This window comes from Ovis canadensis, chromosome 11, assembly GCF_042477335.2.
Source record: "Ovis canadensis isolate MfBH-ARS-UI-01 breed Bighorn chromosome 11, ARS-UI_OviCan_v2, whole genome shotgun sequence".
NCBI lineage: Eukaryota > Metazoa > Chordata > Mammalia > Artiodactyla > Bovidae > Ovis > Ovis canadensis.
Genome location: NC_091255.1, coordinates 32,724,732 through 33,004,950, shown reverse-complemented (window position 1 = coordinate 33,004,950; position 280,219 = coordinate 32,724,732). Strand labels below are relative to the sequence as shown.

The window sequence follows — 280,219 nt, the reverse complement described above, 5'->3', positions numbered from 1 at the left end:
GGGAGGGAGAGAGGTGCTGAGCTCTGAGTGTGGGAAGACAGCCAGGACCCCAGCCCATGACAGGGTTAAGCCACTTTGGGACGATCTTTGTGACCTGGCGGATGACTCATCAGACCTGGAGCTTTGCTTTCTCAGCTGTTTAACCTCTCCGTTGGGTGGTATATAGTGTGGAAAATGATGAACCGTAATCTCAACAACCATGTAACATCCGGGAACTGTCCTGCTAGGTGGAGGCATTTTGTCAGACCAAAGCAAGCAATGTAAGACTGTTACGTGACCTCAGTCATTACAGAACTTTAGCCAAGCAGGCTTTCATCATGAGAAACAAGATAAAATTGATTTTCATCTAGTCATCGAGTCAACGCCATCCTCTGCTGTGGGTTTTTTTTTTTTAATTTCCTTGTTTAATATGTATGAATTTATTTGACTGTGCCAAGTCTTAGTTGCAGCATGCAGGATCTTCGCTGTGGCATATGGAATCTAGTTTCCTGACCAGGGATTGAACCCGGGCCCCCTGCATTGAGAGTATGGAGTCTTAGCCATTGGACCCCCAGGGCATCCCATCTGCTGTGTTTTAACCCTTATATTAACAGTGTGAAGTGCTCTCCCTGGAGATGCACGCATCCAGGTGAGAGAGACATTTTGATTGTAAACAAAATTAAATAAAATGGAAAATTCAGTTCCTCAGTGACTGGGGACATTTAAAGGACACAGTAACCACAGTTGGACTGTGTAAGTCTAGACACTGAATGCTGGGCTCCGTGGAACAGTGCTGCTCTGCACGGCCAACTGTCTGGGAAGCAAAGGTGCGGGAGAGACTTCTGCGACAGACGTGGGCACACATGGAAAATCTGACAGAGCGTGAAGTTGGCATTTACATGCGACTGCGGGCTGTCGGCAGTGCAGTTCTCTGGGCTTCTGGGCTGAGTCAGAGATGTGCTAACAGATGCATGGAATTTCACTTCTGTCCTGGTAGCCCAGATCTCTGTTAGGTTCTACACCATGGCACTGTCATCAGGATATGAAGAGAATGCAGCTGTGAATTGGAGAAGGCAATGGCACCCCACTCCAGTACTCTTGCCTGGAAAATCACATGGACAGAGGAGCCTGGTGGGCTACAGTCCATGGCATCGCTAAGAGTTGGACACGACTGAGTGACTTCACTTTCACCTTTCACTTTCATGCACTGGAGAAGGAAATGGCAACCCACTCCAGTGTTCTTGCCTGGTGAATCCCAGGGACGGGGGAGCCAGGTGGGCTGCCGTCTATGGGGTCGCACAGAGTCGGACACAACTGAAGCGATTTAGCAGCAGCAGCAGCAGCAGCTGTGGATTAAGAATCCCCCTGCCAATGCAGGGGGCATGGGTTCAGTCCCTGGTCCAGGAAGATCCCACAGTGCCACAGGGCAACGAAAGCCACGCACCACAGCTGCTGAGCCTGCGCTCTGGAGCTGGAGAGCTGCTAACACTGAGCCCCTGTACCACAGCTACTGAAGCTGGCATGCCCTGGAGCCCGTGTTCCGGCGATGAGAACTCCGTGCGCTGAGACTAGAGAGTAGCCTCCGCTCGCTGCAACCAGAGAAGACCTAGCACAGAAATAAATAAAACTATTTTTAAAATTAAAAACAAAAATGAAGAGAATGCGGCCAGAGCTGAACTGAGGCAGTGATTCCATCAGTGCCAGGGTCTTTCCCTTCACCTGGCCCTCCGCAGTCTCAGGGCCTTGAGTGTGGAGGTGGGTTTCTAGCTGTGGAGGGTGCTTCCTGTGGGAGGGACCCTGGGCCAGGCTGGGGCAGAGGTGGGTGGTGGGTGATGGAGCAGGGCAAGGGGGCTGGGACTCTTCCACGAGGATGATAAACAACACACCGCTGGATTCATACTGCTTTTGTACCTCAAATACCCGCTCCTGACGTCATCCGGCCCTGTTCCCAGGCCAGACCTCAGGTCCCAGTTCCACAAGAGTGGTAGAGATGGAGCAGGGCTGCCAGTGCCTCTGGGCTCCCGGGACCCAGCCCTCCTCTACTGAGGAAGCCACGCAGCCTGTGGTCCTGGCCTGTGGGTGTGCCTCTGTCCCCGCCTCCTGCTCGAGCCCAGGAGCCCGGGAGGGAAGCTGAGCCCCTGAGGCCTCGGGGCTGCCTGCGCTCCCGCCAGGATGTGGCTCTTTCACTCTCTGCTCTGCGTGACCAGTAAGTCGGCCTCAGCCTTGCCCCTCAGGGGGCTGCTGTGCCCTTAGCTCGGCCTGTCTGTCTGTGCGTCTGGTGGGGCTCAGGGCCCAAGGTTAGAGAAGAGGTGGGGCCTCCCCCCAGAGGGAGGCTCTTGCTCTGTGGGTCAGACCCCCCCTGGGGCTGGGAAGGGCCCCTGAGGCTCCCTCTGACTTTGGACTCTGGGGCTCTGCCTCCTGTTCCTCCTGCCACCTCCCCTCCCCATGCATCCCCTTTTCCCCAACCAGGCGTCCATGTCAGGCAGCCCCTCAGGTCTGCTGCGCTTCTCCTCAGAGTGTGCAAGCCCACCTGCCCAGCAGAGCCCCCTTCTCTTACACAGGAAGGGTTTAGCTGAGGAGGGGGTAAGGACCCTGTGAGCAGGTGACTGCTGATGAGAGATGGTGGGCTGTGTGGTGGGGGACGAATGCAAAGGGGGGCCAGCTTCCTGTTCCTGACCTTAAGGCCCAAGGAGAACCTGTGTGGGGGAGGGGGCGCTTCCTCTCCGCACTGCCTAGGGGGTCCCTTTCTGGCCTTTAAAACAACCATGGAAGCCCCTGAGGGCAAACCAAGCCAGGAGCCTGCACTACCCACCAGGAACCAGGGAGGAGAAAAAGCGTGGTCAGTGAGCCCTGCTGCAGGGTGGGGCTGCTCAGATCAAGCCTGAGGCCAGGTGGTCCTGCTTAGCAATCTGACAGGACTCCTGGCGGCCTCCTGTGCTGGTCAGAAGCTTCTGATGGAAGAATAAGTCCGGGCATCAGGCAGATGTAGTTTCAAAACTCCTAGGAGCCTCAGTTTCCCCTAAGGATTAATGCAGGCTGCTGAGTGAGGCCAGACTGTGGCTGAGCTGAGGCCAGCCTGGGGGGTGCTCAGAATTACTAATAGCACCCACCACAGGGCCGGGCCACCCAAGAGGCTGGCCAAATTTTAATATTTGATTATTTAAAAAAATAGTTATCATGGAAAGATCAAAACTTTGTTGACCTTCCTCTTCCTTATTTTACAGCTTAGACTTCCCTTTACTTTCAGTTATGTGTGGCGTGTGGAGAAGGTCTCATGCTTCTTTGATCTTGTGTCACCAAGCGTGTCCATAGACGATGTTTAGACAAGACCCTGGTCCACTCCTTCCCAGCATGGAAGAGGTGACTGAGACCCAGACAGGGGTAGTGACTGGCCATAGTTACAAGCAAGTGCTGGTGGACATGAGGCTTAAGCCCAGGCCTCTGCCTGCCTCCCTGCTCTAGAAGCTCCAGAATACCCCATGGCCTGGTCCACTAACCCTGGTGTCACTCCGGGCTCCTGCTCATCTCTTTATCCTGTGGCCTCTGGAAGGATCAGTTATCGCCCCAGCACCTTTTTCGTCAATGTCAAGTCACATGAGCTTTACAAAACCCCTTCTGAGGCTAAGGCACCCCCCAGGTGGATGGACAGCAGAGAGCAAGATGGAGCAGAGTTGCAATGAGATCCATGAGCCTGCAGCTTGGCTATGCTGTGGGCCAGGGACAAGAGCAGTGCCTGAGCAGCACCAGTGTGATTGGGAGAAATGGAGCTGTGACAGTTCTGCTCTAAGAGTGAGGTCCTGAGACTTAGGGGTGGACTAATCATAAAGAGCTTCCTGGAGGAGGTGAGAGTCTGAGAAAGTGACAAGGGGAGGCCAAGGGAGGGCATAGGATCTCCTCAGACTGTGAGCCCAGGCCCTGCATCCTGGCTGCACCTCGCTAGGCTGAGAGAATCCAGACTGTTCCTGGTCTGACCTTCTACCCTTCCCACTGTGGTGAAGCCCTGTAGCTGTTCCTTGCAGCCTGCTACTCCCGGGTCAGTCTTCACCCTGACTTATTCAGTGACCGCAGCCATTCACTTCTCTTCCCAGGCTCTTAGAGACTGCATCTACACAGCTCGGGTGAAGAAGGGAACTATGCTATGGGTCTATAAAACCTTTCAGTGGTACAAGAACCAGAAGTCCAGGGTTGGCTTAGCTCTTGTATTAACTTCAGGCTAGAGCCTGGGGACCCCTCTGAGTCCTGCTGGGGGAATTGGGCAGGTGCCAGACCAGGATCCGCCCAGGGCACAACCTAGATGGAAGGGCAAGTCTGAGATGGAAAACCTCAGCCACTGAGGGTGGAGGACTGTAGTGTCCGAGGTGGCCCGTAGGATGGGGGAGTCCTTAGCAAGTGCAGACAGGTGGTAGGGGTGGGAGGGAGCTTCTGTGCGGAGAAGCAGTATGGACAGAGACCCTGGTGTAAGGATCATGTTTAAGGAGACATAGGGTGAGATCTGAGTGGGGATCAGAGGGCTGTCTGCTCTGATGTTGTCTGGCCCCCGCAGCCGGGACACCCTGGGCCCCGGGGGAAGCAGGCCACATGCAAACCGGGACCCTCTGTCCCCAGCTGGAGGGCCCGCTAAGGACACCTTCAGGCAACACATGGGGATGGGGAAAGTGTCCCCCAGGCAGAGAGGTAAGACAGATGCGGAGTGCATGGGCAGGCCAGGTGTGGAGGGCAGGCCACTCGGGAGCCAGACACCTCTGACCCCCTCCAGGAGGCTGGCTTTTGGGGAGTGTAGACAGGGGCCATGCGGGTGGTCAGGGAGGTGGTGGGAGTGTGGGGGATCCAGAATGCTAGGCTAAGGGAGCTCCGGCTGCACCCTGAGGGCAGGGGGAAACCCAGTAGGCCCCAAGCCCAAAGGTGACCATGAGACTTGCCTGTTGTGTAGAAGGCAGTGTCCTGGAGGAAAGGGAGGCAGAGGCTCATGAAGAGGCAGTTGCTGAGACTTGGGGCAGGAGGACGTGGGGAGGAGGAGACACGGGGAAGATGTAGGAGGAAGCCGCAAGCACTTTGCATGGAACCTAGCCCAGCCTCCCCCAGACCTGCTGGCCGCGGCCCTCGGGTAGCCTGTGAGGGAGTCAGAGGGCAGGCATGAGGCCTGGGGCTGAGATGATGAGGCTCAACTTTAACGGCCCAGGTGGGCGAGCGCAGGGTGAGCCGCCGCATGGGACAGGCAGCCTGCAGACCTTTCTGGGTGCTCTCGGCTGGGCGTCAGGATGGCTGCTATGGCCGGGCTTCTTGCTTAATCTGGGGAAACCATGTCCCCCAGGTTCAGTTGGCTAAGCTGGGGACAGTACTGTAAGAATGTGTATCTAAATGGCCCAGTGTGACGGGGGAGAGAGGGGGCTGGTGGGGAGCCGTGGAGTTGACAGGATGGAGTGGGGTCTGACTCAGCAGGCCCCTGTGGCTGAGGCAGCTTGGGGAGGCAGCCCTGTGGGTGGTGTGGTGACAGACTCTGGTTCAGCCGGCTCTCATCTCTGACAGCGCTCGAAGGGGGCTTCACCCGGAGAGCAAGACGTCAGAGGACGTGGCGGGCCCTCTGTGGTTACAGCACTGACATTAGCACCCACCTATGGAGCCTTCGGTATGTCGGGCCCTGCACACGGCGTCGCCCCGCTGAGAAGACGGCAGTGAGGAGACCGCAGGTCCTGCAGGGACTCCATGGAAAGCGGGCACTGTCTCCCTCCAGGGCTCATGCTCGTTTCTCTGAGTCTAGGGGGGAAGTGGGAAGGGTTGGGGAGTCCCTGATGGATGCACAGTCTGGGTAAAGGGACTGTGGCAGCAGTTGGGCGTAGAGTCTGCTCCAGCAAGGCAGCTCACGTCTGGGGGACCCCAGGCACCGGCTGGCCTTTTGAGAGAGCTCAGCGGACCCATTGTCACACCTACACACGCACACACACACACACACACACACACGTGCGTGTGTTGTCAGCTCAGCGGACCCGGTGACACCCTAGCACACACACACACACGTGCCTGTTTTCTCAGCTCAGCAGACCCATTGACACACCTACACACACACATGCACATATTCTCAGCTCAGCGGACCCAGTGACACCCTAGCACGCACGCACGCACACACACACACACACACACAGCCTACACACATGCACATGTTCTCAGCAGTCCAGTTGACACATCTACACACACGCACACATACACATATTCTCGCTGACCTAATTACCAGCTCGCTAACCCAGAGCTCTGCCCCAGTTCTCAGCTGCTGGCACACAGGGAGCCTGGTCTCTATTTACACCAACACCCTTGTCCCCAGGGCCTCTGGCTTTTACTGAAGACCTTAGAATAAGGCAGACCTGGGGCCCAGACACAAATTTCAACTTGCAGATGGGCCACAAAGCAATCCCCTGACCTCCCTGAGCCCAAGCACCTGTGTATGGTGCCTGGAAGAGAGCAGGTGGTCCAGGAAGGTGGTCGTGAGTGTCTCTATGCTTACCTCCTCCTTTCTCACCCCTCAGAGATTTTGAGCCAAGACCCCTCAGTTGAACAAAGCGAAAAATGGGGGTGCAGGGGTGGATATCAGAAATCTCTGGCCCTATCTGATGTTTCTAATCTGGGCCTGGCACTGTGTCAAGTGGGACTTTGTGGTTGAGGGTATCATGGATGACAGATCAGATTACTGTCTGGGGGAAACAAACTTCATCGCCGATCACTCTGACCCAGACAGGATTTAGTCAGAGCCAGACAGAGACAGCCCAGGATGCTGAGGGGGCTCAGAGACCAGAAGGGCATTCTGGTCAAGAATCTAGTTGGCTCCTGGGGCAGGGAGAGCCTGAACAGGGCCCCAAAGGATGGGGCGGAGCTGGGAGAGTGATGAGGAAGGCACACGGGGCAGGGGGAGCCGCCGTGCAAAGGCCCTGTGGTGGGAGGCGTGCAGAGTGTGTTCAGGAAGTGGGGTATCAAGCAGCTGGAGAAAGAGCAGGCAGAGGGGATACTGGGCTGGGCAGGGAGATACCATGCATGTCTGGGAAGGAAGGCTAGACTTCTCACAGGGGTTTCAATTCATGTCTGTGAGTCACACAGACGGTAAAAAGGGGAAAGAAGGCCTTCCACTCACTCTTTGTAAGAAGTGGGTAGTTCTCACTTCACTTTTTAGTTAGTTTTTTTTTTTTTTTTACCTGCCCCATCATTTTAAAATAAGTTTTATTTTAGCAGATGATACATTTTTATGAGTCACCACCCATCATTCTGGGCAAGGCAGGGGTATAAAGGGAAAGCAATAAAGTACAGATTTTGCGTCGGGCTCAGGGAAGAGGAATGAGAATTGACAGGTGAAAGCAGACAGTGCCCCTTAGAGGGAGCCTGCGCCCTCAGCCTTTGGAAGATTGGATTTTAACAAAGTTTCAAGTGTGTACAGAAGTAAAGAAAATGAGGAGACTTCCCTGGTGGCCCAAGGGTTAAGACTCTGCCCTTCCACTCCATGGGGCACGGGTTCAGTCCCTGGTTGGCGAACTAAGGTCCCATATGCTGAGTGGTGTGGCCAAAAGAAAATGACATCAGTAAACCCAATATGCCCGTCACCCAGATGACGCAGCTATCAAGATCTTGTCACACCTGCTGCACTGATTTCACCTGTCATTTTCCTGTTTGCTTTTCCAAAGTATGTTGAAGCCTTGATGCTCACAGTTTGGTCTGGGGACCAGGTGCAGCTTGGCATCACTTACCAGCCTGTTAGACTAGGACCTCAGCCCCACCCCCTCACGTCCTGAATCAGAACCTGCATTTTAGAAGAAGATACTTGGGTGATCTGTTTGCACTTACTCGCTTTGGAAGCTTTATTTGAAGGAAAATCCCCACCATCAGTCATTTTACCCTCAAATGCCTCAATACAAATTTTTAAAGTATAGGAGATATCCTCTTACAGTCACAGTGTTCTCATCACCTAACAAAATGAACAGTAATTCTTTGTTAATGTCTAATGTTGTTGCTCAGTTGCTAAGCTGTGTCTGACTCTGCATCCCCATAAACCGCAGCATGCCAGACTCCCCTGCCTTTCACTATCTCCTGGAGTTTGTTCAAATTCATGTCCATTAAGTCGGTGATGCCATCTAACCCTCTCATCCTCTGCCACCTCCTTCTCCTTTTGCTAATATTCAGCTTGTATCCGAATCTTCCCAACTGTCTCCACATGTCTATTTTTAACAGTTGATGAGTTCAGATCAAGAACCTAACAAGGCCCAGATATCATGTGCGGTTGCTATGCCTTTCTTAGTCTAGGCGGGCCCCCTTGCTCATTTGGGCGTCTCTGTGTCTTTTTCATGTTTTACTGCAGAGCTCGGACGCTTGTCCTGCAGAACAGATCTTCATGAAAGATTTGCATGTTTGCTTCTTCTCAGAGTGATTTGTCCTTCAACCCCCTTTATTTCCTGGAACCTGGCAGTTAGGGCTAATGTCTTCATTACATGCAGGGTTAACTTTTTTTGACGAATACACTTTATACCAGCCGTCCCCAACCTTTTTGGCACCAGGGGCTGGTTTTGTGGAAGACAACTTTTCCATTGACAGTTGGGATGAGGGGATGTTTTCAGGATGATTTAAGCGCATTGCATTTATTGTGCACTTTACTTCTATTATTATTACATCAGCTCCACCTCAGATCATCAGACATTAGATCCCACAAGTTAAGGACCCCAGTCAAAAAAAATCAGGAGGATTTTGCCATTTTTCCTGCATTTCCCTTGCTCCTTTTTCCAGTTTCCTTTGCTAAGGTATTTTAAAGACTTGCTTCTTGGTGTGGTCTGATGACTGGCAGCCTGGACATCACACGGGAGCTGTTAGAAATGCAGAGTCTTGGGCCCCAGAATTCTTCCTGGGGAGTCACACAAGGGGGCATACATGCCTGGGGGACCCACTCTTAAGGGCGCTAAGATGAACTAGTGGGCTGGGGGTGTCAGTCTAATTGTGAAGTGCTCAATCAAACTTTCATCCAAGTGGTTTTGTCCATTGATGATTGTGGCCTGAATTCACTGTTGTATTTCATTATGACTTGCAAAGTTATATGCTTTCTTTTGTTTTTGACTGCATTACATGTGGAATCTTAGTTCCCCAACCAGGGATTGAACTTGTGCTCCCGGCACTGAAAACAACTCCAAATTAAGACTTAAATCCAAATCCACTGGATTGCCAGGGATGTTCTGCAAAATTCTGTGTTTATGATTCTATTATTCCTTCCCCATTTGTTGGTAATGACTTTTCCTTAAAGAACGTTTTCTCGCCAACTAAGACTGTTTGGTGACCCTGAAATGTAGTGCATACAGGAAAGGCAAGAAGATTAATACTTTCCCTTTAATAGTCGATTTTCAGAGTTAGGGGACAATGCCCTCATTTCACTGCTGATGGTGAACAATGTAGTGTTTTGATTTCTTTTGTTTTTGTTTCCTCTTGGACACAACTTGGCGACCGAACAACAACAACTGTCTTTTAAGTATCATTAAGAATCCCTGGAATTTTTACATATTAAGTGTGTTTCAGACACTTGCAATTATTATTGTTTTTTAAATTGAACTATAGTTGATTTACAATATTGAGTTAATTTTAGGTGTACAGCAAAATGATCCCATTATATTGGGTTAGCCAAAAAATTCTTTCAGGTTTTTCCATAAGACATTGCACATAAACGTTCTTTTTCTTTATAGGCTATCACAATACACTGAATATATATATAGTTCCCTGTGCTATACAATAAATCCTTGTTGTTTATCTATTTTATGTATGTGTGCTTCATTCGTGTCTGACTCTTTGCAACCCTATGGACTGTAGCCCTCCAGGCTCTTCTGTTAATGGGAGTAACTGCCAGGCAGGAATACTGGAGTATAGCAGTGTATTAATCCCGAACTCCTAATTTATTCCTTCTCACCCCTGCGATTATTATTTTTTAAGGTAGGCTGTTTTTTGAAGTCACACACAAAAACGAACAAAGTCAGAGCAGTGCATTTTCAAATTAAATCAAATCCACATGCTGATACCCATTTCAAGAAACAGAACATCATCACCAACATCCATAAACACCTCCTGTGGACCCTCCAGTCATTACCCCCAAGGGTAACCATCCTCCTGACTTCTAATATCATGGATTCGTTTGCCTGTTTTGAACTTCACTTACATGAAATCATACATGTTCTGTTTCGTCCCCACTGGTTTTCCTCTGACATTGTGTTCATAGATCTACCCACTTAGTAGTCAATTATTTTTGTTTCTGCAGGGTATTCCATTGGTGAATATACTGCAGCTTGTTGGTAGATATGTGGGTTGTTCCAGCTTGGGGTTATTATGAATAGTGAGGCTGTGAACATTCTTGTACATGTCTTTTCATGAATTTATGAACATATTTCTGTTGGATTTATGCCTAAGGCTAGAATCGCTGAGTCACGAGTTATGCATATATTCAGCTGTAGTTGATAATAGCCAAACGGTTTTCTAAAGGGGTTACACAAATTTACACCCCCACCAGCAGTATATGACTATTCTAATGGCTCTACATTATTGTTAACACATGGTATTATCTTTTTCGGTTTAGCCATTCTGGTGGTTATGTAGTGGTATTTTTACCGAAAGAGTGTGTGTGAGGTCCGGCTGCTCGCCCGTTCAAAAGCCAGTAAACAGGCCAAGTAGGTGGAAAGGAAAGTTTGCTTTATTTCAGAAGCCAGCAGCTGGAGGGTGGGGGGAGATGGATGTCTGTCCAAAGTCCAATCCCCTCCCCCCCATCCCCGGCAACCAGTGGGGCAGGAGCTTTTATAGACAGAAGGACGGGGTGTTGGGGGTGGCTACATGCAGAAACCGCAGTCAGCTCTGATAGTCATCTTCAAATTGGTCATCAGTGGTCTGACCAGTATCATCTTCACTGTTTTAGGTACAGTTAATCTTCAGTTCCGGGGTCCCTTTGTTCTCATTTCTTTGTGGCCAGTTCTTGGAATTGTGGCAGGAATTGTCCTGAGTACAGCCTGGTCATCGTGTAGCTAACTTCTCTGCCTGGTGTGTCTAGAAGACAGCTCATAGGACATGGCTCAGAGCATTACCTATAGCCCTTGAGAAAGAATTAAAGGTCCTTGACTATGCTTATTGACTATGTTCTTATTAGTTAGTCTCCTTTGACAGTTTCCCCTTGATTCTGCATTTCTCGCTTCTCGGATAAAACTTATTCTTTGACCAAAGTTTTCCACAGACAAAAGGCAGGCAGAGGTGTCAGGGTAGGGGGCAAGGACGCATAAGATCTTGCATTGTTTCAGAATTGCATGATCTCAGTTTGCCTTTCTGTGAAGCCTAGTGACGACTTCTCATATGATTGCTGGCCATTTGGATAGTCTCTTTTGTGAAACGTCCTTCTTTCTGTTAGCTTACATGCCTTTTTCATATTGATCTGTAGGAACTCTTCACAGATTCTGACATGAATCTTTTGTCAGATGCTTGTATTGCAAACATCTCCTCTCTCTCTGTGGCTTGCCTCTCTACTCTTTTAGTGATGTCTTCCGACAAACAGTTCTTAAGCCTAATGAAGTTCAGCTTATCAATGCTTTTCTTTATAGCTAGTGTTTTTTTGTGATCTGTTTAAAAAGTATCTGTCTACCCCAAGGTCCTTTGTTTTCTCTTAAAAGCTTTCTTTTTCACTTTTCATAGGTAGATATATGGTCCATCTAAACACACATTTAAATCTTCAGTTCATCAGGAGTTGATTTTTTGTGTCTAACATAAGTCAAGATTAATTTTTTTCAGTGTTGATATCCAAGTGACCCAGCACGATTTATTTAAAAGATCATTCTTTCACCTTACTGAGAAAGAGTAAGTGACACCTTACTGTCACCCTTGTCCTAAATCAAGTGACCATATGTTTTGGACTCTTTGTTCCATTGATCTATCTGTCTATCTTTGGCACCCCACTCCAGGACTCTTGCCTGGAAAATCCCATGGATGGAGGAGCCTGGTAGGCTGCAGTCCATGGGATCATGAAGAGTTGAAGAGTCAGACACGACTGAGCAACTTCACTTTCACTTTTCACTTTCATGCATTGGAGAAGGAAATGGCAACCCACTCCAGTGTTCTTGCCTGGAGAATCCCAGGGACAGCGGAGCCTGGTGAGCTGCCATCTATGGGGTCGCACAGAGTCGGACACAACTGAAGCGACTTAGCAGCAGCAGTAGCAGCAGCATGCCAATATAATTCTGTTTTAATAACTGTAAATTGATAATAATATTGATAAATGATAAATCCAAAAATTTTATTCTTCTTCTTCAAGAGTACCTGACTATTCTTTCCCATTGTGTTTCTTTCTTTCTTCCTTTTAAAAAAAATGTCAGCTCTGTCTTCCTTGTTTAAAAATTAATTTATTTCTTAATTGGAGGAAAATTGCTTTATAGTGTTGTGTTGGTTTCTGCCCTAGAACTCGAATCAGTCATAATTATATTGCCCTTTGCATTTTCACATATATTTTTGAAATGGCTTGCTAACATCTCCCCTCTCTCCACAATAATTTGCTAGGTTTTTTTTTTTAACTAATCAATTTTATTTTTTTTATGTATTTGGCTGCCTTTATTTGGGCTATGAACTGTAGCCCATCAGTTTCCTCTGTCCATGGGTTTCTCCAGGCAAACATACCAGAGTGTGTTGCCATGCCCTCCTCCAGGGGGTCTTCCTGACCCAGGGGCTGAGCTTGCATCTTCTATGTCTTCTGCATTGGCAGCTGGGTTCTTTACCATTACAGCCACCTGGGAAGCCCCAAGTTGTGTATACTATCCTCTTATTTCATAAATGTCTTAGGCTCTGTTCCAATGTGGTCTTTTCATTCATATTGGTAATTTCTATGTTCTTTCTCTCTTTTTATTTTCTTCCTTAATCAGTGTTGCTAGAGGTTTATCAGCTTTATCACTCTTTTTAAAAACCAAGCTTTGATTTTCTCTATGTAGGTTAGTTTTCTGTTTCACTGATATGCTCATATCTTTATTCCTTCCATATTCCTCTCCGAGTTTGACTTGCTTTTCATTTAGCTTTTTGAGATGGAATATTAGATAATTAGTTTTCAGTTTTTCTTTTTTTTTAAAAACATATGCATATAATGCCGTATGTTTCCTCTAAGCACTTTGTTAACTGTATCACACACGTTTTGATTTGTCCTATCTTAATTCTCATTCAGTTAAAAATATTTTAAGGTCTCCATTTTTGACCTTACATTCTTTAGAAGTACAATGCTTATTTTCCAAGAAGTTCAGATTTTTCTTGCTTTCTCTTTGTTATTGAATTTCTAGTTTAATTCTACTATAGTCAGAGAACATACTCTGGATTATGTAAATCTGTTGAAACTTACTGAAGTTTATTTTATGACCCGGCACATTTATGGTCAATTTTGATATTTCATGCGTACTTGAAAAAAATGTTTACTTTGCCATTATTGGCTATAATATTATCTGTTAGTCAGTTATATCAAGTTTGTTAATTGTGTTGTTCAGATCTTCTAGATACTTACTGGGTTTGGTTTTTTTCCTTTTTTTTTTGTCTGCTCTTATACCTGGGAAAGACTTGTTAAATCTTTTAGTTCAGTCAATTTTTGCTTTATATAGTTTGAAGCAATGTTATTGGAGACATACATATTTTAAATGGTTATATCTCCCTTAGGGAGTGAAGAACCGCATAGTCGGTTCCTTCTCTTCTTTAGTTGAAAGAATAGTTTATACCTGTCTGTTGTTTAAGGATTTTACTTTGTTCCTAAAATCTCTAATGCCAAGTGAAAAGCCATTAATTGGGAAAAAAAAAAAACTTCCATCAGTTTTTCAAATGAAAAACTGTGGTGCATTCCAGCCACCCCAATATCTAAATAACTTTTAATGATGTAACTTTTATAAATTTACAAACAAAACAAGTGTATATTAAAAACCCAATAATTTGAATGTAAAATTATAATTTATAGATACAACTTATTGTAATGAAGGCTTGCTGTCCTCATTAGAGGAGGAAATGAAGACTTAGGGGTAGGTGGTGGAGGATGGGTGAGAGGGGGTCATTACTGAAAAAGTATGTTTTCCTTTCTGTACCATTTCTTTACTCTTTTTTACCTATTTGGGGACCCATGGCTATCTTACATTCAAACTCCCTTTAAAAATAAAGTCACAGAGAACTATTTTGAGGCCAAAATAAATACTAAACCTTAAAATCACTTCAAGACACAGGGAAATAGCTTGTGCACTCAGTAGCCTGTGGACTCATAGAAGACACTGTCTCTTCAGCCTCCTCGATGGGCATGCATATGCAAAACAAAGTATATGAGGTTTACCCAAACCTGGGGCTTCCCTGGTGGCTCAGATGGTAAAGCATCTGCCTGCAATGTGGGAGACCCAGGTTCAGATCGCTGGGTTTGGAAGATCCCCTGGAGAAGGAAATGGCAACCCACTCCAGTACTCTTTCCTGGAAAATCCCATGGGCAGAGGAGCCTGGTAGGTTAAGGTCCATGGAGTCGCAAAGAGTCGGACACGACTCCACTTTCACACTTTCAAACGTGGCAAGCAATGCAGATTTGTTTCCTATGATATTGTTGGGCTAGAAACTCTCGTGTAAGTAAATTGGTGCATATGTTTTTGCCTGAAAATGTAACATCAGAATACACTTCTTATAGCATGTTTATTTGGTGTATTCAGGGGTGAACAAAAATCATCATATCAACATTAAAAAAAAGCAATGTCCTTTTTTTAAGTGGCATAGCTGGGAGCGCCCTGGCAGTCCAATGGTTAGGACTTGGTGCTTTAGCTTCCGTGGGCCTGGATTCAATCACTGGTTGAAAACGAAGAGCCTGCAAGCTATGGGGTGTGGCCAAATCAAAAACAAAACAATTGAGCAAAACTCAAGAAGTGGCATAGCTTGTCAAGAGCCATTGTGACAAAAAGTTGTTAACTGAGCAGTATTTGAACAGATAAATCTATAGACTATGCTTTACTTTGCCTTTTTTTTCCATGCAAACATATGCTGTAATTTTAAGCAGTGGCACAGCACGGTCAAACTATGCCTTTGAAAATTTTTTTTGACTACTGGTATGGAAAGGATGTACCTGGAGGGACAAATCTGGAAAGAGAAAGTCAGGAGACTAATGAATGTGTCCAAGCAGGAGAAAGTGAGGTCAGTGGGGCAGAACTGAGTCCCTGGGGACACCAAATTACATGTGAGAATTCTGAGAATGATAAAGTGGTATTTCAAACCTATGGGAATAATATAAGCTAGTTGAGAAGGAACGCTGGACAATTTCATTTGGGGGGAAGAAAAATTAAAGCTGGGTATATGCAAAAATAAAATCTAGGGACTTTCATGGCAGTCCAGTGGTTAGGACACTGTATTTTTGACTACAAGGGACATGGGTTTGAACCTTGGTCATGGAACTAAGACCCCACAAGCTTCACGGTGCAGCCAAAAGAAAAAAGTCTAGATGAATCAAAGATGTAAGCATAAAAGAATGAAACAAATAACATACCGGAGAAAATAATAGTAAATTAAAAAATAATCTCTGGTGGGAAAGCATGACACAAAGCTCAAGTGACAGAAGAAAAATAATTTGACTACGTAATAAACGTAGGTTTGGGAAAAAATATAAGGAAGTCGAACAAATAGCTAAGTAACACGTTGGCAATTTCTTTTGGGAAAAAAAAAAGCTCTTGTATATTAAATAAGAAAACTTCCCTGGTGGTCCAGTGGTTAGGACTCCAAACTTCTACTGCGTGGGTTGTGGATTTAATCTCTGGTCAGGGAACTAAAGATCCCACATGCTATGTTGTATGCCCAAAAGAATGAAAAAGAAAACAATAAAGACCTCTTTAAGATGGGTAATGTACATGAAATAGACAGAAAACAACTTATAATAAGAGGCTTGGAAGAAAATGATGAGATACTCTTTTAAAACAAAGATGAAGAGGTCTGCACAGTCAAGCAATGCTGTGGGAAACAGGCCTTCCATTCTGTTGGAGTGCAAATTGGCACAGCCTCTTTGGGGAGCAATCTATCCATATCAATTCTGCCTTCCCAAGTCCCCCCGCCCAAATTTTTAGTGAAGAATTTCCAAACATACAGAAAAGTTGAAAAACTTGTACAGTGGACAACCACATATGACAGACTTTGTTGTAGGAAGGGGGAGGCCCTCCCTTCAGGGCCCCAGGAGGAGGCTCTCGTCTAACACTCGGAAAAGAATTGTCCGAGGAGACACGTGCTGACCAAGCAAGAGATCTTATTGGGAAAGGGCACCCGGGTGGAGAGCAGTAGGGTAAGGGAACCCAGGAGAACTGCTCTGCGGCGTGGCTCGCAGTCTCGGGTTTTATGGTGATAGGATTCGTTTCCGGGTGGTCTTTGGCCAATCATTCTAACTCAGAGTCTTCCCTGGTGGTGCACGCATCACTCAGCCAAGATGGATGCTAGCGAGAGGGATTCTGGGAAGTGGACAGACATGCGGTGTCTCCTTTTGACCTTTCCAAACTCTTCCGGTTGGTGGTGGCTTATTAGTTCCGTATTCCTTACCAGGATTTCCTGTCATAAAACAACTCATGCGAATGGTTACTAAAGGGCCTGGCCAGGGTGGTCGGGTTCAGTCAGTGTGCTTCCCCTAACAACTTGACAATGTATAGATTTTACAATATATATATTTTTATATATCACATATATGTAAAATATGTGTGATAGCGCAAACACAACAAAATGTTGACAATTGTAATTAATGTATATAAAAAACATTTATTTATATCCATCTCTATGTAAATTACCATCCATGTATATATCCAGCTATCCACCCATCAAGCCGTCTCACATTTTGATGCATTTCAAAGTAAACTGCAGGCATCAGCACAGTTTATCCCTAAACATTTCAGCATACGTGTTAACTAGAATTCAATATTTGCTTATGGTTCTTTTTTTTTTCTTTTTTTTGAGGTAAAATTTACATAGTGAGCCACACAAATTTTAAGTGGATCATTTGATGTATTTTTGACAAATGCATGTCTTTGTAATCCAAATGCCTATAGAGATGTAGGCTATTTCCAACACCCTAAAAGCTCCTCTCTACCCCTTCTCAGTTAATTCCCACCCCTACTCTCACTACTCCAGGCAATATTTTTTGCTACAGTTTTTTAATATTTATTTTTCTCTATTTATTCATTTCAGCTGTGCCTGGTCTTAGTAGCAGCACGTGGGATCTTCAGTTGCGGGAACTCAGCATGTGGGTTCTAGTTCCCTGACCAGGGACTGAGCCTAGGTTCCTGCATTGGGAACTCAGAGTCTTAGCCAATGGACCAACCAGGGAAGACCCACCCATCTCGTTGTGCATGTCAATTGTCTGTTTCCTTTTACTTCTGAATAGTATTCATTGTCTGAAAATATCAGTTTATCCATTCCCCAGCAGATGGTCATTTGGGTTGCTCCAGTCTGGGACTGTTACAAATAGGTATTTTTGAGGACATATCTTTTCTCTTGGGTCAGTTGATGGAGGTGTATGTAGGCAGAATGTAAGCAGATCCGCTCCATTGGGCCCATAGTCTATTTTAACTTTGGTACCTGGTACAGAAAGTGAACAGTGGGAGGTGTGAGGAGGTGGGAAGTGCTCTGGGACAGAACCAAGGAAGGCTTCCTGGATGAGGGGGCCTTGGCGCCAACATAGCTTGGTTTAGTAGGAGGGTCAGGGGTTCTGGATCAGACACACCTGCATTTCAGTCCTATTCCTGTGGAAAAAGACCCTTGGTTGATGAGCGGGGGCTGGGGGGGCGGGGGACTTCCCTGACTGTCCCTGGTTAAGACTTTACCCTTCCACTGCAAGGAGCGCTAATTTGATCCCCGCTCAGAGAACTAAAATCTTGCATGCCACAAGTCATGGCCAAAGGGGGAGAAAAAGAAGACCTCCTGGGGCAGGGATCAGTACAGACACAGCTTGGTTTAGCTGGAGGATCAAGGGTTCTGGGCTGGGTGTGCCTGTGTTCCAGTCCCATTCTTATGAGAGTCCTGCTTTTCCCATCTGTAAAGTGGGGATAATGGCATGGCAGGAGGTGATGGAATAACGATGCCTCGCCTGTTAATTGTTCTTCTTTCCTCCTCAGGCCTGGCTCCCCTGGCTGCCTTCAATGTGGACGTGGCCCGGACCTGGGTGACTCCCGAGGGCGGCGCCCCGTATGTGCTTAGCTCCCTTCTGCATCAGGACTCCAGGACCAAGCAGACCTGGTAGGCAGATAGGGGATGGGCAGTGAGGACCGAGGGTCCTCGGAGAGCTGGAGAAGGCCCAAGACAAGGCTGTGGTGCCCCACTCCACAGCTGGGGAGAAACCCTTTCAGAAGGGCATGCAGGGGAGAGGCCATGAGCCCAGGGTCAGTCCTTGCAGGCTGGCCCCTGACCTCACTCTGGCCTCTCCTGGGGTGGAGAAGGGGGAGACTAACTGTCTCCTTTCTTAAAATACAGTTTATCAAGGCTCTCGTGTCTCTTACAAAAGTAACACATGCTCAATATAGAAATTTTGGAGAGTGACAAAAAAATATTTTTTTTTAATGGAAATTATGAGGCAGGCGGCGTAGTGGTTACGAGCAAGGCCGGCTGTGGGTCTGGACGCCGTGGTTGGGTGACAGCTTCACTCTGTATTTATAGCAAGACACTCAACCCCCAGCCTCAGTTTCTCATCTCTGCAGTGGGGGTGATATTTTCCTACTTTACAGGGTTGTTGCAAAGACGGTTTAAGTTAATGCATGTTAAGGGTTTGACACAGTTTATGGCCAAGTTTAAGATCAATAAACATCACTTTGTATTTTAAACATATCATCCATACCCACCCAGTAGATAAGCAAAACATTTTGTCTGACAACATTCTGTTGAAAGAAAAAAAAAAAAAACAAAAACATTCTGTTAGCCAGGATGTGGTGAAGGAGGAACCTGTGGAAATGCGAGTTGGTATCATCTCCTGGGAGAATCATTTTGCCTTATCAAGCAGGTCTGAGGATGCACATGGCCTTTGACTTGGGGATCCCACCCCTAGATACCAACCCCAGGGATATTCTCAGATACTCGTAGAGGTATTGATTGTGATGCTGTTTTGAAATAAGCATCATCAGAAAGTGAAAGAAATAAGGTGTGAATCATCTAATGTGATACCAAAAGCTGGTCAAATGAATGAATTGAGTGCAATGGTTATGAACCGAGTCAATCTCGAAACATATTGTAAACTGGAGAAGGCAGGTTGTAGGATGATTTATACTATGGTCCTTCACTCCACAAGCATTTATTTATTTTAAAAATATTTATGTATTTGGCCGTGCCAGTCTTACTCCTTGGAAGAAAAGTTATGACCAACCTAGATAGCATATTGAAAAGCAGAGACATTACTTTGCCAACAAAGGTCCATCTAGTCAAGGCTATGGTTTTTCCTGTGGTCATGTATGGATGTGAGTGTTGGACTGTGAAGAAAGCTGAGCGCCAAAGAATTGATGCTTTTAAACATGTGTTGGAGAAGACTCTTGAGAGTCCCTTGGATTGCAAGGAAATCCAACCAGTCCATTCTGAAAGAGATCAGCCCTGGGATTTCTTTGGAGGGAATGATGCTGAAGCTGAAACTCCAGTACTTTGGCCACCTCATGCGAAGAGTTGACTCATTGGAAAAGACTCTGATGCTGGGAGAGATTGGGGTCAGGAGGAGAAGGGGACAACAGAGGATGAGATGGCTGGATGGCATCGCTGACTCTATGGACATGAGTCTGAGTGAACTCCGGGAGTTGGTGATGGACAGGGAGGCCTGGCGTGCTGCGATTCATGGGGTCGCAAAGAGTCGGATATGACTGAGTGACTGAACTGAACTGAACTGAGTCTTTAGTTGCGGCATGTGGGGTTTCTCCTTGGAGCATGTGGACTCTGATTCCCTGACTGGGGATTGAAACCAGGCCCCCTGCATTGGACCCATTGGACCCATTGGACCACCAGAGTCCTTTCACAAGCATTCATACAGAGCACCTCCTGTGTGCCAGGCCCTGAGGGTACCGTGGTGAACAAAGCAGACAGAAATCCTTACGCTCAAGGAAGATAGACAATAAGCAAGCAGATCGAATGTGTATTCTATCAGCTGGAGGTCGTGGTGGTATGTAGAGATATGTCTGGTTTTAGAAGTTTTGCAGTCAAGGGTCACGACACACCCTCCACCGTCCCCTGTGGTCCCTGAGAGGCCATTTAAAGCTGCTTTGTCTCGAGGCCAGGGTTCACGCAAGGTTCCTGTGTTGCCTGTCGCTGTTGCACCTCTTTATCTACAGCAGCCCCTCCTCGTCCTCTCTTGTTTGTGATGGTCACAGGGCTCTTCCTGTGTTTGCCCTAAGGCTCAGCTGCCCCTGGCTGGTTCCCTAACTCCTCATCCCCACCTCAGTTGCTTTGCTTCTGGTCAGTGGTCCAGGGTTTCCTGCCCACCCCACACACCTGAGCCATGAGCCCAGGGTCCAGACGGCTTTGGGGCAGAGTCACTCAGGGGGTCGGACTTAGTGGAGCTCTGCTTGGTGGAGGATGGGTGGGCAGTGATGGCCCCTGAGGTAGCGTCATATCCCTGAACTTGGGCCATGACCACACCAGCCAAGCAGGCTTGGACCTCCTGCTTGGTTTCCTCATTGTCCAGTGAAGAGGCTGGTGACCGTTAGATTTCAGTGGTGAGGGCAGGGCCCATTCACTCATTCATTCATTCAGCAGTAATTATGGGGCAGCTGCTCAGGGCCAGGTAAAGCTTGGGGCATAAGAGAGAGGAGACACAGTCCCTGCCCCCAGGAAGCTCCCAGGCTCTTGCAGGAAAAAGACCCATTGGTCGATTGGGAGGAAGGATAAGTGCTCTGTGGGGATGTCCAGGCGCTTTGGTGACATGGAGCCACATGTGTCCTTCAGTCAGAGGATATGCAATGTCACTGGGACATAGGGGCTGAGTAGGAATTAGAAAGCATAGGAGAGGGAGTCAGCATAGAGCAGGGTGTCAGGGCTGAGAGCAGCTTGGGCAGAAATCTGGAAGCCAGCCTGAGCAAGTCAGGGAGCTGGGAAGGCGTTGGCTGCTGAGGCCTAGCACAATGAGAATTGGATGGAGGAAGTGGGCTGTGCTCCGTCCCCCTGCAGGAAAGGTGTGGGGAGACAGAGGGGCTTGAAGCAGGGAGGGCAGTGAGGTTGTTAGGAATGTTCTGGCTGCAGGAAGGTGAATTAAAGGTAAGCACTGCTGTGTTTTGTTCTGGTAAATTTACTGCTGCACTGTTGCACAGCAAACTGCACCTGGCGTCAGCGTGCCGCTCGGCGAATGTTCACAAAGTGAGCCACCCATGTGAGCCGCATCCATACAAGAGGCAGAAGAGGACCTGCCCCCCCACAAGCCCCCTACAGCCATGCGCTCCCTACCAGGCACATCCTGGGTGGGAGTTAACCCCGGTCCCCATGTGCCCTCCCCCGCCCCCCTACCCCCTCTCCCGTCTCCATAGACTGGCTTTGCCTGTTCTTGAATGGGTCATAAACAAGATATACAGTCAGGCTTCTCTCCCTCAACACCCAGTCTAGGAATTTCATCAATGTTGCCTGTGGCAGTGGTACCCATTGTCATTGCTAGAGTTTTCCCTTGTGGGAACAGTGCTGATGAGAGGTGTTCTGGCAGTTTCCTTGGGCTATGACAACTAGCACAGCTCTGCATTTTCTTTCACTGGGCATCTTTTTTTTATCAGGCACCAGGGCGCCCAGCTGTGGAATTGCTAGATCATGGCTTCTGCACTGGATCAGCGTTCAGTTTTAACAAAGTTTGCAGTGCATGACATTCTGATTGCTCCCCCAGCTCATCAAGGTCAAGGCTCGGTTTCAGCCTGAGTTATCTGTGACTGTCTTCTGCCCAGTCCCCCTCCCACCATTACCCCAGCAGGGCCCTCACCACGCCCACTTCAGGCCCAACAGACTTTAACCCACCTCTCTCAGAAGCCAAGCCAAAAGGCCACAGCGGAGGAGGGGTCTTTGAAGTTCCCAGAGCAGAAGGCTCTGAGCCACCCCACCTCCCACCCCAGGGCTGGGGGAAGAGCCCTCTTGGGCTCAAGAAAACCTCCCGGAACACCTGCTGAAGCAGAGAGGGGCTCACAGGTGTGAACGTGCAGGGGAGGAGGATGTGGTGGGAGGCACTTCTGGGTTTCAAACCTTGGAGCCTGAGACCACGGGCTGCTCACAGGGCAGGAAATGCATTTCTGGCAGTCTGGGCCACAGAGGAACCAGCTGGGGTCCCTGGGCAAGGATGTGTCCCCTCTTTCCCTCATGGCATTTCTCTGTAAGATGTAACAGCCAGAGCTGGCAGCAGCATGGACTTGGCTGCTTCAGCAGGTGGAGTGGGATATAAATAAGGCTTTCCCCCTGTGGTGGCTCAGATGGGAAAAACATCTGCCTGCAATGCTGGAGACCCTGGTTTGATCCCTGGGTGAGGAAGATCCCCTGGAGAATGAAATGGCAACCCACTCCAGTACTCTTGCTTGGAAAATTCCATGGATGGAGGAGCCTGACAGTCCATGGGGTCACAGAGTTGGACACTGCTGAGCGACTTCACTTTTACTTCACCTGGGAAGTATGGGAATAGACTCTGAGTGAGAGCTAGGTGAAGGTAGGAGATAGGCTGCGCTCAGCCCAGGTGTAATAGGGTCTCTGGGGCTATCAGCTGATGGTAAAGTCAGTTTGAGTTTAGTTTGCCAGTCTCTTGGTGGATAAACCTGGAGATCAAGAGACCACACACTATGGAGGGGCCGGTTAAAGGGGTGAGCAGCAGAAGCAGCTCAGACTGGGCCCCAGGCCACGGCACTGCATGACTATGGTTGAAAGGCAACGTTGGGTTCTGCAGTGGGCAACCTGTGCAACTGTACATGGTAGTCCCACCAGAGCTCACAGTCTAAGCGGGAACAGAAGTCAGGGATAAGCGTAGGTGTCCAGGACTGGGGGCTTCCTAGAAGGCTTGGAAGGGGTCAAGGTGCTCCTTCTTTGGGGAAGGCTTCTTGAGGAGCTGGTGTTTAGGACGACTGTTCTGCAGGAAAAGGAGGTGAAAGGCACCACAAGTGGAAGTAACAGCTTGTGCCAAGGCCTAAAGGAGGAAGGAGACCTGAGGCTATTCAGGGCTGCACCTTCACCACCAAAATGTGGTCTGGGTCAGAGCCCAGTTCTCAGCCCACCTTTGTGTGGGAGCAGAGAATAAGGTGCTGGGCCCAGGGCTGAGGCTCGGGCTGGGCAGGGTCTGGGAAAGAGGCAAGGTTGCTGAGCAGGCAACCAAATCTGGGGACTCAGATTTAAGCTCACAGAGCTGAGCTGCACGCAGCCTTCCTCAACCTCACCCTAAACTGGCCCCCTCACCTGCTGCCTGGACGGTCATTCAATCATCACTCAACAAATATTTACCAAGCCCCTGCTCTGTACCATATTCCAGGCGCCTTAAATAATACAGCAAACAAGATAGATAAGATCCTTGGGGAACTTATCATCTAGGGGGAGAGAGAGATAATAAACAGTAAAAAAGTGAACAGGATGCCATCAAACAGGACGAGTTCTGGGAAGGGAGTGAATGGGCTGATAAAAAGCAGAGAACCTGGGTTGTGATGTGAGGCTGGTTGGAAAAAGCATTTGTGACAGTTAATCGAGGCCAAGGAATGAGAATGGGCCAGGTTTGGGGAGAGTAGGGAACAGCAAGGCAGAAGGCCCAAGCCAGCAAAGAGCTGGGGGCAACCTAGAAACAGCAGCCAGCCAGTGTGGAGCTAGAGCTTGAGGAGCGAAGGAGCCAGAGGGGAGTCTCAGGGTTGGGGAAGGTGCTAGATGGTGCAAGGCCCTGTTGGCTGCAGCAAGGGGTATGGACAGACTCTCTTTCTAAGGGTATGGGAGATTGCTGATGTAGGGGAGTGATGTGGTGTAATTTATAAGACTGAATTTAAAAAAAGAAATAACAGGAGGCTATTACTACACATCAGGCGAGATGACGGTGGCAGGGGAAACAGAGAGAAGAGACGTTTTCTAGATATAATTTGGAGGAAAAACCAGTAGGATTTACTGATGCATTTGATGGAGGGTATGAGTGAAAAAATGAAGCTAGGTGCCTCCTAGGCCTCAGACTCCAGAACGTGGTGGTCAGGGGTGACATGCATCCGTGGCGGGGAGATGGAAAGGTTCAGTTCAGGCGCAGGAGGGCAGACCATAGTCCTGTTCTGGACATTCTAAATTTGAGAGATCTGTTAGACTTTGGGCAGTAGGTTATTTATTACTTTCCTAGGGCTGCTATAACAAAGTCACCACAAATGTGGGACTTTCCCGGTGCTCCAGTGGTTAAGAATCCACCTTCCAGTGCAGGGGACAAGAGTTTAATCCCTGATCAGGGAACTAAGATCCCACATGCTGTGGGGCAACTAAACCTGTGTGCGGCGTCTACTGAGTCTGCAAGCCACGGCTAGTGAGTCCATGTTCAGCAACAAAAGATCCCGCATATAGCAACTAAGACCCGGCCCAGCCAAAATAAACATGTTAAAAATTCACAACAAACTTAAGTGGCTTAGAACAGTACACATTTGTACAGAAACCACAGTTCAGTGGTTAAGACTCTGCCTCTCCAATGCAGGGGGCACAGCTTTGACCCCTGGTCAGGGAACTAAGATCCCATGTGCCCTGTGGCCGAAAAGAGAAAAAAAAAAATTTATGATCTTAAAGTTTTGAAGGTCAGTGTCCTTCACAGGTCTTACTGAACTAAAATCAAGGAGTTAGCAGGGCCTTGTTCCTTTAGGGGCTCAAGAGGAGAATCTATCTGTACCTGCACTTATTTTAGCTTCGAGGGACTGCCTGCATCCCTTGGCTTGTGGCCCCCTCCTCCATCTTTAAGGCCAGCAGTGCCTCCCTCTGATAAGGACCCTTGTGGTTATACTGATGTGCGTGCTTAGTCGCCCAGTCATGTACGATTCTTTGCGATGCTTTGGACTGTAGCCCACCAGTCTCCTCTGTCCATGGGATTTTTCAGGCAAAAGTACCGGAGTGGACTGCCATTTTCCTCCCTAGGGGATCTTTCTGACTCTCAGATTGCACCTCAATCTCCTGTGTCTCCTGCACTGCAGGCAGATTCTTTACCTGCTGAGCCATCGGGAAAGCCTGATTACATTGGGCCTACTCACATAATCCAGGATAAACTCCCTTTCACAAGAGCCTTAACTTAATCACATCTACAAAGTGCCTTTTGCCATAAAAAGTAGCTTATTTGTGGGTTCTGGGGATTAGGACATGGACTTCTCTGGGAGTGGAAGGGTCATTATTCCATTTTCTATAGCTACGCTGCTCAGTGTGTGGTGAGGAATACAGGGATCCCGCCCCACCTCCCCCCCCAACCCAGGTGACATTTAGAAGTCAGACAGCAAAGGAACAAGCCAGGGATTAGGAGCAGGAATAGTGAGGGAGGTCAGGGGAAATCCAGGAGAAAGCGGTTCAAGGGGCAGATGGGCCCTTCAGGCCAGGGCTGCTGAGAGGTTGAGGAAGACGAGGACAGAAAAGGTGTCCCTTGGCCTTGGCAATGTGGGGACCACCGCTGACCTTGACAGGAGTCCTATCGGGGTGGAAGTCAGCTTGGGATAAGCTGGGGAGGGCACACACACAGTATAGATTTTATTGTTATCCTGTCAACCTGAAAGATAAAGTGAATATCTTTCATAACTTCCTAACATGTCAAGTAACAAGAGGAAGTGGCAACGCAACCTTGTTTCTGGACCCCAGCCCCCCCGTAGCTCATCACGACCTGTATAAGCGTGTGGTTCCCTTTCATAAAGCCCTCTGTGGCTTCGCATTGCTCTTGGTGTAAAACCCTGGACTTGCTTCCCTGTTACCCTTCCCCAGTGGCCCCTACTCACAGCCCTTAAGACAGAGAGACCTGCCTGTTGTGGGGCGGCTCTAATCCCCCTGGGTGGCATGGACTCTGAGAATATTTAGGCTGATACTGTCTCTGGGTCTCTCTGGGCTCTGGGTGGGGGGCGGAGTTTGCCATCTGGAATCACGTCTCCTGAGGCTGCCTTAACCAGGCCGAGGTGCCCAGAACCTCCAGTTTTGACCAGCCCCTGGGAGAGGGGCACTAGAATGCTCTTCTCAGGAAGCACAGTCACTGAAGCCAGGTGAGGGCAGACCGCACCTCCCACCCCCCCAGCCGCCGCTAGGAAGCCAGCACTGCCTGCAACAGAAACAACTGCGCTGCTGGTGGCTTCCTGGTGCCCGCCCCCCCACCCCCACCACCACCATCAAAGAGCAGAGAGTCTTTATTTACCACCAATATCACCCCATGTCTGTCAGGTGGGCCAGCAGGCAGAGAGGGGAGGTATTTAGCCATTGCCTGCTAGAAACCATGTCAAGGTTAAAGCCTGTGCCTCCCTTCAAATGCAGATCCACTGTCCTGGGCTGGGAGCCTGCCTGCCTGTCTTGGTCTGGTCTTTTCCATCATTTTGCAAATGGGGAGTCTGTGGGTCTCTGGACGGAAGGACTGAGCCTGGACAGTGGGGAGGAGACAGGGGATCATTGACAAGCTCGACTGTTTTGCTCAGGCTCCTGGTCACCAGCCCCAGAACCAGCCAAACAGCAAAGCCCCTGCATCAATGTTCTCTCATCCAGGATGAGCTCCACTGCCAACCAGTAGGTAAGTCAGCCCCACTTCAAGGAATGCTCCCAGGACCTCCTTTCTAGGAATCCCACTCATCCAAGCCAATCATTCCAGCCCCGGCCCCACCTAATCTGGTCCCTCCACCATAGACTCTGCCACAACAAGCCTTCCACCTGGTGCCCAATCCCATCCCTACCCAACCCTAACCCCTAACCCATCTTTCCAGACCCAATTCTAACCATGAGAATGAAATCCAAAATGTATGGAGTGTTCACCATGTCGCCTGACACTCTGTTATGTACTTCGTGTACTTTTAATTCTCAAAACCACAGCCTTTTGCAGAAGAGGAAGCTACAGTTCAGAGAAGGCCTCTGGCTTCCAGTATGACTAACATCGCATATCTGGGCAGTACCAAAGATGTGAACCCAACTCCACTTGATTCCAAAACCCAACCTACGCCAACTCATTGCACCTCAGTGGGACCCAACCCTTCCCCCTCCCATCTCACTGTGGCCATCCTGTCGTCCAGCATGTTGTTGTTCAGTCGCTAAATCGTGTCCGACTCTTTGCAGCCCCATGGACTGCAGCATGCCAGGCTTCTCTGTCTCTCGCCATCCCACAGAGCTTGTTCAAAGTCATGTTCATTGAGTTGGTGATGCCATCCAACCATCTCATCCTCTTTTGTCCCTTTCTCCTTCTGCCTTCAATCTTTCCCAGCATCAGGGTCTTTCCCAATGCATGGGGCCTGCCATATATTAAGTACTCAATAATGCTGTTTGAATGAACAAAGGAATGGACCTCATTCACTCATTGACCAAACACTCCCCATCCCACCCAGTCCAGCCGAAGGCCCATCTTCGCTGATGACCGCTCAGCCGTGTTGGGTGGAGTCCTAGACTATGTGGGAGGCCCTGTGTTGAACAGCCTCCATCTCTGCCTCAGAAGGGAGCATAGTCCAGCATGGTGGCTGAGTGATCCTGTGACTCAAATATGAGAGTCTGCTGAGGTCCACAATGGGGAGGGAGGGGAAGGAGCTACACTTCTGCCCCTGGGTTGTGGGGCAGTAAGATTCCCCAGGGACGGGACCTGGAGAGGGGAGGGTTCATCGGACTCTTCGGCCAGTCCCTCAGCCTCTTGCCCTCCTCCCCCGTGCTGCGCACACACGCCAGCTGCTGCTTCTCTACCTGCCTGCCCACCAGCCCAGGGGCCCCTGAGGACCAGCAGGAGGTCTCAGTGTTTCTGGATCCCTGTCACCACCTGTCACAGGCCAAGCATAGAGCAGACATCATGGGGCACGTGTTGAATGAGACTGAAGGAGCCTGGGGGAGAGGCTTGTCCTGGAAGGCTCCTCTATCCAGCTTTTAGAGGTTGCTCTGAGTGGCCAGCTGGTCCTCATGGGGCCTTGACCAAGACGGCCCTGTGGCCTCAGCCTTGGCTCCTGGGTTGCCTCCTAGCATCCCTCCCCCCTTACCCGGGCTTCACTGTTTCAGAGCATGTCCCCATCCCAAAGGGGAGGTACCAGGGTGTGACGGCTGTCCGGAACCACCATGGTGTTTTGGTGAGTGTGTGCGGCATAGGGGATGGAGGGCCTCGGGGAGCTGGTGATGACCCCTTTGGTTGACCCCTGTGGATACTAGTCCTGGCTGGTGTGTTATTCTCAGGGCTGAGCCCAACTATATCATTGATCAACCCCAGGGCTGATGGCGGCTATGACCTGGGTACACTGTGTGACCCAGCACACAGACGCTGGCACTGACTCGTCCTCCCCCTAGGGAGGAGTGAACAGGCTGTTCTGTGCCCTGCCTGGTTGAGGCTCTGCGTTCTGGAATGGGGGTGTGGGTGTGGCCCGGGTCAGGGGTGACTCTGGCTTTCCCGTTCTTTGTTCCCCTGTTCTACCAGGTCTGCATTCAAGTGCCAACCCGGCAGCCCCGCAGCCTCAGCTCAGAGCTCACAGGCAACTGCAGCCTGCTGACCCCTGACCTCCGTCCCCGGGCCCAGGTCTACTTCTCCAACCTTGGTAAGGACTGGACCTGCACTGGCCTTGGACAGCTCCGGGGGCTCTCCTGGGGTCTGCAAGAAGAGGTACCAGCCTGCGGTAGATGCGGAGGGACACAGGGGCCTGGAGGGGGCAGGGCAGCCTTTGCCCCCCGCTGAAGGGAACCAGGGAAAGCTAAGTGAGGGCTGGCCTGGAGGTGAACCAGGAAGCCATCTGACTCTGAGCTCTTCCATGTGGACTTTTTAAAGAAAAATTTCTGGATGCTGACGCCCCTGTGGATGCTGGAGCCTGCCACAGGGACAAAAAAGGCAGCACAGAGAACACAGCCAGGAGGCGACGGGATTTGGAGGTGGCAGAGGAGGAAGAAGAGGAGGAGGCAGCTGGTGAGAAGAGGCAGATCTGGGCTCTCCCAGAGGCTGTCAGAGCTGACCCCTAGGCTGGTGACCTCTAGGGGTGAGGTGTGCCTTTTCCAAAACGTGGGGAGCCGTGGCTGCATTCTGCAGGCTTGACCAGCTCTGTCTCCCCCAGGGACGGGACCTGGAGAGGGGAGGGGAGCAGGGGTGCTGGGAGAGACTCATACAGCATCAGAGCCTGAGTAGGTTCTGGCTCTCTGCCTCTGAGACAAAGGCTTCACTCTTGGGAGTGGCATTTGAGTCCCCCCTGAACTGAGCCTTCAGGGCTTGACCGGGCGGGTGCCCTTCAGAGCAGGGAGAGCTGCCCTCACTCCAAACGCCACACCCACTCCTAACCTGCTCCCCATCTTGGCCCAGGCACCGAGATCGCCATCGTCCTGGATGGCTCAGGAAGCATTGATCCCCCAGACTTCCAGAAAGCCAAAGACTTCATCTACGACATGATGGAGAACTTTTATGAGAAGTGCTTTGAGGTGGGCTTCCCTTGGAGCTGGATTCACACAACTTGTGGGTCGTCTACCACCACTGTGAACAAACTGCTTCAAAACATCCACCAAGGATCTGCTCTCCTTCTGTGGGTCAGCTATTCAGTTTGGGCTGAGCTGGGTGGTTCTTCTGCTGTTCTTACCTGGAGTTAATTCCTGCAGACGTAGACACCTGCTTGACTGGCCCCTAAATTGCCTTCACGTTTCTGGGCCATGTGTCTCCAGCAGCCCAGTCCAACTCTTTCACGGCAAGCATTTCCCAGTCCTCTGATTGCATCACATTTGCTGAGGTCCATGGGCCAAAGCAAGTCACCACAGCCTATCCTGGAGTCAGTGTGGAAGAGGGGGCTACACAGGGACGTAGATTCGGGAGAAGCCCATGATTCACCAGGAGCCATTGCTACCACACCTTTCTCCACTCCTGCTGGCTTAGAGGTTGCCCTCTGCCTGAGCATCTCCTCCTGCCCAGAGACTAGGAGGAATGAGTGGATTCTTCCACTTCTTCCAGGGGGAGCCATCTAAGCGGTAGGGGTGGCCTTGAGCAGCTCTGCCAAACTCCTCCCCTCCTGCCCCTGCCCTGCAGTGCAGATTTGCCGTGGTGCAATATGGGGAAGTCATCCAGACCGAGCTTGACCTTCTGGACAGCCAAGACATTAGAGCCTCCTTGGACAGAGTGAAGAACATCAGTCAAGTGGGAAAAATCACCAAGACTGCCTCTGCCATGCAGCACGTCCTGTGAGTTATCTGTAGACCTACTGGCTGCCAGCCTGGGACCCTGCCCAGAGGCTCTGAGACATCCTGCTTGGAGAAGGTGGCTGGACAGACTATGTAGAGGGCTGGGTCAGGGTTCAGGCTCTTCCTTGGCTAAAAGGGGACTGTGAGGTCTTCCAATCTAGCCTTGGCTGATGGATGACACCCCAGGACAGTCCTCCAAAAATTCTTCCAGAGACTACTTCTGTGAGCAGCAGTAGGGCACCGTGCTTACCAGAGGAGTGAGTGGGCAGGCTCCCTGGCTTCAATCCCAGCTCCAGTTTGCACTCATGAGACTTTGGGCAAGCTGTTTAACTTCTTTGTGCTTCAACTGCCTCACATTAAAATTGAGAATCATAGAGAATTCCCTGGTGGTCCAGTGATTAGGATTCTGCACTTTCACCGCTGAAGTCCAGGTTCAGTCCCTGTTCGGGGAACTAAAATCCTACAAGCTGCAAGGGGTGGCCAAATAATAATAATTGTACTTGCCTTATAGGATTTTTGAGGATAAATGGGTTAAGATATGTTCAGTGCTAGGTTTTCTCTGCTGGTTCAGTGGTTAAGACTGTGCACTTCCAATGCAGAGAGCATAGGTTCGATCCCTAGTTGGGGAACTAAGATCCCACAGGGTGCAACCAAAAAAATATATTTATGGTTCTTACCACAGTGGCTGGCGCATACGTGCTATGTAAATCTTAGCCACTGTAATTAACATCATTATTAGTTTGACATACACACAAGGAATAGACTCCAGTGCTGTCCTCTGGTGTCACCTGTCTGTTGGGAGCAGGTGAGGGGTAGGAACACCTGCGCTGTAGTCTTACCTCCTGCACCTGTGCTGCTGTGTACCCAGGGACATCACCACCCCTCTTTGGGGCTCCGTCCTCCTAGGAGGGCTCCTTAATCTTTGATCCTAAAACAAGCCAGTGAATAACACCTCCCCAGGGCTCAGTCAACTGTCTGGCAAAGTTCTCTCTCCCTTTTCCCCTCCCTGACTTAGAGATAACATCTTCACACCAAACCAAGGCTCAAGAGCAAAGGCATCCAAGGTCATGGTGGTGCTCACCGATGGGGAAATCTTCCAGGACCCCCTCAACCTCACGACTGTCATCAATTCCCCAAAGATGCGTGGTGTTGAGCGCTTTGCCATTGGGGTAAGAGCCAGGAGCTGGGGGTACCTCGTGACTCTGTACAGCCTGAGGCAGTGAGGAGTCAGGGTTTCTTGAGGGGCATCAGAAAGCAGCTTACCCAAACCCTGCTCCAGTCACAAACACCAACTTCTCTCAGCCCCTGTGTCCCATGCTCCCCACACCCCCAACCCCACTCAGGGTCTTCCCCCAGATGGCTCATTTCCCACTGGTGGTCACAGCTTACTCTCCCAGAAGTTATGGGGAGAGCACTGGATATCCTGGGAGCCCCCGGGAGGGAGAGTTCCTGGAGGAGCTGGTGCAGAGCCCAGTCTCAGAGGACAAGAGGAGCCACTGACCTAGTGCCCGGGGAAGGCTGGAAGGACTGCAGGCACAGGAAACAGCACGGGCGGGGGTGGGGGGCCCTGGTGTGTTCAGGAACATTCAGGTAGAGTGTATGGGGAAGCAAGGTACAGGGAAAGAAGGAAGCAGGTGATGGGGGGCCCTGAAGGCCAGACGGAGGGGCTCAGCTCTCTCCCTGGGCCTTGAGACCACTCACGGTGCTGGCCCACTGACCTGGGGCCTCTGCGCAGGTGGGAGGAGCGTTTAATAAAAGTAAAGCATACCATGAGCTGAAGCTGATCGCCTCGGACCCCGATGAGGATCATGCCTTCAAGGTAACCAACTACATGGCTCTGGATGGGCTGCTGAGCAAACTGCAGGAGAGCATCATTCGCATGGAAGGTGAGGCTCCAGGGCCCAGGCCGCCCTGTGGTGGCCCCCTCAGCGTTCAGCAGGAGGCCCAAGGCCCGCCCTCCAGCCCCATCCCTGTCCTCCCTCCATGTGGCACTCTGGCAACTCCCCTCACCTCTCCGAGCCTCAGCTGTTCCATCTCTAAAAAGGCAACAATTGACAGGGGGAAAGGTGGGGGGAAGGAACCGTTGGGAGTTTGGGATCGACGTGTACACACAGCTCTATTTAAAATGGATAACCAACAAGGACCTACTTACTGTATAGCACATGGAACTCTCCTCAAAGTTATGTGGTAGCTGGATGGGAGGAGGGTTTGGGGGAGGAGAATGGATACTTGTATATGTATGGTTGAGTTCCTTCACTGTCCACCTGAAACTATCACAACGTTGTTAATCGGCCATACTCCAATATAAAATGAAAGTGTTAGTCGCTCAGTTGCGTCCGACTCTTTGTGACTCCATGGACTGTAGCCTGCCAGGCTCCTCTGTCCTTGGAATTCTCCAGGCAAGAATACTGGAGTGGGTAGCCATTCCCTTCTCCAGGGGAATCTTCCTGACCCAAGGATTGAACCCAGGTCTCCTGCATTGCAGGTGGATTCTTTACCATCTGAGTCACCAGGCAAGCCCCCAATATAAAATAAAAAGTTTAAAAAATCAAAATAAAAAGGTAACAATAGTCTCAGCCATCCTCGGCACTCCCAAGTTCTGTGAAGCTCTGATGAGAAGCTCTTTCCCGTGCTGGAAGAAGGGTGACTGGGGAATGGTTCCTGCTCCCAGGAGCTCACAGATGAGGAAACCGGGGCCCAGGAAGAGGGAGGGAACAGCCCAGCCTACTTTGCCAGCAGCTGTTAACGCAGGCCCCTCAATCTCCACCCTGACTTGGTTTTTCCCTTTGCCTCAACTCACAGTGGGCTCATTGGGCTTCTTGGCTTTCAGGCACAATTGGAGATGCCCTCCACTACCAGCTGGCACAGGTTGGGTTTAGCGCCCAGATCCTGGATAAGGTACGTGGCTGACTGAGCACCAGGCAAGCTCAGCACAGAGGAGGGGCCCCAGGGACTCCTAGGAACTCGGGGTCTCCCCTGCCCCAAACTGGCTTACAGGGTCCTCCTGTAGTGAGGCATCTAAAGGAGCCATTCTAGGACAAAGGACTTACCCTAACCTGGGCCTGTGCACTTACCCTAACCTGGGCCTGTGCGGTCAAGGAGAGGGTGACCCAGTTTATAACAGGGAGTCATTCTGTCCTGTGTTCAAGGGTTAAGCGGCTCACTTAACACAGACTGGGAACCCCCAGGCCTGGGTGGGTTTGCCCACCAAGCCGCCTACTTCTCCCCATTGGAGGCCCTGTTCCCCACTGATGGGGTGGGATACAGGCTGTGAGGACATGGTCCACGAGTCTGGTGGGAGCATGGTTAGCATGTCGCTCAGCACACGTGGGCCTTGGGTGCCAGGTCCAGATGTGCAGCCTTGGGGGAGATAAGCCCCATTTTGCTGAGCCATACTTGTTTAATGTGGGCTTCCCAGGTGGCTCAGTGGTAAAGAATCTGCCTACAATGCAGGAGACATGGGTTCAATCCCTGAGTTGGGAAGATCCCCTGGAATAGGAAGTGGTAGCCCACTTCAGTATTCTTGCCTGAGAAATACCATGGACAGAGGAGCCTGGCGGGCTGCAGTCCATAGGATCACAGGAAGAGTCTGATGTGACTGAATACACACGAACGCCCTTTTCAAACATTCAATATCTGGGCCCCCCGGGTTGGATTTCTGTGCCAGAGGCTGCTGGTACTGGAGGGACAGCTGCCCTGGTGGAGTCCTGGGTACAAGGCCGGAACCCAGTGTTTGCCTCTCACCTTCCTCCAGCGTCTCTGGGCCGGTGGGCACTGATCTCCACCGGCTCCTCCGCCAGTCCCCTGCAAGGTTTGCTGTGCTGGCAGATAGGCCTTCGGTCAGGTTGGCTGGCCCTGAGTCCCTCCCGCTCAGATGGCCTCCAACCCTCCTCCCCTGCAGGGGCAGGTGCTGCTCGGAACCGTAGGGGCCTTTGATTGGTCCGGGGGCGCACTGCTCTATGACACACACAGCTGTAATGGCAGCTTCCTGAACCAGACAGCAGTGGACACCAAGTCTGCGCAGTATGGCTACCTGGGTGAGGGCGGGGCCCGGAGGCTGCCTGGAGGGGCGGGGCCAGGAGGCTGCCTGGGTGAGAGGCGGGGCCTGGAGGCTGCCTGGGTGAGGGGCGGGGCCCGGAGGCTGCCTGGGTGAGGGGCGGGGCCCGGAGGCTGCCTGGGTGAGGGGCGGGGCCCGGAGGCTGCCTGGAGGGGCGGGGCCAGGAGGCTGCCTGGGTGAGGGGCGGGGCCTGGAGGCTACCTGGGTGGGGGCGGGGCCTGAGTAGGGACGCAGGCTGTGGTAGGATTCCTAGCTGGAGAGGGCCATGGTTGTTCATGTGGATTGAGGGATGGACCCTGAGGCTGGTACCAAAGTGCCAGGTCCTGGGCAGCTGCCTAGGGAGGCGGGGCCTCTCCATTAGTAATAGTGATGAGTGACCCTGCACCCGGTCCTCAGCCTTCATATATTGCGTTTGTGATGAGCGTGGGTGGTGCATGTGTGTGGAGAGCATTTTGAGTGAAGCTATATGTGTGGTAGTGTGTGTATATCAGTTCTGTGTGGCGGAGTACATGGGTAAGTGGGAGCCACCACTGATGCTTTTTAAGAGGATAAGATAGTGTCTCCAGTTTTGCCCCGCTGCCCAAGCTACTTGGAAGGCCTGACTGGGAAGGTGGAGGAGAAAAAAAGAATGGCCCAGCGGGAGGTCCTGATCACAATTCCACCACCCCGCCTGGCAGGTTACTCGGTGGCTGTGCTGCACAAGGCCCGTGGCCTCTCCTTTGTGGCGGGGGCCCCACGGCACAAGCAGCGGGGGGCTGTGTTTGAGCTCCAGAAGGTGGGCAGAGAGACCAACAACTTCATGCCAGTGCTGGAGGGCGAGCAGGTACCTGTTAGAAAAGGAACACGCCCCCTCTCCCCCACCATTATTATAGATGGGGATCCAGAGACCCCAGAGGGAAAGGAGTGGGCTCCAGGGCACACAGAGGGTGGGGGACTGTGTCTGAACAGAACTCAGCCTTGGCCCCGGCTCTGTGTGCCTGAGTGCCAGCTGGTTTTCCCCATCGTGGGGGATCCAGCCGTTCACCCAGCCTCCTATGTTATTCTGGAGAACATGCTGACCTGGTCTGACCCAAATCAGATGGTCCAGGAAGAACATGAGCAGGGGTCTAGCCTGGCCGAGGGGGCTGGTGGTGGTGGTGGCAGTGGGGGTAGGGGGTCCCTGGCACTCCCCGTGAGCTGCAATTCCCCTGGCCTGTAGTTGGGGTCCTATTTTGGCTCTGAGCTGTGCCCTGTGGATGTTGACATGGATGGCATCACAGACTTGCTGCTGGTGGCGGCCCCGTTTTACCACATTCAAGGAGAGGAGGGCAGAGTCTACATGTACCGTGTGAACAAGCAGGTTAGAGATCTCCGTCTTCACAAGGTGGCTGAGGCTGTGGCCACTCAGCCTGGGGCTGAGGTGACAGAGGCTGGAGGTGCCCCGGCCCCGCCTGGCACGGGAGGGCGGTGATGGGGAGCTCAGGGTGGATGGCAGCCTGGTGGGACGGCTGCTCCCCGCCCCCTCTTTCTTACTTTCCCCACCCTACCATCTCATGTTGATGATGGTGAGATTCCACATAGCTGCACAGTTGACAAAGTATGTTTTATCTGTAATCTCATTTGTTTCTCACAGTAACTGTGGGAGGTGGCTGTTGCTCCCATTTTACAGATGAGGAAGCTGAGGCTCAGTGATGTTTGAGACTTTCCCCGGTTTACAGAGCCAGTGTGTGATGGAGCCAAGCCAAGAAGCCAGGCCTCCTGATCGCCAGTGTAGTAACCCAATTGTGGGAGCGAGGGGTGCAGCTCTGGGTCCTGGACTGCAAGGCAGCAGGACCCCAGCTTCATCAGTCACTCACTATGTAAACTTGAGAAGGTCTCTTGCCTTTTCTGAGCCTCAGACTCCCGGCTGGAGAGTCAGAATCAATGAGTCTTTGAGCCTGCCTCCCGGAGTGACAGTGGGGCAGGACCTCACTGCCTCTTTGTCTTGAGGGCTTAGCTGCCTCTCTGCCTTACAGGATGGCTCCTTCTCCTTGGCACGCATGCTGAGTGGGCACCCCAGGCTAACTTATGCCCGATTTGGCTTTGCCATGGCAACAGTGGGGGATATCAGTCAGGATGAGCTCACAGACGTGGCCATTGGGGCCCCCTTGGAGGACTTTGAGGGAGACAATGGTGCAGGCTTCGGCAGTGTGTACATCTACAATGGACGCTCTACCAACCAGCTGGCTGACCTCTCTGCCAACCAGCCACAGGTGACCTCTTGCCTTTACTCTGGCACTTTTGATCTTCCCCAGATATGAGGGCCTGAGACCCGAGCTAGCTCCAGTCCTAAGTGTCAGGCAGTTCCCAGGGGGTTGAGAGGGCCCCTGGGGGACAGAAGTCACTGGGAGGTTCTCACCTCCACATCCTTCCAGTGGGGCTAGAGGTTGTGGCAATATCCATCTTCTTTCCTGACCTATGACTGTCTCCTTCTTTGGCATTCTTGACCTTGGACCTGCCCCAGATCCTCTTTCCTCTCTGTGTCCATTCTCTGGCTCCTGTCCCCACACGGCCCCCTGCCCCACCCCACTGCATAATCCTCATCCCCCTGGACTCCATTGCCGAATTCCACACCATATCTTTCATGGGCACTGCCACCCACCTCCAGCTGCAGCTTCTCTCCAAGCTTCAGTCCTGTGTGTCCAGCTGCTCCTGCACCCCTCCCCTGAATGGCCTCCAGCATCTCACTCCCAGGATGCCCCACGGAAAGCACCCTCTTCCCTGCTACCTGCTGCTCCTCTGGGCCCCATCCCTCCACCGCTCACAGCAGAAACCTGGACTAATCATAGACCCCCAGCTCAGCCTGTCAGCCTCTGCGTCCTGAAGATCTTACCATCTTCCAAATCCTATCCAGCCCCATCACTACACCCTGACTCCTACCTCATCTTCTACCCTGAGTCTGCAGTGGGGTTCTGAAGTGTAATTCTGTAGACACCCCCCAGCCCCAAATCAGGCCTCCTGGCGCCTGGTCTCCCCTTTCCCACTGCACTGACCCCTGGCTGTTTCCCCACCCCCGCCCTCCTTACCCTCTTGGTCAAGCCCCACCCCCTTCAAGCCTCTGTTCAAATGCCATTTCCCCTGGGAGAACCTTACTTTTTCTTTCCAGTGCCTCAGTGTCCCTGGAGTGGACCAATCTGTTGACTGAATAAAACTGAAAGGAAACCGCTTCTCTCCCTGACATCCTGTGTTTCTCCCCCACAGAGGATCAGAGCCTCGGCGGTGGCCCCAGGACTCCGCTACTTCGGCACCTCGGTGGCCGGCGGCTTAGATTTCAATGGCGATGGCCTTGCTGACATCACCGTGGGTGCGCTGGGCCGAGCGGCTGTACTCCGGTAGGGGTCTGCCCTGCCTTCTGAGTAGCTTCACCCCGTTGCCCTACCCTAAATGACCCCAAGAAGACACCAGGCACTGATGGGAGGGAGGGAGTGCGCTGTTTAAGAGCATCGGCTCCATCGAACTGGGTTTGAATCTAAGCTTGAGCTTAAGTGTGTGCTTGGGCAGAATCTCTAAGTTCCAGTTTTCTCATCTATAAATGGGAATGACAATGCACCTACTTCACAGTAGCCCCTAGTCTCTATTACCTTATCCTATTTTATTTTTAACATACCTTTTCCTGCACAGAGGATTTTCCTGTTTTTTCATGTTAATTTGATAGTTGTCCGTTTTCCCACTAGAGCAAGGCTTGTCTCTTTCTCTGCTATATTCTGAGGACTCAGAAGAGCACTTGGCGTATGAGAGATGTTCCGTAAATACTCACTGAATGAATGAAAGAGCCAGACACTGATCCAGAAGTCCTGTGGTCACTTCTCATGTGCCCCTTTGCTGTCTTACTTAGCTCAAGACCTGTGGTTCATCTGAAGGTGTCCATGAACTTCACTCCCAAGGCACTGCCCATTGGCTTCAGCAGCAGCGTGAATGTGTGTTTGTGTTTTGAAATCAACTCTGCAACCCTAGCTGCTGAATCAGGTAACAGGCAGCCTAGCTGACCTGTCCAGTGCTCTGGTCACTCTTTGTTGGCTTCAGTTGGGGAGGGGACAGAGAAAGAGGGCTGGGTAGGGGTGGGGTGTTATGAAATCTCTCTATTAGATTTTAGTTCCTTTGACCTGTTGTTGTTGTTCAGATGCTAAGTCGTATCCGACTCTTTTTGACCCCATGGGCTGCAGCACACCAGGCTTCCCTGTCCTTCACCTTCTTCTAGAGTTTGCTCAGATTCATGTCCAATGAGCGGGTGATTCTATCTAATCATCTCATCCACTGCTGCCGCATTCTTCTCCTGCCCTCAATCTTTCCTGGCATCAGGGTCTTTTCCAGTGAGTCAGTCCTTCACATCAGGTGGCCAAAGTCTTGGTGCTTCAGCTTCAGTGTCAGTCTTTCCAATGAATATTCAGGGTTGATTTCCTTTAGGATTGACTGGTTTGATCTCTTTGCAGTCCAAGGGACTCTCAAGAGTCTCTTCCAACACTACATTTTGAAAGTATCAGTTCTTTGGTGTTCCTTTGACTTTAGGTTCAGTTTAATGGGAACCGCCCCAGAAAAGGGTGACCTGTTGTTAAGTCCACATTCTGAAAGAGTTTTTCTGACCCTCTTGGGAAGAGGGGCATTGGATCCCGTCCTCGGGTTGAAGGGTTGGGTTTCTGAAAGAAGACTTGGAAAAAGGCAGGCCCTTCTCCATCTCCAGCTGCTGTGCCCACGCCTGTGTGTGTGTAGGTGCCTCTCCTCTTTCTCTCTGATTACATCTTCTCCCCTTCCCTCCCTCTGCCTTCTCCCTAGTCTAGGGGGATTGGATAATCTGCTGGAGGCCTGGCTTCCCTTCCCACCCCCTTGGCTGGTACTGGTTGGGAGACCTTCTGGAAGGCAGAGGGTAGGCATGACTTTCACAGCCCAGGTACTTCCTGCCAACCCAAGAGGTCTCCTCCAGCACAAACCCTCAGCAACAGTCCCCAGGGCTTCGTCTCTCAGTCACCATCCCCGAGAAGTCGCTCTACTTCCTGCAGGTCAGAAAGCGCGCTCCCAGGCGGCCTGGTTTTACCGCAGGAGTCCAGGATCAAGTCTGGTTATTAGAGAAGGGCAGCCCTGTCATTTCCAGCTGTACAGGCTGGAAGGTTTGGGCCACAGAGCCTGAACTGCATCTGCTGGGTGGTCATGTGACACTGGGCAGGTGTCCTTCACTCTCCATGCCTGGTATTTTGTTTTGTTTAATATTTATTTATTTTATATATTTTTGCTGTGCTGGGTCTTCATTGCCATGTGGGTTTTCTCTAGTTGCAGCGAGTGGGGGCTATTCCCTAGTTGTGGTGTGTGGCCTTCTCATTGTGGTGGCTTCTCCTGTTGCAGAGCCCAGGCTTTAGGGCACACAGACTTGGCTCAGTAGTTGTACCACACAGGCTTAGTTGCTCCACAGCACGCAGGATCTTCCTGGACCAGGGATTGAACCCCTGTCTCCTGCACTGGCAGGCAGATTCTCTACCACTGAGCCACTAGGGTAGCCGGGGCCCCTGTTTTTCTTCTCTACAGTTAGGGAGTTGGCCCAGGTAATCCACAAGGTTCTTCCAGCTCTGCTAGCCTCAGGTTTTACTGTATGGTCTCTCTCTCTCCCCCTTCCTTGAACTTTTCCTCCTCAATATTTTCCCCCTCAATCCTAGCCTCCTCTCTAAAAGCCCTCTTCCCATAGGGAAGACTGACTTAGCCCTGGGGATGTTCTGCCCCAGGTTTGGGTCTCGGGCACTGAGGGACCCTAACCAGGGGACAGAAGACATGAGAAAAGTAACTTTGAAATGAAGAAACTCGGGGAAGTGCCTGTGTGGGGGAAACCACTCAGGAGGGGCTCATGGGAGGGCCCTCGGTCTGGAGTTTGACCTCCGTGGCTCAATCAGAAAGATCTGATCTTCATTCCCAGGCCTTGGTGAGACCTCTCTGAACTTCACATTGGACGTGGATGTGGTGAAGCAGAGGAAACGGCTGCAGCATTCAGACAAGAGGATGGATCAGAGCTCCCTTAGGGAATGGGGCAGGGGGCCCCGTCTCTGTGAGTCCTTCTTGCTCATCCCTACAGATGGACATGTGAGTGGAGGAGTTTCCAAGAGTCCAGAGGGGTCTGTCTTTTTTTTTTTTTTTTAAGGTTGCTTTGTTTCATTTTTTTTTTTTTAATTTTTGTTTTATACTGGAGTATAGCTGACTAACAGGGGTTTCTCCGGTAGCACAGTACTAAAGAATCCGCCTGCCAGTGCAGGAGATGCAGGAGATGTGGGTTCCAGCCCTGGGTCTTCGGAAAGATCTGGAGAAGGAAGTGGCAACCCACTCCAGTATTCTTGCTGGAGAATCCCAGGGACAGAGGAGCCTGGGAGCTAGAGTTCACGGGGCCGCACAGAGCCAGACACGACTGAGCGTGCACACATAGTTGATTACCAGTGTTGTTTAGTTTCAGGGGTATAGCAAAATGATTCAGTTATACATACACACGTATCTGTTCTTTTTCAAGTTCTTTTCCCATTTAGATTATTACAGAATATTAAGCAGAGTTCCCTGCGCTGTGCTATACAGTAGGTCCTTATTGGTTATTTATTTTATTTTATTTTGGCCGTGCCATGTGGCATGTGGGATCTTAGTTCCCTGACCAGGGATCGAACCTGTGCCCCTTGCAGTGAAAGCTGGGAGTCTTAACCACTGGACTGCCAGGGAAGTTCCCAGAGGGGGTCTGTATTGTTGAGAAAAGAACTGAGGTGCATGGAGTGAAGTACAGGGGTCCACACACACAAATGAGGCAACTAAAACAATCATAATAGGTAAAGAATCACATGATGGTGTGGGAGATGGGGGTTATGGTACCAGAAAACCAAGTTAAAGCAATCTACAGAGATTGAACACTAAGTAAATCTCTGAGTTTCCTAGAAACTGGACAAAAAGGGAAATCCTCTAATTGCTGCCATTTTTCTTGGTAATAGACTGGAAATAACAGAGCTCCCTCCCCCACCTGATAACAACAGTGGGGTAGAAAGCCCTTATGTGAGACGACATTAGAAAACCTGAGTGAGGCAAAGTAGAAATAGAAAGACAAAAGTTGTCATTTGCAAAAGTTTACTCCTGACAAAGGTACCTAGAAACATGAAAAAAATAGATTTGTCAGGACTCCGAGTCTGCCAGCACCCCAAACTGTGGACCTCAAAGGGTCATGTATTCCAATAAACGCATAAATTATGCTTTAGACTACACATCTGTTCCAACATCTGTTTGGTTGTTAAATGGATTAAGACTTCTAGTAAGTCTGTGACTTCCCTAAAGATAAGCATAGCTACCTTTTCCAGCCAAGATGCTTGCTCACCTGTTCTCAGGTGTTCAAAGCTCCCACCTGGCAAAAAGTCTCAATAAACAAAGAGAATGGCAAGTGGCATCCCAGGCCATCTCCTGGTCTTCAGGGTTCTTTTGTTCATTTGTTTTGGCTGTCCCCCCACCAGGGACTGAACCCATGACCCTTGTATTGGAGGCACGGAGTCCTCCAGGGACCTCCAGGGAAATTCTGGTCTACAGTTTTTATTTTTCTAATATGTCCTCTGGAGAAGGCAATGGCACCCCACTCCAGTACTCTTGCCTGGAAAATGCCATGGATGAAGGAGCCTAGTAAGGCTGCAGTCCATGGGGTCGTGAAGAGTCGGACACAACTGAGCGACTTCACTTTGACTTTTCACTTTCATGCATTGGAGAAGGAAATGGCAACCCACTCCAGTATTCTTGCCTAGAGAATCCCAGGGATGGAGGAGCCGTCTATGGGATCGCACAGAGTTGGACACGACTGAAGCGACTTAGCAGCAGCAATATGTCCTCTGCGCCGCTTCAGGAAAGATCTTTGTAAACAGAGCTGAGACCACAACTCTTCCTCTTCTTGGCTCCCCTTTGTCCTCTAAGTCCAAGCTGGCATTTAACTCCTCCTGGCCAGAACCCCTCTGTGACTGAGGCAGGAACCAGAAGGAGTTAGGAGGCCTGAGGCCGTGGCAGATCAAGGGAGGTTTTCCCAATGCTCTTGGCAGCCTGGCTTACTTGGAAGAGGCTTAGGACTCCTAGCTTAACCCCTTTCATTCTTTAATATTGTGACCACATCAAAGTTAAAAGTATTCTTTTTGTTATCTTCTCCCCCACATCCAACTCCAACCTCACGTTCCTTGGAGACTGTGCAGCTGTGTCAGGAGGACTGCTTCTCCAACATCGCTGTCAAGGTCAGCTACCACCTCCAGTCCCCTGAGGGCCGGATGGACCAAGCCCAGCCAATCCTGGACTTCTATGCTGAGCCCTCCGCCGTCTTCCAGGTGACTTGGCTAGGACCAGACTCTCCCAGGTGCTACCCCTGTAAAAGTCCCTGCTCCCTTATCTTCAAAGAATATTAAAGTTGGGAGGGTCTTCAGACAACGTTTAGGACCCTCCCTGCACAGATGGGGATAATAGAGTTCCTGAGATGGTGTTAATTTGCCCAGGACCTCACTGGTGGGTAATACAGGTCTCCAAATGACTCCCAAGGCTGGTTCTTTTCTGTTCACAAAAGGTGCCTGCTACACATTTAATGAAGTATGTGGATACTTGGCGCAGGTCTCTGATAATGGTGTGGTGGAAGGCCTGTGTGGGGACTGGACTGGAGCCCACCTGCCCTGTACACAGAAAGTCATCCTGGGGCTAGTTCCCTTTGTAATTAATAAGTATATTATGAGGAGATGCTTTGAGATTACATTTGCGTGTGCTTAGTCACTCAGTCGTGTCCTACGCTTCGTGACCCCATGGACTATAGCCTGCCAGGTGCCTCTGTCCATGGAGTTTTTCAGATAAGAATGCTGGAGTGGGTTGCCATGCCCTCCTCCAGGGGATCTTTCTGACCCAGGGATCAGGAACCTGCATCTCCTGTGCCTTCTGTATTACAGGCAGATTCTTTACCTGCTGACCCATGATGTATCCTGTTTCACATTCTTATCTTAATCAATAATTACTTTGATGCTTTGGCAAAGAGATTAAAAAAAATTATCCCACTGAGGAAATGGGTGAGGGGAAATTATTAGGCGTGTAGGCACAGAGATGGGCTTCCCAGGCAGCACAGTGCCGAAGAATCTGCTTGCCAGTGCAAGAGATGCAGGAGATGGGGGTTCAGTCCCTGGGTTGGGAAGATCCCCTGGAGAAGGAAATAGCATCCCACTCTGGTATTCTTGCTGGAGAATCCCATGGACAGAGGAGCCTGGCAGGCTTCAGGCCATGAGGCCACATAGTCGGGCACCATTGAGCAGCAGCGGCAGCAAGCACATAGATTTTTCCAGAGAATGAGCTCTAGCTGGGAGCTTAGGATGTTTTAATCCTGCTGAAAGAGAACAAGCTGCTTGGCTATATTAAAAGCAAAACAAACAAACAAACAAAAGCCCTCAATTGTTGACGCAGTCAGATAGAGCCCCCAGCTCTGACTTCTGCATTCTGCATCCCCCTTCTCTGGGCCGTGGAAGATTTTCTTTCTTGCTCTGGGCTCTCACTGTAGCTCCAATCATGGAGACAGTCCTTGCACAAAGCTACTGTGATGGTCACTGGCTACTGGGAAGATAAATGCAGTGATTCCCCAGGTAGGGAGCTGGCTGTGTCTCCTTCATAATAAAAAATAGACCTGCTCCTTTAGAAAACGTGACTTTGCAACCTGAGCTGGAACTTTTCAATCTTACACAGAACTTTTGGGCCCACTGTGATTTCTGAATTTGTTTGGTATAGGCAAGAAGACAAGGGGGAATATTTAACCTACAGAGAAGACTAGCCCTGGGGGTAGAAGAGCTCACAGGACTGAACCTTGACAATATTTGGTTAGGTACCCCCCCACTTTGTCCCCTGCTGTTCCTGCTCTACTTAAGAGGACTAAGGAGGCTTTTCTTCATATGGTTTCACCCACCCCTAAATGTTCAGAGCAGTGAGCTGTGAGTGTTGCTACTTAATTAACATAATATGCAAGTGACAGCTACCATTTCACAAAGGTCACCCTCTTTTTGACCTTGGCCAGTGGCCTGATGCATGGTACCTGTGTTGTAGGACCAAGCACACCCCCATGCCTGACAAATCAAGGTATAGCATAGTCACAGCTCTCACAACCATGTGGACACAAATTCAGCCCGTCAGCCTCACCTACACTTCTCAGAGTCAGCTGAAGGGACACACATGTGCTAGGGAGAAGATCACGAAGCAAGGCCGTGGGGGATGGCGGGGTCCCTGGGCTGATCCTGCCCCTCTCTTTCTGCTTACAGCTGCCCTATGAGAAGAACTGCAAGAATAAGCTGTTTTGTGTCGCGGAGTTACAGTTGGCCACCACCATCTCTCAGTGAGTTGAATGCAGTCGTCATGGTTTCTGCAGTTAGCTCACTTCCTGAAGGCTTACGGGGCAAACCCCTCACCAGGATCACTTGCTTCCTCCTTTCCCTCACAGCCCACAAAGGGCTTTTGCACTAATTGTATCATTGCTTCCCCAGCCACCCAATGAGGGAGGCAAGACAGATTTGTATTCTTATGTTATAAATTTGGGAAGAGTCAGTAGTTGCAGGCCTGCGAGGACTCCCGTGATCACTGGATGGGCTTACACCCAGATTTCTTTCCATAACCCAGGGTCCTTCACTCCTAGGACCCCTCACTTAGAGATAACCTCTTCCCTGGCTCAACGCTTTACCACATTACTTAACTCCTTACATGCTTAGGGAGCACTTCCTCTGTGCCCAGAACTCGAGGTGCTGGGAGATATGGGAAGCCCCTTTTTCACTTTCACAATTTTGCTTAGGGAGAGAAGATAATATGTAAGTCAACTGTGTTGAAAAGATGTACTATGAAGAAAAGGAAGACAGGGAAGGTGGGAGGGAAGTGCCAGGGATGCGGTTGGGGTTGCACTTTCAAATAGAGTGGGCCGGGAAGGGCTCATGGAGAAGGTGATGTTTAGGCTCATGGAAGCGAGGTGGAGGAGTGAACTCTGTGGGCATCTGAAGGAAGAGCACCTGTCAGTGCCCTGAGCTGGGCACTTGGAGGTGGGAGGAAGAGGCCAGGACACCAGAGTGAATTGGAGGGGGGGTGTTATTCAGTGGCTAAGTCTTATCTGCCTCTTTGCGACCCCATGGACTGAAGCATGCCAGGCTTCCTTTTTCTTCACTATCTCCCGGAGGCTGCTCAAACTCATGTCCACGGAGTCGATGTTGCCATGTGAGGGGAGGAAAAATCATATGTGGCTCCATTTCCATGAGGACTCTTACTGTGAGCCGGGAAGTCAGAGGAATGCCATGACCATGCCCTTTCAGAGGATCATTCTTTGTGTGTGTGTTGGGGGGTGCTGCTCTCCCCCACACACTGCTGCCTTGTGGCTGTGCTAGGGCCCTCTAGTTCCCCCACACCATGTGGGATCTTAGTTCCCTGACGAGGGGTCAGACCCATGTCACCTGCATTGGAAGGTGGATTCTTAACCACTGGACCAGCAGGGAAGTCCCAGTAGGATCGTTCTTGCTGCTGTGTTGAGAATGGACTGTAGGAGCAGAGGTGGAGGCGGGGCAACAGTAGGGAGCTATTGTGATAACTCGGGCGAGACATGATATGACTTGGGCCAGAGTGGTAGCAACGAAGGTGGTTATATTTTGAAGTTAGAGCCCGCAGGATTGGATGACAGATTGGATGTGGGGAGTGTGAGAGAGGGGTCTAAGAAGTCTTTCAGGGTTCCGGCCCGAGCATCCAGAACTGTGCTGTCCAACACAATAGCCTCTGGTCACATGTGGTTATTTAAATTGAAATGAATTAAAATTAAAGAAGATTTTAGTTCCTTAGTCGCCCTAGGCACATCTCAGTACCCACATAATGGCTAGTGGTTTTGAGCAGCACAGATATATAATAGGTCATTTCCATTACTTCAGAAGTTCTGTTGAACCACACTGAATTCTAGAACGATACTGCTGCCAAGAACTGAATTGGGAAAGCTTTCGGAAGAATGGGTTTGGAAGGCAAGGTGGGGAGGAGAGGTCATGAGCTTGGTAACTTTTTAAAATTTATTTTTATTGGAGTATAGTTTCCATGTATTGTTGTGTTAGTTTCTGCTGTACAGCAAAGTGACTCAGCTATACATATACATGTATCTCCTCTTTTTTGGATTTCCTTCCCATTTCCCTTGTAATTGTCTATCGTTTCTGTTGTTATTATGATTTGCTGTTGTTTCGCTATGTCGTGTCTGATTCTTTGGCAACCCCATGGACTGTGGCCCGCCAGGCTCCATGGGATTCCCCAGGCATGAATACTGGAGTGGGTTGCACGAGTTTGGTTTTGGACGTGTGGTGGTCTTAAAATGCTCCTTCCCCTGAGTTGGCATCTCTGAAGAAGAGCTCTGTTCTGAGTCCTGAGAAACCTTTCCATAGACATTTGCAGGACTTGTATTTCAGATGCAGATAGCTTAGCTCTGCCCGTCTCAGTCATGGAGGAGCCAAGTCAAGGCTTTTGAGTGCTTTGGAATCCAGCCTAACAGGAAGACTTGTTTCTAACTGGGAATTCATTACAGCCCTCCCAGCCACCGCCTGTGGAATAGACTGTGAAACAGCTGGCCCTACATCACCCCCTAGTGTCCACAGTTGGCAGTCTCGCCTTTTTTCCAAAGTATTGAGCCTAATCCTTAGCATCCAAATGCCTCAGTGGTTTGACCCTTTTTGTGGACGTTAATCTCCTGAAGAATCGAAGGTAAACTACAGACACTTGTCTTTAGAAGATCACACTTGTGAACATAAAGCATTTACATTCAGGGAACTCTGAAACTGTCCCTGGACCTCGAGTTAAGAATCCCTGTACATATTCCAGGGACTCTCAGATCTCTCTGTTGGGCTCTGAGACAGGACACCCAACTGACATTTCAGTGTCCCTGCCTTCCTGTCCTCTGAGTGCTTTTCATCATGTCCCGGACTGGGCTCATCTGGTCAGTTCCCACCCTCTGGTCTCCCGCTGTGTCCTCTCCATCACAGCCAGCCCCACTGGGTCATCCAGGCTGGAAACTCTGAAACAGAAACTCAGGACACATCCTCGACTCTCTTTTTTTTTAAAAAAAGTTTTTAGTTTTTGGCCATGCTCATGGCATGTAGGATCTAGTTCCCTGATGAGGGATCGAACCAACACCCTCTGCACTGGAGGCACCGAGCCTTAACCGCTGAACTGGCAGGGGAGTCCCCAGCTCCTGTCTCTTTTGCGCTCTGCTTGTAAGCATGGCCTTATCGCCCTCCCCATCGCCACTTAGTTAGCTCAGTCGCTCAGTCGTGTCTGACTCTTTGCGACCCCATGAACCGCAGCACGCCAGCCCATCGCCGCTGCTGCTGTCTTATTTCAGGCCTGTGTCATCTCCCAGATGGATCCGCACACAGGCTCTGTCACTGCCCACTATTCTCCACGCGGCTGTGATAAAAAACAAAAATGACTCAATAAGACACAGGTCACATTACTCCCCAGAGCAGCACATTCTATTTTAAGACCTTTCAGATGGTTAGAAAGCTCGTGTTGTCAATGTGTTTCCCTGTAGGTCTCAATTACTGAGAGTGGTTGTGCACTCCGGGACCCCACGGTGCCTCAGTGTGAAGGAAGCCCTCACCCGTCCCCACATCTTCTCTTCTCCATGCTGAACAGACTCATGTCTTAACTCACACCCTGTAATCTGGAAGGGCTGGGGTGATTTTGTGGTGGGAAAGCTCAGGCCAAGGCAGGGGTGGGGGCAGCGTCTGTCCCCCGCATGGTTTATCCTGCGTTGAGTGGGGTGTCTGGCACAAAGTCCCCCATAAATGTACGTGAAATGGATGAATCTGTGTCTCAAAGTACATTGCCTGGGGTCACAGTGAGTTGGTGGTAGAAAGAGGATTTAGATTTTATTCTCCCAACTCTCTTTCGGGGCTGTGGGACCTCAGGCAAGTGAGTGAGCCTCCCCTGGCTTCTGTTCCTGTCACTGCAGCACCGAGAGAAACCATACAATTTCACAGAGTTATCACCAGGATTAGCAGAGAGTGTGAAACATTTAACAGAGTCCCCAACACACAGCAAACACTAAATAAATGGTCATGTCACACAGCAACTGAGGTGGGTATGGTAGTCCAGGTGCTTGTTTCTGTTGTGGGGAAGAAATCTAGGCTAAATGTATCCTTTAGGCAATATTATCTAAGAAGTTAAGAAGGTGCTGTTGCATTCCACTGAGGTTTTCACAGATTAAATAAACTGGTAACATTTATCTCTTTGCCTACCCTGTGCAGACAGGAATTGGTGGTGGGTCTCACAAAGGAGCTGACCATGAACATTAGCCTGACTAACTCTGGGGAAGATTCCTACATGACAAGCATGGCTTTGAATTTCCCCAGAAACCTGCAGTTTAAGAGGATACAGAAGGTAACTATGACAGCAGTTTTGGAACCACATTGCTCATGACTTTCCCTTCCTGCATCTCTGCTTGGTTATGGAAACCTCCTAACTCTGCCTTCTGCAGCATCCTCGTCCATTCAATAGATGATCATTAACTAGACAAATCCCCTCTAATCCAACAATAAGCCATGGATCCAGTCATATCATTCTCTGCCCTAAACATCAATGGTGCTATTTTGCCGCCCAATCACTCCTCTGCCTGCAGCCTTTCTTACCTAGAGTTCTGAGAGAGAAATAATCTATAATAAATTAGTTTGACTGGAAAGTAAAAGTCTGTTCCGCCTGTCATCAGCCTGGGAGCACAGACTCAAAGCCAGCTGTAAGATACCAGAAAACAGTATTTCTCCCAAGGACACCCAGCAGCTGTAAAATATTGTAACACTGAGAAATTTTGCTCTCTAAAATCATAGGCAATCAGAAACTTTGCGGTTTGAAGTTATATCTGTAATTATAAAACCATCTTACTGTTGCCTGGAGAATCTAAACTGTTTTGACAAAGAGAAGCATTCTCATTTTCCATCTGAGACTTGAAACTTCAGATAAAATGTTTCTCCACACAGCTTTTCACATTCACCTGAATAGTTTCCAAGAAGGTGGGTCTTTGGGTCCACTTTGCAGCCCAGAATTGATGTTGAGTGGCCCTTTTACACATAGCCCTGGCTTTTTTTTTTTGAAGTATTTTCTTTTTTTTCACGTGGACCATTTTTAAAGTCTTTATGGAATTTGTTACAATAGTGCTTCTGTTTTATGTTTTGGTTGTTTGGCTGCAAGGGATGTGGGATCTTGGCTCCCTGACCAGGGATCAAACCTGCACCCCCTGAATTGGAAGGCGAAGTCTTAACCACTGGACCATGTGGGAAGTCCCATCCCTGCTTTATTTTGAGCCTATAAAACACTGCTTTGTTTATAGTTCCCCAAACTCTTTCCCCAGAATCCTTTAATAACTATCTTTTCCTTTGTTTGGTGAGATACACCACAGTGCAGTTTTCCTCTCAACAAACCTGGCTCTCTTTTATTATGGGTGTGTCTCTGGTGGTCTGAGGCTGTTTGAGCTAGGACAGCATCCGTTACATGCCACAATCTCCTAAGCATCTAGAATGGAACTAGACCCTTAAGAAAACAGTGGCCACTCATTTTCCATATCCATTGGTCCAGATGAGGAACCATGGCTGAAAAAGGCTGCGTGGCAATGCCGGGGGCCTTCCACTGGTCCAAGGTGCAGTTCAAATGCCTCCCTCCCCAGGAAGACTGATTCCTCCTGGTTGGACCTCATCTTTCTCCACTGCTTGTGTCTGTGCCGCTCTCACAGGACCCCTCCTGAGGCCTTGCGTTTAAAGTCTTCAACCATCTAGTACCAAGCCCTTCTGCTCAGCTTGTGGAGACGAGGACAAAGGCTGGTTTATTTGCATCCCCAGCTCCTGGCAGGGTGTCTGGCATGTTGTTGTGAGGAAACTGAACCTTTTTTTTTTTGCCTTTTCAAAACCATGTCTTTTGTGTTAACAGCCTCCTTCTCCAGACATTCAGTGCGGTGACCCTAAGCCGACTGCTTCTGTCCTGGTCATGAAGTGCAAGATTGGTCACCCCATCCTCAAGAGGTCATCTGTGAGTCTGTTTTTCTTTTTTTTCTATTTATTTGGCTGCTCTGGGTCTTAGTTGTGGCATGCAGGATCTTTGAGTTGCGGCACGTGGGATCTAGTTCCCTGACCAGGGGTGGAATCCCGGCCCCCTGCATTGGGAGCTCAGCGTCTTAGCCACTGGACCACCAAGGAAGTCCTGTGAGTCTGTTTTGATTAGCTGACTCTTCTCACTACCCTAGGGTTGGTGTTTTCTACTTCCCAGGCTCATTAGAATCTCCCAGTTGAAATTTCCATACTTTCCTTGACTATACTGTCATCTGTAACAGAGCGTAAAGCTGCCCATTGTGCTCTGGAAGTAGGGAGTGGTGGAGGCGAGGGTACAGTCAGAGACAAGGTGGGCTCACCCCTGTACAGCAGAGCGAAGCTGGGGGTGGTCTGGAAGGTTATTAGCCCTGAGGGGAGGCCTTGACCTGCCACTGATGATCTCTGTGCTGTGGGAGACCTCTCAAGCAGCTTCCTTGGCTGTGAAAGGGGAATAATGCTGTCTGCCCTGCTCACCCCATCTTGACACTGTATTACGTGGAATAATGGGACCTCGAAGCATCCTGTGCTACAGAAGCATGGAGTATTGAATTACGTTTTCCAGGTCTGTTTAGCTAGTAGGAAGCAGTTTGAATTGTGAGTGGAATAAACAGGAATCAATCCACCTTTTTTTGTTTAACTAGGCAAACTTTTCGTTAGTTTGGCAGCTGGAGGAGAGTGCCTTTCCAAACAGGACAGCCAACATCACTGTGATGGTCACCAAGTAAGTCATGCCTGGGTCAGGGGAGCCTGGGCTGTGGTCCTGCAAAAAGGCTCCCTCCCACGCGTGTGCGTCAGAGCTATGACTCCTCGCTGCCCCAGAAGGGAAGCCTCAGGGAGCCCCAGGAAGGCACCTGTGTCCCTGCAGTGATCTGGCTTTGCCTTGTTATCAGAGATATTTAAAATGTTCCTTTATTGACAAAGTAAAACTATGGTATAGTCTGGTAGACTTTGAGTTTTGCACTGGAGAGCTCATTTTGGTTCATCTAACCTCAGAGATGCTCTGTCTTCTGCAAAACCTCTATGTTCAGGGTAGGGTACACAGTTGGTAAAGTTCTCAAACAGGGGTGATTCTGCTCCCAGGGGCAGCGCCTGAAGGCATTTTTGATTGGCATGACTTTGGTGGGGGTGTTATTGACATCTAGTGGGTAGAGACCTGGGATGTTAACATCCCACAATATACAGGACAGCCACTCAAAGACTTTCCTGGCCCTAAATGTCTATATTGTCAAGGCCGAGAAACTGTCTTTTTTGCCACGCTGTGCAACGTGCAGGATTCTAGTTCCCTGACCAGGAATTGAACCCGTGCCCCCTGCATTGGGAGCGTGGAGTCTTAACCACTGGATTGGCAGAGAAGTCCTGGAGAAACCCTTTTAAAATCAGTGTTTCTCCAAGTCTGGTCTTCCAGTGCAGAGTCTTCTGCACTCTGTTTATCTCCAAGAGTCTTTTCTATCTAATCCCCCGTGATCCTGGGAAGCCAAGGTAAGAAGCAGCCATGTGTACGAAGCAGGGGTGCTATAAACTGACACTCTTATTTCCTAGTTCCAATGAAAGAAGGTCTTTGGTCAATAAAACTCACAGCCTTCAAATCAAACATGCCTTCATTGCAGTTCTTCCCAAGTAAGTACTTCCGGGGGGCCCCACACCTGCGGGATAGCTTCAGGCATTTTCTTTTGTGGGTGGGTCTAGTGGTCAGGGTGGATGTGGGCATTGCCTTTCCCTGAGAGGAGGCTGCTTAGAATCCAGGCTCCCACCGATCTCTAGGGCACTAACTGTTAGGTCCTAGAAACCCTGTGGCTGTAATCAAAGAAGGAACAGTGCCAACAGGTCTTGATACCAAAGGGAACGGATGGGATGCTAAGGAAGGAAGAGAGGACTTAAGGGATTAGGAAGAAAGGAAGACAAAAAGTAAGGCCCCCTGAGGAATGATAATCAGATACAGAACCAGCCTGAAGGGACTGAATTCAAATATTCTAACCTGATTCCAACTGCCCCACCACTGCTCAACATTTTGCTATTCAACTTTGATCTCTCTTAAGAATCAGGGGCCCTTGTAGTGTGTCCAACTGATAGCACTGAGTTTATTTAAAATGAGTAAGGGGCCCTGAGGCCTAACCTATGTCCTCTCAACTGCAGACCCTCAGTGATGTACATGAACACAAGCCAGGGGTCTTCCCACCACAAAGAGTTCCTCTTCAACGTAAGTGCTCTGCTCATCATCGCAAAGCCAACAGGTGGCAAAACACCACCAGCCATGACTTTCCGCTTGGATTTTATCTTGTAGATACATGGAGAGAACCTCTTTGGAGCTGAGTTCCAGTTGCAAATTTGTGTTCCAGTTAAATTACAAGGTTTCCAGTTCCTAACAGTGACGAACCTGACCAAGACTCAGGTACATAGAGGTGGTTCTGTATCACATCTCTTTCCAGAGTGGCTATGGATTCTCAAAGGTATAAAAACTAGAACTCTAGAAAAAGAAGTAGAAAAAAGATGAGTTAACCTGGGAACGCATTTTAGAAGTAAATTACCCAAGTCATATTCATAAGGAATATTAACTACTCAGCCCAAACTGACATTTCAATTTTTCTTCCCTTGATGAAAAAAGTAAACAAAATTCAACCTTTTTAGTAGCCACGGAGACATTTATTTTCCCTTTGAAAATCATGGATAAATTCTGCTTCTCTGTGATTGGCAAATGAGATTGATAAACATGTGGCCCTTCTTCCTATAAACTGTCTACCTTCTTCTTTTCCTCTTGTCTCCCAGTCTGTACGCCTGGGACTCTGCTGTGGTACACCTCTTTGCTCTTAGTTGACTCATCTGTAGTGTGGTTCCCAAAACCAGCCTTATGACACCTACAGCAACAGGCTCTTAGCAGTATGACAGCTGAGGCCTTGGGTGTTCCTGATTTTCTTCTTTTCTGTCCAGGCTACATAAAGTGTCCAGGTTCAAAAAGGAAACTGTGGAAAGGAATTTACAAAATGAAGTCTGCTGACAGAATAAGGGCTTTTCAGTTGTAAATGATGTTCTCACATATAGTTTATTTTTAAAGAATATTTGTTAAGTTTAAACATGTCAGTTTCCACTTGGAAACAAAATTCTTGTTTAAATAGCTGATTGGAAACTTGTAAGAGCAGGAATCCCACCCTGCTGTGGGGACAGAGATTAAAAACAGAATCAGGGGCTTCTAGTTCCACGCCCTTTCCTTTGGGGGTGGTCAGTACCCCCGGCTTACTTAAACAGACTGTGCTGGCAGAGCAGGTCCGTGGCAGAGCTGAAGTTCAGCATAGTCTGATAGAAATGCTGGATCTGTTTCTTCATTCGCTTCAAGGCGGGGGTGTTATGTTTGGACTTGAAGGTCATCTGATTCAGGATCTTATCTGTGAGGTAATGTAGCCAGAGCACGTTGTTATAAGGGTGGTATTCACCCCAGCAGTTGTTGTTTTCTTTCCTCATCAGCCTGTAGATCTCAAACTGGTAGTCGCCTTGTCCTGTAAACAGGTCCTCGTCTCCAGAGATGTCACAGAAAACCACAATTCCATCCCGCTCCAAGCGGGACAGGGTGTAGTCGATGATGTTGACTTGCAGCCCTCGGGTGGGGATGGAGCTTGTCTTTCCATTGAGGGTATAATGGAGCTCTTTGAGGCTGGTCTTCTTTAAGAGCACGTTCCCCCAGTGCAAGTCTCGGTGCTCAAAGTGCAGTGAGGCCTCAGCCACGGCAAGGGAGGCGGTGATCTGGTGCAGAATACTCTTGGCAGTGGCAATGGAGGACAGCTTCTTTCTCATTTGCTCTAGGTCGATCCCTCCAAACTCAAATTCCAGCACGATGAAGAGCTGGTCTTCCCCGAAAAAGTCAGGCCGGTCGTTTGCAGACCCTTTGGTTGAGTGATAGTGATCCCAGGCTTGGAGGAGCAAGGGAGGGTAAGATCCTTGAACGCAGTGTACCGAGTTCAGGCCAATGAAGCCTTGTGTGCGGTTGCATGTCTCATCAGACAAGAGGCTCAGCTCTTTGGAGATGATGATTTCTGGCAGGATTTCCTCAAAAGTTTTCTGGTGAGCTCCATTGACTAAGTCCTGTCCTTCGATAGCAATGATTTTTAGGGCTACAGGTGTGTGGTTAGCAACTGTTTGAAACACCTCACCAAACACCCCTTCTCCAATCTTCTCACAGCATTCCAGTTTTTCTTCGGAGAGGTAGTCGCCGAAGGGGATGGGACCCACCTGATTGCATTCTCCATAAAGCTTTTCTGCATCAGATGTCTTTTTGTCTGTGACCTGCTGTGTCTTTAAGGGGGTTAGCAAATACATAGAGGAAGAGTGCCGGGGGGACAGAGCACAGCTTGTTCTGTTCTGAACAGGGTGGTGTGAATATTCTGATACGAGGGACTCAGACAGAGAACTGCCCAGGGTGATGCAGCTGCACACTTCAGACACAGCTGTCACGATCTTCTTCTTGTGGAAACTGAAGGAGGCTCTGGTTTTGGTCCAAGAGCAGGCATTCTGTAAACGAGTCAGGTCCTGGGTGACACATGAACCGTCTTCCATCTTTTGGCCTTTTGTAACCTGGCAGTGATGGAGGAGGGAGGTTTCTGCTGTCCCTTGATGCTTCCTTTTTCGGCTTAGCCTGGTTCTCTCAGGCCAGTTGTTTTTCCCAGGTGCGATTCCAGCCTTGCACCCACGGGCCTCCTCATATTCTATATGGACAGACCCTTGAGACTCAATCTCTCGACAAGAGTACTGGTCGGTGGCCCTCTTCTTACCCCTGCCTGATAAACCTGGGCTCTCCTGCCTCCTCCCCACCAGTTCCCTGTCATGGCAGAACTCCTGCAAATTCTTCCCATCTGTCCTAAGCTCGGAATCCTCAGGATTTCCTGAGTCCAAAAAGCTAAAGAGAGCTGACCTGAGGCTGGCCTGGGCTTGGTGGGCCAACTTGGTGAGCCTGCCTCCTCCTGTCGCTGCGTCCTGGGAACAGGGGAGGGGTGCCTGGTCCAGGGAGGCTTCTGGGAGGTGGAAGTTGCTCGGAGCTTCTGAGGCTGCATCCAGAAAGGTGGAAGGGTCGGTACAGACGCTGTCTTCTGCCGCAGGGAACCCGGGGCCGGGAGAGGCCAGAGAGCTGAACAGGGAGGCACTGGTGCCCAGCTCGCCGCCGTCCCTGGGCTGGCCGCACACACTGAGGTCCGGGCTCAGGCAGCCCGGGTTGCCGTTGGGAAAGGACGGCGGTCCTAGCGGGCCGCAGGGGGTGCTGCACTTCTGCGGGCACCGCGATCGCAGCCTCAGGCGTCTCGGGGTCGCGATCTGACTCGGCCGGCCCTTGGCGAGTCGGGCGCCAGCGCGCTTCCGCTGCGGACCCACCGGGCTGCCGGGGAAGTCGGGGTCGTCAGGATCGTCGGAGACGACAGACTGCGAGGGGCCGCCACTGCTGGCGTCACTGCTACTGCTGCTGAAGAAACGCTTCCGGTCCTGCGGCGGGAACCACTGTACGGCTGCCAGGCCCGGCCGCCGCCGCGGCCTCCCGCCGCCCGCTGCCCCGTACGTTCGGAAGAGCCCACTCGCGGGTAGCGGGAGTGACGCCGCCATGGCCTGCACCCGCCAGGCAGTTCAAATGCTAACAGCACCGCGAGACTTCCTCGAGATGCGGACGCGCCTGCCCGCCGGGTCCTAGCGCCCGGCCGTCCGCGGAATCACGACGGATCTCGCGAGAAGTGGGAGGGGGCGGGTAACTATGGCGGTTTGGCTTTTTCGTTGTGTTGTGGTGATGGACTGGGGTGGTTGTCGTTTCAGGCCCACACCGTGTGCACTCAGGCTCACGAGCAAGTTTGTGGGAGCGATCTGGTTCAGGTGAGCGCAGTCATCCCAAAGACCGGAGGGAGGGGGTCATGGGGGAGAGAGGAGGGCCTGAAGCGGGTGCCGTGAGACGCCGGGATTGTACTTGCGAGGTTTCCCCTGAAAGCACAGCCCGAACGTTCCTGAGGCGCCCCTTAGCCTCTTCACCGGCTCACTTTTGCTAGGGTTGCGGCTTTGCTGGAACCAAATGAAGGCAGAAACTGCTCACACCCTTTATTCCTCGACTTTGAGGTTGTCTGTGTGCTAAGTGTTAAAATTCCCAGCTTTCCCACCCCATAAATAGATCGTGCTAATTAACACCCATCCTCTTTCAGCTTGTGGAAGAATGGCATTCAGTGAGCTGTAAGGTCACCTCGGATAAAGAAAATGTAACCGTGGCTGCAGAGCTCTCCTTGAATCAGCCAAAGCAGGTACTTAGGATTTGATTAATCCTCGTTTCTCGGGCATCTTCCCTGGAAACGATAATATTAATAGCATCTCCAAATATAACGTGCCCAAAACAGGACTGTTGATCCATCTACTGCTCCAGCCTGTTGCTTCCTCACTCTCTCAGGGTAACTATCTAGGGTAACTTAGCAGTTGCTTGCGTGCTCAGGGGTGTCCGACTCTGCGTTCCGGCGGACTGCAGCCCACCAGGCTCCTCTGTCCATCGGATTATCCTGACAAGAATACTGGAGTGGGTTGCCATTTCCTCCTCCAGGGGATCTTCACGAACCAGGGATGGAACCCGCGTCTCCTGCTGCTCCAGCATTGGCAGGCGGATTCTTTACCTCTGAGCCATCTGGGATACCCTTACACTGCTGACTTACTAGGGATTCTAGGAATTCCTTGTGGCGACTCCTTTTCCTTAATTTTTCTTTTTTAAACATTTATTTATTTGGCTGCGCCAGGTCTTAGTTGTGGCTTGCAGGATCTAGTTCCCTGACCAGGGATCCAACCCATGTTCCCTGCATTGGGAGCTCTGAGTCTTAGCCACTGGACCACCAGAGAAATCCGATCCTTTTTCTTACATCCGCTTATCTGTTCCAGCAGCAAACTCGATCATTCTACCCACCCCCAGATATATTCTAAATCCATTCGCTTCTGTGTGTCTCCACTGCTGCTGCTGTTCAGGTCACCACCTCTTGCTGGATTCACTGCCGTAGCCTCATCTCTGCTTTTCTTGCCTGTGCTTTTGCCATGCCCTTCACCGACATTCTTCATGGAACAGTTATTTTTAAAAAGCAAACACTATACCACTTATCTGCTTTTAAAAAAAAATCGTATACACTTAGACTAAAATTTGTCTTTTTTGGTGGTGTCCCAGGCATCCTATGATCTGGTTTCCGCTTTCTCCTCCATCTCCTAATACTTTCGTCTTCCCTGCTTCTTAGACTCTAGCTTGCAGATATTGTTCTAGCCACTGGACCTTTGTACTTGCTGTTCCTTCTGCATAAGACAGCTTTTCCCCTATATCTTCATGTGTGTGCTTTTTTCTTATATTTAATTCACATGTTACCTTCTTAGCGAGACTTTCCCTGATCACTCATTTAAAAGTAGGAACTAAAGTCATGTTTAACATCTTGTGATGATCCAGGTGAGAATGATGGGATGTGAGCTGAAGAAGTAGCAGTGAGAATGGAGGAAAAGGGGCAGGTGTTCAGAGAGACTGAAAAAAGAAAAGAATCATTAAGAACTGACTTGGGGATGGGAGTGTGGTGTGAGGTAAACGGTAAGGGAAAAGAAGTTGAGGTTTAACTAGGTTTCTGGCTTGGGAAACTTAGTGGTTGCTGAGGCCATTCTTTAGACTTGAGGAATACTGGAGAAGGAACACATTTAAAGGGAAAGATGACAGGGGAGGGGGGGTTTCCCTGGCAGTCCAGTTGGTAAGATTTTGCCCTCCAGTGCAGGGGGTATAGGTTCGATCCCTGGTCAGGGAACTAAGATCCCCAAAAAACAGAAACGTAAGGAATGATGCTGTCCAGGAATTGTAAGTCCATTTTTTTTAGAAGTCTATTTTAAATCAACTATACTCCAATTAAAAAAAAAGTTAACTCCCCTCCCCCTCCCGAAAAACGTAGGTCCATGTCTAAAATATGTTTCTTTTTTTTCTCCCCCATCTTATAGTTACTAAGAGATGTGACTGAGCTGCAGATCCTTGGTGAAATATCTTTCAACAAATCTCTGTATGAGGGGCTCAACACAGAGAACCACAGAACTAAGGTAATCCCTGGGTGTTTTCTGGGTGCTGTCCTGGGAAGCCTGTGCCTGGCTTTAGCGCCCTTGTACAAATAGGCGCTTGCTATTGCCCTCTTCCTGTTTCAGTCTTATCACCTCTGCTCTTGACTCTGCAACTCGCTGTGTCTATGACCTTGAGTTACTCAGTTTCTGCCTAAGTTTTTCTGTCTCTGAAATGAGGCAACTGAATAAGAGGCCTAAGCAGAGGAAGTCTCAGTTGTTGCAACTAGGCTGGAATCAACACCTATCTATGTATATTTTGATTTGAAAAATTTTTGTATTTCCTAGTTGAGAAGTTTTTTAATTATATGTATTAACTCGCTTCCTAGTGTGTGACACCAGTGTTTAGTTACAGTGGCCCACGGTTACAATACTCATGAGCGCAGAATTCTCTTGTAAGTCTTAAACTAAGTCCTGGAACCCTTGGGTTTGTTTTGCAGAGGTTTTACATGTGACTGCAAATCAGACTGACCTTTGACCTTTGTGATCTGTGGGCTGAAGACTGTATGTGCCCCAGCGGGGCTGTCGTTCTTGTTGACACTTGCCCTAGGTGGCTGCTAGCGCCAGAAATGGTCCACCTGTGAGCTCTTTAGTGAAGCCTGAGTGTCAAGAGGGTGAGAGTGGATTGCTCAACTTTAGCTCCTCTGCTTTCCTCCCTGGAGGAGGGGAAAGGCACAGTTCTCTAGACATGTCAGAAATAACATTTCTGTTTATTTTTGAGTGTGTCTGATACAGAAAATGATGTGGAAGAAAGAGAAGTGTTCCCATTATATCATTGCACAGATTAAAAAAAAAAAAAAAAAAACAGCAACAGAAAAGCAAGAAAATTCAAGTCTTATGCAAAGATCCCAAATGAAAAATAGTGATTCCTTCACTCCCTGTCTCCCACACCCTGGATTCCCTCCTCCCCAAGAGAGTTCCTGTTAACAGTGTCTTATATGCACATTCTTCAGTCATTTATTTATGTATAAATGTTCCCCCTTTACTTACTGATGCTTTTATTGTAGAGTCCCCATGATGATTTTCCTTTTTTAAAATTCAGTACCCGAAGCTAAGTTTTAAGTGCATTTCAGCTGCAAAAAAAACCAAAAAAAACCCCCAAAACCTCCTGCTAACATGCCTTAAAGGCCTTTTGTGTTTATCTGGGGGTGGAGGCAGACCAGTGTTAGTGGCCGGGCTCCTTCGAATCTTGGGCTCTCCTGACTATGTGCTGGTGATGCCTTCCCTTGTGGCTGGCCCAAAGTCGCCACCTCTCCCAGCAGTGCATTTTCACATGGCAGAATACAGAATAGGAAGCCAAGAGGTCAGTAGCAAAAGGAGTTTTTCTTCACATGGCTTCCCTTTTCTTTCTTTTTCTCGTTTTTCGAGCCACATGGCACATGGCATGCAGGCTCTTAGTTCCCCCACGAGGGATTGAACCCGTGCCTGGTTCATACTCTCTCTCTGACACACACACAACCAGAAGGTCATAGTCTCCTGGCAGACCGCTAGATAAGAGACCAGAATAGTTTGTATCAAGTATTTTGGTCATCAGATCACTTTCCTGTCCTCTGGTTTACTCCTCCCCCAACCCCATCTCCAGGTTTTGTTCGCTTTGTTTTTCGAACATTCTGTTGCTATATCTAGCTCAGAGATTCTTTCCTCAGCCATGTCCAGTCTACTGATGAGTGCATTGAAGGCATTCTTTGTTCCTGTCACAGCAGCTGTTCATCTCTCATGTTTCTTTCTGGTGCTTTCTTAGGGTCTCCATCTCTCTGCTTACATTGCCCGTCTGCTCTTTGTTCTTGTGCGCTGTCTGTTCTATCCTTTGGAGCCCTTAGCATATTCATCGTGGTTGTTTTAAATTGCCAGTCTGATAATTCCGACATTCTTGCCTTATCTGGTTCTGGTGCTTACTCTGTCTCTTCAAATTTTGTTTTTTTGTCTTTTGGTATACCAGGTAATTTTCTTTTGATAGCTGGAAATGCTGTACCAGGTAAAAGGAACTTCTGTAGACAGACCTTCATTAATGTAGTGAGGTGTGGGGGAGGGGAGATGCTCTGTGGTTCTGTGATTAGGTCTCAGTCTTAATGAGCCTCAGGCCTCTGGCCTGTGAACTTTCTCACCGTTTCTGTGTTTTTCAGCCCCCTTAGTTGGGACAGGATGGCTAGAGTGGGCTCCAGTTGGGCACTTCCCTTTCCCTAGAACAGTTAGGCTCTCATTATATCCAGCAGGTTAGGCTAGGGTTAACTAGTTTCCCCTGAGCCCAGTCTTTGTTCAGATCAGAGTTCTTTGGCTTATTTCAAAGTGGTTCCTTTTCTGCTCCCCCTGCTGGAAGCATGAAGGATTTTTTCTCCAGCATTGAGTGTGGGAACCTGGTCAAGCTCCTGGAGTAAACCTCACCCCAGTGGCTGGGTTCCCTGGAGTTTGTAGCCCCAGAGTCATCACTGTTGTGCTTACAGCAGTCCCATCAGTTGCAGTTCAGGATTTCCTTCCCTGGAGGTGGTGAGCCTCTGCCCTCTGTGTCCATCTGTCTGTCTGTCCCTCTGCTCTTGGTGGCAGCAGGTTTGCCTGGTGTCCTCCCCTCTCTTAGGGATCCAAGAAAAGTTGCTGATTTTCCAGTCTGGTCACCTTTTTCCTTGTTAGCATGAAGTGGTGACTTCCAAGCCCTTTACATGTGGAACCAGAAACCAGGAATCTCATTAGATAATTTAAAATACTGCGTCAGGAAATGTTTAGCTTTTTGCTTTACTGCTGTCAGTCTTGATCAATACATGGTATGTTGCCAAGTTCTCATATTTTGCTTCTTAAAATAATATGGAATTTTTACGTCATTTTGTTTCACAACTTACAGGGTGGTCTCTCTGTTTTGTTGCAGATCACGGTCATCCTCCTGAAAGATGAGGAGGCGTATTCTCTGTCTCTTATCATTAAAAGCAGTGTCGGGGGCCTTCTGGTTTTGATCGTGATTATAGTCATCCTAGTCAAGGTCAGTTCCCCCTGCGTTCATAAAGGTTCTGGTGTTGGGCAGAATTCTGCTTAGAGAGCCAGCCCCCGACCATGAGCAGCTACTCTAGCCTTGTGACCCCTTTTCCTTCTTCCTTCAGCCACACACCTGTTGAGGCAAATGAATCAAGACAGTTTCTGTCTGAAAAAGATCAAGGTCTAATTGAAGAATTGGAGTACAGAGATATTTTCCTAAAAGGGACCTGATGTTCCTTTCCTATTTAAATCCTTTCCTTTCCTTCCCCTGATTTAATGTTCAAACTCTTTCACTGCTATTCAAGGCATCTAATGTCTGCCTCTACTCTCTCTACCCTCGAGTCTTGCTTTTTTTCTCAACACACTGAACTGAATAGCTTTGTGTCTCTGTGTTTGCTGTGAGGCTCTCTACACCCGCCTCCCAAGCCCTTTCCTTCATAATTTGCTCTCCCTCTTCCCTTAAAACTCAGCCCAGAGATTCCTGAGTCCTCTGAACTGACCTTTATGCTTTTCCCTTGAACTGCCCTCTAGAAACCCTTCCAAGAAGCAGTGGTTATACTGTGTTGTCATTATTTCTCTTCCCACTAAATTGTGAGTTTCTTGATGTGTAGGGGGGCTGTACTTGATCTCTTTCTGTCTTTTACATAAATAGATCCAGTACAGCTGAAACATAGTACTTAGCATAATTAGTTAAATTGAAAAGGTGAAAGTGGGGTTGGGGTTCAGAGGAAGGTGGAAAACCAGTTCTGACTGGGGACTGAACACAGGGAATGCTTGTGGGAAGGTGGTATTTAAAGCAGGTGGATAGCTTAGGCCTGTAATTGGTCTTCCCTCTTTTTGTTTTAGTGTGGCTTTTTTAAAAGAAAATACAGAGAGCTGAACTTGGAGAGCATAAGAAAGGACCAGCTAAAATCACAGAGTCTGCTGGAAGAAGATAATTAGGAGCAGCTTCCTCATCCATCCGGAGAGAGTATCAGCCAGTCCTGAAGCTTCTAGAGACCTTCCTTTTAGGATGACCAAGTGCGGAATCTAACAAGTTGTTTGTGGAGTGTTTTTAACCATACCTTGTCCCCAAAGTGCCTGTGCATTGTGCAGAAAAGAAACCTGGGAAGCATTTGGTGGTAAATAAAGTATTTTCTTTACAGAAGTGCCTTTAATATGAAAATATGATATACTTTGTGATTCCCCCCTGCCCCGCCCCAGAGGAGGTTATACAGCATCTCCCAGGCTTACTTGCCTAAGAGCACTTTTTTCATGCCATTTCTATTAACATCTTCCAAAATAGTCTTCCATGAAGTACATCTTTGTCGGGGACAGTGGTTGGAAGCAGTTCCTAGTCTGGCATTTTTATGATCGAAGGATGCAGTCTATTATTTCAAATCAGGCCACGAAAAAGCACCCCCCAGAACAAAAGTAAAAAGTAGAAAAACAGGGGTTACCAAAACAGGAACAAGGAGGGAGAGGAGACCAGGACTTTGTTCTGTAGTGTCTGCTTAACATCCTGTGTGGGTCCTCGCCTGGCTTCCTGTTGAGTGACTTGCTCAGGGACCTTCGTGTCTCAATGAGAGACATGCTTGTCCACAGGGGGAGGTGGAACCTGGCCTGGGAGTTGGGGACACTGAGATTAGGGCCTCATTACGGGCTGACTTTGCTCTTAGTATCCTTATTTTATTTATATGCCCCATGCTGTTAAAACTTGACTGCATCTCTCCACTCTCAACTGTGCAGTGGCACAGTCTTTGTTTTCATGGGCGATAAATATCATTGCAAACAAGCGAAGCAGGAGCATATAATGTAGAAAGCAATCCTGCGATCCCTCTGTGTTCTTTATCTAATTCAAGTGCTTTCATTATTTCTGTTTGTCTTGGCTGAGCTGTGAGGCTTATGGGATCGCAGTTCTGCAACCAGGGATTGAATCCTCACAGTGAAAGGGCTGCGTCCTAAACGCTGGGCCGCCAGGGAAGTCCCTGGACTCTGTTTCTTCATAGCTTTTCCACTGACTTCAAAGTCTTCTGCACATAATGGTAATTTGGAGTCTTTCTGATATTTATACTTTTTCCCATCATTATTTTTCTAACTAGGACTTATGGGGGTCTAAGAACTTACCTCTGTACCTGACTTAAAAAAATTTTTTTTTGGCTGTGCTGAATCTTTGTTGCTGCCTGCGGGCTTTCTCTAGTTGCAGCTAGCGGGGACTGCTCTCTAGTTGAGTGCACATGCTTCTTATTGCTTTGGCTTCTCGTTGCAGGGCACAGGCCTTAGGGCACGCAGGCTTCAGTAGTTGCAGCTCATGGGCTGTAGAGCAGGGGCTCAGTAGTTGTGGCACATGGGTTTAGTTACCTCAGCATGTGGAATCTTTCTGGACCAGGGATTGAACCCAGTGTCTTTTGCATTACAAGACGGATTCTTAACCACTGAAGTCCTGACATAACTTTTATATGTACTGGGCAACCAAAAATCTGTATGACTCATTTTATTGTGATATTTGCTTTGTCATGGTGTCTGGAACCAAACTTGCACTGTCTCTGAGGTATGCCTTTGAAGGAAAAGAAGTAAATTTGCTTAGCTATTTCTCTGTTGTGTGTCCAGGTTTTCATTATTACAGGTGACTTGCAGTTTCTGCTTTTATGCTTGTTCATTGCAAATAAGAATGCACTGTGATTATAACAGTCAAGTCTTACATTAACTGCCTATAAGCTGTTGACTGACTGGGCTATGACTGGATTAGACCAGTGTCGTAGTCAGGAGACTTCATAAGGGATCAGTCCGTGAGGAGGAGACTGAAATGGAGACATGGTTGCATTGTATAAATTCATGGGCTGTGACTTGGGCTATAACCTTGTCTTCCAAGAGATGCCTGTCTAGTGCCAGACCTTCCCGTTTCCTGTTGACCTTCTGCCCGGGAGCAGGACATGCCAGAGCTTGCAGAGATCCAAGGACAGTGGGTCATGCCACAGGCCCACTGTCCTGGCCAGAAAGGACTCAGAAGGGGCCAGCTGGACACTATCATGGGAGAAGTGCCCTTCCAGTTTCTGTGTTTTCATTTCCCCGTTACAGGCCTGTGAGTGCTCATTCAGATAACCTTATTCTCTTATGATAACATCTGAACTTTGAATTTGATCATGGAGGGATGAAATAAGCAGATGTGAAAAAGTCAAAGTGAAAGTTGCTCAGTCGTGTCTAACTCTTTGCGACCCCATGGACCATACAGTCCATGGAATTCTCCAGGCCAGAATACTGGAGTGGGTAGCCTTTCCCTTCTCCTGGGGATCTTCCCAACTCAGGGATTGATCTGCAATAAATTGGTCAAACTATTTAGGCCCAGTTAGATTTTGATTCCATTCAGCCAAGCCCAGCAGTCTAAAATGATCTGCACTAGTGTGTTATTCCATGCATTTTCTCTAATATCCATACAAGCAGGGATATTTGGTTAAGATCAGGGTTTAGGTATTTTGGGGTCTCCTAGCCCTAATTATAACCTTGTAATAGAGCCATAATTTTACTGTTACTTTAAGAACAGCTCCAGTAAATGTAATCAAGGGACTCTTAGTCACTCCAGGAAGAGCAGTTGTTTCAACTCTCAAGAATTCAGAAGGTAGCTGGATGCACCTAAAGAGACAGTTCCCAACTCCAGTTGACTTTATTTTGATCAGTGGAAGGACATTTCAAAAACTACATAAGTATCAATATTACTGAATACATATTCATTCTCATAGTAGGATCAGAGTGGAAAGTGAAACTTTGCCCTGGTCGCGACCTCGCCCCGTCTTGTGCCCCTCCTTAGAGCTGAGGCAAACTGGCCTGGCACGTATCTTCCAGACCATATTCTGTGCTTTTGTAATATTCACATGTACTTATTAAATGTACTTACAAATGTATTAAAGCAACAGGTCTAATGACTGTGCTACTTTTGAAGTAGTGATGAGCTTAAAATGTTTTTTAAGGCATACCTATAATGTGATGGGAAAATATAATTTCTTTTGGTATTAAGATACAGGTATTGCCAAAAAACAAAAAAAGATATAGGTACTACTGATGCTCATTTGGTTTGTTGTCTGCATTCGTGATTGAAGGAAATGTTAGATTTCAGATAAAGAGTAGTAAAAATAAATGTGGAACAGTTTCTCCAGACCAGCTTCACAGACCTCCTCCGTATATTCTGGTCCATTTAATAAGAACATCTGTTCTACCCCAGGCTCTGTACTTTGGCAGCTCATCTCAGAGTCATCCCAGGCTCCATTAGCTGTTTCATGGAGGAGGAAACCACTTGCCTGAGGCCTTAAAACTAGTTTAAGGAAAAACCTCCAGGTCTAATGTTTTTCCACAAAAGCTCAATTACAGATGGGCAAGGTGTAGGTTGGCGGAATGGAGGTTTACAGGCTTTGCTGGGGAAGAGGCACAGGTGGTGCTCAGCTCTTCAAGTTCCCAGGCTGCAGGTGGGATGCTGAAGGTGCTGATGCTCTGGTCTTGGGAATCAGCTTTCCTGCAAGCTCTCTGAGTGATCTCTGATGCAAGAGCCACACCCTGTGAGACACTAGTTGGATCAGAGTTTGTTCATCTGTTTACACTTTGTCAATGGACAGCACAGACTCAGAGTCTTGATGACTAAGAAGTTGCTTCAGGAGACAAATTTAACATAATGCTCTAGCAGAATGATCTCTGTTGAAATCTTCAAGAATATACACTCAAAATAAAAGCTTAGTCACTGTACTCTTGACACTTCAAATATGCAGGCTAATGGGTACAGGCAGGATGATCAGGAATCAGCTTTCCCTCCACCCTCTCTCCCTCTCCCACCCTCCCACTTCTCTCCTGGATGATCGTCTATCTCATTATAGGCAGGTGGGGCAGAAGTGGTAAAGCCTTTCCCTCCCTCATAGCCCTACGGGACAGATGAGACAGCAATCAGCTGTAACTCACGGAAGAGTGGATCCTGTCCTTTGGGAATTCAGAGAAGGAGAAGGATCCAGGAAGGCTTTGTGAAGGAGACAGACCTCTGTAATCGGAATCTTGAAGCCACGGGGTGCTGAGGAGAGACCGGCCTGAGCAAAGGCCCGGGAGTTGGAAAGTGCAGGATGTGATTCATCACATCTTGTCAGCCAACCCCCCTGAAGCTGGTGTGCTTAACGGGCTTGTCCGGCCAGAAAGGCAGGCGGGGACAGTGACTGCAGTAAAGAGGAAGAGCCTTGGAAGGACTGAGTGCAGGAGCTGCGGAAGCCACACCCACTCTGAGGGTTCACAGGAGGATGGCCTACTTGCTGTGGGTCCATCACTAGAGCCCTGGGAACTCGAGGCGAGAGAGGAGGGGATGGACCAGGGTGGCTGCATGCAGGTTGTGGGGAAACCCCTGCAGGGAGCAGGAGCGAGATCAGCTTTCTCTACCATGTATGATGTTCGAGCTGGCGTCACTTAGGTTTGGTTGACTTGAGTTTGAGCCTTTATCCTTTTCAATAACAAGTGGACCAGCATTTGACAGTTCATTCTTTGAAGTGCCACCTCAGTGGAGTTTTTCCCCAGGTCACATTCTGAGAACTGAGTAATGAGGAATAGCCCATCAATTACGACAGGTCACCAGGGTGCTGATGAACTCAGAAATGCTTCCCACAGAGACGGGCTTCCTTCTTCCTGTTGACTCTTTGAAGCAACATGAATAATATATCTGCTGTTTCTTAAACGGACCACTAATGTCTATTAATGGAACGTGTTTATCATAGCAGGACTCTCCAGAGCAAAAGAAGACTTAAAGGATAAATTGCTTTGTGAAACCCTTTCCATGCCACCATGCCTTTTCCACTCTTGTCCCTTCCAGGTCATCCTGCATCCTCCGGGCTCGGAAGCAAGGGCTCTCCTTGCCTTGAGATGACTTCCTTTTGTGTCCTGAGACAGACTGAGATCTCCTGTCTCAGCCCTTGCTTGAGCCCTCCTCTCCTCTGGGATGGGAAATGAAACCTTGTTTGTTAGGTATAAGGAACCTCTCCTCCAAGGACCAGATTGTTTTATGCAGTTTGTGTTTCCTCTTGTGCTTCCTTTAATTTTTTGGAGAATACACTCTGAGTTTATTTTACAGTTCCCCATCACTGCACTGCAGTTCCCTTAGATCGTCCGAGACAGCCTTGCGAACCAGATGAGCCTGGCCAGTCCCTTCACGGCCAGTCCCTTTCTTCCAGGTGGATGACACTCGTTACAGTGAAGCATGATGTGGATGATTTGGGGGAGGAGAGAGAAAGGGGCTTTGACTATTCACGCTGACCGCTGACTTAACTATTTGCTAAGCTGATAAACATTCGAACAGTAATGGTGGCGAAGATCATTTGAACAGGGTGCCTGGTGAGATGGGTTTAGGTAGAGACTGGGAAACCATCACTCAAAGACTGCAGGCAGTTTTCACTCAAGTGCTTGAATTCAACTTGGTTTTGGAAGCATCCCTGGACTTGGACTTCTAGTAATGCCAACGCGAAAAGCAAAAACCCCTTCTCCTGCTTGGGGTACAATGGGAATTATATCTGAACTTGGGGTGGTGAGCCAGCCCCAGCCACATGGAGGTGGGTTGCAGATACTTGGGTTTGCAGCTCAAGGGAAGTATTTTTCACGTTGTGACCTTGACCCATGGGAAGAAATGCATCACATGTCATAATGTCATATGCACACACATACTTCAAAGAGAAGTTTCACAAAACTGTCTACCCATACTTCCTTAAACACACTCTAATGGTTTCTTTTTTGTGTGTGAAATGCTGGTTGGAACCCAGGAAATTGCTATTATGACCCACTAATGGGTCTAGCTTTAGCTTAAGAAGCTGTGAGGGCACCCACAGGGAGTCTGGCCCCACCTCTGAGAAGAGCCCTTTCCCCTCTGGACGTCCCTCACATCTCTGAAGCCTCTAGAGAGTTCTGTCAGAAACGGCAGCCTGGCTTTGGCTGGGCCATGGGGAGATCAGGAGGGGCTGCCCACACTGGAGGGCAAATGAGCAGGTTGTCGGAGAGCCATGTGAGGGAGGGCTAAGGGAGAGGCTGGCAGGAGAGGGAGGGAGCACATGGTGTGTCCTCAGTAATGTCTGACTCTTTGAGACCCCATGGCTCCTCTGTCCATGGGATTCTCCAGGCAAGAATACTGGAGTGGGCTGCCATTTCCCTCTCCAGGGGAACTTCCCAGCCCAGGGATCGAACCCACATCTGCATCTCCTGCAGAGGCAGGCGGATTCTTTACCACTGCACCAGCTGATAGGCCCTGAGGGAGAGAGGAAGGCCTGGTGACAATTCCTAAGCCTTTCTGCCAGGATGATGTCAACTTCCAAAATCCCCAGTCATAACTGGAGCAGCAGCTGGAATCCTCTCTGGGTTTAAAGAAATCAGGCCTGAATTCACTCAACAAACATTGACTTATTTTATGGCAGGCAGAGCAGTGGCTGTGGGGTGCAGAGATGCCTAAAGGCAAGGTCCCTGTCCTCCTGGAGCTTATGGTCTTAGAGGGGGACACAAGCAGTAAGTAAATGAGTGACAGGGCCTCTAAGGGAATGAGAAGGGGTAATGGGATAGAAAGTAGGTGGGGTGGAGGCTGCTTTAGTGAGCCGTAGTAAGAACAGGCCCCCCTTTTTTTCTAGAAAAAAGGAACTGGCATTTGAGTTGAAACTGAGGAACAGATGCAAAAATGAGTGCTTCCGAAACGGCATTTTGAGGGCAAAATACAGATTCCCAGGCTCCATCCAAGTCTTAAGGGAATGACAATATTAGGCACAGTGCCCAGGAATTTGCATTTTTCTTCCAAATGATGCCCAGGCTCACTAAAACTGGAGACCTGCTGCCCTGGGGCGTTTACTTTGAGCGAAGATCACACCTGGTGAAGTTTAGGGTCCCTTTCAGCTTCTGACTCCCAGAGCCTGTGGTTCAGGGAAGGGACTTCTCACTGGTGTGTGAGGGCCAGGCCATGGAGAGGGGCAGGGCGGCTTCCGGTCAGACTGCAGGATGGTAATGCCTGAGATGCAGAAAACACAGCGTGCACAGCCCCCCACACACACACATGCACTCGAAACTCGCCCAGGACCCCGAGGCGCTCTCTGGCTGCCCCAGGGTCCAAACCTGATCTCAGAGGTGTCCTCTCCGCTCTCACCACCTCCAATTTGATCTCGCGTGTTGTGAGGATGACAGATTTAGCAGCTTAGATTAGGTCCCCTCTATTGCCTTGGGAACATTTCAAACAGTTGGCGCCCGCCCTCTCTCCAGGCGTATTTTAAGATCCCAGGCCTCGGTGGCCTGTCTCCCGCCCCCACCCCACCCCTCCCTGTCCTGGCCGCCGACTCCGGGGAGTGCGGGCTTTAAACCGGCCGCAGCTGCTGCAGTAGGAACACGCACCTCGTTCCAGCCGAGGCGGAAGCCGAGGGTCTGACAAGTCTAGCCTCCCCCAGCTTGCTGTTTATCCTGCCCGCCCGCACTTCCTGTGTTGTAGGTTCCCCACCCTACCACCCCAAACCCCGCCCCGGGGGCCTCAGTTTCCCCGTCTATTCCATAGGAGGAACCCGCGGGATTTCTTTGGGAGGCGGAAAGAGCGGGGGTTGCCTCCACAGAAGCCGCTCTCGGCTCGTCCCTCCCGCGCGGCGGTCGCCTGGAGGGCCGCCGCAGGGCAGGGCGGCCGGCGGGCCGGCGCTGTCACTGTCAGGGGAGGAGGCGGCAAGGTCGCGGTCCGAGGTCCCCGCCTGGCCTCCGGCGGCGCTGCCGCAGCCTCGCCAGCAGCCGGGCCCCGCGCGTTGAGCCGTGCACCCGGCGGCCGGGGCCCAAGCTGGGGGCCGGGCGGCGGGCGGGCGGGGGCGGCTCCATGCGCCCACGTGCGGCCGCGCGATCGCCGGCCAGGTGAGCCGGGGCCATGGGGCAGGCGGGCTGCAAGGGGCTCTACCAGTCGCTCTTCGACTACAAGACCGAGAAGTACGTCATCGCCAAGAACAAGAAGGTGGGCCTGCTCTACCGGCTGCTGCAGGTCTCCATCCTGACCTACCTGGTGGTGTGAGTTCTCTGGGGGTTTGGGGGAGAGGGCAGGGTCAGCCGGGGGCGGCAGCGGTGGCCTCCGGAGCTTGGGAATTGGTGTGGGCGCCTGGGGTGCCCTGTGACTGGGGTCTGGGACTCTGCTTCTGGAGGGGGCCCTTCTTGTACCCGTGGGTGTAAGGGTAGGGGCTAAGGAAGGGGAGGCCTTGACTCCCCCACCGGCTCAGGAAGTGATGAGATGCGCCAGGGGTTCCTGGGTCCTTTCATTTCTCAGGCTTTCCGTGGTCAGCTCCTTCCTCAGGGCTGGGGCCCCAGCGTTAGGGCTTTGGGCAGGGGGTGAGGAGGCAGGGCGCTGGGCTTCAGCTGTCCCTGCCGCCTCCCTGGGCCTGGTCTGGAGTGGCCCCGGCACCGGGTAGGTTATTTATAATCACTGAGCTCAGTGCCAGGCTTGGGGCTGGGGCAACTCATGAGCCTGGCGTGTCCCTGAACTCCCTGCTGGTAGCTCGCCCCAGCCGGGGCTGGGGGTCCTGCTGGGATCCCTCGATCCTCTCTGGCACCCGCCTCTCCCACCCTGCAGGAGCCGGCACCATCAGCTGAGAGGGCAGCTCCTGGGGGTCAGCCAGGGGTTCAGAGCCCTCACGCCCAAGCAGGGAGGGGACGGGTGGAGAGATGTGCCTCTGTTACTCCCTCAGTAACTGCTGTGGAGTCCCTCCTCCTTCCTGCCCCTTTGGGAGGGCAGCCCTGACCTCACCTTGCTCGCACGGGAGGGCTTCATCCCTGAGGCATCTGGCTGTCTCCACGTGAAGGCTTTCTCTTGGTGCTGCTGCTCAGCCAGGGGTCCCTTTCACACCTGGCTTCTCACAGGCTCCTCCCCAGAAATCCCACAGTGTAATTATATGCTCATTCAGGGGATCGTTTGTTTGGTGTCTGTGCTGACTCGCTGCCATTCTGGGAATGCCCTGAGGGCCAGGCCTGCCCGCCCTCGCTGAACTGCTTAGGGAACCAGATGTGAAGTGAACGAGTGGATGTTGTTGCTGAATGTCTGTGTCCAGGCCGGGCCCAGTGTGTCCCCACTAAAACAGCTGTTTGGCTCACGTGTCTCAACCCTCTCAGAGGCCCTTGGAGATGGGCCATGCCAGCTCTGCTCCCGGAGACGAGGGTGGAAGGGTCCTGGTTGGTGCCTGCTGTACAGAGAACTCTTCTGGCACCCCTGAGGGGCAGGGCTTCCTGCGGGACCTCCAGAAGGCGGCTTCCCGCCCTCTGCTGGCCTCAGTGTTTCCAGCTTTACCGAAGGGGTTCACCTGCACAATCTCTAACTAACAGTAATAAGTTGATGTGTTCATTGAACTTCTCCTCTGTGCCTGGTACTCACTGTACTAAGCAATTTACATGTCCCATCTTATTAAAAAAATATATATTTATATTTTGATTAATTTGTACTTACAGAAAAGCTTTAAGAGTACTGCAGACGTTCTTAGTGCCTTTCGCCTTGATTCCCCCAAATGTTAACGTTGTACTTCACTTGTGTTGTCCTTACCTGTTTCTCTCTCTGTGTGTGTATGTATGTGCAATTTTTTCTGTTGAATAGGTTGCAGACATGATAATTTAGAAATTAACATCGAAATAATATTATCACCTAAGCAATAGACCTTTTGTAAATTGTCCCCTTAGTTACCTTTATAGGAAAAGAAAATCTGAAATCATGCCGTGTATTCAGTTGTCCTGTCTCCTTTGCTCTGGAATCACTCCCGAGTCTGTCTTTATATCTGTGACTCTGACATTTTTTAGAGTACAGGATCTTTTTAAAACCATTTTTAAATTGAGGTAAAATTCATGTAGCATGTAATTCATCACTTTAGCCTTTTTAAGTTATACAGTTCAGTGGTTTTTAGGACATTCACAGTGTTGTACAGCCAGCACCATTATCTAATTCTAGGATGTTTCCATCACCCTCAAAATAGATTGTGTCTATTTACAATCAGTTGCAGTTCTCCCCTACCCCCATCCCTTGGCAACTGCTTAATCTGCTTTTTGTCTCTGTAGACTTGCCCATTCTGGACTTTTCATATAAATCAAATCATTACAACATGTGGCCTTTTTTGTCTGGCTTCTTTCACTTAGCATCATTTTTCAAGGTTTATCCATGTTGGAGTCTGTGTCAGTGAACTGTTCCAAGGGCTGAATAATATCTCATTGTATGCAGACACCATATTTGCTTATGCATTCATCTGTTGGACATTTGGATTGTTTTTACTTTCTGCCTATTATGAATAATTCTGCCAAGAACATTCACTTGTCAGTTTTTGTGTGGACATACATTTTCCATTGTCTTACATACTTGGGAATGGAATTGCTGGGTCACATGGTGACCTTTTGAGCAACTATCCATCTGCTTTCCACAGCACCTATACAGTTGTACATTCCCACTGGCAAGCCCCAGTTTCTCTGCATCCTCACCAACACTTGTTATTTTCTATTTTTTGGACTACAGCCATCTTATTGGGTGAGAAGTACTATCTCATTGTGGTTTCTATTTGCATTTCCCTAATGACTAAAGATGTTAAGCATCTCTTCAGGGGCATATTGGCCATTTGTGTGTCTTTCTTGAAGAAATGTCTCCTCACATCCTTGGGTGCTAAGTTGCTTCAGTTGTGTCTGACTCTTTGAGACCCTATGCACCATAGCCTGCCAGGCTCCTCTGTCCATGGGATTCTCCAGGCAAGAATACTGGAGTGGGTTGCCATGCCCTCCTCCAGGGGATCTTCCCAATTCACATCCTTAGCCCATATTTAAATTGGTTTATTTGTCTTTTTTACCATTGAGTTGTAAGACTTTGTATATTCTGGGTACTAGATCCTCATCAGATATGTGACTCACAAATATTTTCTCCCATTCTATGGGTTGTCTTTTCACTTTGTTGATAGTGTCCTTTGATGCACAAAAAAAGTTCTTAATTTTGACCAAGTCCATTATTTTTCTCTATTTTTTTTTCCATTTGTTGCTTGTATTTTTGGTGTCAGAGTATGGGATTTAAAAAAAATATTGTTTACTTACTTTTGGCTGCCCTGGGTCTTCACTGCTGCCACAGGCTACTCCCTGGTTGTGCTCGGGCCTCTTATTGCGGTGGCTTCTTCTGTTGTGGAGCTCAGGCTCTAGGCCATTGTGGTGCTTGGGCCTGATTGTCCCATGGCATGTGGGATCCTCCCGGACCAGGGACTGGACCAGCGTCTCCTGTATTGCAAGGCAGATTCTTAACCACTGGACCACCAGAGAAGCCTCAGAGTGTAGGATTTTGCGCTCTAGTTTTGTAGAGTCCCCTCAGTTTGGATCTGTCTGAGGTCTCCTCATGATTAGTTCTAGGTTGTACCCCATGCCCCTTAATTGGAGGGAGGTGCCGTTAGCCCTGTGTTGGCCCCCAGAGTTCACTGGCTTGCCCGAGGTCATGTGACAAGTGGGGGTGAGCGGGCTGCAGGGCCCTGGTCCCTGACAGCAGCAGCCTCTCCCTTCTGGGGCTGCTTGTCGCCTCCACTGTTTGCAGGGCTGGCTCTCAGGCAGCAGTGGGAGTTGTGACTCCTATCCAGGAGTGGGTGGGAAGGGTGGAGCGCCAAGCCTGCCTTCTCTGTGCCCTGGGGTCTGGGGAGACTTCCTGAGGGCAACACGAGGCTGATGCCCACCTGCTTGCCCCTCCCTGCAGTTGGGTGTTCCTGGTGAAGAAGTGTTACCAAGACACGGACACGTCCCTGCAGAGCAGCATCATCACCAAAGTCAAGGGTGTGACTTTCACCAACACCTCGGAGCTTGGGGAGCGGCTCTGGGATGTTGCTGACTACGTCATCCCACCCCAGGTCTGAGTCCCACCCAGCACAGGGGGACCCAGGCCAGCAGGGTCTGGCTCTGGGCGGGTCATATGGGAAGTTGCTTGGGGACTCAGGGGCCTCCACTCACTGTCTCCCTTGGCCTGTGATGGCTGCAAGGTTTGCAGACTCTGCCCAGGTCCTTCCCCCCGCACCAAACCCCTATACTCCTCGACTGTGCCTTACGGGGCTGCTCTGTTTGCAACAAACCCTGAGACTATTGAGACCAAGTGGGACCAAGAGACCTTCCATGTCCGTGGGAGTCGGAAGGTCTGACACCAAGAGCCCCACCTTTATGTTGGCCACTGCCCCCGGCAGCAGTTCCCTGGCCTGGTCACAGTTCCCGGGCCAGGGCTGGGCTGTCCTCACTGCTCCTTCTCTCTCCTCCTGGAGCTCAGCTTGGACCCTGGGGGCTGAGGTCAGCATGGTTTGGGGTTGTGGGCGTGAAAGAGACCCATCTAAGGACACCTGCTCAGGGACTCTGAGACCAGTGGGCACGTGGGTGGGGTCCACTGATATTGTGGCCCCAGTGTCTTCAGTACCTGTGCAGAGTCCCTACCACCTGCCAGGCAGCTCCGGGAAGGAGGGACCCCAGATGGCAGGAAGGGGCTCCTCAACCCCGCTCTGGTTTCTCAGGGAGAGAACGTCTTCTTCGTAATCACCAACCTGGTCGTGACCCCCAACCAGCGGCAGGAAACCTGTGCTGAGGTGTGTTTTGGTGCTGAGAGCAGGGAGTGGGGATGGGAGAGGTGCAGGCAGTGCTTGGGGTCCACCTCTCTCCTGAAGCAGGGGTTTCTACCCCCTCCCAGGGGCCCCGGGGGAATGTGTGTACCAGTGTGCATGCCTGCACGGTTCAGGGGAGAAGCAGGTTCCCAAGGTGTGTGTGGCCCCAGGCAGGGGAGGAGCCCCTGTCCTCTCCTTGGGGTGGGACCTGGATCTGAGAAAGGGCACCCCTGCCCAGGTGCTCTCTCTCCTGGCAGAGTGCAAGTGTTCCCGATGCCCTGTGCTATGAGGACAGCGACTGCCCTCCTGGGGAGCCTGTTGTGGCTGGAAATGGTGAGGCCTGGAGCGGCCAGGGCTGGGAGTTGGGGAGGGGCCGGAGCCGGGAGGTTCCTGGCACTATCCTTGTCCCCCTCCCCCTGCAGGAGTGAGGACCGGCCGCTGCCTGCGGGAGGGGAGCGCACAGAAGGGCACCTGTGAGATCTTCGCCTGGTGCCCGGTGGAGACAAGATCCAGGCCAACGTGAGTGGCTATAACCTTGGGACCCTGAGGAGTCACCCAGTCCTGGGCAGTGGGTCCCAGCCTGATGGTGGAGACACGTTGACTCGGAGTCCTCATTCTGGGGGAGGAGCTGGGACACCCCACAAAGGCCCAACGACCAATCCAACATGATTGAATTAACTGTCCTTTGCAAAGGCTTCGGGGCACCCAGGGCCAGGCAGGCTTGAGCCTCAGCGTGAAGCGGGCAGGCCCCCCTGAACAAGCTGTCCTGCCTGTGTTTAGGAAGCCACTCCTGGGCGAAGCCAAAGACTTCACTGTTTACATAAAGAACTTCATTCGCTTCCCCAAGTTCAACTTCTCCAAGTACGTGGGCCCGTGTGCACGGAGTGCGTGACGCTGTGTGTCAGTGAGCCACTGGGCATTGAAGGGGCACCCTTCCCTCTGCTGTGGCAGCAGGACTCTTACTGGGGGGTGCTGGGGTGGAGGAAGTAATCAGGACTAGGCTAGGGCTAAGTCAAGGGCTCAGTCTGGGCTGGGCGAGGGGGCCGGTGACTCCTGGTTCAGGCCGTTTCTGGCTTGGGAACAGCAAGTCTCACCTTTATTCCCCTGGCTCTTCATGGCCTCCAACCAGGACCAATGTGCTGGACACCACAGACAGAACTTTCCTGAAGTCCTGTAAGTTTAGCCCCGAGAACCCCTACTGCCCCATCTTCCGACTGGGCTCTGTGGTCAGCTGGACGGGGAGCAACTTCCAGGAGATAGCGGTGCAGGTGGGTGGTATGCGCTCAGGGAGCCCTCCCCGGGGCCGAGGGCTGTGGGCTTGGACTCTGCAATGAGGAGGCGGGGTGGAGGAGGACCCACAGGAGGAGCCGGCCCTGCAGTAACCTGCCCAGGGACCTGCTCTCTCAGCACTGGCTGTGAGGCAGTCAGCCATGCTGCACTTGCTGAGGGGCACACTTGCACCTGCGTTTGGTTCTAAGTCCTCTGCTGTGAGCTGCCAGTGCCAAAGTAGCGGCTCGCTCCGGTCATTCCCTTCTCCCTGGGGCATGGAGCAGGAGACGTGGGCTGTGGGTGATACATTTTTCTCAGCCACTCCAGAAATGTGAACCCTGGGCCGTCCACCATCCTCCTGGAAGGATGCTGCAGTGGAGCTGAGCCCTTACCCGAGCTCTCCATGAAGAGCTGGCCTGTGACTTCTGTCCACCTCCAGAAAGTTCTGTGCCTTGATTCATGTCTCTTTTGCATCAAGGGCGGTGTGATAGGAATTCAGATCGAATGGGACTGTGATCTTGATAAAGCGCCTTCTGAATGTTACCCTCGCTATTACTTTAACCGTCTGGACAACAGATTTTCAGGAAACTCTATCTCTTCCGGGTACAACTTCAGGTAACTGGCGCTAAGCCTGCCACCTTATGACCCTGCCCACATTTCCTGTCCTTCCCTGGGTGCCAGCGCTATGACACCCCTTCCTGGGGCTGGGTGTCAGAGTGGGAGGTGCAGGGAGGCAGCCAGGGTGCCTCTGGGAAAGAAGGACCTGTCATGGCTCTGGACTTGCCCTGGCGCGGAGGGCTGGGTCAGGTCCGTCAGTGCCTGGTGGCCCCAGGTTGGTCCAGCAGTGGTGGGAAAGCCTTCACCCTTTGGGGACTGTCTGGCAAGAACTTCACAGATCTGAACGAACCTTTAATGTCACATAAGCAAGAGCGTCTCCAGCCTTTCCTGGGGTTGCTGAGAGCCAGGGTGCCGGGGTGGGTGGGTTTATAAATCTCCAAGGCAGCCGAGCCTGCACTGAAAACAGGAAAGGCCCAGGCAGGCTGAGCCGTGTCTCCCCCAGGTTTGCCAAGTACTACCGAGATGCAGCTGGGGTGGAGTTCCGCACACTGTTTAAAGCCTACGGGATCCGCTTCGATGTGATGGTGAATGGCAAGGTGTGTGGGTGAGGCTCCCCTTCCGGGAGGGGGGCCATGTGGGGGTGTCCGGGCTGGCTCTGGTGGAGCCCCTGGGAACCCCGCTGCGTCTCACCCTGTCTCCCTGCTTCAGGCTGGCAAGTTCAACATCATCCCCACGATCATCAACGTGGGCTCAGGGGTGGCACTCATGGGAGTGGTGAGTACCTCTCCCCTCCCCCTGACCCTCTGAGCACTGCAGGGGGAGGGGGCACTGCCCAGGGCAGAGAGCTGTCCCAGCGCTCCAGAAGAAATCAGAGCTGGGGAGGTCAGTGTGGGACGGGGCTGAGGGCTTCCTGGGACTTCACACCCCTCTGGTGGCCCCCACGTGTCAGTGCCTGCCTGGGATTCTCTTCCCAGAGCTAGAGGCTTCTGCCTGTGGCTCGGCAGCTGGGGGTTCTCCGGAATACTCCACAGCCTTGTCTCCACTTCCACTAAAATGAGGCAGATCCGGCGATATACAGGGCTTCTCAGCCCTGGCCCCATTTATATTTTGGGCCAGATAACTTTTTTTGTGGGGTGATTGTGTGCGTTGTAGAGTGTTTAACAGCATCCCCAGCCTCTCCCCATGAGGTGTCAAAAGCAAGTTCCACCAGTTGTGCTGGCCAAAAATGTCTGCAGGCATTGCCAGACTGCCCCGAGTTGTGAATCACAGGGACTAAAAAGATGAGAGGCAGGGAAAGTCGGGCTGTGGTCCTTCCTCGCGTCTGTTCTGAACTTCAGCTGGGCAGAGGGGCCACAGAAGGGGACGTAGCACTGGAGGGCAGGGAAAGGCTTATTCCTGACCTTTCACGCCCCTTTGTTTTTTTCTGGAAGTTTTTTAAAGACAAGGGAGTTATCGGTGAGTGGCTTGCATCTACCCCAGTGAGCCCCTTATTGAGATTTCTGGCAGCTTTGTTCCTGGTTCCTCTGCCAGGGAGGTCACAACAGCTCCCCTGGAGGCTTCCAGGAGGACCTGCTGCTGCTAAGTCACTTCAGTCGTGTCCGACTCTGTGAGACCCCATAGATAGCAGTCCACCAGGCTCCCCCATCCCTGGGATTCTCCAGGCAAGAACACTGGAGTGGGTTGCCATTTCCTTCTCCAATGCATGAAAGTGAAGTGAAAAGTGAAAGTGAAGTCGCTCAGTCGTGTCAACCCTCAGCAACCCCATGGACTTCAGCCTACCAGGGTCCTCCGTCCATGGGATTTTCCAGGCAAGGGTACTGGAGTGGGGTGCCATTGCCTTCTCCGCCAGGAGGACCTGGGACTGACTTTTTATTGAGACCAGAAACACCATGTCCTGTAACAGGACTCAACGAGGCCATGCTCCTGAGAGATGGGTCAGTGGATGAAAGTGGGCCCCGAATGACTCTGACTGCAGACAGTATTGTTGGGGAGCCCTGTATGTGTGCGTATGTAGAGAGGGGCCATGTTCAGGCCTCTTTCTTATGATGTGCATATATCAGAACATGGGCACCTGGGGACATACTGTGTGATGAAGGTAACAGCAAAAGTGGGGGTGGGAGGGTGCCCTCTATGGAACAATGAATTGATAACCCTTTTGACATCTGCAGGGGAAAAAAGAAAAGGTGTCCAGTGCCCAGGGTCAGAGAACCAGGCTCACCTGTGGGCCTGTCCCTCAGGTCTCTCCCACCCGCTCCTCCGGTGCTCTGGGGGGAGTTGCCCTCTGGTGGAGGAGACTGGTATTTGCACCACCCCGTCTGGTCTGAAGAGCTCATGTTTGGGTGTCAGTGGGTCTGCTGGGTTAGCTCAGGCCCTGTCCTCTTTCCTTGGCCCCTGCTGTGGTGCCCTTGTTCAGATACCCTCCAATCCATGTGACGTCCTGCCCGGGTTCCCAGGCATGACAAGTTGGTTCTTTGCTGAGCTTTTTTCCTTCTGTCTTAAACAAAATCCAATTCAGACTCAAGACTCGGCCCAGAGGACCTCCCAGGCTGAGTAAAGTCCCATCTTCTCCCTGCTTCTCTTCCCATCGTGGGACAGGTCGCTCATCACTTATGAGCTTGTCTCCTGTACCTGAGGCGGCGGCGGGGGAGGGCCCCCAAGGTTGCCATTGCCTTAGCTCTCCCTGTACCCCAGGGCAGTGCCTGGCACCGGTGAGCGCTGAGCAAACAGTGGCTGAAGATGCGATTCCAAGGGCCCAAGGCAGTGTGCAGGTGCTTGGCTTCCTGTACCCCAGGGCAGTGCCTGGCACCGGTGAGCGCTGAGCAAACAATGGCTGAAGACGCGATTCCAAGGGGTCAAGGCAGTGCGCAGGTGCTTGGCCTGATGGATCAGACGGACCACAGGCTCCAAGGGGTCAAGGCAGTGCGCAGGTGCTTGGCCTGATGGATCAGACGGACCACAGGCTAACTGGCTGCACCGTGGGCCAGCTTTGTGGCCTTGGACAAAGGAGCCTGTAAGCTCAGCACCCTCATCTATTGGTGTCAAGTGGCCTGGCGCACTGAGTCAGGGACCTCCACTCTTTTACAGGGGTCTTTCTTCTGTGACCTGGTACTCATCTACTTCATCAAAAAGAGCCACTTTTATCGAGACAAGAAATACGAGGAAGTGAGGTCAGTTATGCTTCCTCCCAGTGGCCCTAGGGGAGCCCACTAGTTCGGCGTTTCCCTCCATGGCTCAGAACCCTGACCCTGGTTTTCTGTTGATGTTTGTGGGGTAGAGGCAGGGATGAATGCTGGGAGCTGTCTTGAAAGGGCTGGGGAAGGTGGAATGTTCTGAGTACCGACTCTACAGAACTGGATTCTGCTTCGGAGCAGCCAGCAGAAGGCCACCAAAGGCCACGGGAAGCAGACCTGGTTTCCAGGCCTGGCTCTGCCACTGTCTCCCAGGCTACTTGGGCCTCAGTTTCTCTGTGTGAGACAGGACTGTTGGTCTACATAGTGTCTTCCAGCACCTGTAATTTTAGGATTCTTGGGCGTGGTGGTCCTGGGGGTCTGGGGTTGAGGGAAGCTGGAGTGGTAAAGGAAGGAAAAATAAATGGAGTCCCCCTACCCCTCACTACAGAGGCCTATTTCCAGGCTCTCTTGGGCAGTGGGCTCAGTGGGGTTTGTGTGTGTGTATTCAGAAGAGCGGACTACAGTGTGAGTGGGAAGTCCTGAGAGCTGGGCAGACAGGACGGGGCAAGGGGCTCTGGCCTAGGCCTTGGGGAAGGCTTTCTGGGAGTGGGATGGGAACGGGGAATTGCAGCTGGTGGGCTTGGGATAGGCACTGGGTGCTCCCTCAGTCTCGCCACACCCTGGGATGGGACAGGGGGCCAGCCTGCCTCCTCTACCTGGACTGACCCCCAGCCCTGGTCCTCAGGCTGAGCCCTGAGCCCTGACTGCACCTGCCACCCTGCAGAGCTGCTGGAGGAAGAGGGGTGCCCCCTGCAGGGCAAGTGGCACACCAGTCCCAGGGAGGGGGTCACACCCAGGGCCTCCAGGCCAGGGTTAACAGGTCATGTCCTGCCCAGGGACCTAGAGGTCCTCGCCCAAATGGCAGAATCCTCACAGCAGAGCGTGGCCCTGGACGCAGCGGGGCTGGCGGAGCAGCCAGAGGTGCAGGATGAAGGCAGCGCCCAGAAGGAGAACGGCTGTGTGTGTGGGCAGCTCCCCCAGCCTGCCAGGTGAGGGGCGGCCCAGCCAAGGGCCAGGAAGGCCTGTGGAGATGGCCCGGCTGCCACTGCGCTCCCGGCTCTGGGTGACCTGGCCACAAGGCAGGGTGCCGGGGGCCTCACGGAGCCCATCCAAGCTGGGCTCTGGGAGGAGGGGTGCTGGTGGTTGGCGCTTTAGCTCCTCCACGACCCATCACACCCCAACCCCGGTGACCACAGACCTGTCTGCCGCTATGCTGCCCCAGCGCTACAGCAGCAACGCACTAACATGCACTCGGGCTTCCTCTGCTGGGCACTGCACGGAGCCCTGGGAGCTCATTTCGGCACCTAATGAGATGGACACTAACAGTCCCTACTTTACTAACGAGGAAAGTGAGACACAGAGAGGTCCAGTAACTTGCTTCAGTCACACGGCTAGTAAACGGCAGAGTTGGGACTTGAACCTGGGCAGTGTGCTCCTAGAACCCTTCTCCATCAGGTTATTTGACCTTACCGAGCCCTTCCTTCCTCCACTCCTGTCAGAGCTGCCTCCCCTAAGCTCCTCTCTGATGTGGACATTCTGGAGCTGCCCGAGCCTCAGGATGGCGGTGGCTGTGTTGACAGGTGGCCTGCAGGCCACCCTTCCCTGGAACGCTGCCTCGGGCAGCCTGGCAAGGGAGGCAGCCCTGGACCTTGCTTTGCTTCTGCCTCACTATGAGCCCCTGGGCAGGCGCCTGGCCCTTTCTGGGCTTGATTACCCTTTGATCCAGGGGTGTTGGACACAGGGGCCCCTCTGGCTCAGTGAGCAGGGTTCCTTGACTCTCCTGTCAACTGTCAGAGGGGTTCACTGACCCGGGCTGGGTGCCATCTGCCTTGAGTGCTCATTCTCTGCTGACTCAGTGATGGGCAGCCTCCAGTGGGGAGTTGAGCATGGGCAGGGGGAGAGAGAGAAGTGAGCCAGGATGAGAGGGGAGGCAGGTAGGGAGAGGCGTGGGGAAAGAGAGGGAGAAGCTGGGGGACCTGCCGGGTAGGCCTGTGCCAGCAGCCCTCCCACATGCTCCCTGGGCTGAGTGCCACTTCCTGGGTGCTCGCCTACACTCCCTCACATGCGAGAGGGGAGTGGTCTTGGCAAGCCTCACCTGTTGCTGCGGGTGTGGGGGGGCTCAGGAGGGCCCCCACCCCGAGGTGGTTGCTGCTCATTGCTGGTGCAGCTCCAGAGGCCTCAGCCCGAGCATCAGACTGTGCTCTCTGCCCGCACTCACCGCCTGCAGCGCTGCCTGCCAGAAGCTTCTGCGGGCCGAGTCTGCCCCAAGGGAGACCAGCCCTGCCCCAGCCGTCCCGTGTGCCCCTACCTGCCCACACAGGTCCGGCCACCAGGGGAACGGGAAGGTGAGCGTGGAGCAGCTGCAGAACCTGCAGACCGCGGAGGCGTAGCCAGAGACGCTGGCCGAGAGCGGATCCGGGAGCAGAACTGTCCACACCTCCGAAGGGGGCAGAGTCCCGTCGTCATCCACGTGGGACCAGGCTTCCAGGGAGAGCACCTCTCCTGCACTTTGGGATCTTGCTACAAGCTTCTTGTTATGTGTGTGGGGAGGGGGGGCCTCCCAGTACACACACTGGCTCATGCGGAAGAGGCCCTAGAGCACATTCAGTTACTCATTCATCCATGTGGTAAACAGTTTCTGATGCTGGCTGTGGGCTGAGCCCTGTCCAAAAGATGCTTGAATGGGACACTGACCTGGCCCTCAGAGAGGGGAGCACTCATCTAATTCCCTTCGGAGCTGACGGACACGACAGCTGGGCCCCAGACTCTGGCCTGACTCCAGCCGCTAGCTGAGACCTGTACCATTAGCTCTGAAATCCTCAGAGCAAATGATGGCTCCACAGAGAAAGGCCTTGGTCAACACCCAAGCGGACATTTGGCCTTGCCCCCAGGGGTGAAATTTAAAGGTGGCCAAGGAGGCAACCAGGAAAGGACTAAAGGACTGGACCTGTGAGGAGGCAGCCGGCCACGGGAGGCGGAGGAGGGCCTCGGGAAGCCTGGGGGACAGCGTCTCACCCCGATGGGAGATGTGCTTGCCTGTGTGGTTGGGCCCTTGCTGTTCTGTTGGGCTTGTTTTTCCCTGCTCGGCTTCCCTTCCTCTCTCTAAGGCCCCATCTGAAGGGATAACGAGATGATGGATGGTGCTCAGTGTCAAGTGGAAACGGTTGTAAGCTGGTCCTTGACCCCCTCCCGCGGTCGCTGTAAAGCACTGCTACTCAACGTGTGGTCAGTGGACTCGCAGCACTGGCATCACGTAGGGGCTTGTTAGAAATGCAGTCTCAGGCCCCTCCCTCATCCGCCCAAATCAGAACCTGCATTTCAACAGGATTCCCGGGTGATTCATGTGCATGTGAAGGTGTGAGCAGCAGTGCTTGAGGGGATGCAAGGCCTGGCTCTGAAAAGGCCCGCTTTGGTGGGTAGTGTCAATTTCCGGGTCAACTGACACTGAAGTTACCTCAAGACCAAGCAGATTCCCTCCTTCCCTGCCCTGGGAAAGTGACATTATGCTCAATTCATTCAAATTATTTTGAGTAGGTCATACTTAAGTGATTCAAAACTTAAGAGTTACAGAGGAACAGGAAGTGAAAAGCTTCTCTTCCACCCGTTCCCTGAGGCAACCTGTGCTACCAATTCCAAGTGGCTCACCAGTCTTGCTGAGAATCCACTGGGTTACTCATGTCTTCCCTCAGGAAATGAACATTGCCACCTGCAGTCAGACCAAGTCCCTGCTGTTGGACATGATGGAATACGCTGGGCTGGGGAGCCCCTGCGCAAGGGGAAGGGCCTAGAGCTCCATCACGGCCAAGGCCTGCGGTGCTGCCTGTCTCCCCGCGAGCCCGGGTGCTGTCTGAGCACTTGCCCTGCCTCCAGGGAGCATTCTCTCTGTGAGGACCCTGGCTCTCCTCTGCCCAGAGTGGGCAGTAAGCCCCCTTCTGCTGGGGCCTTTGAGAGGGTCAGAGGGGCGTGGTCCCCAGAACAGGACCCCCTGGAGAGCAAGCAGCTCCTCCCCCTGGGCTGCCAGGCGACCTGTCAGTAAGCCCAAACTGCTCTGACAACAAAGTGAGAAACGCAGGTGACCTGCTGTGGGGTCTCCTTCCTCTCTAAGGCAAACCCTTGGATTTAATAACACAGCATGTTCCGTGTATGTCTGGAAGGGAGTTCAAAGGGCAGGGGTCCCAGCTGCTTAGAAGCTGGTCTGGTTTCCTTTAGCCTGGTTTTGGAATCGCTTGGCAGCAGCCACATAATTTGCAGACAGCCGTGCTACTTGTCTTATATTGGAATGGAAATGTCTTCCTAGTTATTCATCCAGCCAGTAAATACTATCGAGTGCCTCTCGTGTCACGTGTTGGACCAAACACTGATGGCAGTGGTGAGCGGCACAGAAACGGCCTCTGCTCCCAGGTACCCAGTGTCTAGGGGTCACACACCAGTCACAAACAGGACGGGATGCTTCAAGAGTCCTCAGTGAGGCGTGCCCAGGTTTCCACAAGGAAGTGACATGTGAGCTGAAATCTGAAAGGTTAGTAGCAGGCTAACCAGGTGAGGGGAAGCATCCAGGTCAGGGACCCACACATAGAAAAGACATGAGGAGGACTTAGCAAGGAACTGGATGAACAGTGTGCCCGGAGCAGCTTCTGTGACGCTTTCATCACGTGGGCATTAATTGCTTTTAAGGGTTGCCCCTTTAAACCTCCTGCCATAGAGGACTTGTTTCTCTAAGTCCAGCAAAACCTTCCTGGTGGCTTCCCCACTAGATGTCAGGAGCTCCATGCACAGATGGCCCTGTGACCCCCATCACAGCTTCTGGATAGTCACACATAGCCAGTTCCCTGGCTTTTGCACAGTCCTCCCCACCATCCGCATAATCTTGATTTTGAAGTTTGAAGAAGAGGAGCAGAAGTCTGAGCACTTTTCACACTTGGGAAAGCCCTTTTCCCTCGGCACAGGAAGATGACCACGCCAGCCTTTCAGATCTGTCCATGCTGACATCTCAGTATCACAGGAAATGTCTATGGTTATGTTCAAGCCTTGGCCTAAAAGCCATCTGCCTAATGTCTTCCTGACAATCAGACTTACTCCATGCCTTTGGAGTACCATGATGCTGGCCAACAGGAAAGTTTTAAATTAAGTGCTATTAGTGTGACATGATGGGGACCAGCCACTGAAAGAGCAGAGTGCCCTTACTCCTGATGCAGGGTCATCAGGACTGATTCATCATGGATGCCCTTCTGCTCCCCGCTCAACCCCATCAGTTCCTCTGTCAATGGCTAGCTGGCCCCCTGGGGGACCAGTCATAAACGGGGAATGTGACTTCCTCCAGGTGTCTCTGAGTTCCCTGGGAAGTCCTTACCTCACCCCACGTGGAGAGGCATCTTGGATGTCTGGTCTACTTGGTTCCAACCTGCTCCTCTCCTCCCCAAGTGGTACAACTTTCCTCAGAGCATATTCTCCAGGGGAGCCAAGAATGCTCTCTACAAAAGACACCTTTCTTCCAGTTCTTCCCCCTTAGGCCCGTTCACAGAATTAAAGCAGGGAGGATGGCAAGCATTTTCTGGGTCTTGCCCAATGCATGCATTCTCTGACATTTTAATTTGGCTATAAGACAATAAAAAGGTGTTAACTTTAAATGTGCTCTTTTTTTATCTTTTGTATTTTCACGGACATCCCATGTTTTAGAGGAAAATGTAAAGACATGACCAAGAGGCAGACACAAGGAACAGTGAGCAACGTATTACCTTCCTTCCTGTCTTTGCAGAGAAATTCAGATTAAAGTAAGGAAACTTCTTAAATGCGCTAACATTAAAGGACCAGGAGGGCACTGATAAAACTGGTACTTAGCATTTAAAATCAGGTTTTTAGCTTCTGCTCTAGTAAACTCCCTCAAAATGATACAGACATGCACTGCTGTATTTTATTTTTTTATAAAAGTGAGCATCTCAAACAATCTTCCTGCCCAGCAACAGAGGAACGGTTAAGTAAATCAGATCACTGATTTACTCACCAGTAGGACTCACTCTGCTTCCCTTTTACTCGGTGTCAGCACCGACCCCTCCCCACTGAGAGTTCAGAGGTGGTCCCTGGGAGACACGGGCAAAGCTATCGCCTTAGCCACTTCTTAGCTTCATGTGAAAGCATCTGGTACAGAACCCAAATGGGATACAGGAGGCCTGGGCCTCCGCTGTTGGTCACAGGCCACCTATTATCTGTGAAAAGGGACTTGGCTTCAAGCTTTCAGATCCCCTTCTGATCAAAAACTGATTCTTTTTCTAAAACTTCCAATCTGATCACATCACTTCTAACTAAAACTTTCAAAGGCTCCCCCTTATATGTTAGTATAAAGGTCAAACTGTAATTGAGCAAAAGCCTATGTGGCCTTCCCAGGATAGACTGTTCTCTACCTGCCTCCTGTCAGTAGAAACTTCTGCCTCTGAGCCTTCCCTGAGTTACAAAGAATTAATTTAATCAGAGAAGTGATAAAATGCAGAAAGAAATGAAGCCAGTCAAGGAAGACAATAACAATAGTTAGGCCAATAATAACTAAGACCCTTCCCAGGGGCTATAGATAGTATTTTGAGCCTTGTTTTTTGAGCTGTTAAGCAGATACGGAAACCCTCACCAGGGGGAAGTTAACTGCATCCTGCCCATAAGCACATAGACCCCAGATGGGTTAGAACCACTTGGTTGATGGTGTTGACTCCCAGTCACTTCAAGAGCAACCAATCAGAAGAATGTCCTCAAGTTAATAACACACCCTGAAACCCTCTCCATCCGATTTCAAAAAAAACTCTCCCTGAAAGCTGGTGGGCAGTTCTGGGCCTTTTGAGCACTAGCTGCCTGGTCTCCTTGCTTCTTGCCTGTGATAAACAGTGTCAGCAGATTAGCTGTATCGTGCACCCATGGGTGGGCAGACCCAAGTTTGGTTTGAAAGCAGAACTCCCCACTGTGGCCTACCTCATAGCCTCTTAACTGCAGACCCAGGACAAAGACCGTCCTTCCCAATCACCCTCACACATGCACTTTCTTGCATGTAACCCCCTTCTCCACAATTCTGAGTCTCAATTGTAACCTTATTTCTTCAAGGAAGCTACCCAATGCACCCCCCCGCCCCCCCCCACAATAATCTGGACTAGGTTTGGGGCTCCTCTGTACTCTCTTCATAGTTCTTATCATAATCTATTTGTGACATCAGGTAGCAGTCCTGGTTGAGTACAGTGATAAGAGTATCTCCACCTATTGGGGACCGGTGGCGATTCCCCCACAGGGAGGCAACAGGCACTGTGATAAAGAATCTGCCTGCCAATGCAGGAGTCGCAGGAGACCTGGGTTCGATCCCTGCATTGGGAAGATCTCCTGGAGAAGGAAACGGCAACCTGCTTCACGATTCTTGCCTGGAAAATTCCATGAATAGAGGAGCCTGGCGGACTACAGCCCATGGGGTTCCAAAGACTGGTACATGACTGAGGAACTCAGCACCCAGTAACTGAGTTACAAGTGTAAAATAACAAGTGTAGAAAAGTAACAAGTGTAGACGGTACAAGGTACAATGCCTGGCATATTTGTTGTTGCTAAGTCGATTCTTCTGCGACCCCATGGACTGTAGCTCGACCGGCTCCTCTGTCCCTGTAGGCAACACTTTAACTGTTACTAGTTCTCAGGATGTTAACGGTAAGCTCTCTCCTTGTTTAGGTCTTCGGGTCCTCTCTCTGGATGGCCCTATGCGTAAATGTAAGGAATCAAGACAGAAAGCTAAGGCCCCAATCCCAGGTCTCCCAGAGTCAGTACCAGGGATTCTGCACCCCCTGACAGCCAGGGGCTATACACTAAGGGAGGGGAAAAACACTCCACAAAGGGTCTCACGCTTCATTTAATCTGAAGAACTGTACAGGCTCTTCGTCTTCAGATATAAATTATTTATAACTTTACAGAACAAGCAGCGATTCCAACAATTTAAAAACTAGGTAAATCTACCCGGTGTTAATTTCTGGCAACAGTCCTCCCGATCTGGTTTTTTAAAAAAAGTCATCCCTGCCCCCGTTTCAGTAGACGTGCACCATGCCGTAGAGGAATGTCCAGAACAGGACGTAGGTGAAGAGGCCTCCGATGAGACCCCCTGTAAAGAGAGGTCTTCGCGACTTAAAATATTTGTTCCACCTCCTTCCCGCCTTGAGAATTAAAAGCAGGGAGAGCAAGATGGATGCGAGCAGGTAGAAGATGAAGCCGTAGAGGCCAGTGAGGCCGAGGATGCCGGCCGTGGCCCCCGACAAAGCCGACACCGAGGTCCGGCAGTAATCCAGGACGGCGGCGTTGCCCCGCACAGCGGCCTCGCTGATGAACGGCGGCCCTTCCCGCTTGGCCACCACAGCGGCCATCGCACCCTCCCGGGCTCAGTCTGATTTCTCGTGGAGCAACGCGGGGCTGCGGAGAGAACCAAGTTACAAGTGGCGCCCGGAGCATGGCGAGTTTGGGTTCACGCCGCCCCTCCCCCTGGGGCCGCCGAGACCCCGCACCCCTCGGTCTCGGACCTTCGAAAGATGCTGAGAAGGCTGAGAGCTCGGGGTGCTGGCGGTACATCTGCATTTCCCCCCCCAGACTCGCTAAGTTACCTGGAACCCAGCCGCGGATGCGGTCACTCGACGTTCCCTCAGAAAGCCTCGGGTACGGATCCCCGCGACGCCATCTTGCGCTGGAGGATGCTGGGACGGCCCAGGCTGCGCAGGCGCCTGGACCCGGTGCCAGCCTTGCGACGCATGCGCAGTGGTAGCCCCGCGTACGCTCCACCCGCTCCCTGATTTTCTGCGCACACGCCACGACTTCCGAAAGCCGAACAGCGCTCCGGTCGGTGATTGGCCGGAGACTTCTTAACTATTCATAAGGGGGCGGGCCTGGTTGGGCCGCCTTTGTTAACCAAGAGAGGGCGCGGCCGCGGGGCTTTTCGCTGAGGGCTTCTCTAAACTACGCTTGGTTACCAAGTTTGGGGTCGAGATGTCCTACGTCCCGGGCCAGCCCGTCACCGCCGTGGTGGTGAGTGCGCTCGCGCGGGCTCCTCCTCCTCTTGGCTTGCCCCCACTTTGCAGATAGGTAAACTGACACCTCAAACAGGTTGACAGAGCGTCGAGCGGGGCTCTTGCAAACTTGCAGCCAGAGCTCCGATTCCCGCTCTGCCTGAGCTGGGCCGCGGTCTTCCCCAGCCATGCAACAGAAGTGCCTGGGACCCAGAAACCTGAAGAGCCAGGATCCAGGCCAGACCCCGCGTATTACTGCTGGCGCTTTGGACTTCTCTCAGCCAGCCGGGGGCAGGGAAGATTGAGGAGAAAGGCTCCGGCTGTGGGAGTCTGGGAAAGCGCCCCTTTCCTGGATCTGTGTCCCCAGCTGGGCAGCCGCGAGGGCCGGGCGCCGGCCCCGACGTCTATGAGTCGCAGCCTCTGGAATGAGGAAGTGCTTCCTCCGCTCTAGCCGGCGCCGCCGCCCAGAGGGAGGCTTGGTGGGGTGGAGGTGGCCGGGGCCAGGGTAGCAGCCAGACCCTCACCCTTCCTGTGCAGCCCTTCCTTCTCGGACCCACCGCCGCCCGGGCCAGAGTGAAGGTTCATACAACGGGCTCGATCCTGATCGAACTTTCCCTGGATTGCCAGCCCTAGGGGCAAAGTCCAGATCCCCTAGCTGGCACCTGGGGCCTGAGGAGACCTTTTGGGGTCCGCTGAGGCCCTCCTCTTCTCCCTTGGCTAGTCTCGGGTGCCAAGTACTATTAGAAAAGGTAAAGGCAGGCGGGGACATTAGAGCCAGATGTTAATGCCACAGCCGGATGGGACCTGCAGGCCCCATTCTGTGGCTGAGGTGGGGAAACTGAGACCTAGAGAGAAGTCTGCTGCTGCTGCTAAGTCTCTTCAGTCGTGTCCGACTCTGTGCTACCCCATAGACGGCAACCCACCAGGCTCCCCCGTCCCTGGGAGAGGTCTGGTCATGCTTAATTGTGCAAAGAAGCCCTCAGAAAGGAACCAGGTCGCTGAGAAGAAATGCCTTCTGGGCAGGGAGCGGGTTGGGTGGAAGTCCCAACCCTGGGGCCTGGGACTGGCTACAGTATTTCAGATGGCAGTGCTGGGGACTCCTGCAGTCAGGTGGTGTGACCAGGGAGCCACTGATAAAGCTGACATTTGAGGCTGAGCTTGGAGCACCAGCTCCAGGACCTGTTGACAGCAGTCCTCAGCTTCACCCTGGGTGCACCAGCCTCTTTTCCCAGCTCTCTAGCTGCCCTAAAGAGAAAGGGTCAAGTTTGCTCCTTAGCTGGGGCGGAGGTGGGGAATGGGCTTAGGTGGGAAAGCATAGAGGGGCAGTAACCTGCTTGACCTTGCCCAGCAAATCAGTGACGGGACCTTCTCTCCCAGGCTTAGAGCCTGTACTTTTTTCTGACCTTGGAGAGTGTCAAAGGTGTGCAAAGGTGTATGTCAGAGGAGGTGGAGGCGGGCCTGGAGGAGCGCACACTTTTGGGCACGAGGACGTAGGTCCACTGGGCCACAGGTATCATGCTTCCTACAACCCCTTTCTCACATGTCATGGCTGGTCCCTGGGCCTTCCTCAAAGCTTTAGGACCTTGGCCTTCCAATTCTTCTCATACTAGGAACATGTCTGAACACGGTGGGTGGGGTCTGGCCTCTCCCTCTTGTGTCTTGGATCCAGGATGGGGTGGAAGAAGCTCCTCCCTACCCCATGCCCTCTCCCGTGTAGTGAACATTTTGGCTTCTCCTCTGAACGCTGGCTTTGTAGGCTGGTCTGCTTTCTGGACCCCTGCCTGGAGCGCTCCTGGCTCTCCAGCTCAACATGTTCCTTCCCCTCTGGGGTCCCCATCTGGGAGGTGGTGTTCAGCCAGGCCAGGTGGCCGGCCCGGTGCTTCCCTTGATGCTTTTCTGCCACAAGTAGTCTGGAGTCTGTTTTTTCATTTTATTTTAAATTTGGCTGCGCCTGGTCTTTGTTGCAACATGTGGGCTCTTAGCTGTGACCTGTAGAATCTAGTTTCCTGACCGGGACCCCCTGCATTGTGAGTGAGGAGTTTTAATCACTGGGCTACCAGCAAAGTCCCTGGAATCTGTGGATCTCACTTTCTTAGTGGCTCATGTCCCTTGGCCTCCATATCCCACCTTGGTGAGACGTCTGTTCCCCTTCTGCCTGAGTGGTTGTTCTAGCATCAAATTTGACCACCATCTACCATCACCCAGCCCTCCCCAACTTAGAATCAAGATCAAGTGGCCAAACTCCTTGTCAGTCCAAGGCCTGGTGCTAATGGTACCTCCTTCCTGAAGCCCCTCTGGTCGAGATCCAGTCACCTTTTGCTTTGGTTTTTTTCTTCTTCCTGTTAAGACCCTCAACTTTGGAGGTGGGGCTGTCTGGTCTGTCTCCCAGCATCTGGTGACTGGAGGTGCCTGCTGAGGACTTTGAAAGAAGCTTGGCACAGATGGGAACCCCCAACCTCAGAGTATGGTGGGAGAGCTCTAGATCCCTTCTCCGCTTCCTACACTGCACAAGTCAGGGCCTGAGGCTTAGGGAGATGCCCCCTCCCTCCTGTCCTCCCAGGCTTCTTGATCTGCAGTTCCGGTCCTGTACTGTACACTCCGGTCTCGTGGACATGTATCCACAGTACCTTCAAGCCTCTGCTCCTGTTCCTTTGGCCAGGACAGCCCTTCCTCCTTTCTGTGCAAGTCCAGTCTCTGCTTTTCCTGAAGCATCTCCTGGCTTGCCCTGGACAGGGCTGGCTCAGCAATCTGAACTGGCTCAGCCAGGTGCCTGCATTTTTTTTCGGGGCCTGACCACTCCTGCCCTGTGTGGTCCCTCCCTTGGGACACAGGAGCCCATCCAGAGCAGCCACAGCAGCTTGGCTTAACATGTGTGAGGAAGGCTGGTGCCTGAGGCAGAGGAAGCTGGGAGAGGTTGGGACAGAGGGTTATGGAGGTGGACTGGTATGGCTGAGTTCTGTCTCAACCCCCCAGCCTCCCAGCCTCGTGACCAGCTAGATTCCTGGTGACCAGCTAGATTCCTGCAGGAGGCCCTGGGCCCTTCCCCCAGGACATGGCTACCCAGCCACCTGAGGCTGCTGCAGGGGTCACAGACCCCATTTGCTCTCTATACCTGCTCATCCCCAACTCGTTTTCATCTTTGCCAGCAAAGAGTTGAAATTCACAAGCTGCGTCAAGGTGAGAACTTAATTCTGGGCTTCAGCATTGGAGGCGGAATTGACCAGGATCCCTCCCAGAACCCTTTCTCAGAAGATAAGACAGACAAGGTGAGCTGGACTAGGATCTGGGGACCTCTCTGTGGGGCACAGAGGCCTGAGATAGTGGCTCTTTGCTTCCTGGGCCTTTGTGGAAGGAGCAGGCCTCATCTCTCTCAAATGGTCCTCTCTTAAGAAGGTCCAAGAAAAAAAAGGAAGGTCTAAGAGGTGATCTGGTGGGAGTAACTAGGGGTGGGGTGAGGGAGAGTAGGCCTCCCAGCCCTCCCAGCACTAGGAAGGCCTGCTCAGATGGAGCCCAGGTGGCCAGCAGGGGTTGGAGCATCCGTGGGGCTGCCCTACTTTCCCCTTGGCTGTCTTAGCGTGGCCAGGGTGTGGGATAGATGGCTAGGAGTATGCTCTGCTGGGCTTTGCTCTATGGCTAGGAGGCCAGTCCAGTGATCCCCCAGGGACTGATGTGGGCTGCCTCTTCCCAGGGCATTTACGTCACACGGGTATCCGAAGGAGGCCCTGCGGAAATTGCTGGGCTGCAGATCGGGGACAAGATCATGCAGGTAACCAGTGTCCCGAAAGAGGAAAACAGGGCTTGTGCTGGAGGGTGTAAAGCCCTTGGGGGTGGTGGGGCTGCCCCTGCCTACCTCCCTGGGCACCTGGGAGACACACCGAAGTAGTTTAGGAGCCTGTGCTGGATCCCTCGTGTGTGTGTGTGTGTGTGTGTGTGTGCGCATGTGTCCAGCCCAGGGACAGCAGCTTGGGTGACCCAAGCCCCCGAGAGCAGTCCTATTTTCAGATCCCGGAAGGCAGCGACCTGAAGTGGGCTGTGTTCTCTCCCTGGGCCAGGTCAACGGCTGGGACATGACCATGGTCACACACGACCAGGCCCGGAAGCGGCTCACCAAGCGCTCGGAGGAGGTCGTGCGACTGCTGGTGACGCGGCAGTCGCTGCAGAAGGCGGTGCAGCAGTCCATGCTGTCCTAGCAGCTGCCAGGGTCCCTGACCTGCGCCTGCCCGCCCCGTGTACAGTGACACCACGTCCATGCTCTGTCTGCCTCTCATCCTGGCTTCTGCTCATTGCTGGGTCCCCAACTCAGAAGGGCAAGAGCGGATTCCTGGCCCGGCCTGATCCCCTCTCCCCCTACTGGCCCAAGGCTCTGGGACCATTTCTCCCCCTTGGATGCTGAGGACTGGCAACAGGGCCTGGAGCCGAGTCACAGTCAGCCTGCAGTGGCCAGTCTTGGCCCCCAGACCCTGCTGCCTGGCCACAGTAGTGCCCAGGTGATTGGGGCCCCCTTCCTGATAGTATCACACAGCTGAGCAGCACAGGGCTTGGCCCTGACCCCGGTTCTCAGCTCCACAGTGCCTGTGCCCCACGCTTTTCCCTGCATCCCCCCAAGGGGACTTGATTCACTGCCAGAGACACTACGAAGGTCTGCCTGGATGGAAGCCAGGCAGGCTCATAAGTCACCCCATTTCACCCCCACCCCCAAGGGGCGCTGGCCTCCCCCAGGGTTCGCCGGCTTACAGGATTTAGACGAGGGTAACATTTCAGGGCAGTTTTCAGGATTGCCATTTTTCTCTATGCCTGTGGGTTTAACTTTTCTATTTTTTTAATCACAGCTTTGATACAAAGTGTTTTTTATCTCACTCTTTGGAGGTGCCAGTTCAACTTTGGAATTTAAGCTTACTAATTCACACGTGGGAGCTACTCTTAGTGAGGGCACTGGCCTGACTTTGGTTACTGTGGAAATGGGGCAGTGGGAAGCTGCCCTACGTCCTGTGCCCAATAAACAGTGCTGGAATTCATTCATCAGGGGTCTTTGCTGAGACAGGGGGGAGGGATATTTGGGGGTGAACTGTCAGAGGGCTTTGGCCATGGATGGAGCTCATCTATTCCTAAACCCACTGATGCTGTACTGGGCCAGGGCTGCTCTGTGGGAATGCCTGAAAGTCCCTTCACTGGAACTGGGCCAGGGAGACCCCCACTACCCTTGTGTAACCTAGCCTCAGCTCCCATCGGGAAGGGGCCTCATGGACACCAAAGGCAGACCCGCACCCCCTGAGACATAAGAGAACTTGGTTTATCCATGCCAGGGACGCAGGCTGTGGTTTGATGGTATGGGAGTGAGCTGGGGGGCACTGTGCCCTCTGCCTGGCCCAGGACTGGTTGCAATACTGACTCTGGGAATTGCCGCCACTCATGGACCCACCTAGCCCAGGCAGGTCAGATTTTTGCAATCTCCCATCTTTAAAGTGTGTTACCCAACCACACACTGGGTGGCCCAAATAAATCAGGCATGTGGGCTTGGTCAGGCTGCACTTTCTGCTTTAGAGAAACAAGTCCCTAAATTCTTTTATACTTAGTACGGCTGGCTAGAGGAGGAATCTGGAAGATTTACCACTCCCTCCCCTGCCCCTTCTCCCACATACCCTTAAAGAACCCATCCAGCCCTTGCTTACGGCCACACAGCCGGACTGCCACGCCTTTGGTCATGCAGACAGTCCCTGTGGGACCAGCCTGGCCCTGAGCATCCAACAGTGCCACCCAGCAGGGCTCCCCTGGTGATACACCAGGTTGGCACACAGCCATTTTGGGACTGGTGAACTTCGAAATCCACGCACTTCCTTACGATGGAATGACTGAGGCTGTCTCCCTAAGCCCTAAGGACTTGGTTCTGAAGCCAACACACCTGCCTCCTGCATCTGGCAAATGCTCAGTGTGCAGAGAGGAAATGAATCAGGTTTAATTGAGGACAGAAGCCCCTCATTCATCTCATGGATTGACAAGCTCGAGGTATGGACAAGGCACATCTACCTCCCCTCCTGCCAGAGGCAGGACGACTGCTTGGGGTGGGAAGGAAGGGGCTCTGGGGTCAGGCTGGGCCCACAAGGAGTGTGTGAGGTGGTCTCAAGTCCTTTGAGGCTCTGGAACAGCCGCAAGTTGGTGAGTCTCAGGTCGGAGTCTGGGAAAGTGAGGGAAGGAGCTGCTCTCACCACTGGGCAGGTCTAACATGCATGGAGTCGGACACGACTGAAGTGACTTAGCGGCAAGGCACAGACTGGTGTGTGTGTATGTGTGTACGTGTGTGTCCTGTCCTCCAAACTCAGGGCAAGGAACACGTGTGGGGCCTGAATATGGGAAAGTGGAGGTAGGCAGAGGCAGAGGAAAGTAAGCCACTCACTTCCGAAGCATCCCTCTGAAAAATCCCAAATGGCTCGTTAGTGTGATGACGATCCGGAGAGAGCTGGATGTGAGCTCGGTTCCGAACCAATCTGTTGGGCACCTCAAGGTTTGGAAATACTGGTTCTTTACGAGAGCCTGGCTGGGGCCACCTGGATGTAGGATGAGTGTCCGCACAGTGAGTGCTCAGGGAACACAGCCTTCAGAGGCGGCGCCCCAAGGCCTAACTCTGAAGTCCTGGCCCCTCTGCCACCAACACCAGCACGTGCGGGTCTATCGGGCACAGCACCTGGCTGCTTGGTCTCTGAACACAGCAGTGGCAGCAAGGCTCCCTTGACTCTCCCAGCTGCCAGGTCAGTCCTTCAAGCCGCTCCCAGAAACACTGGTTGCTTGGGTGGTGGGGCAAGGCCTTCAGCTCCAAGCTCAGTGCTCAGTCCTGCCTGGGACAGCTGCCAGAAGCCCTGTGTGCTGCCTGAAGCCTTAAAGAAAACAGATGTAGCATCAAGATGCAGGAGGGCCAGGCGCCCGACCGGAAAGGCCCGGGGCCACAGGCCTCTGGGGAGACCAGGAGGGACCGCCAGCTGTTAATCTCTGCACACAGTCAGGGTTCCCTATCCCAGAGGGAGGGTCCTCCCTGGCCTGGGAGAGTCCAGGATGAAGGCAGGCTGGCTCAAGTTTAAGGCGTCTGGCCCTGAGGAAGAGAGTGCTTCTCCGCACGGAGCCAGCCCAGCTCTCCAGACCGCTTCTCCAGCCTTCCTGATGGAAACTTCCCCACCAGGGCCCGGGCCTGGGCTCTTTCCACTGGTTCCCGGGGAGCTAGTTCAGCTGGTCATACCCTGGTTTCTTTCTGTACAAGCAAAAGTGCTGGATGAAGAAGACAACATCGAAGATGATGGAGAAGATGCCGAGGCCAAACTTGGTCGGGTCTCCGAAGATCAGTGTCCACTGGTCTGTAAACAGCCAGAGGGGACGGGATGGGTTGTGGTTTTAGGTTGGCTGCTTCTCAAACAGCTGGAGCAAGTGGGGCTTCAGGGAGTTGGTGGAGTGGGGGTTCCCTCCTTTGCCCAGGAAACCACAAATCCTCTAGCTGTCAAATCCCCTGGTGGTCAGTCCAGTGATTAAGAATCCACCTTCCAATGCAGGGAATGCAGGTTCAATCCCTGGTTAGGGAACTAAGATCACACACCATGCTGTGTGCTCAATTGTGTCTGTCTTGCGACACCATGGACTGTAGCCCACCAGGCTTCTCTGTCCATGGGATTTCCTCCTCCAGGGGATCGTCCCCACCCAGGGATCCAACCCAGATCTCCTACAGTGCGGGCTGATATTTTACCATTGCACCACCTGTGAAGGACGCAGCCAAGTAAATTGAGAAATGCCCCCTAGGGGAGCCTCACCCAGGGCCCTGGACTGGCTAGGATTCCAGAGTGGGGGAGGGGTGGTTCCCAGGAAGCCCTGCTCCCACCGCCCTGCGCCTCCAGCCGTCCAGGCGGGCAGCAGCCTGCTGGTTGACTCACCATTGTTGTAGGACTGCAGGAACATCTGGAGGAGGCTGAAGCTGCCCCCAGTGAAGTCCAGAAGCACGTTGCCAATGCTCCAGCCCTCGGTGCTTTTGTAGCGAAAGTTCATGTAGGCCTGGGCCAGACAGACAGAGGGCGGTAAGGGGGCTGAGCGGCGGCCTCCTGCACCTTGTGACTATGTCCAAACAAGAGCGGCTCTCATGCCTCCTACTCCTCTGGACCTCAGCCCTCAAAACACAATGACCAGCAGGCACAGTCTGGGCGGGTCCTGGGGTCTCCTCTGTGAGCCAAGCGAATAGAGCTCTCCTCCCTGCCCCCCGCCCCAAACTCCCCACTCCAGCCAGGGCGATGGGAGGAAGAAGAAGGGTGTGTGGATGCCGTCTCTGTCTTCTTCATCCTTCCGTATATCCTGGCTTTCAGGCAACTCTGATTTGTTTCTTCTCACCTTCAAATGGAGATTCTCCCCAAACTCAGCCTGGACTTCATGTTGGGCTTATGAACACAGCCTGGGAGGTCCGATGATCTACTTTGGAATCCCAGCTTCACCATGGGAGCTGTGTTACCTTGGGAGAGTGACTTGAGTTCTTCTAGCCTCAGTTTTCCCACCTATAGAGTGGACTTAACTCCTTCCCCAGCCCTGCTGAGGCTCTAGGGCCTCCACCTTGGGCTTCCCAGGTCCAGTCCACTTGGACATCATTCCTCTTCCAGGTATCAGGGCCCCACACCCTTCCTCCAACACCAGCCCCCTCTGGGCTTCTCTGTGCGACCGCTCTTTTCACCACCCGAGGGACGGCCTGGCCTCTGTAGTGGTCTTCTCCCAGTCAGCCGCCTGTCAGGTCCCCTTCTTGGCCCTCTCCCATTATGTTGCATGCTTGCTGCCACCTCTCCAGTCCTGGATGGTCCTAGACATCTCCAACTGAGGCTCCTGCCTCCCAGGTTTCCCAGGCCCAAGGCTTCCCACACTCAGGACTGAGGCCCTACTTACCCCAGGCCCTTCCCCTACTCTGAAGCCTCCTTCCCAAGCCCCCTGGGCCCCGATCCCACCTTCCTAGCTTCACATTGCTGCACCAGCAAGGCCTCCCCTGACAGCGCCTTTGTGCAGAATGCACTGGCCTGGAGTGGCCCCTCCTGCCTGGTCCATGGGACGGAGTCCTGCTGATCCTTAAGGGTATGGCTCTGTTCCCATGCCTTCCAGGGGACTGGCCCTGACTCTGGCCAAAACGTTCTCCTTCCTGAGTCCCCGGAACAAAAGGTTCCCTGTGCTGGGGAAGCAAGTGAAAGGAGGTCCCAGATTCATGAGTAGAGCCTGTGGTTGTCAGTTCTTTCATACGTGAACTGGTCCTAGGCCATTCTGGCTGTGGCAGGAGCTGTGTATGACTCTCAGTCCCTGAGTCTGAGTAGGCCTGTCTTGAGCACTCGAGGGAGGGTGTGAGGGCCCACAAGGAGGACCCTGGGTGCTGGTGGGCTGCCTCCTCCCAGCTCATCTCCCCAGTATCCTGCTGTGGCTTGTCAGGGACATCAGTTGGTGGTTATGGGCAGCGGTAGTAGGGTGGCGGGCAAGACTGAAGTCATTGGAAAGGTCGCAAAGGAGAGAGACGAGTGACCTACATGACCCCTGACTCTCAGAAGTGAGCGTGCATCAGAGAAGTGCCAGCAACTTCCCCATGGGATTCCTGGGCCCAGGGAGGAGCAGGCAGAGGTCACGGCTGGCTTGGTGTGATGTCCCACTCCTGCTGGGCTCGCTGGCCTTCTCCTAGGAGCTTTCCAACCCACATCTCCTTGCCCCAGTCAGAAACTGCCCCCAAGAAACCCATGTCCCTCTCATGCTAACAGCCACGGGAAAAGGCGGGCAGACCTCGGAGGTACCTGTGGAAAATACTTGACCAGCGTCACTGCCAGCTTGATGTAGGAGAAACAGAAGAGAAACTGCAGCCATGTTGTTGCCCCGACCGCAGCCATGATCAGGGCGATGAGCGTGAAGAGCCAGGAGAGCACCAGGAAGCTGATGGCCGGCCAGGACACATGCTGGTTGCCTCGCTGGGGATCAGAAGGGGAGGGGGAAGGCAGGGACATGGGTGGGGTGGGGGTGGGGTGTGGAGAGCCCAGTACCACCCACACCTTGTCACTATCAGAGCTTCTGGTTCCATCCTTCTTGGACTTAGCAGAGCCCTTTTGCTTCTTGTTCCCACGCTACAGAACTGGGTCCCTCTCAGAATCCACCAGCAGTGAAGGATGTGAGGACCTGGCCCCTATCACGCTGGAGGCCTGGCACCTCACTGCAGCCCGGGCTCCTTCAGCCACCCGAGGGAGCCTGCTCAACTCTGGAATCTCTCCCCACCCGTGTACCATTCCCCAAAGCAGGCCTCCCTCATATAACCTTCTCAGCAAAGGGTAAGAAAATCCAGAAGGCTCGTGAAGGTCGGGGCTGAGCAACCCTGGCTGACCTTGCAGGTGGGAAGAGAATTCCCGGGGGGAAGTGGTGCACCCACAGGGGAAGTGAAAGAGAACAGCGGCATCAATGATGCCCTGAAACGTGCTGACTAACGCCGTCCCTCCCTGCTGAGACAGTGGATGGTGGTCCTCCAGCGACACAGCTGTGCCCAGGCCCCCAGCTCGGCCCTCCAGGCCCCACCCCTGCTCCCTACGTGGCCATCCTGACCACACGCACCTGCGCATGGCTCCTCTAGCTGCTCCCCGGGCCTCACAGGTCTGTCCCCCTGCAGGGGTGGTCCACCCTGGCCCTCTTCCCCATCACCACAGAACATTATTCATCCCATGGACCACAATTCAGCGCCCTCCATCCCCCTCCTCCCTGCTGAGTCGTGGGGCCCACAAACTGCCTGTGTTCTCCCTGCCCGCTCAGCTCTCAGCCTGCTGGGTCGTCACTGCCTCCCTGTGTCCCTCACCGCAGACCTGGGGGCGCCCAAGGGTTTGGGCTCAAAGGGCCCAGCATGGGGTCGTCTGGTCTACGATCCAGGAAGCAGATGTGAGTGGACGGACACATTTCCCTTCCGGGGGGCTTCTGTGTCCTGTGTAAAAGGGCAGGTGGGGCCCGGGCAGCGCAGGCTTCAGCAGGTGCCAGGGTCGCGGCTCACCTCGTACAGGAGGCACTGCACTATGACAACCAGGGTGAGGGCCACCGCATGCAGGCTGAAGAAGACGTCGTTGCTGTCCACGGGGTTCACGCCGTTGGGGTATTTGAGGAGAAACTGCTCCTGTATGGGGGTGGGGAGAAGCTGGGGGGTGAGGGGCATGAGGGGCAGCCTGGCCGCTGGCCAGCTTGGTGGGGCTGCGGGGGCAGGCAGGGCTGTACCTTGATGGAAGGCACCCAGAAGAGGCCGATGTTGAACACGCTGTAGGCCATGAACCCCATCAGGTTGAGGGCCACAAAGTCGAAGCTCAGACCCACGACACTGGGGGAGAGGGATGGGGAGACAAAGCAGGGTTGGCGGGGAGCCTGGGGGACTGGAGGACACAGAGCTCTTCAAGGAGAGCACAGTCCTCAGTCCCTCCATGCCCACCCCATGCCATCTGACCCCCTCCTCCTCCTGGGGCTGTCTGGAGGCCTCCTGCAGAGACGAAGTGCCTCCCACCCTGGCTCCCAGCTCAGCAGCCCCTCAGAGGCCCACGCGCCTTGTTGGCCTTGTGCCTGATGCCTGGGTCTTTAAAATCAAGGTGGGCCAGCTTTCTTCTCCAACTTGACACGAACTCCTCCAGGGCCCGGGGACCAGGAGCACAGCAGCTGTGGGTGGACCCCCCACCCCTCACCCCCTGTCGGCCCCAGCTCCTTCTCCATCTCAACTGAGAAGCCCCATTTGGTTGCTTTCAGAGAGAGGGGCTGAACTGGGCAAAAGACCAAATGCCCAGCACTGCAACTGTTACAGGGGCTCTTAGAACTTTCATATCAGACCACTTTTAAGAAAGGGCAGGGGCTTCCTTGTACTATAGTGGATGAGGATCTGCCTGCCAATACAGGGGACATGGGTTTGATCCCAAGTCCAGGAAGATTCCACATGCCCAGGAGTGACTAAGCTCATGTGCCACAGCTGCTGAAGACCCAGCTCTAGAGCCTGTGCTCAGCAACTTGAGAAGCCCGAGCACCACGAGTAGCTCCCGCTCGCCGCAACTGGAGAGAAGCCCAGTGCAGCAACAAAGACCTAGGGCAGCCAAAATAAATAAAATAAAAGGCAGGGGTGGGGGAGAGTGGGTAGGAAGACGGAAGAGCAGAGGGATAAGTCGGAATGCAGGCTGCCTACAGCTTCGTTGGCATGCCCGTCCTATTGGCCCCAAGTGAACCTGCTTGTACAGCTCCGTGGGTTACCTTTTCCGCCTCCAGTTGGTGATCACCTGAGGGTAGAAGGAGACCGACCAGGCCACAAAGTAGATCCAGCCGATCACCTGGTTTATGATGCTGACGATGTTGCTGTGGATCACCAAGAAGCGAATCCTTGGGCTGGAGAGAATGTGGGGGCTGGGGTGAGCTGGGGCTGGGTGTCTGGAAGAAACCCCACGCGCTGGCACTGGCTCCCTCCTCAGGGCCCCCACCGGTGGAGGCCATCCTACCTGGTCTGGTTGGAGTGATTTCCATGCAGATAAGTGGTAACTTGTCCAACACTTTGAGATGTCACTCGAAAAGAGGAATTTGTTGTTCCGGGAGGCACTACAACCTGTTAGAAAACTGAATCAGGTCCAGAGCTCCATAGTTATTGGGACCTTTAGGGAGCATCCAGCTCCAAGCTATTCACTAGGGAATGGAGGGACAGGTCACATAAGCCCCTGCCTTCTAGGAGCTTCCTAACAGGAGGGAGAAATGTTGGGCCAATCAGCCAACCAGAATTCTCCCTACTCCAGTGTTAGACGTTATGAGCAGAAGGGCCCTCCCTCCCCTGGCTTATCTCTGAGGGAAGGTGGGAGGGCTCTCTTCCTCTCACTAGATATTGGATTTTGGACAAGTTATTTGAGCTCTGATCTCAGTTTGCTCATCTGTAAAAGGGGATGACACAAGAGCCTACCTTACAGGGTTGCTCTGAACGACACGATGTCCGTAAAGCTTACAGCACCGACACGGCAAGCGGTGAACTGTTTACCATCACTACTACCCTATGATGACTGTTATTAACTCGACTTCCTCTACTGTGGACGGCTTTTCCAGATCCACAGAGAGATGTTTGCCCCACGCCCAGCCTGGCTGCCAAGAGACAAACCAGAAGAGATGCAACACACCAGACACTGCAGGGAGAACACCTTTACTCTCATTTCTGTCCAATGTTCATCGAAAGCTCTGCTGTAACAAACTGGAGGCCTGCCTGTAATATCTCACCTCCGCATCATGCCTCCTGACGCTCTCGAATTCTGAGTGAGGCAGGGAGTGGGATGAGACCTTCACTGGATCACACTGTCCCCCTACTCCCATCTCTCTGTTCCCTGGATCATGCCCGGGCCCCACTTTCCACCCGTGTTGTGGGCTCCATGAAGATGTGGCTCACTGGGTTGCAGTGGCTTCTTCAGGGACGCTTGAACATGTATTTTGGCTCTTAACCCCTGAAACCAGGGGACTTTGGCAGGACAATTGAAATGGTGTAAGTGGCTGCTGCAAAGCCTGGGATCCAATTCGTGGCCAGTGTCTTGTGAGCTTCATTTTCACAATAAGAGCTCTTGGCTCTTATTTTCCTATCCTCATTAATTCTTACTTTTAGCAGGTTTTGCTGGCAACATTATCTGTTTCTAAGTGGCCACCGAGTCCCTTCTGGAACTAGGCATCTGCCCTGTATCTGATCATGTGTCAATACTGTTGGCTTGCTCAGGGGCTCAGAGCTGATTTGCAGCCCGTTTCTACAACCACTCAGGGCCTCCTGCTGAGCCTCAGGGCTACCACTTCATTCTGTGTTTATCTTCATTCCTGTGTTTATCTCTCATCTGTTTTTTTCCCCTCCCTACTGATTTAAAAAAAAAATTCAAGTTGACTGGTAATTGGCTCGAATCCTCCGTTAGGTGGAAGCAGTGTTTATTAAAATATAAATGTATAAAGGCTATAAATAGCTATTACTATTATGCCAGACAGCCTCTGGCACTGGTTTTTCCAGACACTCAACCAATGGAATCCCAGAAGGGAACTTTGCAAACTTTAATGTGAACCCAAATCATCTGGGGACTCTTACTCATATGCAGATTTTTAATCAGTAGGTCTGTGATGGGGTATTTCTAAAAGGTTTTAAGGGGGAGAGATAGATTAGGAGTCTGGGATTAACATATATATATAGTATTGTATTATATATAAAATATATACCCAACCAGGGCCTACTGTATAACACAGGGAACTATATTCAATATTTTGTAATAACCTATAAGGGAAAAGGATCTGAAAAAGTATATAAGGGAATATATATTTGTGTGTATATTTAACAATCACTTTGCTGTACATACACCTGAAACGAACACAACACTGTAAATCAACTATATTTCCATGAAAATAAAATTTAAAAAAAGTTTTAGAGCAGAGATAATGCTGCTGATCCATGGATGCTCTTTGAGGAGCAAGGTCTTAAAAAAATCATCTTAAGAATTTCTTCTACATTCTCAGAACCATTTCTGCCTCACATTTTTTACCATCATCTTCCTAATTCCATCTTGACAGCATAAAACATCCAGTGTCAAAGAGACTAACAAAGCCTCAAATCAGAGATTTCTAGAATAACAGGTCAGGGGCAGCCCCCCGTATAAAAACAAGCTGGCCTACTTCTATAAGCACTTAGTTAAAATGTGTTTTGTTATCTAGTCATTTTCTACCCATTCTGTTAAGATTCATTACTTACTTCATCAGGGAGCTGAAGGATAGTAACGTTTTTTGAACGAAATGTGATTTCAAAAGTGATCACCAAGGTTGCATTTAAAGGGCGCCTGTGGAAGACAAGAGTCTGGTTACTGCTGAGAAGCTGGACTCCTTGAGGTCTCAATCCGCCCTCTGGATTTTGTGGCGGGCCTGGCATATCTCAGGCAATTAGGGTGACATAGGGCTATGTGCTTAGCCCTGGGGGTTTGAGAGGTGGGGTCCCTTTGGCCAAGTGAGAACACAGCTGGTGGGAAATAGTCTGTGAATGCCACACAAGGTGTTCAGAGGCCGACAGGACCATGGCATTTGCTTTCCCAGGAGAGACTTCCGAGAAGGCCCAGGCAGCATCCCCAGAAAGCGATGAGACATGTCTGAGTGGGAGCAGCTTGTCGAGCTCAAGTCTGGGCTTAGAGGCCTGGAGTTAATCTGGAAGGGGGTGGGAGGCTGCTCAAGGATTCTGTGCTAAGGGGGATGATGTGTTGTGTTTACAAGGTGTCAGTGTGCAGAAGTGGCAGTATCTGGGGATGGGATGCAGGTCTGTTAGGACGCCTTGGTCCCAAAGCTCTGGTTTGAGATCAGACATCCTAGGAGAGGTGAGGAAAAGGGAGAAGGAAAGAGGGGGGGAAAAAACCCACTAGGGTTCCAGATCTTCATCTTGGGGCATCCTCACGGCTGGGCGGCACAAGCTGGGGAAAGCAGGGAAGGGTAAAAAGGAGGTGGGCTCTCTGGCACAATCTGGACTAGGTGGGCACCCTTGTGTGGGAACCAGCAGAGGGCAGCTGGAGAGACTCTCAGATAAGGCTGACTGGGAGGATTGCACAGTGGGATCCACCCAAGGGAGCTGGATGCCATCTCAGAAAGTGCTGCCAAGTGATTCGGCTCCTTCTCCCAACCTTCAGTCAGCCAGCCAATCAGTTCAGTCGCTCAGTCGTGTCCGATTCTTTGTGACCCCATGGACTGCAGCATACCAGGCTTCTCTGTCCATCACCAACTCCCAGAGCTTACTCAAACTTATGTTCACCGAGTAGGTGATGCCATCCAACCATCTCATCCTCTGCGTCCTCTTCTCCTTTTGCCTTCAATCTTTCCCAGCATCAGTGTCTTTTCTAATGAGTCAGTTCTTCGCATTAGGGGGCCAAAGTATTGGAGTTTCAGCTTCAGCATCAGTCCTTCCAAAGAATATTCAGGACTGATTTCGTTTAGGATGGACTGGTTGGATCTCCTTGCAGTCCAAGGGACTCTCAAGAGTCTTCTCCAACACCACAGGTCAAAAGCATCAATTCTTCGGTGCTCAGCTTTCTTTATAGTCCAACTCTCACATCCATACGTGACTACTGGAAAAACCACAGCTTTGACTAGATGGACTTTCGTTAGCAAAGTAATGCCTCTGCTTTTTAGTATGCTGTCTAGGTTGGTCACAGCTTTTCTTCCAAGAAGCAAGCATCTTTTAATTTCATGGCAGCAGTCACCATCTGCAGTGATTTTGGAGCCCAAGAAAATCAAGTCTGTCACGTTTCTATTGTTTCCCCATCTATTTGCCATGCAGTGATGAGACTAAATGCCATGACCTTAGTTTTCTGAATGTTGAGCTTTAAGTCAACTTTTTCATTCTCCTCTTTCACTTTCATCAAGAGGCTCTTTAATTCTTCTTCACTTTCTGTCGTAAGGGTGGTGTCATTTGCATATCTGAGGTTACTGATATTTCTCCCGCAATCTTGATCCCAGCTTGTGCTTCATCCAACCCAGCATTTTGCATGATGTACTTTGCATATATAAGTTAAATAAGCAGGGTGACAATATACAGCCTTGACGTACTCCTTTTCCAATTTGGAGCCAGTCTGTTGTTCCATGTCCAGTTCTAACTGTTGCTTCCTGACCTCCAGATTTCTCAGGAGGCAGGTCAGGTGGTCTGGTATTCCCATCTCTTTCAGAATTTTTCAGAGTTTGCTGTGATCCACACAGTCAAAGGCTTTGGCATAGTCAATAAAGCAGAAGTAGATGTTTTTCTGAAACTCTCTTGCTTTTTCAGGGATCCAATGGATGTTGGCAATTTAATCTCTGGATCCTCTGCCTTTTCTAAATCCAGCTTGAACATCTGGAAGTTCACAGTTCACATACTGTTGAAGCCTGGCTTGGAGAATTTTGAGCATTTCTTTCCTAGTGTGTGCGATGAGTGCAATTGTGCAGTAGTTTGAACATTCTTTGGCATTGCCTTTCTTTGGGATTGGAATGAAAACTGACCTTTTCCAGTCCTGTGGCCACTGCTGAGTTTTCCAGATTTGCTGGCATATTGAGTGCAGCACTTTCACATCATCTTTTAGGATTTGAAACAGCTCAACTGGAATTCCATCACCTCCGCTAGCAATCTTCAGGACTCTCTTCAAATATTTAGAGCCTTGCAAAGGACCACTCTGAAGTCCAGCATCAACTGCCTGTCACTCAAGGAGCTAAGAAAAAGGCTCATGTGTCTTCCCCTTTCCACCAGAAACAAGGTTTCATCAGTTGTGGGGGGAGAGAGAGACCTTGGGACCTCAATCTGCAGCCCAGGGCCAATGCCTGTCTTTCCCTGGCTTGTCTTAATGTGAAGAGGCAAGGGTATCACACTTAAAATATGAATATAGTGAGCAGGGGTCAGCCCTGACCCAGCCTTGGGGCAAACGGGCTGGGCCGAGGACAGAGCTGGGCCTGGGAAACTTACGGGAGGGAGATGCAGACGCTGGTGGAGCTTCCGTTTTCCAGCTTCACGATGGGAGGTACAGAGAAGTCAACTGTTGACTCTGGAACAACCCAAATCAATAACATGAGTTGTTACGACTGAGAGCTCAGGCCCACAAGACACTGGGAGGAGGGGCCCTGACACTTGAACTTATGCTTCACAACCACCTCTATCCCCCAGGTGAAGACTCCCGAGGTTCTGAGATGCTAAGTAAGTGACTGGGCAGGAAATGCCCTCTTTATGCACTTTCTCCTCCTGCTGCTAGAGACAGAGAGAGACACAGGACTGACCAGGAGATGCTGAAGCTTATTCCTCCCCCACAGATGAGCTCTAACGGTCTGCAGGAGTCACCCAGAAACAGAAACCACAGAGCCCAAAAATTGGTCACAAAGGAATTCAGCCACGATCTGGGACTAGATCGTGGGCTTAAACCACCTCTTCAGATGGAAAGCACAAGGGTTTCCTCTGTTCGTGGAGCTAAAATGGCCCTGCAGAACCAGTCCTGCCCCTTCCTGTAGTTTCAGAGACACCCCCGTGGCCCAGTTAACTTCTTTCTAAAAAGCCGCCTTTGGTTCCCTGTAAAAGCCCAGCTCACCCCATTCACTGATCCCCTTCTGGAGGCTGACCCTGCTGGGGACTTGGGGGAGACTGATGAACAACACAGTTTCACTACCGGAGATTTCTCCTTGGCATCAAGATGTTAACTCAGGAGGAGGTAGACAGATAGGCCGCTGGGGTGGAGGAGGAAGGTTTGGGAGGCCAAACACTCCAGGGCAGTTGGCCACAGGAGTCACCTTCTCTTGGACTCTTCCTTTGTTCTCTGGGCTGCACCGCCCCATCCCTGCCCCCACCCCAGGTGTGTCTACTTCCCTTCCCTCACCTGGGAGACTTCAGGGTGACTCACAGCCTAAGGTGTGATCGTGAATCTAGACTGGGCGGGGAAGGGGGCCCACAGGAGAAAGCAGGTGCTCCATTTGATGAGCTCCGGTTCCTTCCGGAGGCTGTGGCTGCAGGTGAGGCCCAGGTCTTCCCCTCCCCAGACCCCTCAAACGCAGAAGATGAAGAAATGAAATTTTAGATGCTCAGGTTGAGAAGGAATTTAGAAGTTCCCTAATTTGACCTCCACTGTCTTAGCTCCTTCTCAGTACTCCTCCCTGGTAGTTTCTCTTCCTCTGGCTGGACACCTGGGCCAGTGGCCGAGGAGGGGAGGGGGGAGATGGGGAAGAGGCAGGGAAAAGGAAGAATAAACTCATCTCCCACAAGGGGACTGGCCAGCCTGAGACTCACACTCTGGGGCCTGGCTCTGGGGCCCGGGGCGTCTCAGACTCTACCCGAGCCACCTTCTCCCTGCCAGCCCCACGTGTGGATGCAGGTGCAGGCTCTGTCCTCAAAGGACGCCTTTCAGCCCAAGATGGGAGGCAGTTAGGAAGCTGGCATCATATAGTATCCTAAAAAGCACATTTTAGAGTCTGCCCCGGGGCAGGAGGCTTTGGATACCACATTGGAATACTCAAATGAGACTCCCTGAAGGCTCCTCCAAGACGAGCCTTTGCTTTTTAAAAACGCATCCTCATTGGCATCTCTCCCAATCCACACCAGCCACTGCCATTCTCTAATTACTATACCAGTGAGAGGTGGGCAAAATGACACCTACTGCAGACAGAAGAAAACAGAATTGCAAGAGGGGAAGAGTCCCGTCCACACAGCTCAGAAATGGTAGAGGCAGGATGCAAACCTAGGGCGGCTTCGGGTGCAGGGCTCAGGTCCTTGTCACTAGGTGGCAGCACTTCCAGGGTCCACCCACAGCCAGCAGGGGCAAAACACACTGAAGGTGAGTGAGCTCACTGTAGGCCCTCTCTTTTGTTCAGCCCCTCAGCCCTGTCTCACTCTTTGCGACCCCATGGACTACAGCACGCCAGGCTTCCCTGTCCTGCACCACCTCCTGGAGTTTGCTCAAAATCATGTCCACTGAGTCAATGATGCCATCCAGCCATCTTATCCTCTGTTGCCCCCTCCTTCTCCGGCCCTCAATCTTCCCCAGCATCAGCCTTTTCCATTGAGTCAGCTCCCTGACCACTCCCCAAAGCAAAGACAAGACAGGCAGGGCGGAATGAAGTCAGAAACCCAATTCTAGCTCCTTGATTTTATGGTCGTTTCTGACTATTCCTTTATGACATTTAGGATAAAAGACTCAGTGACACAATGCAGCAGGGGTCTCAGTCTCGTTACTTGGTGGCTGTGTGACTTTGGGAGAGACTTCTACCCTCTCTGGGCTTGTTAGCCCTCTGTATAATCAAGTAGTAGCAGCTAAACTTGTTCTTTCCAAGGGCAATGAATTAGCATGACTAATGGAACTTTATTTAAAGCAAGCCAAGGTGCATGCATGCACACTTTTGGGCCTTAATCCCAGAGAATATGACCCAGCAGGTCTGGAGTTGGGGCTCTGGCATCCGTACTGAAGAATACCAGGCTCCATGGTGTTCTTTCTTTCTTGGAAGAAACCTCTTCTTTCTCAGAAACTGCTTCCCCACAAGCAATTCCCCACAAGTCACACCTTCCCCACAAGGTGTGACTGCAAAGTAACATGACTGATTGTTTAATAAACTTGGAAGAGCTGATCAGGTGACCAGTGTTTGCTCAGAGACTCAAGAGTCCAAATGAGTAGCAGTGGAACCACTTTGTATAGTTCTTGGCAAGCTTCGACAAGGGTTTGCATAGTTTGTGCAAGGTTAATTTGGAAACTTTGGTTGGGGGTTTTAAGATGTATTTGATTTTTTTTTTTTTTCCCACACTGTGAAGCTCATGGAATCTTAGTTCTCCAACTGGGGACTGAACCCAGGCACCTGGTTGTGAAAGCAGGGAGTCCTAACCACCTGGGAACTTCCAAGATGTACTTTAAAAAAAATTATTTTGATTTTTTTGGCTTCATTGAGTGGCATGCAGGATCTTAGTTCTCCAACCAGGGATTGAACCCATGCCCCCTGTATGGAAGTGTGGATTCTTACCACTGGGCTGCCAGGGACGTCCCTGTATTTGGTTTTTGACAACAGCCAGATGATAAAAATAATGGGCCTGGTGTCCTTGGAGGCTTTACACAGCTTTCATGGAAAGAACTTCAGCAATGTTTGGGTGATGGAAAATTGATGGTATGATACAGGCCTTTAAAAGGCCCTGCCCTGAAGGTCACGCCTCACAAGGACACACAAACCCTGATGTGTTTTTCGACAACCAGCCCAGATTCTGTAAGGCCCCTAGCCCTGCTGAGCCCAGTTTCTCTGTCTTTCTCTAAGGGAAGGGCTCTGTCATCTTACCAGGGGATGCTGGGCAGGCTCCTCAGGTGTCTTTGCTTGGCAGAACCAGGTAACAAGGTGGCCACCTCAGCTGCTTCTGCAGCATCTCCCAGGACCCATAAGTTACTCTGTGAGGTCCATGGGGTGAACACAAGCTCTTCTCTACAGACATTATCCCAGATTTTTGGAGCTCCACAGTTTGACATTGGTGATACAGAAAAGGGAAAAGGGCCCCCGGGGCAGAAAGTCAATTATTTGTGAACCATCTGGCTCCCTGTAAAACTCCTGGACTCCAGACCTCGGTCTGTTCCGCTACCTGGGTGGCCACCTAGCCAAGAGCAGATGGACACATGCTGTCTGGATGGTCCTAAGCCTTTGGCTGCAAATAAGTAAGGCTACCTCCTCCATTTCCCTCTACACAGCAGATAACCCATTTCTAGACTTACCACATTTCTCTATGAGCTGCAGGGGAAAAAGGATAAAAATAACCAGCCACCTCCTTATCATGTTCCTTGATTTCGATAAACTAGGAAGAAACACAAAGAGGAAGAGAAGTTCAGGTTAAAGTCAGATCTGCCTAGCAACAAGTGGGCAATAAGCCACCTGGAACCATGCATGGACAGTTCATAAAGGACTTTCACTTCACACCTGTGACCTCACAGGCTTTGCATCACCAGCTTGGAGAAGAGGACCCCAGAGAGGATCCATCTTTCTTTGATATGTGGGGAAATGGGCTCTGAGAAGGCTCAGTGGGTTGTGTAAGGCCCTACCCTGAGGAAGTGGACAAATGCTGAATTTTTTCCTCTTCAACTGTTTTGTGCAACCTAGACAACAGAAAGAAAGATGCAGCTTTATTGGCTGGGGGTTCTTTTATTTTTCAGAAGATATTGAAACTGTAGTCAGATATCCACGAACCTATAAACTTTAAGGAAATTTTTTTTCTTTAAATAGCTTTATTATTTATTTTTGGCTGTGCTGGTTTTTCTCTGCTAGTTGCAGTGAGTGGGAGCTACGCTCTTGTTGCTGTGTGTGGGCTTCTCATTATGGTGGCTTTTCTTGTGGAGAACAGACTCGAGGGTGTGAAGGCTTCGGTAGTTGCAGCACGTGGGCTCAACAGTTTTAATTCTTGGGCTCTAGAGCACAGGCTCAATAGCTGTGTTGCACAGGCTTAGTTGCTCTGCAGCATGTGGGATCTTCCTGGATCAGGGATAGAACCCCTGTCTCCTGCATTGGCAGGCGAATTCTTTACCACTGAGCCACCAGGGAAGACCCCAAACCTTAAGGAAATTAACTTTATTTCCTGTCCTAGGAGAAGCGTCTATAGGTTAATGCCACCAACAGACTCTTGACTAGGACTTTTTCATTTGACAGGTGTCACTTTTCTGGGACCAGCAGGGATCACTGACAAAGGGGACCTGGTGTGGAACAAACCCCAGATCAGTCCTGGAGCAGTTTATCGGTTAAGTGAAGGAGATGGGTTGCTGTGTACCCATAACCCCCACGCATGAGAGGTGAACCAAAGGTCAGGATGGGGCAGATCAGCGTAAATATCCATAACTTGGTTTCTACATGCTGCTGTAGTGTACAGAAGCTTTCCCACCTTCCAGCATCCGTCTCCCCACTCTCTGGCGTCTGCTGGGTGCCTTGTCCTTGGCCCTGCATTCCCATGCTCCCTCCTCCTCTGCTTTCTGTAGGCTGACCTGCAGGAAATTGCTCTCTGGTCTGTGTGGAATGACCTCCCTGCCCAATCTCTTCTTGCCACTCTCTTCTCTCCACACCTGCTGATGTCCTCAAGCTCAGGGTTTAGTCTGTCCCCCAGGGCAGATTCTGGGTTTTCTTTGAGGACTCAGACGTGCAGAATCAGGACTAACTGGCTCCTCCTTCATTCCACAGGAGTGGAATGTAGACTGAGGACCTTAAATTCTTGGACAACAAAAGTTCCCTGATCCCAAAGGCTGACCCACGTGGGAGGAAAGACATCAGGAGAGATAGAGACCTTGAGAGATATGTGGTAGAATAAAATGTTCAAAAAAGATCAAGTTAATAATTACACAAAAACTAGTGTCTTCCAAATGCTACAAAAGTAGAAGTGGAGAATTTCATCATGATGGGCTCTGTGTGGCATGCTGCTCTTCCTAAGTAAGTTCTATATTCTAGGCTTCCCCCAGATGCCACCTGCTTTAAGAAGTCTCCCACTCCCAATCCCCTCCCCAGGGCTCCCTGGGGTCAGGGGTCTCCTGAGGCAGCTTCACTTGGTCAGGTATCCGGTTAATTCTGTCACCTGTTCCACCATCTGGAACTCCCTAGATCGTCTTCTCTTGGAGAAGTAACACAGAGAATGGCCAGGAACGTGTGTCCTGGAGAGTGACTGCACAGGTCTGAACCCGAGCTCCCCATTTATTAGTTGTGCCACTTTGGGGTGTTACTTGACCACCTCAAGCTCCAATTTCCTAAAGTGAAAACAGGGGCAGTGGAAACTAAATCACAGGATGTAAATGAAAAATGAAGCACGATTTGTGGCCCCTTCAGGCATGCATGCATGCGCATTCTCAGCTGTGTCTGACTCTTTGCCACCCCCATGGACTGTCTGTAGCCCACCTGGCCCTTCTGTCCATGGGATTTCCCAGGCAAGAATACTGGAGTGGGTTGCCATTTCCTCCTCCAAGGGATCTTTCCCACTCAGGGACTGAACCCACGTTTCCTGTGTCTCTTGCATTGGTGGGTGGAATCTTTACCACTAGCCACCTGGGAAGTCCATAGCCCTTTTATAAGCAGTATTACAATTTCAAGAGGGAGAGGTTGGTAAGAAAAAAAGGTTGAGAAACAATGTTCTAAAGTGTTGATAAATACAACCCTTGTGGAGGGCACTTAGCAAGCTCTCACAAGGCCTACGTTGTTATTTCCCTCAACATTGTTCAAAGAGGCAGGGCCCAGCAGTCCTCGCTTCCTCCAGACTGAAAGCCCCGGAGACCGGAGAGGGGTTTCTTCCGCCCCACTCCCCTTGGAGCCCAGGCCGGTGCTCAGCACCTCAAAAAGAGTTTCTGAAGTGGTCTGTCCTCTCAGTGTCTCCCCTCTGGAAAGCCATCTGCAAATTCTGCCACCGGATTCAAGCGACAGCTAAGCAGAAGGCGGGGAAGAGGCGCTAACCTGCACTGGAACGGAGCCTCCCAAACTATCCTGGCAGCCCGGTGTCCCCTGCCTCCGCTCGCTACTACCAGAGCCCTTCAACCCGGGGGCTGTCCGGTACCGAGAGGCCGGGACTGGTGGCCGGTGAAGGAACCCTGGCGGGGCTGAAGGAGGCTGGATGCTCGGCAGGCTGCCCAACGGACTTGCTGTGCCAGTCTCTGGACCTCAGGAGGTCCGCCTGGGAAATGAGGCGGGGAAGGCGCGGGAGGCTGTCGGGGTCGCGTCGGCTCTCACCTGAGGTCCTCTAGGCTCAGGGCACCGACCAGATGGAACGAGGCAGTCGTCTCGGACTGTACGCGCTTCCCGGGGCCGGCTTGACATACCGTGAGGGCTGGGCAGAAGTCACCTGACCCGAGCCGCCTGATTCGCGGACTACGGGCCTCGGCGCGATGCAGCCTGGGAGCTGTAGTTTTCCCGGGCCTCAGTGAGACACCTGGGGGTTGGTGAGGAGCGGAGGGGCTCAGGCAAGTTGGCAGGGATGGGGACTCCGGTATATGGGAGGGCTAAGTCACTGTTAGGGCCACAAGGGCTCTCGAATCTTCCAGGGCCTGTCTGGGAACTCCGAGATACTTTGGTGAGCGAAGCTGAAGCCTCGGCCAACATTGCACACCCTGCCTCGCGGGGCGGGGCCTCTAGGTCCCGTCTTCCGTGCGGCTCCGCCTATCACTGGGGCCCGTCGCGCGGAATGCGAAGAACTCAGCCCTCCTCAACCAATGGGAAGACGAGAATTCTGTGTGTTGGGCGAGGCTGGAAAGATTGGCAGGCGAGGGCCCGCCTCGGCGCCTAGGTCCAGGGTGAAGGGTGCTGGCGCGGACGCTGTCATGGCTGCACGATCTGTCACTCTCGGCATCGACCTGGGCACCACGTCTGTGAAGGCGGCCCTGGTGGAGGCCGCACCCGGCGACCCTTCCGGGTTCGTGGTACTGGCGAGCTGTGCTCGGGCTGCGCAGGCCGAGACGGCGGCCCAGAGCGCGGCGGCGGGGCCCCAGGTGAGGCAGCTCCCTGGAGCCGCACCGCCTCCGGGAGCCTCCGGACACCCTCTCCCTCCTCAATGAAGTCTCCCTGACTGCTCCAGCCTGCCTGATCTCTGCCTGCCTGATCTCTGCTTGCCTGATGCAAGTCCCTCGATTCGATAGCTCTCCTCCCAGGAGCTTTCCCATCTGCTGGCACCGATCTAGCCACTCTCGAGCCTTCTTTGGAAGCCTTGCCCTCGGCGCTAGATCCCCGTGCCCTCTGCCCTTCACCTTCTGTACCCTGACCTGCGGGAAAATTGCTCTCCTGCATATGGAGTGATCTCAGGCCACCTTCTCATTCTTGCGGCTCTCTGCTCCTCACATCTGCCCCGTGTCCTCAAATTCAGGATTCAGTTTGTTTCTTAGGGCAGTGTCTGGTTTTTCCTTGAGAAATCAGATGCAAAACCAGGTGTAACGTGCCCCTCTCTCATCCCACAGCTATAGATTGTGGGTGGAGGAACTCAAACATTTGGCTAGCAAAAGTCCCTGGACCCCAAAGGCTGAGAGAGCTTGGAGGAAAGACATTAGGACAGGTTGACATTGAGAAGTTCGGACTGATATTTCTACACAAAAACTAGTGTCTTGTGAAAGCTAAGTGACTAAGTGAAGCCGCTCAGTCGTGTCCGACTCTTTGCGACCCGGTGAACCTGCAGCCTACCAGGCTCCTCTGTCCATGGGATTCTCTAGGCAAGAGTACTAGAGTAGGTTGCCAGCTACGAGATAGAAATTGAGAATTTCACCACAGTGGGCTCAGTTGTAAGAGGTGGGTTCAGAAGGGATGTTAATCCTCAGATGGAGTCCATTAATTCCCTGAAAAAGGTAGCTCAATGTTCAATTCATTGATAATAGAAGTTAATATCAAGGAACTTTCTTTGTAACCTCATGACTTTCTGGATCTCTGCTTGTTCTTATAATTGAAATAGATAACCTCTATGGCCACTGCTGGCCACAAACCTCGATTTTCTGAGCCAAACCCCATTCCCAAGAACTTTGTTTTTCACAAGCTCTTGCTACATAACTGGGCTCAGTTCTTTAGGGTTCACACTCCATCTTTTTTTCTTTTTTTGGCTGCACTTTGCATCATGTTGGATCTTAGTTCCCCAACCAGGGTTCAAACCCAGGCCCTCCTCAGTGAAAGTGCAGAGTTCTAACCACAGGGCTTCCAGGGAAGTCCCCAGAGTCCATCTTGCTCAGAAGCACTTCAGAGGATAAAGATTTCAGGAGCACATTTTCACAGAGTCTTTCAAAATTAGTTTGGTTGGAGCATCAGGGCATTTTAGTATCGTTATGTCACTTCATGGACCTTGACACGGAGGCAACGTCAGCTTGGACCCTGTTGGGCTGAGCAGCAGAGCCAAGATTCCAGGAAGTGGGTTTTAGGCAGTGCCCTTTTTCTCTTGAGATAGTGCTACTTCTTGGCTCTAGACATAGGGCCACATTCCCCACTTCCTCCAGTGTTCAGCATGCTGTTCTCTGTTTATAGGCACACCCAGTGCTCCACACCTGCCTAAGGAGGGGTTTAGGAGATGTTTGTAATAGCCCCCTCCCTTGCATCCCCCGCCTGTGTGCTGTGCTCTGGGACAAACAGCACTACTGTAATTTCACCTGGAGCAGGATTTCTCAACCTTGGCACTGTTGATACTAGACGGCAGGATGATTCTTTGTTGTGAGGGGCTGTCCTATTCGTTGTAGGTTATTTAACAGCATCCCTGGCCTCTACCCCATTGCAAGCTGGTAGACCCTCCTCCCCAGTTGCAACACCCCCAAATATCTCCATATTGCTAAATGCCCCCTAGGGGACAAAAATCACCCCTGGAGTAAGAACTACTGATCTATAGAAACCCCTGATGGTTCTGTTCCATCCTCCTGTCCACATTTCTCACTCTTTAGAAGCACTGTGTACTCCATGGCCAAATTTGGCAGCTATGTGGAAGGTCAGATGTTTAGCTCTTTGCAGCTTTAAAATAGCAGGATATTTGAGGGGAAACTCTGTCTACCCCCTTTTCTTTGGCTGTGCTACACGGCTTGTGGGATCTTAGTTCCCAGACCAGGGATCAAACCCAGGCCCACAGCAGTAAAAGTGCTGAGTCCTAACCACTGAATTGCCAGGAAATTACCTCTGCAACCCTTTCTGTGCTATTAATTTTTCCTTTCTGGGCTTCCATTTCCCCCTCTGTTAAAGGAGTGGGGAGGAAGAGGGTTGAATGAGTTCTTAAGCTCTTTTTTTTTTTCCAATCTGAAGTTCTAGGATTTCATCTGGATATAGACCACTTGATATTCCGAACCAAGGAATGGGGGCAGCACCTGTCTTATTACACTGTGGGCGTACCCATTGTCTGTCCAAGAACTACTCCCCCGTCACACTCACCACTAAAACTCGCTGTACACTGACTGCCTCCTTGTCTTCACTCCATCCAGCCTGTTCCCCTCCTCCGCTGTCCCTATCCACACAGCTCACCCACTTTGGGCCCATATAGAGAACCACTTCTCTGTTCTGGGTTCATGCACCATCTGACGGCCACGTGGGAACTCTGTAAACCAGCACTGTCCAGTGGAAATGTGAGTCTCATGTAGTTTTCAGTTTTCTGGCAGCTGTGTTAAAAAAACAGTAAAAAGGAACCCTGAAATTAATTTTCATTGCCTATTTTATGTAACCCGATGTATCCAAATGTATCATTTCAATATGTAATAATATGAAATTATTAATGAGAGATTGTGCTTCATTTTTTTCTTACTAAATCTGAAATTTGGTGTGTAGTTTTCAATGTGGACTAGCCTCGTGTGGCTAATCACTGCTGTGTTGGACAGGGCAGGTGTAAACAAATGTCTCTTCCCTGCTTCCTTCTTCCTTTGCCTGCTGTCTTAGTTCTTCCCTCCTGGGGGATCATGCTTATCTACGCAGCTTCTTTCTGCCCTGTCTTTTACTGCTCAGTCAGTTCTCCTGTAGTCTCTTCTGCATAAAGAGTCTTGTTAGGAGACTTCCCTGGCAGTCCAGTGGTTAAGACTCCAGACTTCCGTTGCAGGAGGCACGGGTTCGATTTCAAGTCTGAGAAATAAGATCCCTCATGCCAAGTTCAGTTCAGTTCAGTTGCTCAGTTGTGTCTGACTGTGACTCCATGGACTACAGCACACCAGGCTTCCCTGTCCATCACCAACTCCCAGAACTTGCTCAAACTCATGTTCATTGAGTCGATGATGCCATCCAGCCATCTCACCCTCTGTCATTGCCTTCTTCTGCCTTCAATCTTTCCCAGCATCAGGGTCTTTTCTAAGGAGTCAGTTCTTTGAATCAGGTGACCAAAGTATTGGAGTTTCAGCTTCAGTATCAGTCCTTCCAATGAATACTTTCAAGGTTGATTTTCTTTAGGGTTGACTAGTTAATTAACCACACCACGCCAAGTGGTTCAGTCCAAAAAAAGAGCCTTGTTAGGATACGAGGCTGCCTCCTCAAGAAAATGCTCTGTGCTATCTGCTCACTCTTTCCCCCATCCTATCCCTCCTCGCCTCCTTCTTTCTAATCCTTTGGTCATATCTGTTTGGAGCCAAGAACTGCCACCGCCCAAGGCCAGCTGACAGATGAAGTGCTAGCTCCAAGGAGGGGAGGCCTGCACTACCCCTGGAGCAAATTCTGGCCCCTCAGCACATCAGGAAATGTCTGCCTGAATGTGATCGGAAGCCTTTCTTCTCTTTCTTTTAAAAAATAAGTTACAAGATTTTTTATTTTTGAAATTTGTGTTTATTTATTTGTCTGTACCAGCTCTTGGCTGTGGCATGAGGGATCTTCAGTTGCAGCATGCAAACTCTTAGCTGTGGCAAATTTGATAGCGTTCCCTGACTAGATCTCAAACCTGAGCCCCTGGCACTGGGAGCTCGGAGTCTTAGCCACTGGACCACCAGGGAAGTCCCTAGGAAAGCTCTCTTGTCTACCTCTTTCCTGCTGTGTTCCATCCTTTTTCTGCCCCAGTGTTCCATGTACCTTGCCTTATTTCCCCTTGCAGCACATTTCCCCTTCTTGTGTTTGCCTGTCCTGCTGGACTATAGGGCTTCCCTGGCAGCTCAGCTGGTAAAGAATCCACCTGCGATGCAGGAGTTCCCAGTTCAATTCCTGGGTCCAGAAGGCCCCCTGAAGAAGGGATAGGCTCCCACTCCAGTATTCTTGGGCTTCTCTGGTGGCTCAGCTGGTAAAGAATCCACCTGCGATGCAGGAGACCCCAGTTCAGTTCCTGGGTCCAGAAGATCCCCTGGAGAAGGGACAGGCTACCCACTCCAGTATTCTTGGGCTTCTCTGGTGGCTCAGTTGGTAAAGAATCCACCTGCGATGCAGGAGATCCCAGTTCAGTTCCTGGGTCCAGAAGACCCCCTGGAGAAGGGACAGGCTACCCACTCCAGTATTCTTGGGCTTCTCTGGTGGCTCAGTTGGTAAAGAATCCGCCTGCAATGCAGGAGACCTGGGTATGATCCCTGGGTTGGGAAGATTCCCTGGAGGAGGGCATGCAGTCCACTCCAGTATTCCTGCCTGGAGAATCCCCATGGACAGAGGAGCCTGGCGGACTACAGTCCATGAGGTTGCAGAGAATCAGACATGGCTGAGTGACTAAGCACAGCACACAGTGCGGCCGGACTGTAAGTGCCGGTAGGGCAGGGCAGTGCTTTGCTCAGCTCAGACTGTTCCGCAGCAAGGGCCAGAGTCTGGCCACTGGTTGAGCTTGAGCTGCAGTGGCTCCTCATCTCTAAGTGAAGTCGCTCAGTCGTGTCTGACTCTCTGCGACCCCATGGATTGTAGCCCACCAGGTTCCTGCTTCCATGGGATTTCCCAGGCAAGAATGCTGGAATAGGTTGCCATTTCCTTCTCCGGGGGATCTTCCCGACCCAGGGATCAAACCCGGGTCAAGCCCTCCCTCATTGGTAAAGGGAGGAGTGGAACCTTACCCACCACATTCCTACTCCAGGAGGAGGTGGTGGAGACCCCTCAGGCCCACATCTCAGCCTTGATGCCCAGTCAGCAGGTCCTGGAAGTGACCTCGGGGGAATTAGCTAGGCAGCCCCCACGCAGGAAGTCCCTGCCGCCTCTGTCTTCCTCTCCTCCCAGAGTGTGTGTCTCTGCCCAGCATGTCCTATTCTGTTTCCAGGGGCAAGAACAGGATGTGAGGAGAATCATCCAGGCCCTCCATGAGTGTCTTGCTGCCCTTCCCCGGCAGCAGCTCCGGAAGGTCTGTGGCATCGGCGTGTCAGGGCAGATGCATGGAGTCGTGTTTTGGAAAACAGGCCAAGGTATGCTGGGCTTGGGGGCAATCATGTTCTGTTAACAGTCACCCTGTGGGTGTGGGTTCTATCCCTGTTCTGTGACTAAGATCCCACCTGCCTCCAGGACAAAAAAAAAACCCAGTGTTAAACAGAAGCAATATTGTAACAAGTTCAATGTTGTTGTTTAGTTGCTCAGTCATGTCCAACTCTTTTGCAACCCCATGGACTGCAGCCTGCCAGGCTCCTCTGTCCATGGAATTCTCCAGGCAAGTGTACTGGAGTGGGTAGCCATTTCCTCCTCCAGGGGATCTTCTTGACCCAGGAATCGAACCCTTGTCTCCTGCATTGCAGGCAGATTCTTTATCACGGAACCACCAGGGAAGCCCTATAAAGACTTTAATAATGGTCCACATTGAAACAAAACAAAGCAAAAGCAGTCACCCTGTGATCTTCGATGGCCTCAGCCTGTGGCGCGACTGAAAGCAGGAATTTGGTTCCCTGCCCAGAGACTGAAATCAGGGTGAGGCAGTGAGAGAGCTGAATCCTAGCCCCTAGACCCATAGCCAGGGACAAGGTGCTGGTCTGTCAGCTTTGTAGAAAGGAATTTCCACAAAGATACAAAACGTAGTGAAACAAGTACATTGTTTGCTAGGAGGAAAAAGGGTATGTGTGGATAGATGCACGGGTGGGCTCAGGGAAAGAGTTGTGCCCTCATGGTAGTTTGAATCACTTATATGGGGCATTTCTTCTGGTTTCCTCTGGCTGCCAATCACCTTGCTTTGCCATGTTTAGTTTATCTCAGGGCCCTCCCCTGTGTGCATGCTCATCTCTTAGCCGAGATGGATTCTAGGGAAGAGGCCTATGGGAATGTTGACATCACCTACTATGGGGTGGCACTCCCTCCCTTTTTGACCCCTGAGGAGCCTTTTTACGCATGTGTAGTTGGGAAGGTCTCCATGACCTCAAGAACGAGAAATATGTGGTCTCTCTTTTTTGGCTACAAGACATGTGGGATTGTGGGATCTTAGTTCCCAGACCTTAGTTCCCATGGATCAAACCTGTGCCCCCTGCATTGGAAGCACGGAGTCTGAACCACTGGATTGTCAGGGAAGTCTCGGCCTCTTATTAACCTTTTCTCTGAGCAGGGTGCAGCTCCCCTTTGCTCCTGCTATTATCTTCGTCTTGGAGTGTCTGTCCACAGGGGACAAACTCCAGCTGCTCAGCCTGGGGCTCATCTATCTTCTGCCTCACCAGGAACCAGAAATGTGCTGCCAAAGACTCCCTGTGAAGGGTCAGGCTGTCCTCTTGCGTTTTGTGAGCATCCTGTCCTGTTCAAAGATGTAATAAACTGAACTGTCCACTCACACATTATACATGAACAGGGAGAGGGTGAAGAGTGAGTCCTCTCTGATTCTCTGTTGGATTCAATCGAGTGGATTTTTTTCATAGCTTTCTCTTTCTTTGTACCAGTATCTCGGAGCATCAGTGCCAACACCAAGAGATTAGTGTAGCTGCAGGAGATATAGAGACACAGAGGAAACTTTTCTGCATTTGAGCATAGTTTTTGTTGTTTAACATCATCACAGATATTCGTGAATTTTCAGTTCCATGTCCTTTTCATGGGAACCGTTGCTAAGCATTATTTTGTTGGGTATTTATTTCAGAAGGTCTGCCACAGTGTAGATGTGGGTGGCTTGTTCTGTTTGGCCTCCAGGAGGGGAATTAAGCCAGCAAAACAGCAATGAGCACTTTGCATGCCAGGTGCAGAGCTAAGGGCATTACCTGTGTGATCTCATCAAATTTTCCCAACATCCTTATGATGTAGGTGACATTATTGTCCCTCTTGAGCAGATGAGAAGTGGAGGTTCAGAGAGATTATAAAATAATATGCTTAGGGTCGTATGACAGCAAGTGGTGACTCCAGCTTTCAAACCCAAGTCTGTCTGACTTCAGACACCTGAACTTTGAAAGGTCTCTGGGAGGACCAGAGCCACACAAGGATACACTCGCTCAACGAAGGGAGGAACAGCCCAACAGAATGTCCAAGGAAGGAAGGATCAGGATCCTGGAGGAAGTTGTGAGCTTCTGTTATGGCAAGCATGAAAAAAAATTTTTAAAAATTCTAAAATGTTCAGGACTTCCCACGTGGCTCAGTGGTAAAGAATCCACCTGCCAATGCAGAAGACATGGTTTTGATCCCTGGTCCGGGAAGATCCCATGTACTGCCAAACAGTTAAACCTGCGCACCCCAACTACTGAGCCTGTGCTCTCGAGCCCATGGGCCACAACTTCTGAGTCCACTGCCCTAGAGCCTGTGCTTCTGTGACAAGAGAAGCCACTGCAATGAGACGCACACACACTGCATTGAAGAGTAGCCCCCGCTCTCTGCACCTGGAGAAAAGCCCGTGAAGTAGTGGGTAGCCTTTCCCTTCTCCAGGGACTCTCCCCAACCCAGAAATTGAACCGGGGTATACTGCATTGCAGGCAGATTCTTTACCAACTGAGCTATTAGGGAAGCTCCGATGAAGACCCAGCACAGCCATAAATAAATAAATAAAATTATATATATATATATATATATATATAACATATATATATATATATGTTCTACATAGACATAAAAGTAGGGAGAACAGTGTTGTTATGAATCAACACACACCCATCCCCCAGCTTCAAAAATATCAACATTTTACTGCAAGTGTTTTAAGCAGAGGATGATGGCTGCTGGGGGAGGGGTTGTAGTTAAGGAGATCTGAACATGGGATTCACCTCTCCTTTGCCTGGAGAATCAGTGATTCCAATTCCCCTGGGCCAAGTGAGTGGCAACCTGCTTTTGAGCAGCTTGATGGAGGTCTGGTGATGCAGCCTTTGATCAGTCCCCAGGATGGGCCTGGATAAGTGCAGAAGCCAGCCCAGGCTCTCCCCCACCTCTTTTCCCATTGTCTGCCCATCGTCAGGCCAGCAGGGACCGCGGGAGCTGCTTGGCTCCAATCAGTAGCAAGAGCCAAAGGCTGGTCATGGTGTTAGTGCTGACCTCTTGGGGAGACTCTAGGTTGTAAAAGCTTTTTAAACTCCTTAATTTTGCATTAATGAGAATAAACGTCCTTTTAATACTAAAACCCTTCCCAGAGAGGACAGCAGAGATCTAATGATTGTGGTCTGGTCACATGCCTTCCCTTCTGCCCATCTCCTGGACTCTGTAACAACCACACAAACCATCATCCATATGGGTGGAGAGAGCTTCTTAATATTTCATGGAGCCCGCCTGCCCACCTACTTGGTTTGGTTTCTGTTTATGGGAAGGAGGAGAGCCACCATTTGACCATGATGATAACCCGCTTAGTGGAGCGAGTGAAATCCTATTTGAGATCAAGTAGTTCTGCTTTTAACCGTGGCCATAATTCGGTTTGATTTCAGAATCTGCAATACTTGAGGCTCCTTGTTGGGCCCCATGGGAGATATAGGAATGGGGATTCAGCCCTCCTCTGCCAGGGCTCACTCAATGTGGTCAGCACAGACGGGCACCAGTAACCCGAGCAGAGAGCTAAGTGCCTCCTTGAGGGCACAGGCGAGCCCATTGGAGGAGAGGAGAGGGAGTGACTAGTGTCTTTTGAGAGGCCTGTGGTTATGCCAGTTTCCACATTCCATTTTCAGGCTCAGTAATGGCAGGAGACAAGTGGGGATCATAAAACCAAGCTAAAAGGCCAGCAGCAGGCAGGGAGAAAATTTTCAGCAGTGTATAGTAGACCAAGGATGAAGCTGGGGGCCTATGAAGAATGAGCAACAAAGAAAGGACCAATGGCCCTGTGGACTAATAGGCAAAGGAAACCAATAGGCAGATGTTAGAAGAGAAAGTACAAATAGCTAATAAGCACTTGAAAAGCTGCTCGATGTCACTATTAATTAGGGAAATGCAGATGAAAATAACAGTGAGAAATCATTTTTCCTCTCACTGGATTGTAAGAAATCAGTTTAAGAATGTCAAGAGTTGGCAAAGGGGGTGGAAAATTGGTTTTTAAAAATACTGTTCCTGGGGGTTTCCCTGGACACCGGTTTGATCCCTGATCTGGGAAGATTCCACATGCCTCCAAGCAACTAAGTTTGTGAGCCACAACTGTTGAGCCTGTGCTCTAGAGCTCTTATCACACATATGTTGTAAGGCTAATATGTAGATTAAATAAATTAATATTTTGAAAGTGCTTTGAACAATCCCTGGTACATGGTAAGAACTCTGTTTTATAACACAGACAAAATAAAAATGATAGTCCTAGAAGTTTTTTAAAAAGGGTCAAAAGAGTGTTGGAAGCAGATAAAAGGGTTGGGGAAAAAAAAAAGCTGCAGATGTCCAGCTTCAGTGCAGGGGTTAGACTCCCAGCTTTAGGCAGAAATGTGGCTTTGAGGGTAGATTACCCTAAAGGGGGGCCATCCCATTGCCCGCTTACCCCTATTTTCCAGGTGAAACTTTAAAAGGTTCAGGTGCATATATTTGTGACCACCTCTCTGCTCTTTTTCTTTTTTAAAAAATAACTTTTATTGGAGTAGAGTTGATTTACAATGCTGTGTTAGTTTCAGATGTGCAGCCAAGTGAATCAGTGATACATATACCGATACCCACTCTTTTTTGGATTCTTTTCCCATATAGTTGATTACAGTGTTTTGAGTTCCCTGTGCTATACAGTAGGTCCTTATTAGTTATCTATTTAAAAAAAAAATAAAAGTCTTGTTTATTTGTTTGGCTGTCCTGGGTCTTTGTTGTGACATGCAGGACCTTTGATCTTCGTTGTGGCATGAAGGATCTTTAATTCCACATGTGGGATCTAGTTCCCTGACCAGGGATCGAACCCAGGGCCCCTGTTTCGGGAGCATGGAGACTTAGCCACTGGACCACCAGGGCAGTCCCCAGTTATTGGTTTTATATATAATAGTTTGTATTTGTCCATCCCGACCTCCCAATTTATCCCTTCCCCTCCTCCTCTGTAACCATATTTGTTTTCTCCATCTGTGACCCTATTTCTGTTTTGTAAATAAGTTCATGGGTACCATTTTTTTTTTAAGATTTCACGTATAAGCGCTGTCATATGATATTTGTCCTGTGTCTGACTTACTTCACTCACTGTAACCATCTCTAGGTCCATCCGCTCCCTGCTTTTCTGGGTCCTGGCTAGGACCCCTGTGTGTGAATAAAGCATTGTCATGGGTGATAAAGTCTGTCCTGTAACCTCACTAGCAGGGTGGTCTCAAGGACATGCTGCTGCCCATCAGTTGCCCTATTCTCCTGTTTTGCTCACCTTCCTTCCAGGCTGTGCATGGACAGAGGGAGGGGCCGCCCCTGTGTTCGAGCCTAGAGCTGTGAGCCACCTGGTCACATGGCAGGATGGCCGGTGTGGCAGCGAGTTCCTGGCTTCTCTGCCCCAGCCGGAGTCGCATCTCAGCGTGGCCACGGGGTTTGGCTGTGCAACTATCTTCTGGCTTTTGAAAAATAGGTACGGACGACTGTTCTTTGAATCGGATGATGGATTTTCAGGGGAATGAGAGTGGCTAGCTGATGGCTCAGTGGGTAAAGAATGCACCTGCAGTGCAGGAGGCGCAGGAGACGTGGGTTTGATCCCTGGGTCAGGGAAGGCCCCCTGGAGAAGGACATAGCAACCCAGTCCAGCGTTTTTGCCTGGGAAATCCCATGGACAGAGGACCCTGGAGGGCTACACTCCATGGGGTTGCAGAGTCAGACACAGCTGAGCCCAAGCACTATGATTTTGATGCAGGAGAGTGGCTAGGGAGCGGTACCTCTAGCCGGTCAGCATCACTCCACACGGGACTGTCCCTTAGTGAGCGTGGCCCTGCACAGGGTACAGTCTCAAGACCTAGACTTGGTCTACCACTGCTTCTTCATTTTGCATAGGGGGCTTGTTGGTTATCTGATTCTAACCCAGAGGGGAAAAGAAGGGGCCAGAGAGGGTAAGGGAGTTGCCAATGGTCACATGATGTGTTCATGGTGGGCTCAGGACTGCTAAGAACGGTTGATGTCCTGCTTTCCCAGGCATAATGTGACCTCCTATGAATACCCTCCCCTAAGGCTGACTCCGGCCAGCTCGGCTTGGAGGCTTTTGGAGGTCCTCACCTTGGGAAGTTCAGCTGTGGGGGACTGTACCCTGTGGGATTCTAGTCATTGCCCAGTTATGCCATGTCTTGTCCACACTGCCCTCAGGTAGCTGCGGCTCGTGCTTTTCAGTCAATATTAAACCACACTGAATTGTTTTGGGTATGACAAACAGCCCGGAGTTCCTCAAGTCCTACGATACAGCTGGCACCATCCATGACTATGTGGTTGCCATGCTGTGCGGCTTGGCAAGACCCTTGATGTCCGACCAAAATGCTGCTAGCTGGGGCTATTTCAACACCACGAGCCAAAGCTGGAACTTGGAGATGTGAGTATAACCTTGCAGGCTGGCTTGAGGCTGAAAGGTAGAATCTCTGAAGTGGGAGCTTCAGTGGTGTTTTCCCATCTGGGAGTAGTGGAGGATTCCATGAGGCCAAGAATTAGGTTTCAAGAGCCCCCAGCCTGTTCCAGCCCCTGGGCATGGGTGGGCCGGACTGTAAGTGAAGTCCTTGGGGAGGGGTGCTGCCCACCATGCCATGCTCTCCTGCTCCTCCACTGTTGCCCGGGCCTGGGGTGCACTCCCCGGTTCTTTCTGAATCCCGGACCCAGCCCATAGATGCCAAACAACAACTTTCATTTTTAAATTTTATTTTATCTTATTTTTTTTTAACTTTCTATTTTATTAACAATGTTGTGTTAGTTTCAGGTGTGTGACAAAGTGATTCAGTTATAAAAAAACATGTACCTATTTTTTCTTCAAAGTATGTTCCCATTTAGGTTGCTACGCAACATTTAGCAGAGTTCTCTGTGCTGTGCAGTAGGTCCTTGTTGCTTTTCCATTTTATTTTATTTATTTTTTGAAGTAGAAAAGAATAGCTTTATTGCTTTGTCAGGCAAAGGGGGTACACGGCAGGCTCCTGACCGTGAAAATTGTGTGTCCTCCAGTTATCCATTTTAAATATAGCAGTGTGTATATGTCCATCCCAAACTCCCTAACTATCCCTCCCCACCACCATTATATATATATATATATATATATATACACACATTTTTTATGACACAAACCTTTAAAAGCATTTCATTTATTTAATTTATTTTTAATCTTTAATTTCTTTTAAAAATAGCTTGTATGTATAGAGTTTTACATCTTTTATTAAATTTATTGTAGGTATTTTACTGTTTTTGATAATATTTTTAATGCATTTTCTTTTTTAAAATTAATTTTTTCATAATATATTTAAAAGTAGGGTTAAGAAATGGAAGGAGTAGGCTTGAGGGATACCTTTTAAGTTCTTTTGAAACAATCATTTACTTTTTCAGGTCCAGAGGTCCATAAATTCACTTCCTCCAGGTCCCAAATTCTGAGCTCTGTAATAAAACAAAAAGCGCCTGGTAGTTCAGGTAAAGGACTTTCTAGCATGTTTTATGAAATTGACAGCCCCATGTTCACTAACCCTAAGTGGTGACTACATTTGGTATTCAGGAGACTGATGGGTTTGACTTTGGTTTGGCCTGTGCTAACCAACTGTGACTTGGCTCTAAAACTCTGACTGGCCCCCTTTGCAGAGTGTTTGTGCTCCCCTCAAACATAGGAGGCCAGATGCCGATCTGCTTCTTAGCCAATCCTTTCCGATCACCTCTGCTTAAACTGGTTATATTCTTCCTTGGAAGGCCCATCCCAAGCTCTTGAAAGCCAGTGTTCATTCTAAAAAACTCAAGACATCTCATGGATTTAAAAAAAGGCAAAAGGGCTGTCTGTACAAACACTGGATTCTGCCCTCTCTTCTTGAACGTGTGTCCCAGGGCACTTTCCTTTGCTCAGTTTCCTGGAAGCAACAGGAGACAGAAGATCCAGTACCGGGTAGACAGGCTGTCCACTTTTGATTTGCAGACTGAAGGCCGCCGGCTTTCCCGTCCAGCTGCTCCCAGATGTAGCGGAGCCTGGCAGTGTGGCAGGAAGAACTTCGCAGGCCTGGTTTGAGATCCCAAGGGGGACACAGGTGGGCGTGGCCTTGGGTGATTTGCAGGCCTCCGTCTATTCCTGCATGGCCCAAAAGACCGATGCAGGTAAGTCTTTCTTTGGTTCTCTCCTCTAGTCTCTACTGGGGCTTCATAAGCCTCAGCTCTGTGTGAGGGTCTGAGGGGCACACATAGCCAGCTGTCTCAATGTCCTCTTGACCGTTGTCCTGCAAACATGAAAAATACCTTCGGGACTTCCCTGGTGGTCCAGTGGTTAAGACTTCATGCTCTCAATACAGGGGGCCCAGGTTTGATCTCTGATCAAGGAACTAGATCTTGCATGTTGCAACTAAGAGCCCACAGGCTCTTAGTCCAATAAAAAACAAAATAAACAAACAGAAAACCCCACCGTCATCCCTACAGGTGAAGCCCCTACCCAGGGAGCTTATCATCTAGCAGGAAGAGCTCTGCCCTGAGCACAGCCAGTGCCTTTCTTTTCTAGGGCCAGGGGAGGAAAACGACTCTCTCTAGTTAGCTGGTTTCTGTGTGTCTCCCTGACCAAGGGAACAGATGAGTAGATTAGGGTTTTTGTTACTGTGTGTGTGTCAATGAAAGTTCTCTTGGATTTGATTAGAAGTGCAGATTTTCCTGTATTTCGTGTGAGAGAGTCACAGTGAGGTAGAGGCTGCCCTCCAAGGCAAGGGTTGGCAAAGATTTCCTGTAAAGGGCCAGGTAGTAAATATTTCAGGCTTTGTGGGCCATTTAGTTTCTGCCACAACTACTTACCTGCTGTTGGGGCAGCAAAGCAGCCTTAGCTAATGCATAAGTGAGTGGGTGTAGCTGTGTTCCAATAAAACTTTATTTATAGAGGCTGAAATGTGAATTTCATAAAATTTTCACGTCTCATGAAATAGTCTTCTTCTTTTCATTTCTTTTCAACCATTTAAAAAGGTAAGAATATCCCACTGGGGTTGTAAAATGGCACAGTCCCTTTGGAAAACAGTCTGACAGTTCTCCGAAAGTTAAGCATGGAATTACCATGACCCAGCAATTCCTCTCCTTGGTGTTTACCCAAGGGATTTGAAAACACATGTCCACACAAAAACTGGTACACAATTTTTTCCCTGCAGCCTTATTCATAACAGCCAAAAGATAGAAACAACCCAAATGTTCATCAACTGATAGCGGATTTTTAAAATGTGGTATATCCACAGAGATAACATGCTACAACATGGGAAGGAAAGTGAAAGGCCACATAGTGTGTGATTCCATTCCTGGGAAATGTCCAGAGTTGAACAGGCAAATTCATAGAGACAGAAAGAAGATTCATGGTTGTCAGGGGCTGGGAGTGGGGGTTGATTGCTAACCCGTAAGGGATTTCTTTCCAGAGTGGTAAAAATGTCCTAAAATTAGATCACAGTGATGTTTACCTGTGTATGTACTATAAACAGTGCATAAAGGAATATACTAGGAAGCACAGAACTGCACACTTGAAAAGGGTGCATTTTATGGTGAATTTATTTGAATTATAATACACCTCAATAAACTTATCATTAAAAATGATATATATACAAAAGCCGCTCTTAGCTCCTAGGCCATATTAAAACAGATGGCCAGGCTGGATATGATCTGGGGGCTGTCATCTGCCCCTGCTGGGGTGGAGTAGACCTTGGACTCTGGGCCTGCCTGCCCCAGCAAGGTGTTGGCAGACTGTGTGTTTCATTCGATCCTCAGGGCAACCAGGCTGAGTGGGCCCACTTTGACAGCCCTGTGCTGGCGACGGAATGAAACACCAACACTGCAGAGTGGTTTGAATCTTTATATTTTAACACTTGTTTTTTACAGCTGCTTTATTTTATATCCCTTGCACAACAACCTACAGGGCAAGCTGCCAAGCACTACGATTCAGAGACTATACAGTGCGCAGGCGCAGGGCGAGATACCCTTTACCTTGACTTATTTACTGCAGCTAAGACTTTGTTTTGGGGAACTTCTTTATCAACTTAGAATCTGTTTTGTCCCAGGGTCTGTTCCTTTTGAGAATCAGAGAAACATCCTTGTGTGCAAGAAATGTTCTTTTCCCACGGGAACAAATAGGATTCTTAGCTGAACATCTCATTTGCAAGAATGTTCAGCCCTGGTTGACAGTCTCGTTTGCAAGCACTTCTCAACCTTCCTTAAACCTAGTTCCCTACACTGGGCAGAACATCTCGTTTGCAAGAATGTTCAGCCCTGGTTGAGAGTCTCGTTTGCAAGCACTTCTCAGCCTTCTTTACACCTTGTTCCCTACAGCCCTGCCTTGTTATCAAGGGGAACAGAGAATACATTCATCTTTCTTGGGTTTTCTTTGTCATCACATCTTTTTTCCTCCATCAGTTAGAACTATTACAATTCAAACTTTAGTTTAAAAACTGACCAGTACTATCCTTTGTTGTTGTTTAGTTGCTAGGTCACATCTGACTCTTTGTGACCCCATGGACTGTAGTCCTCCAGGGTCCTCTGTCCATGGGATTCTCCAGGCAAGGGTACTGGAGTGGGTGGTTCTATTTCTTTCTCCAGGGGATCTTCCTGACCCAGGGATGGAACCTGTCTCTTTGTCTACCATATTGGCAGGCAGGCACCACTAGTGCCACCTGGGAAGTCCAGTTGATTTATTTCAATTAGTCTCTGCCTCCTGAAAGGAGGAGTATCCAGAAATTTGTGGCACATTTCCCCAGCTCCATTGTGACTTGTGGCCTCTGAGTTAGCCCAACAGGCCTAACCTCTGCTTTCCTCGGACCCCAGTTCTCAACATCAGCACCTCGGTTCAGCTGGTAGCCTCCATGCCTTCAGGATTCCAGCCAGCGCAGACTCCAGACCCCGCAGCCCCAGTTGCCTACTTCCCATACTTCGACAGGACTTATCTGGCTGTGGCAGCATCACTCAACGGGGGGAACGTGCTGGCCACGTTTGTCCGCATGCTGGTCCAGTGGATGGCAGATCTAGGTAAGGCTGGTCCATTCAGGGGTGGGTTCTCTGCTTGTCCTTTCTGTGTGGCAGTGTCCTGGTGCTGAATGTGCAATAAACTTCTAGATTCATGTCTCAGACTGAACGAGGTTCCGGCACATTCCTTCCTTCTGCAGGGATCTGAGCTGGCAGCCTTGTTTACTCTCATCTTCTGAGCGGCCATTGCCTACTCTCCTTTGAGAGTACTGCTCCTAACCTTGACTGCGGAGTATCCTGATAGCTTGCCAGCTCTCCCTGACCCCACTGTGTTACTTTGGAGATCAGTAAGCCTCTGGGTCCCATGTATTTGAGATTTGCCTTATTTCTTTTTTTCCTTACTTATTTGGCTGCATTGGGTCTTAGTTGCAGCACATGGGAGTTAAATGCGTTACTGACGAGACTCTAGAGTGGCTTTTGGTTGGAGGTTCTCAGCACTATTTTTATCCCTAGAAATGGTGAATATTTGACTTGGGGAAGGGGGATCCTGAGCATGGGATTTTGTAAAAGTTCCTCAGGTGAGACTTCCTTGGTGGTCCAGTGTCTGAGACTCTGTACTCCCAATGCAGGGGACCCAGGTTCAATCCCTGGTCAGGGAATTAGATCCCACATGCTGTCACAACTAAGAGTTTGCACGCCACAACAAAGATCGAAGATCCCACATGCTGCAACTAAGACCTGGCACAGCCACATAAGTGAATAAAATATTTTTTAAAAGTTCCCCAGGTGATTCTGGTGCTCTCACGTGGTGGTAAGCACTGATCTAGAAGCTTCTACTCAAAAAGTGTGGTCCTCAGGCCAGCTGCACTGGCTTCCTCTGGGAGCTGATGACAAGTGCAGAAGCTGAGGCCCCATCCCAGGCATACTGAGCCAGAAGCTGTATTTTATTAAGATCCTTGAGTAATTCAGAACTCCAAGCTCTGGTCTAGACTGGTGGTTCTCAACCTTTGCCGAGGGGCAGGCTAGACTGCGGTCCTGGGATTTCTCTGACACCACTAATAAGTCTACTAGCAGCTGTGATGATACTTGCTGATCAGTGTATGCATTTGGCCCACTTGGGAGCAAGCATCCCACAGCTGTGGGATGCTTAGGGCTCACACAGCATGTAAGTTCTCTCCCTGAAGGGTGGGTTGGGGTGAGCAGTGAGAGAGCTGGTTGGGGTCTGGGGCTGAGCACAGCCAGCCAGACTATGTGAGTTCTGAGCCAGGAAGCAGCCTCCTACAGTGAAGAGGGGCAGCAAGTCAACCCATTTCTGCCCCCCTGGGAACTCTATAGCCTGCACTCACAGGGGTGCCTGAACTCACACGACCTTCTCTGTCCCTGGCAGGCCTGGAGGTTGAAGAATCCACGGTGTACTCATGCATGATCCAGGCAGCTGCCCAGCAGAGAGACACCTGCCTGACCATCACTCCAACAGTGCTGGGCGAGAGGCACCTGCCAGACCAGCTGGCCTCAGTGACCGGAATCTCCTCCTCTGACCTCTCCCTGGGGCACGTGACCCGGGCCCTGTGCAGAGGCATCGTTCAGAACCTGCACTCGATGCTTCCATCTGGGCAGCTCCGGGAGTGGGGCGTGGAGAGGGTGATTGGCAGTGGGAGTGCACTGTCCAGGAATGAAGTGCTGAAGCAGGAGGTGCAGAGGGCATTCCCTCTGCCGGTGTCCTATGGACAGGATGTAGACGCAGCTGTGGGGGCCGCTCTGGTCATGCTCCAGAGAAGCCTTAGCCAGCAGAAGTCCTAGCACACTCGTTGGCCAGAGGACTGTTGCAAATTTTATCTAATTAACATCCTTGACCCGATCTTGGGGGTCATCCTTTTCCTGGACAGCTCTGTGGGCAGCTTTTAAGCAATGCTTGTTCTTGGGGCCTCAAGAGTCACACACTCATAATGCAGCTGAGAGTCATCAACCAGACCCCAAATCAGTGCCTTCTGAAACTCACCTGAGAGCTGGTTGCAAATGTAGAGAAAGAAAGGAAGAAGGAAAGAGAAAGAGAGAAGGAAAAGGAGTGGTAACCCAGCATCCTGGTCAACAGGGTCACCTGTGATTCATCTGTAGGCAAAATAAATGTCTGCTTCAGACACAAAATATAATCTGGTGGTTGTGGGCTCCAACTAAGAACACCCCATCCTATGTTCTCACAACACAGCTGGTTGAAGGCACAGAAGAGGGAAGGGAAGGTGGGTGACGTGACCAGCAAAGGGGACAGATGATGTATAGCTGCACCATTCAGGCATTTTGTTCCCAAGAGTCTGGCCAGATAGCAGAAAAACCCTTTTCTAGGAGTGTGTCTGTGCAGCAATGTGTTTTTGCCCCTGCACGTCCCCAGGAGGCCTTCCAAGGGGAGGGTTGCAGCTGCGTGTGCTCCTGCCAGAGAGAAAGCAGAGAGAACTCCTTGTCCTGACGCCCCAGGCTGGCACTGCTGCAGAACTGGGTTTGGGAAGTTGGTCATGGCTCTGGGAATCATCTGTAGGTTGTTCCATGCAAAGCCCTGCCTGCCCCACAGTTCTACTGAGACAAGTGGCTGCAGACCACTCAGGAAAGTCATGGAATTTCCATTTTGAGAGAGAAGGCACGATGTACCAAAGGATAGCAGAGAGCCCTATCCTTCGGGAGGAGCCAATGTCAGGGAGGCAGCCTGTCTTGCATTCCCAGGGTTCTCGGGGTGGAGACTGTAAATACAGGATCAGGAGCTGGATAGGTACTCTGCAAAGCACTGAAACTCTGTGTCCCCTTTCTGCATGTTCACTGTATCTCTCAGGGCTGAGCCTTGCACAGTCCAAGCTTGTTAGCTAGCAGTCCTGCTGCTGTTTCTATTGCTGGTGGCCTGGAGCCTCTGCAGCAGTTTGGGTACAGCTGCCGGGGCCTCATTTCTCCAGTCCGCAGTAATAAAGCGCTCACTTCTGCTCCCATGCTTAGGAAGTACCAGCCTGAGCCTCAGCTGAGGAACTGGGTCATCAGTGCTGTTTGTCAACATCCTGATCAAGCACAAAGTAGGCTTGGACTTTCCCACCTGATAGGTTTCAGTCAGTGAAATGTCAACAGAAGTGATAGCTTACGGTGAACGATGTCGGTTTAGTGATCTCCGAAGAAGATTTAGCTTCAGGACCATGGACCAGGCTTGATCACTCAAGAGACTTTGTATAGCAGAGTTTTATTACAGTGAAAAGGGACAGAGAAATCTGAAATAGACACCAGAAGGGGGATGGAGAGTGCCCCCCTTGCTAGTCTTAGGAAGGGAGTTATATACTTTTTCAGTTGGTTATTGCAATAAACCGAAAGAATGTCTCAAGTTTGTACACCCACTTCCACAATATACATTTTAAGATAACAAGATTAGAACTAACAATAGAAAGATCTTACCAGACCCTCTCCCATAACACACATTTTAAGATGACAGGATTAGTCAGAAGGTTCTCAAGAAGGAGAAATATGTCAAGCAGGATACATTGTTGTCATAGTGGTACAGAATCATACACTGGTACCGAGTTTAAGGGAAAACATATCCTTGAGCAAGATGAGTTGTTTTGTTGTGTAATCACGTGGCTTAGACGGTAAAGCATCTGTCTACAATGTGGGAGACCTGGGTTCAATCCCTGGGTCGGGAAGATCCCCTGGAGAAGAAAATGGCAATCCACTCCAGTACTATTGCTTGGAAAATTCCATGGACAGAGGAGCCTGGTAGGCTACAGTCCATGGGGTTGCAAAGAGTTGGACACGACTGAGTGACTTCACACACGTTTTCGCACAGTCACCAGCTCTGGGCTTAAGGAAAAAAGCATTTGTCTTTTTCTCCTCCTTGAGAATTCCAGACCCTTACCTTGAGAGCCCCAGGCCCCTTTGTCCTCCTCAGGGACCCCAGACTTATCAACCTACCTAGGAATTGACTCTCTCATTCCCCTCTTTTCTTTTAGGAGAATTATGTTGCCAAGGGAAAGGGGCACCATTTTCATTCCATAACTACTTCCTGCTGTTGAGGGGCATCACCCCTAAACTGTTGAGGCAACATATTCTCCTAACTCTCATATTGAGGGTCTCTGATCCAGGGGCCTCAAGTAACAGTTGGAGGAGGTTGTGGCACTTGTAGGAGCTTGAACAACCATTTATAACCTAAAAGCTTTCAGATGGTTAGAAACAAACCCCGTTTTACAGTTACAGATGTAAGGCAAAAGAGTAATTAAACCAAATTAAAACATAATCAAAATTAAAAGTCACATTATGTCCATAGTTAAGGTACAATACGTTATACCAGTCCATCTTAGGATCATTCATTTCAATTCAGTTCAGTCGCTCAGTCATGTCCGACTCTTTGTGACCCCATGAATCGCAGCCAGGCCTCCCTGTTCATCACCAGCTCCCGGAGTTTACTCAAACACATGTCCATCGAGTCGTTGATGCCATCCAGCCATTTCATCCTCTGTCGTCCCCTTCTCCTCCTGCTTCCAATCCCTCCTAGCATCAGGGTCTTTTCCAATGAGTCAGCTCTTCACATGAGGTGGCCAAAGTATTGGAGTTTCAGCTTTAGCATCAGTCCTTCCCGTGAACACCCAGGACTGATCTCCCTTAAAATGGACTGGTTGGCGCTCCTTGCAGTCCAAGGGACTCTCAAGAGTCTTCTCCAACACCACAGTTCAAAAGTATCAATTCTTCGACACTCAGCTTTCTTCACAGTCCAACTCTCACATCCATATGTGACCAATGGAAAAACCATAGCCTTGACTAGACGAACCTTTGTTGGCAAAGTACTGTCTCTGCTTTTGAATATGCTATCTAGGTTGGTCATAACTTTCCTTCCAAGGAGTAAGCGTCTTTTAATTTCATGGCTGCAGTCATCATCTGCAGTGATTTTGGAGCCCAATAAAATAAAAAGTCTGACACTGTTTCCACTGTTTCCCCATCTATTTTCCATGAAGTGATGGGACCAGATGCCATGATCTTCGTTTTCTGAATGTTGAGCTTTAGGCCAACTTTTTCACTCTCCTCTTTCACTTTCATCAAGAGGCTTTTTAGTTCCCCTTCACTTTCTGCCATAAGGGTGGTATCATCTGCATATCTGAGGTTATTGATATTTCTCCTGGCAATCTTAGATATCATCAGATCAAGAAGAGCATCACATATGATTGTTGTTGGTGAAGGTATTCGCAGAGTTGAAGAAAGTCCTTTCCCTGAAGTAGAGAAACCCACCATGGGAAGCCTTCAATTGATGAGGATGTTGAAAAGCTGAAAGCTGAGTCACATAGTTAATTCTAAGGCTTCAGGATATATAACAATATCTGTGTGCAAAAACAGTCTGTCATAGAGACAGCCCCTTCTTGGGGCAGTTCAAGCCCTCATTAAAGCTATGGGTAAAACTTTAAACCAACTGTCTTGTGTTTCCTGAGTTAGCCTCTTAATAATGTCATTAGCCTTTTCAACTTTTTCTGAAGATTGAGGTCTCCAGGAACAGTGTAGGTGATATTCTATTCCTAGAACTTTTGACACCCCTTGAATTACAGCAGCTTTAAAGGTGGACCATTGTCACTCTGAACTTTAGAGTTTAAGATCCCACTTGCATCATGAGAAGTCATTACAGTAAGATTTCGCCCATTCCTTAACCTTGGGCTTTAGTGGATACTGCTTTTGATGTGGAAATAAGTGAGGGTCATTGAGCTTGATAACAATAGGAACAGTATTTTGTGCTTGACTCAGTTTTTTCATCAGCCCACACTTTTACATTTTGTTTAGCTAAAAAGAGAGGGTTCCATATTCATGGAAACAGAGGTCTGGACCCAGAAAGGGTGAGGGAGACTCTGGCACAATGAAAAAACAGCACAGAGTCCCAGTTTCAGCTTAAAGGAAAACTGAAATAATAACGTTTGGCTCATCCAGACAGTCCCATTATGGTAGTGGATCGGGAGGGAAGTGGGCCAGGGGCTTCAGTGAGCACAGAGAAAGTTGCCCCAGTGTCCAAAAGAAAACCAGCTGATTGGTCCCCCACAGTTATTAATACCCAGGGCTCCTCAGGTGTTGTTAGGACAGGGACTTGTGTGGGGACCCCTGGGCACCTTCAGTCTTGATTGTCCTGAGAGTCTGACCCCTGGGGCCTACGTCTCGGAAGGCAGTCTCTTCTCAGGTGTGGCCCTTTACAGACTGGACGTGGAGCTGAGGGCTGCTTGGATGCCTGAAGGCAATCCCGCTTAAGATGCCTCTCCTTTCCACAGTAATAACAAGCCTGTCCCTTTTCACCTGGGCTCCTCTGGGCATTTCTCTCAGGCTGTTTCAGAGTGTATCTAACAGCCACTGTTGGGGCTCCAGTCTTTTGCCTGGTTCTTTTTTTCCTCCTGCTTTCCTCCTCGTATTCTCTACCATACTATACTGTCTGAGCCAGCTGCAACAGCTCTTTCTAAAGACTGATTTGGTCCAAATGCCCGTTTTAGTAGCTTACAGCAGATATCTGGAGCCAACTCAGTGAGAAATCTATCCTTTAAAATTATTCCTCCTTCTGCAATTTCAGGATCAACATTAGTAAACTTTCAGAGAACCTCTCATAGTCTGTCTAGGAATTTGCCAGGAGTTTCCTTCTCTCCCTGTTCTATGTCAGCCAACGTAGAATAATCTAAAATCCTAGCACACTCTCGCTTGAGTCCTTCAAGAATACACCTGACAAAGTGACTCTGATGTTACCTTCCTTTAACCATGTTATAGTCTCAGTCTAGCACGCTTATGGGAACCGCTTGGCTCCCAGTAGGGAGGAGGGCTGTTTCATGTACCCTCTTTCCCCTGTCTCACGTTCAAGCCATTCATCTCCAAAAACAGTAGCTTCCCCCAAAACTCAGGCTCTCAAGTCAGGAGTCAGCATCAGTCCCAAGACATGCGTTATATCTCTCCAATAAGGTCATAAAGTAAAGTTAGTCCTGTAAAGGCCTCTATGTACCCTTTGGATCCTCTAAATAGTCTCGACCACAATTGGAACTGTTTGAATTTCTACCTAGACTGAGGCATCCCCTCCCAAAAGGCTGCCCTGATTCTCAGCCTGTTCAGTTGGGAGCAAAGTAAGAGAACAGGAGGCAGCTGAAATTTTCACACCAAAATCTGCACCCTTAGGACACAAGTCTGGCCCGTCTCACAGAGAGATGAAGAGCAATACATATGGCACTTCTACCCATTTCTCTTATTTTCTACAGTTCAGTTCAGTCGCTCAGTCGTGTCCAACTCTTTTTGACCCAACGAATCGCAGCACGCCAGGCCTCCCTGTCCATCACCATCTCCCGGAGTTCACTCAGACTCATGTCCATTGAGTCCGTGATGCCATCCAGCCATCTCATCCTCAGTTGTCCCCTTCTCCTCCTGCCCCCAATCCCTCCCAGCATCAGAGTCTTTTCCAATGAGTCACCTCTTCGCATCAGGTAGCCAAAGTACTGGAGTTTCAGCTTTAGCATCATTCCTTCCAAAGAAATCCCAGGGTTGATCTCCTTCAGAATGGACTGGTTGGATCTCCTTGCAGTCCAAGGAACCCTGAAGAGTCTTCAACACCACAGTTCAAATGCATCAGTTCTTCGGCAATCAGTCTTCTTCACAGTCCAACTCTCATATCCATACATGACCACAGGAAAAACCATAGCCTTGACTAGGCAGACCTTAGTCGGCAAAGTACTGTCTCTGCTTTTGAATATACTACCTAGGTTGCTCATAACTTTTCTTCCAAGGAGCAAGTGTCTTTTAATTTCATGGCTGCAGTCACCATCTGCAGTGGTTTTGGAGCCCCCCAAAATAAAGTCTGACACTTTCTACTGATTCCCCATCTATTTCCCATGAAGTGATGGGACCGGATGCCATGATCTTCATTTTCTGAATGTTGAGCTTTAAGCCAACTTTTTCACTCTCCTCTTTCACTTTCATCAAGAGGCTTTTTAGTTCCTCTTCACTTTTTGCCATAAGGGTGGTGTCATCTGCATATCTGAGGTTATTGATATTTCTCCCGGCAAACTTGATTCCACCTTGTGTTTCTTCCAGTCCAGCGTTTCTCATGATGTACTCTGCATAGAAGTTAAATAAGCAGGGTGACAATATACAGCCTTGACGTACTCCTTTTCCTATTTGGAACCAGTCTGTTGTTCCATGTCCAGTTCTGACTGTTGCTTCCTGACCTGCATACAGATTTCTCAAGAGGCAGGTTAGGTGGTCTGGTATTCCCATCTCTTTCAGAATTTTCCACAGTTTATTGTGATCCACACAGTCAAAGGCTTTGCCATAGTCAATAAAGCAGAAATAGATGTTTTTCTGGAACTCTCTTGCTTTTTCCATGATCCAGCGGATGTTGGCAATTTGATCTCTGGTTCCTCTGCCTTTTCTAAAACCAGCTTGAACATCAGGGAGTTCACAGTTCACGTATGCTGAAGTCTGGCTTGGAGAATTTTGAGCATTACTTTACTAGCATGTGAGATGAGTGCAATTGTGTGGTAGTTTGAGCATTCTTTTGCATTGCCTTTCTTTGGAATTGGAATGAAAACTGACCTTTTCCAGTCCTGTGGCCGCTGCTGAGTTTTCCAAACTTGCTGGCATATTGAGTGCAGCACTTTCATAGCATCATCTTTCAGGATTTGAAACAACTCAACTGGAATTCCATCACCTCCACTAGCTTTGTTCGTAGTGATGCTTTCTAAGGCCCACTTGACTTCACATTCCAAAATGTCTGGCTCTAGATTAGTGATCACATCATCATGATTATCTGGGTCGTGAAGATCTTTTTTGTACAGTTCCTCTGTGTATTCTTGCCACCTCTTCTTAATATCTTCTGCTTCTGTTAGGTTCAGACCATTTCTGTCCTTTATCGAGCCCATCTTTGCATGAAATGTTCCCTTGGTAGCTCTAATTTTCTTGAAGAGATCTCTAGTCTTTCCCATTCTGTTCTTTTCCTCTGTTTCTTTGCACTGATCACTGAAGAAGGCTTTCTTATCTCTTCTTGCTATTCTTTGGAACTCTGCATTCAGATGCTTATATCTTTCCTTTTCTCTTTGGCTTTTCGCCTCTCTTCTTTTCACAGCTATTTGTAAGGCCTTCCCAGACAGCCGTTTTGCTTTTTTGCATTTCTTTTCCATGGGGATGGTCTTGATCCCTGTCTCCTGTACAATGTCATGAGCCTCATACCATAGTTCATCAGGCACTCTATCAGATCTAGGCCCTTAAATCCATTTCTCACTTCCACTGTATAATCATAAGGGATTTGATTTAGGTCGTACCTGAATGGTCTAGCGTTTTTCCCTACTTTCTTCAGTTTAAGTCTGAATTTGGCAATAAGAAGTTCATGATCTGAGCAACAGTCAGCTCCTGGTCTTGTTTTTGTTGACTGTATAGAGCTTCTCCATCTTTGGCTGCAAAGAATATAATCAATCTGATTTTGGTGCTGACCACCTGGTGATGTCCATGTGTAGAGTCTTCTCTTGTGTTGTTGGAAGAGGGTGTTTGCTATGACCAGTGCATTTTCTTGGCAAAACTCTATTAGTCTTTGCCCTGCTTCATTCCACATTCCAAGGCCAAATTTGCCTGTTACTCCAGGTGTTTCTTGACTTCCTACTTTTGCATTCCAGTCCCCTATAGTGAAAAGGACATCTTTTTTGGGTGTTAGTTCTAAAAGAGGGCATCAAAGGGCAGACACACTGAAACCATACTCACAGAAAACTAGTCAATCTAATCACACTAGGACCACAGCCTTGTCTAACTCAATGAAACCAAGCCATGCCTGTGGGGCAACCCAAGATGGGTGGGTTGTGATGGAGAGCTCTGACAGAATGTGGCCCACTGGAGAAGGGAATGGCAAGCCACTTCAGTATTCTTGCCTTGAGAACCCCATGAACAGTAGAAAAAGGCAAAATGATAGGATACCAAAAGAGGAACTCCCCAGGTCATTAGGTGCCCAATACGCTACTGGAGATCAGTGGAGAAGTAACTCCAGAAAGAATGAAGGGATGGAGCCAAAGCAAAACCAATACCCAGTTGTGGATGTGACTGGTGATAGAAGCAAGATCCAATGCTGTAAAGAGCAATATTGCATAGGAACCTGGAATGTCAGGTCCATGAATCAAGGCAAATTGGAAGTGGTCAAACAAGAGATGGCAAGGGTGATCGTCGACATTCTAGGAATCAGCGAACTAAAATGGACTGGAATGGGTGAATTTAACTCAGATGACCATTACATCTACTACTGCGGGCAGGAATCCCTCAGAAGAAATGGAGTAGCTATCATGGTCAACAAAAGAGTCAAAAATGCAGTACTTGGATGCAATCTCAAAAACGACAGAAAGATCTCTGTTCATCTCCAAGGCAAACCATTCAATATCACAGTTATCCAAGTCTATGCCCCAACCAGTAACGCTGAAGAAACTGAAGTTGAACGGTTTTATGAAGACTTACAAGATCTTTTAGAACTAACACCCCAAAAAGATGTCCTTTTCATTATTTTCTACAGAACTGGTCTAACTGTAAAACAGTTTTGTAATTGAGATCCTTCAACAGGCCAGCATTCCCCATCCTCCAAAGACTACAGTGGCCATTCAGTATCACAGGAGAAGATCAGGTGTGAATTAAACAAAAAATTCTGGGAATCAAACTTGTCCCAGTTTTTTAAAAAATACATTTTTAAAGGAGTGGTTCTGGAACTGCTAGCTCCCGTCTGTAAGACAGGAAAAAGCGCCATCCACAGCCATGGCTTCTTTCCGCTGAGGCATCCCTCCCTGCTCTGGATGGGGGTGTAGACAGAATTTCCATCAAAGCTTTCCTTCCCTGGTCAGATCTAGTCCATCTGTTATCGACACAGGTGCCTTACCAGTCCCTCCTGGTTCTACCACTGAGGCGGGGTGGAGATGCACCAGGCATTAGGAGATGAGCAGCTGGCATCCCAGATTGATCTAGTTCCTTACCACCAAGACCTTTGATTTGCCCTTTTCCTTTGATGCCACCAGGGGTGGAGAAGAGTAGTTTTCTGGAATGTTTCCCAAGCTAGGCCTACTAGGGTAAGTATCCGTCTTACACGTGTCTTTGCTCATTCCTAAGTACAGTCCTGACTGCGGTAGAAATGGTGAGTCATAAAGGGATAAACGGCAACCAAGATGTCCCTTCTGAGTGTCACCAGGCCAGTAATGTGATAGTAAAAGGGTTGGCCAGTGAGGAGAAAGTGATTTTTGTCCTCACGCTAGTAGGACCAATCCTTCTAGGTCATTTCCACAGATTCCATAGAAGGAGTATCTAGGAAATTGAGAGAGAAGCCATCAGAGAGCCTTCTCTGGTCTGCTAAGAGCTAGCACTACCGTTAGAAGAAGCCCATCGCACTTCCAATCTGACCAGATCCTGCAGTTCCTGATCTGGGTCCTCAAAAACCTCATGGTCACCAGCAATGCTTCTATCCACACAGATCGGAGGCAAAGCCGTGAGGGACTCGCTTTCAGGTCGCTGGCCCCTGGGGCAGGCAGCCAAGAAGCGACCTCTAGCCTGAGGGACAATTCTGGGGCCAGAGCTCTGCCTCACCCTGAAACTGCTGCTGCAGCTAGAGTTCCACCTCCCTCCTGAACATGCTCCTAGCAGGTCTGGATTCCCCTCGGCAAGCTTGGGGTCTAAGTAAAAGTACACTGTAATGGCACGGATCACAGGTCCCTTGAAAGCCTATGATCCGACAGATTAGGTTAACAGTTCTAATTTCCCACAAAATTATGAAGTGATCAAAGAGGCCAGGAAAAGGTGACCGAAAAAAAGGAAAGTTCAGTACACACACTTCGCCCATTTCTGGCCACTCCCCTCTCAGGGAGGTTGGGTGTCTCTTAGCTTTGGCAGGGTGGTAGAAACTCCCAACACGGCTCCCCTTTTGGGGGCTGCCTTTAGTCATTACAAGGCACCGCAAAACCACAGAGTAGGGCTCATCACTTACTTCAAGCAGGGCGCGTCATTCATTCACACAAACACACCGTAGAGTTAGTAAAGTAAAGCAGAAAACATGTATACTGAGAAAGCAGATAGAATAGAGCTCTGAGTGTTCTTACCTTGTCCTGAAGATCCCGGACGAGCCCCCGAGATGAAAGCTGAACAATGTTGGATTCATGATCTCCGAAGAAGAAGATTTAGCTTTGGGACCAGGGACCAGGCTTGGTCACTCAAGAGTTTTGTATAGCAGAGTTTTATTACAGTGAAGAGGGACAGAGAAATCTTCAAGCTTCTGACATAGACATCAGAAGGGGGATGGAGAGTGCCCCCAGCTAGTCTTATCAAGGCCTTATACACTTTTACCAGACCCACTCCCAAAACATACATCTTAAATGAACAAGATTAGAACTAACAACATATAGGTCTCCCCAGACCCACTCCCATAATATACATTTCAAGATGACAGGATTAGTCAGAAGGCTCTTGTTAAGGAGAAACATGTCCTCGAGCAAGAAACATTGTTATACTGACTAAGACAAAGTGATGTAGAAACAAACCTTTGTCCTTTTCTCCTTGAGAGCCCCACTCCCCTTTCTCCTTTTCAAGGGCTCTGGAACCTTTTCTTCTCCTCAGGGACCCCAGACTTCTTATAAACCTGCCTAGGAATCGACTCTCTTGAAGTGTGTCACTTCCAGGCAGAAGCCCTTTGGAACAAGTGTTGAAGTTTGCCGCACTTCCTCCCTTTTGCTGTAGGTGACCCCAGGTGTCCCAGAGAGGAGGCTCTGCTGGTGTGGGTCCCACGTGAGGGCAATGTGGTGTACAGTCCTCACCCAGTGAGTGACTCGAGGTGTGACTAGGAAATAAACCTTTGATGTTTAATATTGCTGGGATTTGGGGGCTGTTTGTTACCACAGCTTCACTTACTTTTCCCTGACCGCTACAGCTATGGTAGAGACTGTGCCTGAAAAGTCAACAGCATAGACCCAGGTGAATCGTCTACTCAGCACTGGGGGTTCTATCAGGCACAGTGACGTGCTGTCGAATTCCCATCACTAGAGAATGAAATAAATGCCATCACAGGTTTACCCACATGCCCAGAGGAGGAGCGATCCATTCTTCATGTAAGCAACATTGAACTAAACCTCAGAGAGTTTCAGTCCATCGATATTGACCCCAGTTAGAGTGCCTCTGATGGACTAGAAGCTAACCTAGACTCTACTTGTTTGAACTCATTTGATCGTCATGATAATCCTAGAAGGTGAGTATATTATCCCTGCTTCACAGCTGATGAAACCGAGACACAAAAAGTTAAGTAACTCGCCTAAGATCACAACGCTAGGATTCCAAACCCAGAGCCCACATTCTTCAGCATTCTAGGAAGCGAGGTCTGGCTAGGGAAATGTATTTATGTTCAAGGGATTGGTCTGATCAGGGTGTGATGAATTGTCTTGCGTCACCTGGTTGCAGGGCAAATGCAAGGGTGTCGTGGGAGTGGTGGCTAGGAATGTTGGTAAGTGTGGTGGATGCCGGACTGAGGATTTGGACTTTCTCCTTGTAGCGGGGTTAGGGGGCCGACTGGGGCTTCTCCGGCTTTAGGAGAATAGCCAGCAGCATGGACTCTGAATTGGAGGCTGGGTATTATAGGAGGTGGGTCCCAGTTAGAGAGGCCAAGAAAACAGCCTGTGAGAGATGGTGAGTCCAGAACCAGCCAGGGGCAGAGGAGTGAACGCCAGCTTTCCTGATCTCACCTCCCTTCCCAGGGCCACACCTTCCCCACCCGGCTCCTTGGCCTCTGGCTGCATGAACATGACATTTATGTGTCCTTCATGCTCCCTGTATTTCTTTTTTTTTTTTTCTCAGGAAAGTCCCTTGCTGGCAGGGTCCCTATTAGGTGTTCTCTGCTTTCTCCTCCTCCTGCATCTGAAGTTGGGCTGATGTCCACCTCCCAGGGCAGAGCCCTGTGCCTGGTCTGATGTCACTGCTGCAGTACCCTGCAGCGTATTTGTCACTGGTGACGACCATATCCAGGGCTTCCCTAGTGGCTCAGATGGTAAATAATCTGCCTGCAATACAGGAGACCCAGGTTCAATCCCTGGATCAGGAAGATCTCCTGGAGGAGAGCATGGCAACCCACTCCAGTATTCTTGCCCGGAGAAATCCCATGGACAGAGGAGCCTGGCAGGCTACAGTCCATAGGGTTACAAAGAGTTGGACATAAGTGAGCAACTAACACACACACACACACACACGCACACACACACACGACTGCCTCCAGGACACTGCTCAGTGTTTGCTCTTGGTATGACCTCTTGGCCCCAGGCTTGTATCGGTTACAGGGAGGCCCCACCCTGTAAGCATCAGAGAGAGCCTAGCAGGTCTCCCTCCTTATCCATCCCCGCCTCCTGGAGGGTACAGATGATCTTATTCACCCTTCACCGCTCTGGGCTCACAAACCACATAGTGAGCTTCAGGAAGGAAGGTCGGTTATGCCTGACTGCTTCTCAGGCATGATTAGATGAACAGGCTACATCTCTAAACTGAGATGTTCTTGGCCTGGAGATGTTCATTGCATGACTCATGAAACATTAAGGAAATCTTTTATTTTTTTCACCAGAAAACAATTAGTCACCACCTCAAGCTAATGGCCGGATGCAGCTTAGCAGTCAGCAGATGCGTGCTGGAATAATGAGATGTACAACCCCCAGGGCTGCCCAGAGCTGTACCAGCTCACAGAGCCCATTCACATCCATATCCCCGCTAATCCCCAGCAAAACCCCGGAAAGCAGGCTGGGCAGGTGCTCTCACCTGTTTTGTGGCTGGAGAAGCAGGCCTGGAGCTTCAGCTACCGCCTAAGTTCATGCAGCTGGCGTCTGGTGCAGCCGGGCCTCTTCCCTCCTGCCTCCATTCTCTGCCCGCATCCCTGACCCTCCAACCGCTTCTCGCTTCTCGCTCTGCTCTGGTTGCTCCCCAGGGCCCCAGCTCTGCAGGGCAGGGCTCAGCTAGGGGGAGCCAAGAGGGTGTCTGCTTCCTCCCTAGCTCAGATGGCCAGCTCGCTCTGTGTCTGCAGACCCCTTTCACAGATCCCCATCCTCCACGGGAGCTGAGTCATGAGGGTCCCTAGGGACAATCATGTGCCGACCAAATGCAGAAAAGAAGGTCGTTTTCTTCCTGGTTTGCTGTTTTCCCTCTGGATCTGGGACCCTGAAGCCATTTGGGAGCCTTTGGGAGGCAAGACCCATAAATCAGGATGAGATTTAGAAATCTTAGGGCAAGATTTAGAAAGCTTGAGACAAGACTAGTAGTGTTGTCACTGACCTTGGGTGTTATAGGCACCTACAGTAGTGCCTCCCCTAGTCTTTCTGGGCAGGGTCTACCACATGCTTCCCACCTGGCTCCTCCCGAGGTGCCAGGCTGACACCTCTGGACTTTAGCACTCAGCTCTTTTAGCACAGGGGAGTTTGCTGGCTTTTAGCTGTGCCAGAAAGTCTGGGTTCAAATCTGAGAGGAACCCAGGTCAATGAAGAAAATGTATTAGTCTCCCATTGCTAGGGTCTCCCATTGCCAGGGAAGCCTGGCATGCTGCAGTCCATGGGGTCGCAGAGTCAGACACAACTGAGCCACTGAACTGCCGGGGTCGGTGTGCCCCGTGGTGGTGACATGGGCAGAGAACTGAGGCCATAAGGGATGCCGGTAATTTTGGCCTAGGCCACACCAGACTGGGCTCAACCGTGTGCTGTGAGACCTCCAGCGCTTTTCTGTGCTGCCTGTGGTCCCCATCAGACTGGAACTTGGAGGGGGCCCCCTTACAAAAACATGATCTACTTACAAGGAGTTTTAATGGATACATCATTACATAGATCCAAGAACATTGTGTTTCAAAATAATGACTCAGAAACCACACTGATGGTGGCAAGGCTCAGTCCTGAGGTCTTGTCTCAATACTGTCTTATGAGCTTTAGTGGAACCACTCAGGGCAGGCGCTGTTCAGATAAGGCCAGGCCAGCACGCACCTTTGGGAAAAGAATGGAGCTAAGCTTGGAGACGGGAAATGGATGTCAGAGACTGTCTCTCCCTGGAGCCACTGAAATCTGCAAAGTCAGATACAAACATCAGAGAAGTTACAGTGCAGTACAAGTTTTAGGAAGCTCCGGTGAGACAGTTGTCCCTGTCCTTGGGCAGTTTACATGGCCTGTCTGCTCTTCATTGCTTCATCTATAAAGTGGGCACAAAGTTGTATTCACCTCATGAAATTTTGCAAGGGTCAGATGAGATAGTGCATATAAGTTGCTTATCTCAGTGCCAGGCACTCTGCCTGCCTTTATTGCTGGCACTGTGATCAAATGCACCAATAGTCCCAGGAAAGCATCCTTTGGAGGAGGTGGGATTTGAATGATAGAATCTCAGCGTCTATAGGTCTCACCTGCCACCTGGGTCCAGTGGGATGGGTCTTGAGCAGAGGGCAGACACCGTTAGCATGGCTGGAGAGGAGGTGTGTCTAGGTGATAGGAGGGGTGGACCACAGTGGTGGAGGGGATTGGGGCTGTGAACTCAGGGTGCCAGGTGGAGGGGTTGGGCCTTGTTGAGTTGAGGGGGCAAGATCAGGATGATGTTTAATTTTTTTTTTTTTTTGTCTGCACCATGTGGCATGTGGGATCTTAGTTTCCTGACCAGGGATTGAACCTGTGTCTCCTGCGTTGGAAGTGCAGACTCTTAACCACTGGACCGTCAGGGAAGTCCCGTCCATTCTTTTTCAGATGTTTTGCCTTAGCCCAGACAGCGAGGGCAGAGGAGGAGAGGACGAAGATGCTGGGCTTGGTGACCAGAAGGAAGATGGTGCCCTTTCAGGCAGGAGCGTGGAGGGAAGGGGATGTGGAGGGGCAGGGAGTGGAGGCCACCTTGGAAGGTGCTGAGGGGAAGGCGCTCAGGGTCTTCACCTGGAGATTCCAGGAGGCAGGGACAGAGCTCAGGGGAGAGGGCTGGGGTGGACCCCCAGGTGAAGTCACTATCTTGGGAATGCCAGATGGGTTCTTGGAGGTGTGAGAATCTCAGAGAAGGAGGAGGTAAGGGTCCCTGTGTGGCAAGAAGGGCTTGGCAACAAGAGACCAAGGAGATGGAGAAGGAGCGGTCAGGGAAGGAAGAGAAGGGCGGGATTCCTCCCGCAGCTCTCGGAACACGCACAGTACCACGTAGGCTCCGGGATGCTGTCAACTTTCAGTGCCTCTGTTGTGAAGAGAACACCTTTAGTGATCCGTGCTGTCCTCACCGGAGGCAGAAATCGCTTTGGAGACTAAGGGGACGGGCCCGGAGGAGAGGAGTAGCCCCTTCCCTCCCCTCCCCCGCTTTCCTGAACATTGCTCCTGGGCTGGCCAGTGTTCTCAGCACCTTTCCCAGGTGTGTCCCACCTGTGCCCGGGGGCTGCCCATGGCTGGGACCCCAGCTGGGCCCAGGCTGTGTGTGAGCCAGGGCTGTACCTCATCCATTGTCGGCCCGTCACAGTCTCCATACTGAAGTGTATTGAATACTCTTGATCTGTACACTTAAAAGTTATTAAAATGGTAACTTATGTCATACATGTTTTATCAAAAGAATGAATTCCAAGTTTCAGTTTTTAAAAATTAATTTTTATTGGAGTACAGTTGACTTACAGTGTTGTGTTAGCTTCCTGCTGTAGGGCAAAGTGAATCAGTTCTATATACATACATACGCACTCACTTATTGATTTATTCATTTATTTATTTTTTTTGTCTGCACCATGTGGCATGTGGGATCTTAGTTCCCTGACCAGGGATTGAACCTGCATCTCCTGTCCTTGAAGTGCAGACTCTTAACCACTCGACCGTCAAGGAAGTCCCATCCATTCTTTTTTAGACTCTATTCCCATATAGGTCATTAACTAGTACTGAGAATAGTTCTTTGTGCTATACTAGGTCCTTATTAGTTCCAAGTTTCTTTTAAACTGAAGTTAAAGTGGCATCTAACAAGTGATATACATGGAAAAGTGTGCAAGCAGGGGGCATGGTAGGGCATAGTGGAATGGGCCCAGCTTCCTGGCCCGACCAAGGCAGTGACCTGGGCAGTCATCTAACTGCTAGAGGTCACAGATTTCTCGTCTGTAACATGGGTACGACAGGCTCCGTGCTCCTGCCGTGCAGGGCTGTGGCATGGCCTGGGCAAGGGGTCGGTAAGAGCTCTTGGTAAACTGTAGAGAGTCATGCAGGACCCATGTAGTGTCTGCGCTTCCATCCTGACTCAGGGGTCAGAGCTTGTTGCAATGGACCTTTCTGGCATGTGGCTGCTCTTTTCAGGCTGTGTCTCCCCCGAAACTTATTGGAGTCCTGTAGGGTTCCCATGGGTAGCTGCTAGGACAGCTTCTTGGGCTTTTGGGGCTGCAGCCTGTGTAAACTTTGCGTGAGCATTCTGTCGTGTCCGACTCTTTACGACCCAATAGACTGTAGCCCTCCAGGCTCTTCTGTCCATGGGATTCTCCAGGTAAGAATACTTCAGTGGGTTGCCATTTCATACTCCAGGGGATCTTGCCAACCTAGGAACTGAACCCACATCTCCTGTGTTGGCAGGCAGATTCTTTACCACTGCGCCTCCTGGAAAGCCCCCGTGAACCTTATGCAACCTTACAAGGTATGCACACTGGGAAAAACTTTGAGGTTTTCCTCAGGCAGTTTCTGGAAGGGAATTAAGCCCTATTGGACATGATGAATTTTTTCCTGTTCCTTTAGGGTCATACTAGGAAACAGAAAATAAACCCTCATCGTTTTCTGTATTCCGTGGCTCTGGGAGGAACTCCAGTTGAGAAAGGCTGGACCCAAAAGTGCTCCCGCTGCCATTCCTACCCCAGATTTGGGCACCCGGAGAATGAGAGGCCCTTGAGAGGCAGGGACTGGCTCTGGGTCACTCAGGGTTGGTGGCAAAGGCAGCACCCCAAATCAGGAGGCCCCTGATTGTCAGGTCAGAATTGTGTGATGGGTGACGAGACCCTTTCCTTTCCTTCCGCATTTGGGAAATGGAGCAGTGTTAGAGCCCTGGCTTTGAGATTTCCGGTCATGCTGTTTGTCGAGCTGTTACCCCCAGACTGCCCTGTCTGCCAGCTAGTGGGTCTGGGAGGCCTGAGCACCTCCCTCCTTCCTTGAGAGCTGAAGTCACCAGCTCTAGCTGGTTCTAGGCTGTGTGTGGCTGAGTGCACTGTAGCCCTGGCATGGTTGGAGGAGGGGCAGCGGCTAAGTGGTTTCTGAAAAAAGGGCAAAAATGATGGGAAAGGCTTTGGGGTCCTCTGGGAATCGGAGCCTCGGCAACTGCAGCTGCTACTGTTGCTGGAAACATTTTCTTTGATTGCCAGAGCATACCCACAGCCCATCCCTGCCAGTCAGAGCAGCCGAGGCCTGGGGAGGGGCCGAGGACCCTCACGGAGGCAGGGCAGGGGCGGCTCTTCTCACCACACCAGCTCAGCTCTCCCTTGGAGCACAACAGCCTTCAAGCTTGCCGCACCTGCCAGGTCTGGGGTGTGCCTGCGTCGAGCCGGTGAGTCCCTTTTGTAGCGGGATGGCCAATGCAGGCGTTTGCTTTCAGAAATGGCACAGTGAGCCGTCTAAAGCTGGGCTGTGCCTTTTCTAGTTGTGTGACTATGGGTCATTCAATGAGCCTCTCGGCGGCTCATCTGAAAACTGAGGGTAATAACCGTAGCTTCCTCAAAGGCTGTGGCACAGTAGGGCACTTGGCCTGGCTAGTCGTGAGTACTTGGTAAGTGACAATGGAGGCTGATATTATCTGTGCCAGGGGCATCCTGAGGCCAAGAGGCTTTGGCTGCAGCAGAGGCTGGCAGTTGGTTTGTGGCTGGAGGATTCAGTGTGTAGTCCTCGCTGAACTGAAGGAATTCTGGACCAGGAGGAAGGAGCCCTGGATTCTTGTCTAACCTCTGGTTTTGGTTGGGTTCCTCCGGCTCTACATCCATGGGTTGCAAAGTCCCCAGCTCTGATCCCTTCTTAGGAAATGCTCAGGTAGGATGCTGGGGTGAGCATGATCAGGGTTGGGCCCTGGACTGGCTCCCAGAAGCCTGCAAGGAGGCCAGATGCAGAGGGATGCTTTGGGCAGAGAGGTGACGGGGAGACCTGTATTCCAGGATGTCTCACCTAGACTGAAGAAAGAGGAAGGGAGGCTTGTCCCAGCTGGTGGGCAGTGTCCTTCCTGGCTCTGGAGTTGAGAAAGACCCTGAAGCCAAACCAGGTCTTTGCTGGGAGGGTCATTTTCTCAAGACCACCCTTCAGTCCAGATTGGTGAGTTTGTGAATCTTGTGTTAAACTGAACCAAACACCCCTAAATCATGGAAATGCCCCCATCTCTGTAGCACGTTTGACTCTGACAGGTGCATGGCTCTGGGGCTCCGTGCTGGGCACAGCCCAGGCCTGGCAGTGCCAAGTATTTTGTCCCTGTTCACCTTCTTAAATGTTGTGTCAGCCGCTCAGTCATGTCTGACTCTTTGTGACCCCATGGACTCTAGCCTGCCAGGCTCTTCTGTCCATGGGATTCTCCAGGCAAGAATACTGTAGTGGGTTGCCATTTCCTATTCAAGGGGATCTTCTCAACCTAGGGATCAAATCCATGTCTCCCGAATGGCAGGTAGATTCTTTACCATCTGAGCCACCAGAGAAGCCTATTTACCCTCCTAGTCTAGAGCAATTGACCTTTTAGTTCCTGTCCCATCCTCTGTCCAGGGAGAAGGTTGGTTTCCAGTAGGGAATCAGGTGCAGCACTGCAGGGCAGATTCAGAATTTGTTGACTGACTGGGAGCACTGTGTGGGCTGCTTCATGCTTACTGCATTTGGTTAGATTGGGACCAGTCAGAGAAACAGGCAAAGCTGTAAAAAAGAACATCATTGAAAGGTTTGTGGTGGCTTCTGCTCACGAGTGCTCTCTTGCTGGGCTGTTAAAGCTGCTAGTTGGGGAGCAGGTCGATTCTTGGTTCTATAGCCAGCCTTGTCCAAGGGGAAACATTCCTGGGAGACCCAGGCCTGGCATATGGCCTGGGCCTTATTTGTATTTGTTTTGAGGTTTTCAGCTTCATAGGATGCTTGTTTTGAGCTGGAGGGTGCTACAGAATTGGGGCTGCTGAGTGGAAGAGCCTTGTTCCCACCTGTCTGGCCCCAGGGCTGGGAGGACCAGGTTTGATTGGCCTCTGGGTCTTAGCGTGAGGTCTGGGGCTGAGTTTAATGGCTGAGAAAGTGTCCTGAGCCTTTGGGAAGGGTGGTGGAGTGCTGGAGAGGCTCTGGGGCCAGGGATCAAATCCAGGTTCCACCTTTCCCTAACTGTGCGTACCTTGGGTGAGCCACATAATTGCTCTGTGCCTCAGTTCCCTCATCTGTGAAGCATTTACCTCTTAGAGATGTGGGAGTAAAGTGAGCGAGTGCATGTGAAGGGTTAGAGCAGTGCTTTCCTTTGCATAGCACGTGCTCAAATCATCAGCTACTCTTATTCTCATTAGCCTCCTGTGCCTTTTAATTGCCAATAGGCTCCCCGACACTGCGAACAGGTCTCAATGGGAAGTTGTCTCTGGGAGCACAGTGCCTTGTGTCCCTGCTTCTGAAGCTTCTCATGGCTTCCTGCCATCTGAGCAAAAATGTCCACATCCTGCTCATTGGCATTCAAGGCTGACAGCCATCTGGTTCTGACCCCACTGGCTTCTTCTTCATCACTTACTCTGTGCCTCCTCATCCTCTCCCCTAGTCCCAGCCCAGCCTCGTTTCACTTCCAGGCCCAGCTCATCTGTCACCTCCTCCATGATGCCGTCTTCGGCACTCTGGGCCCTCCTGTGGTTCCCCTTGCCCCAGCCGGCCCCTGCTTTCTGTCTCTGATGGAGTCTTGGTCCTCTCTGTGCCCCCAGCACTGGGCTGGCCACCTGGTAGTGTCAGTGGATGGAGGCTGAGTGATGGGATGCACGTGTGAGTATCGGTTGGAAGTGCGGCTTTATGTGGCCAGGCAGACTTCCTGCAGGCAGGTTTCTACCTGATGGATGAATCAGAGAAAGACTCAGGCCCTCCTGAATGCAAAACAACAGGCAGGAGGGGAATGGAGCCGACAGTCAGCATCTGTCCTGCTCACAGGTTGTGAAATGGTGAGGCTGCCTTTCTTTTTTCCTGTATGAATCTGTGCATCAGATCACAGCTGACCTACTGGCACAGTTCAGCCATGCGCTCTGAGTTTTCACTGCCTGAACTTTTACTTGACCATGCAGGCTGAAGAAGCCTTCCATTCCTTCAGTGGCTGTTTTTCCAGAATCCAGCTGCTGCTGGAACATAAATTTCTCTAACTTCCTTTGGGAATGGGAGCTAGAAGGGTGTGTATCTGATCTTGCTCATTTCCCAGCACAGCTTTTTCACATAAAGAGATGGATCAGGCAAGCTTGCTGCCCAGGAGTTCACAGGGCAGGGGGGAGAGCCACAGGTAGAAATCGCTAGACTGCAGGGACGTGGTGCTTAGGGGGTCATGAGGATGGATGAAAGGAGCTGGGCCACCCTGGAGGGGGAGGGGGGCATCATCAGTGCGGAGTTAGGGGGCGTGAGGAATGGCATCACTGGGGAGGTGGCATCTGAGAGGTGACAGGGTTTGGACAAGAGGAGAAGGAGGAAAAAGCACCGCATGTGGAGGCACCGTGGAGGTCAAGGCCCCTGAGGGGCCCCTGGGACATCACTGGGTACCAGGGAGTGACAATGCCCAGCTGGGAGGGGAAGAGTAGGAGTAGAGGTTAGGGAGTAGAGAACAGTATCAACACAAGATTACAGCCATAGGTGCTGGCACCAGCTCCCAGTATAACTCCAGGGGTTCAGATGTCCAAGGCCCATCAGCCCTGAATCACTTAAAGTCTAAACGTTCAGCCCCAGTTCAGTTCAGTTCAGTCGCTCAGTCATGTCCAATTCTTTGTGACCCCATGGACTGCTGCATGCCGGGCTTCCCTGTCCATCACCATCTTCCAGAGCTCGCTCAAACTTATGTCCATCGAGTCGGTGATGCCATTCAACCATCTCATCCTCTGTCGTCCCCTTCCCCTCCAGCCTTCAATCTTTCCCAGCACCAGGGTCTTTTCCAATGAGTCATTTCTTTGCATCAGGTGGCCAAAGTATTGGAGTTTCAACTTTAGCATCAGTCCTTCCAATGAATATTCAGGACTGATTTCCTTTAGAATGGACTGGTTGGATCTTCTTGCTGTCCAAGGGACTCTCAAGAGTCTTCTCCAACACCACAGTTTGAAAGCATCAGTTCTTGGGTGCTCAGCTTTCTTTATGGTCCAGTTCTCACATCCATGCAGCCATGCATGACTACTGCATAGCTTTGACTAGACGGACCTCTGTTGGCAAAGTAATGTCTCTGCTTTTTAATACGCTGTCTAGGTTGGTCATAGCTTTTCTTCCAAGGAGCAAGCATCGTTTAATTGCATGGCTGCAGTCACCATCTGTAGTGATTTTGAAGCCCAAGAAAATAAAGTCTGTCACTGCTTCCCCATCTATTTCCCATGAAGTGATGGGACCAGATGCCATGATCTTCATTCTTTGAATGTTGAGTTTTAAGCCAACTTTTCACTCTCCTCTTTTGCTTTCATCAAGAGGCTTTTTAGTTCCTCTTCACTTTCTGCCATAAGTGTGGTGTCATCTGCGTATATGAGGTTATTGATATTTCTCCTGGCAATCTTGATTCCACCTTGTGCTTCTTCCAGCCTGGCATTTCACATGATGTACTCTGCATATAAGTTAAATAAGCAGTGTGACAATATATAGCCTTGACGTACTCCTTTCCCAGTTTGGAACCAGTTTGTTGTTCCATGTCCAGTTTTAACTGTTGCTTCTTGACCTGCATGCAGATTTCTCAGGAGGCAGGTAAGGTAATCTGGCATTGCCATCTCTTTAAGAATTTTCAAGTTTGTTGTGATCTATACAGTCAAAGGCTTTGGCATAATCAATAAAGCAGAAGTAGATGTTTTTCTAGAACTCTCTTGCTTTTTCTATGATCCAACAGATGTTGGCAATTTGATCTCTGGTTCCTCTGCCTTTTCTAAATTCAGTTTTAACATCTGGAATTTCTTGGTTCATGTACTGTTGAAGTCTAACTTGGAGAATTTTGAGCATTACATTGCTAGTATGTGAGATGAGTGCAATTGTGGGGCAGTTTGAAAATTCTTTGGCATTAACCTTCTTTAGGATTGGAATGAAAACTGACTGTTTCTAGTCCTGTGGTCACTGCTGAGTTTTCCAAATTTGCTGGCATATTGAGTGCAACACTTTAACAACATCATCTTTTAGGATTTGAAATAGCTCAGCTGGAATTCCATCAGCTCCACTAGCTTTGTTCATAGTGATGCTTCCTAAGGCCCACTTGACTTTACATTCTAGAATGTCTGGCTCTAGGTGAGTGATCACACCATCATGGTTATCTGGGTCTTGAAGATCTTTTTGGTATAGTTCTTCTGTGTATTCTTGCCACTTCTTCTTAATATCTTCTGCTTCTGTTAGGTCCATACCATTTCTGCCCTTTATTGTGTCCATCTTTACATGAAATATTCCCTTGGTATCTCTAATTTTCTTGAAGAGATCTCTAGTCTTTCCCATTCTATTGTTTTCCTCTATTTCTTTGTATTGATCACTGAGGAAGGCTTTCTTATCTCTCCTTGCTATTCTTTGAAACTCTGAATTCAGATGGGTATATCTTTCCTTTTCTCCTCTGCCTTTATCTTCTCTTCTTTTCTTAGCTATGTGTAAGGACTCCTCAGACAACCATTTTGCCTTTTTGCATTTCTTTTTCTTGGGGATGGTCTTGATCACTGCCTCCTGTACAATGTCACAAACCTCTGTCCATAGTTCAGCCCCAGGATCCTTTGAATATACTAATTTTACAAAATAACAAAAAGTGCAAAAACCTCCCTACAAACTCAACAGTTGCAGCAGCCAGGTCAAAGAGCAAAGGCAGGCAAGTGCATGACTGGTGGCAGGGGCACGTGGCACCCGAGGGACCATGCAGTGTGGACACTGTGGAGTGTGAGTGTTGGTCTCCGCCAGCCACCTTGCTCCTGGGAATGCAGACTGCTTGGCTCTTTGGGGCTGAACCATCTTCACTGCTCAGTTCCTTCCCGAATGCATAGCCAGCAATAAACTCTTTCTGGTTTCCCCTATTCTGAACTTGGGGGAGTCAGGGCAGTGGTTAGCACCCCCATTCTACAGATGAGGCAACTGAGGCCAGAGAAGGTGAGTGATCCATCTATCCTGGTGGATCCAAGTTGGGGGCTCTTCCATCTCTGGAGGCTGATGGACAGGGGTCTGCTAGGTTTGCTCCCCACTGGGGTCTCTAGGGTGGGAGTTACTACACCCTGAAAGCTTTCTTTCTGGAAGGCTGGGAGCAGCAGCTGTTGGACTTCTGGGGGTTCCTGCTTCACAGGGGCATTTGCAACAAGTGCAGTGGGGGCCAGGGTCATGCAGTCCTCCAGCTGGAAATAAGCCTGATCTTGGTGGCTGCCCACAGGCTGCCTCCTGGGCCATGGAGAATCTGGGACAGATGAAGAAATGGGGGAGCTCAGAATCACGGGAATCTCAGGACCTGCCTCAAGAGGACTCCTGCCCAGACCCCCTAGATGGAGACCCTAACTACAGGCCACCTCCAACCAAGCCCCACAGCTTCCCCACGGCCAAGAGCCGCAGCCGGCTCTTTGGCAGGGGTGACTCGGAGGACACATCCCTCATGGACTGCTCTTATGAGGAAGGCCAGCTGGCATCCTGCCCAGCCATCACCATCAGCCCTGTAGTCATCATCCAGAGGCCTGGGGATGGCCCCACCTGTGTCAGGTAAGCTGCATATGAAGCCCCCGCCTCCGTTTCCACCGGGAGCCTGACTGGCCCAGCTGGCTGAGACCCCAGCCATGGTGACTCCATGTGATACTTGAGTTTATGGGCAGAAGGTCATAGAGCTGGGGAGCTGAGGGGGCCTCCAGAGGTCACCTGGTCCAGCATCTGTACTCACAGAAGCTATAGGACATGTGGCCACACGTGCTGGCATATATGCTGATCCTAGCTGTTGGCTGATCTCTGGGTCCAGGCTTTGAAGGTGCACCAGCCTCAATCATGTAGACTTTAAGTTGGAAAGCTTAAGGGCAAGACGCTTTTAAACAGAGTACAAGACTGCTTCAGTGAGGTTCAGAAACCTCCCACCACCTCCAAGGCAGGACAAGGGCTCCCCTGGTCTGGCTGACTCCTGGGGCTCTATGAGGATGCTCTTCCACTTAGCTGAACCCCTGTCCCCAATCCCCTCCAGGCTACCCCAGCCTCCAAGCGGGCAGAGAAGTGAGTGCCTGGGTGTTGCAGGAAGTAGTGGCTGCAGAGATTTTCTAGCTGATGCCTACAGACAGAATGGGGGTACATGTGCCCCACTGTTCCCTGTTACAACTTGGTCTGAGGGGTGGCTTTCTTTTTACATTTACCCCCTTTCGGTTTGCCTCGGGATTTAGTTGTTCTCCCTGACCAGCTCTGAAGGTCTCAAGGCCAAGGGGAGACCAGAATATGAGACAAAGGTATTCTCTGGTCCACAGGCAGCTGTCCCAGGACTCTGCTGCCCCTGAGAACCTCAAGCTCTACGATCGCAGGAGGATCTTTGAAGCAGTCGCTCAGAATAACTGTGAGGAGCTGGAGAGCCTGCTGCTCTTCCTGCAGAAGAGCAAGAAGCATCTCATGGACAGCGAGTTCAAAGGTGGCCCCGAGGCTGTCAGGTTCCCGGGAGGTGCCTCTCTGCAGTGCCTGCTCTGACCCCTGCTTTGTCTTGCAGACCCAGAGACAGGGAAGACCTGTCTGCTGAAAGCCATGCTCAACCTGCACAACGGGCAGAATGACACCATCCCCCTGCTCCTGGAGATAGCCCGGCAGACGGACAGCCTGAAGGAGCTCGTCAACGCCAGCTACACAGACAGCTACTACAAAGGTGAGGCGGCTGGGGCCAGTATGGCTCTGCCCACATGCTCTCCTGGAGCGACGGGGCACCCTCACAGCCCGACAAGCCTCTGAGCCCCTTACTTCCTTTCCCAGCCACCGAATCAGGATCTCCTGGTCCTGGGGGTTCCCTTCCTCTCCCACCTCTGGCTTGCTGCTCCTTGATCTTTGGCAATTTTGAGTCCTTTAGCTCCCAGTCTGGTGTTCCCAGTTCCCAGGAGGCTCTACTCCTGTTCAGGGACTCCTTGGGCATCTTTAGGGGATCCTGGCTTGCTCTGTTGGGGGAATCATCCCACACGTTCTGTCCAGGCCCTCCCTCAGCACCTGGCCAGTCACCCTCTCAGGACTACCAGTCCCAAGCCAAGAGCATGCATCTTCCACAGGCCAGACGGCGCTGCACATAGCCATCGAGAGGCGGAACATGGCGCTGGTGACCCTGCTGGTGGAGAACGGGGCTGATGTCCAGGCTGCGGCCAACGGGGACTTCTTTAAGAAAACCAAAGGGCGACCTGGCTTCTATTTTGGTAGGGAGACCATGTGGTAGACACTTAGCATCTGGGAAGTTTGAGGTGGAGACAGAGGGAGTGGAGGCTGGGTGGTGCAAGGGCCAAGCCAGTCTCTTTCTAGGGAGGCCCACCGTGTGCCTGTGGTTGGCTGCAGGTGAGCTGCCCCTCTCCCTGGCCGCGTGCACCAACCAGCTGGGCATCGTGAAGTTCCTGCTGCAGAACTCCTGGCAGCCAGCTGACATCAGCGCCAGGGACTCAGTGGGCAACACGGTTCTGCACGCGCTGGTCGAGGTGGCCGACAACACGGCTGACAACACCAAGTTCGTGACGAGCATGTACAATGAGATTCTGATCCTGGGGGCCAAAATCCACCCTACGCTGAAGCTGGAGGAGCTCACCAACAAGAAGGGGCTGACGCCGCTGGCTCTGGCCGCCCGGAGTGGGAAGATTGGGGTAGGGAGGGGGAGTCATGCCTGAGATGAGGATGCTGTGGGAGGGGGTCTGCCTGCCTTTCTGAACTTCTGGCATCAGAAGAAGCTGCCACATCAGCCTGTAGGGGGTCAGAAGGGTGGGGACGTTAAAGTAAGCCAAAGGAATTGTGAGGTGCTGAGCAGAAGCCAGCAGCACACATATGGCCAGTTCTTTTTCCTATACTATTTTTTTTTAAAAATTTTTTATTTTGTATTGGAGTATGGCCAACTAGGCTTCCCAGGTGGTGCTAGCAGTAAAGAACCTGTCTGCCAATGCAGGAAACAAGAGACATGAGTTCGATCCCTGAGTTGGGAAGATCCCTTGGAGGAGGGCACGGCAACCCACTCCAGTATTCCTGCCTGGAGAATCCCATGGACAGGGGAACCTGGCGAGCTATAGTCCATGGGGTGGAGAAGAGTCGGACATGACTGAAGCAACCGAGCACACGAGCATGCATAGCCAATTAATAAACAGTGATAGTGCCAGGTGAACAGTGAAGAGACTCGGCTGTGCATATACATGTATGTGCTATCCCCCAAACTCCCCTCCTGTCCAGGCTGCCCACATGTGGCCGTTTCTGATTTTCAACTCTGAGCGTCACCAACAAGCCAGGGGGTGAGGGTGGGTTGAGCCGAGAGTGAAATGGAAAGAGAAGCTGTTGGTAATTTTTCATGCAAGACAGGACTTTTAGTCGGTGGATGATGTCAGGCCATGGAAGGCTGAAGATGGGGCTGGGCAGCTGGGAATTGGGGGTAGGGTGGGAGTTTCTCAGTACCAGGGGATTCTGGGAGCTGGTCCCTGCTCATACTGAGTCTCTTAGGACGAGAAGCCTGGCTTTATAACTTTGGTTGTATTTCTTGAATTTTCTTTATTTCCTTTTGGCTTGAGGTTTTCTAGAGGGGACCACTGCAGTCCTTCACTGAGAACTAGGGGGCCAGGTGTGACCAGGTGATAGGTCTGAGGCACTGGGCAGCTTGATCTAGAAGGCAGTTAAGAGATCGCTGAATGTGGGTGGGGACCGTCCTGGGCTTCAATGGACTCGGAAGCAGAATTACTCTTGGAACAGAGCTAGTGGCCTGTACAGGGCCTCAGGCTAGCCTCTAACAGGTTCTTGTGTCCCTGGGGCAGGTCTTGGCTTACATTCTCCAGAGGGAGATCCAGGAGCCTGAGTGCAGGCACCTGTCCAGGAAGTTCACCGAGTGGGCTTATGGGCCTGTGCACTCCTCACTCTACGACCTGTCCTGTATCGACACCTGTGAGAAGAACTCGGTGCTAGAGGTGATCGCCTACAGTAGCAGCGAGACCCCTGTGAGTGGACCGGGGCTGGGACCCAGCTTCCGGTCTCACTGCAGGGAGGGCTTCCAGCCTCACTACAGCCCCAGCCCCCTCTCCAGCCCATAGTCTAACTCTGCCTGTCCTCCCATCACCTGCTACCTGGGGCTTGGACCCTGCCGCCTCACCTCCCCATTTATTCCCACTGAATGTTTTCCTGTATCATACACTCAATACATGATAACATTACAATAAAACTTTAACATTTCAAAAGTAGATAGACAAGAATCCTCCATTTATACCACATGAAAACATATAGCTTCATTTTGTTTATATAAATGGGATCATACTCCATATAGTACAGAAAACCATTTTTTGTTTTTTCACTTAGTGGCATGTCTTACAGATAGTTTTATATCAGCACATATGGGTCTACTTTATTTTTTAAAAAATGACTACAAATACGGGCTTCCCAGATGGCTCAGTGGTGAAGAATCTGCCTGCCAATGCAGGAGACGTGGGTTCGATCCCTGGGTTGGGAAGATCCCTTGGAGAAGGAAATGGCAACCCACTCCAGTATTCTTGTCTGAGAAATCCATAGACTGAGTCTGGTGGGGTCACAAAAAGTTGGGTACAACTTAGCGACTAAAGAGCAAAGTAGCAGTAAGTATTCCACGATAGCTGCTGCTGCTGCTGCGAAGTCGCTGCAGTCGATAGGGATGGGGGTAAATATCCACAGGAGGACTTTTGAGTTATTTCCAGTTTTTTCGTACTACATGCTGCAGGTTGTTTGGCACGGGCTTGAGAATTTTTCTATGAAGGACACCTGGAATTGGAATTGCTAAATCAGAACTTATGTCCTCAAGATTGCATGAAAGCACTTGCCTACCATCAGTAGGTACACATCTACCCAAGTCTTTGCCAACCTGGGTATTACCTTTCTTTTTTTTCCCAAAACTAGTTTAAGTCCATGGAGCCCAAACAGCTATTTCACTGATGTCTTAATTCTTGTTTTCTTGATTGCTGTGAGGTTGAGAATTTTTTCATATGTTTTCAACCATTTGTATTTCTTTCGTAGAATAGCAACATTCATTATCCTTTGCCGTCTTTTCTACTGGACTATTTGCCTCATCCTTTTAGTACGTAGAGGCTCTTGTTCTAAAATGAATTGGTCCTTTCTCTACTGCACATATTTCGGATGTTTTATTTTCTCCTAGTCTCCTAGCCTCTTACAAAATTCATTTGAATCATTTGGGTCCATCTTAGAGTCACTAGTCCAATTACACTGCACAACAGGGGTTACACAACTAGAAGGTGGGCCATTCAAGGAGCCTGCTGGTCCAGACTTGTGACCCCCTGCTGCTGCTCAGGCCAAGGGCGTGGTCATTCAGAAAGTGGGTATGAAGAGTCCCTGGGGCTGAAGGGGGCCTGCAAGGCGGATCTTACTGGGAGGAGTGGGCCTTACCTCTCTTTGCTTCCCTTAGAATCGCCATGACATGCTCTTGGTGGAGCCGCTGAACCGCCTCCTGCAGGATAAGTGGGACAGATTCGTCAAGCGTATCTTCTACTTCAACTTCTTTGTCTACTGCTTGTATATGATCATCTTCACCACGGTCGCCTACTACAGACCTGCGGGAGGCCGGGTGCGCCTGAGGCTTGGGCCTCAAGGGGGAAGCGGGGAGGGGACGGGCGTTCCTAGAAGACCCCAAGACCCCGGACCAGGCGGGGCCCAGGAGACATGGAAGGGCCGCCTGGAGATCTTACGTTCCTGGGCTCAGTCATCCTTCTCCTGGTTGTCCCGCACCTGCTTCGTGTTCTCAGCCCCTTCTTCGGCCTCCTGGTTCTGAGAGGCTGAGCCTATGGTCGCTGAGGTACCTGATTGTAGAGGGGGTGAACTAGGTTGGAAAGGATGCAGGGATTAGGGGGCTGGAAGCGGCTCTCCACTGGGCTGGGTGTCTTCAGGGTCGTGGGTGGTGCAAGCCCTGAGCACATTGCCAACTCTCTCTCCTGCCTGCTTTTGTTCACTCATTCACACACGATTCATTCCCTGGACACAGACTTTGAGCACTGCTTCTAAGCAAGGCCCTGGACCATGCATCAGCTCAACCTAAGATCAGACTTTCCCTGCTATCAGAAGTCATAGGCTACCTCAAGTTTCTTAACTGAGTCCTTCATTCAATATCCCAGCACTTAACTTGCTGCCTTTATTTCCAGAGTGCCTTGCTTATAAATTTGGCTGAAAAACTCAACTTCCTAGTTAGGTGGAATCTGATTTCTATACATCTATTAAGGCCATCTAATGAGTTTCCTTTATTTATTTATATTTTTGGCCTCACTGAATGCATATGAGATCTTAGTTCCCCAATCAGGGATTAGACCTTCGTTCCCTATAGTGGAAGCACAGGGTCTTAATCACTGGGCTGCCAGGGCTGACTTTAAGAGAAAAGAGAAATGTGCTAATGAAACGAGCTAGTGAGAGTTGGACATGACTGAAGCGACTTAGCAGCAGCAGCAGCAGTGAAGCAGTGCTTATGAAATACGGATGGTAGGCTGAAAGGAAACCCACTCTAGAAAACTGTGTGACCGCATTCTTTTCATCATCTGAGGGAAACCTTGACAGTTCTGGGAGATCGGGGGTTCACCATAGGCTGCGGGAACAGCAGGGAGCACATGGCATTGTGTCTGTAAGGGTGTTTCCACCTATGCCACCACTGTCCTCCCAGCCAAGCAGAGCTCTGGACTAGGGCATCACGCGAGAGCCAGCACAGTACATCAGGGATGCTCCTCTTACCCCCTGGAGGCTCTCCTCTTGCCCCTTGGGAATCAGGTCCCATCTCCTCACAGGTGCCCCCATAGTAATACGTTGTCTTTGTTTGGGTCTACTCCTGATGAAGGCTAAGCCTCTCCAGAAGGGGCTGGGTCTTAATCACAAGGCTTTGCACCTGGTAAATGTTTGTTGAATGAATGAGTGAGTGGAATCATTAATCTCTTTGTCCTTTGCAGCCTCCCTTTAAGCTGAAACACACTGTAGGGGACTATTTCCGAGTCACTGGAGAGATTATTTCTGTGGCAGGTGGTATCTACTTTTTTTCCCGAGGGGTAAGCATTCCTTCCCATGCTGTGAGTTTCCATTATCACCTAAACAAAAAGCCAAGAGACTCATTCAGTGCTCACCATTGTTTTAAAAACCTTTTTATATTGTATTGGGGTATATCTGATTAACAACGTGAGAGTTTCAGGTGAACAGTGAAGAGATTCAGCCATACATATACCTGTATCCATTCTTCCCCAAACTTCCCTCCCATCCAGACTGCCGCATAACATTGAGAAGAGTTCCCTGTGTTATACAGTAAGTTGCTATTGGTTATCCATTTTATTTTATTTTGTTTTTTTTTTGGTTATCCATTTTAAATATAGCAGTGGCTCACTCACTTTTTAATTCATCAACCATGTAACAGCCCTGCTTGAGAACCTTAGAGATGCATAGGTTAAGATGAGAACCCTCAGGCATTCACAGCTGGGGAGAGGGTACTGGTTTGCCCAGTGTGTCCCCTTGCAGACCCAGGTCAGTCACACTTGAAGACAGGCAGTCAGGGCTGTCCACTGAACGTAATATTTTAATTACAGAGGTAGAGTGCAAGTCTCTTACGAGACAGGATCGTGACTGGTAGCTGTTTAATTAATTGAAACAGTTCAGTAAAAGCTCAGAAGAATGAAATATGTATATACTGGAACCATTTTATTATTTGTTTATTTTTAAAAGACAGCCCCCGCCCTTTTTTTGGCCATGCCACGTGGCTTGTGGGATCTTAGTTCCCTGACCAGGGATCAAACCTGTGCCCCTTGCAGTAGAAGCATAAAGTTCTAACCACTGGACCACCAGGGAAGTCCCTGAAATCATTTTAACTAAAATCCCCAAACATGCATATTCCTAGGCCATTCTTCTAATATACGTGGGACCTCTGTTTCATGCACAAAGGATTCTGAATGCAGAATTTGAGATAATTATGAGTTTTTCCCCTTAATCTTTTTGATCTAAGCCACACTGTTTTTCAGTAACTCATCTTTAAGGAGTCTTTCCTAATCATTGGACGCTGTCTTCATAGAAACAAACGTCTTTATTTTCACACTCATGGTTTATATTATCACAAAGTATGAAACTGTAGTAGCAAGTGCAGTGGGCAAAAAAGCATTCTTGGCAAACAGGATTAACCACTGGGAGGGCACGGAGCGTGTGAGCATCCTGGAGAGGAGCATTCACCATGGGCATCAGGCAAAATGTTTTCAGAGAGTGAAGAGCACCGGTTTATCCAATGAGTTAGTTCAGTGGAGGCTGGTTAAAGAACTTTTACTTTAATTCAAACTTAGTTAGAAAAAGCACAAATTAGAAAGGAGGGGGGAAAAAATCGCCCAATCCCATCATTCAAGCATAGCGATTGATACTATTTTGGTGGCTTAACTTCTAGATACAGTTGTAATTTCACTCTATTTTAGAAAATTCACCTGACCGAGTCATACGATATTACCCCATTAGTCTGACCCAGGCTGTCCCACTGTCTTCATTATCTTTGCTTTGCTGCACTTCTGTGGTACATCGTGGTGCTGTTTAGAAAACAGTCTAGTTGCTCAGTGTTTAACCTTTCCTGAGATCTTATTCTCTGTTTACCTGCAGATTCAGTATTTCCTGCAAAGGCAACCGTCACTGAAGACCTTGTTTGTGGACAGCTATAGTGAGATGCTTTTGTAAGTGATACTGACTCTTATGCCTCTGCAGCAGATAGCATCTTTTGACCATGAGACCCAGGATGACAGCAGTCAGCTCATTCTCACTCATTCTCTCACCTACACTGGGCCTGGAACCTAGTAGGGCTTCACAAACATGTTGAATGAATGATGGAAGGCACCCAGTAAACCTTTGCTGGGTGAGTGAATATTGAGGGTCCACTCTGCACCAGGTATGTTCCAGGTACTAGGGAATGACCAACCTGTTCCCCAGGCTCCCGTGGTCTATAGTCAGAGTTAGATGTACCCTTGTTCCTTTTTTCCATCCTTTTATCCATCCATCTGGGAAGGGACCGCTGAGCAGACCCTGTCATGGGATTGCCCACATGTCCTCTAAGCCTGTCCAGGCCTCTGATGGGCAGCCCCCGCCAGCCTGAGGAGCAGAAAGGACATCTTCCCTGGCTCTGCTCCTGAGTTTGAGGATGTGACTAGCAGACTCTACCTGTGGTTTTTCGGGAGCGCACAGCCTGTTCTCCTCACGAGCCTAGGCCTCCTAGACTCTCTGCCGTCTGTGAGGCTATTGTTCCCAGGAACTGCGTAGGGAGGTTGTTGGAGCTAAAGCCCTGTTTTCCAGCCTGTTTTCATTGTTGCTTTTAGATTCCTTTTCTTTTTTTTCCTAATTGCTCCTCCCATGAAATCTCTTACCACAGATATGCTGTATATCTGTTTATGTACTATATTTATTCATTTAAAAAATTTATTCATTTGCTTTTGGCTGTGCTGGGTCCTGCTGCATTCAGGCTTTCTCTAGTTGCAGCGAGCAGGGGCTACTCTCTAGTTGGGGTGCCGGGCTTCTCATCCCAGTGGTTTCCCTTGTGGCAGAGCACAGGCTCTAGGCGCATGGGCTTCAGCAGTTGCAGCACATGTGCTTAGTTGCCCTGTGGCATCTGGGATCTAGTTCCCTGACCAGTGATCGAACCCCTGAGCCTGCATTGGCAGGTGGATGCTTAACTACTGGACCACCAGGGAGGTACTGTCTTTATATCTGTGCATTGTGTGTAAAGAGAATAGGATTTTGCACACGTACCTTCCTCCTATCCCCCCACCAGCACCCGGGACTGATTTTTGCCTCTTTGGGACAATATCGCTCCCACTGACACTCATGGAGGTAGGATGGCCATCCCCTCTCCCACCTCCCCCTGTGGCCTTTGAGGGGAGGTCCTGGCATCTTGGGGCTTCCCAGGTGGCGCTAGTGGTAAAGAACCCACCTGCCAGTGCAGGAGATGTAAGAGCCGTGGGTTTGACCCCTGGATCGGGAAGATCCCCTGGAGGAGGGCGTGGCAACCCACTCCAGTATTTTTGCCTGGAGAATCCCCATGGACAGAAGAGCCTGGTGGGCTACAGAGCTGAACGTGTTCTCAAAGAGCTGAACACGACTGAAGGGACTTAACGTGCATGCGCGCCAGGCACCTGGGGTCCTGTCTGTGCGGGTGCCTGTGGGCAGGGCCTGCTGTCCCTCCTCCTCAGCTTCATGCAGTCGCTGTTCATGCTGGCGACCGTGGTGCTGTACTTCTGCCGCTGCAAGGAGTACGTGGCTTCCATGGTGTTCTCCCTGGCCATGGGCTGGACCAACATGCTCTACTACACCCGCGGCTTCCAGCAGATGGGCATCTACGCCGTCATGATCGAGAAGGTGGGTGCCGGTGCCCCGGGGCTCCTCCTCAGAGCCTGACTACCTCCTGGGGGCGTGCAACCCAGCTCCGCAAACTCCATCCATCCTCTCTGTGTTGTCTGGGAAGGTCCTGCTTTAAGACCCACTTTCCCAGAGAATTCCCCAACAATCAGGCAATCTGGCCTTGACCCAGGGTTGGGGGCGCCCTTGAAACATGACCGCCCCCACACCTGCCAGGCTCCCTCTCCCACCAGAAGTTAAGTCTCTCATGACTCCTGAGCTGAAAACCACCAAACCAAACCTAGCTGTCTGTCCTCTGATTTCACCTGGGCTCAAGAAAGAGCCCCGGGCTGACACAGCCCTGGTACCTGCCTTGGCCCCTCCCGGGCCTGGAGGAGGGTCTCACAGGCCCACTCTCTCCTGCAGATGATCCTCAGAGACCTGTGTCGCTTCATGTTTGTATACCTCGTGTTCCTGTTCGGGTTTTCCACAGGTAATGGGGTGTGGTCAGGGCTGCTGGGAGGCCTGGGCTCCCGCTGACCTCGACTTCCTGAGGACTCTGCAGGGTTGCGTGGGGAGAGGCCCGCCGGGGTGTGTGTCTGCAGGAGACAGAGCAGACGGACAAGGAGCACCCTGAAATAATAATAGTAGGAGAACCTGGAGATTGATTCATAAAAGATTTTAGGTCATTTTGGAGGTATAAAATGCTGCTTGCCTGTGGTATAGTTGCATCTTGACTCAAAAAATTTTTTATAATTGATTTATTTTAATTGGAGGAGAATTACTTTACAGTATTGTGGTGGGTTTTGCCATATATCAGTATGAATTGGCCATAGACATACATGTGTCCCTGCCCTCCTAAACCTCCCTCCCCACCCTAGGCACAAGATGTCTACACTCTTTGCCCAGAGTCCCCTAGTTGTTTTACCACATTTAAAAAATCACTTTCTCTTCCACTACATACACATACACACACCACACACAAGTGCTTAGTTGCTCAGTCGTGTCCGACTCTTTGCGACCCCATGGACTGTAGCCCACCAGGCTCCTCGGTTCATGGGGATTCTTCAGGTAAGAATACCGGAGTTGGTTGCTATGCCCTCTTCCAGATAACCTTCCCAACCCAGGGATCGAACCCAGGTGTCCTGCATTGCAGGCAGATTCTTTACCATCTGAGCCACCAGAACAGCCCAAAAATAATGAACTGGGTAGCCTATCCCTTCTCCAGGGGATCTTCCCAACCTAGGAATCAAACTGGGGTCTCCTGCGTTGCAGGCAGATACACACTACACCATACTTATAAAAAAAAAAACAAAACAGAATTGCAGATATGATCAGTCCTTTACCACTAAATACTTCAGTGTGTATTTCCTGAAAACAAGAACATTTTCTTACACAAACACAGCATAATGATCCAAATCAGGAAATTAACATCAATACTGGACTATTAGCTAATCTTCCAGCCTTCTTCAAATTTCACCAATTGTCCTAATAATGTCTTTTGTAGAAAGGAAAATCCCAGATAACACATTACAGTCACTTGTCAAGCCTGTTTAGTCTCCTTCAGTCTGGAGCAGTTTCCTCACTCTTTCCTTCTCTTTTGTGACCTTCACATTTTTATTGAGTAAAGGGCAGTTTTTTAAGTGTCTCTTGGTTTGGGTCTAGCTGATGTTCCTTTACAGTTAAATTCAGGTGTGCATTTTTGGTCAAAATATCAAGGAAGGAATGTGTTTTCCTTATATCAGGTATCCCATGATGTCTGTCTGTCCCTTTCTAGTGGTGCTAACTTTGTGGTTTTTTAAATCAATTCATTTATTTTTGGCTGGGCCTTCATTGCTGCGCACAGGCTCTCTCTAGTTGCAATGAGCAGATTATGACAAACTGATAGTTCTGAAGAACGGAGTACATTTTTTTTTTTCCCTTTAAATTCACACAAAAATGCCACATGGCCAAGCCAGAGTTCCTGCTGTGGACCCATCCTGGGCCAGTGGGTGTGCGGGTTGGGGACCCTGGGGTCTTAGGCTTCCATCGGCCACGTGTTCCCTGTGTCCTCCAGCGGTGGTGACACTGATTGAGGATGAAAAGAATGACTCTGCGTCGGGTGAGCCATCGACACACAGGTGGCGAGGGCATGGCTGCCGGTCGGCCGACAGCTACAACAGCCTGTACTCCACGTGTCTGGAGCTGTTCAAGTTCACCATCGGCATGGGGGACCTGGAATTCACCGAGAACTACGACTTCAAGGCTGTCTTTGTCATCCTGTTGCTGGCCTACGTGATTCTCACGTACATCCTCCTGCTCAACATGCTGATCGCCCTCATGGGCGAGACGGTGAACAAGATTGCGCAGGAAAGCAAGAACATCTGGAAGCTGCAGGTGAGCGGCACCACCAGGGGTCAGCTGCTCCGGCTGCTGCGCAACACAGCTGGGTGCACGGGGCACTCTCTGGGGAGGGCGCACACAGCCCAGCCAAACCGGGGGCTCAGGCAGCAGCCTCCCCCTCAGATGTCTCCCCTCTGGCTCCCCCTGCAGGGGTGCTTGCCCAGGGTCACCAGCGGATGTTCATAGACTCCACATCTACTGTGGGCTGGGCAGTCCCTGGGAGGAGGAGACACAGGGTTCAGCCCCATGGGGTGCCTGTCGCAGAGGATCTCCGTCTTGATTGGGCACCAGAAGCCACACTCTGGGAGCAGCTAAGATGGGATGGGCCGTGAGAGCTGTATTTTTTTGTTTGTTTGACTGCGCCGGCTCTTAGTTGCTGCACACGGCATGCAGGCTGTTAGTTGCGGCATGTGGGATATAGTTCCCTGACCAGGGATTGAACCTGGACCACCTGCATTGAGAGAGAAGAGTCTTAGCCACTGGACCACTAAGGACGTCCCCTGACAAGTGCATTTTTGAGCTTCCTAGTCCACCTCTGCCTTCCCAACTAATAATAAAAGCATCATTCTTACTAAGTAGCGCTGGCTCTACACCAGGTACTGTTCTAAGTGTCTCACTTACATGCTGTATTTAATCCTATAACACTGCTACCAAGAGGGCACTCTCAGTACCCCCGATTTTGGATGAAGGCACTGGTTTCCTAGGTGGTGCAGTGGTAAAGAATCCGTCTGCCAGTGCAGGAGATGGAGGAGATGTGGGTTCGATCCCTGGGTTGGGAAGAGCTCCTGGAGAAGGAAATGGCAGCTCACTCCAGCATTCTTGCCTGGAGAATCCCATGGACAGAGGAACCTGGCGGGCTACAGTCCATGGGGGTCGCAAAAAGGGTCAGACATGATTTAGTGACTAAACAACAACAACGAGGCAGAGAAGTTAGTTATCTGTCTCCAAAGCAACCAGTAAGTAGCCCAGCCAGGACTCAGCCCCAGGAAGTCTCACCCTCGAGGCTCTGCTCTTAACTGCTGCATTATGTTGCCCCTTCTTGAGCTCCTCGGGGAAGGGTCTGGGGCTGGCTGTGCCTGTGCAGGTCTGAGCTCCATCCAGGGGTGTGCACCTGCCGGGCTGTGAAGACCAAGCCTGGTGCAAAGGGTACTGGACGTCCGTCCTGGAGGTACAGGGACAGGAGAGCCCCTGAAGACACTTGGCAGGAGGCACTGGCAGCCGGGGTGGCCCCTGGATGAGCCCTCTGCCTCTGCCTTTTGTGTGTCCTTCCTGCAGAGAGCCATCACCATCCTAGACACGGAGAAGAGCTTCCTCAAGTGTATGAGGAAGGCCTTTCGCTCAGGCAAGCTGCTGCAGGTGGGGTACACACCTGATGGCAAGGACGACTACAGGTGGTGTTTCAGGTAATTTCCGAGGCAGGGTCAAAGCTTGGGGAGCTCGGGGGCTCAGCCACGGATATGGGGACCCACCCAGAGCTAGCTGTGAGGACAGAGATTGGCCTTAGGGCTCACCTGTGGGCATGGGGACCCACCCAGAACCAGCTGTAGGTACAGGGGCCCATGCTGGGGCTTAGTATGAACCTGGGGAACCACCTAGAGTCACCTGTGGGAACAGAAGCCTTTCTTAGGGTCTCTTGGGACCAGTCATGAGCATAGGGGACTATCCCAAGGCCAGCTATAGGTACAGGGGCTCCCCTGGGGTTGGCTGTGGGTACAGGGGACCCAGCCTAGATCTCAGACTGTGGGACCCAGACGTGAAATACTGGAAAACAAGGTGTCCAGAAGGGGTCACCTAGCCATCAGAGTCAGAACTAGGAATCCAGTCTTTAAAGTCCCTTGGCCCCAAGGTATAGTCAGAGGACGCATCTTCAGAGGTGGTGTCCAAAAGGCAGGTCCCCTCCTCCCTGGAATTCCCTGAGAGTTCAAGTGGTTGGGACTCTGTGTTCTCACTGCCGCAGGCCCAGATTTGATCCCTAGTCAGGAAATAAAGATCCCATAAGCTGCTTGGTCGGAGAAGGCAATGGCACCCCACTCCAGTACCCTTGCCTGGAAAATCCAATGGACGGAGGGGCCTGGTGGGCTGCAGTCCATGGGGTCGCCAAGAGTCGGACACGACTGAGTGACTTCACTTTCACTTTTCACTTTCATGCATTGGAGAAGGAAATGGCAACCCTCTCCAGTATTCTTGCCTGGAGAAACCCAGGGACGGGGGAGCCAGGTGGGCTGCCGTCTATGGGGTCACACAGAGCCGGACACTGAAACGACTTAGCAGCAGCAGCAGCAGCAGCAGCAGCAGCAGCAGCAAGCTGCTTGGTGTGGCAGGCTTCCCAGGTGGCGCTAGTGGTAAAGAACCTACCTGCAAAGGCAGGAAACACCAGAGACGTGGGTTTGACCCCCGGGTCAGGACGATCTCCCGGAGGAGTGTGGGGCAACCCGCTCCAGTATTCTTGCCTGGAGAATCCCCATGGAGGGAGGAGCCTGGTGGGTCCTCTCTCCTTCATTGGCAGGTGGATTATTTACCACTAGTGCCACCTGGGAGGCCCCCAGCAGTGTAGCCTGGTGGGCTACAGTCCATGGGGTCAAGAAGAGTTGGGCGTGACTGAGACGACGTAGCAAGGATGCACTTGGCAAAAACAAACACCAAAGGCAGGCCCCCCCGGGCCCTCCTCTTACCAGCTGTGTCACCCCGTCCGGGTCTACGGGGGTGCTGGGACTGCGGGGCTGTGGACCACCAGCTCCCTGCTGCCCCATCTCCTCGCAGGGTGGACGAGGTGAACTGGACCACCTGGAACACCAACGTGGGCATCATCAACGAAGACCCGGGCAACTGCGAGGGCATCAAGCGCACCCTGAGCTTCTCCCTGCGGTCAAGCCGAGGTGAGGTGCGAGCGGAAGGGGGGCAGGTGAAGCCTTGGGGTCCCCCACCCCCTGGAGCAGCTTCGGGGGTCAGCCACCTGCACACTCAGTCACAGGGGCTCACGCATGCCCACTCAGCCCACAGCTCCACGGCCCCGTACCTGCTGGCTCTGCCAGGGTTCCTGGTCATCTGTGCCCCAGGGGAGGCTGTCAGCCCACATTCAGCCTCCGGTGGGCTGCCCTGTCTCCTCCCTCCCAGTCTTTACACCTAGCGTCTGCACTCCGCAACGCGAGGCTTGCGGACACAAACAGGGACTCTCACCTGCCTCACATGCAGGCAGGCAGAGGAGGGAAGAGTGGGAGCAGAGGAGCCCCGCGGAAAACCACTACCAGGAACCAGCCCTTCAAACCGTTAATGGTAAACATTTTAAGAGTATACAGGAAATGAAAGGTCCAGGGGAAGATACTCACCTGAAAGTGAGGCACACCTAGTCTTTTATATTGAACACATTTTATAATTACAACCCTGCACTAATTCTTTTTTTTTTTAAATTGTGGTAAAATATATATAACATGAAATTTGCCATTTTAACTATTTTTTTTTCAAACCGTACGGTTTGGTGGTATTAATTTTATCCACGATGTTGGGTAAGCATCACCCTTACCTATTTCCAAAACGTTTTCAAGATTCCAAACAGGCATTCTGTACCATTCAACAATTAATCCCATTTCCCCCTCCTCCCAGTTCCTGGTAACCTCTAACCTACTTTCTGTCTCTAGGAATTTTCCTATTCTGAGTACTTCTTGTAGGAGGAATTACACAACGCTTGTCCTTTTGTGTCTGACTCAGTAGTGCTCCACTGTATGTATCTACTGTATTTTATTTACCCATTCATCTGTTCACTGACATTAGAATTGCTTCCATCTTTTTGACTGGTGTGAATAACACCGTGAACGCTAATGTACAAGGTTCTTTTTGATACTCTGCTTCCCAGTCTTTGGGATGGTAGTGGAATTGCGGGATATATGTTAATTTTATGTTTAACTTTTTTGAGAAACTGCCAAACTTTTCCAAAGCGGTTGAGTCATTTTACCTTCCCACCAGCAATGTACCAGGGTCCCACATCCTCACCTACAACTTGTGATTTCCTGTTTTTGTTTGGATTATAGCCATCCTAACATATATGCAGTAGTATCCCACTGATTTGCATTTCCATAATGACTAATGATTTTGAACATCTTTTCATGTGCTTCAGTTCAGTTCAGTTCAATTTTTTTTAATTGTTGAGTTATAAGAGTTCTTTGTATCTGCCAAATGTAATTATTTATCAGATATATAATTTTCAAATATCTTTTCTATGCTGTGAATTGCCCTTTCATGTACAAAAGCTTTTATTTTGATGAAGTCCAGTTTATCTATATTTTAAAATTAATTAACTGGAGGATAATTGCTTTACAATATTGTATTAGTTTCTGCCGTACAACGATGTGAATCAGCTATCAGTATACATACCAATTTATCTATTATTTCCTTTGGTTACTTGTTCTTTTGGTGTCGTGTCCAAGAAATCACTGTCAAATCCAGTCCAATGTCAGGAAGATTATTGCCTCTGGTTTGTTTTTTTCTTTTAGAGAGTTTTCTAATTTTAGCTCCCTACCATTTTTTCTATATCCTTTCTTTTTTAAAAATTAATTTTAAAATTTTAATTGGAGGATAATTGCTTTCCAACGTGGTGTTGGTTTGTGCCGTACACCACCACCAATCAGCCATAAATATACATATATTCTCTCCTTCTTGAGCCTCTTCCCTACCATTTTTAAGTTGCCTTTTTCTTGAGTCAGCATGTTCTTGGTTTCTGAAAACCTTGGGCTATTTCCCAGAGTTCTGACTATGTTGCTTCTAAAGTTTCTGCCTTTAAAAAAATGTTTTTGTGGCAGCATGCATGTTTGGAGCTGTCTACTTTGCCATTTGCTGGTGTCACTAATTTTGTTTTTATTGTTGCTAATTCTTAAATGAGCAAAGAATGAATCAAATGTTGGTAGGTTTTTTCCCTTGTTTTGGTTCACTGGGGAAAGGCATGATTTTTCAGGCAAACTAGCCTGATAGCATGATACTGCAGGTCTTAGATTTGCTATTGCTTCACAGAGAAGCTCACTTTTTTTTTTTTTTCTATTTTACAAACTTTTAAAAAATATCCTTTGTTGAGATGCAATTTGCATCCAATAAAATGCACATATTTTATGCATACACTTTGATAAGTTTTGACAATTCCCTGGAGAAAGAAATGGCAACCCACTCCAGTATTCTTGCCTGGGAAATCCCATGGACAGAGGAGCCTGGTGGGCTAGCAGTCCATGGGGTGGAAAAGAATTGGACAGGAAGTGGCAATTCAACCACCATCACACCCTCAGGCAACCACCGCCTCATTCAAGATATAGACTGTTTCCATCAGCCCGGAAAGGCCCTCATGCCCCTTTGTGGTCAATTCCATCCTCCTCATCCCGGGTAACTATCTAATTTCTATCTCTATAGATTAGTTTTACATCAGCTTTTGTTTACCTGAAAATGTTAATTCCCTCTTCATGTCTGAAGGATATTTTCCCAGATACAGAATTCTAGGTTAATAGGTTTTTGTTGCTTTTTAATTGTATATCTTAATTTAATTTTTTTAAAATTATGTTTTGGCTGTGCCACAGGGTGTATGGGATCTTAGTTCCTCAACAAGGGATTGAACCCATACCCCCTGCAGCGGAAGCCCAGAGTCTTAACACCTGCACCTCCAGGGAAGTCCCCTTTTGTTGTTGGTTTTAATTTCAGTACTTAAACTATGATTCTCTGCTGTCTTCTGGCCTCTGTTGTTTCTGATGAAAAATCACCCGTAATTTGCACTGCTGTTCTCCTGTCTGCGGTGTGTCTCCCCTCACGCCCTCAACTGCCTTCAAAATATTCTCTTCATCTTTGGTTTTCACCATTTCAACCAAAATGTGCGTAGGTATGCTTTTCTTTGCTTTTATCTTGCTTGTGGTTTGTTGAGATTCTTGGATCAATATGTTTCATCAAATTGTGGAGACTATATACACTTCGCTTTATTTCCCCCATGTTCTTGTTTTACAGGCACGTTGAGCCGTTTGACATTGTCCTGTGGGCTTCTGAGGCTTTGTTCATTTTCCTTCAAATTTGATAATTTTTACTGACCTGTCTCCGAGTTCATTGACCCTTCCCTCAGTCATCACCAAACTGCTATTAAGCCCATTCAGTGAATGGACTATTTGGTTCTGGAATTTCTATTTGGTTCTTTTAAAAATTAGTTTCCATTTCTCTCCTGAGATTCCTTAGCTGTTCCTTCATTAAGATTGCTTTCCTGGGACTTCCTAGGTGGTCCAGTGGTTAAAACTCCATTCTTCCAATGCAAGAGACACGGGCTTGATCCCTGGTTAGGAACTAGGATCCCAAATGTTGCGTGGTGTGGCCAAAAAAAAAAAAAAAAAAAAAAAAAAGATTGCTTTCATTTCGTTCTTTGAATGTATTTAGAAGATTTATAAGGTTTTGATTCTCCACCTACTAAATCTGCTAAATCCAACATTTGGGCCATCTTGGGGTTAGTTTCTACTGACTTTTTTTCTTGACTGTGAGTCACATTTCCCTGTTTCTTGTATGTCTAGTAACTTTTAATTGTATACTGGGCATTGTAATAATATGTTGTAGAGACTTTTGATTGAATTTTCATTCTAGCTGGCGGTTCAGTTACTGATGAATCACCTTGAACTTGTGTATGCTTAGCTTTAACATTTAATTATGGTAGATCTGTGGAAATGTCAAGGTGTTTACCAATCCCATCAAACTTGTGGGACTCAAAATCCAGACTCTTTCCTCTGTGGATCTTGTCAGCTCTTGACTTTAGGTTTTTTAAGGTGGGTCTCTCTTTCTTTCTCTCTCTGTTTTTTTTTTTTTTTTGGTTCTTGGCTGAGCTTCTGGGCAGGTAGGATCTTAGTTCCCTGATCAGGGATCAAACCCGTGCCCCCTGCATTGGAAGCATGGAGTCTTAACCACTAGACCTCCAGGGAAGTTAGAGCAGGTCTTGAGTAGACCTTGTTCTAGTGTGTATAGAGTAAGTAGGGCATTTCTGGTATTTTAGCTTGATCCTCAGAGTAGAAAAAGGGTATAAGGAGGTCTGTCCCTTGGTTGGACTGGATCTCCAATATCGCTCAGTACTGCTCAGATTCTGATGTTTCTGTCCCACTTTCAACCCCACAACAGCTACTCTCTGATAAGATTGTGCAAGTATACTAACTCTGAGCCAAGGACTTGTGGGGAACCCCATCCCAAAGACTTCTGGACCTCTACCCCCACAGCTCCCTTCTTCTTCTCCTGCACCCTGTCCCAGGGATTCTAGCTGCTTTGGCTGTTCAAACTCTGCTCTCTTCTTCCTTAGCTCAGAGGCACTTCCACACTCTGCTGAGACTCCAACTCATGGCACTACAGTCTGAGAACTAGTCCCTAAAGAGTACTTTAGGGCAATCACAGGGCTCACCTGGTGAATTTCACTTCTCTCAGCAATTGCAGCTTCTCAGGCTGTGCTCTTATGCCTGAAGACATTTGCTGCATGTATTTTGTCCTGTTTTATGTTTGTTTACAGCAGGATGGCTGGCTATCAGAGCCAAAAGTGGAAATCTATTTTATTAAGAGGCTTACTTTTGGAAAACTACTCAAGGGCTTCTTCGGTTTTCCCAAGGGCCTCCTTCAGGCCACTATACTTCCCCCTGCTCATCCCGAGTTTCATTAGAAGCATTCCCTGTGTCAGAGTACTTATTGATGCTCTTTTTCAGTTGTTAACTGGTCCAGCTTCACCACAGAGCCATTCAGAGATGGCTTTGCATGTGATATGAACAGTTTTCTGACATTGCTCATTGATTTCATGAAACTACGCACCTTTGACAAGATTTGCTGTTTCACTTTGCAGTTGTGTTTGCATGACATTGTTGACTGTTTACAGCATTGCTCATTCACTGTACTATTAATAAAGCCATTGACCCAGTGGCAGGGATACACACACAACTCATGTTACTTGGGGTGCGGCTTGGAGATGGTTAGAGGTTCCCTGGTTTCACACATATGATTAATTAGGAAGCATTTCCTGAAGATTTTGCTTTCCTAATCAACTTTGTAACAGTGGAAACTCCAGTAATGAGTAGTGAGATCATTTAATAATGAGGAACTCTCCCCACCCACTTAGCCCATGTGATTGGGAAGGGGTGAGGGAATGCATCAGAGAAAGGGCAGGGGAGATAGTGGTCAGTGGCTGAGCCAGGGAGAGCATGTGAGGGGGTCTCGGCATTAAGACTGAGGGAAGTGGGTGCTGGGAGCCCCACGCCTTCTTTGAGGGCCCGGGAACTGGAGCTGGGTCAAGCAGTCTCTGAGGTTGGGTTTCCCCAACCAGCCAGCCAGGCAGGCAGAAAGGAGACGGTGTCTCAGTGAGCACTTGGCCTGTCTCCCCATGGAGCCCCCCTGCTTCTATGCCTTCTCTAAAACCTCCATCAGCCATCTACTTAGTATCAGATGGGGCTTGGGAAGCAGGCCAGGGTCAGCCTGTGGGCCCAGGGGAAACCCAGGACCTGGAGAATTCAGCTGGGCCCAGCTTCCCATGTTCCTGATGCCTTTGAGACGTGGCCAGGACAGGACACCAGCGGAGGGGAATGAACTGTGGCCTGAGGGCAGAAGGTATGATTTAGGCTGGCTTTCTAGAGAGATCAGACCTGAGAGGGCCAGCCAGAGGGCTTGGCTGACCGGGGCTCTGGCAAGTGGGAGGAAAGCTTGTATAGCTGTCCCCCTGGGCTGTCACTTCTCTGAGGGTCACCATGGGGGAGGGGGGCGGGCGGCTGGAGATCCCATGAGGGTGACAGTGGGGTCTTCCTCAGGGCCTTCCTGGGATTTCAGGCCACACATGAGAGCCCACGTCAGGGCCCAATGTTGTTATGGTTCCCTTGGCGTTGTTCCCAATCCACTGTTCACTGGTGGGGTCTGGGCCCCAGATCCTGATTCTCCGGCTGGTGTTCATCCCCTGCAGCTGATCTGGTGTGGAGCTGCTCCCGGGGTAGCCCCAGTGCCTCTTTCACTCCCACGTGGGCAGGGAAGAAACAGAGGCTGAGAGTAGCAAGCCTGGACTCTCCTGGGGCCACAAGCAAGTCAGGGTGGAGTCGAGGAGGGGAATTTAGGAGCTGCCTGAGCAGGTGAGGCTCCTGGAGCAGCTGAGGGAAGAGGAAACAGCCCCCATCCCTGTGTCCTGGAAGCACTGAGGTGCCTACGCCCCACTTTATCTAGAGGGTGGTAATGCCAAACAACTCTTTGGTATCATTTTGCTGCCTCCAAGGCAGTATTAGGCTTCCCTGGTGGCTCAGCGGTAAGGAAGCCGCCTGCAATGCAGGAGATGCAGGTTCCATCCCTGGGTCAGGAAGATCCCCTGGAGAAGGAAATGGCAACCCACTCCAGTATTTTTGCCTGGGAAATCCCGTGGACAGAAGATTCTTGCGGGCTACAGTTTATGGGGTCATAAAGAGTCAGATACAACCAAAGCGACTAAACAACAATGAAGGCAGTAATAGTATTTCATCATTGTTCAGTTGCAGGGAGGAACTGGAAGAACTTTGCCCTGGTTCCCCTCTTACGAGATGCAAGTACTCGAGAAAGGCACCCTGCCCAGCCTGAAGAAGTTCACCTGAGGCACTTCACAGGGTCCCTCAAGCCCGAAGATGCTGAGGTCATCAAAGATTCTGCTGCTTTAGAGGAGAAGTGAGGGGCTGCACAGGGTGCTCTCCACCCTGTGGGCCTTGGGTACCCCACTGCCACTGGTGATGGGCATGTAGGGGCCTCTAGGGAGTCTCAGCAGCCTGGCCCCACCAGCGTCGCCTCCCAGCCTTTACTGGACAAGCTGTGGGAGGTGTTGCTGGATGCCCAGGAAGAGTCATCCAACCTTCGCTGTCTCCAGCTGCATCTCCTAAGACAAAAGGATCTCGCTTTCTGGGGTTTACTGACTTTATCAAACATGCGAATGAGAAGTCTCCACATGCATGTATGCAATGCCCCTTTGATTTTCTATTCCTAGGAGTGAAAGGCAGCGAAGCCCAGGGAAACACCTCTGAGAACAAAATGCTTCCTTTGAGATAAAATGCCCAAGCGTCTGTCTGTATTGTGCTTAGTATCTCCGCTGTCCAGAGTGGTCTGGGATGGTGACGGTTGCTCAGCTGGAGAAGGTGGGGGAACCTGGCCCTCTTCCCAGCTCTGCCAGAATCAGGTGTTTCTGGAGTGACTCCCTCCTTCTATGTGATGCATCGTAGTTCCAAAAATATTGCTCTGCTGCTGCTGCTAAGTCGCTTCAGTCGTGTCCGACTCTGTGCGACCCCATAGATGGCAGCCCACCAGGCTCCCCCATCTCTGCTGTTCAAATAAAAGTATGGGACCATGTCCCAAAACCATGTGGCAAGAATTTTTTTAAATAATCTTCCATCTATGTGGCCATAGTCCCTGCTTGCCTGCAGTGGTACCTATTTCCATCTCCACTCAACTTGCCATCCATCAGATAAATACAGAAATAAACATATATGTCATACCAAGTGTGAACTGCGTGTCAGTCATTGGGCCAGTGCGGCTCTTTGGTTCCATGTGGTCTGTGTGTGCATGTGTGTGTACCCATGTGCTTGTATGTGGAACCCTGTATGGCTAGGAGCCTCTCGTCATGCTTTACTTGTCACCTGTGGGTAAGGGCACTCCTCCTACCATAGTTAGCAAACTGTGGGCCATGGGCCAAATTGGGTCTGCCACCTATTGTAGTAAACTTTTAAAGAAATTTTTTGGCCAGTGCCCTGAAGCATGTGGGACCCTTGTTCCCTGACCAGGGATCAAACCCACATCCCTTGCTTTGAAAACATGGAGTCTTAACCACTGGAGCACCAGAGAAGTTCTTAAACAAACTTTTATTTTTCAAGTAATGTAGCCTTTCATTTATATACCCTATCTGGCCATTGTCGTGCCACCATGCAGAGCTGAGCAGTTGCAAGAGATTGAATAGCCTGCAAATAGCTGCAAAGCTGGGCCTTTCTGGAAAATTTTGAGGATCCCTATATTATGGACTGGAATTTAAGAAGGAATGATCTAGAAAAGTACTCTGTCCCAGACACCAATGGGTTTTGTTATGTCTGTGGAGTGTGGAATGAGCTATCCAGTCATTAACTTGTGGGGTGTTGGTCCACAAGATGAAGAATGACATTAGCTGAGGCCAGGCTTCGGTGCTTTTGTGAGAGGTCTGTGGACATATGTCTGTGTTTTGTTATGACTGAGCTATCCAGTCATTAACTTGTGGGGTGTTGGTCCACAAGATGAAGAATGACATTAGCTGAGGCCAGGCTTCGGTCCTTTTGTGAGAGGTCTACCCAGAGGGAACCCTGGGTCACCGTCCTCAAATTCTGCAGCAGCACGTCCACCTCCACACACAAGCCCAGCAGAGGAGCCTGGATCTGGTTGATGAAGGGGCTGGGTGTGAAGTGAGCCTTGGCCAGACCACAGCAAACGAGCTCAGTGGAGGAATACTGCTGACTAGAACTCGTGGAGTATTTATATAAAGTGCTTTATGCTCATTATCCTTTAAGCCTCCTAACAGCCCATGAAGATTTATTATTAGCTCCATTTTATGGATGAGAAAACTGAGGCTGGGACTGTTAGTAAGGTTACATAGCCAGTAAACAGCAATGCCTGGGTCTGACCCCAGGCAAATTGGACTCCAAAGCTCGAACTTGACTGTGATGCTAGGCTGAGTGGCAGAGAACCAGCTGGGGCATGCCAGCCTATCCCCGGGTAAGAAGGGAGACGTGCGGCCTTCTGCTTCCTGGTTCGGTTTGGGAATCCTTGCTTTACTTGTAGGCCTTCCTCAGAAAACATGTAGATGTCAGATATTTTTAAATTTCTGCAAATTGGATCAACTTTCAGACTTAGTTCTAGAGGGATATTGTGGGTGTTCTTTTGTAAAATGAATGATTACAACCTTTTGTGTGGACCTGCATTGTTTAAAGGAGGACACACCTGCAACCAGCCTGATCTTTTTGTGCCTGTTTCTGTCTCTTGATCTCTCTCTTTTCCCATGTCCCCTGCTCTCCACCACTCGGAGGTAGCATGAGTCACCACCACCCAGAATCCCCCATGGGCAGGCTGCTCAGCTCTGCTAGCCCAGGGACAGTTGTGGCCGCCAGGACACAGACAGACCCTCCACTGACCTTCAGGTGGGTCGACTCAGGCCTGAGGCTGCTGATGCAGGTCTGCTTGGCTCCTGGTCCCCCGCTCCCTCCTCACTGCACCCAATGGGGCATTTCCCAGAACAGGCTAAGAAGTCTGTTCCTTCCTGGCTGTACCCACCCCACAGAGATCCTCTTCTCCCTTCTCCTTCCTGGAGAAGGGGATACTTGCGAGCCCACAACCTGGGCCTGATGTCTGCAGGGCTTGGAAGATGTGGGGAAGAGAACTGCTCAAGGGGTCAGGGCTGACTCAGTGCCCTGGGGCCACTCAGTGGCAGAAGCCAGACTTGGCAGAGCATCTCTGATGCCCCGCTGAGTTTAGACGTTCCCCAAGGTTGTGACCACTCCTTCAACGTGCCTGAGTCTCTTGCTTCCAAGTCTCTGTTCCATGACTCTATCCGTTTAGACTGTCCTTCAGAAACCATTAGTTGTCGTTTCGGTACCATGGTCCTTTACGTCTCAGCACAGAAAAGAATTCGGCTAGAGGCAAAGTGATAGATAAGAAGTGATTAATTCTGAGGTTTACAGACTGGTGGGCGAGAGATGCCATGCCCCGAGAACTTAGTGGGCTACAGTTTTATAATCAAAAGGAAAAGTAGGGAGGAGGAGAAGAACTTCTTTGTCTTTCTTGAGTAGACATCATGCTTGCATCATCAGCTCCTCCTCCAGGTTGAGCAGGGGAATTTTCTTGTTCCTACATGGTCAAGCTAGGCCCACAGATTATTGTTTTTAATGTGTACAGAGAGCATATCCTAGGAATCACGAGCTTACTGAGCACACTGGGCAGGATGTGGGGCTCATGCCACCAATATTTAATTGTTTGCGGGCATGTCTCACGCTTCTGTTGCATGGTTTTGTTGCTAAGCAAGCCCGCTTTGTTTTGTGGTTAAGCAAACCTTTCTTGAGTAATCATTCATTTGTAGGGGTCTCCCATATTTTTTCTACCTACAGTCCCCTAGTGGGATTAACTATTTAATCACCTGTGTGTGCTCAGTTGCGGTCGTGTCCAACTCTTTGTAAACCCATGGACTGTAGCCCACCAGGCTCCTTTGTCCACGGAATTTTCCAGGCAAGAATACTGGAGGGGATTGCCATATCCTCCAGGGGATCTTCCCAACCCAGGGATCGAACCCACATCTGTTGAGTCTCCTGCATTGGCAGGCAGATTCTTTACCACTGTACCACCAGGGAAGTGATTTAATCACCTACTTTGTCCTTTTACTTTGTCCCTATCACTCCCTCCTTCCAAGTCCAACCCAAAAATTCTTCACTGAATCCGTCCCCCAGCCTCCATTAAAGGCGCTTCCTCCTCCTGAGTAGCCTGAGTCCTCTTTGTCCTCTAACTTGTTTGGTAGGGTTAGATTTTCTACCCGAGCTGGCTCCCTTGTGGCTCACAGCTCCTTGAGGGTGGAGACCACTTTCCCCATTTCTGAACCCTACACTGATCCCTGGCTTCTTGCCTGGCCTTCCAGTGTGGGCTTCCATGATGTATTGGATTAAATGGGATTGAATGAAGACCAGCCCCTATTCCACACACAGCAGAGGGGCTCCCTTTCTCCATGCTGGGCATACTGCTTGCCTTTGGGATGGAGACAGGGGCCATTTTAGCCAGTCTGGCCTTTGAGAAAATGTGCTAACACACATGGCAAAATGCAAATCCTCAAGTTGGGCAACAGCTTCACCCTTAGGGCTCAGAGGCAGTCAGGGAGGAGCAAGCTGGAAGGGGTGGGGGCTGAGTCAGGAGGGGCAATTACTGGAGTAATAGAGGACAGACTATGTTTGATCTAAGCTGGGGCTTTAATGGAGTTTCAGGGAGTGATGAAGTTGGGATGTGTGCTTGGGCTGTGTGTGCGCGTGTGTGTGTGCGCATGTGCTCAGTCGTGTCTGACTCCTTGTAACCCCTTGGACTGTAGCTCACCAGGTCCTCTGTCCTTGGAATTTTCTAGGCAAGAATACTGGAGTCAGTTGCCGTTTCCTACTCCGGGGGAATTTCCTGACCCAGGAAGCAAACCCGTGTCTTTTGTGTGTCCTGAATTAGCAGGCAGGTTCTTTACCACTGGGTCACCTGGGAAGCTTTGGGGCCCCCTTGACTTAAACTGCAGAAGCGGCCCCCTCTTCACCCACATCTGAAGCTTGTCAGCCATGGATCCAGCTTTTCTGCCCCTCACTGGCCACAGGTCCTGCTGCCCCATAGTCAGAAGCTTGACCTGCCTCGGCCCAGGCCTGGCAGGTTGTGTTGATGAGAGATGGAGGGCCTTGTCCCCACAGCACCCGAGGAAGTCCCTGCCACATGGGTCACCAGCGCTGTCCCTGTCAGCAGAGACTTCCTGCTCCATCCCAGTCCTGTCTTGCCTGCGGGAACAGGTGTGTAATTCCTGAGTGATGCAGAGACTGTCAGGCCTGCCCCAGCCCTGCTCCACCCTCCTCACAGCTGTGGCCTGGGCAGGGAGGGAGGGCTCAGAATCTCCCCTGATGCTCCAGCCTTGGAAGCAGGTGGCCTGGCAGTTGAATGCAGGATTCACTGTTTATAGAGTTCTGTTCATAGCTGTCATTGTTTACAGAGTTCTTTCTGTGCTCTGGTCCTTGTTCTAGCCCTTTCTATGTATCGTTACATGTAAGCCCTGTGGTACCTCTGCAAGGTGAGTTTACTATGCGCATTTCACAATGAAGAGATGGAGTTTCATGAGAAATGACTTGCCCAAGGTCATACAGTCTAGGGGTGAAGCTGTCTGACACCGAGGTCTGTGGTGCATAATTTCCACGGGGAAGCGTTGAATGGAGACTTCCTCTCTCTCCAAGGGGACTTGATCCCAGGTTCTGAAGGATGGAAACCAAGCCTTGCAGGTGGTCACTGTGGGGTCAGTGGGCCAGCCCTTGGTGGTGGCCTTGCCTCCCAGGGTTGGCCCTGAGCACTCAGTTCATTTGGCCTTCCTACCAGCAGGATCTCTGACTTCTCACAGCATCCTTGGGAAGTACATGTGATGAGGGTCGTGATGTGAGGCATCAAATACCAGAGGAGAGTTGGACCAGGCCCTTAGTCTGGGTACCTGCCATCTCCCTGTCTTCTCCTGGGCTGGGGTGAGGCTGCCCTGTGGGCGTGGGGGTGATTCAGGCAGAGCACGTGGGCGGTGGGCAGGCGCTGTAGCTGTGGCTGGTGGGCGTGGCCTGCTTGGCACCAAGGGCAGGTGACCCAGCCAGTTCTGCCTCTGACACTTCATTCCAGCCATCCCTCTGACTACGATGAGAGCCTCTCGCCACCTCGGCTGTAGGCCCTGGGCCCCGGACATGCGGTGATCTGAGAACAAGGCAGCCACTGCCATACCTGGACTTCACCAGATGAGTCTTTGCCGCACAGGTATTGAGTGCTCTCCAAGGTCCCAGGGGGCCCAGAGTGAGGACCTCAGGGGTCCCTCTGGGCCATGCCTGCCCTTTGCTGATTGGCCTCAGCTGGGACTGGGAGAAAGCTTGGGCCTCTAGCAGGGGAGGCAAAGTTGGACGTGAGCTCTTGGCCACTGGGAGTGTGGGAGAGCACAGGCTCTGATGGAAGTGGGCACCTTCCACTGAGGTTTGGGGGTCTCAGGGAGGGCGGACACTCATAGCTGCCTAGGGCAGAGGTGAAGGAGGCTCCTGACACCTCTAGCAGGCCCTGGGGATGTGAACTCCAGGGCAGCAGTGTGATGGGAGCTCAGGATGGGATGAGAAGGCCCCAGAGCCTGAGAGGGATGGGGCCCAGGTGTCTCATAGGGGCTGAGCCAGCAAGCCCGGGATGGGGGTGGGCCCTGTGGCCCCGGGCCTGCACCATCTCCCAGGAAAGGCCATTCTAGTCAGTGCTGGGGCTTGGGAGGCACTTCCCAGGTGAGGAAGCCCAATCCCTGAGAGAGGGAGGGCCAGGCCCGCGAGAGTCCAGCAGGTGAGAACACAGGTTTATGAGGTGACTCAGGCAGCTAATTATAGCTGCTGCAGTCTCCCCAGCCACAGTTCTCCTGACCCTCTCCTGCTTGGGCAGGGACTGCCCTACACTCACTGGCCAGGGCAGAGGAGATGGAGCAGCCAGAGGTCATAGGTGAAAGACATAGGAGACCCTTTAGCCCATTTCTCAGAAGGGAAAACTGAGTCTCACGGAGGGATAAGAGACTTGCCCTCCATTCCTCTCTTCCAGTGTTGGCCCAGCCCAGCCTTTAGCCCCATCTGTCCACAGGTCGCTTTGGGCTGATGGAGGTGGTATGACGGTGGATATGGCCAGGGACCTGGTGCTGATGGGTCTTTCTTAATGGAATGCCTGAGGCCCCCCCTCGGAGCTCCCTGCCTCAAGGTGCCTGCATTCCAGGGCTGATGCCCCCTGCCCCCACCCCCTTCTCCTCCCCTCTTTCAGGGCTGCTCATGTTTAGTGGGGGGGAGGCGGGGTGGTAATGAGGCTCTCTCATTTCTAGACCTCACCACAGTCTGAACCAGGTTATGCTGTGATGCACAGTACTTTCAGATAATAACTGGAATTATGACTGAACGCTTTACCAGCACACAGCAGAATTCCATATAATCTCTAGAATATCTGCATCAGCAGTAACCTGGTTGCTTTAAACGTGCCTTCTTAAGTCTTTCTGTCATTTTAGATACCTATGGTTTCACTCTGATGCCTCTGCAAAAATGCCTCCCCTTCAAGAAGATTTATAAGAGAGATTTTCAGAGCAGTGCAAATAATTCTAATGGGAAAACTGATGGCTTCATAAAGCTGTTAACAGAAAGGATGAGTTATAGGGGACTGAGTGAACTCCTAGAGGTGGTTATAATCTTATGGTTTCTATCTTAAAAAATACTGGTTTAGATCTGTTTTCCAGGGGAAGGAAAATCTTCCCCTTAAACTGATTAATCGCTGTTTTAATTTGTTTTCAGATTTGTCTGTGCCTTGTGCCTCCCTGCTGCTCTATGTCTTTGTCAGTGTCACTCGATCCATTGCTTATATCTTGTCTAATTTATAAGACTGTGGTCTCTTATAACACCCAGTCTGTAACCAGGCCTCCAACAAAATGTATATGGCTAAAAATACAACATAAAATCATTGCAGTAGTGTAATTCTATGTATCAGGCTTCCTTGGTGGCTCAGACGGTAAAGAATCTGCCTACAATGCAGGAAACCTGGGTTCCATCCCTGGGTTGGGAAGATTCCCTGGAGAAGGCAATGGCAACCCATTCCAATATTCTTGCCTGGAGAAATCCATGAGCAGAGGAGCCTGGTGGGCTATAGTTCATGGGGTTGCAAAGAGTCGGACATGACTGAGTGACATACACACAGTCTGAACACACCACAATCCAGACACCTCCTCCAGAGAGCTCTCCTGTGTGGGTCAGGATGACCCATGGCGCCCCTCCACCCAACTGGGCTCTTCTTATAGAAATCACCCCCTCTGGCCTCTCCGTGTCTCCGAGGGTGGCTGAAGCTAACTGCAGAGTCACCTCCTATCCACACAACCCTTTTCCCTGTCTGCCTCTTCCTCTATGGCCAGCCCACCACCCCCAGCCGGCTGGCCCTGGCGGCAGCCTCCTCCTGGCCTCTGGTCTCCTCCCTCTTCCTCGTGCTGTCTCCCATAAGACCCAGATCCCTCTCACGTCCCCCTGCCCTCAGGTTCAGCCAACTCCTGCTGCTGTTCCAGGCCCGACATGCTCTCAAGCCTCTTACTGCCCAGGGGTCCAGGCATACCAGCTCCTTGTTCCTTGTTGAACTTTCTTGACCCTTGGTCTTTGCTCAGGCTATCCCCTCTGCCCGGACAGGCCTCCCCTTCCACACAGAAACCTCTAAGTTCCTTTCGGTTTCCTTGGAAGACATATCAGTTCCTCTTTCCAGTACTCCCTCCAGCCCAACACAGGGTCCAGCCCATATGAGCATCAGTGAGACAAGTCTGTGCTGAGCTGGGTGAGGCTCAGCTGGTTCCTCCAACGGACAGATAGCCACCAGGCTGGTTACACTCAGCTTTGGGGAGGGAAGAAAGATGATCTGTGTGTTAGCACAAGAGAGCACAAGGGGTGTGAGAAATTAAAAAACCAGAGAGATCTGGGCTGTGTTACTAGGAGCATAGTGTCTAGAACAAAGGAGGTGGCAGTCCTGCTCTGTCAAGGAGCATTCTGAACACAGATCCTGAGACATTTAAAAAGCAGAGTTAATTCTCAGGAATCTACCTGGAGATGGGTGGGGCTGGGGCAGATGACTAGAGAGAGGTCAAGGGCATGGTGGTCTCTACCTGGAAGCTCTGATGGGCTCTCCTCGGACCCCCAGGAGCAGGCGTGCTGAAGCAGGGAGCAAGAGAAACTGCAGGGACCGTCTATGCACAATTGTGTGAGTCACTCAGTCGTGTCCAACTTTTTGTGACTCCATGGACTGTAGCCCACCAGGCTCCTCCGTCTACAGGATTTCCCAGGCAAGAATACTGGAGTGGGTTGCTATGCCCTTCTCCAGGGCACCTTTCTGACCCAGGGATCGAACCCGGCTCTCCTGCACTCCAGGCAGACTCTTTACCATCTGAGCCAACAGGGACGTCAACCCTATGCAGGGTTGGCATCCTGGAAAGACAGAATGAGTGTCCCATCCCAGGGGGTGTAAGCAGGGGCCACATGGTCTGAAAACCCCCCTGAAGCTCCTCCCTGTCCCCTCAGCCTGAGCATCTGCACTGCAATTGTGTTCCAGCCATGAACGCCCACCCCAAGGAGATGGTGCCCCTCACGGGCAGAAGAGCCACCATCCCCTTTGTGAACCCTGCCATCCTGCAGGAGAAGAGGCCATCAGAGGTCACCCCCACCAAAAAGAGGTAGGGCCAGTAGGTTTGGGCCTGGGTGCTGTGGTGAGAGGCATGGGAGGGGCCTGGTACCCACTTTCAGGGAGCACTTGCTGGGGGTGGACCTGAGACTCCATTCTCATCTCATCTGGGTGGCCTGGTGCCCAGCCAGGTATAAGTAGGGATGTATGTGTGTGTAGCGGGGAGCCCTGCATACTCTAGGGCTGAGCTGGAGAGGTCAGTACGACTGGAGGGACTGGGGCACCGAGGCAGAAACATTCAGAAAGGTTTCTGGGGAGGCGGGGAGTTGCTGGAAGTCATCTTGAGACAAGGAGCTGAAAAGTGGGTGAAATTCCAGGTTGGCAGGGGCCCCCTCCTTAGTACATTTTCCGTGTCCACTGGGGGGCTTTCATAGCCACTGGGTGCCCAGCCAGGTAATTCAAGCTCTTCAATTCCACCTGTGTAAGGGGGACACCAGTCCATAGAGTGATGGTTCATTCCACAGAACTTGTTGGCCCTGATGGTGTTTTATTGCCTTGAACTTTGTCTTCCTTGTTATCGCCATTGCCACTCCCCAGGGCCCCTGGGAATGGGGCAGGGCCGGGACAGTTATGACCGCTTCCCAGGTGAGGACACGGGGGAGGTGGGAGCAGAGAAAGTACTTCTCTGGGGTCACAGCTGGCCCCTGAACTGACCCCATTGCAGTCCCCCCAACCCCCTCAGCTGATTTGGTGCTCTTCAGCCTGAGTAGTGGCTCCAATAAAGAATCTGCTTGCAATGGGGGAGACCTGGGTTTGATCCTGGGATCAGGAAGATCCCCTGGAGGAGGGCATGGCAACCCACTCCAATATTCTTGCCTGGAGAATGCCATGGGCAGAGGAGCCTGGTGGGCCACAGTCCATGGGGTTGCAGAGTCAGACACGACTGAGTGACTGACACTCTCACTTTCAACCTGAGCGCCCTCCCTCACCCCAGCTGTGCTTCCCTTGGACCCGAGTGGGCCCTGGTCTGGCTTGGCCCATTTGCCCCACCTCCTTTACCCTGTCCCAGGCCTGTCTTAGGCCGAGGTGAGCTTGGTGCTTTCCCTTCTGTTGGTTGAGTGATTATTGCTGAGGTCTTTCGAGCACCAGGCCCAGGGCTGGGCCCAGGCTGGGGAGACTGGGGCATGAGAGAAAGAACACCCACCTCTGCTCACAGTTTGGATGGTGAGGGGGGCCCCAGTGAGAATGCGGGGAGTGGCCTGGAGAGAGGGTGGGCTGGGCCTGAGGAGGGGCTGGTTGTTCTGATTCTGTGGGTACTTTGTAGCAGAGCTGGTGTTACCGCGGATGATGGCGGGTAGACAGGAAGGGAAAGAGCATCCCTTTCCCTTGGGGAGGGGCAAGGGCAAGGGCAGGGCTTGGGGCAGGAACCAGTGAGGAGTCCCATGTGGCTAAAGTGCTGGGTAGGTGGGGGAGACGAGCCCCTCTGAGGCTGGGTCTTGGCTGTCAGCTTAGATTGGATACCTTGGGGGCAGTGGGGAGCTATGGAGGCCTTTTGTGTGAGAGGGAGGGCATGGCGAGGTTTGCATTGTGGAAATGATACTCTTGGAGAAGGAAATGGCAACCCACTCCAGTATTCTTGCCTAGAAAATCCTGTGGACGGAGGAGCCTGGTGGGCTGCTGTCCATGGGGTTGCACAGAGTCGGACACAACTGAAGCAACTTGGCATGCATGCGTGTATTGGAGAAGGAAATGTCAACCCACTTCAGTATTCTTGCCTGGAGAGTCCCAGGGACAGAGGAGCCTGGTGGGCTGCCGTCTACGGGGTCGCACAGAGTTGGACATGACTGAAACGACTTAGCAGCAGCAGCAATGATACTCTGGGTGATCTTCGTGGATGATGAATCAAAGGGGAGTCTGTTGTGATTGTTGCCCAGGTGATAGGTGGTTAGCCTGGTGGTGAGGCATGGAGAAGCAGGCAGGGATCAAAGAGGTATTAGCATCATGGAGTCTGAAGTATCAGCTATGGGAGGGGAGGGAGAAGGAGGACTGAGAGACATTTTCAATTCTGATGGGGGGACCCGGATGGATGACAGGGCTGTCTCTGACATCAGTACTTCAGAGGAGCAGGAGCAAGGTCAGGAGGAAAGAACCAAGTTCAGGTGTGAAATGCTGGCTGAGAGGTACTAGTGGCACACTCGGTGGAAGCTCCAGTCTGGAGCATTAGAGAGAAGACTGGGTGGACGTGGAGATCAGACAGGTGTCAGAGGCCTGTCGGGGAAGCCTGTTTCTGGAGAGGCTTGCCTGAGTAGGAGCAGAGATACCTGGGTGTTTTTTTTTCCCCTCACGGCAAGTGGGATCTTAGTACCCCAATCAGGGATCAAACCCCCATTCTCTGCATTAAGCACAGTCTGAATTCCTGGTCTGCCAGGCAAGTCCTAGAGCAGCGAAATCTTTGCCTTAAGCTTCCTGCCTCCCGTCCCCCTTCCCTCCCCTCTCACTTTCCCAGGGGAGGTTTGGACCTCAGAGAAGGACTGAGGACAGCGTTCTAGGAAGATCCCAGGTTCTTCGTGTAGTCCGGCTGCCCTTCTGGGCCCAGCCTGGTTCATGAACTTAGTTCCAGGCTCAGGTCTGCCCACGACCCCTGCCCAGTCAAGGGCTTGGTGTGAGGTGTGACCTTGGTCTTCCGAATAGGTGATCCCTTCTCCTTCCCAAGGCTTTTTGAGGGCCCTCACGTGCCTACTTCTCCCCAGACCCCAAAGATTTAGGCATCTCCCTCAGAACTGAGTATAGGACTCAGGTTTACAAAGAAAAAAAATTAAATATTATGTATAAGTAAAGATGGCAGCTCTGACTGCTAAGGAAATATGTATTAACGGTGAAATTGGAGGCACCCAAAACTCCAGATCTGAGGGAAATTTTTGGACCTGGAGCTTTTCCTGAAGCATCATGCCCCTCTCTGTGAGAAGCTGCTGGGGTTCCTGTCCCCTGGGCCTTGCCTTGCCCAGGGACATAGGCACAGGCCAAAGGCTATAGAGGCTCTGGCCCTGAAGCTCAGAGCCCTTGGGCTGTCCATGGGACAAAGTAAGAGAGAGTCCTCCCCAGCCCGGGAGTTGCCTAGGGATCGTTCTCTGCCTTCAAAGGAATAGAAATGCAGGAGAAAAGATGCAGGGCTGTCTGCCTACTTGTGTTAACAACATGTGGGTGGTGGCTCCTTTTGGGCTGGGTCAAAGATAGGAGTAAACAAAGGGCAGCTGCTGCGGGTCAGGAGCCAGGACGTCACCTGGCCAAGATCTTGACGTCTGCTCACGCTGGCGGATGAGATATGGCACGTACAGCGGCAAGCAGGGCAGGTGTGGGACAGGCCGTCCCAGGGGTTAGCTCCTGACCCACAACTGGGTCCTTTGTAGCTCAACTCTCACTACCCTCCTTCCCAGACACTGAAGACCTCCTTTCTCAGTCACAGCCTTCATCTTCCTGTTGAGGGAAGCAACCTCCCACAGTTTACAGTTCAAGGTTGATGTTGGTCTGTTTCCTTATTGGTCTCTCCATCTGTCCACCTGTTTATCCAGCCAAGTATTCATTCCTCATCCATCCATCCATCCATTCATCCTTCCCACTATCCATCATCTACCTACCTATTCAGCCATCCACTCATCTGGGCAACCAGTCATTCTTTTATCAACTCATTTATCTTTCACCTATCCATCCTTACATTCATCCATTATTAGGTCTTCTGAGTATCACGATCAGGGTTGGGTTCTAGAGACTTAGGATGCTGCAATTGTAGTTCCCACCACTGAAGAACTTACAGCTGAAAGACAGTGTGTTGTTGTCTAGAGCAAGGAAAGCAATGGCTTCACTGTGCTATAACCTGGTCTCTTCCTAGCAACCTACTGGAACAGGAGCTTTGCCAGGGGAGGCATTTTTGTCTACTTGTTCACCACAGTGTTCCCAGCTCCTAAAATAGTGCTTGGCAGGTTGTACGTGTAAATGTCTGCTAGTAAATGCACTACTGAGCCCAGACAGGTAGGGTGGAATAGAGGAAGAGCAGGGGCTGGACCCACTGGGGAAAGAGCTGCCGGTGTGAGAGTCGTCCGGCTCTGCCTGGAGACAGTCAGCACATCTCAGCCGGGATGTTTTGGGGCTGAGCTGCTATCAGATGTGTCTGTAGTCGCTGGGTCCGAGCTGCCATAGTGGCATGGGGACAACTTTGGGGTGACAGTTTGGGGGACTGCAGGGGTGCAGAGGAAGGTGACTGATTGCATAGGGTGGTCTCTGAAGCCCATTTCAGCTGGACGGTCTGAAATAAGGAGACAGCTCTGGAGCAGCGCTGCTCCTGAGTCCAGGCCTTAGGGAGCATCTAGCCCAGTCTCTCTAGGTGAGGACACTTGACCCAGAGAAAGTGAGTGGGGCCACACAACAGGAGAGGCAGAGGCAGCCTAGAACCCTGGCCTTAGGCTCTCAACCAGGGGTTTGCCCCTCTCTTTTGGAAGAATGATTTGATTCTAAGTCAAGTCAGAAGGCTCCTTTTGATGGGCAGGAGACAGGAAGGGGGGCCAATGTATCGGTGAGCCCTGCCCTCACCTCGCTTATGCCTCATTTCTGGACTAGCTCTGAGCCTTCCAGGCTTGTCTGGGCCTGACCAGGAGTGACCACTCAGTGAGGTGGGCACCCTTGGCAGCAGGGCTGTAGGACACACAGGTGAACAAGCCCTGCCCCAGCTCTAATGGGCTTGTTTGGGTGTCCTGCCAGTGCACACTTCTTCCTGGAGATAGAAGGGTTCGAGCCCAACCCCACGGTTGCCAAGACCTCTCCCCCCATCTTCTCTAAGCCCATGGACTCCAACATCCGGCAATGGTGAGTACTCCAGCCCTTGGCTCCAGCGGGTAGGCAGGGACTTGCCCTGGGCCACACGGCCAGGCCTGGCTGTGGCATGCTGCCATTGTCCATTTAAAAACCTGTCCCTCCCCACTCCCCTCCAGCGTCTCTGGGAACTGTGATGACATGGATTCCCCACAATCTCCTCAGGATGACGTGACAGAGACCCCGTCCAATCCCAACAGTCCCAGGTGAGCCGGGCCCTCCCTCTCCTCCCACTGTGCCCCCAGGCAGTGCTAGAGGGGCAGGCACCAGGACCCTGCAGAAGAGAGAAAGAGGCTGCCACTGCTGAGTGCTGCAACATATGTCTGGGCCCATGGCAGAGGCATGTAGGTCATTTTTGGGGGGAAGGGAGGGATATTACATTTTATAAAAGTAATACCCATTCATCATAAAATACCGGGATAACAACATGCAACAGAATGAGGACTTAGTGCAATGCCATATACTTAAACTAAAAATCCATGCATGCAACCATCAAACATTAATGCGTGTTTTACAAGAACACACACACAGAGGACTACGCAGCAATGTGTTACTACAGCTGCCTATTTCGAGTGTGGGGGTGGGGAGAGAGATATTTGAATATATTAAAAATACTCAAACAACACAAAATATGAAGGTGCAATTTGTCTTCCTGTGATCTCGTGCTTTTGTGGGCTTCACAATGAACAGTTAGGTACGTATCTTTCCTGATCGTTACAATGTGGAACCAGAGATACAGTTTGCTAAAACGTGATTGCCTTTGGATTAGAAGGGGAGCAGCGCATGAATCCCCCCCCACCCCTTCCACCAGCACTAAGGGAGGGGAGGTCAGGCATTGTGATGGGCATGTGCAGATGTAAATACTGGTGCAGCGCCCTGTGGGCAGAGCCTGTGGGCACAGTGGCTCTGTTGGAGGAAGGTGAGACCCTGGGGAGGGGCGGTGCACATGTTGTGAGCTGGAAACATTTTCTGGCCTCAGTGCAAACCTGGCCAAGGAAGAGCAAAGGCGCAAAAAGAAGCGGCTGAAGAAACGCATCTTTACGGCAGTGTCGGAGGGCTGCGTGGAGGAGCTGCTGGAGCTGCTGGGGGAGCTGCAGGAGCTTTGCAAGCGGCGCCACAGCCTGGATGTGCCTGGTCAGTGCCTGCCCCTGCCGTCCACCTCCCTCCGTCTCCCCACCCCTCGCCCTGCCCTCCAGCCTTAAATGCTGGGCTGGCGACTTCGAACCTGATTCGGAGGGCAATGGGGAACCATGGAAGGGCTTAGATAGGTGGTGGTCGTGGTCTGGCTACTCGGCAGAGGATGGGGATAAATCTGGAGAAGACCGTTGTTCAGGCAGAGCTGGGACCCCAGCAGCGGGCCTGGGAAATGAACAACTCTTCGTGGACTCAAAGACGTGAGGAGTGAATCCAGGGTGGTGCCACTTGGACTTAGGAGACTTGGTGGCTGGTGGGGCCTGAGCCGTCTTGGGGACCAGGGAAGTAGAGAGTTAAAGGGAGGCGGCTAGCTCTATGTGTAAGCAACCAGGGTGAGGGTGGTGGGCTTGAGATTTCTGAGATGGACAATGGGAAGTCAGGCAGTGGGTGGGACTGCCCCCTACCAGGGAGATGATGCAGAAGGCCAAGGGCAAAAGGTCTCTGATAAGACTTAGGTAACTCGCCCAGGAGGAGGAGGGGCCAGACAGGGGGCTGGAGAAGGAAGAACTGGACAGGAAAGAGGGAGGAGAGGAGCTTGGGGCAGGGAGCTCAGCAGAGGGCCTGGGCAGGGTCTTGCGGTCTGGGGCTGCAGCCCCCACAATCCAGTCTCCCCTCCTCCGGGCTGGGAGGGCCAAGGGCAGCCGGGGCCCCACTGTACTGCGGCTCTATCCTGCCCTCCTGCCTGCAGACTTCCTCATGCACAAGCTGACAGCCTTGGACACGGGGAAGACCTGCCTGATGAAGGCCTTGTTAAACATCAACCCCAGCACCAAGGAGATCGTGCGGATCCTTCTTGCCTTTGCTGAGGAAAATGACATCCTAGACAGGTTCATCAATGCCGAGTACACGGAGGAGGCCTATGAAGGTACTTGCCTGTGGGGCAGAGGGGTGGGGGGGAATGAAGTCACACACAAGCACTGTTGTCTCTGAAGCCCAAAGCACTTAACATGGTGCCCAGCACCTTCCTTCATTCTGCAAACAATCTGGACCACTGACCATGTGCCAGGCAGTGCTTTTGGCCCCAGAGCACAGGACTGAACAAGACCAGATGAAGCTTCTTGGCTCTAAATAAGGTAATTTAAAAACCGACGGAAATCGCTATGAAAAGGAAAGTTAAAAAAAAAAAACAAAAACAGAAAAGATAATGTCATCAAAAGTGATTGGTCAGGGGCAACTTTAGTGTGGGTGGTCAGAGAGCACCTGAAGCCAGCATGATAAGGCTCCAGGACAAAGCAAGAGCGGAAGCCCAAGATAGGACTGAACTTGACGCAGCTGAGTGATGGCAAGAAGGCTGGAGATGAGGCTAGGGAACTGGGCAGGGCTAACACATGGCAACTGGTAGTATTGTCATCATCATAATTTTTTCAAAAAAACATGCCATAGGCACCATGTCTAAAATATAAGACACTCCATTTTAAAAAGTATTTATTTTTATTGTTCCTGGTCTTAGTTGCAGCACATGGGAAATTTAGTTGTGGCATGTGAGATCTTCAGTTGTGGTCTATGTGGGATCTAGTTCCCTCACCAAGGATTGAACCCAGGCCCCCCTGCACAGGGAGCATAAAATCTTAGCCACTGGACTACTAGGGAAGTCAAATTGTCATTATCATTATTACAGCCCCATGTGGGTCTTGGTTTTATGGCTTTTCTCTGAGGTGGGCTGGAGAGGGGGCAATGAGACCAAACTTGAGATGTTTCCTGCTCAGGAAATCCATTGTGAATTATCAGCAAGGTGTGTCTTTGATTTTTTGGAGTCAATAAACATCCTGTTAGGATCTTATGATATGCTTGTGACACAAATGACTGGCCCAAGAATAACTTGACGTCATTTTGCTGATATGTCATGGGTGCTAAACAGTCAGCTTTTTGCAGGTGGGGATCTGGCTTGGGAATTTAACTTTTCTCATGGGATAAAGTAATTTTATTTATGTGTATCTATTTATGTATATATATATATTATTACTATTATTGGTTTTTGCCAGTCTGGTGGGTGAAAAGTGTTAAATCATTAAGTTCAAAATTTCCTCTTCCTGCTTACCACTGATTCCAAATATCTTTCATTTTCTGTATTGGCTGTGTGTGTTTTCTTCCCTGCGAGGTACTTGTTAATAATCTTTTCTCCATTTTCTTTTAGGCTGCTTGTTTTTTTATTGATTTGTAGCAGCTCTTAATCCATTATGGATTCTTAAAAACACATTGCCTCTTTTATACATCTCAAATATTTCCTCCAGTCTATCACTTGTTTCACTTTCTATAAGATGTCTTTTGAAACACAGAAATGTGTTTAATTTTTCTGCAAGCAAATATATCAGTTTTTTTCTTTATGGTTTCTGCATTTTGGATTTTGCTTAAGAAGGTTTTCCCTGTAAAAAGTCGCAATATTGTAAAGTAATTATCCTCCAATTAAAATAAATAAATTAATTAAAAGTTTAGTTTACAAACAACTTACCAGTTTTAAAAAACTCTTAGTTTTTTTTAATCCACCAGGCTTAATTTTTATGTATGGCATGATTACAGCTCTTTGGAAAATGCTATTTCTGGTAGAAAGTTCTGAGACCTCCCTGCCCCCCAGGCTTCCAGTCCCCTCTGTCTGGAGGTTCTGTGCTGCTGCTGCTGCTAAGTCACTTCAGTCATATCCAACTCTGTGCAACCCCAAAGATGGCAGCCCAACAGGCTCCCCCATCCCTGGGATTCTCCAGGCAAGAACACTGGAGTGGGTTGCCATTGCCTTCTCCAATGTATGAAGGTGAAAAGTGAAAGTGAAGTCACTCAGTCGTGTCAGACTCTTAGCGACCCCATGGACTGCAGCCTACCAGGCTCCTTGCCCACGGGATTTTCCAGGCAAGAGGACTGGAGTGGGGTGGAGGTTCCCTAGGCTCCACCAACAGGGTCAATGTCCCCCTGCCCCCTCCCTGCCTCTTCTCCCCTGTTCTCTCTCTTAGTCATCAGGGCACTGTGCACCCAGCACCCAGGCTAGATGCCTGGATCTGGCCTGAGGCACGCCTCCTCCAAACCCCACAGACCATCCTGAGGACTCTTCCTCCTAAGGATCTTTGGCGCACTGGATGGACAGCTCTTCACACATCTGGGCTCCTTTTAATGCATCTTCCAATTTTGCAGCCAGAGTGATCTGAAACACATATGTACAAAACCCCAGACTTCGGTCATGTCACTTCCCTGCTTCAGTGCCTTTACGCCTTCCTGTAGCCTTTAAGATAAAGTTCTAACTTCTTTTTTTAAAAAAATATGTAATATTTACTTATTTGACTGTCCCAGGTCTTAGTTGTAGCATTTGGGATCTAGTCCCCTGACCAGGGGTTAAACCCAGGCCCCCTGCACTGATAGCATGGAGTCAGCCACCAGACCACTGGTTAAGTCCCTGAAGTTCTAACCTCTTATCCTGAGTTAGGAGGCTTTGAGTTGGCCCCACCCAGCCTGGCTACACTTTCGTGTTCCCAGATGAGAGGCCACTTCTGGGAAGCACCCCAGTCCTCCAGGTTGTGTTAAGAGCACCTCTGGGTACCACAGCCCCCATCGTAGCACTAAATTTTCAGGGAGACTGTGAGCTTCCAGAGGACAAGAATTAAAGCTATAGCCCTGTGCTGTTGTGTCCCCAGTGGAGCACAGAGCAGATGCTCCAAGGATAATCCTTGCTTCCAGGCAAGAGTGAATGAAGCAAAGAATGAAGCTGGGACTCTTGGTAGCTGGGCGACGCCGACCAGACAGGCAGCTAGTATTTCTCCATGGTCCATGGAGGGTACAGAGGCTAGAGAGGGGAACGCCAGAGAGGGTGTGGTACCTCGGGTCCCAGCCGCTGAGCGCCCCTCACCCACCCGGTCCGGTCCACAGGGCAGACGGCGCTCAACATCGCCATCGAGCGGCGGCAAGGAGATATCACCGCGGTGCTCATCGCGGCTGGGGCGGACGTCAACGCCCACGCCAAGGGGGTCTTCTTCAACCCCAAGTACCAGCACGAAGGCTTCTACTTCGGTGGGTGCGCCCCCGCCCAGGTTGGGGTCCAGGGTCCGGGGTCCGGGGTCCGGGGTCCGGGGTCCGGGGTCCGGGGTCCGGGGTCCGGGAGGGGGCGGAGGGCGGGGCTCGGCTCCTCCCCTGAGAAAGGCGCTAGCAGACTGAGGCCTGGAGACCCCACTGCCAGCCTCTGCCTGCTGGGTTTTGTGGGAGAACCCTGGAGGACAGAGCTGTGACCAGGGAGGCGGCAGGGGCTGATATATCCAAATGGGACCACCAGGCTGGACCAGGGAGGAAGCACCGGGGTCGTGGGGAAGATGGGGGAGCCTGCATTCCAGAAGTGTCCCCTGGGGGTCTTAGAGGGGACATAGGCCCCCGATCAGCCCTCTGCAGGGAACCAGGACCGGGAGGGAGGGCAAGGAGAGAAGCCAGTTTAAACCCTAGTTGATGGGAGAGGAGACAGGTTCTGCAAAGAGAAATGGAATGTCCCAGTGTAGCAAGGAGCTAATGTAGGTGTTCAGGCTACCAGGTCTGGCCTCTGTTCCCTGTGTCTAGTGCCTCTCAGGACTGCAACAGGGAGGAAAAAGTGAGAAGATGAAAATTCCCTGGCTGACACTCTAGGGAGTCCAAAAACAATTGGGGTTAGGCTGTGTTGTGTTAAGCCGTTCAGTTGTGTTCAACCCTCTGTGACCCATGGACTGTAGCCTGCCAGGCTCCTCTGTCCATGGAATTCTCTAGGCAAAAATACTGGAGTGAGTAGCCATTCCCTTCTCCAAGGGATCTTCCCAGCCCAGGGATGGAACCTGGGTCTCCGGCATTGCAGGCAGATTCTCTACCATCTGGGCCATCAAGGAAGCCTTATCCCGTATGAAAAATAAAAAATTTAATATATGTAATTTAGATACAATGAAGTTACTCATTTTAATGTAGAGTCCTGTTCATTTCCACAAACGCATACAGTTGTGTAACCACCGCTGTGATCAGGACAGGGAACAAAGAGTTTCATCCCACCAAAAAATTTCCAAGCACAACTTTGTAGTTAACTCCTCTTCCTAGAAGGCCCTGATTGATCGCCATGGATCTGGTTTTCTCTTCTGGGTGTTTTTTGTTATTATTACTGTTTTTAACCTGCAGGACTAGTTAGCCTACAGGACTAGATGGGTCTGGGCAGCCTCTGGTCAGACCTGGCTAGGAAACCTTTGTCAGGTGGGATGAGGAGAGGAGACAGGATGGAGACTGGCAGGGAAACAGCATGAGACCCAATGTCCAGCCCTGATTCTGTCCCCTGCTTTGCTGTGTCACCATCTGTGAGTCACATGCCTTCTCTTTTCTCAATAAACATTTGTCATTTACTACCAGGCATTGTTCTAGGTATTTGAAATATATCTGTGAACAGAACCAAGATCTCTACCCTCATGGAACTTCCATTCTAGATGGAAGAGAGACCATCAATAATAAACATGATAACTAAGAATATTATGTAGTAGGTTAGAAAATAATAAGTGCTGTTGAAAAAAAAAGTAAAGCAAGGGGAGGGCTTCCCAGGTGGCTCAGTGGTAAAGAATCCACCTGCCAACGCAGGAGATGCAGGTTCAATCCCTGGAGAAGACCCCCTGGAGGAGGACATGGCAACCCACTCCAGTATTCTTGCCTGGAGAATCCCACGGACAGAGGAGCCTGGCGGGCTACAGTCCATGCAGTCTAGAAGAGTTGGACACGACTGAGCACAGCATAGCAAAGCAAAGCAAGGGAAGGCGATCAGGAGTTCCGGGGCAGGAAGGCAGTGGGTTTCAGTTTTAAACAGGGCAGTTAGGGTGATTCGTTGAACAGGTGATGTTTGAGCAAAGACTCAGAGGTAGTGAGGGAGGAAGTGATTCAGCAGAAGGAACAGCACACCTGGCAGAGGGAACAGAATGTGCAAAGGCCCTGAGGTAGAAAAACACCTGTGTGTGCTGGGGAGCGGGGTGGGGAAAGGAAGAGGCCTTTGTGGCTGGAGGGGAGTGAGTAGGGAGGGAGTGGAGGAGATGATGTCAGAAGAGCCTTGTAAGCTGTTGTTGGAACCTGAGCTTTTGTTCTGGGTGAGGTGAGCCTTTTGTGTTAATAGGAGCAGTCTGGCTGCTGTGCTGAGGATAGGGTTGGAGGGCCAGGGTGGTAGCAGGGAGACCCATTCGGAGGTTGAAGCAATGATCCAACGTCGGTCTCCCACTCCCACTGAGATGGTCAGGAGAAGCCCCAGTCCTAGACCTTGGTGATCAAAAGTCTGGATCTTAGATCTTGACTAGGATCCAAGTCAAGCTCTGGCCCGGGAGAGAACCGAGCCCCTGTGCCCCCCTCCCCTAGGCGAGACACCCCTGGCCCTGGCAGCCTGTACCAACCAGCCCGAGATTGTGCAGATGCTGATGGAGAACGAGCAGACGGACATCACCTCGCAGGACTCGCGGGGAAACAACATCCTCCACGCCCTGGTGACCGTGGCCGAGGACTTCAAGACGCAGAACGACTTCGTCAAGCGCATGTATGACATGATCCTGCTGAGGAGCAGCACCTGGGAGCTGGAGACCACGCGCAACAACGACGGCCTCACGCCCCTGCAGCTGGCCGCCAAGATGGGCAAGGCCGAGGTGGGCGAGGTGGGGGCAGGCGGGAGGGCTCCAGGTGCGCCCCCGTGGGGGCTCTTCTGAGTGGCTAAGCACACAGAGCCCTGGCCAGGCAGCTCGTGGGCCCACCCTCAGGACTTCAGGCCCTGACACTCTGGGTTTCTGTCTCCCCGTCGCCTGGGCCAGGGTGGAGGAGCCTTAGGGCTGTGGTGATGTGAGGTCTGTGGCTGAGGATTCCTGGGTGGCGAGGCACTCACGCGGAGGCTGAGTGTCTGACCCTCGGAGCCTTCAGCCTCTTGTGAGGACAGGAGGCCCACAATGTCTGCTCTGGATACAGAGCCAATGCGCTGCTGCCCCCGGACTCTCGGGAGACCCCAGCCTGTCTGTCAGGTTGAAACATGGAGCTAAGTCTCCAGCGGAGGACGCGGTGGCTGGTGGCCGTTTGCGCCCTTGAGATGAGGACCAAGGAACTCAGATTAACTGGGAGCCTTGGTGAAGACTCAGCTGGGGAGGGCTTTCGTCTCTCCAAGTAGCTGGAGCCGTGGCTTGGTCTGATTTCAAGGGTAGGACTCAGGTTGGGGCTGGGGTCACAGCAGAGCCTCTTCTGCCTTCGCATCTTGAGCCCTGGGAGGGGTCAAGGCTCTGGGGAGGCTGCAAGGGGGTGCTGCATGGGGGTGGGGGTGCGGTGGGGGAGAGGCTGTTGAGCAGCCCTGGTGGCAGAGCTGTGCCAGCCTCAGGGCCGCTGCTGAGGGAGGCGCTGCCCCGAGGGCCTTGGGTTCCGTCCCAGTGCTCAGGGCTGGTGCCCACAAGGGGCCTTTTCATTCTCTGCAGGAGGAGAGGGGAGGAAGAACAGCTTGGATAAAGGAGCAATTGTGTGTATGCCTGCCTCCCCGGTCTCCTGCCCACCCCAAGAACACAGTTTTCCTGGGGGCTTTGAGGAGGGTCAGATTGTGGTTGCCAAGTTGGAACTTTCTCCAAGGACCACTGTGGCATATGAAGTCCCTGGGGAGCCCAAGATGAAGCTTCCTGCATGCAGCCTGGCTTCATGACCCCCTGGTTCCCTGAAGGAAAATATGCCCTCCCCGTACCCCAAACACTCCTGTCAGTCTTGGGGGGTCCCCCGCACCCTTCCCACTCCCCTTCTCTCCTTCACTTACTGTTCTTTGGATGTCTTTCTGGATGCTGCTCAAGTTGGTCACTGCTGGGAATAGAGATGCTTAGGACATGCTTAGGACACAGTCCCTGTCCTTGGATTCTTCTAGGCTGGGGTGCAGGAAGGGGAGACGTGCCCTATCCCCAGAAGCTCCCTGCCTGGTCTGTAGTGACTAGGCTCTCGTGTGAGATGATGTGGGAATCCCATTGGGTCACGTGAGATCAAGGCCCTGACATTGTATTCCCCATCAGGACTCTCTTCCTGGGCCTTGGGTTGGTGGCCCAGGAAGTCCTGCCACATCTTGTGGTCCCCAGGGCTTGCTTTGGGGAACTAGTAAACTCTCCATCTCCCTTGCAGTTTGGGACCACCCAGGAAGCTTCACAACATGCAGATGACTGGGTGTCCCCATCCTCAGAGATCTGGATTGAATTAGTCAGTGGTGTGGGAATTTTAAATTGACCTAGTAACTCTAACATTCAGCAGAGAGCGAGGCTAGCTGACCTAGGTTTCACGAATCTCTCCGAAAAAGCCTGGTGGCTTCTGGTGTGTTAGCTGCTCAGTCATATCTGACTCTGCAACCCTGTGGACTGTAGCCCACCAGGCTCTCTGTCCATGGAATTCTCCAGGCAAGAAGAATACTGGTGTGGGCAGCCATACCCTTCTTTGGGGGATCTTCCTGACCCAGGGATCGAACCTCCTGGATTGCAGGCAGATTCTTTTACTGTCTGAACCACCAGGGAAGCCCTGGCGCTTCTTAATTTTTCAAAAAAATTTAATTTTTTAATCTTCTTTTGACTGCCCCATGCGGCATGTGGGATCTTAGTTCCCTGACCAGGGATCAAACCCATGCCCCTGTGTTGGAAGCTCAGAGTCTTAAACACTAGATTGCCCAGGAATTCCCAAGGCTGGTGTCTTGCACCATTCCCTGACTGGCCAGGGCAGTGAGCCTCAACTGGCAGGGTCTTGACTGAGAATGGGATGTGAAAGCTGGAGAAACTTCTAACTCAAGCTCAGGTCAAATAGAAATTACTTCTCAAAATGGTCACTTCCTAGATTCTTCCCTGAACAGACTCCCCAGCTGGTGGAAGGATCTGTGAGCTGATTGTGCAGCTCTCTGAAGTGTGCAGAGGGCCTTCACCCCTTTGTCTCTGGCATTCGCAGTCTCTGGTGCAACGCGCAGGTCAGCAAGCTTTGTGCTCATTCCACAGATAAAGCGGGGCCCAGGGGTCACAGCAGCAGGCGCTCGGCCAGGCTCTCGTGGGAGACCCTTCCCAGGCCCTGTCTGTTGTGGGCGTGGAGGGCCAAGCTGTGCTGGCCCTGGGCCCTGTCCACTGGCTGACAGTTGTTCCTCTTCCTGTTCCCAGATCCTGAAGTACATCCTCAGCCGTGAGATCAAGGACAAGCGGCTTCGGAGCCTGTCCAGGAAGTTCACTGACTGGGCGTACGGGCCCGTGTCATCCTCGCTGTACGACCTCACCAACGTGGACACCACGACTGACAACTCGGTGCTGGAGATCATCGTCTACAACACCAACATCGACGTGGGTCTCCCAGCTGGGCTGGGGGAAGACAGGAGGCAGCAGGCTGGGAGTCAGGCCAGGGGCCCTGGGAGACCCCATTCTACTTGCTGGATGTGTCTGCCGCCCCCGTTCCTTAGCCTCAGTGGGTGGGGCAGGTGCTGGGGACACCTGTTCGCAGCTGACCCTGTGGAGGGGTTCCTGGCCCTGTAACCCTGGGCAGGGTGGGGATGGGGGTGTAGATCTTCTCCATCTTGTTTTCCCCCAACTCCTCTTACTGGTTCCTTATGGCTGAGCTTAGAATCCCCTCTTCCCCAAACCTGGCCTCAAATGGGGGTCAGGGAGTGTGCAGTTGGAGCAATCAGGGAGGTCTTTCTGGAGGAGGTGAGGCGGGGAGGTCAGTGAAGCTGAAGGAGAAAAGAAAGGATCAGCAGTGGGAAGTTTTTGGCTCTTGGGGGAACAAAGGCAACACATCTTTTATATTTTACCAAGACTCGTGCCGCCCAGAGCCTGCCTTGCTTGGGGTCTCCCTGGCCTCTCACAGCAGCCTGACTGGTAGGGCAGGGATTGCAATCAGTTTTATGGAAGAGGACAATGAGGCCCAGAAAGGGTGAAGGGTTTTCCAAGGGTCACACAGTGAAGGGGGGCCCAGGAGGGGCCAGAACCCCAGTCGTGGCCCTGGCCCGACTTCTAGCCCTCACTCCCCACCGTGCATCAGATCCTCTTGCCAAAAGCACCAGGCTCCTGTGGCGTTTGGCTGTGCCTGGTTGCACTGGGGCCTCAGGAGCTGGAAATTACCCTCCCAACATTTCCAGCCAAACCAGTTCATTGGCCCCTTCTGCCGGGGCACTGCTGACTCAGAGTTCCCTTTGAAATGAGGGCCCTTTGAAAATGGTCCCTCCCTCCCTCTCATCTCCATGGTGACCGGTGCTGTTCTCTCCCCAGAACCGGCATGAGATGTTGACCCTGGAGCCCCTGCACACGCTGCTGCATATGAAGTGGAAGAAGTTCGCCAAGTACATGTTCTTCCTGTCCTTCTGCTTCTATTTCTTCTACAACGTCACCCTGACCCTCGTCTCTTACTACCGCCCCCGGGAGGAGGAGGCACGTTGGGCCCCTTGACGTGGGGGATGAGGTGGTTAGAGCTGCAGGAGATGGGATCCACCCCACGTGCATATGGGGAAACTGAGGCCCAGAGAAGCCAAGAGACTTGCGTGGGGTCCCCCGATTGTCACGCTTTACAGTGTCTTGGACACGGAATATGTCTCCAGCCCTGAGTGGAGCTCAACCCCAGGTGCTTAGTCCCACGCGGACCCCTGCTGAGGGGGGCTCAGGGAATTAGGAGCCCCAGGCCCTGCCCAGGCTCCAGGTCTTGATCTGGAGCTGTTTGGGTGTTTTGACTGTGGGAGGAAATGCGAGAAGGTGGAGGCCACTTGGAGAAGCTTTCCCACCAATCTGGGACTCAGTTTCCTGTCCAGTCACGTGAGACACAGAGTCTGGGCTTTGACTGTGTGGTGGGGCCCTGTGAGTGTCTGGATACAGATGGGACAGACAGGTGCCAAGAGGGAGGAGGAAGTTGTTAGCATGGACTGAATCATGCCTCTTGCCCTCTGGGTTCCCCCTGCGGGTGGGGTAGGCAGGGGCCGGGGGCTGCCCTTCCTGCACTGGCCCTTACAGAGAACGGGCTTCATGCTGGCCTCTGGTCCAGCTCGAGGGCCCGGCATGCGTATGTGCATGGTCACCCCAGAGGGGGCGCTACCCCTGCCTTCCTCACTCCGCACCCTACACCTATCCATTCCTCTCCCTTCCTCCATAGGCCCTGCCGCACCCCTTGGCCCTCACGCACAAGATGGGGTGGCTGCAGCTCTTAGGAAGGATGTTTGTGCTCATCTGGGCCATGTTCATTTCTGTGAAAGAGGTGAGTGGGTCACTGAGCCCTCCTGGTCTGGCCTGAGACGCAGGCGGCAGGGCAGCAAGCTCTGTCTGCTACTACTGCTGGGGGACTGTGGGGACTCATTTCCTCTTTAATTTTAGACTTACATAAATAAGCAGGCTTATCCTTCCTACTTCATGTACCATCCCTCCATACATCTGTCCATCTCTCTGCCATTTAAATGCACTCCCAGCCACTCAGTGTCCCTCCCATCTTCCCCTCCCTCCATCCATCCACCCAATCACCTGCCATCTCTCATCCACCCAACTGCTAATCCATCCATTCAGACACCCACCTATTGCCCTTCCGTCCTTCATCCAACTCTCTTTCCATCTGTTTGTCATTTGATCCATTCATCCATCCAACTGATGATTCAGCAGGTATATTCTGAACACCTTCAACCTGTGGGGCTCTGGGAGAGCTGATAGGGATGGAGGGAATCTGGCCTCTTTGAGGTCATAGTCTGGTAGGAATTTCACATGGACACAGATATCAAGACTATAAGATAGACTGTGAAAAGGGCCTGATGTTGGGGTCAGACCCATGTTCAGAAGAGAGGTGACTTTTATTTGGGGATAGGGGGGAGGTTAGGAAAGCTGGAAGGTAGAGATGTCACTAACTGTGGCAGGGTGCGGTTGGCATGAGGACACTGGGGAGAAGATATTACAGGGCAGGTCAGAGGAGCAGTGTACAAAGGCTCAGAGGCTGGGAGGCCTGGCCATATTTGGGAAATGGCAGGCAGCTGTGTGGCCCGGCTGCTTTGTGGGTTCTGGAGTGAGGATGGAGATGAAAATCAGAGATGTGAGGAGATTGGGGGGACCATCCACTCTTACCCTGGGGTTGTCTCTGTCCCCCAGGCACCAGTCCCTTTCCATAGCCCTCACTCGGACTCTGGTTGGGCCTTCACACGTTCCCCTGGTTCCTGAGTCTCAGTCCTGGGGAGACACCCCCTTCCCCAGGTCCTCCATCGAGGGGCACAGAGAGGGAGCAGCTTTTCTTTCCTTTCTGGCCGCAGGGCATCGCAATCTTCCTGCTGAGACCGTCAGATCTGCAGTCCATTCTCTCGGATGCCTGGTTTCACTTTGTCTTGTAAGTGGGTCTGTTGCCCTGGTCGCCACCTCACAGTCAGGGCCGAGGTCCTGTATGGGGGCTGCTATGTCCCTCTGCAGTGGCCACCCTCTGTGTCACCCTGTCCCAGTCCTTACGCCAAGGCGCGTGGCCAGGGACCTCCTCTCTCCCTTCTGTTGAGAGAGGCACAGAGGGGAGGGCCGGAAAACACTGGGACAGTGCCCACCATCTGGCCGCAGGGAGAGCTGACTACACCCTGCCTCAGAGCCCCGGGCGGCAGGCAGCATAGAGAAAGCATGTTCACGTTTTAACGAAGGGACATTCCAGGCCAGTTCCTCCCAGCTGCCGTCTTGGACCCTGGCAGATCAGGGCTGGAAGGGACTTGAGAAGTCACCGTGTCTGATCTCATGAAACTGAGGCACAGAGGAGGGAAGTGAATCACTGAGTCACGTGGAGCTACGGGCATGTCGAAGCCAGCCCAGTGTCCCAGTCATCCTCACCGCAAGCTAGTCTGGGATCAGCTACTGTAGGCCCCAGTCAGAAAGCCCAGCTCAGCAGCTTCTCTGAATGAAGTCATGTGCAGCTGATATCAGAGGATTACGTAACCCTGTCTCTAAACAACAGAAGGCTGATTCAGCATCGTGGCCGCATGAATGGAACAGGATCTGTGGCTTGGGGTGAAGCACTTTGGGCTCCAGGGTTCTGTGGACCCCACCAAAGTCCCTCTTCTGAGCCTTTGGGTGGGTCTATAGCACCTTGAATCTTGACCTGATGTTTCCAAATACCTGTTTATTAATAGCTGTCTTATTAAGTAGGCATGTGCCTTCCAGAAGTATGAACCGAGTTCTCCATCCCTGTGGGCGGGTGGGGCTCCCCGACACTGCAGTGAATGAGTAGGCCAGGTGCAGTCCTGCCCATGGTGCAAGTCACTTGTGAGCCTGGCACCTTCAAGAAAGTGTGGCGATCCCAGAGAAAGACCCATTTGCACCGCCACTGGCTTTGGTGCGGATGAAAGGCCTTGTCCTGCTCGTCTGCTTCTCTGTTGTTTTCCTCGTGTGGAGGAAGGTGTTTAAAATGCTCCCTCACTTCAGCGCCAAATACATTGATCACCCAAATGTTTGCTTTTCACTGCACAAAATCGAGGTTGACTGTGTCCCAACTTTAACTAGTTAGGTATTTCATAATCGCGGAGACTGCATGATGCTCTAAGCAAGAGAGGGTTTCTATCCAGATGTCTGCCTAACTGATGACAATGTTTAGGAGTGGGTTTTGATCTTGGATGTTTGGTGTATATTGTACTTTAAATTTTTAAAATTGTGGTTTAATGCATGTAACATGAAAGTTAAACCACCTTAACCATTTTTAAGTTCAATATTGTTAGGTACATTTGCATTGGTGTGCAATCTCCTTTTAGCATATCTATTACATGGCATGTCTTGTAGTTATTTAAAAGGCTTCTCAAAGAAGGTTATGGGGGACTTCTGTTATGATTGAGGTTTGAGTATACATGTTGTCAGCTTTGTCATTTTGATTAAAGATGGAATCTTTCACTGCATCCTTCGTCTACTCCAGAGTTCCTCAATCTCTGTGGGAATCACAAATCACATGGGTGATTTAAAAAACATCCAGCCTCCTGGCAAGCACCCTGGGCCATCTGAACCAAAATCTATTGGGCCCTGGGGAACTCTATCTTTAAAAAGTCCTTGTCAACTGCAACCAGCCCTGACTTGCATCTGGCGATGCAGTCCGCAAGGCTGGGTTTTAGACGTGATTCAGCATGTCTAGGGCAGCCTCGGCTATCTCTTCAGTACCACCCACCAGGGTCATTGAACAGGGTTTAAGGGAGGTTGGAGGGTTTGGACATCTCTGCCCTGATGCCGAGGAGAAGTAAGTAAGGCCCTTGTTTCCTGTGTCTCCTGAACAGTTTTGCCCAAGCTGTGCTTGTGATACTGTCTGTCTTCTTGTACTTGTTTGCCTACAAAGAGTACCTCGCCTGCCTCGTGCTGGCCATGGCCCTGGGCTGGGCGAACATGCTCTACTACACACGGGGGTTCCAGTCCATGGGCATGTACAGCGTCATGATCCAGAAGGTGCGTTGGGGATGCTGAGCATCAGAGATGGGCAGGGAGGGGCCCCTCAGAGAAGGCCCACTCTTCAGATGGGGAAACTGAGGTCTGGAGAGGAAAAGAGACTCACCCAAGGGACAGGCCACTGCTGTTTCTCTCAAATGTCTTGGTTTCCCTTTGCCCTTGCTCAGGGTCTTGGAGGAAACATATGCATGTATAATTTATATACATGTAGATATGCTTATTATAGATGTTTACCATATAAAGGACGGTGTAGCCTGCAAGTTACAAATAATAATAAAATATGCAATACTTTTTTGTTGTAAATTCCACATGGCTAGTTGAGTCTCACCAAATAATTTGTTGATTTTGGTTTAACTTGTATCTGTTGCCAACCTATGGTTGCAATTGACAAGTGAACATTGTGCCAATATAAATGTTGCCTGAAATTTTCCTTTGCTTTTAAAAAATAAATAATTAACTAAAATATTTTTGGGGGGCTACCCTGGGTCTTTGTTGCCGCGCATGGACTTTCTCTAGTTGCAGCAAGCGGGAGCTACTCTCTAGTTTGGTGTGAGGGTTCCTCATTGTGGTGGCTTTTCTTGTGGAGCACCAGCTCTAGGGCATGCAAGCGTCAGTGGTTGCGGTATGTGGGCTCAGCAGTTGTGGCTCGTGGGCTCTGGAGCATGGGCCCAGTAGTTTGGTCGCACGGGCTTAGTTGCTCCACGGCATGTGGGATCTTCCAGGATCAGGGATCGAACCTGTGTCCTCTGCATGGGCGGGTGGACTCCTATCCACTGTACCACCGGGGAAGTCCTTTCCTTTGCTTTAAGGAGTAAGATGAAAAGGAAACAATGAAGACGTGTTGAAACTGAATTTGTTTGCCAATGATGCTGAGACACTTATGTGCTGAATTGAATAATAGTTTTCAAATACTAGAAGAATATTTCATCAATGTTTTTGTACTATTCACAACATAACAGCCACAGATAGGGTATATTTTAAAAGTTTTATCTGCCTTAACATTTCTTCCATCATTGTCTTAGGCCCAGGTCTAGACAATCAACAATCTTTGACTTGTAGCTTTCACCAGTTTCTATGGCGTAAATCACCCACCATGGCTGATTTCCAGTTACCAACATGAGTACAGATTCGGGCAAGGATGCACACTAAAGCATCATTGTATAGTGTTTCCAACATATGGCTACAATAGCTGTAAATAGCCTTAAAATTCTAGGTAATTGTTAGGACTTCCCTGGCAGTCCAGTGGTTAGCACTCTGGGCTTTCACTATGGAGGATGCGATTTCAGTCTCTGATCTAGAAACTAAGATCCTGCAAGCCACATGGAGTGGCCAAAAAAGAAAAAAAAAAAGCCTAAATAATTGTAAAATGTAGTAACGTCTTTTGGAAGTGATGTTTTGACTACTTATTATCTTTGTTTCTAATGTAATTTATTTAATTATGTTTACACAATCCAATTCTTAGTCATGGCTGGTTTAGCAGCCAGCTCAGGAAATTCACGAGAGTGTGATAGTCAGCTCTTGTGAGCTGGTGTGAGCAGACCCCAGCACACGGCCACTTCCAGGAAGAGTGAGGATTCCTGGTGCGAGATTCTATGTGGAGGGGGGCTGATGTGCAGCCTGTATCAGCAAGGACAGAAACAGACTGCGTTCTAGGAGGGAGGAGGGTGGAGAGGACGAATAGAAGAGTCTTTCTGGAACAGGTGGGCCCAGTGCTGAGCTGTGGAGGGAGCGTCAGGAGGATCCGGGGAGGGTCACGGAAGAGTGGCCCGAGTGAATGAGGGCATGGTTGGCGTGCAAACCTGAGAGATAGTGGGAAGCAGGAGCTCAATCTATAGCGAATATATGCTCAAACGTTACCCTTGAATCGTGTTTCTTTCTTTGTAGGTCATTTTGCATGATGTTCTGAAGTTCTTGTTTGTATACATCGTGTTCTTACTTGGATTTGGAGTAGGTAAATGATTTACAAATAATAGCAACTGCCACATTTGTAAAGCTCTTTATATAGACGTTAACATGACAGCATGCAGGAGCCTCAGCAACAATTGTATCGGTCACCAGTGGAATGCTCGCTGTGATCAGCATTTCCCAGTGATTGTCTACGGGAAGAGCCAGCTCACTGGAAAAGACCCTGGTGCTGGGAAAGATTGAGGGCAAGAGGAGAAGTGGGAGGCAGAGGATAAGATGCTTAGATAACATCACTGACTCAATGGACATGAGTTTGAGCAAACTCCAGGAGATAGTGAAGGAAGCCTGGCATGCTGCAGTTCATGGGGTTACAAAGAGTCAGACACAACTTAGCAACTGAGCAACAATAACAATGATTATCTCCCTGGAGAAGGAAATGGCAGCCCACTCCAGTACCCTTGCCTGGAAAATCCCATGGATAGAGGAGCCTGGTAGGCTACAGTCCATGGGGTCGCAAAGAGTCGGACACGACTGAGCGACGTCACTTTCACTTTCACTTTCCTCACCTCCTACTCTTCTCTGTCTATAAAAGAAACTGGCATCCAGACCCAGATAAGATGATACGCTGGGGCACTAGCCTGCCATCTTCTAGGACGCCTAGCTTTCCAAATAAAGTTGGATTCCTTGCTTCAAAACAACAACAAAAACAGTGATTATCTCTTTACTTCTCACAATGTATTGACCAAGGCAGGAGTCATCATCATCTCTGCTCGTAAGAGAACTGAGGCTTAGAGACGCCAGGATTTGACCAGGTCGCTTTTATCTGGCCACACTGTGTGGTATTGCCCCCACCTTCACATCCATCATATGTGTCCCTTGCAGCTTCGGATAGGTTTGGCAGGTGTTTTTGGCCCAAACTGACAGATAGGGAAGCTAAAGTTTGCAGAAATGTGATTGACAGTCTTTGAAAAATAGGAGTAGAATAATGCATCCAGGTAACCTCCTTCAGCCCTCCACGTCATGTTACTGTCATAGATTGCTTCAGATATATCTGTGAGAGCCTCTGGTCTGCTGGGGACCAGGGATGGGAAACCCTCTTAAAAACCTCCCTGTTTACAACCGAGGGAAAAGCACAACCTGATTTTGCTTCTAACCTCTGCCTAAAAAGATATGATTTTGTTTTCCCAAGCCAGTTCTTTCCCCCAGTTATCACTGGCATTTGAAACTAGGCAGCAGATTCCATCTGTCTGGTACCTTTTCTGGGTCACAGTTTGCTTGTTCATTTGCTCCTTCACTTGCTTGTTTATTCATCCACCCATTTCCTCACTGATTAATTTGATCATCCATCCATCCACTATTCATTAAGTCATGAGCCACTGCTGTAGTGCATTGGGAAGAAAAGAAGAAAGAGCCTCAGGCTGTGACCAGAGACCATGCCACACAGCATTAGAAGGAGACTCAGGACCTGCCGGTCTTGGGAGAGACAACCCAGGCTACTGGAAGTTGGGAGCTCCAAGCCTGGTTGAGGAGCCAGGGACACACAGATTATAGATTATAATTTTCAACTCTGCAAACCCTTGATTGGTCAAGGGCTGAACAGTGGGCTAGCGAAGGGAGAGAAGAATTTGGGCTTTGTTAGGCAGAAAGGTCTTTCTGCAGTCAGTCAAGGCAGAACACCAGCTTGATGAGGCTTCCGGAGGAACTGAGGCTAGAGACATGATTTCAATAACCAGAGAGAAGAAGACAGCAGTGTGTGTGTGTATGTGTGTACGTGCAGGTATGCACGAGTTCACTGAGTAATTAACCGGACAGAGAGGCTGCAGACAACACCCTGCTATGTCCTCACAGCTCTGGCCTCGCTGATCGAGAAGTGCCCCCAGAACCACGAGAACTGCAGCTCCTATGGCAGCTTCAGTGACGCGGTGCTGGAACTCTTCAAGCTCACCATAGGCCTGGGCGACCTGAACATCCAGCAGAACTCCAAGTACCCCATCCTCTTCCTGTTCCTGCTCATCACCTACGTCATCCTCACCTTCGTCCTCCTTCTCAACATGCTCATAGCCCTGATGGGGGAGACGGTGGAGAACGTTTCCAAGGAGAGCGAGCGCATCTGGCGCCTACAGGTGAGCCTGGCAGAGTCCCCTCTGTGCAGTTGGGGGGCTCCTGTCATGGGGACTCAGTTCAGCACACAGAACCTGTGGATCTAGGCTGGGGCCTGGAAACCTGCATAAGCTCCCTGTGCTTGGCCAGAGGAAGGTAGGTTCCTGGAGTAAAGGGTCCAGGGAGTGTGGCTGGACAATGGCATGTGTGAGAGGTACTCAGGCTTATGGCTGTGCTCTGCTTAGAGTCAGTGGTGTGATATGTGTGTGCTGAAGTGTGACCTTAGGTTGCATTAAGAGGAGTATAGGGTATAGGACAATGGAGGTGACAATTCTGCTTCCCTCCAATGCTCCTTATATGCTGTGGGCCTTCCACACTGAGGACACTAACCCACAGAATGGCCCAGGCATGGGACAGGCCTGGCAACCATGCCTCACAACAGACGGTGTTGAAACTGGGTTGAAGAAGGTGAGAATTCCTTCTTGCAGAGCTACTTGGGAAAGAGGGAGCAGCTTTCTTCTGTGATCCCAGAGGCAGAAATGGGACACATGGGGAACAAGAGGGAGAAAAGCTTTGATCTGATACAAGGAAGTTACTAATTGTTAGGGCCTTCTTAATGGATTGTCAATAACATTCAGGGGAGACTAGACAAATTATGGTTGGGAAAATTGCTGAGGGGATTCCCAGCCTGAGATGGAATAGGACTGTGTGATGTCTGAACCTCCTTTCACCATAGGAGCTCAGAATCCTACCTTTCAGTTAGGAAACTCTGGACTCCCATAAACATAGTTTATGCTATGTTTAAAATAATTTTAACACCTTTCCCAAACTTACTGGGCTTTCTTTTCTTTCATTTTTTTAAAGTCTTTGTTGAATTTATTACAATATTGCTTCTGTATTATGTGGGGTTTTTTTGGCCTTGAGGCCTGTGGGATCTTAACTCCCCAACCAGGTATCAAACCCACACCCCCTGCATTGAAAGGTGAAGTCTTAACCACTGGATCATCGAGGAAGACCCTGGGTTTTTGAATTCTGTAGGTTAGCCAGATACTCAGGATCTATGCATTAAGTAAGCATTCTGTGCAGGTGGAGTGGGCTGTTTAGTGGTGTCTGTGTGTGTGTTCTTGTGTGTGCGAGTTCTTGTTTGTGTGTGTACGTGTGTGGGTACACCCACACTCATGGGGCACCTTGGTGCTGGCTTCTCAGTGACACACTTAAGCTCCTTTGTGTTTCCAGAGAGCCAGAACCATCTTGGAGTTTGAGAAAATATTACCAGAATGGCTGAGGAGCAGATTCCGGATGGGGGAGCTGTGTAAAGTGGCAGAAGACGATTTCCGGCTGTGTTTGCGGTAACAGAGGGAGGAGGGCGCTTTGCTGGTGCTCTTTGGGTGGGTGAAGAGACACGCGGTGTGAATGTTCGCGAAGCGGTGCTGCCATTTGCTTGTCTGACCGTGGCCATGGTCTGTTCCGCCTCCTCAGAAGGTGGAGTTTGCTTGCTTGGGGTCGCTGGCCCTGGGACAGGCTTCCTGAGCCTCAGAAGGGAGAGGAGGGGACTCTGCCCTTCTGGAGGTGCCTCTGTGGCTCCTCCCCGCCCAGTACCTGCCTTAGAAGAGATATGCCAGCCTGGCACCCTTTGTCCTTCTGTCTCCCCTGTGTGGGTTCACAGGGGACCACTTATGTCTCTTGGAGCTCCTGGGTCCCATATCCTGGGAGGAGACTGATCCTGGAGGCCTGGGAAGATGTGCGGTTGGCAGGTTTCAAGCCCCAGTAACACTGGTATGGACACATGAGTCAGGGGTGTTCCTGATCCCCGTGGACGACACCCCAAATGCGGTGCTAGTATATTTGTTTGTATTTCATGAAGTGCGCTTGGGGAATAGTGAGAATGATTATCACACCCTCAGGATCAACGAGGTGAAGTGGACTGAATGGAAAACTCATGTCTCCTTCCTCAATGAAGATCCGGGGCCCGGGAGACGGACAGGTACCACTGCTGTCAGAAAGCATGATGCCCACTCCTGCCTGACCTTGTGACCCCGGGTGACCCTGATTTTCCCCATCAGTAAAGTGGGGGAGGAGGGTTGAACTAATCCCTTCCAGCTCTATCATTTTATAACCTGAGTTGGAAACATTTCTGAAAGTCGAGTGGTGGGCCAAGACGTACCTGGAGGCACATCTTGCAGAGTGCTGTATTTGTAAACTAGTGTTTTGTCTTTAAAGCAGATTTCAACAAAATCCAAGATACTTCCAGGAGCAACAGCAAAACCACCCTCAACGCATTTGAGGAAATAGATGAATTTCCGGAAACTTCAGTGTAAAAGCAGGACCCAGAGCTCACGTGCGTGTGGGCCATCTGATGCTGGAGCCTGGGTGCTGGACTTGGCGCTGTGTCCTTTGCAGAGCAATGGAGCCTGGCTCCACCTGCAGAGATGAGGAATGCACCCTCATGCTGAGCGGGTAGCTGAACCAAGGGGCAGTTGTCAGTTTGTCTGAGTGGGAAACACCCTGGAGTTTGTTATTTGGCAAAGAGCTTATAAAGACCTATGGCCAGCAGTCCTGAGCTTGGGAGTTCCAGGAGCCCTGAATCCTGGGTGAAGCTCCTGTGTTCACCAACTGCAGGTCGACTTGGCTGGGAGAGAGGATGGCAGGGCAGGCACAGGGACCCAAGGAGCACAGAGAGGAGTCTTTCTTCTCTCAATGTCTTGACAATGTCTTGTCAATGTCTTGACAGCCCCTAGCCCCAGCCCTAATATTCTACCATCTCCCCTACTGTGACTGGATCTCCTGAATTTAAGGGCCTCTTGATCTGATCCTAGAATGTATAGGGGATTGAGCTGAGCCTGGTATCCTGGGGCCAGGAGGAATGAGCTTCTGGAATCTTCAGGGAGCAGGAAAACACCCTCGGAATAAGTAGCCTTGGTACTCAAGGCTCAGACTGTCTCCAACTGAGAGACAATTCCAGAAGCATAATTAACACAGGGTTTTTCTTTTCAGTAGAGAAAGGACATTTCAGTTTTAAATGAAAATTACTTCAAATGAAGTGTGTGATTTTAAAAGCTGAGAAATAGATTTTAGGATTTGGGGGTTGGACGTAAGTATTATATACTTGGCCTCAAGGTGGCCAGAACAAGGACAAAAAGCTTTTCTTTACATACTTAAAACCACATGAGACATGCCAGGCAGGGCCTGTGATCTGGGTGAAAGATCTTGGCTGGCTTCCTTGTACCAGCCCTGGCACAGTGCAGGCTTCCAAGCTGGGATAGTGGCTTCGTCTGAAACAGAAATAGCAGCTGCTCTATTTATATGGTCTTGAATCTCAGAGGTTACTCTTACACATCAGTATTTTTCATTGGAGGAATTTTACAGACTATCTGAAATGCTACGGTATTCAATATTTTTTTTTAACTGTGAATTTTGAAGCAGAGAAGGCATCTGAGGAAGAGCCAAGATGTGGGGCTTATTTTTAGATTCTCATGCTCTGATTTTCTTCCCTGAAATTACTCAGTTTGGGGACAGAGATGAAGTGGAGAGAGTAGAAATGTTCCAGGTGACTCAAGTGTGTTAGTCCATCAGTCATGTCCGTATCTGTGACCCCATGGACTGTAGCCCTCCAGGCTCCTCTGTTCATGGGATTTTCTAGGCAAGAATATTGGAGTGGGTAGCCATTCCCTTCTCCAGAGGATCTTCCTGACCCAGAGAATGAACCTGGGTCTCCTGCATTGCAGGGGCATTCTTTATCATCTGAGCTAGTAGAGAAGTCCTATTGGAACCTAAACAACCAGAAAATCCACTCTGACTCAGTTATCTGGTGAAAGATTCATGTGGGAATGTTTTTTTTTGAGTATAGTTGCATTACAATGTTGTGTTAGTTTCTGCTGTGCAACAGTGTGAATCAGCCATGAATATACATGTATCCCCTCCCTTTTGAACCTCCTTCCTGCCCCCCACCCCCACATCCCACCCCTTTAGGTCATCACAGTCCTGTGGGATTTTCAAGGTGAAATTGTAATGATATTAACCATGAACTTTAATTTTAAATCACACAAAAATCATTCAGCTTTTAGATAACTTGGCTGTTGGTTAGTTAATTTGACTAGAAGCAAACTAAGGAGCATGGGCCACGCAGTCCACTCCTGGCCCATTTATCTGCTCTGGGCTGCTCTGTGCACCAGCTTACCTGGGTGGGCAGAATCTTGGCCCTGGTGTCCCTGATGGGCTGGGTCAGGGACAGATGAGTCGAAGATGCAGCCTTGCAATCTGCAGCAGCCCCTGTACTCTCAGATGACCCCGGGAACTGCCCAGTGCTCCAAGCTGTAGTGGTCAGACCAGGTTCAGGTGTGAGCAGGGGAGGAAGGGACTAGGCATGTTTCTTGCAGAAGGGAAGATTTAGGGGGATTATCACGGAGGCAGGAGGACCAGATGTATAACAGATGAACAGAACTAGGCCCAAAGTTGGAAGCTTCAGGGAAAACGATTATGGTTCAATGTAGTCCAGCAACTTCTTCAGATGTTATGTTTGTTTGTTTTTTTGGCCACACCCCCAGAGCATTTGCCACCTTCACTGCCAACCAGGGATTGAACCCACACTCCCTGCATTGGAAGCGTGTAGTTTTAAACACTGGACCTGAAGGGAAGTTGTGATACTGGGGATATTTAAGCAGAAGCTGGTTGAGCATATATGAGGGATATTGTTAAAGATCCTCATCAGATGAACTTGAAGCTCCTTTTAGCCTGGGGAGTAGCATCCTGTATCTTGAATCAACTTCTTGCCTTTATCCTGAACAGATAGATGTCTTGGTTTGAAGGGCAGCAACTTGGATACATGGCTCCACGCTCTACTCTGTGCAGCTGGGAATTCAGAATTGTTTTGGTTTGGATATGCATGGATAAAACTGTGTAACTCTTCACTTCCCACTTGAACAAAAGCTGGGAGGTTAGACAGACAGAAGTCAATAACTGGATCTTTGTCTTCTTATGCATATGGAGACCTGTCTATGGATCTGGATCAAATTTGCTGGCAGGACCATTTTCCATACTGAATCTTCCTCTTGACAGTGGTGTCCCCCAAAGGCTTTTATCCTAGACAGTCTCAACCTAGGCAGGTTTTCCAAGGAAGGTGATGAGTCAAAGAGCATTGGTTTAAAAGGACCATTTCTCTTATTTGACACCCGGAAACCAAAGCTCCAAGAGAAAAGTGGACTTGTTCAAAGTCATGCGGGAGATTGTATCAGAGCTGTTGAAGCTGGAGTGTTCCGATTCTGGACCACAGATGTCCTCCTATGCAGTTTTATTTTTTTGGCACAGTTCTTTGGTAAACTTGAGTCTGCCTTTGTGGTTGGCATGTGTCAGGGGATTAGGTTTTTTGCTCAGATGATTCATGCTGGCAGTCTGCATTGTCCCTGTGATCTCTGTGATGGGTTTTTAATTCAAGTGTGTACATACAGATGTGCACAAAACCACACACACACACACACACACACACACACACACACACACTGCACCACACTGAATCCACAGGTGTATAAGGATATCTTAAGTGATTCACATTTCACTAATTTAAGGGGAAAGCATTTTTCAGGAATGGAATCTCACATGCTCAGATAATAGTTGTGGCTGGAAATTTTCCTTTAGCTAAATTCTGCCTCAGGAAGAATCCATTATTCTAGAAATTAAGTTATATATCTGTTTGGAGTAAAAAAGGTGCTTACCTTCCTCCCTGGGTGGGGAATGGGAGAAGGAGTTCAAGGCTGTACTGTGAAGTCACTAAGCTCTTAGAGGGCTCCTGCCCTGGAGTCCAGTGTTACTGACCTTCTTTTCCTTCCACAAGGCCTGCTGGACTAAGTCCTTTGGCTCTGGGTAGGGGCCAGATAGATGGACCGTCATGTGGGCCTGTAAGCCATACTTGATCTCTGCATCGATTTTCTTTTTCTTTTTTTTTTAATATTGATCTTGGTCTCACAGAATTGTTACCTTGTTCTCACTGAATGTGCCTAATCTTTGCAAATTCCATTTACATCCTTGTTTTTAGTGTTGTGTGTGTGTGAAACTCTATGTGCAAGAGAGAAGTCATAAATGGAGTAAGAACATTTTAGTGTTATTGAAGAAATGCTTTAATGATTTCTAATAAATATTTATTTTGCCTTGTTATGATCATGTTTTATCTTTGTCTTAGGAGGGCCACTATGATGACTGAAATCTTAGGGTGTTGCTTAACATGAGTGGATAAAGGGAAGGTCACTTTTTGGACTTAAAGAATCAATTAGTGGTCCCAGCTCAGCACGCTAAGACATACCACCTTTGTGCAAATGTGTACCTCTCAAAGTACATCACATCCAGTACCCCATCTAAACCACTCAATAACTGGGAGGAATTTTGAGTAAAAAGCGACCTAGAGATTTGAAGCGACATGGGCAAGAAGTCACAGCCTGAAAATGTTACAGGTTCAGGTCATATGATCTCAAGCAGGGGGGTCCATCCCTCATGCTTGCTGGCTCTCCACTTGGCATGCATATGAACTCATGGCTCCACTTGGAGACCAGGAAGTAGAAACCCCTCCTGTTTACCTCACAGAACTTTTATGAGGAGGCAATAAGGGAATGGATAGGAAAGAGCTGATATTATTGCTGTCGTTATTGCCCAATGTATATGTATATGCATTTTTTCATTCTTTTGAGTTATTTTTAAAGAATGGTAGTTCTCAGCTTGAATGCCAAGATGCTGCTGTGTTTTGAAGGGTTGCAGAACTTGCAAACAATTTATTAATAAGCAATATGCTGCATTTGGTCCATTACTTCATCCAAACGATTCCCAGAATAACACCCTGCGCTGGGCTGTGTTTTCTTGACTGGCAAGGAAATGGGACTTGTACCTAACCCACATGCTAGTTCAAACAGGCTTCAGTCTATGATCTAGGAGTGTGCCATCCATGGGAACATTCTGGGTAGACTGATGAAGTGTGGGTGCCCCTGTCACAGGATGTATTCTGAAGTGGGATGCCTAGGTCAGTGAGGATGAACAGTTTTATGACTTTTGATATTATGAAAAATTACCTTCCAAAAGATATTTTGCAACTTTTTCAGCCTTTGAGATTGTACAATTTCCTATTTATAAAGTGCTTTCATTCATATTGGTTACCTTAATCCACAATTCTGTCGATAGTTTGATGAGTATTCTGTTGCCATTCAACAGAACAGAGAAAATGGAGACTTGGGGAATTTGAGGCTCAGAGAGAGACGGAATGACAGATTGAGGTCGCAGTGCTTTTTCCTGGGCCAAGGGTCCAGGTTTTCTGGTGTGCTGGTGTGCACTAGTCCAGTAGTGTCAATGGGCTTCTATACCAGGGTGGGTTAGCCTAGCCTGAGTCACACTAAAACAAATTTGTCTGGTTGCACTGGGTCTTAGTTGTGGTACACAGGGATCTTTTAGATGTAGCATGTGGGATCCAGTTCTTAGATCAGGGATCAAACTGGGGTCCCCTGCATTGGGAGTGTGGAGTCTTAGCCACTGGACCACTAGGGAAGTCCTTGGATCACATTTAAGAATAAGTATCGGGACTTCCCCGGTGGTCCAGTGGTTGAGGATCTGCCTTCTGGTGCAGGGGATGCAGATTTGACCCCTGGTCAGGGAACTAAGATCCCACATGCCCTGGGGCAGCTGAACCTGCACACCATAGATGGAGAGAAGCAAAGACCCCAAGGTAGTAGGGTGAATTTGAGGATGCAGAAGTCTGCGAGGCCAAATTGCTAGGAACAGGGCTGGAGAGGTAGGCAGATGCCAGAGCACACAGGACTCCTCCAGCTGTGGGAGAGGCTTTGAGATTTCATATTGAGGGTTAGGGGAACCATCAAAAGGTTTCACACAAGGGTATTATTGGATATGAACACTTCCTTTTCCCCTCATAGGGTTGCAGACTTAAAAGGGTGTATTTTTCAATCTGTCAACATTTGGGACATAGTAACACACATAGACATCACTAGATGGTCAACACCGAAATCAGATTGATTATATTCTCTGCAGCAAAAGATGGAGAAGCTCTGTACAGTCAACAAAAACAAGACCAGGAGCTGACTGTGGCTCAGATCATGAACTCCTTATTACCAAATTCAGACTGAAATTGAAGAAAGCAGGGAAAAACGCTAGACCATTCAGGTATGACCTAAATCAAATCCCTTATGATTATACAGTGGAAGTGAGAAATAGATTTAAGGGCCTAGATCTGATAGATAGAGTGCCTGATGAACTATGGAATGAGGTTCGTACATTGTACAGGAGACAGGGATCAAGACCATCCCCATGGAAAAGAAATGCAAAAAAGCAAAATGGCTGTCTGGGGAAGCCTTACAAATAGCTGTGAAAAGAAGAGAAGTGAAAAGCCAGGGAGAAAAGGAAAAATATAAGCATCTGAATGCAGAGTTCCAAAAAATAGTAAGAAGAGATAAGAAAGCCTTTTTCAGCAATCAATGCAAAGAAATAGAGGAAAAGAACAGAATGGGAAAGACTAGAGATCTCTTCAAGAAAATTAGAGATACCAAGGGAACATTTCATGCAAAAATGGGCTCGATAAAGGACAGAAATGGTCTGGACCTAACAGAAGCAGAAAATATTAAGAAGAGGTGGCAAGAAATACACAGAAGAACTGTACTAAAAAGATCTTCACGACCCAAATAATCATGATGGTGTGATCACTCACCTAGAGCCAGATATCTTGGAATGTGAAGTCAAGTGGGCCTTAGAAAGCATCACTACGAACAAAGCTAGTGGAGGTGATGGAATTCCAGTTGCGTTGTTTCAAATCCTGAAAGATGATGCTGTGAAAGTGCTGCACTCAATATGCCAGCAAATTTGGAAAACTCAGCAGTGGCCACAGGACTGGAAAAGGTCAGTTTTCATTCCAATCCCAAAGAAAGGCAATGCCAAAGAATGCTCAAACTACTGCACAATTGCACTCATCTCACACGCTAGTAAAGTAATGCTAAAAATTCTCCAAGCCAGACTTCAGCAATACCTGAACTGTGAACTCCCTGATGTTCAAGCTGGTTTTAGAAAAGGCAGAGGAACCAGAGATCAAATTGCCAACATCCGCTGGATCATGGAAAAAGCAAGAGAGTTCCAGAAAAACATCTATTTCTGCTTTATTGACTATGGCAAAGCCTTTGACTGTGTGGATCACAATAAACTGTGGAAAATTCTGAAAGAGATGGGAATACCAGACCACCTAATCTGCCTCTTGAGAAATCTGTATGCAGGTCAACAGTTAGAACTGGACATGGAACAACAGACTGGTTCCAAACAGGAAAAGGAGTACGTCAAGGCTGTATGTTGTCACCCTGCTTATTTAACTTATATGCAGAGTACATCATGAGAAACGCTGGACTGGAAGAAGCACAAGCTGGAATCAAGATTGCTGGGAGAAATATCAATAACCTCAGATATGCAGATGACACCACCCTTATGGCAGAAAGTGAAGAGGAACTAAAAAGCATCTTGATGAAAGTGAAAGAGGAGAGTGAAAAAGTTGGCTTAAAGCTCAACATTCAGAAAACAAAGATCATGGCATCCCGTCCCATCCCTTCATGGCAAATAGATGGGGAAACAGTGGAAACAGTGTCAGACTTTATTTTTTGGCTCCAAAATCACTGCAGATGGTGATTGTTGCCATGAAATTAAAAGACGCTTACTCCTTGGAAGAAAAGTTATGAGCAACCTAGATAGTATATTCAAAAGCAGAGACACTACTTTCCTGACTAAGGTCCATCTAGTCAAGGATATGGTTTTTCCTGTGGTCATGTATGGATGTGAGAGTTGGACTATGAAGAAAGCTGAGCACTGAAGAATTGATGCGTTTGAACTGTGGTGTTGGAGAAGACTCTTGAGAGTCCCTTGGACTGCAAGGAGATCCAACCAGTCCATTCTGAAGGAGATCAACCCTAGGATTTCTTTGGAAGGAATGATGCTAAAGCTGAAGCTCCAGTACTTTGGCCACCTCATGCGAAGAGTTGACTCATTGGAAAAGACTTCGATGCTGGGAGGGATTGGGGGCAGGAGGAGAAGGGGACGACAGAGGATGAGATGGCTGGATGGCATCACTGACTCAATCGACACGAGTCTGGATGAACTCTGGGAGTTGGTGATGGACAGGGAGGCCTGGTGTGCTGCGATTCATGGGGTCGCAAAGAGTCGGACACGACTGAGCGACTGAACTGAACTGAACTGCACAGTCTGGAGTGTGGAAGGGAGAGATTTCCACCTGACAGTGAAAGAGATACTCGGGAAGTGACTGGGAAAGAAGGAAAGAAGGCAAAGAGAAGGCAGAGACGTTAGTGGAACATGAAGACCTTTCAGTAGAGAAGGAATGTCTGAGCACAATCATTTATTCAGCTAAACTCACAGGGCACTTACTAGATTGCAGGTACTGAAAAAGACACTGGTAATATCCTTGAGATGGGATAGAAGCAGAGAGGGGCAGAGGGCCAAGTCAAGAGAGGTATTATAGGTGAAATGAGAATTGAGTTGCATTTTGAAGAAAAAATAGGAATTCAATAAGGTGAGGTCTGGTGTGGGTGTCAGGGATGGAGGAAGAGAAGGGAAGGAAAAAAATTCTAGGTGGAAGGGCCAGACTCCGTAAAGACGCACAGGAATAAAACAACGCAAAGCTGACTGAAACTGAGAAGAGCTAAAGGCAGATGAGTCTAGAGAGGTTGTGGGGAGGGTGGGACAGATCATAAAGGGTTTTTTTGTGTTAGAAATTTCAATGTGAATAATTTATTATTCTGTGCTAGGCACTGTGGTAAGTACTTGTATGCATTAGCCCACTTAATCCTCCCAACAATCTCATGAAAGGGACACTATTATTATGAATATCCCTATTTTATAAATGGGAAAACCAAGTCTGTAGACTGTCAGAAATAATAAAAATGAAATTGAATGTGGCTAAAGTCACACAGCAATGTTATAGATTAAAAAAAATTACATCTAATTAGAAACTCTAAAGTCTATAAATATTGAGTCAGAGAAAATTAGTCTTGATAGAAAAGAATCAATACAAAAACTGAAACTACAGTGGCCTAAACTGCACATTGTAAATTTTGTAACTAACTAAAATTTGATGGGAAAATAAAGTATTTTTCCCAAAGTATATATATGGAAAAATTGACCTAGAAAAATTGAACTTGTGCATTGGACACAAAGAAACATTCACAGTGGGAGAAGGAAGCTTGGTAAAGCTTATTATATACAAAAGCCAACTGATATAAAATTTTTTTTTACTAAAGAATTCAGAAGGAAGAGAGTCTATTCCAAAGAAAATAATTTTGGTAAAGTGCAAAAATAAATGCTGAAAGTTTCAAAGCAGTTTAATTGTGTGCTATAGAGCACTGAATATGGAATGAAATTGGCTTAATGGGATTTGTTTTGCAAGAATGAAATTATACATATAGACATATACATGTTACAGATAATGACAATATTAGCATGATTTTGTAAATATATTTGAAACTGTAAATATGGGTTCCTTGGGGTCCAAATCATGTGATAAAATGTTCTTTACTTGGCTGCCATGGCCTAAGAGAGGGGGGAGGGGAGGCTCTTGCAAGGATTGGAGAGGGAGGGAGGTGGAAAATTGGACCAAGGACCTTTGAGGAGGATCTTGAGAGTGGGGGATTTGGGCATTTAGGACAGGAGGGAATGTCTTAAAAGAATGCATTTGTGAGCTAGAGACGGGTTTGGGTCACATTTCTACTAGCGTCCACTGCCGTCAGCTGTCTTTACCACCTACACCGCTGGAGCCCAGAGACTTTCTTATACATTGGTTAGGAAGAAGGACAAATGAGTTCTTTCAAAGTACGAAGGAATGGCCGAGAAGGACATGCCTTCCAAGATGGGAAAGAACATGAGCTTCTGGGGTGGGGGGCGGGCAGGCGTGTGAGTGGTCTGAAGGAGGCTCCTGGCTTCCTGGGGTCAGCGCAGGACGAGTGGGCGTACCCGAGCATGAAGCTTTGTGATGCTTTGTGTGGGTGACTCTCAGTGGACAAAGGACCATTCAGAGTTTCTTGATTTATTCATAATGTCGCCTTTACAATCAGCCCTCATTTCTCATTCACATTTCATCGTCATAAGAGCATTTTAAAATCTATAGATATCACAACTGCTGCTGATTGACTTTAATACTTTAGCATTAGTTCAAATGTGAAAAAATTTAAAATAGTGAGCCTGTGCTATTAGTTTCTAGCAGTATTTCCATATTACTTAAAAGCATACAACCTTTAACTCTATGCCCAAGTTAATAGTTTTTTGTATATAGTATCTGTGCTGCGCTGTACTGAGTCGCTCAGTTGTGTCCAGCCCTGCAATCCCATGGACTGTTTCAATGTTAAAATTTGAATTCTAAGGCTGTTTACTAAGAACGTTAAACTATCAAAGTATAAGGTATACAAAGCTATAGAGAAATAAGAAATGCACTTCTTTGAATAGGCTACATACATAAAGTATGATCTCTTTGAAAGACATTCATTAATACATTCATTCAAGAAATTTACCTGAATGTCCACTGTGTGAAAGGCACCAGGCTAGGAGCTGTGGAAATGATGATGAGTAAGGCACAATCCTGCCCTTCAGGACTTTATAAACTAGTAAAATTTTTCAAGGTACTCTCTAACAAGTGAGCTACAAGTGATTTCTAATGTAGAGAGGAGCGAATACCTTTTGCATTGAGTGTTAGTTTAGTTGTCTTTGCAAAAGCTTCTTTCTTCTCATAATACGCGGCCTCATTAACAAACACTGGGTACACGGTTTGGTCTCCACCCAATGAAATAGTCTTTCCATCAAGAGTTAAAAACACAGGATCCTCAGGGTGCAAGGGTTTCCAATCTTGATCCTTTCAGGAAACAACATACATAAATTATATTTGGTTTTTCTCCTACTTTACAAATTGTATACTGGAAAAGAATATGAGAAAGGACGTATATGCATATATCTATCTCTATGTATTCATCTATGTAACTGAATCACTTTGCTGTACACCAGAAACTAACACAACATTGTAAATCAACTATACGTAGTAGTAGCATTAGTTGCTTAGTCGTGTCTGACTCTTTGCAACTCCCATGGACTGTAGCCCACCAGGCTCCTCTGTCCATGGGATTTTCCAGGCAAGAATGCTGGAGTGGGTTGCCATCCCCTTCTCCAGAGGGTCTTCCCGACCCAGGGATCAAACCAGGTCTCCTGCATTGCAGGCAGATTCTTTACAGTATGAGCTACAGGGAAGTCCCATCAAAAAATCAACTACACTTCAATAAAAAAATAAATTAAAAATTCTTATGTCAGGCTCTAGACAACCAAAAGGACAGCATTATCTTCTTTTAAAAGAGACAAGTTAGAGGTATGTGACTAAACTGAGACTGACCAGTTTGTTTTGGCAGCAGTTTTAAGAGTTCCCCTTTTTATTTTTATAACTGCCACATGATCAGAGTCTGCTTTGGTATCAAGTTCACCTTGTATGTTGCTGAAGAGGTTTATAATATCAAAAACCAAAACTACATGCACATGTTCTCAAGTGCAAATTTTATCTCTTGCTAGCTGAAGTTAAATTCCGCTCAGCAAAATTTAGGAAATATTCATCAAGAGTCTTCTGACATTCTACTGTTGGGGATAAAAAATGAGTGACCTTGTGCCTGCATGCTAGATGGCTCTATTCTGGTGGGGATTGGTGGGAGAAGGTGCGGATGGGCTGGGAAAAGTCTGGGAAAAGCACAAGATAGGTGAATATTTCCTATACGTGTTCCCACATTATGATAATAACTGAATCATTTAAGAGGTTCACAATCTTTATCTTTCTGTCCTTTAAAACACTGCCTTCAGGCTCCTTCAAGTTTTCACCTGGATCCCACTAAGGCACAAAGCTGGATCTGCTCCACTAATCTGTATTTTGGGGCAGGCTGCTTTGTTAAGTCAGAGAAGGCAATGGCACCCCACTCCAGTACTCTTGCCTGGAAAATCCCATGGACGGAGAAGCGTGGTAGGCTGCAGTCCATGGAGTCACTAAGAGTCGGATGACTGAGTGACTTCACTTTCACTTTTCACTTTCATGAATTGGAGAAGGAAATGGCAACCTACTCCAGTGTTCTTCCTGGAGAATCCCAGGGATGGGGAGCCTGGTGGGCTGCAGTCTATGGGGTCGCACAGAGTCGGATATGACTGAAGTGACTTAGCAGCAGCAGCAGCAGCTTTATTAAGTTGTAAGTCTGAATGATTATCATTAGGGTCATTAAATAGCAGTCTGAACTGGACCAGTGGTTTCCCACTCTAATTACACGGGCCAATAAGATCAGATTATCCCAGAGAGCGGACCCGGCGTTGTTATTTTCTAAAAGGCGCTGTAGGCAATGCGCCTCCAGGGTTGACTGCACCAGGCTAGACAATCCATTGGTTCTCTTCCATTTCTGAGGTCTGCTAGTGTGTGGGGAGATGGATGTTTTAGCTTTTTAGAATCTTAACTCCTCTCTGCTTTTACCTCTGCCTCTTCCAGATTTAAACTTCCAATTCTTTCCTACGAGCCTTTTCTTCCCCTTCATTACACCATTATTGATCAAATCAGACAAAGAGCAGATAGATACTGGGGTCTTGAGGGGTCAGGGAAAAAAAGCAGAAAACATTCCAAAGGAGGAGGTTCTGATTGGTTTGCTCTCACTTTTACAGTAGTGATGACAGGGAGGTGGTAGCTCAACTGGAAAGAACCTTCGTTCTGGATCTGCCATCAGTAACTACAGGACGGTGGGAAGGATCTAATTTCTGAGCCTCCATTTTCTTACATTAAAATATATATGATAATTCTTACCCATTGCACTTAAAGCAGGAATTTCATGTTCTCTGACCCCCATCCACATCTCATTATTCTGTTATAGCATCTGGTTATCTTCATTTCAAGACCACAGTTTAGACTTTAGTATATCTAGACTATAAGTTCCACATGAATATAAACCATATTCATTGATGTACCTCCAGAGCCAGCACAGGATTTACTCCCAAAATACTCAGCGATGATCTGAATACCTTATCTAGACTAAAGTGTTTTTGAGAACATCTATTGAGGAAACTCACATATGTAAAATGCTAAATGGACTGTTAAGTGTTAGTCGCTCAGTCATGTCCGACTCTTTGCAACCCCATGGACTGTAGCCAGCCAGGCTCTGCTGTCCATGGGATTCTACAGGCAAGAATACTGGAGGTGGTAGCCGTATCCTTCTCCAGGGCATCTTCCCAACCCAGGGACTGAACCAGGGTCTCCTGCGTTGCAAGCAGATTCTTTACCGTCTGAGTCACTGAGTAGGACTGTAAAGTTCTACTCAAAACTGTGAGCATGCTCAGTTGTGTCCGACTCTTTGCAAACCCATGGACTGTAGCCTGCCAGGCTTCTCTGTCCATGAGATTTCCATGGCAAGAATACTAGAGTGGGTTGCCATTTCCTCTTCCAGGGGATCTTCCCAACCCAGAGACTGAACCCATGTCTCCTCTGTCTCCTGCATTGGCAGGTAGATTCTCTGCCACTGAGCCACCTGGGAATCCCTCCACTCAAAGGTAGGGCATCATTATTTTGAATATTTAAAAGAAATAGTAACCATTACCTGAAGTTTAGGGTGGATAATAGCAGCAATTTCTCCACTTTCATTCCTGGGATAATCAACTTTCTCCATTATTTTATAGACTTCAATAGCACAGGGAGGAAATTCTTTTCCTGTGACAAAATAAATAAATAAATATAAATAGCAACTAAAAAAAACCCATTCCTGATAAAAGGGAAGTTTATATTTCAAAAAAGGAAAAACCATAAACTGAAAACAGACAGCTATAGGGAGAACACAGTATCTTTTTTGCTTTTAAAGCATTTTATTGTGCAAGTACATAAAACACAATTTCACCCAGAAGTAGGATTGCTGGGATCATATGGTAATCCTATTTTTAATTTTTTGAGGAACCTCTATGCTGTTTTCCATAGCAGCTGCACTGACTTAGATTCCCACCAGTAGTGCATAAGGGTTCCCTTTTCTCCATATCTTCAATATAACTTTCTTGTTTTTTGATAATAGCCATTCTAAAAGGAGTGAGCTGATATCTTATTATGGTTTTCTAATAATTTATTTTATTTTTTATTGGGGTATAGTTGCTTTTCAATGTTGTGTTTCTGCTGCACAATGAAGTGAATCAGCTATACATATACAAGTAGCCCTGGTCTCCTAGCTCTCTCTCCCACCCCACTGGCCCATCTTGCCCACTTAGGTCACCGGGGAGCACTGAGCTGAGCTCCCTGAGCTATACCGTAGGTTCCCACTAGCTATATGTTTTACGCATGGTAGTGTGCACACATCAATCCTGGTCTCCCACTCCATCCTACCCTCTTCCCCTCTCATTACGGTTTTGATTTTAATTTCCCTGGTGACTAATGATGCAGAACATTTTTTCATGTCTGTTGGCCATCTGTATGTCTTCTCTGGAAAAATGTCTATTCAGATCTTCTGCTCATTTTTAAATCAGTATTTTTTTTTACTATTGAGTTGTATGAGTTCATAAATATTTTGAATATTAGTGACATCAGATATATAATTTGCAAATATTTTCTCCTGTTCAGTAGATTGTATTTTCACTCTGTTGATGGTTTTCTTTGCTGTGCAGAAGCTTTTAGTCTAACGTAGTCTCATTTATTTTTGCCTTTGTTGCTTCTAATTTTGGTGTCAGATTCAAAAAATTGCCAAGACCTATACCTATTTCAGGAAGCTCACTGCCTATGTTTTCTTCTATACATTTTATAGTTTCAGTTCTTATGTTCAAGTCTTTAATCCATTTTGAGTTATTTTTTGTGTATGGTCTTTAAAATAGTGGTCATTTCATTCGTTTGTACCTAGCTGTCCAATTTCCCCAATACCCCTTATTGAAGAGACTGCCCCTTCTCCACCATAGATTCTTTGCTTCTTTGTTGTATATTAATTGACCATATATACATGAGTTTATTTCTGGGCTCTCCACTCCATTCCATTGATCGGTGTGTGTTTTTATGTCAACATTATATGGCTTAATTACAACAGCTTTGTAATATGAAGTTGGGGGTGTCCCTGGTGGCTCAGCTGGTAAAGAATCCACCTGCAATGTGGGAGACTTGGGTTCAATCCCTGGGTTGGGAAGATCCGCTGGAGAAGGGAACAGTTACCCACTTCAGTATTCTGGCCTAGATAATTCCATGGATTATATAGTTCAAGGGGGTCACAAAGAGACAGACATGACTGAGTGACTTTCACTTTCACTTTGAAGTCAGGAAGTGTGACGCCTCCAGCTTTGCTCCTCTTTCTCAAGATTCTTTGAGAATAGCTTTAGCTATTCGGGGTCTTATATTGCTCCGTAAAATTTTAGTAAAGAATGTTCACAACAACACTAAACCAAAGGATGTTCTTGAATGATTCCTACCAGCACTGGGTCCACAAGTACACAGCGGTTGGACAGAGGTGGAAAGCAGACCTTAAAAGTCAGAGCAGGGGAGAGAGAGGCTTGGAATGAGAGTCAGGACACCTGTGCTCTAATCTCCCAGCTGTGTCAACTTAAGCAACGTGCTTAACTTCCCGATGCTCACTTTCTTTACCTGTCAGAGGAAGGTTTCACATCAGTTCATCTTGGAGGGCCCCTTCCAGCTCTGACATCCTGTGATTGTGTAACTTTTTTCATAGAGCACAATTTTAAAAATGTAATACTGTTTATTTAACTTCAAAAACATTTCAACATTCTAAACATACAAAAAAAATAACAGAACATTGCAGATCGTGTTTAGTATAGAAGGTTCTTGAACTTTCACTGGTGCAGTGGCTCTTGGCTTTGCTGACAATGAACAGCTCTACAGTTTGTTTAAAAAAAAAAAAAACAGTTTAAAACTACCACACTTCAACTTAGATGACTTCGCCATTGTGCTCCTCCTCTTAACTAAGTATGTTAAACATCTGGGCAGCTCTTGAACAGTGAGATATTGGGATATAGCCAGTCTGCCCATAGTGGAGTGAAACTTACAATGCTGCAGCAACATTAAACAACCCAGTGCCCAGAAACTTGGAAAAGGGGTAGTTTACGTTTATACCAGGCTACCTCTGAATAAACAGGATGAACTTTCATCCAGCACAGAGCCTACAGTGTGCTATGGTTGCAATCCAAAGGAAAATCTTCCTTTCCCCTTAGTGCAGAAAGCACAGCCAGGGTGGAATTCAGATATCCTGCCATCACTTCTGTACCAGTTTGCTTCCACTGCATAATATGTTATGCCAGAACTTTGCGGCATAAAACAACCCTCTAGTTTAGCTCATGATTCTGTGGCTTGGTGGGCAGTCCCTCTGGTCTAGGCTGGACCGGCTGATTTCTAACTGACTTGCTTATGCATTTGCGGTGAGCTGGCAGATCAGCAGGAGGTGGATGATCTAAGATGACTTTGCTGTCATATCTGGGCATTTGATGGGCCCTCAGCTGGAGCTGTGGAGAAGGCAATGGCAGCCCACTCCAGTACTCTTGCCTGGAGGATCCCAGGGATGGGGGAGCCTGGTGGGCTGCCGTCTATGGAGTCGCACAGAGTCGGACACGACTGAAGCGACTTAGCAGCAGCAGCAGCTGGAGCTGCAGAACTATTGGCTGGGAGGCCTCAGTCTTCAGCCTCATGGGCTTGTATCGTCCAGCAGGCTAGGTGAGCTGATTCACAAGATGACAGTGCAGGTTCCTAAGAGCAGTGGGACAGCAAGCCCCAACACGCAAGTTCTTTTCAAATCTCTTCTGTGGTATAAAACATGCCACATGGCCAAGCCAGATCCAGGTGGTAGGAAAACAGACTCTATCTCTAGCTAGGACATGGAAGCAGGGAAAGGAAGAATTTGTGGCCATTTTTATAATTTACCAAATCTTCCAAGATGAAGATGGAAACATCAGATGTCATTTCTTTAAACCAGAAGGTCCACTGGGAGGAAAGAAGAAAGTGGTAGAACACAAAGGCACATGTTTTTGCTACTTAGAATCTCAGAGCTGGAATGACTCTCAAACGCTTAACTTCCACTGATGCTTGAATATTCTCTGTATCTTTCTGGCTAAGTGCTCATCTTGGTCCTGCTTGAACAGCCTCATGAAGTGTGGTCTGTTCCACTGTCGGTCAGCTTTGTTAGTCAGAAATTTCTGTCCTTAGATAACATTATCCCACAGACTCTATTCTGCCCTCCGAGTCACAGAAAACTTGTCTAATTCCTTTCCAATATGACACTTCTGAAACTCTAAAATAAAATTGGCTTTAAGACTCCTTTTTGCCAGTCTAAGCGCCTTTAATTTTATCAACCAGCACTCAAATATTGTCACATACACGAGGATACATGTGAACGTATTCTGTAAACTGAACTTCTATGTGCATCCTTGGGATTATTTTTATTATGGTTTTCAAACTCTTCAACATTCTCAGTCATCTCCTTAGCTAACCTCTACAATAAGATGTTTCTCCTGAAGTATGTATTCAGAATTTATTCACAGGTCTCCCTAAGCGTTTATTCAAGGCAGAAAAGAGATTATTTTCCCAATCTAATGGGAGAAAATGGTTTTGTATTTTAATTTGCATTTCTGACTACTAGTGACATTGGACATCTTTTCATCTGTTTATTGGACATCTGTATTTCTTGGTATTTCTTTGCTTTTTAAAATGGGCATTAATAGGAAAATGAGGATTTCATTTGTGAAACTATTTGGTAGCTGCTTTTCTTGAATGTGTCTACACTGGTCATTGAAGAATGGCTGAGATGATTAAATTTTTTTTAAAAAAACAACCTAATATCACAAATGTGGCAAATTTGACCTAGGGCCCATTGTTATTTCAGTGTTTAGTAGTATAAGTCATGATGTGTACTCCATCTCATCTTCCTTTCCTGATTTATTTGCACACACACAAGCTAACAATGAAAGAAACAATTTCTGCCTACTACTTACCTTCATTGAAATTGTGTATAAAATCAAGAGCATGTTTAATCATTTTTCTCATTTGATCTAGAATATCAGCTCTCAGAACCCCCTGAGGCTGGGGACCAACTTCTATACCTAGGTACAGAAGGGGAGATAGTCACATTTCATGTGTTAGAATAGAAGATTGAGCATTTCAAACTTTAAGATCTAGAATTGCATCATTAAAAATGACTAAAAAGGCAGACCATGTAGCATAATGGAAAATATGTGAGACATAATATTGGGCAATAAATAAAGCAGAACATTTACAAGTTATATGCATAGTAAATAAAGACTGGGAGAGAACATAAGAAAATCAAAGAGTTGTGTTATAGTAGTAAGGTCTCGTGGGTCTTTTTTCTCTAAATTTCCTTCAATGTTGTCAAAATATTTAAAAATCATAATACAGTAAAAGAAGCAGACAACTTTATATTGACAAAATAGTAAGTGACCACAAAGAGACACTGTCATAGACACAGCTTGTAGGAGAAAACACATCTATTTAGTAATAGAAAGCTAACCTAAACAAGCCATGGATTTAAGTCAAACGACAATCTATGTGACCCTGGAGCCATAGTCTTGCCTTTAACATAACAATCCAACCTGCCATGATAGTCAATGGTTTTAGTTTTCTGTGGAAAAAACCTGTATTCATTTCTTCTCATTGCAATAAAATTAATTCCCATACCATCAGGTCTACTTCCTGTGGCTGTCAAGCATTCTTCCATAACCCTACAAAATATTTTTCTCTAAACCACTTATCTAGTCCTTTCCCTCCTGTCCAAGTCTCCCACACTGTTATCATTACAATCATCACCTTATTCATTTATAAAACTATTTACCAATACAACATCATCCAATCCTTTCCATCAATTCATATACATTCCTTTCCACCTATCCTGTTTTCACCCACTTCTGTTATTTCCTCATTCACAAAATCTTACTGTATTCTCTTTTATCTTCATTTTGTGTTTAGCTTTTCTGGATATATGTTTGGGCATATATTTAAGAATATGGTATAACTGTGGCTAAGGTATGCATCAATGCATACATGATTTGTAAATATGTGAAAATGTGTTTGTGGATATGTCTGTCTGCATTCTGTACAAGGTATTATTGCTTCCCTACCCAAAATTCATTGCATCTACTCCTTGCTGACAGAGTCCTGATTTTGGCTGGGTTTCCAACTCAGGGGTAAACACAGAACAGTTTTGCTCAATCACAGTACTCCATCAGCCTTAGTAGTTAATTGAAGAATGCATGTATGACTCGGTTCTGAATAACTGGCCACAACAGAAGGTCCACAGGGGAGTTCCTGGGAGTCTCCTTTCTTCCATCAGATACTGCCATGTTGCACATGATGCTTGAAATTACAGTGCACATCTTGTGCCACCTAAGGTCATGTTGTTGTTGCTTAGTCGCTAAGTCATGTCCAACTCTCTTGAGACCCCAGAAAACTATGGCCTTCCAGGGGATTTCTCAGGCAAGAATACTGGAGTGGACTGTCATTTCCTTCTCCACAGGATCTTCCTCACCCAGGGACTGAACTTGTGACTCCTACATTGGCAGGTGGATTCTTTACCACTGAGCCACCAGGGATGCCCATCTAATGTCATAGAATTATTACAAAATACTGAGCTGGAGAGAGTGTCTCTCTGATCTTAAGTGTCCCCTCTGCCCATGACTGGATGATATAAAAATATTCCAAATAATATAGTAAAGTAGGGATAATATTTCTAATTATTTATAATGATCTTAATATTCCCCCACACTGAAGCGTTTGAAAGATTTGGCTCTGTTTTCAGAGGAATGGGATTTTTTTTTTTTTTTTTGCTACACTACATGAAGGATCTTAATTCCCCAGCCAGGTATCAAACTCAGGCACCCTGCAGTAGAGGGGCAGAGTCTCAACCACTGAACTACCAGGGAAGTCCCTGGATCCATTTTTAAGAGCCAAATATATCAATAGATATTTGTTCTAGCTAAGAGCAACATTGCCCATAAATGTAATAAACCAAAGCCTGGAGAAATCTTATGCTTTATTTGGTGTCATTCGTCTTTATCCTTTATTTTTAAGACTTGGTTTGTTTGAAATAATTACCTACACTTGGTCATTTAGCTTGCCTCAACTGATCCTTTGATTATGTACCAAAATTATCAAAAACCAAATAACCAAGATAACTTTAAATCTACTTCTAAGTTGTGTTGCTGTTGTTCAGTTGCTAACTCATGTCCAACTCTTTGTGACCCCATGGACTGCAAGACAATAGCAATTTTAAGGATTACAGTATGGTCTGCAAACAATGATGCTAATACGTCACTCAGAAATGAGAATGGAATGTAGAAAAAAAGACACTGTCGGAGAGGGTGTATGAGAGTGCAAGCCTGTGTGCTGGAAGTTACCAGAAGGTAAAGACAAATTCACAGCTCAGTAACTGACAGGGCAAACAGGTGAATAGATAATAAACACAGGTTATCAGATACTACTGCAAAGCAGGTGCTAAGAGGGATGCTGGGAGAGAATTTTCCATGGGTCTTCTGTATTTCTGCATGTATTGCCAGCGAGATACTGACTGCCTTGGCTCTAGATTATTGTTTTAAGAATTTTGTACAGCGGATACCCTTGGAAGATAGGGGTGGTGTCTTGTTTGAGCAAAAAGCAGGTTGCTTACTACTCATTATAAAAGACTCAAATTCCCTTAGCTCAGTGCTTCTTTCTGGAATGTAGAAAGTTGGTCAATGAAAGTGAGGAAATCTGATATAGTTAGAGACAGCCTGGGGATAGTTTGCTTATTACTTGACAATAATAAGCCATAATGATAAGCAAAGTAGCTGCAAATAGTCTTTAAATTAGTTTTCTCAGAGTTTCATCTCAGACATATTTTGTTTAGCTGTGACAGTGGGGAATGTGACTTACCAACAGGATACTTGGCTATAGAACGAGTGGTTGCATATTTGAGAGAAGGATGCTCAATAAGGTAAACATAGCAGGCTAATGGAGCCAAAGACGTCTGAAAAGAATTCAAAACATGTTCTTATTATGTAAAGACCATATGCCTTGTTCTCTTTGCTTTTATGTTTAACTTCATCAACTAAGATTAGTAAGACAACTTTTTGAAACACATTCTAAACTCCAACTACATATAAAATTAGATTATATGTAACTTTCTGGATAAAATGTATGTTAAACAATTCTCCAGAACCACGAACAAAGTATATGAATCAATTCTTCTGAAAGGCTTTCGTTATTTCTGTTTTCATCACTTGTTACACTGAGTATTTAGCTTACTATGGGTCTCTTAAGGAATTCTGTTTCTACCCGTGTGGGCCAGGTCTCTCAAGATGGCAAGTAACTCCCCAACTTATCTGAATAAGTCAAGACAGGCCGCTTGGTTTTGATGGCAATGGCAGCATACAAAGGATTCAGCTCTCCCTTCAATGAGCAACAAAGATACTGCATTATGATCTCTTACCAGAACTACTATCTAGTCAATGTCACTAATTCAAGGAAACAAAAATAATAGTTAATCCTTACTATCTGCTACAGGCACTCAGCTAAACGCATTAAGAATTTTTTTTCTTATGTAAGGCTTATTATGGGCTTCCCTGGTGGCTCAGACGGCAAAGCGTCTGCCCGCAATGCGGGAGACCGGGGTTCGATTCCTGGGTCCGGAAGATCCCCTGGAGAAGGAAATGGCAATCCACTCCAGCACTCTTGCCTGGAAAATCCCGTGGATGGAGGAGCCTGATAGGCTACAGTCCATGGGGTCGCAAAGAGTCGGACACGACTGAGCGACTTCACTTTCACTTGCGGCAGCGGTTGTTATTATGCCAATTTTATAAAACAAGGAAAGCAAGGAAGTTGATTATCTTGTTCAAGGTTAGCAAGTGAGAAAATCAGGATTCGAACCCAGGTACTGGCTATATGGGTCACATATTTTTCATTAAATCATACTAGCTCACACTAGCGCTCTGGAAGGAAGGCTATTCGTTACATAGAGATAATCATACAGTTTATTATTTGTGTTTTGCTTGACAGTTATTTTCTAGCAGTTTTTCTTGTTATAGGCACTGGACTGCTGATTTTTTCATCTTGTAGATTTCTGAGCCTTAAGGTGATTAGCTCTATGAAGTACTGAAAGATCAGATGTATATTGGGGTATATGAATCAAATGGAGACAAAGACAGGGCTAAAGACAGTCAATCTTTTTATCATTGGTCTTTAGTCAACATTAAATGACTATCTTTTAAACTTCTTAATACTGTAATTGAGCCACTTCAACCACTTCAAAATTTTGGTATTAATTTTACTGAAAAACCTATGATTACTGTCATAGTCCTAATAAAAGATCTAAAATTTTATAGACACAGTGATTCACATGTTCTATTATGTTTTCATTATATTTATTATTTTGCTCATTTCTTCTCCTTTTCTTCTGCCTGTCGCTGCTACTTCTATTCTGGTGCTCCCTTCAGCCCCCCATTTCTCTTGGACCCTCCCTCCTCACCCGTTTCTGGTTGTTTCAACATCTATAATCAACTTAAAATTACAGGTCCTAGGCTAACTTGTAAATTAATAACATTGACATTACCTTAATATAATGAAACATCTGAATTAAAAAGTCATTCCTGGAATCTTCAAGAATAAGAGTGCACCCCATGTTAGAAGTAGTGTTGTGAAGGTCAAAAATAATGTCATAGGAATCTTCACTGTCTTTTGGACCAAATAAATGATTGATTTCTTGAGCCTTTCTCACTTCATATGGCAAATCCTCTGACTTTTTTTTGCTGTTATTAGCAGAAAGAAAAAGATTAACAATACCTGTAGCTAAGATAACATCAATATACAATGAGAACACAGTATATGAGAAACCTGGCACCAAACCTTTAATACGAACAACCTCGGAGGGAAGGGGAACTTTATTTGAAATTTTTATAAATGAAAAATTGCATTTTCCCTTCTGTTTGATTCCAAGTCATGTTGCATTGACACGCTTGCAAATAATAGTTCATTTATGTGGCTGGTCACAGGAAAGACATTTCAAACAATTTATCATTTGACTTCAACTCTGAATGAAATTCATCCATTAATTTAATCGAGAGTCCCTTAGTAGTTAAGTGCACTGGGCTATAATGAAGCTAGAGCATCGAATGCACCTATTATTTTTTTACACTCTAGCTATTTCTAGTGCACAAGAATAGTCAAACTTAGGAGCTCACATCATTTCATTAGGGATTCTTAAGTGATTCCAGGACCCACTAGTGGTCCAGGGTCAAGGTTTACAGAGAAGAGTCTGGGTACCCTGTGAAAGCAAAACATTGCAGGTATATGCATATATGCATTTTTCTAGGATGAGGGTTGATATTTTTTACTGAATTCTCAAATGAGTCTCTACCTGTTGCCCCCCACCTCCAACCTCAATGGTTAGGATACATTTTTTTTCTTAATGTACATGATAATTTAAATTTATTTTTCTCATGAAAGCATTCAACATTTCCCTATAATTCCATTTATTGCTATTCTCTGACTATTTTTGTTAGCATCTTCAAAAGACCTACAGTTTGCACCTGAGTAATTCTTGCCTGGAGCAATCAAGAAATTGGAGCAGCAGTTTTTCAACTATGAAGAAAAGCTGCATACTAAGGCTAGTGCAGTGGGAAGACTGGGGCTTCCCTGGTAGCTCAGCTGGTAAAGAATCTCCCTGCAATGTGGGAGACCTGGGTTTGATCTCTGGATTGGGAAGATTCTCTGGTGGAGGGCATGGCAACCCACTCCAGTATTCTTGCCTGGAGAAGCCACATGGAAAGAGGAGCCTGGAGGGCTATAGTCTGTGGGATCGTAAAGAGTCAAACACTGAGCGACTAAACACAGCACAATGGGAAGACAGAAGTCTGTGGCCTTTATGATATCACTGAGCCACTGTACCTGCCTGGACTGCCTACCTCTGGACTTGTTATTTGTGGAAAGAAACCCTTATTTGTTTAAGTCATTGTTTTCAGATTTCTATTATAAGCAACCAGATAGTTCCTAAAGGCTACATGTGTATGTATGTGTGTGCAGGCTAAGTCACTTCAGACATGTTCTTTGTGACCCTATGGACTCTAGCCCTCCAGGCGCCTCTGTCCATAGGATTCTTCAAGCAAGAATACTGGAGTGGGTTGCCATGCCCTCCTCCAGGGGATCTTTCTGACCCAGGGATCAAACCTGCATCCCTTATGTCTCCTATATTTGTAGGTGAGTTCTTTACCACTGATCCCCTGGCGGTTCAGTCAGAAGAGTCTACCTGCAATGCAGGAGACCTGGGTTCAATCCCTGAATCGGCAAGATCCCCTGGAGGAGGAAATGGCTACCCTCTCTAGTATTCTTGCCTGGAGAATTCCATGGACAGAGGAGCCTGGTGGGCTGCAGTCCATGGGGTCCCAAAGAGTCGGACACGACTGAGTGACTAACACTTTGTTTACCACTAGTGCCACCTGGGAAGCCCAAAGGCTACAAATGCACTTTAAAAGTTAATTAATGCCACAACTCCTTAAGTTCCTCCTTCCTTGCCGCAACTGACTTGCTTCTCCTTCTCCCCCATGTAGGTAAATGACACCACCAGCTACTCAGGTGCTCAGAGTCAAGAAATGATGTCCTGAAAGATAATAAACATCTATTCAGTATTTGAACAATTGAAAGATTTAGTAACCCACTAGATGTAGGGAATAAAGAATGTGGAAGGTTCTAAGATGATTTCCACCAGTGATTAGTGGGTAATGATGACATCACTGAGGCGAGGAATACAGGGAAAGCAGCAAAGTTTAGGAGAAGGAGGATGGGAGAAGGCAATTGACTAATCTATCTCATAAGTTTCCATAAACACCCTGAAAAAACACTGTCCATCCTCTGATAAATGTTAGATATAAGAAGTAGAAAGTGAGTTTAATTTAAAAGACTACTCTTATTGAAATGCAAGCCACTGAGTGGTCATAATAAGAAAACTCAATCTAGTTCATTTCAGAGTTATTTGGCAAATTAACATGCCAACTAAAAGTTATTCTTCAACAAATCTTTAGTGGTAATGTAAGAGTTAGTTAATACATATTTTAGGTGAATAGATAAACCTTAATCGTGTTGACATAACCTCAGTCATGAATATAAGCATGTTTGAATTTAAAATTTATGTTGGCAAAAATATGGTTTGATATGTAAGCTATGCTGCTGCTGCTGCTAAGTCACTTCAGTCATGTCCGACTCTGTGCGACCCCATAGACAGTAGCCCACCAGGCTCCCTGTCCCCAGGATTATCCAGGCAAGAATACTGGAGTGGGTTGCCATTTCCTTCTCCAGTGCATAAAAGTGAAAAGTGGAAGTGAAGTTGTTCAGTTGTGTCCAACTCTTAGCGACCCCATGGACTGCAGCCTACGAGGTTCCTCTGTCCATGGGATTTTCCAGGCAAGAGTACTGGAGTGGGGTGCCATTGTCTTCTCCTATGTAAGCTATGACTAATATATAATTGCCCCAGAGAATGTATTCCATAAAGTGAGGCAAATTTGTATAAATATAGTAGCCATCTTTTGATCTGTGATGAGATTAAAGTAACTCTTTAAACTCAAAACAGGATTTAATAGAAAATGAGTATATAAAACAGTGTTATATTAGTTGTTGCTGGGCATGACTTGTATCTTAGCTTGTCATCTGTTAGCTCATTGAGAGCAGAAACCATTTTGTACATAACTTTGTATTCCCACAGGATCTGGCACAGTGCCCCATGAAGAGTAGGTGTTTAATAATATTTTTATGTAAATGAAAGACGTGGTAAAAAGCTTAGAGGCCTAAATATCTACAGGAGTAGCTACAATGATGTAAACAAAGGCAAAAATAATAAGGACATAGAGCGTTATGATTGTATACACTATATGTAATGTATCATCAGCTATAATTTAAATTCAGAAAATTCAGGTCTCAGGGAACCACTGCTGAAGGTAGTACATGTACTCTTCAGATCACAGAGCAGTCTAATGTTTTCTGATGATGGTCATTTATTCACTCTTTCATTAAACAAACATTAGCTGAAACATTACACTTTTCTTAACTAGAACTTCATGCACTACCAAAATATAGTTGCAAAAACCATAGTAGTGAATCACCTAGAAAGCTAAAAAATATGTACCTAAGCATAGCGGTCAAATATTAATTTAATGCAAAAGATTTATTAAATCTGTTTCTTTAAAGATACGATTTAAAAATAAAAACCTTTGTTATTTGTTGTCCCAGTCTAGATAGACTATATTAAAAAAAAATCAGTTAAGAAGTGTCTGATGTTTAAAAAAGCTTATAAAAGAGTACATGAATGTCCAGTTTAGGTAATTAATTCATCACATAGTATGACTAAAAGTGAAAGTGATCTTATTCACAATAGCGATTCTATGTATGAACACGAGTATCATATGTATACACATGTGCTTTCATACATACTACTTTTCACACACACACACACACAAACACACGTGTGCATGTGCACACATACAACACAAAATATAGTCTTACCCAAGATTTTCAGGGTCAAAAACTCGATTCAGGTCACAGTCAATATATCTGGTGCACTTCTTCACTGCTCTTGGGTTGGTGATAAATGGTTTTACCTCCAGCCCTGTTCTTTGAATCTCAGTGCTGTTCTCCAGCCAGTGCTTAACTAGAAATACTCCTGTTAGTTCATTCCCGTGAGTTCCTCCAAAGATAGCCACCTTTTTTATAGGGTCTTCAGCAACGTGACAAGAAGTCATTTTTGTCAAGTAGGTTTATCTGATTTCGGCAATTCAGAAGAGAGGAGATCAAAGAAAACTTAATTTCTTAAGCAAAGTTTAGAAACTTAAATCTAAATGAGACTTGAACCTAAGTGCAAAGTTCAGACTTCTCCTGAGTGGAGTATATTTTAATTTTCTGTTACAAGTTCTGAGCTCTGTTTATTATAGGGATACTCCCTTCTTTAGCCCTGCCCTTTACCATATTTGGGTTAAAATATGCAGAGATCAACTAGAGATGCAGCTGTTTACTTTAACTTCTGACTCCCTCAAATGGTCGGTAGATCTCAATGCAATAATAAGTTAGCATCTCACACTTAAGCGAAACTTCTGCTTTCTCTTTAGCCAGAATGTTTTCTAACAGTGTTTTCACGATTATTTGTGGTAGTAAAAATAGATTACACTTTTCTTATCCTCAAAAATATAAAATAAAAGACTGGCCCATAGTATGCATCTTATTATTCAATATTTATATTTCTGCTTAAAACCATTTCTTCTCTGAAATGAGTTCAGGCCCTATTTATCTTCTGGGGGCATCTGAATTTTAGCTCTATAAACAGCCAATGGCAGATCCTCAGAGAACTCCTCTGGAACCACTATCCTTTCTTTTTCTTTATTTTCAGTACATTGAATTTATTCATTAAAAAATCCTCAAAAATGTACACTTTTTCGTTTTAACATAGTAAAACACAAAACTCTCAATTGAACTGACATTTATAATTCAAAATCAAATTAGCAGAATATTAAATACTTGAGAATCTTTTAAAAATATAAAGTTACATGCAATTTTGTAGAACTGACATAAAAGAATGGATCAAAAATGGGAGAATATTCCTTCATTCCTAAAAAGAAAATATGTCCAGTAGAAGCTGTGAAGATGCTTGGGTACACAATTTCTTCAGTTGTAGTACCAAAGCCTGTCTTTGTGAATCTAAGAACTTTATGCATGTGAACGGCTTCTTACAACAGCAGGATGGACTGGCTGGCGTTCCCCTCCCTCCAATTACAGTGCACTATTATAACACTGACCTTTGGCTTCCAACCAGCATAGTACATAGTTTGTGAGTGCTGATTAAAGATACTCACTTTGATTTAGAACCTCAGGACTTTTCAGTAAGTGAGCCTCTTCAGAACCCATGACTAAATGTCACCTGCCTCATTTTTGGGGCATCATCTGTGCTTTGGAAAGTACAGCCAACCCACTCAGGTGCCACAGGCCCACACGCTGGATGAGTGGTCAAGCTGAGCAGGGTCATGGTTTCCTTTACAACATTTAAGGCGCTTCAACACATCAGCTATCAGTGTGTAGAACTAGTAAGGCATCAAATAAGCCACCACAAAAGTAGGAAGAGTGATAATGACAGGGAGTGAGGAGTATGCAATCCAGTGCCCAATTGGCAAGTGCTCACTGGCAACACTGGAGTGAGCGGACAGATGCAAGCCTCGGTCAGCCTGTGCTCAGACTGGAACTTGTTACCACCGTATAACTTTAGGCAAAGTTAGCACCAGCTCTGCACCTCCAGACACACTGTGCAGTACAATCTATGTGGACTTCTTGTGATAAAGGACCTAGAATTCTAAATAGTGAATTAAAATACTAGACCTACTACCATATTTTATTGACTATGCCAAAACCTTTGACTGTGTGGATCACAATAAACTGTGGAAAATTCTGAAAGAGATGGGAATACCAGACCACCTGATCTGCCTTTTGAGAAATCTGTATGCAGGTCAGGAAGCAACAGTTAGAACTGGACATGGAACAGCAGACTGGTTCCAAATAGGAAAAGGAGTACATCAAGGCTGTATATTGTCACCCTGCTTTTTTAACTTATATGCATAGTACATCACGAGAAACACTGGGCTGGAGGAAGCACAAGCTGGAATCAAGATTGCCGGGAGAAATATCAATAACTTCAGATATGCAGATGACACCACTCTTATGGCAGAAAGTGAAGAGGAACTAAAGAGCCTCTTGATGAAAGTGAAAGAGAAGAGTTAAAAAGTTGGCTTAAAGCTCAACATTCAGAAAACTAAGATCATGGCATCTGGTCCCATCACTTTATGGCAAATAGATGGGGAAACAGTGGAAACAGTGTCAGACTTTATTTTTCTGGGCTCCAGAATCACTGCAGATGGTGACTGCAGTCATGAAATTAAAAGACACTTACTCTTTAGAAGGAAAGTTATGACCAACCTAGACAGCATATTAAAAAGCAGAGACATTACTTTGTCAACAAAGGTCTGTCTAGACAAGGCTATGGTTTTTCCAGTGGTCATGTATGGATGTGAGAGTTGGACTAGAAAGAAAGCTGAGCGCTGAAGAATTGATGCTTTTGAACTGTGGTGTTGGAGAAGACTCTTGAGAGTCCCTTGGACTGCAAAGAGATCCCACCAGTCCATTCTAAAAAGATCAGCCCTGGGTGTTCATTTGGAAGGGCTGATGTTGAAGCTGAAACTCCAATACTTTGGCCATCTGATGTGAAGAGCTGACTCATTTGAAAAGACCTTGATGCTGGGAAAGATTGAAGTCAGGAGGAGAAGGGGATGACAGAGGATAAGATAGTTGTATGGCATCACTGACTTGATGGACATGGGTTTGGGTGGATTTTGGGAGTTGGTGATGGACAGGGAGGCCTGGCATGCTGCGGTTCATGGGGTTGCAAAGAGTCAGACACGACTGAGGGACTGAACTGAACTGAACTGAACTGAACTGAACTACCATATTATTAAGCTGACTCATGTAATTTTTTGGAGATTATAAATCACACTGGGTTTTTTTTAATCCTTTCTTTCAGAAAGCTTTCTCATGGTGATAGACACAAGAACCAAATCAAAGATTATTGAGTCTTAAAAAGGTACTTTGAAACAAGACTTTTTTTTGGAAACATGCTTTAATTTCTTTCTCACGAAGTTATTAGTAATTCATTGTCAATTTTCTTAGGGATATTCCTCACTTTTTGCCTGAATACTAAAAGACGAACAACTATTAATAATTTTCAAGACATTGTAATGCCTGAAAATGTCTTGAGACATGCTCTATATTCTAACCAGATTATATGAGTTTATACCGACATAGCCTAATTTACTGGCAGCAGAGACTCTCCACTGGAATGTGTTACTTAAGAAGGGGTCTTATTAGGGGAAACTATGTAGAATACTTTACTAAGATGATTACATTCTTTTGGAGAAATGAGTCTGAGCCATATCCAATTTGATTTCATGCTCAATCACCCAAAAAGTCAAATATGTTCAAGTACTGAAAACATTATGTACTAGTAACGGGAGATCGTTCAGAAGGAGTACAAGAGTGATTCCTCACAACTACAGAATAGTTTAATTTAAAAAGTTTTTTGCCATCTGTTTTCTCAGTTTATTCACATATCCACTTTAGGTGATAGGAAGGGTTAGCAATTGACATTCCCAGTGCCCCAGTGCAGTGGTAAGAGAAAAAAAGACTAATTTGGTTAAGTCGCCGAGTTTCTAGGAGAAAACCAGGCCTGGGATCCAAGTTTTCTGAATCCAGGTCAAATGTTTTTCACAGAACAATAGGGTGTTCCCTGTTATTTTTGGCTTTCCCCAAAATTCTAATTTTTTTCTTTCCAAATTCACATAAACAGTCACAACAGTGTGCTCAGGAAACAAACAAGCTTACAAACAAAACACATGATGGAAATATAAAATGTGAATGCTTCAAAATAGTTAATAAACCAATACCTGTTTTCTTCCTTTAAGAGATTATAATGCAGAGACAGAGAAAGCATAACAATAAAATTAAAATACACACATTGAAATTACTGTTCTAATTTCAGAAAAAAAAACCCCTGTAGCTTTTGATTTTCTGTCCACATCCATGTACCCTGAACACTTCAGTGCAGAGATGCAGAAAACAAGCATAAATGTAAACAGATGACGATCGTATTATTTAGTTACTTTGGTTTCAAGAGCAGTAACTATGGTAAATTATTAACACTCGATTATGTTTTGTTTCTCTTCTGCCAATTTCTGGTTAGTTCTGTCCTTTGCCCTAGTCTCTCTGGAAATGCTGCTTCAGCTATGTACTTGTAGCTGGCACAAATGACTTGCATTTTGAGGCTTGTTTTATGGAATTTTAACAGATCAGCACTCTGAAGCACATCTAACATTCATAAAGTTTCCTTTACATGTCAAAATGAATAACTTTTTTTGAGAGTTAACGAATTGTAGTAATTCCGTCCTATACTTACCTTGTTTATTGTGTACAGAGTTTGTCTTCTGTGGAAAGCTTTATTAGAAAAAAAAGGAGAGCATTTCCTTAGAACTAGAGCAACAGAGGCTTTTCGTACTCTTATACCAAGTTAACTTCCGAAAGATTTTTAACTCCCTGTTTCCCAAAGCACTCTAAATATCTGAACCCTACAAAAACTCCAAATTTTTATTAGTCTAGTTCTTTTCGAGAAATTCAGAGAACTGATAGTATACAAACTGAGACTCTTTTTAGCTGTCAGTATCTCACAATAAGGTTGAATATTTATCATCTGGTCTCAATCTACCTCTAATCCTCTCTCCTAAGATTCTCTTTGACCTAATCGTCAAAGAAACTACTAATATATCTCATGGTCTCATACTCTTGTGAAGTGAAAGTCACTCAGTCTGGAAGGCTTCCCTGATAGCTCAGTTGGTAAAGAATCCACTTGCAATGTGGGAGGCCCTGTTTCGATCCCTGGGTTGGGAAGATCTCCTGGAGAAGGGAACGGCTACCCACTCCAGTATTCTGGCCTAGAGAATTCCATGGACTGTATATACAGCCCACGGGGTCTCAAAGAGTCGGACACGACTGAGCGACTTTCACTCATACTCTTAGGACTTTACTAATAACCTTCCCTTCATCTCTGGGCCCCTCTGCACTGCTTCCCTTCTTCTCCCTTAGTCTCCAAATGGTCAGAAGACAGGGCAACAGCGAAACATGGTCTTTGAACCCAGACAGAAGTAGAATTATTATTCCTGGCCTCCAGTAAGTACTCAATAAACGGCAGCCACTGTTATTAAAAAGGGCTAACATTTACTGATCATTTACTGTGTGCCAGAACTGTTAATTTATTTTCTCTTTTAATATCTTCAGGGCAATTAAGTAAGTATTATTATTACTATTTTACTGAGGCAGGAAATGTAGGTTTAGAGGGGGTAACTTGTCCCAGATAAAAGGACCAGAGAGGGACAGTCCAATAGCTGAGGGCCAGAGCCTGGGTCACTGCACCTTCCCTTTGTTCTCTGGGGTCCCGGATCTCTAAGGCACGTGCTGTTTCCCTTCCCAAGCTTGTGCAGCACTGGCCCTGCCTTCCTGAGCCAGGCTGTCTTCAAACCCAGGCCTCAGCTCTCACAGCCCCCTGGAGACTCCAATGTCCCATCTGCTTGACCTTACTCTGAAACTCTGCCAGACCAAGCAAGACCCCTCTGACCTGGCTTTGAGGTCTATGGCCCTTGAATTATTCTATTCTAGACACACTCCAGGGAGCCACCAGCATCTCACAAACTGATGTCTAGAACTTAAAAAATGGCCTCGGGGTGTGGGAACGGGGTTGGGTGACCAGCCCTGGGCCCAACTTCCAGACAAAGCTGGGGTGAAGACTGGCTGAGCACCACAGGCAACTAGAAGAGGCTTGTTTGTCCCTCTATGGGCGAAAATCTAAAGAGGCAGAGCCTTCCCTATGCCGTGTACCCCACAATGTGAGCATGCAAGGAGAGACGCGTTCACGTTTCCTTGCTCGTGTTTTTCCCTCCTTGTCCACCGACGTGATGACGCCACGTTACCACGCACCCAGGTGATAGCCTCTGCGCCTGCGCCGGAGGGGGCGTGGCAAGGTGCGCATGCGCACAGAGCGACTTCCGAGGCTTTTTGGAGGCGGAAAGGAGGCTGGTGGTTGTTGACTGGAGGCTGGGCGACGGTTGACGGAGGCCAGGAACCTGAAGGTTAAAGTTACGCGTCGTGTTGGCCGGAGGGCCAAGCAGAGGAAGCCCTAGTTACCAAACTGCCCCCCTTCCGAGTCAGGAGAGATTGTTGGAAGAAAACATGAGCCCTGACTGGAGCTTTCTGTTCTTCTCCCTGAGGCGCCCGAGTAGGCCCGATGGCCTCGATCTGAGGCAGCGGGTTTGGGGTTGGTGTGTGTGTGTGTGTTTGCGCATTGAGCAAACTTTCTGCCCGTCTATGTCACCACCTGCCTTAATATAATTAGGGTCCTGTTATAAGCTGGGGTAGGGAATCCCTCAGGGTCTTCTGCCCCCCGGGCTGGTGGTCTACGGGAGGATGTGGTGCTTTTGTTTGCCTAAGTCTCAGAAACCGTAATAGCCCTTGCTGTCCCCTTTTAGTTTCAGGTGTGTTGCGTTGGTATTTCTAGGCTAAGAAAGGGTCGCTTAACTTCTATTTTGTTTCCTAGAATGGCGTCAGAAATATTCTCTAAAGGGCTTGCTATATCCAGGTTCAAGGCCAAGCTGTGGAAACAAAGCTGAGACAGTCCCTAACCTCATGTTTCCCAAGTTTTATTTCTAAAAATGATAATTGATGCTATTTACCCCAGTATGATTTGCATTATTACTCAGTAGTGTTCATGTCTCTTTGTCTCATGGGGTGGTCCTTGGGAGCGGAAGTTGTCTTACTTAAGTTTAAATCTTAATTTTTCACAAAGTAGGCAAGTATGTATTAAAGTGAGATTGAAATATAAGAGGCTGGACATGGAAAAAATGACAAAAGAAATCCTGTGGTAAAAGGAAAAAAAAACAAAACCAGATCTTGTTTCACTTGGAACTACAGAAACAGAGTTGAAACTTATCATTACAGTTATTCTGGATATTAAGTGAATTAGTCTTTGGTATTACATAATCCAGAGATCTCAAACTAATGACTAAAGCACATGATCTGCATGGTGTTTTAAAGTGAGACAACACATTCTCACATGGCTAGTTCAATTGTGTATGTTTCCTCCCTGGCCTTGTAAGCATGTTTGCCAATATTGTGGTCCATTTTCCTCTATGTATATCTCGTTCAGAATTATTCTCACGTTGGGTCCTTGAGTCTGAAATAAATTACATAGACTCTGTGAAAATTCACATATGTTTAGGAAACAAGATTATAGCCACCCTAGTTTTTAACTTCAAACTAATTTGAAAAAATGTGTCATGTTGTAAATTCTTACCTGAAAAGGGAAAGACTCTGTAGAGTGTTTATCAGGTTTGAAGTCATAGCTTTAAACCATAATTTCAGTAATTACTAGGCTGAGCACTTGATTTTGTTGTTGATACAATATGAGGTATAAATTTCTTTCTTTGAAGGTTTAGTCAGACAACTTCACGTTGTAAGGTTGGAGTGCTGGAGAATAAAAATTAGAGACTTTGATATTGAAAGAAATGAAGAGAAACCTAAATGAAAATTCAACTCGAAGTACAGCAGGTATTGACTGACTTTTATTTTTAAAATTTCTGTAATTTGTATGTAGCATATATTACATATTATATATATATATAGCCTATATAGATACAACTTTGTGTGTGTGTGTGTGTATAGTTTGTATAGCATATAGATACAACACTTTGGAAGGAACTTTTAAAAATAATGAACATATATATAGTCTAGCCTCTTTTTAGGTCGAAAGAAATAAGACAAAACACTTATTGGCTTAGGTGTAAGTAAAATCAGGCTTTTCAGGATTTGCTCTGTATTTGTTCTTGGATTTGCTCTTTAAAACCCTGTGTAATTGATTTGTTTTGTGCTTATTTGAAATATTTATGTGCCAGGGAGATTGGATATATTACCATCACTCTAAGTCATTTCAAGAATGATCCATAGAAAATATATATTACAGACCCCTGGAGTTCTTGGTGAAATTGCAGAGTTTTGACTCCCAAAGCAAACCTACTAAAATAAAATTTATGAGAGTGGGGTCTAGGAACTGGCATGCTAAGCATAATTACAGATAAATCTTAGTCAAACTAAAGTGAAAGATCCATGGCCTTAAAGGGTCTGCTACTATAGTCAGAGAGTGATTAGGATTTTGGAAAGCATAGGTCAAATTTTGGTTCTCCTTTACCTGTATTGTACTGAAAGGGTTCCTTCCAGTTGATACGGTAATAAGCAAGCACAGGAGAGCAGTAAACAAAGCAAAAAGTGGGTTTGGAAAGGGATGGGGGATGAGGAAGGAGAAGCAAATTACTGCCAAATAAGAGGAATAAAGGTGATGGTAACATAGAACAAGAAAGGATTTTTTAGAGGGACAGAGAAGGCTATTTCAGATCTTTAAAAGAGTATAAAAATAAATCCAAATCTATATAAATATATCTGTAATAAATATAAAAGTAACATATAGAAATAGACAAATTCAAATAGTATATTATTATATACTAATAATTATTCTATAACTATATCTGATTGTTTGCCTATTATGTACTAATTTTTTGGCACTTTCAATTTAGGCTGTTTGCCTGTACCATTGTTCAATCAGAAAAAGAGGAATAGACAGCCATTAACATCCAATCCATGTAAAAATGATCCAGGTATCAGTAATGCTTCTGACAGTTATGATTTCCCTCCTCTACCATCAGGTAAGAAAATAAAGTGAAAATTCTCAGTAAATAAGAAAGAGGATTATAGAAAATGACAATTTCTACTGTAATATAATAGAAACAGAAGGAAAGTGTATTTTTTTCTTATTTCCACTATCCAGTTATAGGGATTACTTGGCTCTTTCTGAGCATTCCAGTACAACAGTTAGAGTTTCCTTGTTTACAAGGGTGACTTAGCATTTAAATGGGGTATCTTAAATCTGGAGCCTTTGTTCTAGTGAAGTAGTAAGCTATATTGGAAAGAGTTTTTTTTTTTTCTATTACAAAACACATACAGATATTATGACTTAAACATTTGGTGGTAAAGAATGGAGAAACTCAAGTTGCTTCAGGAATAAGGATATGAATGGGAACACAGGAAAAATGGAAGAAAATAGAACTTAAGAAGGTAGAAGCCAAGGAATTTCTTGTGGTTGACCCTAGTCTTTTTTTCTCTTCTTATGTAATTTTTGCTTTATTTCGTTTGTTGACTTTTCACTGTTTGATCCAGCTGGCTTCCTTTTAGCATCCACTGGTATGTGAACTAAGTTGCCTTTGCTGGGTGTTAACATAAGCTTTTAGTTCTAGTTCTCAGAGCCCATGGTTGGCTGCCCTCTGTTTCTCTTGATTCAAATTCTAGAGACAGCGAACCTTGCTTCAACTCATGTTTTTAAATGAGGTCTCTGAAATCATTAAAAAAAATTAATTAATTTTAATTGGAGGCTAATTACTTTACAATATTGTAGTGGTTTTTGCCATACATTGACATGAATCAGCCACAGGTGTACATGTGTTCCCCATCCTGAACCCTCCTCCCACCTCCCTCCTCATCCCATCCCTCAGGGTCATCCCAGTGCACCAGCCCTGAGCACCCTGTCTCATGCATCAAACCTGGACTGGCGATCTGTTTCACATATGGTAATATACATGTTTCAATGCTATTCTCTCAAATCATCCCACCCCCACCTTCTCCCACATAATCCAAAAGTCTGTTGTTTACATCTGTGTCTCTTTAGCTGTCTTGCATGTAGGTTACCATCTTTCTAGATTCCATATATATGTGTTAATATACTGTGTTGGTGTTTTTCTTTCTGAGTTCACTCTGTATAATAGGCTTCAGTTTCATCCACCTTATTAGAACTGATTCAAATGTATTCTTTTTGATAGCCAAGTAATATTCCATTGTGTATATGTACCACAGCTTTCTTATCCATTCGTCTGCCGATGGACATCTAGGTTGCTTCCATGTCCTTCCTGGCTTTTGTAAACAGTGCTGCAATGAACATTGGGCTACACGTGTCTCTTTCAATTCTGGTTTTCTCGGTGTGTATGCCCAGCAGTGGGATTGCTGGGTCGAATGGCAGTTCTGTTTCCAGTTTTTTAAGGAATCTCCACACTGTTCTCCATAGTGGCTGTACTAGTTTGCATTCCTACCAATAGTGTAAGAGGGCTCCCTTTTCTCCACACCCTCTCCAGCATTTATTGCTTGTAGACTTTTTGATAGCAGCCATTCTGACCAGCATGAGATGGTACCTCATTGTGGTTTTGATTTGCATTTCTCTGATAATGAGTGATGTTGAGCATTTTTTCATGTGTTTGTTAGCCATCGGTATGTCTTCTCTGGAGAAATTTAGTTCTTTGGCCCATTTTTTGATTGAGTTGTTTATTTTTCTGGAATTGAGCTACAGGAGCCGCTTGTATATTTTTGAGATTAATTCTTTGTCAGTTGCTTCATTTGCTATTGTTTTCTTCCATTCTGAAGGCTGTCTTTTCACCTGCTTATAGTTCCTTCGTTGTGCAAAAGTTTTTAAGTTTAATTAGATCCCATTTGTTTATTTTTGCTTTTATTTCCATTACTCTGGGAGGTGGGTCATAGAGGATCCTGCTGTGATTTATGTCAGAGAGTGTTTTGCCTATGTTTTTCTCTAGGAGTTTTATAGTTTCTGGTCTTACATTTAGATCTTTAATCCATTTTGAGTTTATTTTTGTGTATGGTGTTAGAGAGTGTTCTAGTTTCGTTCTTTAATTTAACCTTATGGTTAGGCCTCTCATCTCTGAAATAATTAGCTGTGGTGGTTTGTCCTGGGAGATCTTAATGTTTACTTACTTTTTACTTCTGTTTGGAAGAAGGCATGGATAGTCAGATATTCTGAAATATACTTGGTACCTGCTGGTTATATACATTTACATTTTGCGGCGGCACACTCAAAATGCTTTAACAGGATTTTCTGCAACTAGAATTTTAAAATCCTTTAATATATATATATATATATATATATATCAGTACTTATTAATTTCATCCAGTGTGCAACAGTAGACCTTAATCTAATTTTAAATCTATAGTTATTTTGTTTTCTTCCACATTTGAGGAATTGAAAGTATGAATTTCATATTATTCTCATTTTTATAGATAAAAGGTTAAGAAATTCTGTGGAAATGTGAAAGTGAGCATTTATCTGGTAATCTTCTGCTATTAAAAAATTCTCTTCTATTTAAAATATTTTATAAGTAGCATGAATGACAGATGATCTTGAAAAATAACCATTTGAGTTGCTCCATAGGCAAATGTACATAATCCTGAAGTACTGAACTTTTCAAGCTCTGACCAGGATTACTATCTGTCAGAGATACAACAAAATACCTTATCATGGGTAAGAGAGAGGACTAGATCAGTGTTTTTCATTTTTTTTTCTTGATCCATTAGTAGTTTAGGAAATAACCAATCTTTTAAAAAAATAAATAGAACTGAATAGAGTAAGATGGAAAATGTCAGAGTGTATATACATAGTAAGAAAAAGAATAGATGGTAAAATTGCTGTATTCTCAAACACACACAGGCACTCACATACACACACACCCGCATGCTATGTGTGTATATTTTCTGGGTTTTGATGTATTTCTTGCTGTTGGGTTGGGATTAAGAAACATTGATTACACTGAAATTTATGTTGCAAAGTGTAAGATACTTTACTAGGATTGACTGTGGAAGATATACAGATTAAATATCTTGCTTGGCATACAGTGGGAAAGGGAAATATCTTAAAAAATAACTAAGACAGACTGTGACTAATTCCACAACAAAGTACTTTTAAAGAACACGTCCACATATTCAAGTTTTTTTCTCCTTCAGGCTTTCAGTTGCCTCCCCCACATATTAATTAAATATGAAAGAATTATTTCCCCCAAACGCTCCCTAACTTACCCTTACCTGTGTTACTTATATCTTTTGAGATTGGGCCTGGGAAGCTGTGAATCCAGAGTTGCCTCCTTTAACAAAAACAGTGAATACGGGGTATGTAAAAAAAATGTGTACCAATAAATGCATGTGTCTGTTACTGATTGATGTTAGTCTTCTGTGTATATTTTATATTTCTCAATTGGGGAACAAATTATTAATAGTTAATAAGACATATTTCCTTGAAAGGCAAATACCGCATTCAGTTTCTAATCCTCTGAGAAGTCAAGATTCTGTATCTAAATCTATTCAGTCAAATGCTGAGAGCAGCAAGAGTGATTGGAGGTGAGTCTACTTAAGATTTTTCTTATTCTATTTCTTCTTCTCCTTCCCATCTCCTCCTTTACTTCCTTCTCTCCTCCTCCTTTCTTAAACAGAATTGACATTTAGGAAATTTCTATACTTAATAACTAACTATATTGATACTAGCTATGTTTTATGAAAGAAGAGAACATGCCATATAAAACTTTAAAATTAGGCAAATTTAACATTGATTATATTTCCAAAGAATACATCATGTTATAATTAAATTCTGTAAATATTTATCACCATGAATTTATGATTTTGTCATTAATGGCTAATGGACAATAGGTAAAGAGTCAGGAATAACTGAATCTAAATGTTGGATGTATTTAGAAATTGAGAACCAATAGAATGCTCAGTCTTACCCTAGTAAGACAGTCAGCTCCAAGGTAAATAGGATGGAATTAAGAAAGAAAGATGGAGCACGAAGTGCATAAGCATCTGTTAAGATGGTGGGGGCACTTGTCAGAGGTATCCAAATTTACTGTCTAAATAATGTGAAAAAAATGAATAGATACAAAAAGGACATGGATTGTTTTTTAGGTTGGACTTTATTTTATTTTTTTATTTTTTTTCAATGCTGACAAGTTATTTTTATTAAATTAAAATAAATAGAAAATTATATATAACCCCCTTATGTTTGTAGTTCTTATACAAGCATAAAAGCAAATTAGTATATTTAATATGAGCAAAGGTGAAAATTTAGTAAAATTTCCATTATCAAAATTTAATAAGATATATAATATTTTGCTGAAACCAAACTCTGTCACCATGTGAATACAGTATTGATTTCATAGCTTGGCTTTTTGCATTTACTATGCCTGTGTCACTTTATGATATAGTTGTTTTTCCATCTGAGTCGTCTCAGAAGCTTTTTTCATACACTACTCTATGACACAATTTAGACCTTGTTTCATGTGAATATACAATTTGTGTATTGAATCAGCTTCTATTTTGTTCTCAGGAATCTTCAATAATTAAAGTAATTAGCACCAATATAATCATATACATACAAGATGTGTGTACTGAAATCTCTTGTCAGTACTTGATATTGAGGTGGTCATAGGGATAAATCTATCAATTATAAATATCTGCTTAGACAATCAAATAAATGAAAACATAAAATTTAAAAATTCTTGTGGAAAATGTTGTGGACCATTGGGGCTATGCCTGAAGAGTTTCAGTTAGGGAAACACTGGTGTGCCCTGCTCACTCAAGGACACACCCTCAAGGTCCACCATATTTGAGTCATTTTTACTTAGAAAACAACATTGGTGATGAAACAGGACTCCTTCTCTGTTAGGCTGGTGTCGTCACTCTCTGAGGAATGTGTCATGGGAATGCCTAGTAGATGCCTTAATGTTACTGGTAAACCTTCCTCTAAGCAATTGCCTATTGAATGGTTACCATTCTTAAATTTGGGCTTCTCCAATGGCTCAGATGGTAAAGAATTATTCTTGGGTAAGTGGTAACTACTGACATAGTTTTGGATTCTTTTCCTTAACAAAGTTGGGTTGGGTGGCATTGTTTGCTCTCTTTTGGTGCTTGTGGTATTTTTAGGAAAATTATTCAAAAATTATTGTGACTTAGGTTAGTTTTTTTCCTGTGGAACTTTTACCTAGCCTGCTCTGAAATTATACTTCTAATTTTAGCCTCATTAACATCACGTTCTGATTGGCTGGTGCAACTCACTTAAGTTAATGTAGCTAGTAAAATGCTGAAACAAATTCATAAGTCAGACTTTTAAGCTATTCAGTAAAAGTACAAAATTTCTAATCAGACAGCTATCCACCCTGCCTATATCTATTTTCTTTGTGATTTAAAATCACTGACAAGCCATAGTTTAACTTTTGAAAAGCTGATTTTGTAGAAAATTTAAAAATAAACGTCTAAAAAAGGAAGCAAACATACTCAAAATCTTACTACGCTGAAAAAAATCTTTCTACTCATATATTCTTGTATAGTTTAAAAATAAATTCTTTGGCACTTGACTTTGAGTTGGGTTCTCTGGGTTTTGGATTGTCGGTAACTTGCTATGTGACTTTGGCAAGTTACTTCCTCCTTAAGACTCTGTTTCCTCACCTGAAAAGAGAGGCTTAATATATTATAGGGTTGCTGTGATGATGTGTTTAGAGTATCTAAATGGTCAGTAGTTGCAAAGTAGTACAAATTACCATATAAATGCAAATTAAATAATTAATAATTTTCTTTTAATTAAGAAAAAGTATATAGAAACAAAACTGATACCCATTTTAAAAAATACTATTACAGCTACAGAGATGGCAACAAAAATACCAGTTTAAAAACTTGGGATAAAAATGATTTTAAGCCTCAGTGCAGAAGAAGAAATCTAATGACAAATAATGGAATAAATTCAGGTCCAATTAATTTGGGAGCTCAACAGCAGAAACAATTAAGAGTATCTAAATCTACTAACTTACCTAACCAAAGAGAAAGTGAAGCACTCAGACAAACAAAGTCATCAGAAATACCTGGCTCCACAATGAGAAGTCTAGACAAAAACAGCACACTGCAGGCATTTAAGCCTGATTTTCAACAAAATCAATTTAAGAAAAAAATGTCGGATGGTTTTCAAGAAGTAAGCACCCTCAAGGTAAACTTTTCAGTATTATTTGCATTTTTGTATTTCGATTAAAAAATGTGAGATAAATATTTAGAAACTTACAGAGATAAGAGCATTTGAAATCACTCCCATGGCATACATTACTGGATTAGCACAAATAGCCAGTTCTATTGGAGTAGATGAATGTTTTTATCCAATATATTTTCTTAAAGGCTGTGAATGGCTGCTCTATAAATAAATGTAATTTTGGTGTGCCCATGAGAGGACGTGAGCTCAGGGTCTTCCTACTCCACCATCTTGGCCATCCTACTCTTAGTTGATTTTTTAAAATGCCAAAACATTGCTATCTCAAGGCCTTTACACTCACTATTCCCTTATTCCTCAGTCAACAGCCTATTTAAAATAATGATCCTTGTCTCTTGTTATCCTTTTATCCTTTTTTTTAAAATGCACAGAATATTTCAATTTCTGACATTCTATTATATATTTATTAATCATCTGAATCCCCTATTAGACTGTAGAATCTGTGAAGGTAGATAGGTTGTCTACCTGCAGTATTGTTTCCTCATTAGCTATGTCTGGCACACTGTAGGTGCCGATAATTGCTTTTGGAATGAATGAATAAATGTGTCTGGATTCCCTCAGAGTATGAGCACATTAGGGAGAGAAATTGTATTTGACTTACCTGTGTTTGTCACAGAATTGGCACATGATGCTTTAAAAATATTTAAAGAATCAACAAATGAATGAGTAAATGAATGCTCGTGTAAAATAAGAGATAAAAAGAAAAAATCTTAATTATCTCCAATGTATTCTAGTTTCTTTTCCTTTATAAAGTACTAATGATGCTTTTAATTTAGGGGAGTAACTGTACTAAAATTTGCAATAGTTCTTTTTTTACATATTTTACATAGTATTTTAACATATTTTGGACTTTTGCCTATTATATGGACCTAGAATCTTTACATAGAAAGTGAATGAATATGATGAAAAAAATGACAGGGTTTTCTACTGCTGTGTTTTTATTTTTTCAGAAGGAAGCCTCATCATATCAGTTAAAGCTTAGGGAAAAAGATAATTCTTTCAGAATTATATCTGCAGTTATTGAAAGCATGAAGTATTGGCGTGAACATGCACAGAAAACTGTACTTCTTTTTGAAATATTAGGTAGGTGTACTACTTCAAAAATACTTCAGTTATATCATTTGGACAATCATTTTGAACAATTACTAGGAATACCTAGGGATTCTTAAAGAAAAATAAAACTTTACAAAAGGAGCTTATGGATTTTTACGATTTTCTTCAGTTCCGGTGTCTTGATTGATTTGTGTGACTTAAGATGAACTTGGTTATTCATGCTAGTATTATTTTAATTTGTAATGTTAAAACTGGAAAGATTCTTACAAGTAATCTAGCTCAACCCTTGAAGTAGGTGAGGAATTGAGGCAAATAATTAAAATAGACTTGACTAAAAATCACAAAGTTAGCAGCAAAAATAGATCTAGGCACCAAGTCTCCTTATTCTCAAAGTATTCTTTCTACTATATTACCCTAAATCCAGTAGCAATTTCTGTGTTAGTTAAATTATAAATTGCATATCGTAAAAGAACATTTGCGAAGAATCCTTGATTGATATGAGTAAACACCCAACAATTAACTTATCCCTACAGTTTTCTGAATTAATATTCAAAAGGGAGGAGAGTTTTATAGAATGTTTCTGGAATTTAATTTTACTTAGAATAAAGAGATAAACAACAAGTAGAGATTCAAAACATTTCTTTCCATAGTTTAAATAAAATATTCAATTTAATTTAAATTATGAAATATTTTAAGCATACAGAAAAGTACAGAGACCTATAATAAATATCCACATATCTATCTTATAGATATCTTTGAACACCCCTATCTGTTTTTATTCTTCTCTAGAGACAGTAACTATGGTATCTTTCCTTTCCATGCTTTTATAATTTTGCTCTGTACATCTGATTTCATAAATTTATATGTATTTACTGTTTTTGTGTGTTTTAAACTGTAGAGTTTACACTGTCATCTGGCATTATGTTTTTGAGATTTAACCATCTTTCTGTCCTGTCACAGTGTTAGCTTCATTCTGGGGCTCCAATTATGGTCTTTCCAGCAGCTTCTGACTCTTCCCTTATGATATTAAGAGGATTATCAAAGTTCTCTATACCATGCATTCTTCTTTACACCACATTGTCACATTCTTTAATAGTTTCTTCTGGTTGCTCTTTTCCAGAAACTAGCAAATGACCCTTTGCACATCAACATTTCTGACTGGGCAGCAAGGCTCTCATTGTCACTCTGAACTCTGTAGCTGGGGAAGGGGATACACTGACTGGCTTACATTAGTCTCAGGTCACTCTCAGGTCTGGGGGTGGGGACACATCCAGTCCAAATCGTATAGCTAAGTATGGCATAGGGGAAATTTCCTAAAGGAAAATCTGAGTATTATTAGGGGAAGTGGAGATTGACCTCAAAACAACAAGTGTTTACTATCAGTACCCAATAGATGGCTATTAAAGAAATGAATAGTGGTCTCACTTGATAGTGACTAGGAAATGGCAACCCCACTCCAGTACTCTTGCCTGGAGAATCCCATGGATGGAGGAGCCTGGTGGGCTACAGTCCATGGGGTCGCAAAGAGTCAGACACAACTGAGCGACTTGACTCACTCTTAAGATTAAGCTTGAATTATCATTTGAATTTTATAGATGAAACAAATTTGAAAGAAGTTTAAATTTTTTCAGTTTAGTAAGTGAAGAACTGAGACTCAGTTGCATGACTTCTGATTCTAATTCAGTGTTTTTTCTTCATTAAATCATAATGTTTATATATTATATGTGTGTATTTAATATGTGGACTTCCCTGGTGGCTCAGACAGTAAAGAATCTGCCTGCAGTGCAGGAGACCTGGGTTCAATCCTTGGATTGGAAACGTCCCCTGGAGAAGGAAATGGCGATCCATTCCAGTATTCTTGCCTGGAGAATTCCATGGACAGAGGAGCCTGGTGGGCTACAGTCTGTGGGGTTGCAAAGAGTTAAACATGACCGAGCAACTAACACACACACTTCGGTGTGTAGTATGTAGTAGATTGGTCTGAGGATTTAACCACTGCATCAAACACATTCACAAAACTTCAGGGATTTCCTGGTGGTCCAGTGGTTAAGACACTGTTCTTCTGCTGTATGGGCACAGGTTTGATCCCTGGTCAAGAAACTAGGATCCCGCATGCTACATAGCATGGCCAAAAAAATAGAAATATAAAAACACACAAAAACAACAAAGGAGAAAGTTTGAGATGGCCACTTATTGTCAGTTATATTTTTGTTATATAATCAGTTCCCAAGTTGGAGAGGGCCAGAAATTTTGTTTTCCTTAGAATAAAACAGTTTCAGAATATCTTACCCTTTAAAAATGTTTTCTTATTATTGTATAAATAAAACTATGAGAGATTGGTATGGGAATAGTTAAATATCAACTTCTCTTTGTTAAACTTTATTTGTGTTTTACCAGCACTGATTTTTTTTCCCCCCTCTGTTTCAATGTTGCTTAGCTGTTCTTGATTCAGCTGTTAGACCTGGCCCATACTGTTCAAAGACTTTTCTTATGAGAGATGGGAAACATACTCTGCCATGTGTATTTTATGAAATAGTGAGTATTTAAGTATTCTTTGCAAAGCCTATGCCAATAAAACTTACAAATGCAGGCTATAGTTTCACTGTAGTAGAAATTCTGTTAACTAGTAGTGCTTTTGACATTTTGGTTCAATTCTGATGTTAAAATTGCTTATTTGCTCAACTGATGTGGAGAGCTTACTATGTTATAGGGGCTGCAGGGGTGCAAAGTGGAATATAAGTGGTAAATGGCCCTTTCTCTCAAAGAGTTTATAATCTCAGGTAGAGACAGATACATAAATATTACACTTATACAATAAGTGGTATGACAGAGATGTGTGCATGGTTCTATAGAAGTAGATAGGGAGGATAGGTGAGATCAGGGAAAGCTTTATGAAGAATGTAGTAACCTATCTGACCTTAGATATATAAGGTCTAATAAATTGAACCAAAGTATTGGAAAGTAGGGGAAGAGGTGAGAGGAATGCATTCTAAACTGAGGGAGCAGTTCCTGTAAAGACATGAAGCACTGTTAAGAGCCTAGATTGTTCAGGAAACTGCAAACAGTTTACAATTACCAGGGTGTACGGTTAGTAAGTGACAGGGTAAGTTAAGGGTAGTCGTTCTGAACCTGGGGGAAGGCAGAAACAGTGGGCTGGAATGTAGGGAAGAGGCTTGGTAACAAAGGAGAATGGAAACCTTATAATACTTACATACTTTGTAAAAGAGGTTGGTATTAAACCTGAAATTGAGCTTAATTCTGAAATCTCACTTGGATTCCAGTGTGAACCCCCCATTCACTAGCTTTATGACCTTGAGTGAGTTGGTTACACTTCCTGTGCATCAGTTTTCTAATCAGTAAATTGAGACTAATTCCCACTTTGAAAGGTTGTTTTGGATGTTAGGTTATAGAATATATGAATGCATAGCATCTAACACATAGCAGATGACAAGAAATAGTAATTGAATGTTATTTTTAGAATATCTTAGATGCTTATTATTTTTCTCTAGTCTAAATTTAAAAAGATTTTTATTAAAGTATATCATATACAGAAAAGCTGTACAATCTATGAAGTTATCACAGAAGTGAACATAACCAAGGTTAGGAAATAGAACATTGCTTTCACCCTAGGTTTCCTTGTGCCTGTTCTCATTCACTACCTCTGTTTTCTGCATTAAAGTAACAACTATTGTGACTTTTAATATCATAAGTTAATTCTGCCTGTTTTTAAACTTTCTATAAACAGTATGATATGATATGTCTGATTTTATGTCTGGTCTCTTTCACTCAGTGAAATGTTGTAAGATTCATCTATGTTGTTGCATGTAGCTAAAGTTCATTTATTTATGTTTCTATGTGATACGAATATAGCACAATTTGATTTTCTCTTCTACTGTTATGGATGTCTTTTGGTGGTTTCCAGTTTTTTTTTGTTATTATGAGTAATACTCAGTGACATTCTTGTTGTGCACATACCTGCCTTTCTATTGTGTATATGCCTGGAAATAAAATTGCTGAATTGTAGTGCATGTGTATGTTCTACATGGAGTTGTTGCCAAATAAATTTCTAGAGGGTTATAAGAGTTACGAACTCAATAAGCATAGGAGAGTTTTAGTTTTTCTTCATTCTTATCAACATTTAGTTCTCTCAGTCTTTTCTAATTTAGCCATTCCAGTGGGTCAGTTTAGTCCTATCTCATTTCTCTCCAATTCCCTGGTGACTAATTGAGGTTCAGCACTTTTGATGTTTACTGGCCAGTGAGATGCATTCTTCTGACAAGTCTTTTCAGGCCTCTTATAACGTTTTCTAATAAATTATTTGTCTATTGATTTCTGGGAGTTTTTGAAAAATCTATTCTGAGTGCAAGTTCTTTGTCTATTATGTATATCGTGAATCTTCTCATACTCTGTGGTTTGACTGAGAGGTTTTGGAGCTGGCTTGTCTTTTCCTGGCTTATGAGTTCTATTAGGACATAGCTCTTTTGAATCTCCGAACCCTAAGCCTGGGGTGGGGGTGGTATGGTTACCAGAATCTCTTTTCTTTGGGGAACCTTGGATTCCATTTTTTCTCGTAGCACAGAAGCTCTGCTCAGTTTATTAGACTCTTAAACTGCCTTGATTGTGATCAGCAGTTACCTCAGAGGGGGAAGGTATCCCCAGATATCAGGCCCATTCTGGACTTCTATCCTCCCCCTAGTTAGGGTCTCTGCAGTTCCTCACTGCCATTGGTATCTGATGTCTGGGAGGATATTTTAAAATAATTATTCCATCCAGCTATTCAAATTGGTTTTAGTGGGAAAGTTGGTCTGAACTAGCTTGACTGCCATCTACTGAAAGAGGAACCCTGGCAGTCTAATAGAAGTGAGTATTCATGTGCTGATATATTGGGAATTATTCAATTTTTTAAGAAACAGCAGCTCACTGGCTTGTAAGAAGCCTTACCCAAATGAAGGTCTTTCTTCTGTAACAGGGCATCCATTTATGCCTAGCTATTATGGTCTTGTCAGAAGGGGGGCCCTAAATGACGAATTAACAGCATTTTATAGTGATTCGTATTTAGTTGATCATATTCTTAGTTAAAAAAATTTTAAATTCAAACAAAGTAATAATTAACTTTATCAATATTTATTTTTTGAAAAACAGGATCGTGAACTTCCCAGACTGATTAGAGGCCGAGTTCACAGATGTGTTGGAAACTACGACCAAAAAAAGAATATTTTTAAATGTGTTTCTGTCAGACCGGCATCTGCCTCTGAACAAAAAACTTTCCAAGCATTTGTTAAAATTGTAGATGCTGAAATGAGATATTATACTAGTATAATGAATGAAGTTTAAGTAGTGATGAAGGAAGTTTAAATAGTATAAGCATTTTTCTGTTATTGTTTACATTATCATCGCCATGGTTTTTGGGCTGCTGTTTTTCTGTGTTTCACTTGTTGAATTAAAATATTTAAATCCTTTTAAATGTGGGAAGAATTTTTGAAAAATAATTTTACTGTTTTTACAAAAGTGGTGCATTTGCTAAAGTTAAAAAACCATTTCAAATAAAAATGCTCAAAAATATAGGAATAAGTAGATACTAACTTAATATGAGAAAATAATACATTTGAGTCAGACATTCCCACTGAAGTTAAGAACAAGACCAGGTGCCCATTGTCAGTACTGTTATTGAGCATTATACTGGAGTAGTTAGACTATTAATTAATTCAAAATTTTAATTCATTTAATTCAAATATTTAGTGGGCATATACTCTATGCCAAGCACTATTTCATGTCCTTATTTGTAACAAAGCAGTTAACAAAGTAACAAAAGTCTTTGAATTTATGGAATTTATATTCTGGGACCCATAGAATATGTTAGATAAAAGAGAAATAATTGGGAAATAAAAGAGAAATAATAAATATTGCTGTTGGTAGATGACACAATTGTATATATGGAAAACCTAAGAAAATCAACTAAGGAACTACTATAAAATGAGATAATTTGGTAAGGCACCGGAATAGAAAACTTAATATGCAGAAATCATTAGTACATGTTATGTATATGATCTGAACCATTATTAGAGTGTAAACTGGATAATGATACCATTTAAAAAATATCTAAGACTAAGCAATACTAAGTAATAAATGTGGGAAAATATGAACAAAACTTTACCTTCTAAAGAAGGACACAAAAGAAGACTTGGACAAATAGAAAAATAAAATCATTTTCTTGAATAGGAAGACAAAGATGTTGATTTTTCTAAGATTAATTTGTAACATGTAATTTCTTTCTTTCTGTATACAAAACCAAACACACACACATTAGCCAAATGAATAATAAAAGTTATGTGTCTAAGAAAATGAGACTAGTCAGGAATACTCTGAAAAAGAATAGTAGAAGATAGTTTTATCAAATATTATAAAGCCTTGAACATGTATTAGTTATCTATTGTTGCATAACTGATTGCCCACCAAATTAGTGGCTTTAAACAACAAGCATTTATTATCTCTCACAGTTTCAGTAGGCCAAGATTTGTGAAGTGGCTTGGTTGGGCAGCTCTGGCTTGGGTTTCTTAGGAGGATTCCAGGTGTGTTCTTGCTGTTGGAAGGAGGATGCACCTTACCGTGGGGGCCTTCCAAAGGGCTGCTTGAGAGTCCTCATGACATGGTAGTTAGCTTCCCCTAGAGCGAGTAATTCAGCAGCAAGTTAACTAGGTGGAGTTTTCCTTTATATGACCTAGCCTTGGAAGTCACAAAGCATCACTTTCACTACATTCTATTTGTTGGAATGGACCATTAAGTATGGACCACTTTTAGGAGGACGGAAATCAGGCTCTACCACATGAAGGAAAGAGTGTTAGAAATGGCAGACATTAAAAAACTAAATATGTATTATGAAGGCATAGTTATTCATGCGGAATATGGTACTGACTCATGAATAGGACAGTATAACAATTTAAAGTATAAAAGTAAACCCAAGTGTATAAAAAACTTAGGACCTGAAATCAGTAGAGAAGAGAGACTATTCAATAAATGTTGTTGGGACCACTGGGAAGCTTCTGGAAAAAAACAGACTTAATTTTGAACTAAGATTTTTTTATGTATTTTTCTTTTGCCACCCTGGGAATCTTTGCAAAGTATGTGTTTCATGGTGGTATTCTACGCTTCTTTTTGTCCGCAGGATAAAGCCTAAACTCCTAGCTGCTACTGCTGTTGGTTTAGTTGCTAAGTCGTGCCTGCCTCTTTGCAATTCCATGGACTGTAGCCCACCAGGCTCCTCTGTCCCTGGGATTTCCTAGACTCCTAAGCTATTTGGGATATTTGCATTCTGGTCGCTGCTTTTTATGGCATCTCCATCTTTTTCCCCTGCTGAAAATGTAGGCTCCCCAGGACTACTATCCATTCTTTAAATAAGCAGGGATTAAGCTTTCATATTGGAGAAGGCAATGGCACCCCACTCCAGTACTCTTGCCTGGAAAATCCCATGGACGGAGGAGCCTGGTAGGCTACAGTCCATGGGGTCGCTAAGAGTCGGGCACGACTGAGCAACTTCACTTTCACTTTTCACTTTCATGCGTTGGAGAAGGAAATGGCAACCCACTCCAGTATTCTTGCTTGGAGAATCCCAGGGACAGAGGAGCCTAGCGGACTGCTGTCTGTGGGGTCACACAGAGTCGGACACGACTGAAGTGACTTAGCAGCAGCAGCAGCAGCAGCAAGCTTTCATATATAAGCTTTTCTTCATTCCCACCTTCCCCAAAGTATAGTCAGGTGTGATCAGTGATTGTAATCAGTCACTACTTCTGGACCCTGAGAGTATTTGTCCTAGAGAGGTCCTGGGTAATTGCTTTCTTTTTAATGAGTTCCTCCAGGATCCAGACTCCTCTGGGATCCAGTGCCCCTTAGGCCCAAGGATGTGCAGAATGGGAGATGTGAGGAGGGAGTTTTCAGACACAGGTGATGACTACAGGGGCAGATAGTGCCCCTTAGTGAATAAAGGGGAGCAGGATCTCAGGTCAGGGTCCTGGAGTCACCCTCACACACTGGGTAAGCTGGGCAGATTGTGAATGAGTTGGTCACTTAGAGTCCTTCCAACCTGAGGGTCTTGATTTCCCAGGTTGTGTGATGTTCTCCAGCAGAGTTTTTTAGGTATGATAATCCTCTTTACCTCTCAACTTCCCTTGATTTCTCCATATTCTAGAAATAATGTGACTGCTGTTCACCAGTTTCATTAGTTTTTTTTTATTAATGATAGAGTGTATAAATATTACTATGTATTATAACTCATAAGATTGTATTATTTCAAAAGAAGACCTCTCTGCAGGTCAGGCATTTAATGCAATGGTCTGTAACCCTTGACTACCTATTGGAATTATTTAAGGAACTTTAGGCGTCCCAGATGGTATTAGTGGTAAACAACCCACCTGCCCATGTAGGAGACATAAGAGACACGGGTTTGGTCCTTGGGTGGGGAAGATGCCCTGGAGAAGGGCATGGCAACCCACTCCAGGATTCTACCCTGGAGAATCCCATGGATAGAGGAGCCTGGTGGGCTACAATCCATAGTGTCACAAAGAGTCAGACTGAAGCGACTTAGCATGCATGCAAGCAAGGAGTTTCAGATAGCAAGCCCCTCTCCCCAGAGGTTCTGATTTATATTTACTGGGGGAGGGTGCAGTAATCTATGCTTTTAAATATAGCATGGTCCACAGACCAACAAAATTGGGAATCACTGAATGTAAAATTTGTGCTCATAAAATACAGAATTTTAGGCACCACAGCAAGCCTGCTAAATCAAAATCAGCATTTAAGAGGACCCCTGTGTAATTCATATATAAACTAATCTTTAGAAGCACTGCCCTTTGTGATTCTTATGGGCAGCAAGGACTGAGAACCAACAATTCACCCGCTGAAGATGAGAGGCATTGCTTGTTAATGGAGCCACTGGTGCTCTTACCCTAGATCTCTAGCAGCATCTGCAAGTGCCAGCTCTCTGCTTTGTGATTTCTAATAAAAATTCTTGACACCAGAGATGAGCAGCACTGGTTTTCCAGGGAAACAAAATTCTGGAAAACCAGGTACATGAAGCCTAACTCGATGCTTTCCATTACTGCCACACCAACTAGCACATTAAGTCCACATATAAAAATTAATAATGTGGCTCAATTAAACAGCATCAGCAGGGTGAAATCCCAGCATCTGGAATTGATCTCTTTGAGGGATGGAACTTAACCATATTCCTAGCACTCCTTAGTTTTCTCAGCTCTGAGGCACAGTTGTATCTGGAAAAAAAACTGGAAGAAGTTATCAGGGGTAGAAATTATTTCTTCCTTTTCTCCCCAAATTACTAAATGTATATGTCAGATTTAATTTTTTTTCATTATTGATACCCCTGAATCCTGTGGATATCAATAGAAGGAATACAGTGTGGGTGTAGATTCTGAACGTTCAGGATGAAAAGTAGAATGGCTGTCAGGGAGCTCTGCTCAGTGGTAGCCTGAATGGGAAGGGGATTTGGGGGAGAATGGATACATAGATATGTATGGGTGAATCCCTTCACTGTTCACCTAAAACTGTCACAACATTGGTTGTTAATTGGTTATGTGCTGTGCTGTGATTAGTTGCTCAGTAGTGTCCGACTTTGCAACCCCATGGGCTGTAGCCCGCCAGACTCCTCTGTCCATGGGAATTCCCCAGGCAAGAATACTGAGGTGGGTTGTCATGCCCTCCTCCAGGGGATCTTCACAACCCAGGGATTGAACCCAGGTCTCCCACATTGCAGGTGGATTCTTTACCATCTGAGCCATCAAGGAAGCCGAATCAATCAGTTATAAACCAAAACACAATAAAAAGTTTAAAAGAAAAAAAGAGGAGTGTTGTTGGGATAGTCTAATACTTCCATGAGTTTGAGGTTACATTCAGGCATTCTGTAAAAAAAAGTGTCAAAAACTAGTGAGCTCTTGTTCTGAGAAGATTAAGTAGGAGTAGATATTCTAAAATAACAGGTTTTCTGTCTTTAAAGTTAGAGGAATGCATGTCCCATCCTGAAGTACGGCCAATAAATATTTCAAAAACTGAACCATTGGCTACAGTCAGGCATTGTTCCAGATGCCGGCACTGCTCCAGTCGTGGAGGCATATATGCCCTTGCCTGCATGGAATTTACAATCTGGGGGGGAAAGACTGCTGCTGCTGCTGCTGCTAAGTCGCTTCAGTCATGTCCGACTCTGTGCGACCCCATAGACAGCAGCTCACCAGGCTCCCCTGTCCCTGGGAGTCTCCAGGCAAGAACACTGGAGTGGGTTGCCAGTGTCTTCTCCAGTGGGGAAAGACAGCTGTAAACAAATAATACCCCTGGGCACTGTGTGCTATGGAACAAGCACAGGATGCTGTGGAAACAAAGCACTCGGTTCTTACCTGGTCTGGGATGACAGGAGGGTTTAGCTGAGTATACAGTGTTGGCTTAAAAATAGTCACAACCTAAAAATTGAGTTACGTCTTATTCGGTGGGAATTTTTAGGGCTTCAGGCCTGGGAGACAGCATCTTAAGCGACCCTGAGAGAACTGCTCCGAGGAGGCGGGGATCGGGAGAAAGAATCAGGTTATATAGAAGTTTGCAAAAAAGGGCAGGTAGTCTGAGCATCAAAAGCATTTTTGTAGGGCTTCTCTGGTGGCTCAATAATAAAGAATCTGCCTGCCAATGCAGGAGACACAGGCTCTGTCTCTGATCCGGGAAGGTCCCACATGTCGCAGAGCAGCTAAGATGGTGCGCCACAACTACTGAGCCTGTGCTCTAGAGCCCGGGATCCGGGACTACTGAGTCCGCAGGCTGCAGCGACTGAAGCCAGTGCTCCTAGGGTCTGTGCTCCGCAACAAGAGAAGCCACCACAGTGAGAAACCCGTGCACCACAACTAGAAAGTAGCCCCTGTTCCCCGCAACTAGAGGAAAGCCTATGCAGCAACGAAGACTCAGCACAGCCAAAAATAATTTTTAAATTAAAAAGTATTTTTGTGAAATAAAGAAAAGTTGGACACAACTGAGCGACTTCACTTTCACTCTTCACTTTCATGCATTGGAGAAGGAAATGGCAACCCACTCCAGTGTTCTTGCCTGGAGAATCCCAGGGACGAGGGAACCTGGTGGGCTGCCGTCTATGGGGTTGCACAGAGTCGGACACGACTGAAGCGACGCAGCAGCAGCTATCTCAAGTTAAGGAATTTAGAACTGTGTATGGGAAGATGCAAGCATCTGGGCTCACTGAAATCATTCCTTTCTTATGCACCTTAGTTATCTGGATACCCAGTGTCCTGTGATTTTTCACGTCTTGAGTTCTTCAGTGCTCACCATAGGGAGTGGCTGAAGCCTGATGGCTGCCAGGGCACAGGCTTTGTTCTCCTTCCTGAGTGCCCTGGAGTGCTGGAATTACCGATGACTGTGACATCCTTGTTTACTGACATGGCAGGAAATATTCCATTTCCCAGTGGCACGTAACACCTGATGGATAAATACAGGCACACCAGGTGAAGAGGGAGCCAAGGCAGGAAGGTGCTAGGCAGGAGGACAGCAGGTGCAAAAGGATGGAGCTAGAAACTGGCTTTTAATCACAGCCTTGGTGAGAGTAGGGTGTGTGTGTCATAATGAGACTGGATGAAGATGTGGAGGCAAGGGTCAGATCATGAAGCGCCTTTTGGCCTTTGAAAGAGCAGTGAGAACCCATGGACCTTATGAGAGTAATGATCAGATTTTTATCTTAGAATGCCACAGTGTAAAGAGATTGAAGGGGAGTAAGTATGGAAGCAGGGAGATACAGAGGCTGTTAAGTAATACAGACAAGCTATAATGTTAGCCTGGTCCAGGGTAGTGAGGGTTGGGATAGTGGTGGATGAATTAGAGAATTGAATGGGAGAATCTATAGCACTTGATAGAGTGGGTCCTGATAGTGACAGAAAGGAGAGACTGAAAGAAAACTCCTAGGTTTCTATCTTGGGCCTGGATTTCTTTTACTGAAGGATGATAGACCTGAAGGAGTGGATTGGGAGAAGGGCAGGGTAGGCTCATGAATTTCATATGGGATCTGTGGATGGCTGAAGAGGCTTGTGATATTCCGTGGGGAACATAATCAGTAAGCCAATGATGAAGGTGATAAGTGTCTACCCATGAGCTTTAGATGGTAATGGATGCCAAAGGAATATGTGAGTTCTTCCAGAGCTGTAGATATAAAATTATGAGAATGGTATTTAGGAAAAAACCCAAGAAAACACCAGTATATAAGAGAATGGAGAAGAAACCAATCAAAGTGACTGAGAATGAATGGTAAGGAAACAATCAGAAGAACCAATGTGATCACATAGAATATAGAAGATGAGAGTGTTTTAGAAGGGAAATTAGAGTTAATATTCTTTTACATGCTAATTGATGAGGAATGAAGGAAAAGTCTGAAAAGTGGCTTGGATTTGGAGACATAGTGTATTTCTGGTTACAAAGTGTTGTTACAGATAATGACGGTGAAATCAATCATTGACCACCAACTAACAGACATAATGTTCATTTTTATTCAGGTGTTTAATGGACACCATCATTTTCTCCTAAAGATACTGAACACAGAGCATGACAGGAAGAAACCAAACCATCATCTCAGAGTTCCTCCTCCTGGGCCTGCCAACTGAGCCAGAGCACCAAGGCCTGTTCTACACTCTGCTCCTGGCCGTGTATGTTACCACCGTCCTGGGGAACCTCCTCATAATGTTCCTGATTCGAGTGGACCCCCATCTCCACACACCCATGTATTTCTTTCTCAGTAACCTGTCTTTCTCTGACCTCTGCTTCTCCTCTGTCACAATGCCCAAATTGCTACAGGACATGCAGAGCCAAGACCCGTCCATCTCTTATGCTGGCTGCCTGACACAAATGTACTTCTTCCTGTTTTTTGCAGATCTGGAGAGCTTCCTCCTTGTGGCCATGGCCTATGACCGCTACGTGGCCATCTGCTTCCCCCTGCACTACACCGCCATCATGAGCCCCAGGCTCTGTCTCTCCCTGCTGGTGCTGTCCTGGGTGCTCACCACATTCCATGCCATGTTGCACACCCTGCTCATGGCCAGGCTGCATTTTTGTGAAGACAACGTGATTGCCCACTTTTTCTGCGACATGTCTGCTCTGCTGAAGCTGTCCTGCTCTGACACTCGAGTGAATGAGCTGGTGATATTTATCACGGGAGGGCTCATTCTTGTGATCCCCTTTCTACTCATCATCACGTCCTATGCTCGAATCGTGTCCTCCACCCTCAAGGTCCCTTCTGCGAGGGGTATCCGCAAGGCCTTCTCCACCTGCGGCTCCCACCTCACTGTGGTGTCCCTGTTTTACGGGACAGTTATTGGTCTCTACTTATGCCCATCAGCTAATAATTCTACTGTTAAGGAGACTGTGATGGCTATGATGTACACTGTAGTGACCCCCATGCTGAACCCCTTCATCTACAGCCTGAGGAACAGAGACATGAAGGGAGCCCTGGGAAGAGTCTTTTACAAAAAGAAAACTCCTTTTTCTCTGTAATGGTAGAGCTGAGATTTCTACACAATTTTATTCAGTAGGAATATTGACATTAAAATTGGGATATTAACACAGACTTATCTTTTCCCCAATGGTCTTTCGGTTAAATTACATAGCTAGAAATTGCCAAAGTAAAAGCTCAAGTGGAGATATGTAGCTGTGAAGGAGGAAAAGACAGAATAGGCTCTATCTTGAAAGCAGGACTCCATCCTGGGCCAGACTCTGGACTTTGAGCTATATACCCAGCGTCTATGAAAACGACATACCAACTGGAAAACCAGACCCTCGGAAGGAAGAGCCCCAGGGCTCCTACCTAGACCCTCCGAAGAATACCCTAATTATCTGTGTAATTGAATAGACTCATGCATTCTATTATGCTTATTGGGGTGTGACCACAGACCTATTGATAATTATCCATTGTTAATTACCTAGACTTAAGGCCTATGGATCACGGGTTAACTTTGAGTTTATCTTTCTTTTCCTTTGTTCAGACTAGTTTCAGGGAATTTGGGGAGGTGGATTTGAGCACGTACACTGAGGGTATATAAGGTTTTCAGAAAAACTGGTCAGGGTCCTTGGCTAAGAGGAGACTCTTCCTTAGGCCCACAGGTGTAACAAACTGCACTCCACTATCTGCATTGTCCTTCTGAATTTGTTTCCCAGAATGTGAGGCTTCAACAGCTGGACTCAAAAAGGGGATGTCAGTGACCTGCAGGCAAGGGCTTTCTCTCGTTTTTCCCAAGCAATTCTAAGGAGCATCATTTAAAAAGTTTTACTTGATCTTTGTCTTAAGTTGTTAACTAATTTATGATAGGGCCCACGTGGGGTCTTATTGACAAGATGGCTCCTTATGTCGACCTTGCAAACCAAGAATAAAATCACAGTGATCTGCAAGACTGACCAAATTGCCCTAATGGCATCCTGTTATCTCACCGCCGCCTATCTTCTCAAAGCTGCAAGACCACCAGATTCTCGACCTCCAGCTACGTGACCATCCTTTCAGAGAATTTTTCATTGGTGGGGTATAAGAAGGACTCTGTCAGAAAGGGAGGACACTGGTTCTCCTTAAGGCCAGTCACCCTCTCTTTTCCCTCCATTAAATTTTTTTTTTCTTGCCTGACTGCCCGGCTTGCTCTCTTTTTCTCTGCATTCGCCTTACAATTTATTGTTTGTTTGTTTGTTTTTTAAACCCAAACCCTGCTTTAAATAATATCCTGTCCTCTCAGGTCAAAACTCAAAATTCTCACTCCTCTGCTAAAAGAAGCTTTTCGTTATTGAATACAGATTCTTCCTTCCATCTTCTTCTGCGAAGGTTCACATTATTCTCTCCCTTAACCTTTTCTCCTCTCATTTATTTTCGTGACTCCATTGTCTTTTTGACCTGACCTCAACCTCAAGTGAACTTTCTATTTTCTTTGCTACAATAGTTTAGTTTGTATTTACCTGAGAACTAACTCACAGCTGGTGTCCTAAGTTATTCCCTCAGGTATGGGGAAGGAAGCCAGAGTCTAGTTGCCAGCCTCACTCTTCAAGGGTGCTCTCTCTACTTACTTATTTGGAATTGATCAACACACTTTATGGGCTTCCCCAATAGCTCAGCAGGTTGACTTACGTAAAGTCCTCCAGGTTCATCCACGGCCTCACAAATGGCAGAATTACTTTCTTGTTTTAAGTGCTGAATAATAGTCCTTTGTATGTGTATACGCATTTAAAAAGTCCATTCATCTGTTGATGGACCTTTGGGTTGATTCCAAATCTTGGCTATTGTGAATAATGCTGCAATAAATATGGGGATGCAGATACCACTTTGAGGTCCTAAATTCACTTCCTTTGGATATATAGCTAATAGTATATAATGGTTCCAATTTCTCCACATCTTCTCCAACATTTGTTATCTTTTTTTAAAAAATAGCATCCATCTCAACACATCTGTGGTTTTATCTCAATATAGTTCGATCTGCATTTCCTTGGTGATTAGTGATGTTGAGCACCTTTTCATATATGTAGCAGCCATTTGCATGCCTTCTTTGCAGAAATATCTCTTCAAGTCCTTTGTCCATTTTTTAGTAGGATTATTTGTTTTTTAAATGTTTATTTGACTGTGCCAGGTCTTAGTTGCGGGTCCTTTCAGTCGTGGCATGCGAAGTCAGTGGCTGCATATGGGGTCTTGACCAGGTATCCAACACAGACCCTGATGCATTGGGAGTGTGAAGCCTTAGCCCCTGGACCACCAGGGAGGTCCAGGATTATTCATTTTTTGATTTTGAGTTGTAGAAGAGTCTTATAAATTTTGTACATGTACTCCTTGTAAAGATGATGATTTGCACACATTTTCTCCTTTCCCACATGATGCCTTTGTACTTTATTGATTGTTTTACTTCCTGTGCAGAAGCTTTAGTTTGAGATAAAATCAGAATGAATAAACCCAGGGGTTATTGCCAATTAATCACATTATTTGATCTTTTAAATTTGCAGTTGAATTCAGTTTGCTAATATTTTGTTGACAGTTTTGCATCTATATTTATCAGGGATGTTTGTAACGTATAGTTCGGGCCGAGGCAGAAAGGAAAGACGACCTCAACAGAAGTAGGTTACCTTTATTCAGGCAAGGAGGGGCGACAGTCAGCCTAACCACCAGGCTGAGTGCGGAGAGGGATCAGGGAGGCTCCATATTTATAGGGAGGTTTGTGGAAGCGATAAGGGAAACATTAATCAGGTGGGATGTTTTGGGTATTCTTAAGTTGAGATGGCATTTGTAGTTGGGCAGGGGGTGATAAGTCTTCTGGGCAGGAGTAGAGGGTGGAAGGTTTCTGGACAAGGGGTGATAAGTCCCAGATAGAAGCAACCGGCCTGGAGCATCAGGGCGGGACCTAAAGTTCTGTTTTGTTTTCTCCGAAGTTAGATGATTCAGCAAGGGCCTTTGAAACTGTTGTTTTCTTTTCTAGGCCCTAAAGACTCCTTCAATGTTAGCATTCAGTTTTCTTTCTTGTAGTGTCCTTCTCTGGTCTTGGAATCAGGGTAATGCTAGCCTCGTGAAAGGAGTTTTGAAGTGCTTCTGCCCCTTCAGTTTTTCAGAAGGATAGGTGTTCATTCTTTTTTATTAAGTTTTGGTGGAATTCACCAGTGAAACCATCTAGTTTTTCTTGTGTCAGTTTTCGCCAATTGTGTCTTTCAAGAAATTAGTCCTATTCACTGAGGTTATTAAATTTGTGGGCATAGAGTTATTCATAGCATTCTGTTATTATCCTTTTAATGTCCAGGGGATCTGTAATGATGTTTCTCTCAGTTAGTAAATCGTGTCCTCTCTTTTTTTTTTTCTTAGTTAGCTTGCCTAGGGGGTTACCATTTTTACTGATATCTTTCAGTTCACTTCTGTTCAGTCGCTCAGTTGTGTCCGACTCTTTTGCAACCCCATGAATCGCAGTACGCCAGGCCTCCCTGTCCATCACCAACTCCCAGAGTTCACTCAGACTCAACGTCCATCGGGTCAGTGATGCCATCCAGCCATCTCATCCTCTGTCGTCCTCTTCTCCTCCTACCCCCAATCCCTCCCAGCATCAGAGTCTTTTCCAATGAGTCAACTCTTCACATGATAGTCAGTTTTTATTTCATCTATTTTCTCTTGATTTCCTATTTTCAATTTCATTGACTTTTAAGTTTTATTATTTATTTTTTCTGCATATGTTGAACTTAGCTTGCCTTTCTTTTTCTAGTTCCCTAAGGTGAAAGCTTAGATTATTGATTTTAGATCTTCTTTTCTAACATAAGCATTCAGCGTTTTAAGCTCCTCTTGAAGTTGTGTTTTTGATACATTGTGCTTTATTTAGTTCAAAGTACTTTAAAATTTATCTTGAGCTATCTTCTTTGCTGCTAAGTCACTTCAGTTGTGTCCAACTCTGTGTGACCCCATAGACGGCAGCCCACTGGGCTCCTCTGTCCCTAGGATTCTCCAGGCAAGAATACTGGACTGGGTTGCCATTTCCTTCTCCATATCTCCTTTGACTCCTGTGTTATCTAGAAATGTGTGTTTAATTGCCAAATATTTTGAGATTTTCTAGCTATCTTTTGGTTGTTGATTTCTAGTTTAATTCCTCTGTAGTCTGTGAACAGACATTGTGGGATACATATCCTTTAAAATTTTTTTGAAGTGTGTTTTGTGGCTTAGAATATGGTAAACCTTGGTAAATATTCCATATGAACTTGAGAAAAATGTATAATCTGCTGTTGTTGGATGAAGTAGTCTTTAGATGCCCATTGTATCCAGCTGGTCGATGGTGGTATTGATCAAGTTCAGCTGTGTTCCTACTGATTTTATGCCTGCTGGATCTGTCCATTTCTAGAGGGATGTTGAGGGAGGGGTGTTGAAGTCTCTAGTTATAAGAGTGGATTCATCTGCGTTTCCTTGCAGCTTTTTGCCTCACACATTTTGATGCCCTTTTGTTGGGTGCATACATATTAAGATTGTTATGACCCTTTACCATTATGTAATGCCTCTCTTTATCCCTGATAACTTTCCTTTCTCAGAACCTCATGTATTTTGAAGATAATTTTTGTTGCACCCTTTTAAGTGTGTCGCTCAAAGAGTTTTGACAAATGTAAGCACTCAGGTGACCTCAATTCTGGTCCAAATCCAGTGTTTGTCACCCCACCGTTCCCTTCTGATCCTTAGCAATCAGTCATCCATCCTCTGACCCAGTCATCTAATGATCTGTTTCCTATCATTATAGATTAGATTGTCTGTTTTTGAGTTTCATATAAGTGAAAATCATATAGTATATCCTCCCTTGTATTTTTTTGTAGTCTTTTGATCAGTATACTGTTTTGAGATACATCCATACAGTTGTGTTGGTAATGTGTTCTTTTTGATTTCTGAGTAACTCTTACAAATAATGCTACTATGAATATTTTTGTATATGTCTTTTCTTGCATATGTGTACATATTTCTTTTGGGTTCCCTGGTAGCTCAGTTGGTAAAGAATTTGCTGCAATACAGGAGACCCAGTTTGATTGGGTCAGGAAGATCCACTGGGGAAGGGAACAGCTACCCACTCCAGTATTCTGGCCTGGAGAATTCCATGGACTCTATAGTCCATGGGGTTGCAAAGATCGGACACGACTTTCACTTCACTTCTTTTGGGTAAATACCTATGAACAGGCAAAATGTTAGGATACTAAAAGAGGAACTCCCCAGGTCGGTGAATGCCCAATATGCTACTGGAGATCAGTGGAGAAATAACTCCAGAAAGAATGAAGGGATGGGGCCAAAGCAAAAACAATACCCAGTTGGGGATGTGACTTGTGATAGAAGCAAGGTCCGATGCTATAAACAGCAGTATTGCATAGGAACCTGGAATGTTAGGTCCATGAATCAAGGCAAATTGGAAGTGGTCAAACTGGAGATGGCAAGAGTGAATGTTGACATTCTAGGAATCAGCGAACTAAAATGGACTGGAATGTGTGAATTTAACTCCGATGACCATTATATCTACTATTGTGGGCAGGAATCCCTTAGAAGAAATGGAGTAGCCAGCATGGTCAACAAGAGAGTCCAAAATGCAGTACTTGGATGCAATCTCAAAAATGACAGAATGATCTCTGTTCATTTCCGAGGCAAACCATTCAATATAACGGTAATCCAAGCCTATGCCCCAACCAGTAACGTGGAAGAAGCTGAAGTTGAACGGTTCTATGAAGACCTACAAGATCTTTTAGAACTAACACCCCCAAAAGATGTCCTTTTCATTATAGGGGACTAGAATGCAAAAGTAGGAAGTCAAGAAACACCTGAAGTAACAGGCAAATTTGGCCTTGGAGTATGGAATGATGCAGGGCAAAGGCTAATAGAGTTTTGCCAAGGGAACACACTGGTCAGAGCAAACACCCTCTTCCAACAACACAGGAGAAGACTCTACACATGGACGTCACCAGATGGTCAACACTGAAATCAGATTGATTATATTCTTTGCAGCCAAAGATGGAGAAGCTCTATAGAGGCAGCAAAAACAAGACTGGGAGCTGACTGTGGCTCAGATCATGAACTCCTTATAGCCAAATTCAGACTTAAATTGAAGAAAGTAGGGAAAACCACTAGACCATTCAGGTATGACCTAAATAAAATCCCTTATAACTATACAGTGGAAGTGAGAAATAGATTTAAAGGACTAGATCTGATAGACAGTACCTGATGTACTATGGATGGAGGTTTGTGACATTGTACAGAAGACAGGGATCAAGACCATCCCCAAGAAAAAGAAATGCAAAAATGCAAAATGGCTGTCTGAGGAGGCCTTACAAATAGCTGTGAAAAGAAGAGAAGTGAAAAGCAAAGGAGAAAAGGAAAGATATAAGCATCTGAATGCAGAGTTCCAAAGAATAGCAAGAAGAGATAAGAAAGCCTTCTTCAGCAATCAATGCAAAGAAATAGAGGAAAAGAACAGAATGGGAAAGACTAGAGATATCTTCAAGAAAAAGAGATACCAAGGGAACATTTCATGCAAAGATGGGCTCAATAAAGGACAGAAATGGTATGGAACTAACAGAAGCAGAAGATATTACGAAGAGGTGGCAAGAATACAGGGAAGAACTGTACAAAAAAGATCTTCACGACCAGATAACCACAATGGTGTGATCACTCACCTAGAGCCAGACATCCTGGAATGTGAAGCCAAGTGGGCCTTAGAAAGCATCGCAAAGGTAGTGGAGGTGATGGAATTCCAGTTGAGCTATTTCAAATCCTGAAAGATGATGCTGTGAAAGTGCTGCACTCAATATGCCAGTAAATTTGGAACACTCAGCAGTGGCCACAGGACTGGAAAAGGTCAGTTTTCATTCCAATTCCAAAGAAAGGCAATGCCAAAGAATGCTCAAACTACCACACAATTGCACTCATCTCACATGCTAGTAAAGTAATGCTCAAAATTCTCCAAGCCAGTCTTCAGCAATACATGAGCCGTGAACTTCCAGATGTTCAAGTGCATTTTAGAAAAGGCAGAGGAACCAGAGATCAAATTGCCAACATCCGTTGGATCATGGAAAAAGCAAAAGAGTTCCAGAAAAACATCTATTTCTGCTTTATTGGAGAAGGCAGTGGCAACCCACTCCAGTACTCTTGCCTGGAAAATCCCATGGATGAAGAAGCCTGGTAGGCTGCAGTCCATGGGGTCACTAAGAGTCGGCCACGACTGAGCGACTTCACTTTCAATTTTCACTTTCATGCATTGGAGAAGGAAATGGCAACCCACTCCAGTGTTCTTGCCTGGAGAATCCCAGGGACGGCAGAGCCTGATGGGCTGCCGTCTATGGGGTAGCACAGAGTCAGACATGACTGAAGCGACTTAGCAGCAGCTGCTGCTTTATTGACTATGCCAATGCCTTTGACTGTGTGGATCACAATAAACTGTGGAAAATTCTGAAAGAGATGAGCATATCAGAGCACCTGACCTGCCTCTTGAGAAACTTATATGCAGGTCAGGAAGCAATAGTTAGAACTGGACATGGAACAACAGACTGGTTCCAAATAGGAAAAGGAGTATGTCAAGGTTGTATATTGTCACCCTGCTTATTTAACTTCTATGCAGAGAACATCATGGAACACGCTGGGCTGGAAGAAGCACAAGCTGGAATCAAGATTGCCGGGATAAATATCAATAACTTCAGATATGCAGATGACACCACCCTTATGGCAGATAGTGAAGAGGAACTAAAGAGCCTCTTGATGAAAGTGAAAGAGGAGAGTGAAAAAGTTGGCTTAAAGCTCAACATTCAGAAAACAAGGATCATGGCATCTGGTCCCATCACTTCATGGCAAATAGATGGTGAAACAGTGGAAACAGTGTCAGACTTTATTTTTCTGGGCTCCAAAATCACTGCAGATGGTGATTGCAGCCATGAAATTAAAAGACGCTTACTCCTTGGAAGGAAAGTTATGATCAACCTAGACAACATATTAAAAAGCAGAAACATTACTTTGCCAACAAAGGTCCGTCTAGTCAAGGCCATGGTTTTTCCATTGGTCATGTATGGATGTGAGAGATGGACTGTGAAGAAAGCTGAGCACTGAAGAATTGATGATTTTGACCTGTGGTGCTGGAGAAGACTCTTGAGAGTCCCTTGGACTGCAAGGAGATCCAACCAGTCCATTATAAAGGAGATAGTCCTGGGTGTTTATTGGAAGGACTGATGTTGAAGTTGAAACTCCAATACTTTGGCCACCTGATTGACCCATTGGAAAAGACCCCGATGCTGGGAGGGATCCGAGACAGGAGGAAAAGCGGCCGACAGAGGATGAGATGGCTGGATGGCCTCACTGACTCGATGGACATGAATTTGAGTAAACTCCGGGAGTTGGTGATGGACAAGGAGGCCTGGTGTGCTGTGATTCATGGGGTCGTAAAGAGTCAGACATGACTGAGTGACTGAACCGACTGAACTGACTGAAAATCATTCATAGGTTTAGTAGCTCAGTCGTGTCTGCCTCTTGCAACCCCGTGGACTATAGCCTGCCAAGCTCCTCTCTCCATGGGATTCTCCAAGCAAGAATACTGGAGTGGGTAGCAGTTTCCTCCTCCAGGGGATCTTCCCAACCCAGGGATCAAACCTGGGTCTCCTGCATTGCAGGCAGACTCATTACCAGCTGAGCCACCAGGGAAACTATGTTCTAATACAGATATTACCAAAGGTATTTCCAAAGCAATCATACCAAATACACACTTACAAGCAGTGTCTGAGAGTTTAGTATCTTCACATCTTTACCAACAATAATATCAACAACATTTTTTGATTAGTTACTATGGTGAATTCTTAGTGGTGTTTCTTTTCTGTACTTCTCTGATATCTAATGAAGTTGAGTATCTTTTCATATGCTTACTGGTCATTCAGATATTCTCTTTTGTAAAACATCTGTTTAAACCTTTTGTTAATATTTCGGTTCAGTTCAGTTCAGTCGCTCAGTCATGTCCAACTCTTTGTGACCCCATGGACTGTAGCACGCTAGGCTTCCCTGTCCATCACCAACTGCCAGAGCTTGCTGAAACTTATGTCCATCGAGTTGGTGATGGAATCCAACTGTCTCATCCTCTGTTGTCCCCTTCTCTTCCTGCCTTCAATCTTCAATCTTTCAAAAGCATCAGGATCTTTTCCAATGAGTCAGTTTTTCACATCAGGTGGCCAAAGTATTGGAGTTTCAACTTTAGCATCAGTCCTTCCAATGAATATTCAGGACTGATTTCCTTTAGGATGGACTGGTTGGATCTCCTTGCAGTCCAAGGGACTCTCAAGAGTATTCTCCAGCACCACAGTTCAAAACCATCAATTCTTTGGCACTCAGCTTTCTTTATAGTCCAACTCTCTCTCATATCCATACATGACTACTGGAAAAACCATAGCTTTGACTAGATGGACCTTTGTTAGCAGAGTAATGTCTTTGCTTTCTAATATGCTGTATAGGTTGGTCATAGCTTTTCTTCCAAGGAGCAAGCGTCTTTTAATTTCATGGCTGCAGTCACATCTGCAATGATTTTGCTGTCCCCCCAAATAAAGTCTGTCACTGCTTCCATTGCTTCCCCATCTATTTGCCATGAAGTGATGGGACCAGATGCCATGATCTTAGTTTTCTGAATGTTGAGTTTTAAGCTGACTTTTTCATTCTCCTCTTTCACTTTCATCAAGAGGCTCTTTAGTTCTTCTTCACTTTCTGCCATAAAAGTGGTGTCATCTGAGTATCTGAGGTTATTGATATTTCTCCTGGCAATCTTGATTCCAGCTTGTGCTTCATCCAACATGGCATTTTTCATGATGTACTCTGCATATAAATTAAATAAGCTGGGTGACAATATACAGTCTTGATGTACTCTTTTCCCAATTTGGAACTTGTCTGTTGTTCCATGGGGTTCTCAGTGGAAAAGAACTGATTCATTGGAAAAGACCCTGATGCTTTTGAAAGATTGAAGGCAGGAGGAGAAGGAGACAACAGAGGATGAGATGGTTGGATGGCGTCACCAACTTGATAGATTTGAGTTTGAGCAAGCTCCGGGAGTTGGTGATGGACAGGGAAGCCTGGCATGCTATAGTCCATGGGGTTGCAAAGAGTTGGACATGACTGAATGACTGAACTGAACTGAACTGTTGTTCCATGTCCAGTTCTAACTGTTCTAATGTCCAGAACCAGTCTGTTGTTTCATCTCCAGTTCTAATATTTCTGTTCAATTTTCCTTTTCTTATTGATTTATAGGAGCACTTTATTCTAGATACTGCTCTAGATTACCATGTATGTTATATGTGCTGTAAATATATTGCTGCATTTTCACTCTTGATGGTATTTTTCATGACAGAATTAAAAAAATTAAATGCAATCTTTTTTAAAGCAATATACCCCTTTATATTGCTAGTGTCATAGTGTTTTTAATTACTTTGTAATAAAATTTTTTCTTTCTCCCAGTCCTGATGATAGTCTATGTTATAAATTAGCTTTATTGTTCTACTGTGAAATTCTTATTTTAGATCCAGTTTGCCTACAAACGATTTTTCTGCTTGGTAAGAAATAGTTATATCCCAAATATTTGGAAAGTAAGCAGTACATTTCTAAATAACCTATAGCTCAAATAGGAAATCATAAGGACAATTAGAAAATATTCTGAACTAAGATGAAAAGACAGTATATCAAAATTAGTAGGATGCAGCTAAAGCAGTGTTGAAGGAAAATTTATAAGACTTCTCAGCAAATTGGGAATAG

At 48.0% G+C, this 280,219-nt stretch overlaps 12 protein-coding genes across 21 annotated transcripts; 8 read left to right on the top strand and 4 right to left on the bottom strand.

Annotated features, from left to right (window-relative positions):
* The first annotated feature begins 1,954 nt into the window (after positions 1 to 1,954).
* On the top strand, positions 1,955 to 62,527 carry ITGAE (integrin subunit alpha E). 3 transcript variants are annotated; one of them, XM_069603139.1, is made up of 31 exons: positions 1,955 to 2,185; positions 18,081 to 18,201; positions 26,538 to 26,629; positions 28,084 to 28,151; positions 28,493 to 28,610; positions 28,838 to 28,972; positions 29,360 to 29,475; positions 30,071 to 30,222; positions 31,238 to 31,391; positions 31,958 to 32,108; positions 33,053 to 33,120; positions 34,124 to 34,259; positions 34,957 to 35,102; positions 35,478 to 35,618; positions 36,274 to 36,510; positions 37,499 to 37,629; positions 38,133 to 38,263; positions 40,194 to 40,357; positions 42,466 to 42,594; positions 44,545 to 44,618; positions 48,535 to 48,667; positions 50,204 to 50,302; positions 51,003 to 51,082; positions 51,901 to 51,978; positions 52,495 to 52,558; positions 52,643 to 52,750; positions 56,140 to 56,196; positions 56,517 to 56,612; positions 58,309 to 58,404; positions 61,277 to 61,387; positions 62,227 to 62,527. In XM_069603139.1, exons 1-31 carry the CDS (start codon positions 2,152 to 2,154, stop codon positions 62,320 to 62,322), a joined length of 3,516 nt encoding a protein of 1,171 aa, XP_069459240.1. In that variant the 5' UTR covers positions 1,955 to 2,151; the 3' UTR covers positions 62,323 to 62,527. The 3 variants fall into 3 exon arrangements, with proteins under 3 accessions (XP_069459240.1, XP_069459241.1, XP_069459239.1); XM_069603138.1 differs by lacking the exons at positions 1,955 to 2,185; positions 18,081 to 18,201 and having other exon boundaries at positions 26,323 to 26,629; XM_069603140.1 differs by lacking the exons at positions 1,955 to 2,185; positions 18,081 to 18,201; positions 61,277 to 61,387 and having other exon boundaries at positions 26,309 to 26,629.
* On the bottom strand, positions 52,980 to 56,047 carry HASPIN (histone H3 associated protein kinase). Its single transcript, XM_069603141.1, has one exon. The coding sequence runs from the start codon at positions 55,933 to 55,935 to the stop codon at positions 53,590 to 53,592; it is 2,346 nt and encodes a 781-aa protein (XP_069459242.1). The 5' UTR covers positions 55,936 to 56,047; the 3' UTR covers positions 52,980 to 53,589.
* Positions 62,528 to 69,660: 7,133 nt separating the features above from the next.
* Positions 69,661 to 85,614, top strand: P2RX5 (purinergic receptor P2X 5). 4 transcript variants are annotated; one of them, XM_069603149.1, is made up of 13 exons: positions 69,661 to 70,374; positions 74,048 to 74,198; positions 74,844 to 74,915; positions 75,188 to 75,263; positions 75,353 to 75,449; positions 75,711 to 75,791; positions 76,060 to 76,198; positions 76,678 to 76,814; positions 77,260 to 77,353; positions 77,466 to 77,531; positions 79,842 to 79,924; positions 80,824 to 80,976; positions 82,308 to 85,614. In XM_069603149.1, exons 1-13 carry the CDS (start codon positions 70,238 to 70,240, stop codon positions 82,375 to 82,377), a joined length of 1,356 nt encoding a protein of 451 aa, XP_069459250.1. In that variant the 5' UTR covers positions 69,661 to 70,237; the 3' UTR covers positions 82,378 to 85,614. The 4 variants fall into 4 exon arrangements, with proteins under 4 accessions (XP_069459250.1, XP_069459252.1, XP_069459249.1 ...); XM_069603148.1 differs by having other exon boundaries at positions 69,910 to 70,374; positions 75,624 to 75,791; XM_069603151.1 differs by lacking the exon at positions 80,824 to 80,976 and having other exon boundaries at positions 69,700 to 70,374.
* Positions 85,615 to 87,833: 2,219 nt separating this feature from the next.
* Positions 87,834 to 89,711, bottom strand: EMC6 (ER membrane protein complex subunit 6). Its single transcript, XM_069603157.1, has 2 exons — positions 88,591 to 89,711; positions 87,834 to 88,402 (listed from the first exon to the last, which is right to left on the bottom strand). Exon 2 carries the CDS (start codon positions 88,354 to 88,356, stop codon positions 88,024 to 88,026), a length of 333 nt encoding a protein of 110 aa, XP_069459258.1. The 5' UTR covers positions 88,357 to 88,402; positions 88,591 to 89,711; the 3' UTR covers positions 87,834 to 88,023.
* Positions 88,730 to 94,004, top strand: TAX1BP3 (Tax1 binding protein 3). Its single transcript, XM_069603156.1, has 4 exons — positions 88,730 to 89,008; positions 92,136 to 92,255; positions 92,678 to 92,755; positions 93,042 to 94,004. Exons 1-4 carry the CDS (start codon positions 88,970 to 88,972, stop codon positions 93,177 to 93,179), a joined length of 375 nt encoding a protein of 124 aa, XP_069459257.1. The 5' UTR covers positions 88,730 to 88,969; the 3' UTR covers positions 93,180 to 94,004.
* Positions 93,787 to 113,540, bottom strand: CTNS (cystinosin, lysosomal cystine transporter). The gene is made up of 12 exons (XM_069603155.1): positions 113,155 to 113,540; positions 110,181 to 110,260; positions 106,427 to 106,505; positions 103,712 to 103,796; positions 101,463 to 101,566; positions 101,221 to 101,352; positions 100,213 to 100,312; positions 99,995 to 100,114; positions 98,766 to 98,936; positions 96,897 to 97,014; positions 96,215 to 96,329; positions 93,787 to 95,858 (listed from the first exon to the last, which is right to left on the bottom strand). The coding sequence occupies exons 2-12, from the start codon at positions 110,239 to 110,241 to the stop codon at positions 95,810 to 95,812; spliced, it is 1,134 nt and encodes a 377-aa protein (XP_069459256.1). The 5' UTR covers positions 110,242 to 110,260; positions 113,155 to 113,540; the 3' UTR covers positions 93,787 to 95,809.
* On the top strand, positions 113,347 to 132,305 carry SHPK (sedoheptulokinase). Of its 2 annotated transcripts, XM_069603144.1 has the most exons (8): positions 113,681 to 113,909; positions 116,352 to 116,492; positions 119,063 to 119,204; positions 124,477 to 124,660; positions 125,450 to 125,602; positions 127,166 to 127,341; positions 130,018 to 130,218; positions 131,543 to 132,305. In XM_069603144.1, the coding sequence occupies exons 1-8, from the start codon at positions 113,742 to 113,744 to the stop codon at positions 131,953 to 131,955; spliced, it is 1,578 nt and encodes a 525-aa protein (XP_069459245.1). In that variant the 5' UTR covers positions 113,681 to 113,741; the 3' UTR covers positions 131,956 to 132,305. The 2 variants fall into 2 exon arrangements, with proteins under 2 accessions (XP_069459247.1, XP_069459245.1); XM_069603146.1 differs by lacking the exon at positions 116,352 to 116,492 and having other exon boundaries at positions 113,347 to 113,909.
* A 23,314-nt stretch (positions 132,306 to 155,619) lies between these two features.
* Positions 155,620 to 178,556, top strand: TRPV1 (transient receptor potential cation channel subfamily V member 1). The gene is made up of 15 exons (XM_069603137.1): positions 155,620 to 155,933; positions 156,674 to 156,831; positions 156,907 to 157,059; positions 157,451 to 157,591; positions 157,728 to 158,026; positions 159,173 to 159,352; positions 160,801 to 160,959; positions 162,320 to 162,415; positions 163,989 to 164,059; positions 165,566 to 165,731; positions 166,137 to 166,203; positions 167,767 to 168,086; positions 169,368 to 169,495; positions 170,853 to 170,968; positions 177,566 to 178,556. Exons 1-15 carry the CDS (start codon positions 155,629 to 155,631, stop codon positions 177,736 to 177,738), a joined length of 2,532 nt encoding a protein of 843 aa, XP_069459238.1. The 5' UTR covers positions 155,620 to 155,628; the 3' UTR covers positions 177,739 to 178,556.
* An 8,348-nt stretch (positions 178,557 to 186,904) lies between these two features.
* TRPV3 (transient receptor potential cation channel subfamily V member 3) lies at positions 186,905 to 213,678 on the top strand. 2 transcript variants are annotated; one of them, XM_069603133.1, is made up of 17 exons: positions 186,905 to 187,023; positions 191,724 to 191,828; positions 191,954 to 192,040; positions 192,814 to 192,968; positions 193,717 to 193,893; positions 196,878 to 197,018; positions 199,338 to 199,618; positions 202,112 to 202,288; positions 203,210 to 203,368; positions 204,081 to 204,182; positions 205,213 to 205,286; positions 207,190 to 207,355; positions 209,240 to 209,306; positions 211,109 to 211,383; positions 212,597 to 212,709; positions 213,265 to 213,344; positions 213,584 to 213,678. In XM_069603133.1, exons 1-17 carry the CDS (start codon positions 186,905 to 186,907, stop codon positions 213,676 to 213,678), a joined length of 2,373 nt encoding a protein of 790 aa, XP_069459234.1. The 2 variants fall into 2 exon arrangements, with proteins under 2 accessions (XP_069459234.1, XP_069459233.2); XM_069603132.2 differs by having other exon boundaries at positions 213,581 to 213,678.
* A 727-nt stretch (positions 213,679 to 214,405) lies between these two features.
* On the bottom strand, positions 214,406 to 240,409 carry ASPA (aspartoacylase). Of its 2 annotated transcripts, XM_069603134.1 has the most exons (8): positions 239,877 to 240,353; positions 235,939 to 236,134; positions 234,264 to 234,357; positions 231,335 to 231,442; positions 226,978 to 227,087; positions 224,057 to 224,231; positions 215,538 to 215,671; positions 214,406 to 214,632 (listed from the first exon to the last, which is right to left on the bottom strand). In XM_069603134.1, exons 1-8 carry the CDS (start codon positions 240,110 to 240,112, stop codon positions 214,516 to 214,518), a joined length of 1,170 nt encoding a protein of 389 aa, XP_069459235.1. In that variant the 5' UTR covers positions 240,113 to 240,353; the 3' UTR covers positions 214,406 to 214,515. The 2 variants fall into 2 exon arrangements, with proteins under 2 accessions (XP_069459235.1, XP_069459236.1); XM_069603135.1 differs by lacking the exons at positions 214,406 to 214,632; positions 215,538 to 215,671 and having other exon boundaries at positions 223,397 to 224,231; positions 239,877 to 240,409.
* Positions 240,410 to 247,510: 7,101 nt separating this feature from the next.
* On the top strand, positions 247,511 to 262,176 carry SPATA22 (spermatogenesis associated 22). 2 transcript variants are annotated; one of them, XM_069603130.1, is made up of 8 exons: positions 247,511 to 247,553; positions 248,573 to 248,653; positions 251,933 to 251,993; positions 252,126 to 252,221; positions 254,511 to 254,853; positions 255,861 to 255,990; positions 258,398 to 258,495; positions 261,103 to 262,176. In XM_069603130.1, the coding sequence occupies exons 1-8, from the start codon at positions 247,511 to 247,513 to the stop codon at positions 261,292 to 261,294; spliced, it is 1,044 nt and encodes a 347-aa protein (XP_069459231.1). In that variant the 3' UTR covers positions 261,295 to 262,176. The 2 variants fall into 2 exon arrangements, with proteins under 2 accessions (XP_069459231.1, XP_069459230.1); XM_069603129.1 differs by having other exon boundaries at positions 248,573 to 248,701.
* On the top strand, positions 258,412 to 271,914 carry LOC138447367 (olfactory receptor 1E5-like). The gene is made up of 2 exons (XM_069603131.1): positions 258,412 to 258,495; positions 268,500 to 271,914. Exon 2 carries the CDS (start codon positions 268,549 to 268,551, stop codon positions 269,491 to 269,493), a length of 945 nt encoding a protein of 314 aa, XP_069459232.1. The 5' UTR covers positions 258,412 to 258,495; positions 268,500 to 268,548; the 3' UTR covers positions 269,494 to 271,914.
* The last annotated feature ends 8,305 nt before the right edge of the window (positions 271,915 to 280,219 follow it).

Excerpts from the sequence above, each read along its gene's own strand:
- SHPK (XM_069603144.1), top strand. The coding sequence starts at position 113,742 with ATGGCTGCACGATCTGTCACTCTCGGCATCGACCTGGGCACCACGTCT. Across the intron at positions 125,603-127,165 it reads CAAAGCTGGAACTTGGAGAT|ACTGAAGGCCGCCGGCTTTC; the intron begins GTGAGTATAACC and ends TTTGATTTGCAG. Across the intron at positions 130,219-131,542 it reads CCAGTGGATGGCAGATCTAG|GCCTGGAGGTTGAAGAATCC; the intron begins GTAAGGCTGGTC and ends TGTCCCTGGCAG.
- CTNS (XM_069603155.1), bottom strand. The coding sequence starts at position 110,241 with ATGATAAGGAGGTGGCTGGTTATTTTTATCCTTTTTCCCCTGCAGCTC. Across the intron at positions 103,797-106,426 it reads AGCGTCTGCATCTCCCTCCC|GCGCCCTTTAAATGCAACCT; the intron begins GTAAGTTTCCCA and ends TGTCTTCCACAG. Across the intron at positions 101,353-101,462 it reads AATCACTCCAACCAGACCAG|CCCAAGGATTCGCTTCTTGG; the intron begins GTAGGATGGCCT and ends CATTCTCTCCAG.
- ITGAE (XM_069603138.1), top strand. The coding sequence starts at position 26,374 with ATGCAGATCCACTGTCCTGGGCTGGGAGCCTGCCTGCCTGTCTTGGTC. Across the intron at positions 51,979-52,494 it reads TTCATTGCAGTTCTTCCCAA|ACCCTCAGTGATGTACATGA; the intron begins GTAAGTACTTCC and ends TCTCAACTGCAG. Across the intron at positions 56,613-58,308 it reads CCTTGAATCAGCCAAAGCAG|TTACTAAGAGATGTGACTGA; the intron begins GTACTTAGGATT and ends CCCATCTTATAG.
- SPATA22 (XM_069603129.1), top strand. The coding sequence starts at position 247,511 with ATGAAGAGAAACCTAAATGAAAATTCAACTCGAAGTACAGCAG. Across the intron at positions 247,554-248,572 it reads TTCAACTCGAAGTACAGCAG|GCTGTTTGCCTGTACCATTG; the intron begins GTATTGACTGAC and ends CTTTCAATTTAG. Across the intron at positions 254,854-255,860 it reads AAGAAGTAAGCACCCTCAAG|GAAGCCTCATCATATCAGTT; the intron begins GTAAACTTTTCA and ends TTTTTTCAGAAG.
- LOC138447367 (XM_069603131.1), top strand. The coding sequence starts at position 268,549 with ATGACAGGAAGAAACCAAACCATCATCTCAGAGTTCCTCCTCCTGGGC.
- TAX1BP3 (XM_069603156.1), top strand. The coding sequence starts at position 88,970 with ATGTCCTACGTCCCGGGCCAGCCCGTCACCGCCGTGGTG. Across the intron at positions 89,009-92,135 it reads AGCCCGTCACCGCCGTGGTG|CAAAGAGTTGAAATTCACAA; the intron begins GTGAGTGCGCTC and ends CATCTTTGCCAG. Across the intron at positions 92,256-92,677 it reads CAGAAGATAAGACAGACAAG|GGCATTTACGTCACACGGGT; the intron begins GTGAGCTGGACT and ends GCCTCTTCCCAG.
- P2RX5 (XM_069603148.1), top strand. The coding sequence starts at position 70,238 with ATGGGGCAGGCGGGCTGCAAGGGGCTCTACCAGTCGCTCTTCGACTAC. Across the intron at positions 75,450-75,623 it reads GAGACAAGATCCAGGCCAAC|GCTTCGGGGCACCCAGGGCC; the intron begins GTGAGTGGCTAT and ends TCCTTTGCAAAG. Across the intron at positions 76,199-76,677 it reads TCCAGGAGATAGCGGTGCAG|GGCGGTGTGATAGGAATTCA; the intron begins GTGGGTGGTATG and ends TTTTGCATCAAG.
- EMC6 (XM_069603157.1), bottom strand. The coding sequence starts at position 88,356 with ATGGCCGCTGTGGTGGCCAAGCGGGAAGGGCCGCCGTTCATCAGCGAG.
- TRPV3 (XM_069603132.2), top strand. The coding sequence starts at position 186,905 with ATGAACGCCCACCCCAAGGAGATGGTGCCCCTCACGGGCAGAAGAGCC. Across the intron at positions 197,019-199,337 it reads GCACGAAGGCTTCTACTTCG|GCGAGACACCCCTGGCCCTG; the intron begins GTGGGTGCGCCC and ends CCCCTCCCCTAG. Across the intron at positions 203,369-204,080 it reads ACCGCCCCCGGGAGGAGGAG|GCCCTGCCGCACCCCTTGGC; the intron begins GCACGTTGGGCC and ends CTTCCTCCATAG.
- HASPIN (XM_069603141.1), bottom strand. The coding sequence starts at position 55,935 with ATGGCGGCGTCACTCCCGCTACCCGCGAGTGGGCTCTTCCGAACGTAC.
- TRPV1 (XM_069603137.1), top strand. The coding sequence starts at position 155,629 with ATGGAGAATCTGGGACAGATGAAGAAATGGGGGAGCTCAGAATCACGG. Across the intron at positions 158,027-159,172 it reads CCCGGAGTGGGAAGATTGGG|GTCTTGGCTTACATTCTCCA; the intron begins GTAGGGAGGGGG and ends TCCCTGGGGCAG. Across the intron at positions 169,496-170,852 it reads GACTACAGGTGGTGTTTCAG|GGTGGACGAGGTGAACTGGA; the intron begins GTAATTTCCGAG and ends ATCTCCTCGCAG.
- ASPA (XM_069603134.1), bottom strand. The coding sequence starts at position 240,112 with ATGACTTCTTGTCACGTTGCTGAAGACCCTATAAAAAAGGTGGCTATC. Across the intron at positions 236,135-239,876 it reads TTTGACCCTGAAAATCTTGG|CAAAAAAAAGTCAGAGGATT; the intron begins GTAAGACTATAT and ends TGCTAATAACAG. Across the intron at positions 215,672-224,056 it reads ACTAACACTCAATGCAAAAG|CTTGGAGCACTGGGCAGTTC; the intron begins GTATTCGCTCCT and ends TGACCACTACAG.